General features: G+C 31.5%; 2 protein-coding genes across 2 annotated transcripts; both read right to left on the bottom strand.

Annotated features, from left to right (window-relative positions):
- Positions 1–3,594: 3,594 nt before the first annotated feature.
- Positions 3,595–126,092, bottom strand: LOC129987818 (uncharacterized). The gene is made up of 8 exons (XM_056095759.1): positions 125,592–126,092; positions 33,665–33,785; positions 31,446–31,597; positions 29,661–29,726; positions 27,231–27,350; positions 22,838–22,970; positions 17,167–20,796; positions 3,595–3,818 (listed from the first exon to the last, which is right to left on the bottom strand). Exons 1-8 carry the CDS (start codon positions 125,748–125,750, stop codon positions 3,808–3,810), a joined length of 4,392 nt encoding a protein of 1,463 aa, XP_055951734.1. The 5' UTR covers positions 125,751–126,092; the 3' UTR covers positions 3,595–3,807.
- Positions 126,093–128,273: 2,181 nt separating this feature from the next.
- Positions 128,274–143,294, bottom strand: LOC129988547 (mitochondrial tRNA-specific 2-thiouridylase 1-like). The gene is made up of 8 exons (XM_056096797.1): positions 143,051–143,294; positions 142,817–142,906; positions 140,253–140,418; positions 138,484–138,656; positions 137,071–137,243; positions 136,188–136,308; positions 135,232–135,332; positions 128,274–128,614 (listed from the first exon to the last, which is right to left on the bottom strand). The coding sequence occupies exons 2-8, from the start codon at positions 142,899–142,901 to the stop codon at positions 128,282–128,284; spliced, it is 1,152 nt and encodes a 383-aa protein (XP_055952772.1). The 5' UTR covers positions 142,902–142,906; positions 143,051–143,294; the 3' UTR covers positions 128,274–128,281.
- Positions 143,295–245,881: the final 102,587 nt, after the last annotated feature.

The raw sequence follows: 245,881 nt of genomic DNA, 5'->3' as shown, positions 1-245,881 counted from the left end.
ACTCATAACTCATTACATTGCTAGATTACAGTGTTCAAATATAAATGAATATGCAGATATAGAGGGATTGGTGAATTTGGTTACAAATTTAATACATATTTACAATTCTGATGTAAAAATCATGTACTAAAATTCATCCTTTTTATTTTACTATGTTTTCCAGTTCTCGTACTTACAAATAGAAAGATAGTTAGTTAATCTGCCATCATATTCGGTAAAAATTTGAAGCCTATCGACAGTTTTAGTGATAGAATCCATATTACAGATTTCATTTATCTAGCTACTTTTGTTTTGGAAATATCATGTTCACATATACATAGACAGACGTGAAAAAATTCCTTTGATCAGATTTCGCCAAAAAACTGATAGAAATCTACAATTTTGATGTAAAGAACGCGTACTAAATTTCATCCATCCAGCTTGTTTGTGTTTTAAAATTAGCATGTGTTAAAAAAAAGTAATCCAAAAATGGTTTTTTTTGGTCCCAGAAATGTCTAAAGCTTGAAGATTTATCAAAATCTTAGTCAGAATTTTTTATATAATTATAATGCTTTCTCTTTTTATTCGAGAAAGTATAAATAAATTTCATATTTTGAATTAGCTACTTTTGGGAAATATTGAAGAAAAAAGTTTCAAAGGTTGCAATTTCCCGAACAGACTTTTGCATAATATATAGCAAATCGTATAACAAATCAAAATTAAAATGTTAAGATAAGAATACTCAATACTTTAACTCAATCGATAGAGAAAGTTGAGATAGTTAATTTTTTTTTCTTCTGAATAAGTAAGTTGGCAATCACATTGTGAAACGAATGAAAGCAATAGATAGCAGTGATCCAAAAATATGTTGTTTATATGTAGTTTTGTTGTCCAGAATTAAGGCGCAGACTTATAATAATTAACCTCTGAAAGCTGAACTTAATTTAATGTTCCTTTAAAATGCAAGTGAATTTCTAGAGAGCAATAAAAAAACAACGTAGTCTTACCATTATTAGCAGATACTCCGATATATGCAGAAATGTCGAAATTTTTATTAGCTTGGGTCATTTGGTGACTTTGAATTGATTCCATTGCTTGACACATTCTATATGGGACAGTGGCGTAGAGACGGGTAGAGAGTGGAAGTGGCTATATATGAACTGGGCTCTAATCTTTAAAAGCGCCATAAAGGCAAATATGCTTGGAGCGCTTATATCATTTTTAAAAACAATTTTAATAACGGGGTGAAAAAATGAAAGGCTGCTTTCGGACTTGCCAAGTCATTGATGATGATGACGGGGATTGAGGTAAAAAAAAAAAATGTTATGAGTCGTTATCCTATTTATTTCAATCCGTACAATAATGTACATCTAAGATATTTTAATGCCTCCATTTGATTTTTATTCTTTGGATTAGTTTTCTCTAAGGTGATTTGACTACAGATTAAAGCATGAAAATTTTGGTAACTTAGTGCACGCGCCAGCCAATTTTTCCACCTTCAGGATAGAAAAAAGCGCACATTTTGAAAAGGAGGGAGTATAAAATCTTGATTTCAACTGAGCATTTATAATGCTTACGCTCAAACCATTTCCAAAATTTAGAAAAATTTCCGAATAATGAATGTATGCTAAAAATGAAATAAAATCATTACATCAATGCTTTATTTTAAGAAACTGATATTATCTCTTATTTCGTCGGTAGAATAGGTTTATATATTTATCTATTATTTAAAGTAAATGTCGGTTAATCGAACTCTGATTACCCAAAATCGAGATTTTCCAAAATGCCACAAATTACAAATTTAAAACAGATGTATGTTCTTGGTACTTAACTTGGTACTTGGTACTTAAATTTTCTTGGAAGAAAAAAAAATATTGATCAAGAATGTCTAAACATTCATCCTCCAAAGTTATGACTTTGGCATGCTGGTCGTACGACTTGACCAACTTGTTGAACAGGATCATTTTTTGAGACAAATTTGCTTCCTCATACCCTTTTATACAGAATGCAACATAGAGCAAAGCGAATTTTCATATTTTCTTTGAAATGAAGAACTGGTTGGCAAATCAAAGCTTCCAGATAAATGAGGAATTTCAGAAGAATGGGAATGGTGATCTCACATTATCGACAGCAACGTTCTTCGAAGAGGGGATCAAAAATCTAGTACAATAATTTGACAAATGCTTGTATCTTCATGAGGATAGTGTTAAAAAGTAACCATGTTTGCTCATAACTTTGATAATAAGTTCATTTTATTCTGAATTCTTGTATTTCCCCCATGGTCCAGCAAAGTTCGGGAGAAAAAAAATCTCACATACTTTGTGGTATATCAGAAAAATGAACAACGATGAAGTGTAGGCAACAAACGATGACTTATTCACTGTCATGAATTTTCATATGAAAAAAAAAAAATGTTCAAATCGATGTGGAATTTTATCAATGTTTTTTTCTTCTCTCTTTGAGATTGTATAGTGAATTAGTGTTTTTGAAATATCTCTCGAAAATGAAGGATGGTCGTTGGCAAAGCTGAATGATGTGTATAGGGCTCATGAATATGAAATTAAAATTGACTAAATCGGTACTGTGGTTGTGGGCAATTGACTCAGCCAAGATTTTTTCTATAGAAAATGTACAATGTAAAAGTGTTTCTATGATTTCACTCAAAAATGGGGCTGCTGGAGGAAAGGCAATCATTAATATATTAAAGAGTGAACAGCCTTTATGAAAAAATAAAAATTGCCGAAATAGGATAAGGATTGGGACTGGTCCTACAATTTTACCACTCATTTTAAGTGCATAGACTAACCCCTGATCCCCCACAATATTAAGAGTATTAATTTAGTCGTGTTAACCACTTTGATGAACTATATCTTATTAAAGCAAATGAAAATGCTGTTTTCAATTGTAGTTGCACAATAAACATAAAGCATTCTGATTCGCTTAGCTATTCTAGCAAATATATTGCTGATATCTATCCAGTGTGTTTGAATCTAAGGGATGCAGCAAGGTTATATATTTCAATATCTCACTAAAATTGAGGGCGGTAGAGAAGCAGCTCATTTGCCATGAGCTGTCAAATGAAATAAAAATATAAAATTGGTAGAGTAGCTAGTACTGGAAGACAGATTCTTATGTTTTGCCAATAATATTTTTAATCTATAGATAATTTTATGGATCAACAACACATAAATTTTAGATGCTGTTTTTATGTCATAGTTGATGCTATCGTTCCATTGTACCTGGTGTATGCTTGCATTTCATACTATGCATATTATGTGTTACATTTGCTATATTGCAGTTGAAAAAATTGAAAATGTTTACAGTATAGAACTGGATGTAGACCTATTTTGTAACTTATCTGCTTTGCGCATCATTATGAAAAACACTCGTATTGTTTTGTTTTTCCAAAATTATTATGCTATAAATATGATTGTGTAACGGATTGGAATTCTATCCATAAAATGGTGGTTGGTTCTTTATAGCAAAACTGTTACCAATTTATTTTCACTTTTAATAATGCTTTTTCCAGGAAATTTCTAAGAAAATAGCAGCACATTTTCAAAAGATGTGAAGGGAAAAATGAAATACTCACGCAAATATAAAAACCAGACTCTGTTTATACACATTTTCTTTATTCTTTTTATTTTTTTACATTTACACAATTGAAAACCAAGCTATACTGATTTAAATGTAAATTTCATAGTTAACTGAAGTCAAAGCAATCGGACATCACAATAATAAAACAAAAATACCATTTTATCAGACAGAGAAGAAATTATAAAAGAATAATAATTGTTCAGAGCATTGTTATACATAAAACTTCTCACTTCATCGTTTACCTGAAAAAGAAGAAAAGAAAAATATTAGCCAAAAAAAAAAAAAAAAAAAAAGATCCACCCAATATAAAGAAAATAAAAATACTGAGAAAATAAATAATGGGATGGTAGATTACGGTCAGATTTCATACAAAACATTTAAAAAAAATTAAATTATAGTTTAAGATGCCATCTCTATCCGACGGTGTGTTAGAAACCAGCGGGTTTAGACTCCGAAAACATGTTCTCTAATAAATCTGTCATGCCAGAGAACGCCTTACATGGCTTTGGCGTACAATGGTTAAGAAATATTGACTTTTGGCGTGAATTCAGTATTTTTGCTGAATTTATCGCGTGATCCATTGTAAGTTTTTTTGGCGTATACGTGTTTCTGAAAATACAAGCCAACAGATAAGGCTCAAAATTCGACAGGAGTCTACATTTAGATGTTAAATCAGTATACCGAATCTTATCTAACTGACTCTCTTCGTTTTGTAGTTAGCGTGTACTGTTAACTTATAATCGAACAAGCGGACAGACGGATTTACTCTGAAACGATTTTACGCAAAATTTCATAGAAATCTGCAAATTTGGTATACCAAATTTCAATCGTCTAGCGCAAAGCGTTTTTGAATCATCTTTGTCACGGACGGATAGTCGGACGGACATTTCCCAAAAATGTGTTTTTCGAATCCAGGGAGGTCAAAAATGTGGAGATTCGGCAAAATCTCGAGTTCGAATTTTTTGAAATTACTATATTTTCCCTGTACTACTCATACGAGGAAGTAAAAATCTAGGGAGTGCCTATTTAACCGTGATTATACGGTACGACTCTTGTATTATTATTTCGTACGAAATCACTGTCAGAGAATAGGAAAAGGTGAAAGCTGAATATTTGCTGAACAGATGTGTGTTGGAAAATGGGAAATAACCTTGGAAATGAGATTTCAAATAAAAAAAAAAAGTAGATGATTATTGAGCAAAATCCGAAGAAAAGAAGACAAGACAACTGAATAGATGACCAGAGGGCAGTGTGGGTAGCCAATGTGTGGATAAGGTAGAAGGTAATCGAGGATTAATCGGTCAGTGAAGATCTTGCATAGATTTTGGGATGTAACTAATGTGTATATAGGGTATCCCAAAAATGTGTATATAATTTGAATAACTACTACATGGGAAATTAAGAACATATACTAAAATCACATGCTTCAAATTACTGTAATTGCAAAAGAGCTACACCCTTTATCGTAATGTCCTAATCGTAGCGACAGCACTCTAGTAGGAACTATGACGTATTCTTAAAGATCATCACCGACCACAATACATTCCTTCCCGTAGGAGGTATTTCCCACCATCGAAGGTGCAGAAATTTGAGCACATGTTATTATTTCATCAATCAAGGAAAAGAGAACCAACTATCATACAGGAAACTTCACCCTCATTTTTGGCATTCAGAGTCACAATACAAACGTAACATTTTGCAAATATAGAATGTATATATCGGGAGTGATCGAATTGTGGAGGGTTAAAGTTAAGACTCTATTGATAGAATCAAATCATATAATTACAAATTATGTTAAGGAAGGAAGTTGACATTAAGGAGGCATTTTCTTTCAAATGATGCTTTCAGTTCGCTGATTGCACCTGATTGAATTGAGCTATGAAAGTTATGTTTCATATATTCCTCTAAAGATAAATTAATTGGAGTGAGATTCGATGACTTTGTAAGTGGTTCGAGAGGGTATTTAATGCTATCTCTTCATTTTAAACACCTGTCCTCTAGTACACTATCAATACAAATCTTACCTTCGCGATACCCATGCGGAGATGCTTCAGAATACTTCAACGTTGTTCACTATTAAACATCACTTGGATTTGAAGCGTACTGCATTTTAGTGAAGTCAACAGCAATGCTATTTTCACAAAGGACGGGTTCGATTAATGAACATGCTGAAGAATTACCCAACATAATTAAAACTTAAATTCATGGTGTTCCACAGCCAGATGAAGATTATCACATGTCAGTTAGATGCAATCAATCTTACCACGACTGTTTGGGCTATTATTTCTGGAAAAGCATCGCCTTAGTTAAAAAAAATGTCATTGTAAAAGTAAAAAATTATTTAATCCTGATATTTTTGTTAGCTGTTCATTGTGATCAAAAAGTGTATAGATAATGTTAAAATAAAATGAAAGGAGTCAATTTATTAATTAGTATTCAAAGAAATCTACTCAGATTGCAATTTATTTGTGTCAAAGGTTTTTTTTTTTTCCTAGTCATCAAAACGTGCCTTAAAGTCTTTTTTTTTTTTTTTTTTGTGTGAAACCCCTACAAGGTTCAAAGTAAATGTTCTATTTTTTCTAATGATAAGTATGCATGTATGCGTTTATTTGTGCGTGTGTGTATGTGTATTAGCGCTCTACGCACCAGGCCGTTTAACCTAGAGTTATCAAATTTGGCACAAATATACCTTGAAAGGTGAAAATGTGAATCTTAGAGTAATTTTTTTTTTGAAATTTTAATTAGAAATTTAATTAATTAGAAATTAAATTGAATTTTGGAGTTTTTCCTCAAAAAAATTAATTTAATATGGTTTCAAAATTTTTTTAAAAATTGTCTTTTTTAATGATGCTAATTTCATAACCGCGCAGATTTTTGCTGCATTTTGTTCATTTATTTATTTTGCCTGGCTATCAACAACAGATTACGTTGTTGCTCTGAAGTTGAAATCGTTTTCTTTGTTCCATCAAGAATCTGATCACGTGATTTTCTTCCAGTGTTGAAAGTTAAAGAATAAGAAATTTGTTTTTGTATTTGTGTAATTTCCAAGATAGATAAAAAAAAAGTGAAGTTACATTACTGCAAAATTTATAAGATAAATGAACCACACATTTACATTTTTAATAGCGCAATGTTGTTATGGGACTGGTCTCCATGCAAAAATTTCGTATATAGAATGAACAGAACATAGGTAAGACAATTTAAATAATGTGGTGTAGCGATCGTTCTAATTCTCTTGGAGAGAGAGCGCCAAAGTGTGATGTGTGTTTCGTCTCCATTAATTATCTAATCGCATTAGACGTAGCATAACTCAGCATTCCTGCCTCTCAGGAAGAAAGGAAGAATACAATGAAAAGAGTAGCTCCCGGCGACAAGGCGCGGGATGTTGTTGTGTGTGGAATAAAATATATTTTTGATAATAAAATGTAGAGTGATTGCTTCCAAACCCTTACATGGAGTCATTCGATGATAAATAATATTTTGGATTAATCAATCCTCTTCAGTGGTTTTAATGTCTGACAATTTGATGCAATCATGGATATGAAGCTAATTTAAATGATTTAACTGAAATTAAAGACAACCAATATCCTCGGCGAAGCAGCTGGCTACCGAAAGTGACACTATTAACATAAAACGAAAGGTGTCAATTTATTAGTCAATATTTATCAAATCTTCAAAAAAAAAAAAAAAATTTGTTCCGACAGCAGCTTAATTTTGACAACGGTTTTTCCAATCATCAAAATATGGCCTAAAGTCATTTTTATGAAACTCCCACAATATTCGAAGCAAATTTTCTGTTACATCAATACACTCAAAACTATAAACTTGAAGAAACTTTAACCGTATAAATAAGACAAATCTGACGAATATGAAGTTTGTGGGACCATATTTGTTAAATTTTGTATATTAAGAATTCACTAATAATAAAGTTACTGTGAAAAGTCGAATTATTGTGATGCATAATCTATGAGTTATCTCTCGACAATTAGATTCTTTTCCGACGTTTCAGCTATATGAACTATCAAACAATATCTCTAAACCACAATTACACTGAATGCTCCGAAATAATTTTATCAAAAGTGCAAGGCAACAATATGGCAACAACCCGTAACCAATATAGTAGTAGAGTATTCCCTGAACAAAATATTAAGGTTCAATAGTCAGTCGATTCCGAAAAAACAACCTTCAAGATTTTATTTTAGCTTATGCACTAGTAAGTTCTACAGATATTCAATGGCGGTTGTTTGAATAGTGGATTAATTTCTTAAATACATAAGCAAATAGACTACTGAACAAATAGAGAAATATTTTTGATTGAAAATAAAGTTTGTTTTCTGACATTGCTCTTAAGAACAGGTACCATTTATCAATTATGTAAGATGTCAAAACGTATTTTGTTTTCAATGTTTTTACGGTTATTACCATTTCTGTTCTTGTATGTAACAAAAAAATAATTCATGTAGAGTAAATTTTTAGAAATATTGAATAAAACTTTTTTTTTATCATGTAAGTAATTATAAATTAATATTTATGATTATTAATTATATTTATAATTATTTTTCTTATTTAAAAACTAAATTATAATTAAAATATCTAGTGAACGAACGTTTATTTTTGCATAAGAAAAGAATATCTTACTAATTCTAATTGAAACTATATGCAAATTGTTATTTTAAATAATCTTCACATTTTTTTAATGCTTCCATATTTATATCTATTTTTCTTTTAAAAAATTAAATTATAACTCAAATATTAAACGAACGAGCATTTATTTTTTTATAAAAATGAAAAACATATTAATTAACTGCTCTGTAAATTATTAATTTAATTTTGATTAATTTTGAAAAATTAAAAGAAAAAATACATGACCTCTTGCACACGAAGTGGTTACGCTGACAACCCCACCGTTGGGCTGTTATGCGTGGAGCACAAGTATCTAAGCTATGTCGAAAATTTGGAGACTATTTTCTTAAAAACAGCTGGTTATTGAGTTTTAATATTTTAATGAAGGAATCTTAAAATGAATCCTAAAAGTAAAAAAGTCTTACCTCACTTAACAAATACTTCCCATAACTATTAAAATAAATAAATAAAAAAATGATTTTATTAATCAGTGATATTTAGCAGCAACAGTGGAGAGGAGATACTGTGACATCACATGCAGGATTTGGTCTTTATCTAGAATATCAATCTGCGTTGAGCGCTTGTTTAAAGATAATCCTTTTTTTTTTTTTTTTTCAACATGGAACTAGCTTTGACCAGATAGCATTGCCGAAAGCGACACAAGGGACTTGAATAAATGTCTGGGAAGCCTAAATCGACGAGATTGTGTCTCAAGCCAAGATTATGGATCTAGAGATAGATAGCAACGACATCGATGAGCTAATGGAAGAGCCTTGTCAAAGCTACCGAATCGCTTAAGAAGTTGCATTTGGTGTCATTGCAAATATTTGTGGATGAGATTTGATCAAGAGAAGTGGAAATAATAGTTTCAACAGAGCAACAACATTCTGAAATAAGGAAGACACTAAAAACATGGGAAATTATTGCACTGTAAATTGAGAAACGTCATCTTAATTAGGTACTAATGCAGTATCACATTTTCAAACATAGATAAAGAAAAAATTGCTTCAGTCAATTTTCTTGTAAAAGAAAACAAAACAAAATAAAATTAAAATGAAATCTACGATCGCAAATTTCAAGTTATCATGTGAGAACATTATTATTTTTAAGTCATTATTTGTCTTAATTAATTTAAGTCATTACCAGTTTAAACAGGTTTGAAACAATCACGCGACTTCTCTATCCCTCTATATATATAATGATACTTTTTTAGCTGGCAAACCAAGTTTTGGAGCTCGACCGATTTTGAGATGAAATAACAGCTATGATGTCATAGTTCTACTTCAACCTTTTAAAAACGCATCTGCTGTCAAAGAAGCATACGTAATAATAAAGCAATGCTGGTAAAAGCAGGTTAACCTTTTAAAAACGCGTCTGCTTTCAAAGAAGCATACGTAAGAATAATAATGCAATACTGGTGAAAGCAGGTAAAAAACATATGCGATTAAAAGATGATGGTGAAAACTGCCATTTATGCTTTATTCATTGCTTACGCGATTTCGAGCTTCAAAACCTCCTAACCAAAACATCATCATGTTCTCACATGATAAAAAAAATATGTGTTTTGAATAATTACATAATTATACACTCGTTTGAGTATTTTTTTTTCTTTGGTATGGAACGCATTGTCTTATTATAAGTGGATACATATGGTTTTTTATGGTTTATGGAGTACGATTTGGGAAAGAATTAAGCTCGTTAAAGTTACGCAGTACTATTATTGCACAAAATCTCACTTTGTACTTAATTTTCCAACCCGATCGTAAACAAAAAATTCTTATGTCCTAAAAATCAAATTTATTTTCAGACATTAATATGGAATCGAATATTGAATGATGCCAGCAGTTTTCATAAATTTTGAAAACGTTTCATAACATTTTGCAAACGATTTCTAATAAATATTTATTTTAAAAGAAGCATTACTTATACTTTCTGATCGTAGTAGAATTAATTTGATTTCGGAACTTCGATGTATCTCATTAAATGCATATATAATAGCGCGAGTTCGCAAATTGTACAGACTAAGTCTATGGCAAAGGATACCGACGTGCTCTGATTGGTTTAAGCCTTGGCATCTTTTTGGCAATGTTTTGCAATCATAATAGTGTAGTTTTCGCTTATTTGGCTCAAACCTTGTACATTTCATTACTATTATGGAAGATACGAGTGAACATCAAAACGATCTAATTTTTATTAATTTAATTGATTTCTCTAAATATTACTAGTAATACTACTAATACTAATTATTAATAATAATAATAAAGATTACTAATAATACTAGTAATACAAGTAACTAATGTTGTTTATGCACAGAAGTATAAAAACAATATGAAAGTAATTATTCAACATATGATGCAGCAATTAAATAATTCTTGTTTTTCTATGATTTTCGTGCCTTTATTAGATAATTTATGCAGTCATTGAAACTTGTTGCTGAATGTTTGTTACTTTCCCATCAACTACATATAGGTAGATGATTACTTAATGATCAAAACGTATAAATATGTAAGCTTTAATGGAATATGCGATTTCGTAGCTAATTTTTTTAGTTATATCAAAATAATATTAAGACGAAGCACAAAAATATTTTTAATAAATTGAAATTTTTATATTTCCTTAATTTAGATTTCATAATTTGATCTTTTCTTCTGTATTTGTGTTCCAGATTAATATTACATGTAAACCGTAAAAAATAGGGAGGGGGGGGATAAATTCACAAATTTTTATTTTTATAAAAATAGATTTCGGTATGGCATTTTTTTGGCAAAACATTGCCAAAAAGATGCCAAGGCTTAAACCAATCAGAGCACGTCGGTATCCTTTGCCATAGACTTAGTCTGTACAATTTGCGAACTCGCTATAATAGCTATTCAAAGAGAAAATATATTTCTAAAGAAACCTTGCGTTAGATTTCATATCCTACTCATGATGTTTTACTTAAAAAATGCCCAGAAATTCTTCAATTCAATCTTGGCTGAAAACTGAAACTATTAAAGCTACCGAAAATAGTGACTGTATTACATAGGACTGAAATCTACTATTTTCAGTAGAATTTGATTGTATTTACAAGATTTCATGGGCAACAAATAAAATAGAGTAATACCGTTAAAATAACGGAAAACCAAGTGTCTGTCAGGAATGCTTGGAAGAAAGTAAAGGCAAACTTTTAATTATAATTAATTCGATTGTTAGAATTTTGATCTAATATATTAAAAATATTAATAGTAGAAAACAGCTTATTAAACCAATGTATAAGTCACACTTGACTTTCTCTTATTCTTACAAAGTAGTTTATTAATTATCTTGTAAGAAGGTAATGGTATTTTACCATTAGATTAACAAATAAAGTATTTTTGAAAGGGGAAAATTTAATATTTTTAATGAACTTTGAGGTATTTTCATACTTATTATTGTAATTGGTGCTATTTTTTTTTTTTGACTCCAATAATTTAATCTAAAAATTTAGGTACCTCCAACTTCAATCAATAAACTTGCTAGAAAAGAGATAGCTTTTTTTTTTTTTTTTTTTTTTTTTTTTTTTATGTGACAATATTTTGCTTACGATTTTAAAACCGAAAAGTATCGACTCGACAGTGACTAATCGTTCAGTAATGAAATCACTTTTAAATAATACTCGGAATAAATTTCCGTTATGGAATATTATAAATAATTCATCCATTTTTTACCTTAATTAAAGAACATTTTCTTTATGGCATTGTGGCGCTGATCGTCTTTCTTTCACTGCTTTTACAGCGCTTATTACTTTCTCCTTTATGAATTTTAGAGAAACTATTGTGTAATCGTAACAAATAAATTTAAAAAAAATGAACTCGAGATTTTGACACATTTTTCACATTGCAGACCACCATGAGTTCGAAAATCATATTTTTTAAAAAATATATCTGTGAACAAGAAAACTCAAAAACGCCTTGATCTAGATAGATGAAATTATGTATATATTTTTTAAATCAAATTTGTAAATTCTTGTAAAATTTTGAGCGAAATTCATTTAGAAGAAGTTAGTCAGTATGGCTGTAGGAATATAACACGATAACTACAAAACGGAAGAGTTCTATATATGATATTCGATATACATCTAAAGTGGATACTTAAAGAACAAAAGTTTTAACATCTGAAGGGGATACCAATCAAATTTGGAATTAAATCGTCAAGGAGCTGACCGTCTGTTAGTTTTTATTTTCGCAAGCATATGCGATGATTGAAAAACGCAATAACAATACTTCTTAAATGGAGTTGATTTTTTAGTCAGTATTTGTTGGATTTTTTCAAGTCATTTGATTGATTTTCCGCCACAGATGTCGGAAAAATTTAGTGATGTCAATGATCCTTAAGATCGGCCTGGATTAAGATTTCAGATCGGCTTGGAAAAGTCGATCTGAACAATGAAGAAAAACAATCCATTAGTTTTGAAAATGTGTCGCTACTTTCTGTATTTAGGGAATCTGGTCAGGCCCCAAGGCAAAGTACTCGTATGTGATTCTCCACACATTAACAGTAAATAAATGAATAAACAGCCATTACGATGGTGAAACTTGATTTTTGACTGAGCAATTGATAGAAAAGATGTCTCAATTCGAAATCTGGTTGTATCAGCGCTCTTTACGATTTCGAGACTGTGTAACATGTTGATTGCCGTGGGGGTCACCAGATACCAGTAGGGTCATATGAATTACATTGTCAGAAATTAGTGTGGCATTCAACGTGCTAATCAGCAGATGGAAGTCTTTCTTCCGGCTGCCCTGACACATCTAGTAAATGTTACGAAAATTTGCAATCTATCTATTCAAGGCTGGATTAAGTCCTCAACCAGCCCTTAGGCAATATATGCCCTCTTTCCCCTCCCTAAATTCTAAAACCAGATATTTTTGTATAGATTTATACTTTAATCTGTATAGGAGCAGTTAAGACGCTAATTAACGTAAACATATAATCGGATATTTTCAAGAAAGTGAAATTCAAAATCTCGTTCCTAAAAAAAATTCAATTTTATTTCAAAATTTCAAATTAAAAAGTAATTTTAGACAAAAAAGCTTTAAAAAAACTTTTTAATGCAATCTAAATATTATTAAATAATAGGACCGGACAGTTTCTAAATGATAAAGCAGCATATCTTGTTAGAATTACTAAACAATGTAACTGATTAAAGGTAATTGGAGATGCTGTTAAAATGATGTTCCAAAATTTAAACGATACTTGATTTGATTTGTACTAATTCGATATAAAACCCTTAAACAAATTTCTATGAAAATATTGAGAAATAAGTCCTAGAGGCATCCAGGAAGTTTTTCTATTTATTGATCTGGCCCTATATTTAGCTGATTTAGATTAATACAATGAGAAAGTGCGAGTTTTATATTCAGTGATATAAATTGTCTAACTTGTGCCGGGTCCCATTTGACATAGATAAAAAATAAAATACCTCTGAAGTTAGGAAAAATAAATATTCCTTATTCTGGGTGAGCGGACCTCCTACTTAATAGAAATTTAATATCCTTTGAAACACGGATAATTCCTACATTGATAACAAGTTCCTAGTACCTATATATCGGAAGGTGGAAAAAAAAAAAAAAAAAAAAAAAAAAGACTAGCCCTAACTTTAAGCACTGGTCCTGATTTCGTCAACTTTTTTTTTCATATGAAGCTTATGACCTTAGGTAAATTATCAATTTTCGCTCACCTTATACAGTCCATTTTTGAAAAAGTTGTCAAAAAAAATTTCCAACAGGAAAACCCGAGACAGACTTCCCCAACTTATTAATTTATCTCATTAATTGGCACGACTAAATTAGTTTTATTAATATTTGCCGCCTTCAGTGACCATATTAATGGCACTAATATAGTTGTATTAATCAATCGATTTTGAGGAAATACATTTATCAAAACAAAAAAAAGTATTATTTAAAATTACGATTACATAATAATAATAGAAGATGTTGACTCATTAGATATATTTGTGAAGTGAACAAACCCGTCCAGTTGTAGAGGTTGGGGTTCTGTTTGAATTCGATTTATTCTAAAAAATGCAGGCAGAGGTCGCAGACGACCTTTGATGACGTATCTAGGAGCCATGAAGTTTCATATGAAATATAAATGAAAGGAAATTGGTATTACAGGTACTTTATTCAGAGGTTGTGAATGAGAAACATGTCCTGTTCCTTCTGTTCTTTCACCCACAGAGGATGCACAATGAAATAGTTTTAAAGATTTCTTTCAAACATGGAATTTAGTTTAGTTATATTAACGCCCCGTTATAAAGCAACACTAGGGCTATTTTGGGACGGACCTCGTCATTTTGAACCGCGGTCAGATGACGAGGACGACACCTGAGACGGTGAAGAGGAGAGGAAAGGAGGGAAGCTTTGATGACGTGGGTTGTGATGTGCGTGTCATTAACTTTCATATGAAACAAAAATTGGCGAAATCAATACAGTGGTTCTTTGGTTCTGCCAATTATTTATAGATTATGGGAGAACAACTGCTCGCCGAAGCCGACTAGTTTAGATTAGTACATATTTTGGAAGCATAAGGTAATAGTGGCATCACCAGACTAATAAGTTTCGTTGAGCAAAGTTTTATCCCCTAACCCTTAATAAAACTATTTAAAAAGTAAAAAAATAAATAAAAAAAGATTGTCTTGAACTGAATTTTTTTCTATAAATTAGTCTCCATTAGTACCACACCATGCAAAATGTTATTTATAAACTAGAATCAAAGCAAGACACAAGCAAAAAACAAACATTTATTGAATTTTTCAAACACAATACATAACAGCGATATTACAACTTATATTACGTAAACATGTCATTAAAAAAAACAGGAGTCAATAAACTTAGTAAATGTAAGCAACATCACAGCATTTATAAATGGTGATTTAGTAGGAAAGCCTCTCGCACATACACCATTTTGCATAGTTTCTATCTAGCCTAAAAACAGTAGTTTACTCCGAACATTTTAAAACTGCATTTGCACTGAGCACGTTTTTTTGAAAAAGTTTACCTAGCAAAAATATTTTTACTGCAGTGAAAATATAAATTTCTAGAATACTGTTCTCTTAAACAGGCGTGCAAGAGCCATATTATAAATTGCTCCCTTCTTTTTTTTAAATTCATACATAACAATTTCATTATCTTTTTTACTCTCTCTCTATACATTTATATATATATACATCGTTCAAAAATTTGATTTTAGCTGTTAAAATATAGCTTGTTATTTCATTATATTTTTAATATTAAATAAGTTAAAATTTTAGTATTTCTTAAAAAATAACCCTCCCCCCATTCTATTCACAAATAAATATCAATGTACATGCATAAGGCGGCATATTTCAATCAGTTTAAAATTTTGCTTGAAATAGTTCAGATGAGGAACCACCAGTCCATTAATTTAAATTTACTAAAATGAAAATATCCAATAATATATCTAAAACATTTTCTTTAAGAAAAGACATATGTGAAATTTTTAGTCAAACATTAAGAATATACCATTTTTTTCAGTAAAATATCAAATATTTCAATTCACAGCTCATCTTTTTTTTCCATCTTCAGTTTACTAATAAATTATTTTAAGAACTTATAGCTTTTCTTAATAATTTAAATGCTTTATAAGCAAGTCTATATTAAAAAAAAAACTCTTAATTTAAAACTGAAGGCTTCAAAATTAATTATTAGCACTTTTGATTCGAAATATATTTTATACTGAACAATATAGCCACCCTACAAATAAATATCCATGGTTGCATTCGAAAGTGAGCAATGTTTAAACTGATATTTCAAGGAAAATTTATATTTTTAGAGATACATGTAAATTTCATTTTCAGCCATAAAATCAAAGCATTTCATTTCAAATAAGTAATTATTTTGTCCATATCACGTTAAAGGAGCAAATACCATGCTATTAATAAAACACACACATGACGACAACACCATGGCTCACTTCAAAACCAACCACAGATAAAGAGTTAAAAAAAAATCGAACTTTTATTTAACTACTGGTACTTCTCATCATCGTCATTAGGCTGTACTATACATTAATTACACTTATTTAATGATTCGCAGATTTTCATAGCCTGACGCAACACTTCTTTGGGGCTCTGCAAATCGTCCATAAGAGAAGGCATTTTGTGAAATTTATCACCATATTCTAGTTCAATATTATCTATCACAGCAATACGCTTATCGTTAAGAACTGGATTCTGTCCATAAGTGTTTTCATTATTGGTGGTGAGATCTGGACAATTATTTCGGTTGCTATTGGAATGGGATGAACTTAAGACACACTTGGAGGAGCTAAAGCTTTCGAGTCCATCATCAGACAGCAAGTTTTTGAGCAAATCGAACGTATGGCAGGAGTTCTTCTGATTCCAAATGCTTCCGATTTCAGCACTGGTTTTCTCCAAGCATTTCCTCTGCTTATCGCTTCCACCGGATTCATCGGAGTGCACACTCGACGGTGCGGAATGCTGAGTTTGCTTATAAGATACATAACTTTTATTTTCCGTTTTCTTAACCTCTGTCTTAGAACTGCAGGTGCTCCACAGTACTCCAAGAGGTTTCACGTCTACACGAAGTCCATTCACAGAATTAGATGGTGGTTCGTAAGATTCTCCATTTTTCATTTTCGACGAACTATCTGAAACAACATGAATAGGATCCACACTCAAGTCCTCGAGGCTGTCTGGGGTATTGGCACCATTCGAAGAAATCGACTGGGACTGAGAATGGTTAGATGTCTGACTTGGGTCATACTCACTTTTAAACGAGGGTAGGTTCTTTGGGCGATGGTTCAAATCATTGTAAACCAAACTGTAACGTTCAACATGCGAATCTGAACGATCATGCTTGTTAATGTTAGTAAGCTCGGAATTGATGTCCATGCAAGGCGGAGGAGCAGCCATGTCCCAAATGCTACTCTCTGCTGGTAACTGGAGTTTATAGGGACTGCTCTTACCTGTTTGCGGGCCATGAGGAGCCTGTTTATCAGGATTTGTTACTTCGCACTGCACGGACATCTGAGGAGGTGCTTCGACATTCCCTCCAATGCAGTGTTGTACTTCTGTGGAAAACTGCCGAATCCCAGGCACCGGAGATGGAGATCTGTCCACCGTGATGTCTTGTCTCAGATTTCTCGAAGAATCTTGTTGTTCCCAGAGACCCTTTGATGCATGTGGGGGAGAGGAGATCACGGGATTTTCACGATTACCACGACTGATAGAGACCCTCATTTGAACAACAGGTTGAGTGGGGGAGCGTCCCGAGATCTGTTCAACTCTCACTCCAGTTGGCGAAGACGATTCCACAGAGATGGATCCATCTTTGGAACTGCTGAATTGTCGAATGTATCTTGTAGTTGTTTGGGGAGCTCCGTGACTAGAAGACGACATTCTGCCGTCAGAGATGGTGAAATTTATGCGATGGACTGATGACCCGGAGTGAGAACCATCACTGTGGTACGCAGAATGAGCATCCTTAAAACTCTCTTCGGAAACGGGACTGTAGGCCATAGACCTGAACCGCACTTTGCCCATCTCTCCATGAGAACTGTCCTTGTTCAGACTGTGGCTTCTCCTACGAGGATTGTCATCAAAAGAAGGAAAGAAGTCCGCACAGTCAGCTAATTTATCACTAGAGGAACGGTTGTATTGTAAGTATTCGCGGGGACGCATGGTGGCATAAGAAGGGGAACTACTGCCATGACTAGCACTTGATTTTCTTGAGCTAAGTTTTGAATGATCCATGCCAAAAGCAACATCTCCAGAATTCATGTCCAGCCACTGTTCCACTCTATGTTTCCTAGCCTCAGGCAGGTTCTCAAGCTGCTCCTTCGCACTTCCCATGGATGTTGGCGACATAGGAGGTGACATCAGGGACTTTGACCAGGATCTCATGAAGTTCCTGATTACACCTTGTTTATCACTGCAGATAGATGACATGGAAGACACTCTTCCTGCCCTTGACATTTCATCTGATGGACTCTGCCTGATTGAATACTCTGACTCGTAACCATCGCTTCCGACTCCACTATCACGGCGTGGATTGTGGCGCGACAGATTTCTCTTGACAGACCATTTCTCATGTTTAGTAGGAGAAGCCCCAAGTACACTGGATTCTCTAGTGAAACTTTCTCTTGGTGAATCAAATACAAATCTTAACATCTTCTCTCTAGGACTTTCGGTTCTATCTCTACTTTGAGAACGAGTTCCAGTATTGTAGCCGCTGCTCGCCCGCGAGCCACATCTCTTCCAATATGGATCACATTTTGCTTCAGAACGGTCTTGACTCATAGAACGCCCATATGAGGCAGGTTCATGCTGAATAGTGACACGATTAGGGAAACCTCTGTTGGCAGACCTTAGGAATTGCCATAGACCTTGAGATCCATATACTACAGCATTGTTATCATCATAGTGAACATCATAATCTTCCTCATTCTCAGATTCTCTCTCCGATGATCTGCCGCTACGAAGTTCATATTTCCTTTTATCCCTCTCATTTCGTTCACTTTCGGTTCTTCTAAAAAATCTGAATGGATTTCTTCGTCTCTCTCTTCTCATGAAGGGGTCTCTCGAAAACTTTTGGAATAAATTATTCATCTTGCGCATATTACACATCATTGTATCACCCGTCCAGCTATCAAATATGTCATCGTAAACCTCGTTTGAACCAGAAGAGCTCTGGCTGTCAGACCTTGTCACACTTGCAGAATCTGTCCTTAAATGCAAATCTCTAAATTTCTCAAATTCTTCTGCATTTCCTGGGCGAGTGGTAATTTTTGTTTTCTTTTCAACTTTGGTCCAAGAACCATCTGCTCCTGGAGTTGTGTAAATTTTCTTAGTTTCAGTGATACAAGCCCCATCTTTGGTAAAGGTAAATTTTTTGTAGCTACGAGCGATTGGTACAAGAGGCTTATCATCATCAACTTTGGAAGAGTAAGATTGGATTGAAGAACGTTCATCATCTGGCGATAACCTTCTTAAACTCTCTTCCATCTGTTCTCTCCAGTTACTCATTTCTGAATCGATCGTCGATGAAATGGTACTCCAATTACAATTCCTATCTTGTAACTGCCTATCTTCCAATCTTCCAGCATCCCACAAAGGTGCTTTAGAGCCTCCAACAGCCTCGTTTTTTAATGTACTGTTAGAACTTTGAGTCGAACTCAGTTTTATTTCAGCTTTGCTCATTACATTCGTTTCTTCTTCTTTCGTATAGGGTTTTGGAGCTTTATAAAACGATGGCATAGGTTCTGGAGTGCCTCCAGTTGATACAGGAGTTGAGCATGAAGATGATACTTCCGAGTCTAAAGAATTCTGTTTCGACATTCTTCTTTCCGCAAGTTTAGCTTTTGCTATTCCCTTTTTAAGAATGCCTTTGGCAATATTTTTCTTTTCCTCCGTGATTTCAATGGATTTGTTTTCAATCTTTGGTTCTGTTTCAATCACATTTTTGTTAACATCTTCGGCAGGAGGTTTAGTAGTGTTATCAACCTCTTTTTGTTTTTTCTGCGAAGCGTCTGTAGCAGGAGGAGTAACAGGAGCCTCCGTTTGTTGATTGTCTTCGGGTTCAGATTTGCTTTCACTTTTGACCAATTTTTTGGGAGCAACGGCTTTTGGAGATGGGGTAGTCTGAGGACTTTCAAAAGTTTTCGGGATGATGATTTTACCCGGCGGTCGAACGAACTTTTTGGATTCTACCTTTTCGTCTGGACAAGTCAGCGATTCCTTTCGTTGAGTTATAAATGCAGATTCAACCGATTTGGAAGTGGACAAGGAATCCTTTCTCACCAATCCCTTTTGATTTTCAGTATTAGGATCTTGCTTTTTATCATCTGCTTCTTGGGCAACAACATTTGGCGAGGACTGAGCAGCTTTTTTAACTTCTGTAACCTTCAAATTTTGAGCTCCCGAGTCTCCAGATTTTGGTAGATTGTTCTTTTCTGCGTCAGGCTTAACTTTGACAGTATTCAAGATCTTTTCTTCGTCTTTGACTTTTTCATTAATACTTTCAGCTGTTTTATCTTTTATCAGAACTTTATTTGTACTGCTGGACGACTTACACTTTTTGTTCATTTTTGCAAGACTAGCCACATGCGGCAAACTGTCTTCAATGCTAAATCCGTACTCTGCTTGCAAAGCAGCAATATCTGCAGGCAAGAACTCGCTCTCACTATCGTCTTCATATTCATCCACGGCTTCCTGCAGATTTGGCGAGCTGACGCTCAACTGACTAGCGCGGCTTCCTTTCATAAAAGCAAAACTGCTGGCGGCAGTATCAGCGTTATAATCTTCTACTTCTTCTTCCTCCTCTTCTTCGTTGGGTATATCTTTATCCAGGATCTTATTAGTCAAAGTGACATCTTTCATTTTTTGATCTTCTTCGTCCTCCCGTGGTGCCGTGGATTCAGGTGCCAAAGCCATAAGTAAATCTAAGCGGACTGGTGTAAGATTGGCCATATCCTCTGCAACCTGCAGCAAGGAATGCTCATAACCAATGTTCACCCAGTAATCGACACAGATATCTACAATAGTGGCTCTTTTGGACGGGTTGACCGTCAGTAGTTTTCTGATGAGATCCGATGCGCCTAGAAAAAGAATAAAGACAAATATATCAATGGAATATAAATTTATACATAACGGGGAACTCATATTTATATTTATTTACGGAATTTAAATAAAATTTTTTAGCCTACCCCCCCCCCAAAAAAAAAGAAGAAAAAAAAAAAGTTTATGCACAAACTTTGTTAAATATTGCTCCATTTCTTTATATAAATAAACGCTCATCAATATTTTAATATACATTTACAAACAAATCTCCATTAAAAATTAACAGATTTTTCTTCCATTTTCTAAACCTTTTCTACCTTTAAAAGCAATTATTTCATTAATATTTGGATGAAAAATCGATTATAAGCACAACATGAAACACAGAAAAAAAAAGTAACAAAAATATTCATTTAGTAAAAACAATTAAAGTGCTTATAAAATATAACTTAATAAAATGCATCTAGTAATTAATAATAATTGCTTATATATTAATTACTAAATTAAGATTTATAATATATGCTTTATAGGAAATTTGTTGTTATATCATCATCATATATTTTTTCTAATTCTTTTCAAATTCGGACCCGACCGATAAAATATCTACGAGTAGATCCTCCTTCACTATTACTAGTACATAAATAATTTTTTAAAAATTGTTTTTAATTGTGTGAAAGTTTTTGTGTAATTTTAAGTATAGAAACAAAATTTAGATGCAAATGAAATAAATATAGTAACATTTGTATTATTTTGATTCTGAATATTAAACTCTATGACAAATTTTGATTTCAATAAAAAAAAAATCAATGCAATCATTACTGCTTTATCAAGTTGCATTTTGCTACATAAAAATCATTTTCAGTTTGGTTATAAATATTATTTCAGTTCGGTTAAACATGATATTTAATGTTTTGCGATAAAATTCGAATCTTTTCTTACATGAAATACTGGTACTTTCTATTAAGGCTACTAACACTTGCTGTGTATGCAAGTGTAGCGAGACTCAAAAGTATTTCATTTGGATTGGTTGAATAAGAGAAATATTTTAGATGGATAATATTTCAAATATACCTATATTCTGATTTTAAAAAGATTTGCAAAATTAATGAGCGGGGCGGGCTTTCAAGTTCGACCACCTTAGGTGAAAGAAAGCTTACGAATATGCACTTTAAATAGATGCATTAGATAAAAACACAATTAAATCAATTAATGCCATACTACTGCATCTTTGTATGGGCAAAAGGGACGGAAACAAAAAGCTTTTCAAATTTGAAATTGTAATTTTAAAAATGGTAACCGATACTACTAATAATGATGAAATTGTGTGTGTCTATATGTGTTGGTGCTCTGCAGGCTAGACCGTTTGAGCCAAAAAATACCCAAACTTGGTACATATATAACTTGGAGGATGGAAATGTGCACCTTCAAACTATATTTTTAAAATTTTAATTCTTAAAAAATCCAAGCGAAATGTTGGCATTGGAAGGCACAAAAATGAATTTTGTACAGTTCATACACATAAAAAATTGTCCTTTTAATTTCAAATTTAATAATCGTGGAAATTTTTGCTGAATTTTGGCAATTAAAATTTTTTTTTTCCCTAATTTCTAATAATAGATTTCCCTAATTTCTAATAATAGATTTTACACTTTTGCCCAGAAATTCGAGCCGATTTCGCTGTTTCATCAAATATTTAACTGCTTGTTTTTATTCCATTGTTGAAAACTAAAAAAGATGGATTCAGTTTAATATCAGCGAAATTTACGAGACAAATAGAAATATGAAATTGCAATATAGTGAAATTTAGAAGATGAGCAGAACATTTATATTTTTAATAGAGTCACGGCGTCATGAAACTTGTCTCTTTTAGAAAGGCTCATGCAATGAATGAATCAGACATGCAAATAAATCTAAACAATTTAAATTATTTTAATTATATATAACCAAAATCCTTAACGAACCAGCTGGAACTAGTTTAAAACAAATATATATATAGTAATTTAAATACAATGCATATCTAATAAAGTGTTTACAATAAAAATAATAACGCTTTAAACCTCCATTTCCGAAAACTGCACTTACCGGATTTATTCTTAGGTTCATAATAGTCTGCTTCAGATATTTGTGTAACTAATTTCTTAAAATTGCTACCATCAAATGGCATAGCACCGTAAACAAGAGTGTAAAGCACAACTCCCATACTCCAGCAGTCAACCTAATAAATATACAAATATTTTATTAGAAAAAAAACATACGAAAAAAATATTAACCCTCATTTTTGCATTCATGTATTTTTTAAGAATATAAAGAAAGTAATTAGAATACTTCATATAAAAAATAAAAAGAATACAATCACTGCATGAATATATAGTAAAGACTTACTATGCAGCCATTATCTTTGAAATTACAATTCATTTTACTATCAATATATTTGTAAAAAAATAATGTAAGAATCTAGTAAAATGAGAAAAAGATAAATTTGTATACATTTAAAAGAAAAGGAAAAAACCATGGAACCAAAAATATACCAATTTCAATTACTGTATTGATTTTGCCAATTTTTATTTTGTATGAAAGCTTATAACCTCCAGATACATAGCCATTGGTAGGCTGATTGGATACTTAATTGAATTATGTATTTTCTTTTTAACAAAAAAATGTTATTAAGTTGTAAAAAAATTAGTTTTCGGAGGTTAAAAAGAATCGTTCAGCACAATCTGTACTTTTCAAGTAACTGTAAAATATTAACGTTTTTTATATGAAACAAATTTTCTTACTTTAATTAAAAATAAAGCTATTGATGAAAAAAAACTTTAGTACACTTTAATATTTTGTGCTAATATTGGAATTTTGACAAGATTTTTACACCACATAGCTTTAAACAGCTGATTTGATATTTGATAATTTAACTCTAGAAATGTTGCTCAGAGCTGTTAAAGTGTCAGCAATGCTTTAATGAAAGTTTTGCAACATTCGATTAAATAGCTAATTTTGCAGTTGTAAAAAAATAAAAAGATATAGAAACTAATTTATTTTAAAAACCTGATTTATTAATAAAGTCTTATTATTTATTAATAATAATACATCTATATACTTATAATAAAGCTCAATGTGTGTGTGTGTGTGTGTGTGTTGGCGCTCTACAGGCCAGACCGTTTGACATACAGCTACCAAATTTGGTACATGTATACCTTGGAGGTTGGGAATGTGCACCTGGGGTTTCTTTTTTCGAATTTTTAATTAGAATTTTAATTATTAATTAAAAACTAACTTTCCCGCCAAAAAAATCTTCCATTTTCCCCACCGCCAACTTTTCCGCCAAAAAAATCTTCCATTATATCCAGCGCCAAACGAGAAAGGCTTCAGTTTTTTTTTTCTCCCAACAGTAATGAGGCTAGGGTTAAAAGTTTTCGGCGGATTATTTCAATCGGTTCTGTTTATTTTCTTAATGTTTGATGCATTTAAAATTGAACATTGTTAATGAATCAATCTTTCAGATTCATTCTGAAGTACTTTTGAATTAAAATAAAACAGAATAAAGGAAATTAAAAATTTCTAATCCGCATAGCGTTACCCCAACTGGCGTAGAAAAAATCACGTATTTGCGTTACGTAACCGGCGAAAAAATTCACGCATGCGCATTCTGTTCTGATGGTTGCCATGACAACGTTATCAATGGATGATTTAAATTATTTTTGGGTTAGTTCCATGCTTTTGTAAGTAAATTGTATTTATGTTAGTTATATATTTTTTGTATATGCTTATAGTTTTAAGTACATCGTTTTTTAAGTAGTTTTTTTAAAACCTGTTTTCAACCGTTTATTTTAAACGATTCGTTTTATTTTCTTAGTGTTTGATGCATTTAAATGTAAACATTGTTAATGAATCGATCTGCTCATAATGAATCTAAGAAAATTTTGTTGACCAACTCTTGAGATATTACATAAATTTAAAAAGATATTCTTTAGTGCCCATAAAGTTTAAACGCTGAGTGACTCTATTTTCAGTAATCAGATTATAAAAAAATGCTTTGTTTCAGTAAAAAATATTATTATATTAATTGAAGATAAATTCTTTCCACTTTAATTTAAAGCATAAATTCTACGGGTGCTAACAGAAAATGAGAGAGATACATATTACGTTATGACTGAAGGCCTTTATAATATTATGAATGAATTATATGATAATCAAAATTTGAAGTTTTAAAATACTTTGATGAAGAAGCTATTAAAGTAGAAATTGCATAAAATATTTAATTATTAAAATTTTAACGAACATTAAGATTGGCGAACCGGCTGGTCGCCAAAGGCGGCTAGTTTATTAATAAAGAAGAAATTATTTATTAAGAAAGACTCAAAATACATATCAAAGAAAAAAAAACCCTCTCACATTAATATGATGAATAAAGCTTGAATGCATTTAGAAAGACATCAAGTCTCTATATTATTTTTTTTTAATCTGCAATAGGCTCAATAGAACCCTTAAGTACAAGGGTGGATTTCTAACTAAATGGTTATCTAGTTCTGCTGGATTCAGAGGACTGCAGCAAGCCATTTAAAAAAAATAATATTAACCTAGTTGCCAAATAAATAAATTTGTAAAGAATACAAATTATATTCTACAAAATGTGTTACAAATACAATGTGTGTTTACATTGAATTATTAAGAAAAGTATTAAATAAATCAAAATGCAACTTCTAACTTTCTAATAATATGTTGAAATAATAATTATTCATGTAATTGGTTAATTATTTTGCGTTTGATAAATTATGCAAAATATTAGTTTTTAATGTTATTTAAGTTAGAAGTTTTTTTTTCCACATTATCTGCCAAAATAATTAAATTTTTCATTTACAAATATGGAAATCATTGATTAATAATTATGGTTAATTTTTAAAGAATTTTCTTATTTATACATTTTATGTATTAGATAAATAAAAACGAAGACATTTAATTAATTAAATAAGATTAAAAATTAAAAAGAAAATAACAGTATGTTGAAAGGGAAAATTAACTAGTTATTAAACGAGGAGCCTCACAATGTGCACTGCCTGGATTGTAAACTCCCTAAATCGGCCAATGACAAATTTCACCACAGTTTGCTTAGTATTGCTTTACAAACCCATTTTAATGAAAAAACAAGCAAACATAGTGTTTATTTTCATAAGAAAGCCTAATTAAAATAAATTCGGGCAAATAAGCCTGAAGAAAAAAGAATGGGATGCGAGTAGAAAAAAATGACAGAAATGCTGAAAAATTCCAACTGATTTCTGAAAGGACTAATTTTAGAAATTTGGTCACTTTGCTTTTTACTGGAATTATTTCATGCAAGAAAAAAACACATTAAATTGAAAAAGAACAAAATAAAAACTGAATAAGATTTTGAAATTTTTAATTATGATTTGAGGTCGACAATTGAATTGAGCCGCTCCCCCCACATGAGCATGAGTGCACTTGATCCATAGCAGCACATTTAACAAGCTCTAGACTCATATATAGGGTGGATCTTTTGTTGAATTGTTAACTAGTTATAAGAATATATAATATAATATACTGGTATATATCGAACTTGGGATTATTCAGTGCAATTCAGAATACTTTTGTACAACTTTATTTAAATAAAAATACATACATTAAAACTGTCCTTTATATATAAAATTTGATCTTCAGCAAGTATTCAACTAATTACAGTTCATAATTCTTTCATAAATATTTGTCCATGAAAAATAAATACACTTAAAAATAAATATGCTTATGAAAACATCTTTTGAAAGCGAAAAACAACAACAACAACAACAAAAAAACTAGGCACATATATCTCTATTAATAATAAAGATTTAATGAGCATTAGTCCTGCTGAACCAACTAGTCATAAAAGACGGCTAGCAATAAAGATGTACAAACGTGTGTATGTTGGATCTCTAAAGATCAAACCATCATATCCAAGATTACCAAACTGGTATATATACATATTGAAAGATGGAAATGTGCAAATCAAACTGATTTTCGAAACATTTTAATTAGAATTTTAGTTAATTAAAAATAACAGTGAGTTTTGACAAATATTACTGCACAAAAATAAATTTTACAAAATTGAAAAGTTTTTTTTTTTAATGATACCAATTTAATAGTTGTGCATAGTGTTATTTTAATAGTTTGAATTTTGACAATTAAAAAAAAATTCCAACAGTAGATTACTTCGTAGCACTGAAATTCAAGCTGTTTTCATTATTTCATCACCTGATTTTTTTCCTATTGTTGAAAGCTAAAAAAGACTGATTAGGTTTAATATCTATATAGTTACAAGACGCCGAAAAAAAGGGAAGTTACATTATGTTATTACATTAAAGCGCTATGATATCATAAGATGGGTTTTCATAAGAAACATTCAAGTACACGATGAATAAAAAGTATGCAAAACAACTAAAATAACACAGTTTTAATTTCTGACAATTTGACATAAACATGTGCTCACTTCTGGTCCATAGTACGGAACTCCGGTCACAATTTCAGGCGACGCATAGAGAGGACTACCACAGTATGTATTCAGAAGATTCTTTTCATCAAAAACATTGGATAAACCAAAATCCGTTATCTGAAAAAAGATGCAACACATTAGATAATTATAGAATACCATACCGAGTATAAAGTAAAAATTAATTAATTAATTTTCTGATTAGATAGCATTTTATGTAAGTCATCCCGTTATAATAGATATTCAATTTTTTAAACTTCAATGGCTTATTGATATTTCATCACACCAGAAAAATTAAAAAGAAAAAAAGCACGAGGCTTTCTTTTACAGTCACATCACGTAATATTCTAAGTATCCAACAAATGTAATGAAGATATAATCCAACATTCAACAAGAGGCGATTCATTTAGGAATATGCGGAACTGCAACTCCTTTCAGTATTAAATATAATTATTAATTATTTCGTCTGGCAAGTAATGTTTGGAAGTACATTAAAGGAATATTACAAAATTAGTCTTAACATTCATTCTGAAAACAAGAACAACAACAACTAAAAAAAAAAAAAAACGTCACTATTTAGAGAAGAAAACTTTTAAAAGAAACTGCTTCTTCTATTTTTTAATATCATTTCTTATGAATTGCGCACACAGAATAATACATGTTACATATTCTGTTTTTTCAGTCTTCCCATGTAAATGGAATGCCGTAACTAGAGTAACTAACTGCCATCTGGAGGATAATTTGAACTTTTTGCCACCCCCGTAATCACCACTGTTCCAGTAATGTTAAATGGCATCCAGGGCATAGAATTATCTTTTTTCATCACCACATATTTGTCTCACAGCAGACATAAACATACTATTCACTTCAGGAACCAGAAATTATCACTTTTAGACGATTTTAAGCAGCATCGGGGTGATGCGCAGTAAGTAAGATGAGCACATTTACAAAATGCTTCGCTAGACATACATTTTTGTCTCATTAGATATGGTTTCTTTCTTTTATTTATTTATTTATTATTATTTGCTTATCATTTCAAACCGAAGTAATTTTATTATAACTCGAAATTTATTTCATTTTTTTGTTTATATTCCCATTTTAATTTCGAGCATTATCTTGCAATTGAATTGCTACGCTACCTGATTCTACTGATAATCGGGATTCCCTATTGCTACATAAAATGCAAATGTCTACTCCGCACTCTTTCATCTCAGCCCTATTTTGGCGACATCAACGCCCTGTGGCGCATGCGCTAAAACACGGGAACAGACAGTACTGACGTAATAACGATTTGTCTCTGTTTTCCCCAGACTAGCACACGGGTCATTAATATCCCCCCCCCCCGCCTCCTTTTCGCCATGGCACAGAAAGGAGGTACTGTCTGCTCCGAAGATTTTATACCAAACTGCAAGAATTTTTTTTATCTCTCCTTTTCGGAAATATTTCTTTTTAGATTGACTTCAAAAAAAAAAAAATAATAGGTTAGTAAGTGATAAATAAAAATTAATTTAAAAAGGTTTTTTTTTCTAAATCATAAATCCGGGATAGTTGGGAAATTACAGATAATCCACAAAATGATCGAAGAAGTTTATATATATATCGATATGAAAATGCTTTCGAAGATTTTTTATTTATAGAAAAGTACCATTGTGACTAAATAACAGAGGATTTCTGCAAATACAAGTCGCTGATTTACTTTTTCACAATAATTGTAATTTGTTTCTTGTTTCTTTGTGATTGAAGTATTTCAGTAATATCCTGACGTTTATTAAATATCAGGAGTTTACGGTAATAACAGCACATACCACTGCATTTAATATACGCTTTTTCTTTTTATCTTTCTTTTTAATTGTTGGATTTTGCAAGAGAAAAAAGTGAATTTGTAAGTTTAGCTTTAACTGGCACGATGTATTTGAACTGCAACAGAGAAGCATGAATCGACTTCATCACATTAAACGTTTCAAAACAAACAAACAGAAAAAAACACGTGTATTTAATAAAAATATTCATTTTATATTTATCTGTAGTAAAAGATTGCAACAAAGCAATTTTTATCTATTCATTCAAAGAAAATAGAATAACGAGATCGATGTGACATCAGGATTTTTTTTTTAAACAAAGGCTCTATTTGTTCTAAATTTACTAAAAAAATGTATTTAAATTTCATCATTTAATTTCAAGTCCGGTTTCAAGGCCGAAATGAAAAAAGATCAGAGGACAGGTCACGTGATAAACCAGATATACTACCGTGGAGATACTAAATTCTACAAAAAATGAGTATTTGTTAGTCGAAATTTTTGTACACAGATTTCTACAAATGAGGTTTAGAAATGTAGAAAAATAAAACAGGAAAACTAAACAATAAATGAGAGAAAATAATAAATATAACGACAAAAAAAAAAAAAAAAAAAAAAAAAAAATCAGACTTACTTTAGCATTTCCCTTTTCATCTAGTAAAACATTTTCTAATTTTAAATCCCGATGACATATTTTGTTCTAAAAAAGAAAAAGAAATGAACAATTAAAAGTGCAATCAAATAAAATAAAATGCAAATTTAAATGTAATTACATTTTAAAATGATTTAAGTTTAAAAAAATTATAACATTGGAGCGTATATACACTACATTTCAAAAAATGCAACGAACTGTAAAAGATCTTTTTCCATCTATTCTGAATGATACATATATGTAATTCAACACAGACTATAAATAAACAGTCAAAATAAATATGTATTTTTTGCAGTCGTTTGAATTTAAAATGTTAATCCTGCTTTTTGCATCCCTTACAATCAAAAAGAGGTGTAATAACCGAGATGTAATATAAATATTACAAGATACGTTAATCAGGGCATCTACGTCATGAATAACACAATATAATGTCTAAAAAGTTTTATATCGTTTTCATACAATTCAATATAATTAGAAAAAGAAGCAATAATTAAGAAAATCATTTTGAAGTAGGATTAAAATGAGTCAAGTAATTATTTTAAATCGATTTTTCTTTATTATTATTAATGAAAATAAATTTTCAATTCAAGGGTCTAGAAGGTTTTACTTCTATCGAATATGTGTGAAAGCATAAAATATTTAAGAAACATTCTGTTAAATAGTTTGTTCAATGATATAAATAATGAACCTGTAAGATTTGAAAAGTAATTTAAAAAAAGTTTCAAATTTATTCTACGAGAAGTTATCGATTAAACAGAAAAGTAATTAACAAATTCAGTAATATTTAGACATGATTTAAAATATCTATCATTTAAATACGTTTCACATGTATTGAGAATTTCTTTTCTTGTGAAGTATTTCTAGTCGAAATAGAATTAAACCTTAACATTAAATCAAAAATTAAAAGAAAATCTGTATCTAACAGTAATTTTGTCGTATTTTCGTTGAAAATAATAATATTACAAAATTCAACCATTCAGATTTATTTAATTTGAATTTAATTGAGTATTATCAAGAAAATGCAATGACAATGGTTAAATAATCTTTATAAACCTATATATTTCCATTCTGTAATGAAAAAAAACAACAACCCTCGTTTAATTTACATTAATAATTAAGATATTCAAAATATGAATAACAGTTACCAAGATACATATTATTATGCACAATGAAGATATTTTTTGAAAATATTAAAATAATATTAACCCTCCAGCTGCGTATTCGCGATTTGGCAATCAGTCTATTTTTTGTTGCATCCCGCATTTTTCGCAGTTTAGAGTGTTTATTTTTATGATTACAGATTTTTATTATATCATATCACTATTGTGTAACATATAGTATCGGTTTACTTTGCTTGAAAAAATATTTGAATTGCAAACAAAAGAATTACGCAGCCAAAGGGTTAACTTCCATCAATATAATAATTATTTTTGCGTTTCCAAAGTAATGCAATATGCTAGAAAACATCTGAAGAATAACATATAACAGCGAAGCGTAGTATGTTTAATTATATATCTATTTAGATGACACAGATTTTTCATGAAAAAAATGAGTGAAATTATGTTCAGGATTTTGATTGTTGCTTGGTATTTCGAACATATTTTTTAGAAACATTTCAAAATATGAGCACACGTTGTTTACCGCCACATCTAAAATAACAATTTAATCTCTTATCCAAGCAGTTACAGTGAAATTATTTTAATGACATTCACAATACATTCCAATATGAAGACACAAAAAGAATGAAAAAAAAAAATGAATTAATACTTTATGACAATAGTAGACCGCTGAAGCTATCTGGCGAAAGATCCTCCTGGCTTCGTTGTCTGAGAGCACTTTTTTCTCGAAAAGATAATTGAAGAGTTCCCCGCCGGCTGCAAACTGCATTACCAGAACGATCTTCTCTTTATTTTCAAATACTGAAAGGAAAAAACCATACATAAACGAGATTAGAGAGAAAAAAAATATTCTTCCTATAAATAAAAGTAAAATTTAAAAATAGTTTGTACTAATCAAAATCCAGATTTTGTTATAATTTCGGCATTTGCCTTTTTTATATTAATGATTATCTGCAATTAAAGATAAAATACTATAATTATTTAATTTCTTTTAAAAAGAATCTTTTGGCATTATTTTTAAAAAAGAATCTGGCATCTTTTTTAATTATCTCATTTACATGCATGCGAATGAGCAGACCAACAGACGGACAACACGTAGACGGATGTGATTCAAAAATTAGACACGGATTTACACTTCAGATGCTGAATATTTTAACTAAATTTATATATTGTTTGCCAACGGATTCCAAAACTCTCCACGCTTTTGCGCATGCGTTAGGATGGGTTTAATTCGACAAAATAGGGATGAGAGGAAAGATGCAAGGTGGAAATGTTTACACTTAGCAATAAAGTTAATTCCGGAAATTCGCACATCCGTCCGCGTCTCACCTCTTAATGAGGTAGAATCGTTGAAAAGTAATTGTCTCAGGATACTGAAACGAACAACATACTTTATATAGTTATCCTTTTCACTAGCACTGGAACAAAAGAGATGTGTGTATCTATTTCGCGCAAAATTTGAATTAACTCTATAAATGTAATATAATGTGTAACTCCATAAATGGATTTTTCTGACTTGATAACGTTTGATAATTTTTAGATTCGCCAAAATCTCATTTCATATTATTTTTTACGATTTCAATATTTTGAATATATTGCATACGAACAATCAAAAAAAGTATTATAACATGTACTTTTCATGATTTATGTTAAATAATTTATCGAATTACCGGCAAAAATTATAGGCAATAATTTGAAGCTAAAATTCGCAATTTACAGGCAAACGTGTTTACCTGCATTGCAAATCGTAGTTCAAGTCTCTCAGCCCTAAACAGAGTATTTAATGTGTAACAATTGTAATCTTTGTTCAGTTATATTTGTCATCTAACAAATAAATATTAAAATTTTATTTATTAATACTGAACCATAAAGAAGATTTTCATTCCGTACATTACAAATATATCAGATAATTTAAACGAATTGTTTCATTTTATGAATACCTCTACAACTTTGGGCGTATAGAAACTTTTATCAGCTTTGGGACCAGTATTTCGGTACTCTCAGGTTTTAAGAAGTGTTATCTTCAAGTGAACAGTGCAGGTTATATGAAGCGCCAATTTAAATTTCCACTACTTCCTACTGATTTAGATATGAGTAATTTTAATTAACAAAGGAATTTATGTTCATAATGTCTTTGAATAAAATTGTTTTTAATGTGACGCATTTAATTTTAAAAAAAGTGCATTTCGATGGCATTGGCTGAAGTATAATGCAGGCAATTGAATTTAGCATCCTGCTGTTTACCAGAACTGGTGAAACAAATGAAATATCTATTTGTTTCAGGTTCACGCCCCATAGGTGACATTTCTGTCGCGTAAGAAATTTTGTGCATTCGTTTTGTATCTTAACGTTCAGTTGAAGAACTTTTTTCTGTGTTCGAGACGTGGCATCCAATGCTAGTATTGAGAGTTTGGTTTGGTTTGGTTATGTTAACGTCCCGTTTGAAGCAACACTAGGGTTATTTTGGGACGGATCTCGTAATTTTGAACCACGGTCAGATGACGAGGACGACACCTGAGCTGGCACCAACCTCTCCACACCACACCAGCGGGAGGCTAGTATTGAGAGAGGTGTCTTAATATGTGATAGTCAACTTGAAGTGGCACAAATGTGCACGAAAAAAATGGTGTTAACAAGACAAGAGTTTTTATTTGAAGAGATTTACACTATTATTTGAATAACATATATCGAAATTTGTAATAGAAATTTTTAAAAAAATTATCTCTGTGTTACGAGTCGCGTATATGTATCTCAGCAATAAAAAGTGATTTAAATTTCATGTGTTTATTTCATTTTTCACATTATTCATATCTATCCATGGAAACAAGAAAAAAAATATTGATTGTACGAAATTCATGAAATAAGTACCTTCATAAATATGAGTAATGTGGGGGTGCTGTACAGAAGACATGATCTGAATCTCTCTCCGAATCCTGATGAGATCCTCTTCATTTTCAATCTTGCTTTTCTTGATGGTTTTAATAGCCACCTGGAAGAAGAAGAAATATAACATTGAAAAAAAAAAAAAAACACATAAGCATACAAAATTAAGAATAAAAAATATCAATACGAAACTTATTAAGATTCGCCTACTGACGGTTTCAATATAGAAAGTTTTGAACAGAAGAACATCTACAGCAATTGTTCCAAATATTTTCACTTATTCACAATGCAAGTGACAAAAAAAGAAAGAAACAATTTATAATAGCCCAAAAAATATTTGGTAAGTCTAATCCTAAAATTTCAAAAAAGTCATTCTCAATTTTAATGTGTAGATTTAGCTACTTGATGAAGAATAAATTTCAAATTTAATCTTCTTTTCTTAGATACTTATGTATTCATTTTGATGAAGAATAAATAAATAATAATGGATTTCCAAATAAATCAGTAGTTAAAATATAGGTTAATCTGATATTAACCGATCAACACTATTCAAGGGCTTTTTCTCTTTCACTTACGGTTTACATATCTATTTTTTAATTATTAAAACGTGTACATTTACAGAAAAAGAAATTATTGAGAAAAAAAAGAAAAGAAAAGACTGAAAACAACAAGGAATGTTTTCTGACTAACCATGAATTTTGGACACAATTATTTTTAAAAGATTATCCTTTCGTTTTGAATTAAAGAAATTGACCGACGATAAATTTTTGAATAGCTGTGTACATGCGTTTTATATGCTTAACTTGAAGATTTCTAAGGTTGAACCTTGAAAGATGGCCAGGACAATAGAAGACAAGCATAGCCTCTCAAAATTTCCAAAAAACCAGCAAATGGGAGAAATTTGACCACAGCATAACTTTACAGGGACAAGATATCGAATTTCAAATAAACACATGGAAAAATTTATAAATGATTAAAGGAATAAAAAAATTCAAAAAGAAACAACAGTGATTGTAAAAGAAATGAAGGGCCATGTTAAATTATTGCAATCTGCTAGTATTGTTCAAAAAGAAAAGGTTATATCTTTGTGTTATACAATCACATGCAACGTGCAAAAGTGACATACAAGTACTGAATTTACACAGCTATTCTAAGTAAATTATTAAGTGACAAGACGTATGCATGTATTGTTTTAGATAGCACACATAAATATCTGCTGTCTAGTCAACAAGATAAATATTTATTTCCTACAAATGAATAGATGGCTGGTCATGTGGATGAACATGTGAAGATAGTGAGAGTCATCTACATCCTCCACTTTCTCCTTTTTTCCTTTTTTTTTTTTTCATACACGGTTTATAGAAAGTAATGTAATCTCGAAAAGTGATTTAAGATTTTTTTCCCTGTGAACATGATAGTTAAAAAAATAGAACGAATTGTATGACTGAATTGACTCGCGGTGTTTCCATTAACATACTAGATCTAGATAAAAGTTAGCCGAAATTTGTCAGAGAAGTCTGTCCGTCTGTGTATGCATATGACTAAGGTAATTTCAAAACGCAACTTTGAAATTTTGTATGCGTATGCAGTTTTATCAAGTAGATAAAATGACGATCTCGTAATTCATTTGTCTGATTATTGATAAAACTCTAAAACCAGGTGCGCATGATTGAAGACAGGAGGACATACAGACATTTTTTACAGAGTGTTTTTCGAAATCAGGAAAATCTAAATCGTGAAAAATCACGAGTTCGAATTTTTTTTTAATGATTAAAATCCTTTTTATTTACTTTGTTTACAAAAAAGTAAAATTAAAGTCAGGCTCCAAGAGTGATAGATTTGTTTACACGAACACACGCACACGTTTCTTTTATAAGTACCGATAAACAAAAATTACAGGTAGCGTGATACTAAACAAACAATACCTTTTTTTTGATAAAGCAAGAAAAAAATCTAAAATAGTCACAGGAAGGGAAAAAAAATGCATTCAATTTGCTTTACGACAACAAGAACAGCATGAAGAGATGACAGTCGATCGCAGCGATGCTGATTAAAATGCATGAAAGCAAAACAAGGTACAATGCAACTCAATTGAGCTACGATTTTCAGGAAGATACGAGTTTAAAATCTTTTTACTCAAGAAAAAAGCAAAACAAAAAAACTAAATTAATTTTATGGTAGATTTAGCATTAAGCAGACTGGAAAGAGACATCTTTTTTGTTTACTCACATGACCTTTCAGTTTTCTCGAATCCTTTCTTTTCTTTTTTTTTCTTTTTATTTAGACATGGATAAATTTACGAGAAAATATAAATTTAAATGATGGCTTTTCATTAGACATGGTCGGTAGAATTTTATTAATAAAGCACAAAAAGTACGTGGAAAATAATTTATTCCACTAATATTTCAAACATTATATTATTTTACATTATAATTTATGTTCTTTTTGATTGGGCATAAAGACTGTGTTTAGACTGTCAGTTGCCATTTCACAATGATAGCTGAAAGGAGTTTCAAAACGTTATTAAATATCATAATATGATAATGTTTTAGCTTCGTTGCTTTAGTTTACATTAGTTCCATTTTCACATCATTTTTAAAAATTTATACTTTAATCATCGAAACGATAAAGTGGACACAAAATATGTTTTTAATATCGTCGCAATAGGGAAGTGTACAAATGCAACAGTTAAAACATCTCTAAAAAATTTTTTTAAACTTTTCTGGCTTCTATTTTAAAACTTAAAATAGAGTTAGAAAAATTACCAATTAAAAGCTGTTTTTTTATTTTAAAGAGATTTAATATTTAATTAAAAACTAATCACAATAAAAAAATGACTTTTTAGTGAACACCTACTGCTAACGAGGCAACTCTGAGCCAAATTTCAATGCCAATTTTAGAACGTTTTGAGCATATCATGCACGATCAAATTTACAGATAATATCTTAGCAAAAAAGTGAGCAATTTTGAGAATTAATTGGAACATCGCCTTTTCGCTGAATTTTAATAAGATTTCATAAAATAGAACCCAATAAATGGCAAATAAATTGAGAAAAATAGTACGACAAACGGATTTTGTATTGAAACGAAAATTATCCTGACCAAAGACATTTAATTCTTTTTCAAATTTAAAGAGGCAAGCAAATATAAGATTAATTTGATTCAAAACATTTCATTAAACGCAATAATATTTACGTGTATTTAATTTCTTTTCAATTAGCATTAATCAATCATTTATTTTATTATTATTTTTTTTGTATTTATTAAACGTATTTTCGCGTTCGAAGAAAATTTATTGGGCAGATATAAACCGGAGAATCAAAGAATCTTAAGTACCTCTGCTGTAAATAATCAGAAAGTGAAATAAATCGCATTTTACATCCATTTCATTTATGGCAATTAGAGAAATGGGAGAAAAATCTATAAAAGAATTTTCAACATCCGTATTTCCTTTGGATTAATGATTGATACATGGTGTAAGGATAACATATTATATATATATGATATGTTATGATTTCATGCAATAAATTTAATAATTTTTTAATTACTTGAATTCAAACGTAAGAAAGTCTGAATTAATTGGGTTTTTTAGGTACTCCAGTTTAACTTTTATAACTTAACTATTTCAATGAAACTATAATATTGCTTGGAATATATGCTCCAAAAATAAATGATTGCTCAGCTAAAAACTAAGGGAAACCTCCCTTTTCAAATTATATAAGTTTTAAATACAATCTCAAAATTCGTTTCCCCCTACTTTCCGCTTTGCTGCGATGAGATAATCGTTTCCAAAAATGATGGCTTCGGCAAAGAACTTTTACGATGCAAAAAAAAAAAAAAAAAAAAAAAAAAAAAAGAGCTTTTTCCTTACTAACGAAGACATATTGTCATTTAAAGAGAACGCGAAAGAAAATAAATCCTCTAAAGAATTTTTGAAGAATATGTTTAAATTCATTATACTTATCAGTTAGGTTTATACATACGGATGTTTTGATTTATATTCATAAAAACTATTAATTAATAGTATTTTAAATTAAATAAAAAAAGAGCGATTTAAAAAAATTGTTTTTTAAATTCATATTTGCTTCGAAATGCACTTCAAGCAATTATTTTTAAACGCGTATTTAATTTCAATTTCAATATTTATTCCATTCGGATTATTCATCTGCGATAAATAGATTTTTCAAATTACATACCTGAATGATCTCATGAATAACAGAACGAAATTTTCTTAATGAATACGAAAAAGAAGAAATGAATTAAAAAAAAATTCCAGATATCTATTACGGCTTTATTTGTAAACATTTGAAAAATATACAAAATTCTTACATTTATTATTACAGAAACTTTTCCGAATATAAACCATTCAAATAAGAAGATTACTAACATTTCAAGAAATTGAAATGAAACAAAATTTAAAATTTATAACCATACTTCGATAATTTGTATAATTTACCAAATTAATATAGCGTCAAACGATTGACAGAAAATTTATTTAAGTATTCATATCTTTGCATTCTTATTATTTGAGAAATATTTTTAATATGATTTATATAAAACGGTATATTTTATTTTATTTCAGAATATCCATATATTCGAAAGGAACATTCATTTTTTGATTAAACAATAATAAAAGAATACATATTAATTATGAATATTAAAATAAATATTAATCAATCAATATTTTTTATAATATATATTAGTGGACATTTTAACAGAAAAAATATACAAAAAAATAAAGAAATAAAATTTTAAATATGTATATTAAAAATTTTTTAAGTTTCATCCTAAATAAAGCAGTCGAAAACCAATTCATTTATCTGTAACATAAAATGAAATTATTATTAAAAATGGCAGTAATTATAGTTCCACATTAAGAAAAATAGTGTGACTATAGCTTGCTAATTTCCTTTACAAAAAAAAAAGTAAGTGTACTGCCATTTTTGCCAGAGTATTTTCATAAAAGAATATATATCGATGAATATTTTTTAAGGTGTAATACCGGTCCAACGAATACGTCATTCAAAATACAAAAAGTTGCGCAGAAGTGAGCGACCTACACCTCAACGCCTCTTCGAAAACCATTTCAAGGTTACGAGAACAAGAAAGCCAGCCGCACCTGTCGCTTTATTTTGTTCGTCCACAAATGGATTCTAAGCTTCCGAATGGGTAGACGGGGGGACAGAAATGGGAGGACAAAAAAAGAAAGAACGTATAATAACTGTGAACAGAAAAAAAAAACAAAAAAACTTTGGGTGTTCAAAAAGTTATGCAAAAACTTGGCAATTTTCTAATTTCATGACCAAAACAGATGTGATAACAGAACAAAGACGCTCACAATCCCAGCATCCAATAATAGTTGGGGATGGAAAAATAAACACATCCGTTCTAGTTGAAAGCAGAATTGTTTGGATTTGGGAACCTATTTTTTTCGCGCTCGCTTTAGAATGTCTAACCAGCATCTATCATCTTGCTCAACGCGTGTCACATTCGTAAATGACGCGATATCCAAGTTATGTTAGTGGCAGAAATGAGCTCATTTTATACAAAAGGAAACACCTGTGAATTTTACAACAATGCGAATGATGATGAAATGGAAAGTTTGCAAAACGTTTTAGTTCATGTAAACAACGACGAAAAATACAAATGCTTTTAATACTTTTTCGTATACGAACTATAGAGAAAGTACAGTAATCGTCAAAAAATTCTAACTCCAGATTTTGACAAATGAACACATTTTAGGCCTTCCTGAGTTCGAAAAACACATTTTTAGAAAATGTCCGCCTGTCTGTCATAAAGATAACTAAAAAAAAAAAAAAAAAAACGCTTTGAGCTAGACGGTTGAAATTCGGTAAACGGTCTTTACACCAATTTAAAAATTTCTATCAAATTTTAAGTAAAAATGAATCAGGGGAAATCTGTATGTCCGGGTTGTTCGAATATAAGTTAACACGATAATTACAAAACGAACGGAGCTAGATAGATAAGATTCGGTACACAGATTTTATATCTGTAGAGTAGACCTCTGCCATATTATGAGCCAAATATAACAACGAGCTGACTGTCTGTCGGCCTGTACTTTCAGAAACATGTAAACGCGGTAATTCAAAAACCCAGTGACTTAAATATATCAAATAAGGCATGGGATTTTGTGACTACAAATGCAGTTTTGGGTCATATCATTATTTCAATCGATTGGGGAAAATGTGTCTAATTTAAATTCAATATTTGAATAGTATTAATCGCCAAAAAAAGTCGCCAAGGATGATGAGAAAGTTTTGGGAAGACAACTCCCGCCGGTTTAAATTTTAAACCTGGTTTTGAAACTAGTAAAAATTGAATTTGAATTCTGTGTCATTCTGATTCTTAATAGAAATAAATAATGCCTCTTCTTAATTTATCTTGATTTAAATATGGATTCCACTATTCATTTATACTTTTTCAGCATGTTAAAAAGTATAAAAGTATGACCATTCATATAATGCCAAAAAATACAATTTTATCAGCGGGTTAAAAAGCAGGATATTTTAGTTATTTCGTGTTTATTGGACTTTAATTTAGAATTCATTAATAATATTACTGCAGAATACCGAAGGCAATCTCTCTCTCTTTTTTTTTTCATTCACTCATAGGTGGCAAAGCTAATAACGAAAATAAGAATCAAAATGAAACTAAATTAACCTTTCAATGACAAATAAGTCCTGAAAACATTAAAACAATGCATTTCTAGTATTTAACAGAAGTACATAAAATTTCAAAACCTTTGCAGGTCAAAAAGTGAGCACAAAATTATAATTAACTCGTTTCAAATTTGTGCAAATATGAAAAAATTGTTGTTGTTGCTTATCCCCCAATTCAACTCAAGTAAGAGATCGGGGAAAGAGGGGTGCAGTAGCTTTTGAAGGTAAGGACCCCTGAGCAGCCGAGGGCAGAAGTCTGACTTTAGCTCATATGAAGACGACACTCACACACTCGCTTGCACAACCCTTTTTTACAAGGGGCTCTTTCATACACCTCACAGATAGAATACAGGGTAGAGAGCAACCATACCCGAACCAGGGCTCGAATCCGGGACACCCTGATCAAGGGAAAGACGCGCACCCCTAGGCCAGGATGCCGGCATACAAAATGAGGTAAAGAAGAATGAGTATATAAAAAGAAACACTGCTCGAACAGTTATTCTAATTGATTTTAAACTAAGGTTAGGTGAGTTATATTAATGTCCCGTTGTAAAGCAATACTAGGGCTATTTTGGGACGGACCTCGTCATTTTGAACCGCGGTCAGATGACGAGGACGACACCTGAGCAGGCACCCTCTCTCCACACCACACCAGCTGGAGGACGTTTGGCCTTTACGGATTTAACGTGCAACAGACCCCCTTACACGACGGTTCTTCGGTGGAATCGGGTCTCGAACCTGAAACCCTACGGCCCAAGAGCCGAGACCTTACCACCAGGCCACCGCGGCCCCCTGAATTTAAACTAAAAGAGACGTTTAATTTTATAAATATATTTTTTGAAGTTTAAATTAAGATGCCCGACTGCATTGACAGATCGATTAAAACATGAGCTTCTTTTTCTACTGGAAATTTATAATACTTTTTTTTGGGGGGGCTTAATAAATACAATAATTTTGAAAACAGAGAAACAAGTTATAAACCGATTTTGTTTTTCAAATATCAGACTGTGTTTTACTCAAATTTATATTTTCGATAAAACTAAGAAAAAAATAATATTTATTTTTTAATAAAATATAGTTAAAAATTGAATTAAAAAATGAATTTTCATTTGAGTGATTGAATCTCTAGAATTCCATGAAGAGTGAAATGCACTTTTAAGAATATCTGGAAATTTTAGATTAAGGTTTTAATAAATTTTTGAATATGAAATTTTTTTTCTTAAACGCCAGTATTTTGACAAAGCAAATTAACTGGAAGATGATTGAAAAATAATTTAACTATACCATTCAATTAAATCATTAAATACATTTTTTATTGAATGTTTATAACTGAAACAAACTGACTAATTTATAATTAAGTATTTATTTATTTAAATGTTTAAATTCACCGAACTGGGACAGTAAACCAGTGGAATTTCGTAGAGCGTAGAAAATAAATTTCAGAAAGTTAAGCAAAATGCTTTTTCGAGCGTAATAAAATCATGTTCTACAACAACGATCATTTCAACATCTTACAAGGTTAATAATTTAGATCTCAGTTACAGCAAACAAGCATCAATTCTACTGAATTTTTTTGTATTCAATTTGTTCGCTTATATGTTGAAAGCAAGTAATCATATAATCAAACACAATTTATAATTATCTATATATAATTGTTAATTAATAGACCTGCTCATGATGAATCTGAAAAAATTTTGTAGACAAATTCATGAGATATTACATCAATTAAGAAATATATTCTTTAGTGCCCATAAGATTTAAATGCTCAGTGACTCTTGTTTTCAGTAATCATATTATTAAAAAAAAATGCTTTGTTTCAGTAAAAAATATTATTATATTAATTGCAATGAATGAAGAAGCCTTAAAGTAGGAATTACATAAAATATTTAATTATTAAAATTTTAGCGAACATTAAGATTGGCGAACCGGCTGGTCGCCAAAGGCGGCTAGTAATATATAAAGGAATCAACAAAATCATTAGCCACTTTTAAGAATAACAAAAAATTTTCAAACTAAAATAGAATAATATATGTCTTTAAGATGTAGTATATTAGGTATTTTCTAGTAATATTTAGTTACTTTATAACTAGATATTGTACCTGTGGCTATGTCCAAGTTTTTCAATTCTATATGTATTGATAAATTGCACACATTTTTTACTTCATATAGTTCATTTTTTTTTCAATCTCTAAGAGATTTTAGGGTCTTTTAATCGTACTTATATTACTGTTCGAAAATTTTTAAATCGCCATTTTTATTTTCGCCATTTTGTATACATATATATATGTGAAGATTGCTTGGAGTTCCCATTCTTGAATATGCAACATATAATTGCTTCCGATAGAAGAATGTTTCGAAATTGATATCGTTAACTTTAAGGTCCGGGTTATTAAAGATCCTTCAGTTTTAACATTAAAATGAATTGGAAATAGATGGCATAAGAAAGAGAACTACACTGCTAAGAATAATATAAAAATGCGAATGTAAATTCTGTCCTTTATTATGTAAGGACAATTGAATAACCATGAAAATTAAACTTGAAGAATGCATCCAGTGAGCATTAAATGTTTTCATAACAAATGCAAAAGATTCTCAAAAGATCACCATATTTTCAAAATAAATGAGCATAGATTTTTTAAAAAAAATTATATATGCATGCCTCTTAAATGTTATTAAATGGGATGGAACAACATGCTTTGCCATTTGGATAAACACTTTTAAGATTAAAAAAAAAATAAAGTTTAAAAAATCAATAAAAAAATGTTTATTTTTCTTAATTTTTTTTATTGGTTGACTTTTGGAGCTAGCTTTAGTTAATGTTAGGATAAATCTATGTTCAGGCTATATATGTAACCATGGTCATCACAAAATCAGCACATATGTCTTGAGTAAAAGAATTGCCAAATAAGATTAATGGCACTTCATCAATTCTTTTGACTTAAGACACAGAATTAATTGCTCAATCAAATGTGAAAATGAGCTAAAATCTGTCATGGTCTAACGGTCAACCTTGTTTGTCACGCTTTCATTTTGTAAGAGGCAAAAACAGAAGCAGACCATTGTGATTTCATTTTTGACCTTAAATAATCAAAACTATTTTTCTTAATTTTTGATATAAAAGTCAGATTCCATTTAGAGTGTAATAAAAGATCCAAAATGGGAACATGTACTTATTTAGAAAGAATGAACAAAAAAATGTTATTTATATGAAACTGTGTAGAAATCCAAACGCGTACGCCGAATCCAGCACCTGTCAATCCAGGGACAAAAATTTGGAACAAAATACTTCATTTGCGTGACAATCTTTTGTTTGTTTGGCAAAGCAGCTGCTGACGGGCCGAAGTGGAAGCTCGTGGAATTCGTGATTTCTTGTTTAGAGATTTCGAAAGAGGATACTAACCTGTCTGTACGGGATCCATACGTATTGATTCAGCCTTCAAAATTATACAGTCCAACTGAATAGTTTAACTGAGACTTTTTTGATAAACATATGAAAGTTTCGAATGTATTTTCTTGAATGAATGCAAGATTTCAAGGGGAAAAAAATGTTTTACTAAAACATGTACATCTTAATTTTAAACCTTATTTAATTTTTAAATTTAGTCTTAAAATTTAATTAAAATATAATATTAAATAATTGAAAATAATCTCTATACTTCAGCATTTAGTGAGGTAATTGCAATATGCAAAAACAATCTACCATGGATTAAAGTTCTATTTGAAAGTTATAATGTACTTTTAATCATTAACATAGACTAAATAAATAAATAAAGTAATTAATTCAAAACTTACTAAACTAAAATGACATGTTTATTAAAATGATTGTAGAAACAGACGGTGATTTCTGATATGTCAGTCTAGGCAGCTGTCTAGGACCGTAGGCAGGTCCATTAAAAAATGTTATTATTAGCCCCCACGTTGCCAAGTAAATTTGTAAAAAATGCAAATACTATGAATTATAAAATATCAGGATTACTATATGTGTTTATATTGAATTACTAAAACCATTAATAAAAATGATAGTATTATTATTTATAATATATTGTAATATAAATTATTCATTTTATTAATTATTTTATATTTTATTTTACTGGCCCTGTAGAATAACAACATTTAATATTATATTTGTTTGAAATTTATTATATTGTTGCAATTGATCATACTAATTAAATGCTTTTATTTATAAATAAGAAATCATTAACTAATCATTATAAATAATTCTTAAGTGTTTCATTATTTTAATTATTTTTTTCTATTATATACATATTAAAAAGTTAATAAAAATATACTTCACAAAATAATTTTTAAAAAAATGAACTAAAATAAATTATTAAAATATCAACCTTTTAAAAGGCACAAGCCATTTTCTTTCAAAATGTGCATTTTACGCCATAATTAGAGGGGAAAAAAAAAACTTATTTATGACCAAAAAAAGTATTGTATTGGCTGTTGTTTATAATAGGGATGGTGACATATCTACCACCGCCCAATACAAGCAATGACATTTTAATGACTTATTCAACAGATAAAATATGAAATACAAATAATTTCACAAATAAATATGCATTTTTGTAAAACTATTTATTAAAAGTTATTTCAAAATTTAAAATATATTAATTAAACATGAAATAAGGGGTAGAAAACCCAAATACAATGTAAATTACCAAATGCATTATTTTCAATTATTCTAGTGAAACAACGTAAAACAAAGAGCTGCACACAATGGAACATTACATTATTTTTGTCTGTTTCTGGTTAGTTCTGGTGCTACGATGTTTGCAAGATATTTTAAGGTGGTGGTAAGATATTTACCACCGCCTTACCTTTAAAAGGGTTAATTTAAAATGTGTTGAAATTTGAAAATAAATTGACCAGTCAGAGGGGAAAGCAGGAATACAAGCGGGGCTTCAAAATATATACTGCCTCTTTCGCATAGCTTAAACCCGCATTCAAACACTTTTCTTATGTTCCAAAGAAGAAGCTGAAATTTACTTTCGCTAAATGCCAAAGTAAATAAAATAATAAAGGAGGGGGGATTTAAAGGAATACAATGAAATATCATTAGAGAGACCTTGGCAATTGGAAAGATGAAACGAATCTACAAGACAGCTAAAACTGAGTCGTCAACACATTTGGCTCGCCCACTCTCGGCACCAGAATAAATACAGCCACGGGTGCAGCGAGACTTCCGAATTGTGCCGGGAAGATTTCTGTGGGGGTGCCTTGGTTGGAAGTTGCAGGGAGCGCGGACTCGGAAGAAACACATCTTGCGGTCGAGGTTATTTCTATTGAGGTTAATAACACCGCAACGAAGGTACCCATTTCTATTTTATCCCGGCTTTCCAAGGACAAAAAGAAAGAGAACTTGCCACTGACTCGGTTGTTTATAGTTCTAGCATTCTTGTTTTTTTATGCTATTTTTCAATTAAGATGAAAGCTGTTTAAAATGAATAACATGACTCATGTATATTAGGACAGATGATGACTCATGGGCAGGATGATCTTCAAAAAGCTGCCAGAAGTCTAAATCGTCAGCAGAGGAGATGTTTATTTTTGTATATTAAATTCAAAATCTTGCTGAATAATAAAAAAAAAAGTTATTCCAATTTTTATTTTTCTATATCAACAAATTGAATTGCGAAGTTGTACAATTCACTAATGCTGAAACAAAACAAAAATGAGAAGGGGAAACAACTTTAATTTAATCATAAAACAGAAAAAAAAAATGGCCGATTTCAAAATGTTACTGATAATTAAGTTACATGTATCTTCTCTATGGAACTAATAGCATAAAAAATTTCTACAATTTATCAAAATAGATTATTTATTTAGTCAATTTTGAATGACCCAGTACTCATCTTGTAACATGTGTAGGGGCATGGATTGATTCCTCCACTTAAACCTTCAGAGTTTCAAAAAGACGCTATGGTATTTTAATCCTTTACACTCGGATGGTGCCTCTCACTCACCATTCAAAATGGTGCATCATTTTGATATATTTATTTAATTATGATTGTAAAAAGTACCTGCAGAATAATAAGACGATGAAAATTAATTAAATGGGAGAATTCAACTTAAAATATTTATATAGATTTATTTTTCGGAGCAATGAACAAATCTTTGTATTAGGTGAATAATTACGCATCGAATTATCTTTCACAGTGGAAAGGGTTAAAAAGAACAAGCGCTGATTTATTTTATAAAAAAAAACCCAAGAAAAATTAATAGAAGTAGCTCTTTCGAGCATGGAAAGAAATATTACATTTTTGACGGCCTGAGTACATAGTGGGTAGTGATACAGCAGTCCCTAAAGTTCCATACCTCAATACATAAAATAATTTTCTATATATTATTTGAAATTCTGCAATATTTTGTGTCCGTTCCAAGACAAAAGTATTTTAAATTCTCGATCAGAACAAAAACATGGTACGAGAAATCAAGAAGCGATCGGTTAATAAAGACTTCGGGTCATACTGATTTTATAACGGACATTAAGAGAATTAAAGATTTTTTTTCTTTTATTTATATTCTTCAACAGAATATAGTTAAAAAAACTGCGCAATGGAACAGAAAGAACACATGAAGAAACACGAACTGTAAATTACTATTGTCAAATTAAAATAAATTAAATTTTCAAGGAAGCCCGATCATACCAGAATATTAAAACCATGAGCTTCGTGACCAAATCACAGAGACCGCATGTTCAACGGATTATAATGCAGGTGATTTATGGACAGCGCAGACTTCCTGCAATAAGTGGATTTTGTTATATTCGAGAAAAAAATAGCCATTCTACCTGATTGTTCTATCTGTGAAAAAACTAGCAACTTCACCATTGAATTTAAATAAACGATAAATACGATATTCGAAAAAAATATCATCACAAGTATTTGAAGATGCCGAGATTTGTCCAAAAATTTCAGACTTGCGAACAGCTTATTTCAGAATTTATTTGCTGAATCGCTTCCGCTTCGGAACTAATTGAAAGTTATTGGACAGGACAGAATGTGGAGAACCAAAGGCACCTTGAAAAATCCAATGCAGTCTTTGAATTCATTGGTAAGCTTAGCAATTATTAATAAAATACAGTATTATTACTTTCATCTAGATTATTCAATCATAGAATACTAGTCACTTTTGGTGATCAGCCGGTTCGCTGGAGATATTGGTTATATCAGAAATAACTTCATGTCCATGATTCCGTCAAATTATCAGGCATTAAAGTTGTGTAGTTTTAAATGCCCTACATATGTTCCGTTCATTGTATATATGAATCTCTTTAATGGAGGATCGTCCCATGATATCATATCATAATTAAAAACAGAAATGCCTGATTTATTTATCTTCTAACTTTAGCCGTATTGTACCTTCACTTTTTTTTAAAAAAATTCTTGCTGTAAACTACACAAATATTAAACAGAATCTTTCTTCTTTAGCTCTCAACAACAGAAGAAAAACACGAAATTTAATATTAGATGAATTAATGAAATCGATTTAAATCTGTAGGCAACTGTTAAAAATTAATTAAAAAAAGATTGTTTCAATTGCCAAAATTCGAGAAAATTTGCACGCCTATTAAAAAGGTATTTAGAAAAAGAAAATTTTTTAAATTTTGGAACGGTATTAAATTTATTTTTGTGCAATAACATTTTGGGACTTACCACGAAGAAACTAAAACTTATTTATTAATTAGTTAATATTTCAAAAACTGTATTAACTGTAGGTCAGGTCTTTACAGTTCAAACGGTTTGACCTGTAAAGACCAACACACATATACAACTTTATTATTAATAGAGATATATTTTATCATCTATGATTTCCTCATTCAGTTATTAATGATGCCATAAGAGCTGCATTTTTAAAAATAATTTTTATAAAGTTTTCTTAATAATAAAAAGGAAATTCGAAAAAATAAATAAAAAAATACAAAATTAACAAGAAATAATAGAATACTTTATAGATACTGGTAAAATTACAAATCTTAGAGCTCACGCCACATACAGCCAAGTACATTTTTCAGGAAGACTTGCGATCTGTATGTTATGGTCTCTCCAATAACTTAAAATGAACAAAAAGGGGCTTACTATCAAAAAAATCCAATTTTAAAAAAAGTCATTTTGTAGCAACTAACACAGAATAACACTAAGTTATAGAAATTTCGATACAATATTTAGCGAAATGTGTAAGATCCTGAATGTAAGGAATGCAACAGTTAGACCAAATTTAAACCAAGAACTGATGAAAAATTAATCTTTATCTAAAAATAGTAATGAAAAATCAAAATATAAAACATTAGACAAGAGACAGGCGAATTCGAGCAGTTGAATAAAAGTTTAAGATAGAAATAAATATTTCAAATAGGATTGGAACATGATTTGGTCTACTTAGTCTATCGCCCAGTCTAAACCTGGATTTCATGCTTTTCTTCACACATAAAACATTCATAAAAATCTACAGACCGATGCGTTTTTCCCCAATGAACAGCTAACCGCTTCATTAGATTAAAAAAAAAAAAAAAAATCCAAACACAACAAAAATTACCCTAGTAACTAAAACTACATCTAGCATTTCTAAAGAATTCCGTTAACTAAACCAATTTGCATTCCAATTTTTTATTTTAAGTAATATAAGCAAATGGCTGACCTTGCTTTCGATACTTTAATTAACGCCGAAATCTTCCGAAAAAATACGAAAAGAAAACGCTATCATGCATATCAAAGACAAACCAACGAACATAATTCACACCTCAGCTAAGAACCGAAACAAAAAGCTTACGGTCGATAGCGAAGACTTATTAAAATCCAGAACTCGCGAAACTGGGTCGGTTTCCTAACTTTTATGTTCTTCCTGCTTCCCACGGGAGGATTTTTATTTTGTTCCGTTGTGCTTTTAAAATTCACAGAACAATGATTCAGTCAGAACATGGATATGGAGAAAAAAAAAAAAATTATTGCGGAGGCGGTTTGATGTGGAAAGGGGGAGAGTTTTAATCCCACCTTTATTTCATTTTGTTCTTCAAGCTACTTCCGACTTATGTTTAGTTTAATACAATGCAAGATAATATGTGGGATTTAAAATTAATTTCTTCTAAAAATGACTTGGAGATATGAAACAAAACAAATAGTACTATACGAAATAATTAATAAGACGCCGCTGATGCATGGTAAAGAAGGTTTACTGAAAATTTCATATTACCCTTTACCGAATTCTTAAAAAGAAATTTTTTGTATGGAAATCTGATATTTAAATAAAATTGAGAGAAGTCATACGCAGATATTATATATATCTTGCACATTTCAAAGTAAAATTATTGGTCACTTATCTCCATTAACTTCACCCAACTACTGAACTAGAGATTTTTTTTTTTTTTATTCATTGCATTTCAAATTAAAAATATTTTTTTTCTAAGTCACATCCTTAATCTGAAACACCTTTTCTCGAATTTGGAATTTAACATACAACTCAACACTCAGTATTCTCAAAACAGTTATGGTCAGAATTATGGAAGTTATTAGTTTAAAAATTCTCAGAATTTTCATTCAGAAATGTTAAACCAATACTTATTCTTAAAACAATCACTTGAAAACTGTAACAAATTTTTAATTATTTATAGCAGTTAAAGGAATAGGCATTGATATTAATTTAACTGTAATAATTTTTTTTTTGGAATATGACTGCATTATCTAAGAAATATCACCGCCTGCATTATTGTAAATATATATAATGTGTGTATGTGTATGTAAAATGAAGAATAACACGCAGCATTTTTATTTTCTTAAGTTCTTTTATTTAGGCATATGAATTTTAACATTAAATTTATTGTAGAATTTCAAAACGAACATACTCCCACCACATGATATGAATTCAATTCAATACGATGCAATATACATAATTGTTTGCACAAATACATTTGCAATATCAATTTATGAATTTCAAAATAAGAAAAAAATGTAATTTCTGAAACATAATTCCGATTCGTATAACATGGAATTTCTAAGTTAGTGTTTTATTCAAAAGAAATCATTCATAGCATTGCATAGTAGTGAATCAAAAATGAATTTTATATATTGATTAATATAAACACTAAATTGATATAACGAATAAAAGTATTTTGGATAAATTGTCCCGAAAAAACTATTTTTTTGCTTGTAGGATCATATGATAAGTCTGAAATAAGTTTTAGACTACAATTTCTTCGGTACTTTTGTATTAACAGTATGCCACTGGCGAACTTTGGGATTCATCATGTTATTGGCGAACATTCTCAATACATTAACACATCTTTGGCGATATTTCCAGCGATTAGTCGCTGGTTGTAAGAAACATGACATGTTTGGCCATTTTTTTGGCGACAAACTTCCGCAATGTAGTTAATGCATAAGTACCAATTCTTTTTTATCATTCAAATTATTAATCATAAATAATTCATGAAAGATAAACCAGAAATTTAAAAAAAGCTTACAAATCAAACAAAATAAACGGTTTATTCAAGTACCTAAAATACATATTTCAGTGCATTTATTTTCCGCCATCCATAAATTTAGAATGATAATAATTAAAGACGCCTATTCCGTTAAACAAATCCATAGTTCTTTCGAAATGCACCTGCTATCCAACAGAGCAAAGGAGAACAGATGTTAAATTTTCCAATTGCAATTACTTCCGAAAGTGCCACACATACAATGAATTCTTTCATTTTTTTTCCAAACTATATGCAAATATTTCATTCAACAAAGACTAAGCGATAATTTATTTTTGAAAAGCTTAACATTTGGAGAAATTTATTCAAAACAGAAATTACTGCTTTCTAATAAATAAGTTTGAAAAACTAAAATAATAATTTTCATTTTTAGAGCGAGACTAAGGACAAAAAAAGAAAACAATCAAATTTAACCTTAAGCCTGACTGAGAAGATGAAAATCAGAAACGTATAAATGAGTTGCTCAATGACAATAAAGGATCAATTCTAAAAAAAAAAAATATTTTACTTTTATTAATTTACTTTGATTAAAAAGATGATTCTTTTGACTCGGGTAGCCCGTATCTACAACTAGTACTATAATTAAATGAGTGATTGTAACGAAACGTATTCATAGTTGGCGAATCATAGTTGTTTAAGTGCTACTAAAGTCATCATAATATTTAAACCGGCGGAAATAGTCTCTTCAAAACTTTCTCGCATATTCTCTAATAACTTGCCATTACCTTTCATGGCAATGGCGTACAATCGTTACGAAAGATTAACATTTGGCCTGAATTGGAATTTTTACTGCATCTCTCGTGTCATCCTTGGCGAGTTCTTCGGCGGATTCTGGCATGTGTTAATTGCATCCGAATATCGAATTTGTGTTTTCAGACACGTTTTTCTCAACCGAATGAAACAAAATTGCTATCGTAGTCACAAAAATCTGATATATTTAAAGCCCTGCATTTTGGAATTATTAATTGTTTGGTTAACATGTTTCTGAAAGTAAAGACTGACAGACAATCAACGCATAGTCGGATTTGGCTCAACATTTGAAAGTTGTTTACACTATAGATGTTAAATCTGTGTACCGAATTTTATCTGTCTAACTCTCTTCATTTTCTCATTATCGGGATGACTTATATTCGAACCGAAGAACTTCGTCAGAACAGATTTGTGTAAAATTTGATAGAAATTTGCAAATTGAGTGAAAAATCGCACACCAAATTTCAGCTGTCTAGATCAAAAAATTTTTGGGTTATCTTTGTCACAGACAGACAAATAGACATTTTCTAAAAATATGTTTTTCGAACTTAGGAATGTCTAAAAAGCGGTGATTCGTCAAAATCTAGGATTCGAATTTTTTGAAGATTACTATACTTTTTCTATATTAAATATATGAGAAAGTACAAATTACAGAATCTGTAATATTTACAGATTTATTTATTTGGCATTTAGGCTAATATCTTTTTAATCAACCTGTCCTCTCCCCTCAGTCCAGCGGCTCTAAGCAGCTGCCTAGTCGGAAATCCGGTACTGATTCGAAGAATAATTAATAAAAGGTTAAAATAAATCGTAGATCCCACCCTCGTATATCATCGCATCCAGCATCTTTCAGACAATGTTGCTCGAGTTCTTCCAGTGGGCGGTTTTTGACTTAAGATGCTTTTGAGATATACCCCACGCAAAAAAACACCAGAAAAACAATTTTAGACAAGTTCAGCTGACGGAGTATGCCCGATTTGCCGCCATTGCGGCGACGTTCATTACAAAAGGGGTGACGAGACGAAAACAGGCACACACAAAACACAGGATTTACGTTGCGTCATAATACAGAAAACTAAATTAAAAAAAAACGTCCAACCGACTGCATCAGCAGCATTTTTATTTTCTTGTATACGCAGTATAGAGAAAGTATAGTAATCGTCAAAAAATTCGAACTCGAGATTTTGACGAATCCCCACATTTCAGACCACCCTGAGTTCGAAAAACACATTTTTGGGAAATGTCCGTCTGTCTTCTGTGAAAAAGATAACTCAAAAAAGCTTTGAATTAAAGGGATGAAATTTGATAAACGGTCTATATGTTACCGTTAAAGTATATAATGCAGTTATTTCATAGAATACCTAGTTATTCCATGAAATAACTGATCGTGTCCGTTAAAGTGTGTAATATGTTATCCATTTGACACTTTAACTTGTTATTCTATGAAATAACTAGGTATTCTATAAATTAACTAATGAGAGACAGTTAAAGTGTAAAATAAACAATTTATCTAAAATGAAATTAAACTAATGGTAGACAATTAAAATGAAAAAGAAGCCATTTATCTAATTTATGCAGCATATAAATGGTATTTATGGAAACGTACCATAAAATCATTTGTTACAACAAGGATTACTAAAATGACACTTGGAATTACAAAAAACATTATTTCTAAAACAAAAACATTTTTTTATTTCTAAAACAAACAAACAAAAACGTAAGTGCAGTAGGGGTGGAAGGTAAATGTATTTATCGTGCGAGATATATGATATAGACTATTTTACACTTTAACGGGCTGCAGATCGTTATTCTATGAAATAACTAGTTAAACCATGAAATACAAGAGAGTTTTACACTTTAACGGACACGATCAGTTATTTCATGTAATAACTAGGTATTCTATAAAATAACGGATTTCATACTTTAACGGTAACATATACACCAAACTTTCAGATTTCTATCACATTTTGAGTAATATCCGCTCAAAGAAAACCCGTTTGTCCGGCTATTCGAATATAAGTTAACACGATAAGTGCAAAACGAAGAGAGCTAGAGAGTTGAAATTCGGTAGACAGATTTAACAACTTTAGTGTAGACACGTTCTAAACTTTGGTCAAACCTAACAAGAAATTGACCGTCTGTTGGTCTGTACTTTACAAAACATGCAAAAGCGATAATTCAAAAAACGAAATGACTGACATATATCAAATTTGGTTAGAAATTTTGTGACAACAAGTGTTATTTTGCGTCAAATTTTCATTTCAAACGGTTGACAAAAGTGTATCTAAAATACAAATTCTATTTTCGCATATTATTAAGAGCATGCCAGAGATTAATTGCCAAAAAAACTCGCCAAGATGATGCAGTAGATTCAATAAAAATGCTAAATGCATGCCAAAAGTTAATATTTCGCTGGATGCCAATGTCATGTAAGACGTTCTTTGGGATAAGACCTTTATTAGAGAATATGCGAGAAAGTTTTGAAGAGACCACACTGATCGGTTAATTATATAGTCGAATATTTCATACCAAGTTCTTCTTAAAGATTTATTTAATATAATCGATTCATTCATGAACAAATGGTTTAATTTGAAATTAAATGTTCGCACAATCCATATTCCATGAAACTTAAATGTTAGAATAAATGTTATTCAAAAATTTAAGAATTTTTTAGTAAAAGAAAGGGGCCCGTCTTATAAATAGATATGTTCATTTCTAAATTAGAAAAAAAATAAATTTGAATTTAAAAATATGAAAAAATTATTTTCGTATGGGAATATTTTCGGAAATTGTCATGGAAGAACTCCAAATTATCACCCTGAGAATAATTAATTTTAATTAATAATTGAAAGTAATTAATTAAAAATAATTCAGCTAATAATTTGATTTAATTAAATTTAATTAATAATTGAAGTTAATTAATTAAATTAATTTTTAATTAATTAAAAAATTGCCCTGTGGTGCACATTTCTATTCTCTAAAGAGTGCATAAGTCAAATTTGTAGCTTTAGGTCACGGTCTAGCCTGTGGAGCACCAACACAAACTATTATTGATATAGAAAATGATAATGTGCAAATGATAGTTCATTTCATTATTAAATCCACATTATGTAGTCAAAGTGTACGATTTTTTATGGTTTTTGAAGTAATTAAGAAATTAAAACTCTAATTAGAGTTAATAAAGTTATTTTCCAATAAATTCAAGAAGGAAAAAACGACCATACAATTGGTTTAATATACATTTTGGTCGAGAAGGTCAAAGAATAACCAACTCAATTCGTATAGCTTATCAAAAGTACATTACTTATGGATTGCTTAACACTCCAGATCACCTGTCTAAAATGAACCTTTTCAACCCGTTAAATAACTTTTTCCATTATCGGAATGCAATTATTAGAGGCAACACTTCCTGATATAATACCATTATATAATCTGGATATCCCTATTTAAGATTACGGTGTGATAAAATTCATTTTGAATTAATAAAATATTTAAATAATAATTCATGTAGTATTGTTAAATGTTCTGTATCGCTCAAACATCTTAACTTCCTCGCCTATTTACCACATAATCGTGAGGACATACGAATTAGCGGTAGTCGTGAGTTTCTTTGCTAATCTTGCATTTAACGAGTGACATCATTTGCATATCGTGATGAACCGAATCTACAGCAGGAAAGACTGAAAAAAAAAAAAAAAAAGATAACTCGATTTTTAAACAGGCTTAAAAACGTGCTATTAACTCCTTCAACCCGAGATTACCACACTAATTTGCAGTTTTAAGTCTTCGAAACGTCGCACGAGGCGTAAAATACGACACGGAAAACGCATTCGATGAGGAACAGATTTTTCTTTTTCTTTTTCAGGTTGTGCCTCATGAATCTCCGCTGCTGCCACCTGCTCATCCCTTGTGCCAATTGAAGCGTGAAAGTTCTCGATGACTTTGTTGACGAAAGCAGGGAGATCTTCTACTCTACCAGCCAAGCACCCAGGAGAATGGAAACGGGGCCAATTCCATATAGATCTGGAGTAAGATCCCTTAAGAGTCAACAATAGATCGTCTTCAATGCGACAAGCTAGACTATTTTGCTGTCAATCGGTGTTCACGCCTCTAATCTGAAGGAGAATGACGGATTACATGAGTGCTAAAAATAGATTTTTTTTTTAAAAAGATGCCTTTGTTTTAAAGGGAAAAAAATCACGTTTTTCTTGAGGAAATTAAATGCATCAATCACGCAGTAAACTCTTGATTAACCACGGTTTTTCCACGATTAAAATCTCATTAAGAAACTTCAAACTTAAAAAAAAAAGATATTTTAAACATACACATAATTAACAGCTTCTTTCTTTCTTTACTTTCATTTTTTTTTTTTTTTTACAGTTCATTAAGTTACTACTTGCCGTAGATGTATAGATACATAGATACTCTCCTGCGAATAAAAATTGCTCAAAATCATTTTCGAAATGATTTCAAATTGTTTAAAAAATTGTCACCCATCTTCAGATTATTCATCCATGGAATCAATTTTAGATTATCCATTGTTCAACATAATTTTTCGGCTCATCAGAATGACACAAGAAAGTGAAGCATTATGCAGGAACATATTTACTTTCATGAACAACTTAAGAAGATATTAAAATTTAAAACCAAAAATATATTTCAATACTGTTTACCTTCATTTATTAGATGCTCATGATTTGCTTAGGTTAACTGAAACTAAGACTCGGTTTCAAACAACATAAGGGCTGTGTTGGTACAAGCTTCAAAATATTGAACCATAATCAACGGCAACGATGAATTGAGACGGTAACTCCTCCACCGCTTCAAATTTCATAATACGGCAAAGGAAAGATCGACAAATTCCAAGCGTCGGATCTTATGTGAATCAGACACGCTTGAGCAACGAATCTTTGACAGAATCAGGTCTCAAACCCATCACTTACCGCTCCCATAGCTTAACCTTTTGAGACACAGAACATAAAACTACTGAATTTGATGGAAATTGATTAAACTAAATCAAACACACAATAAGGAAATAAAAATGATAATTTATTAATTTTTTGGACATTAGCATAAAGTTAGAGGATGGCTTCTTCTGAAACCATTATGACAAATCTTAGTGACATACACGGCTGATAAAAAATGAAAGGCTAGGTGGACTCAAACGAATCTACTATGTCTCAAAGGATTATACTCAAAGCAGCAATGTGGTAATTCACGTAAAACTTAAAGAGTTATGAAGAACGATATAAAAAAGAAAAACAACTGTGTTCCAAGACAATATTTGTTCCTTAGATAAATATTTCTCCAAGAGTAATAATTTAACATTAAACATTCCTGTACTTAATCAGGACGTTGAAACTAACTTTAGAGAATGGTCAATTAAAAATTGCGGTAAATTTAGTTAAATCTTTACTGCTCTTTTGATAACCTTAAACAAATTTTGCTGGTTGCACTCGCAGGTTAAATTCCTTAAGTAACAACGAAATCACTTTGATTAATAATCAAAATTAGCAGCTGCAATCCCAGTAAAAGTCTATCTATGTTATGTAAAGAAAATTTTTTTATTATATATATTTTGAGTCTAAAATATGAATGCAAGCGCCTTTCTTCGTAGCAACACTTAAAGGAGTGCATAATCGACCCCCCCCCCCTTGTTCTATCTGAAGAATGGATTTGGTATTAATTTGGAATAAAATCATTTAAGGTCACAATAAACCAACTAAATATCCTCGTTTATTTATTATTTGATGCATTATTTATTGTTTTTAATATAGTACTATGTTAGTAAAAAGATTCCATGATGGCATTGTGGCTTGTACCTTAACGCTGGCAAAAGAAAACTTAAGCGATTAGAATTTTCCTAACTACCCTAGCCCCTACTATGCTTAAATATTTGGGAAAGTCAGAAACGAATCCTATTCAACAATCTCGCAATACATAGATTTGAAGACAAATGTATTCGAAATACTGATCAGCTCAAAGATATATATTCGTTCAATAATTCGCTTTTAAACTAAGCACGCAATTTTCTGTGTAAAGTTAAACATATGAAATACTTCCAAGTACCTTTAGGAAATTCCTTCCAGATATCTTAGGAATGTTTTCTTGAATGACCTAAATATCTTCCGTATTCTGAAATATGTAACTACTTCTTTAAGTAGAAAGACCATTTCTTCTCCCATGCCCATGTCAACTTACAAATGGCGGAACATGGGAAGATTTAATCAGAATTTTTTTGAGGAAATACTGTGTTCAATAGTCAGACATATCTTCATGTGGATAAAACAGACGATTTAGAAATAAGGAAACATTTTGATCAATATGCCTGGATTTTTATACCATTTATAACCGTCTTTCAACCACTGACTTCAACAACAAAATTATCAAGACATTATTTAGCTAATAGTTAAGTACATGGCTTTTTAAATCTTTCCACTTGCGGTCTTTAATTATTTAGTATTTTTTGCTGAAAAGGTTTCTTTATACTCATGTATAAAGTGGGAGTAATACCAACCTATTAGACATCCATTCAAAACATACCCACATATTATATCTAATAAAGATGTTATTTCTAAGCATAAAAGTATAAAAATAAAATATAAAAGGAGTAAACTTTTAAGTATAAAAATAGTAAACTTTGAGCAAATCCATAAATACCATGAATGCTCAAATTTTTATTTTCAGAATTCCGCACATGAGCGTTTTGTAATTTGTAGTATAATGATTTTAAGCGTCTTTTTTTTGACTGTTTGAAATTAAAATTTAACACAAAACTACAATTTTTGAAACAAGATCACATACCATATTTCATTTATCCCAATCGTTGTGTTCTTGAGTTATCGCAATTATTATGAATTACAGACCGACAGAAGGTGAAATTTTCCATTGATTCGGTCCAGAGTTTAACAAGGTCCTTTGATTTGACGGGATTTGACAGTTTTATTAACAACATTTTAGATAATAAAACTGTGTATCAAATTTAATCCATTTAGTTTGATCAGTCTTATAGTTATCCTGTTCAAATATTCTCGTATAGGAAGACAAGTTTTCTAGGAAACGATTTTGTTCAAAATTTGATCTGCAATTTACGAATTCTCAAGGTAAATCAAATTAACAAATTAAAGTCTTATCAGTTCAATTTTGTTTTTAAAGCTACAATAATAAAAATTTAAGATAAAGATGATTTGAAAAGAAAGCAATATCTTATTATAATGCAAAATAATTTATACTAGGACTAACCCTCAAACATGCCAAATTTTTGAATTTCAAATAAACACGTGCTGTTAGGTTATCGACCTTTCAGAAGGGCGTGTAAACAGTTTGCTCTCGTTTTTCAGCAACACCTTAACTTCTCGATACAATAAATAATACAAAAATTTAAATAGTCGAATTTTTATTATTCGCTTTTATCTTGTAAAACCTCTCACAAGAATTCTTCAAACACCATTGTTATCGTTTATTGTTATGTTCGCTATTCTTATTTTATTTAATTTTGGCCAGTTCCCAGCTACCGGCATAAAAACAACTCGGATTCCTAACAGTCTTAAGCTGAAGATAAAGTATTGGATGAGAATCGATATTTCTGGCAACGTCTTCTGTGCACGGACACGTGTTTTCAAATTTCCTATCTTGAAACTCTATTGATTTTGTGACCTGATTTTACCAAAGGAGCTTATTCAGATTGCGATAAAAATATTTATCTATGAATAAAAGGCTTCGTTCCATTGATAATTTACACAACGACATACTATGAATAAGAATAAAATAATTTCTTATTGGTTTATTTCCGATAAATTTATGAAGAATTGTTAAAATCGGTTCATCCAAATTGGCAAATAAAAAATATAAAAAAATAAAAAACATAAAATAAATTAATAAATAACGACTCAAAAAATAAGAAAGAATTGCCAAAACCAATAGTCAGAATGATATGCTTTTTCACAGTAATTTGTCATCTCAATATACCTCAAAATTTGCTACATACAGTTCGAGAGAAATTTGTATCCTTAAGGCCCTTATTAAAATTTAGTTTACGAATACTTACTCCAGAAATTAATCTTAATATTTCTATTTAGAGAATCAAAAAAGGCAAATCAAAATATCGTCTAACGAATAATTTTAATAAAATGCCAAATAGACAAGAAAAAAAAATCTCACGGAAAAATTCAACAGAAAACTGTTTTTGTCACTTCGACACTGCTATATCAGTGTGTATGCATGTGTAATATTTTCAATTTATCCACGCTCTAAAAATAATTATTTTCTAATCACTCGAAATCCGATTCCACTTCAACTTTTTAAAGTTACGTTGGCTTTTACTTTCCCACGATAACTTTACATCATGCAAATCCAAACACTACTTCTGCGAATTCCTTTCTAAAACTATATAAGTTAAAAATATTTTCTCACAGTCTTTTTTTCCCCCGTGATTTCTACTTTTACCTTTTGATTGAACATACCATTGGTCATAGCTCTGACAAAAAAAATTTGATAATGGATAAAAATTTCCCTCTTTCCATAATATCATGAAAAAGAAAAGAAAAAAAAATACAGTAAAAGAACACCATGTCTTCTTGTTCTTTAAAAAAATTGTTATATGTAAATTTTAATTTATGTGCGCTCTAAAAACAATTATTTTCTAATCTACCGAACTTTCCCACGTTCAGTCTAACACGTGTCCAGATCAAAATGAGATGTACACAAAATTCCTTTCTGAAACTGTAAAAATATGGAATGTTTCCCCACAGTCTGCCCCCCCCCCCGTTTTGGCGATCAGATTGAAATCGAGTTTCTATGTAATCATGGTTTCAGCAAAGAACCTACAAAACACATCCTAAAAATTGAAATTTATTCTCAATCATAGAAAATAAAAATGCGATTTTCAGTTAATCATGTCTGTTTTCATTTGCCAAGAAATGACAATTTGTTTAGTTTAGTTGTATTAACGTCCCGTATTAAAGCAACACCAGGGCTATTTGGGGATGGACCTCGTAATTTTGAACCGCAAGAAATGACAAATCCTATATATTTAAATAAAGTGTTTATGCTTATGCAATGTGGATGTAATCTTTATCCTGTCAATACAAAAATACGAGAATTTTAAATCATGAAATCTAGTTTACATAGCGAGTAATATTAAAGCAAATATTTCTGAACTCATAATTTTGAAGAATACAATGGCCTGTGTTATCTAATCAGCAGCCGTTTGTTTTACGATGACGCTTGCGCGTTCCACATTCAGTTTCGGCATAGACTGCAGAATTCCAAACGATAAAAATAACGCCGCCGATTAGAAATACAAATAAATCTACAAAAACAATAAAATGCGAATCGTACGTTTCACTCTTAAAATAAACCAAAGCAGACATGGAATCTACAAAAACTTCCCGGAATTTTTTATTCGACATACGCTGCATTTAATTGACTCAGAATGAGGTTGGGGAGTTAAGTTACCACATGTGCCTGGTGTGTATTATATACGTTGCACTTTTCACTGGTTGATATTATAGACTTCTTTTATTTAAGAATTTAAAAAAAAATAGTAAATTCTATCAAAACACAACTAAGATATATATCTAAATATTATATAAGTCACTAGCATGTAAAAGTTTTTTCCAAGCTGTAAGATGAGTTACAGATAACAATTTCCAAAATTTTGATAAGGATATTTCGTTTCGCAATACAATAATGTATATTTTTAATATACTATAATATATAATTTTATACTATAATTTAATATATAATTTTATATTTTTAATATAATTAATGGCAGATTTAGGTATTTTGCGGCCATAAGCAACCTTCATTAAGATAGCCCTTTTTTAATAAGATAATTTCAGCACATTTTTTAAACATGTTAATGATTAATTTCATGTATTTTTTGAAATTTTATTAACACTGCGAGTGTGTATTTACTTTCTTGTATTTGTAGAAAATTTTGGGAAATATTCATCCGTCTGTCTGTGAAAAAGATAACTCAAAAACGCTTACAGCTTTGGAACAGATTTTAGCATAAAAACAATTTTTTATTACTAAAAAATTGGCTTTGCAGCGATATACATTTTTAAATTCGCGCAATTTCCTCTTTAATTTTAATGAAATTATTCAAAAATTTTTAAACATAACTTTGTTGCAATGATTTTCATTTACATAAGCGCGTGCAACGAAATAGCAAATTTTTGAATAATCAATGTAAATATTTTAATTAACTCTCATACATCTAAGCAAAAAATATATATCAGATTTTTTAGTTTATTATTAATTAACCGCCTTTGGCGACTAGCTGGTTCGCCAGGAGTAATGCTTTCTAAAATTTTCAATTAAATGCTAATGTACCTTGCTCTCTTAATAACTTCTTCAGCAAAATATATTTAAACAAATTTCGATAGTCCCGTAACTCATATTATTATAAAAGCCTTTCGATAATTTTTTCATTGTACTATACATCTCTCTAATTCGCAGTCAGTAGTGGAATTATACCGAAAATATCACATTTTATATTTATTCCATAACATTACGCTTACATTTCATCAGGTGCTGAACATCACACTTTTCTCGATTTAGTTTGCAGTAAAAGTTAATTTAATCATTCAGTTTGAGTTTTTATCAAGCTGACGACAACGCACTGATACAGGTTAAATTTTACTTACATTTTGTGCGAAATAAATTGCTGGAAAATATAATCATAATATTTTTTTTAAATATTCATTAAAAATAGAAACTTAATTTACAGGTTAAAAAGTTGGCATCAATGAAAAAAATAAAATAATTTCTTGAAATTAAAATTTAAAAAACAGTTTTGTGCTGTAATATTTTCGGAAGTAATCGCGGAAAAATGCCAAAATTCAGCTTAATTTTTAATTAATTATAATTCTAATTAAAATTTCAAAAAGATCTCTCTAGTTATACTTTTTCATCCTCCAAAGTATATATACGCCAAGTGTGGTAGCTCTAGATCATTTGGTCTGGTGTGCAGAGCACCAACACAAACAGACACACATACACGAAAAAACACGTTCATCTGATTATCAGAAATCTAGAATTATCAGAATTATTTGATTATCAGAAATTCCGACTACTGATGGTCCGGAATTGATATTTCTTTAAGATGGTGGATGGATAGGTCTAAAAGCGTCCGTTTTTATAGAAAAGTAATATTCACTTTTTCATAAATTAATCAATTTTAATGATTGTTTTAATTGATTGGTGTAACTCTTTTTATTTAAAATATTAGTGTCTCAAGAATATTTTGTTAAATATGACCCACAGTGCAGAATAGGAAAAAAATTTAAACTCGTAACTCATCAGTGTATTTATTGATTCAAGTTACATAAAATATAATTATTTACTTCATTTAGACCATTTTAACAGTACTAAACAATACGTATACCTATTATTAAAGATTTTCAAATTAACCATTAGGCCCGGGTTTGAATGGATATGCTATACATATTAAAACATGCTTACCTTAAATAAAGCTGATTTATAGAATTAATAATATAGATATTGAAAACGATCATAGAAACCTTTGCCTTATATTATATTATATTATATATATATATATATATATATATATATATATATATATATATAGAGAGAGAGAGAGAGAGAGAGAGAGAGAGAGAGAGAGAAAATACCACATTTCCTATTTCTTTCATTTCATACAATCACGTGCTGAAAATTACATTTTTCTAGACTTAATTTGCAGTAGTCATTAACTTATTTTTTAATGAGAGCTTTTGTAAATGTGGTGGCAAAACGTTTATAAAAGCTAATTTTTTGCCATGCTCGTGCAGATTAAATTTTATTTTTAAAAATTCATTAAAAATAGAAATTTAATTTGTAGGTCAAAACATTAGTATCATCGAAAAGATTATTTTTTGAACTTGAATATGATGTAAAAATAAATTTTGTGTGGTAATATTTTCGGAAGTTACACAGAAGAAACGTCAAAATGTCGCTTAATTTTTAATTAATTAAAATTATAATTAAAAAATTTAAAAAATCGCTCCGAAGTGCACATTCTCGATCTAGAAGGTATAAGCCAAATTTGGTGGCTCTAGGGCAAACGGTCTGGTCAGTAGAGCATCAACACGCACACACACACTGAGCTTTATTATAAGTATAGATAAATGTTTAAAAATTTTAAATGCTGGTGATTTCCGGTATTAAAAGGAGATTTTTAATATTCTTAGCAAGCTATTCGTTTATGTGGGCGTACAGCTAGCTACACGTTATCGTTAATCAAATAAATAATTATTCTTTGTCCCATTTTTTTGAATTAACAAAACGAAGAAACCACTACAATTACTGCTGTAGCAACAACTGCAAATTTTTTTTTCAACTATCAACCAGCCTACTCAAACTGTCAATCGTTGAATCAAGTTTAACTAGATTAAACATTCAATACAATATACAGAAGAAACGCTTGCCTCAGCAACTGGCGATTCATTCGACTACTCTAAAGTTGGATTGATTAAACAGTTGAGTCAAGCCTCGATGCATTAAACAAACTCGCTAAGATTTTATTATTATTTTTTTTACATAATTTTAATAAATGTTTTCCAGATAAAAAGTAACTAGAAAATAAACAAGTTATTTCAGAATATGATTAATAGAGCTGCCGCAAGCGTTACGTACCCCTGAATATAATACTAATAGATTAATGAATGCATATATTTGATTAAAACAAACAAATAAACATTAATTTCAACATTCAAACATTAATAATAGACACTCTTTGTAACAAAATCCTACGATTCAAATAATTGTTGAATATCATGGAGCCCTTTCTAAAGACTAGCATTTATATAAACTGTATTATTACTCAAGGTGATCTGGTCGCTCACAGTTTTCTAGGATCTGTCAACTTGGAATATCAAAACCATAATTAACTCTAAAGGTAGTTCTCAGTACTGAGTAATGCGAGAGAAGACGCGCATTATAATGAAGTCTACTTCACAGGAAGCGCAGATAATGATGATACATAACGGTCTAAGGTAAGATAGGAACCTAGAATAGCTTCTTCCAATTCGATTACAATGATTTGGGCTACTGCCAAATGTTTCGGTGTGTCACAATGTGTGTCATTTGTGTCTTGGTGTGTCACAATGTGGGTACCAGCTATTAGCGGCATTAGGATAGAAGGGGTTAAAAAGTACGACCTTGGCATCTAATTTTGGTTCTGAAGAATAAACCGACAATTTCGCACTATGTTTTTTTTTAAAATCAATTGCACCAACTTACAAACATAACACCTCTCCATGCCCCTGCGACTATAATCTTTACGATTATTCAAACAGTTGGGTGGACATGGAGAAAACTTAGAAACAGTCAGTCGGCATTTGCCAAACAATCCACTTGTACAGAGGAACCTAAAAATTAAGTGAGCAGTGGAAAATAAATCTCTTTGGGAAGACAACTGTTTGCTTTTTATTGTGGCAACATTTTCTACAATCATTAGAAATGACATTACGGGCACCTCACCCCCCCCCCAATCCTTTAGAATAACAATAAACCTTAAATTAAAAAATCCCACAGACTTCGAGATGAATTGAGTTACAATATGATTATCTGTAAGTAAAATTTCATGGTTGTGTGTCCGGTAAATTAGTTGGGACACTGAAAGCATGCACACACGCACTTCTTTTTAAAGTATAGATAAACAAATGTAGAACAGTTAGGAAGGAAGGAACAGTTAGGGAAGAAAGATATTTCAGGTTTGAAAGGAAAAAAATTCAATTAGTGAATTGGATTATTGAAATAATTTTTAATAATAATAAAAAAGCAGCATGGATTTGTAGCAATCCAACAAGTGAGGTTACAAAATAACATCATAAACATATTTTAACATAAATTTTTCTACTATGCAAGGGGTGTTTCATAAGTTTTGTATACTTAGAATTTATTAATACAGGGTGTGGCAGAAGAACCAAACGAATTTCAAAAGAAACGAACAAAAAGAAAATTGCAAAGCCGGTCAATTATTTCGGTTTATTAGACGGACAAAAAGATGAGAGTATTGTTTGTAGTTCATGCAACTGTATAGTGCAACCTTGATATTTGGATGTAAACGCAAGGCTGAACTCATACTTTTTCAGTCGCTTTCTTTTCAGAATATTTTAAGCCATTAATTAATTAATGCTGCTTCAATGACTAGCGAGATATTAATCTATATATTTTTTTTCATTTATGAAGGCTGAAGATAATAAATCGCAAAATAAATTAAAGATCACAAAATATACATTACAATTAATAAATTCATTAATCTAGATATATTCATATATGTGCAAACTATTTTAGATTAAATTTCATTTCCTAAAAAATTTTATTCAAAGAAATTCCTTCTTAGAATTCTTTTCTTCTAATTTTAAATGAATATTATATATATATATATATATATATATATATATACTGAAGAAATTTTAACAATAGTTCATTAGTTCCTAATCATCTCTTTTCTACTATTAATAAAAATGAATGTGTGTGTGTGTTGGCGCTCTGCAGGCCAGAACATTTGACTTATAGCTACCAAATTTGGCACATATATATCTCGGGGCAGTTTCTTGTTGAACTTTCAAATTTAATTCATTAAAAAAATACATTTTGACGTTTTTCGTGACAGCGTCCGGAAATATTATTGTATAAGAATGAATTTTATATCTTCACAAATTTTAAAAACTGTCTTTTTAGTAATATTAATTTAAAAATTGTGAGATTTTTTTACAATATTTTAATACCATTATTATTTGTTTATTTTCCAACGGTTTGAATTTCAGGGTAACAATGTAATCATTGTTGTCCTAAATTTCAAATCATTCCCATTGTTTCGTCAAATATTTAATCAAGTGATTAATTGTTGAAAGCTACAGAAAAAGGATTCTGTTTAACATCTGTGAAGTTTACAAGATACATAAAAAAGTGAAATCCAAATACCGCGAAATTTAGAATGACGGACCGGATATTAACGTTTTTGGCAGCGCTATGATGTTATGAAACTGATGAGCCTAACTTTCCGTTAGAAAGGTTCAACAGAATTTGGGTAAGCCATTTAAAATAATGTCTTTAATTTCAGCCAATTTGGCTGAATCAAGGACATGATTCCGCCAAATATATATGATTTATCTGAAATAAAATAGAATCAATATTTCCGGCGAACAGGTTGATCTGAATCGACAAGTCTTTATCGCTTTATTTTTTTACTTGAAATTTAATTACATCATTGGAAATTTTTACCTCCGAATCGGTTGAATAACAGTTAATTTCGAATTAATGGAAACTTAGAGAATTATTTTAAGGTAATATAAATCTATTTTAAGGTAATAAAAATATAAATCTATTTCAATTGCTTTTATTCAAAAGTTTAAAAAAGTCTGAGAATTTATTTTATTTTCTAAAATAAACTTTATATTAATATATTTAAAATATCGATGTCAAATCGTTCCTATTTAACCCATTTCAAAATCATCTGCATGTGTATATTCAACTCATAATTGAAGATAAAACCAAAACAACCTATCATCCCAACACAATACATATTATTAATATCAGATGGTTCCTAAATTTCTTTTTATCCAATCCTCAAACAATTCTTAAAGCGATGCCATCGATAAAAGGTAAACTTTCTCGATATCAGCTGTCACGGCTCCACAATGGTTCGTCGCCCTTGCAAATACGCCTCAGCATGTGGGAGCGAGATGCAGGTCGGCTGTCACACCGAACCAGTTTCTCAAAGGGGTCCCCCCAGCCACTGGGTCATGCCAGATCAAGGACCGAAGAGGCAGCAATATCGTTTTTCCAGTATCGTTCGTTCGTTTGCAGCTATTTGGATTCCCGCCAAAACTATGGTTCGCGGTTTTCAGTGGTAGTTGTGTTTCGTTGACGTGTGCGATATGACGTCATAATTGAGTAATTCAGGAGTTGGGGCGATTGACAATACAACCAAGGATGTGGAACGGGTGCTGGCGAGAGGGACAAAGTGGGGACACTGGCCCCACCCTTTATAGGATTTGAACGATCCATTTCCTTTTTCAACTCTAAATATTCTCTCATTTTATTACTATGACCTAAGCATTGGTAGCAGGGCCAGATTCTTAAAAAGGCAATGTAAGGAAATGCCTAGGGGCCCCGCAATTTTAGAGAATTGCTCGAATTTTTTTTCTCGGTATTTTGAAAATTATCGAATTTTGTGATTTCGTTAAATTATAAAAATCGTGTAATCGAAGTTATTCAAATTAAAATCAAAAGCTGTTCAAGTTAATTTCAGAATATCATTAATTAGATACCTAATTAATTATCATTTGCAAGTTTTATTTTATAAAAATGAGATGCTTTATAATATGAAAAAAATATTTGATCCTATTATTAAATATTATTTAGAATGTGCAAGAAAAGTTTAATTAATTTATTTATTTGCTATTTTATTAAAAATTACTTTTAAATTTCGACTATGCATTTTTTTTAATATAAGTAATGCGTTTTGCTATTTCAGTATGCAAAATTTGCTACTGAAAACTACTTAAAGTTTAAATTTAAAAAAAAAATGGTTTTGAAAGATGATAGTGGGAAAAAGCCCCTAGAAGGTTTAACCTGAGCCTGAATGATAAGCCAGGATAGTCTGGTAGAAAGTATTTATTTGATACATTATTATTATTATTTTTCAAGAACCTTATATTAGATACATAGTGAACAATAAATAAACGAATAAAAAATTCTGTGCCCGAGGAGGGAACAAAATCATGAATTCAGTAATTTTTGCATATATTTTTTCCCTCCAATTCACTTTAACAATTAATTTATTTCAATATTTAAAAGTAATTTTAAATTTTTAATTAAAAAAAGGATATTGCATTTATAGTACTTTTAAAATTCTTTTAGGTGCAAGGAAATTGATTAAAGAAATACGATATTTGCAAATAGAAGTTGTTTAGCGCCTACAGCATTTAACTAATTTTCCCACTCTTTTTATATTTGGCTATAAAAAGCGAAATAAACGCACTTATATTTATATTGCAAAAGTTATTTCGCCCCAAAAGTTGATGCCCAAGAGATATAAATGTCCCTCTAACTATTCCACTCTCCATGATAATGAACTGAACAGAATGAACTTAAAATTATTAGACAACTATATTTTCTGAAATAATTCATAAAAATTCCGACAGATACGAGCCAATCACATATTTTCAAATGCTTCGGAATTGTTGTTGCCAAGAGAAAATTAATGTTAAAAAATGAAATTCAAACCTACAGATGATTGTTCATTTAATTATTAATTTGAATGCAGGATTTAATAAATAATAAAGAAACATTTTAAATAATGATTTTATTAAAGGATATAAAAATTGTTTAACTTTCTTAAGATGTAAAAAGAACTTTAAAATGCCATGGAAGAAATATTTGACGCTTTTCTTAATACAGCTTTGTTGTAAACGATTATTTCACCCAGAATATAAGTAAATATTTCTCTAATTTTGTATTCTAGCATCTTGGGCAGAAAATCAAAGAAAAGGGGAGGGGGAGTAATTGTTATTAATAATTAATAATTATTTAATTCTATACAAAATGCTAATGTAAAAATAATTTTGTTACTGTACATTATATTAACTTTCATTACATTACAACATCTTTCCAGAAGTTAATTTCATTTCACTTCTGGAAAGATGTTGAGGAAAAAATTAAAAATGTGCGCATTCAACGAAAGCAATAACAAAAATGTAAAATTTATTATAATACTTATTTATCGATGAACTGACAAAATTATGAAAGATTTTTTTTTGACTACACATTTATTTGAAAAGACTTTTGTATTTGAAGCGCATTTAATCTTTTGAACATGTGAAAGCAGCAGTTTTTACGTAAGAATTCATTTATTTCTTATTATTCAGAATATATACTACATGATATTGAGATAATTTAAGCTAATTAAAATTACAAAAAAAAAATAAAAATGGGAACATAAATTCAAACAAAGGCGGAACGTTCTGATATGTCAAATATGTACCAAAGGGGTTAACGAGTTTCCAAAATACATATCAAGCAGAATCTCTTTGCAATTCCAACTCAGAGCACAGAATGAATAGGATTAAAAACGCCAGATGCCCTCGGATTAAACTCTCTGAAAGCTAACGTAATTCATAGTTCTTAGTGAGAATTGCACGCCCAGTGACCTGAACGGGCAGACGACCCAGGGTAATGGGTATGTCCGTTGCAGAGGGGGGGTTATTAATGAATAGAGGAAAACTTTAACCCTTCCTACTCATCTGGGTGAAAGGGGTGAAACTCAGCTGAATGCAGTGGTGTCACAAAAGGGCACTTGATAATGACTGAAATGTAGGTCAAGGATAATCAATTTACAACGGATAAATCCCCCAAGATCGATTGGTACTTTCCTGTCCTTCTTTCTCCCCTATAACCAACAGTAGACCCCTCCCCCATCTGTGCAATGGATGTTAACAATGAACACAAATAGTTCTCAGCAATAACTTAACATAAATTAAATGCGGAAATGTGTAAAAAATACGAATAAAAATTAAGAACCAGCAATAATAATAATTGGTAACGTTAAAAAGCAAAATTACTCACCATAAACACAAATTTCTTTTAAATAAATATTGTGGCAATGTTGAAGCTATGCAAGTGATTCTTAAACATTAAGCAAGGGAATTAAAATACTCATACTGTAAGAAATAAACATTAACACTCAGGTTATCTAAAAGCCAATATTCTTTCAAATATTGCCCATTATATATATATTTTTTAAAAAGTTGATATCAATATGTGAAGATGACAAAAAGTGACGACTTAGCTGCAATTGCTACTTATATATGAAAATAAATAAATAGAAAAATAAATAATCTGGGCATTTTAATTATTCTCAATATATAAAATAAAAAATAATTATATCAGCATTTAGTAAAACTATTTTATGGAATCTGAAACAGAAATACGAGTAAAACGTTTCATTGGTTTTACATGTAAATTATTATTACGAATTTTTACTAATAATAAAAAAGGAAATATGTTTACACTCTATAGGCTAGATCGTTTGACTTAATATATATATAACTTAGCAAACATATAATTTGAAAATGAAAATGTGTACTCCCAAGCGATTTTTACAAAATTTTACCATTTTAATTAATAAAAAATTAAGCCAACTTTTTTTTTTATGTTCCACAATAATTTTTGAAAATATTGTAACACAAAAATGATGTAACTAATCGTTTTAAAATTACCTTTTCAATTATACCAGTTTATTGCTATATAATTTAAGTATTATTTTTTAAGTGCTTCCATTTTAAAATATTGCTGCTCTTTACAGAGATATAATTAGATGTTATAGATAGAAAAAATAGGGAAATGCATAACAAAATGCAGAGAATGGCGTAAAGCATCTAAAATAGTAAGAATTATCTCAATAATTAGAGTAAATTCTCTCAAAATTTGTTTAAAAATATTTTGATGAAAGAGCCAATATTTAATGGAATAATTTTTAATAATCATTAATCAAAGCGATTCATTTGGTTGCCAAACATATGATTTACTTTTAAATAAACCGAATTCCATTTATTTTATAGCCAGCACATTGAATTAAAAAGGGATTTATCATTTTGCTTTTAACTGCGCTTTTTTAGAATTCCGTTTAGATATATCTACTGATGAGAACAAAGCCGCATAGTTTAAAAATTTAGTTAATAATGAAAGTGATCAACTGACGGAATAGATATATATATATTTACGATATTCAATTGCATCTACAATGAGCTTTCCACTTTCAGGAGCACGAAACTGAATTTTGATATCTTAAAATTACATTTCAGCATTGCTATTATATTCATACATGATAAAACATGTTATATCACATATATACATGTTATATTACATTTATATTACATATATACATTTATTTTATCTAATATGAAAAAAGGCAGCAGATTAATTTAAAGTTGTCAAAAGAATTGGTAAATTGTTCTTTGGCACTTGCTTTGTCTTTAGAGTTTGTTTAGAATTTTTCTATGATGCTACTCTTTTGTTTCATTATTTAGTAAGGATGTAAAGCTTTGTTCGGATTTGTATCGCAATTGTATTTACAAAGACACATTACGTTCCAATAAGTACCGTGCATCCTATCTTAATAGACTGTGTCGACGCGACAAATATAAACTGAAAAAAGAAGTGATTCTTCCTTCCTTCATTTATTAATGGGAAAGTGTTAAGTAAGTATTTGTGTATTGCATACTTAGAATTTTATATAAGTTACATTATAAATAACTATGATAGAATAACAAACGATATATAAATTATTTTTTTAGTATGAATACAGTGACAAATACGATTTTCAGCGATATGATATGCGAGGAAAAATATTGTACACATCAGAAAGGATTTCACATAATATATTTTCGATAATACATATAAAAAATAAAATATTATTCATATTTTCACTTTTCTCCTCAAAGCATTGCTTTAAGCAAATATCATTATTTCCTTTAGAATTCCCGAAGCATTTCAACATCATTGCGAACACGGTAGCTGCCCACAATGCATAATTATCAGTCAAAATTCGTTTATCAGCTAATCCTCTTACTAAGTATTTATTTTCTGATAAGATTTATCTTATCTTGCACGGAAAATAAATCGATTCTGCTTCAAAGATTCATTGAAAATCTTCAGAGTGAAAATATTCGAGATGTCGTTTTTCAAAGAGAAAATAACTCACATTAAGTTCAAATAATTTTAAAAAGTGAATAACTTATGAAGTTCTTTTTTTTAAAGCCAAACGATTTTTTTTTGAACTACGAAAAATTAAAGAACAAAACTTTTAGAGACAATCTTTTCAAAAGAATTGAATTCCAATTTGAAACTCGTAACATCATTATCTTTCTTAAAAGAAGACGATCCATTTGATATACAAAAACAACAAAATGCCGAAGCAAAGGTGCTTTCTTTTCTTTTCTTTTTTTCCCCCAGAAAATTGCTGTTTTATGATCGGAAGTGAACTAATTATGTCCCGCATCAAATTATTAATATTCATAATCCAGACAAACTAGTACACATACAGATAATTAAAAACCCATATATAGTTGGGTGTGTACCACTGATGCCACTATGATGGTGGAATCGCACAAAACTTAGAGATAAAAGCAGCGTAACTCAAGTACCTGCATCGAAACTCAACTATTTATCTACTAAGGTGTTACCATGCAGGTTTGCAAAAGAAGTATGTCAGATCATTGATATCATTTTCTGAATAACTCCACCGAAAATACTGATTCTTGATTATTATTATTTCTTCATAACAAATTAAGAAAAGTACTAAAAGATCTGTATAAGAAATACACACAAACACATTAAAATAATGACTATCTTTTTAGAAGACACAGTTTTAATAAAAAATATAGTCTTTTTTGTCGAATGTCAACAAAACTTCAACGAATTTAAATTTATAGTGGATATTTTCAAATATCGGCAGGCTCACTTTTTGTATGTCTAATTTCAGATTTCGAAATTAAGTTTTAAAATTCCATCATAGCAATAGTTGTTTCATTCTCATTATGTGAATGAAATCTCTTCGCAATCCTGAATATATATATATATATATATATATATATATATATATATATATATATATATATATATATATATATATATATATATATATATATAAATTAAAATCAATTATCGATTATTCAAAATCTCGAATTCGAGGTGTTTTTTTTTGACGATTACTATACTTTCTATATATTATTAAAAGTAAAAAGTTACATTTTAAATTATTAAATAAATTATTGACATAGTTTGAAATTAAAAACCTAATAATATATGAAATGTTTATAAAATCTCATCCAAAACCAGATCTACATCAATATACTGCATGGCTAAAGAAAGTAGTTTAACTCACATTTAATTAACACATTTTGAAGAATCGGCAGTATATCATTTTCCTTGGTAGAAGTTTGTAATATAAGAAAGAGAATATAAATTTATGATGTAAATTATTTTATCACATAAATCCGATGAAGAAATAAAAATACACTAAGTACTTCTTATATACCACTTCCATATTTGTTGTTGAGCTGTGCAAATACAGTGCCATTCAAATCCATCCTTTACTTTCTGGGGCGAAAGAAGGGCAGACATCTCAGATAAAAATACCGAAATGTTTAAATCCGAATTAAGGAGAAACAGTTATTTTTAAGAAAAGTAAAGGGTAATCTGAAATAAGGGGAAAGACGGAAGGACTTTTCGTTTGATATTTTTTTAAACAGTAGAGTTTTCAAAAAAACTTCTTTAAAGTGAAATTTTCTATTTGAAAACTTTTCTATAAAATCGACTTTGAACAATATTTACATGCAATTTATTCTCCCTATTATAAAAGTTAATTTCTACATAATAAAATTTTCCGGATTTTTTCCCAACTTTTGAAGATTTTAATTAATTTATTTTTTGAAGTTGAATATCCACTATCGTGACAAATGGAAACATCTGAAAAACATGAAAGCTGTTATAGAAGGTAAGAGTTGTCGAATTTTCTCCATGTTGAAAAAAACATAGTGATTGCTGAATATGCTACAGTATATAACATATTGCAGAGTATTAAGAATTGTAATGAATACCCTACGGTGAGTAGTGAAGAAGATAATGAAGAGATAATCAAAAAATGCATTTATAAGAAGAAATATTGATAGTATTTGATGCAATACGGAAAAGAATTGATTTCAAGAAAATGTTACAAATGCATTTAAGTCAATAAAGCGGATAGCTAAATTTAAATCTCTGTTTATGTCTCGTTTTAATAATTTAATTTACAAATTTCTTTTTAATGAATTTTTTTAATTAAATAAAATTCTTTCTTTTAAATTTATAAATGGAACAATGAACTTTTTTAGATAAAGACTCGACCGTTTCTTGTTTCTCCAGCTATAGCTAATTCATAAATAATAATAATAATAATGCTTTGTTTGTCCTTACAACTGGCAGTAGAGTCTTTTCTTAACAAAAGACTGCACAGTTTCCTTTCTTTCTTTTCCATCCAGTAACTAAATAATCAATACTTCAACAACAGAGAATCACAAATCTCGAAATTCCCGTGACAAACGAAGCATAAAGGGTGCAGACAGTCGCCGAGAATCCGGGAAAATCTGGCACCTGTAGTCCGGTTTTCATCGATTTTTGTCCGGAAGTCAATGAACACCTCTCCTCGAGAACAAGGTCACGGGCACTTCAAATCTTCATATTTGTGTTTATGATGTCTGAAGAACAAGATATTAACGCTTTATGATGTTCAACAAAATAACATATTTTTGCTCTTTTACTTTCTCGTATATGAAGTATAGCGAAAATATTGCAATCATCAAAATATTCTAACTCGAGATTTTAACGAATATCAATGTTTTAGACCAAACCGATTTCGCGAAATATACATTTTTGGCATTATGTTTATTTACGCATGGCATTTCCGGCATAGCTCAAAAACATTTTGAGATACACGAATGAAATTTGGGATATGGTCTTTACGCCATATTTGTAGATTACTGTCAAAATTTGAAATATATATATATTCAAAGGAATCTGTCTGTCTGAGTAAAACATGATTATTACAAAATAAAGAGAGCTAAATATATAAAAAAATGACTCTGAAAATGTTTTTAAAATATAAACACAATCAATAAGGAAGAAAAATAAAGCTTTTTATATAAATTAAATAATTTTAAAAAGATCTACGGAAAATATATCATTATCATCCATATAAAGGTATAGTAATTTGACGACAGGTTAACGAATAACTGGGGTAAAATGTATTGTCTTCAAGCTGTTTATATTTGTTAAATGATTATCCTTTGTATAGTTAAAATTGTGGATTTTACATACTTCTCAGTGGTAAACCTATTCAGTGCAAATTAAGAGGTTCACCTTTTAATAATTGATGTAAATAATTTCACAATTGAACAAATTTTTATCTTAACATGTTAATGATTCATTTTAGTTTCATTTTTTATTTTAGTTGCGTTATAAATAAATGTGATTGTATTTATTTTTAAATATATTTGTCAAAAAAATGACTAAAGCAACAAAATTCTTGAAATATTAATCATAATTATTAGCTAATGCTTTTCAAATTACAAATAAAAGCATTTTATCATTATGATAGATTAAAAGGAAATAATTCATTTCAAACAAATAAAAAATTAGTATTTATAAAATTTATAAAAAAAAATAAAATATAATAAAATTTATTTATAAAAAATTATAAATTATTATGCAATAATAATTTTTATTTACAACAACAAAAATTATTATTTTACAAAACCTGCCAACTGGAATATATAATAATCAATTAAATCACCAATATTTCGATATCTTATAAAATTCGAACTCGAGATTTTGACGAATCTCCACGTTTTAAACCTTCCTCAGCACGAAAAACATATCTTTGGTAAATGTCCGTCTGTCTGTCTGTGACAAAGATAACTCAAAAACACTTTGATCTAGACGGATGTCACTAATATAGGCTTTAATACCAAATTTGTAGATTTCCATCATATTTTGAGTAAAATCCGCCCAGACGAAGTCTATTTGACTGGCTGTTCGAATATAATTAAACACAATAACTGCAAAAAAAAAAAAAGAAAAAAAAAAAAAAAGAGCGAGAGCGAGCGAGCGAGAGCGAGTTCGATTAATTCGATTTCCGGGTATTATGAATCACATGCTAAGGATTAATCACCAAAAAAACTGGTCAAGGATCATATAATAGATTCTGTAAAAATGCTCAATTCACGTCAAAGGTTATTATTGCGTAACTATTGCAGGCCAAAGCCATGCAAAGCGTTCTCTGGAATAACATTTTTATTAGAAAACACGTGAGAAAATTTTGGGAAGACCACTCCCTCTGGTTTTACAAATTATTTGCCTATAGTCTTTTTTCGGTCATCAACCCTAGGCAGCTGCCTAATTTGTCTAGTCCGAAGCCCACCACCGCGAACTCAGCGAAAGAACCAGAATGATCTATGTTAACTAGACAAGCAAAATTTAAAATAGTAATTTAAAAATGTATTTAGTATTTCATTAATGTTGGCGTCAAACATGATAATTCACACTATTAATATTATGGGTGAACAAGCAAGTCGCCGAAGACGGAAACTGAAATTATAAAATTAAAATAAATAAGCACGCAGGGATGTTTTCATCTAATATATTCAGGGAAAAAAAGCTTTATAGTTAATACTACTTTTTCTTTAGCATTAATTATCATTCATTCGTTTTTACTTAGATGGTCGCGGAATGCGTTTAAAATCTTGCTGCAACCACCACTGGTTTCTCTGGAACTGAAACTGCATAATTATTCTTGCTTTCTAGTACTGTAGAAGCCCTAATGCACTGCAACAGGCGATGCTCATTTGAGAATGGCCGACAGTAACTCGATAGGAAGCCACTGTTCACTGGGCGCGCATCCGGCGGATGAGGTGTTAATGGACGACCGTTCCCCACTGCTGGTCACTGAAACAGGGAGTCAGGCCGGCGTGGATACTCACAAATTGCGAGCGACCTTCACAAACACACACTCGTAGTGTTTGCTCCGGCTTCTCGTAGAAGGCAACGAAAACAAACCATAAATGCTCGCTTTTTCCTCAGATAGTATCTTGACTTAATGATCCTTGAAATCCCATTCAATAGTGCCGATTGTTCAGTCCTTCTTCGGAAAGAAGACGTGTTTATCGGAGGTGAATATTTCGAATATGTTACCTTTTAAGGAAATAGCGCACTGTTTATGGGTAAATCTTGATTCGTGAAAATATCGCTGGATGGATATACGGTACGATTACAGAGCATATCGTTTAAAATCGAAAGAGACTAAGTTAGACTAATATGGAATGTGAATTAATATATTTTTTACAATACAATATCTACCACATATATTATGAAGTACCACATATATTTTTTATTTCTATATTTATGAATCAGTATTCTTCTTTGATAGCAATACACACTTCTTTTACATTAATTCACCACAAAATGAATGCTTAAATGGGCAGATTTTCTGAACTTTAACCCGATGCAGTGGTTTCATGGTAGTTTCGGTCTCAAGCCACGTTCAGTCGTGTTCCTACGACCCGTGAATCTTCAGAAGGCGCACGCTTCCCCCCCCCTGACCCTCTTTTGCGGTTTTCTGGGGTGCTTTGATGCCTCTCTAGTTTACCGACAAATTGTCAGTGAACTGGACAACATCAAAGCATCCCAGAAAACCGCAAGAGAGAGAAAACAGGGAAAAGCGTGCTTCATCTACAGATGGAAAGGTCATAGGAACGACCTTTCCGAGGACCTGTGGCTTTACGGATTTGATCATAAATCTGCCAACTGATTCCCTGTTGGATCACCCCGTCTGTGGACATCGGTCCGGAGCTTCCCACAAATTGTCGGTAAAATGAACAGACATCAAAGAACTCAAGAAAACCACAAGAGAGGGGTAAGAAGACAAAATGCGTTCGGTCTCAAGGCGCACACAGGTCGACGGAACGCGGCTTGAGATAGGCACATTTTGCTCTCTTTCCCTTTTCTTGTGGTTTTCCGGGGTTCTTTGATGTCTATTCATTTTACCAATAATCTGCAGGAAGCTCAAGATAGAAGGGACCAAGGATAGCGGGGGTGGTCCTACTATGGGTTAAATGACAGATTTACGACCATATTCGTAAAGGAACGGGGCTTCAGTATTGAAAGATCGCGGGATTGGGAATTGTTTGCATGGAATACCCGCTTGGTGCATATTGAATCTAGTGAGAATAGAACTCCTTCCATCGATGTGATCAGAATGGGAAAAGAAAAGGAATACTAGCGAATACTGGACATCTGACCATGGTTCAGAATCTAGTTTGAGATCATGATTTATGGTTTAAGATCTGCCCTAAAATAGCTAATAAAACTAATCTAATCTGAACCTCATTCCAGGATGTTTTCAAGTACAGAAAGGGTGCCGAAAAAACTGGGGTTATCCCAATCAATCGACGATATTTGTTCACTTTCAAATTGGCGTTAATGATCAAGACGGAAATAAAAAACATTCACAAGTTTACAATATACATAAAATTTACGGTCGCCATTATTCGATGAAATAGAGCGACGTAAATTCTATGTAAAGAAAAAGTAAAGAATTCTACAGAAGGGATTTTTTTTCATATTAAAACTAATTAATTAATGATATTTGTCGAAAATATCTTATGACTTTCTTCATTTTTTTAATTGAAAGTCATTTATGTATTTCGATTAAGAATTTCTTGTCATTTGTGAAGGATTTTATGACCGATGGAGCCGCATGGGCGAGAAAGTGTTTCATCGGTTGACCAACGATCTGCGTGCAGAGCGGTAATTGCTTCGAGAAGCGAAAGCAAGCACCCAACATTCCGACTGTAATTATTTTCGCTTGGTTGGATTGTTCCATTTTCTTTCCAATGTCCACTGCCTCTCTAAATGAACCCCCTTCCCAAATTCTACAGTGGAACAATGAAAGTGCCTGGCATGTCTGCACGGGTCATTCCTTACATAACGCCTTTCTTTCACGGTCATCTGCATCAGGCAGATTGTTTTCACTCGTTCAAACGTATCTGTGAACGGCCAAAAATTCACTGGCTGGCTTATGAGACGAGATAATGGTTAGCCACTGAATGATAAAAACTGTAGATAACGTTATACAGAATTATCATTATATTTCAGCTTCAGATTATATCACTTTCAGATAAACAAATATTATCAAATTAAATTAATAGTCTTCAAATTTTTCAATCGCAATTATCGACACGCATTTCAGTTTCTAGCATCGATTTTAAATCGAATGCATACACTATTAAATTTTCTTGATATGAATAATTTCTGGAGCCGATGTGTCGTCCACTTCATCGAACCATAGCTCAAATTTATCAGATTAGTATCCAATATTTTTTCAAATTACAGTGGGTTTCTATCACGATGTAGTGGATACTTTGATGGAAATCATGCCCATAAATTATTCACTGGATAACAAAATTAAATTAAATGTAATTTTAAAAAAGTGCTAGGAGAAATGATTTATATCGATATAATCTTAAGTTCAAAGTATTTAATGTGTTCGCATTTTTATGTTTGATAACAGGTAAATTTGTTTGATCATAAACAAAACGGCGTCTTGCAATTAAAAAGTGACGTGTGATCTCTGGTTTTTTGTTTGTTTGTTCCTTAGAAACGATATAGTTGTTATTTCTCTTTTTAACAGATCCATTCTATTTTTTTGAATTTTAACTGATGACAAACAACCGAAACTGAATAACTAGTATTAGGAATAAAAAATAGGAGCCGTGTTCTTGAAATTTATAATAGTTAATTTTTTTTAATGATGAAAGTAAGAAATCTCCTATTTCATTAAAAAACACCAAATTAATAAACTAATATTGAAATAAATCTATTTTAAGAAAATATTAGAAGTACATAAAACATAATTATTTTGAATCCGTAATTCTAAATTAGATTAGAAAAAAAAATCTGATGGCGCAACAAACAATAATTTGTGAGTAATACAGCAGAATGGCTGGATTTTTATCATGACAGTTACGGTTATAATTAACTGTTATTTTATGTTTAATCAACTGCAAACTTTTATTATAAACAAAAAACACTGGTTGAAATAAATGAGGAAATATATATTTTTGGATTAGTTGATAATTATGAAAGTAGATTAAAAAAACATTCATAATGATGCAATAAATTGTAACAATTTTTACTAACAACTCATATTTCGGTCACGAATATTTATCCATTAACAAATTACGATGAGTAATTTTAAATACAGCTGAAACACTAGAAAACTGAAATCGGTGATTACATCATACCCGCTATTTTTGCTCAAAATAGTTAGGTTAAGTAAGATTAACAAAATGTTGCCAGACTAGAAATTGGATGAATTAAAAAACAACAACTTTAATCTCTTTGTTTTTACAATTTTTGTCTTTAACTCTGTTACTTACAACATATACAGTGAGTGACTCGGTTGAAACATTTAAAGCCATTGCAATCTTGGAAACTCAATAGAATATTAGAAAAAATAGCCATATAATTTGTGCGAAATTTCAACTAGTTATAAGTTCTAATTCGATAAAAATTTAGTTCGTGAAGAACACATGAAAAATAAATCGACAACAAACGATTATTTAAACTTGAAACAATCTGCCATGGTCACTGTAGCAATTCATTAAAATCATCTGTTCCTTTTAAATTAACTGTATTTGTTATAATTAATTAACCCACGTATATCAGTATACTTTTCTTAGCTTAACCCTTTGGGCCCCACCAGGACATATATGTCCCGATGATATTTTAAAATCATCCAAAGGGATAAGTAAGTGGAGAATTTATTGAAGTGCATATCCCCCCGGTTTTCTGTGATACATTCATATGCTAGTGTAATTTTTAACTACATCTTAGTAATAAAGAAAACCGAACAAAAACTGTATGTACCATGAGTAAAGTTGCCCTTTGCAAAAACTGTTTCGCAGTGTATAATACATAGAAATGTCATAAATAATGTTGGATATGTAATTGGTAAGAATTTTCTTGCAATAAAATTGTTTTAAAATATTATAAAAAATAGAGACTCGACTTTTCTCTGTGTTTTATATGGTCACCTCAACTCCAATGGGACATGGAGTTGAGGTGACCATATAAAATACAATGGGATATATACAGACCACATATATCCCATTTAAAACGACCACTGGGACACATATGATTCACCTCAAAAACTGCATCTATGATTAACTTTTGTTTATATTTCAGCAGTATATAGCTATTTATATTTGACCCACTATAGCCCCAAATTATCTTAATTTTGGAAAAGAAAACACTGGTATTGAAAGGGTTAAGGGTTGATTTTTCCATGGCTGATTCTGTGACATTGTTAAATTTTATTAGTATCAATTTAGTCGAGAATCATCGACAGGCATCGAATAAGAATCGATGCTGCGTATTGGTTCTACAGTCAAGATTTGAGTTATATTCATGATTCGTGTTTTAGTCAAGTTAGATACTTAACACTGCTATGGAATTTGAGCTATTATTAATCTTTGAATTAGCATTTTCACAGAGGGACCGATATAATTTAAAAAATGTGTTTTTCGATCTAAAAAGTGGAAGTACATCGAAATATCTACTTCAAATTTTTTAGCGATTCTAATATTTCTCCTAACATTCTTCTAAACAAAGAAAAAGAATGCGTTTCTCTATTGTTGTAGAAATAACGCCAACGGAAAGCCACGTCACGCGCGAATTTCGCTATCTTTCGAAATAGTTTTAAAAACAAAGGGATGGCTATCAAATTTAAAAATACATAACACAAATTGCATTTCATGGATCACGCTGATCATAGATTTTTAATAATAATAAAGAAATGTTAGCATAAAAGAACTGAGAATAAAAAAATTTCAAAAGGACTAAAAAAAAACCAGCATAAAAAAACTAAACTATTATTGCTATTATTTTTCCGAATTCATAATAAATCTTTTCGTCTCTGTCGTCATTTCAAATATGTCTGCGACTAAGGCACGATTTAAACTCGTCACAGTCGACTAACCAGTTTCAAAATCAAAGTAGCCTCGGTGCTAGTCCGAAAAACTGCACTGCTTTTCTTTTATACTTTCGTTAAACTTTTGCTTTCTTATAATAACTGCTCAGAGGCAATATACCTTTTGCAGGTATTTTCTTTTTCCTGAACAGTCCACGTGTGGGTGGTTCAAATGTCTACAAATCTCGTTTGAACCTAGACCCCATGCGACACACCCACTTATTATTTACAGATATTCATCTACAACTCTTAAGGACAGAGAACACACCTTAATTCACATCATTGCGCGAGAAGCTATACTTCAAGTTTTAATACGAAGTAACAAGTTAACAAATATTTTCAGAAATTACTTTTTTTTAGTTAGTTTAGTTATACTAATATCCAGTTTTAAAACTACATGAAGGTTATTTTGGAACGAACTTCGTAATTTTGGATCATGGTCAGATGATGAAGTCGGCATCTAAGCCAGTAACCTCTCACTCAAAACTCCATTTCGCACAGCTGGAGAGAAGTTTCGATATACAAGAGTTAGCATAAAGTCAGGCCCGGATTATAAAAATTTATGGCACAAAATTATTATATTTAGACACGCGTTCTTTTTTATATGTTGTAACTTCTTAAATTAAATTAAATTAATAATTAAGTCAAATCATCAAATTTTGAAAGCAAATTATGTGATCTTTTTATAGCTTGAAAAAATATCAAGGTGCTATTCCAGTTCTAGTCATGGATGGACCAGAATTTGTAATGCTAAAATAGATTAGACACAGCATCTGTTGTCCAAGTCTTCAATGCTTGATATCAAGAAATGGTGTGGAAAATATCCATTACAACATCCAAACACCCTTTCAGCAGTAAAATCGTTCAATAAAGCAGTATGAAATTCATACCATGTTTTGTTTGCATACGATCGTTGCCATTCAACAATAATTAATAAGAATGATTCATGCGCCACGTGCATTAGCATTTTATAAATATATAGAATGAAATATCTAAGTTAATTTGGCAGAAATGAGTCAGATTCTTACTAAATTATCTACCATAAAAAAAGTTTTATAAAGCGTAGTCTCTTTTAACCGTTTTGACATAATTAAATATCTATTTAATTCTTTTGCATTTGAGGTAAACCACAGTCTTCACAAACAACGCAATTTCTAATTGGCATTTCAATCTTAAGCGGTTGTCATTATTTTGACGATAACAACAAAAAATGAAAATAAACCAATTTTAATTACCTATGATTCGGTTGCTTACCTTAGACTGATACAATATTTTTAGTCTTTAACTGTTCCTAATTAGTTTTTTTTGACTAGAGTATAAAAGATCAACATATTAAAAAAAAGTATTGTTGAGAGACATTCTTTTCATGTTTTGGCGCAGAAGTTTGAAGAGGGAACGTTGTCTCTGATGTCATCCTGGCCATTTAAAAATCAGAGGATTTGTCCCAAGGTAGTCTTCACGTTGGTACAAAAAGTGATAAAAAATATTAAATAAAACTTAATATGGAAACAATTTTTCACTCGATTCTCATTTTAATTATGTTTCTATTGACCAATGAAATTTAACTGTAATCACGGACTGTTCTATTATATTATCATTTATTTTATTTAGCTTCTTGTATTAGATAATAAAATATAACATAATATATTAAAAACAAGATTAAAATTTTTGAAATGATTAAAATAAGATTAAAATTTTGAAAAAATCTCAATGACTCATTTTGGAATCTTCATTGAGTATCATTTTGATGATGTCATTACTGATTAACATGGACTCTAAAACTTGGGGTCTCAGGTTTATATTTTCTCGTATTCGTAGTATAATAACCATCAAAAAATTCGAACTCGTGATTTCGACTAATCTTCAAGTTTTAGACCTTCCACGTTTAGACAGTTCTAGTTATAGCCATAGTCTCTGCTAAAATCGAAATTCATTCTATTTTATCATCTCAATTACACTATTTAAAGAGAAGAACTTCAAAAAACCAATCAAATTCGGTTATTTTTCCCCACCTTTACATAGTTTTTTTATCCGAAACTATTAACATAAAAATATTACAACGGAAAAACTTAAGAAGAAATAATGTTACAATATATAATTTCTATGTCTGTAATTACCAAAGTAATTACAGTTTCGCTTTAAATCAGCATGATATTGCATATGATCAGAATAAGTATATGGGTCACTAGTTTTGATGACAATGAGCGATTTAGACCTTTGGTAGTAATAATATATTACATTAATTAACATCTGTCTTGAAGTTCTAACTATGCATAATCATACACCAAAACCCTTCATTAGTTCTCATTTTCTTCGCATTTCTCTATCATCGTGCCCACGTCTTTCGTTTCAGTTACACTTTATCCAGCACCAAAACTGGCAAGTGTAAACATTCAGAACAAAAGGTTTTAGTTCCAAGAGAATTAAATATCTTTTTTTGCCTAAGAGTAATGGTTTTTACCTGAGCTTCAACTGCTTTGGCATAAAGCGGCGTGAAGTTTATGCACAGCTAACCATCCGACCAGCCGCCGTCTCTTCAATTTAAACGCTTTGTTTTTAATCAGTTAAAAGCCCAGGAGGAAAGTGTGCCAAGCTGGCGGTTTTCATTATTCATTCAAAAAAAGTATTGTCAGTGAATTACAATCCCATATAAAACGTTACACGGTGCATACCCATAATTGCACCGGCAGATCTCGCTTAGAGTTCCGTTCTATGAACACACAATCCGACATAAATATCACAGCGTATATATAAAAAGTCGCGCGTTGGATTCTCGGTTGCCCGCCTTCCAACAATGATAAATTATGGCCGCAAAAGGTCATTCACCTAATTCAACGTATACACAGCAAAAACGAGTATGTCTGGCGGGTGGTGGCTCTTTGGCGACCTTAGTTTATTATTATTATTGATTATTCCTGCTCGACCAAGGCGAATCTGAATGAAATAAAATAAAATTTCACAACAAAAAACCCTAGGGTGTAACGAATTTTTCAAGTTACAGCGAAGTTTTTCGAACTTTTCATAATTAAGCTTGCTGTTGACCGTTCACTTTGTGCGTTTATAATGAATTAGCGATATGTATAGAAACAAAATTATGAAAATTTGATTTATATCTTTTTTATTTTTTCATATATTAAGTATACAAAGGTGAAGTGCTGTAATCGTCAAAAATGTAACCTCGAAATGCTAACGTAGTGCCAGAATAATAATAATAATAATAATAATAATAATAATGAATTCTGTCATATTGTCTGTCTGTTAAAAGGTTAATTTAAAAACAATTCGAACTAGAATGAAACAGAACAAATGAAATTTATTCCAAACGCCAAATTTGTAGATTTCTACCAAGAAGTCTACTTTAGAAGTCTTTACACCAAATTTGTACATTTCTAATAAGAAGTCTACTTTAGAAGTCTTTACATCAAATTTGTACATTTCTACCAAGAAGTCTACTTTAGAAGTCTTCAAACCAAATTTGTAGATTTATACCAAAAAGTCTACTTTAGAAATTTTTACACCAAATTTGTAGATTTCTAATAAGAAAAGAAGTCTATTTTAGAAGTCTTTACACCAAATTTGTAGATTTCTATCAAATTTTGAACAACTTATTCAGAGAAAATTTGTCTATCAGAATGAGAGTTAACATGATAACTACAAAAGACAAAGAACTAGGAGTATAAAATTTCGTACACAGGTATAGTATCTGAAATATTGATCCATATCAAATTTTTAATTAAAACTACCGAAAATCAGTCTGTATTTTCGCATCCATGTAAACGTGATAGTTCAAAATTATTTTTTTAATGATTTCCAATGCTGAGGCAAATATAATTTTCAAAATAAAATTGTTCAATCCAATAGCGTTCAGTCGAGAGCTACCAAAAGATTCACCATTTAATGCGGTAAAAATTATTGATTAGTCTATAAATCTAAATTTAGGTATTGAATGTAATATCATTATTATGCATGCCTTCCTTTGTAATATCAAAACATATTTTAAATTTGAACGAATATAGTTGAACAACAATACTTATCTAGATGATTTCAAAGATATCGGGCTGCTCTTCTTTTCACCGAATCAATTGTATTGTTTATTTGCAACGTAATACAATTGATTGGCCCAATAATACTTAATATATCTACCGATTACCAAAGTTTTCAATATTTAAATCTCAGTATTGATATTAATATAATCTCAGTATTGTCAATATATTCAATATCAATATCCATCCCACCTGAGGGCTACAAGATTGTCACTTTGTATCGCAGTGGTAGTCTTTTCAGTCAGCAGAATCATCCAAATAATGGCTACTAATGTAGGATAGATATTTCATCAAGAGACATCAGGATAGGATGAAATGAGCATTTTTGACGAATTGGGATATAATGATCCAATCGTTTTTCAGAGTTTCACTAAAATAAAGCTTGATTCGATTACATGCTTTTAGGGTTGATTTCTTTTGGCGGAGCACTTTACCACCATCTTCCAGTGAGCCAACCAGCGGGCTGATTTATTATGTATTCGGTGCACGTCATGCCAGCGTCAGGCATGGCTGGCAGAGCCTGGGCCGGCACAAGAATCGATACGAGGGAATGACCATTTGCTTGATGATTGGAAGACATGAATACCGAGGTGGGCTTTCCCTCCCCCCACATATTCCCCTCTCCTTCTTTAAGAGCCTTATTTACGTCTCGCATCAGAAGTTGCTGAATACGGGGCATGCAATGCAAATGAACATTCCACTCAGATAGATGATATGGAAAGCCTTTAATGAGATCAAAACGAGCCACTATGTTGGTACATTAGTGATATAGGATGAGGTATTGTGCTAAGCTTTACGGTAAACTACCGCTCAAATTATAGAAAGGGACATACATTTGAATATTAAAGAAAATTATAGAAAATTTGCTGGTTTCGAAACATGGAAAGTCTTAACTCTTAAATGCCGAGAGTTGCCTAGCAACATTCTCAATTTTGTCTCTTAAAAGAATACGAGAATAAGACTGAAACTCTAATGCTTGTTGTTGCCAATGGGCATATACTGAAAAAGTTATTAAATCTATTTATTGCATGTATATGGCAACACGAGTGCTGATGGGGGAAAAAATGTTTTCCACTCGTGACTGCACGTCTTTTTGCTTTGTTTTGTTTGTGAAAGTGAGATTAACACGCAATGTTGAATTAAAAATTTGCTAACAAGTAAAAAAATAAAACATTGAAGTCTATATTTATCACTGTTCCCATTTTTTTTAAAATTTTAAAAGCCGATTAGCAACAAGGTGTTTATTAGTAGTAAATCGCATTTAAAACAAAATATGATTTTCATAGTATATTTTTCCTCGACTTATTTAAGAATTTAAAGTTAAAAAGCATTTTAAAAGTAATTTTTTAAAAAAAGTCAGGCATTTAAGGATTAAGTCCTCTTGTGTTAGTGTCCAATTCAGGAACAATTAGGAAAAAAATTCTTGAGAACAGAAGTTATTATTAATTAATATGGCCTTTTTTATTTTTTGGCTACACTCACTTTTTTAATTTCAAAAAACTAAATATTTAAATGGTTAATCTTTAATTACCAATTACAAAATTAATTTTTTACATTACCTAAACAAATCTCTCAACAGTTCAATCTAAAAAATGCTCCAGAATATTGAAAATAAAACCGATACTAACCAATATCATTAAAAACATTAAGCAAAAAACAAATTTTAGATAGATAAGGCAGAATGAAACCACTGTTTCCTCATTATGGACAAAAGACGTATATTTAAAAAAAAAATTAAAACTGGATAAATAATCTTCATTCTATATTTAATTATTTAAGAAATTAAGTGTAAAAAAATTAACTGTTCGAGGAACTACATTTTTATTGTATCTTTCTATTAGAAAAACTAAATTAAAATGAAATATAATTATTTTTTACAATTCATCATTTTGAACATTTGCTCTATGATTAACACAAGCCAAGATAAGGAAATCTCTAGCTTGGTACACAGTGTGCGACAAAATGCTATCATATCAGAAAATAAAAATCATACTTTCAGAAATGAGGTATAACTTTTAAAAAAAAGTACACGTATTTGTAGATGCTGAAAAAAAATAACAGCAATGCAGAAATTTCACCTCATAAGTCTGACGCAGCTACTATTTTTATCATGAACAGTAAAAAAAAAAAAATGATTTAATTCCACATATTTACTTCATAGGCTTTTTTCATCCAAAACACTTTCATGATATTAAGAATAATCATAAAGTCTTTCTTTTTCCAAATGAAATATTCTGAAATGGTAAAACTTGCCATGAAACTTATCGTGCTTAAATCAATTTAGACATTATCCGAACTTAAGCAAAAGATTATTAATTTTCTGACACCAAACGGGAAAAAAAAAGCATGGCACATTATTTTTTTTCTTCCATTCTTAATCTGCCTCAAAATCAGAAATGACATTTTATTCCCAGGGCAAGAGATTAAATCAAGAAGTCTTGCATGAAAAAAAACTATGATTAGCCATGATTTTACTCATGTCAATCATTCAACATCAGTTCTTTGGTATTCATTTCAATTATTTTCGCCATCTTGAAGGCCAAGAGCAATTCGAAGACAGCAAGATAATACCACGTGTCAACAAAACGAGCGTCGTGACCTATCCATCGTATCTTTTAATATCAGGCATTTCATAACTAGACAAATCAAAAAGCAAGCATGCGTCCTATACAATAGGAGTACACCAAAACAAACAAAAGACAAGTGGGAACACCATGACCTCCGCCAAGTCTGCCAACCCGATAAATCCCAGAGGCGCTTGATTCAAGTCAGATGCCTTCTTGATTTTATCACCTGCAGACGGAGCATTCTTGCTTAAAAACAAATCGCAGAGGTGTTTAGGCTAATTGATGGCATGGAACATTCGCCTCTAGAAAAGTGTAGTTCCTTTTTGCGTATCGAACGCAGCGGAACAATATAAATTGCTCTGTCGTGACCCATTCAAAAGAAAGTTTTCGAGCTTAGGATAGATTTTGCCTGCCATTTCATCCAAAATCTCTGAAAAAAAATCATGCGATAAGAAAAATAGATTGCAGTAAATGTCAGTAGTGGTGACAGATTCGACGGGGATTGCGAAGATCGGTTGCTTTAACAATGTATAGTGATATTGCGAGCGAAAATTTTTATATTTACAAACAGGCATTAAAGGCGGGACCTGTAAATTTGAAGGGCCCCGAAATTTTAATAATTTTTCTTCGATATTTTTCAATGTTATCTAATTTAAAGTTTTCATTTGATTTATTATGATTATACAGGGTGTCTATAAATGATGGACCCGATTTTAAAAAATCATATTTTCAAAAGTTCTCGACGGAATAAAATAATTAATACTTAAAAATAACGAGAAAAGCACGAAGTTTTTTTTTGTTACCAACAGATAGTTTTTTTAACCTTATAAATGTTCGGTATGGGACCCTTTTGTCACACGGCATACGTCCAATCGCTAATCTAGTTCATTCCACACATTTTGTAACATGTTTCTGGTAATGTTTTGTAATGTTGCAGAAATGCATTGTTTCAATTCTGGGAGTGTTGGCTGTACGAAAACACGGTCTTTCACGTAACCCCATAGAAAGAAATCGCATGGGGTTAGGTCAGGAGATCTTGGTGGCCATGTTAATAACGTTAAATCATCGTCACCCGCGCGGCCTATCCATCTTTGTGGAAGCACATTGTTTAAGTAACTACGAACTGTCAAAGATCAATGAAGAGGTGCTCCATCTTGTTGGAAGATAAAATCGGGACTGTCCTCAAGCAGTTGCGGAAATAACCAAATTTCCAGCATGTCGAGATAATTGTCACCTGTGACAGTTTTTTCATCGAAGAAAAAAGGCCCATAAATTTTTTCACATGACATTGCACAGAAAACGTTTACTTTGGGTGAATCTCTTATAAACTGTTGAAATTGATGAGGATTTTCACTTCCCCACACTCTCACATTGTGACGATTAACATGTCCTGATAAATGGAATGTCAATTCATCTGAAAATACCAATTTTTTGGCAAAATTTGGATTTTGTAATTCTATTAGCATGCGTTCACAAAAGTCTAACCGACACACTTTATCATTCTCTGTTATTTGTTGCAACAACTGTAAACGATACGGTTTAAACTGTAATTTTGTACGCAAAACTTTCCATACCGATTGATGTGGCATTCCTAATTCTCGGCCGGCAACTCTCGTCGACTTCCGCGGGCTGCGAACAAAACTCTCCCTCACCTTCTCCACTGCGTCGTTCGTAAGGCTTGGCCGGCCGCTGCTTTTCTTTTTGCACAAGCAACCTGTTTCTTTAAACTGCTTGTATCATCGCAAAATGCTTTTGTTAGTTGGTGATTCTTTACCGTATTGAATTCTAAAAGCAGGTTGAACAGTAGTAGTCGAAAAAACCCTTGCGTACTCCAACACACAAAAACTCTTCTCACTCAATGTCGCCATTTTGGGCTTCTTACTCTCAGCGATCGTAAATGTGCTGTCATCTGTTAGTAACAAAAAAAACTTCGTGCTTTTCTCTTTATTTTTACGCATTAATTATTTTATTCCGTCGAGAACTTTTGAAAATATGATTTTTTAAAATCGGGTCCATCATTTATAGACACCCTGTATAAATGAACTTAACATATTCAAATTAATATCAAGCATTGTTTAAATTTTGAAACATTATTATAAGTATTTGTTTTTCATGCCTTCAAAGTCGCTTGAAGATTAGTGGTTGCTTTTGTTTTAGACTTGTGCAGTAAGCTGATTGAATCAGCTAAATCTAATACTTTAATGTAAATTTTACATTAAAGCATTTAGATAATGTCAAAATTTTTTTTATAACTTTTATAATTTAAAAAAAGACATTGTGTACACACATTATATATATGGTTTTGAAATTTGGTAGGGGGGTTTCCAAATCTCATATCACTTAAAAACGCTTCTACAGGTTGAATTGGCCGTGATAAAATGTTATTTGCATTGCAAAATGGTTGCGCAGTTGATATCAATGGACGATACAGTAATTTAAAAACAAAGAACGTAAAAGATTTTTCTCTTTATTGGTAAAACAAATTTCTAAATTTTAATCCATTATTTAAGTGTATGACTTTGGAATTTCATAACTAGAAGCACAATACTATAAAAGCACCAATAAAAAAAATCAAGACATTCTCTAAATTCTCAGAGCCCATACTCAAAATTCTTACAAAATTTCAACGAAAAGGTGATTAGTGGACTTAATTCAAATCAAAATCGTTACATGATGGTTGTTGACTGCAATAAGTTTAAACTTTTTACTTTTTACTAGTCCAAAGTCATGTCATAACCAAAAACTGAAGACAAAACAGATTCTAGACATTATTTCAGGAAAAACATTTTTAAAATGAAAGAGGAAATGGGTTAACATGTTTAGACTAGGACAACTGCAGATTTCACAGTGTAGTTGCTATTCAATATCAAAAATTTAACACATTTATATATGAAACTATATTACTACTTCATCTAAGTGGATAATTCTGAAACCGAAACTCTGTTTTTAACTCGAATTTGTTTTACATTAGTGGAAAAAAAAAAAAAAAAAAAACAGGTTTATGGATAAATAGGCAGAAGGAAATTAAACCTGCTTTATGATAAACATTCTTTAAGTCTCACTCTCTCTCTTTCACACACACGCACGCACGCACACTGTAAAAAATCCGTCACAGCTGTGTTTTTTTCACTGCGATATTTAAAACTTTGCGTCTCAATTCTTTCATACTTTTTTTAACGGGGGAAAAAAAAAAAAAAAAAAAAAAAAAAAAGCTTTTCTAATTGCTTGAAAAATTCTCAGACTAATTTTAAATGAAATTTTGTCACGGACGAAGATATTAAGACAATGTAGCAATTGGTGATATCAAATTCCTTAAATATGAAGAAAAAAAGCTTAAACTAGTAACGATCAAAAGATAAGAGATTTCAACAACTTTCCGAAATTCGCGTGACAAAAGTAATTACTTTAAAACAATGATAAAACGGATTTAATTTAAACAAGACATAATATTATCAAATGCAAAATATACGACTAATTGTTTTCAAATTTTAAAACAGCTGTTGCATTCATTAATCAGGAAGATAAAAATGCAAAGTTGCTTTTATCTGTTCATTCACTCTTCTAAAATTACTTTTCTTGCAGAAGTTGGCCACGAGAGAAACGTCCCACGCTAACGAACATTACAGCTGCAAGTCAACGTGGCCTTTTTTTTTTTTTTTTTTTTAAACAACGCCTCTTCAACTAGTTAAGATAAAAAATAAAGAAACGGTTAAAATAGCCTATTCAAACATTAGAACTACTTCTTAAAGGCGTTAGATCATTTTAACCATTTAAATATAAAACCAGAACTTCCTGGTGCACAAACTTCAGGCATTTGTATGGAAATCTAATGGTACAAATATAGACGAATCGCCTTTGTTTATGGAAGTGTAACAGATTATCCGTTTGCGAAGGCAATTTCCAAGCAAATCTGGTACCGTAAGATGCTTCTTCTTCTGTATACGTGAATTTTTTTCCCCCTACTGATGACAGTGATTCAGAACTATTCCTTATCCTCATGAATCTCCTTAGCGACCGGTGCGTGATGCGGTGATTTCATGCACAATCGAACTCCTCGCTGTTTATTTTCGGATTGTTTGATGAAAAGTGAGCTGGAAGAGCAATTCTTGACTTTGATGGAGGTAGTCAAGTATATTTAGGAATTCTTTTTCCTTTTAGGCGATGAATCCAATCTAAATCGCGGAAAACAGTATTTATTAGGCGATTCTTCAACAAAATGCGATTGTAAATCGAAAGTAGATGCACATACCTGAACTAATTACAGCAAGGAATACGAATATCTTCATATAGATTTCTAACTGGTGGATTTAAGTATTTTGCTTCCGAAGACAGAGCACTCTATGAAGCCCCTCATTATTAAAATTGCTGAATTTAGTTTATATATTTGAACACATTTTTAACCTGTTAATGACTTGCTTTAGGTTAATCATTCTTATTTTATTAACTATATGAAAATGCATTTGATTTTATTTTATCTACTGTGACCCAAAACTGTATGGCATCCATATTTGTTGTTGTTGCTACTTATGGCACTTGCCATAGACAAGCCCGCTGACGAAGGCAGCAATTTTAGCCGAGTTTGTGCATTAGCTTCAGAGGGTAAAGGCCCATGAGCACCCGAGGGCAGAAGTCTGAATTCTAGCTCATATGAAAATGACACTCACTTGTACAACTCCTTTATACGGGGCTCTTTCACACACCTCATAGATCGAACACAGGGTAAAGAACAATCATGCCCGAACCAGGACTCGAATCTTGGACACCCAAATCACGGGGAAGACGCGCTATCCTTAGGCCAGGACGCCGACATTGACTTTTGTATATAATATTACTGTTGTAGAAGTTCGTTGTTCATTAATATTCTAATAACCTAGTAAACGTAATGAGAGATATAGAAAACTTATCAATTATGCATGATATACTGAAAATATTATTCTAAGCTTTCAAAAAATTTAAAATTTTAAAAAAATTCCAAAAATTAAGGTTTTTTTTTTTTTCAATGGATGCACATTGAAAAAAGCATAACAGACTCAACAGCAAATAACGACGCTTTATTCTACACGAAAATACAAACAACAAACACACAGCTGATGATACAAGAAGAGCACTCGTAGTAAACAGCAGCGTACAAATAGCGAATAGATAATAAACAACCGTAATAGCACAAAGCGCCGCTCAGACAGAACTCGCAGGAAGAGAATTCTTTCAACTACTAATGTCTCTGGATTCGTCTGCTAGTTTTCACTCAGTACTGACTATTATTGACTGACCTAAATTCTGTCTCACAGCAATTTTTTTTTAGTTTCTGAGATAAGGCACAAAAGTTTCTAGAAGGATAACTATAACTTGAGTGCTAATGGAACTACCACCAAGATTCTTTTAGCTTCTGGAATCTTCGATTTTGTCGCCAAATTATTGCCAAGCCTGGGGGTCACTGATCTGGCATCCATTTAGCGTCCATCAGAGCGGTCGGTAAAACTATCTTCCTTATTCTGGATTTACTGAACTGGGAAATAACATTACAAATACGTAACAATATTCAATAACTAAATTAATGTAATGAGATGCAGAAACTCGATCAATTAACATGATAAAGCGTCTAATATTTTATAATTTGTAGAATTACTATTTTTTACAAACTTATTTATTTCGCAAAGTTTTTTTAATCGGTCTGTTTACCACCTTTTCTCAGTTTAGTTCGACAGGCTAGGCAGCAGCTACTTAGTCAATTTAGTCAGACATCTGTCACTGTTTGTAATATCACCCTCATTTAAGTTTTTGCCGAATTGATCTCAAAATTTTTCGATTCGCCACCTCAAACGATTTGGAAATGACAGAAAGGTTGAAATTTTGCTATTTTGTAACTACAGATAATTAAATTTAGGCAAACTATCGACTCGTGATAGCTACAATTTCTTAGATGTAAGGTATTATTTTTGAATACTTGTCGTCAACTGCTGCCTAACCTATGCATCATGCAATACCTCTTTGAAATGCTCTCAACATTTGCAATCTTTTATATCTTTTTTCAATATCCTAGCACAAACTCTTATTATATAAGAGGTAAAATGGTTGGTGGCAGATGAAATTTCCATTTTTCTTATATCTTCAGAAGAAAGAATCTTCCTTCCGGCTTCATAGAAGAAATTTGTTAAAAAATCACTTGTTCAGTTTTTTTTTTTTTTTTTTAATGTTTCTTAGCATATTATAACGATTTGTAGCACAGGTAAATGTTGATAAGGATACAGTAATATGTTTTTGCCCTTGGTATAAATGGCTCCAAAAATAAAAATCTTAAGCAAAGTTTCACCCCCTCCCCCCCCCAAAAACCCTCAATCGTTCAATATGTATGCTCACTTCGTCACCATTAGTATGTGATTGGAGAACTACGCTGTTGCAAATGGTAAAAACAGCGTGCATGTCATTCAAAGAAAGGTGATACTAATGCTTATCATTAGCAACGCGGCTGATTTTTATAAAGCAAGAATTTTCTTTTTCAAATTTGTAAGTTTTCATTTTATAACAAACATAAAAATCATAACGTTTAGAATGATCATAGAATTCTGATAATAAGTCATAAAACTATCATCTGAAAGCGACTGAAATGTTTTTTTGAAAAATCAATATTATGCTACAATAGTGATGCACTTCAAAACTATATGATAGACAATATTTCATATTGAATTTATTAAGTAACATTTAAAAATGTGTATGTCCCATTTTGAGAATATTATGTTTTATTTCAGGCGCAAAAAATTTTCCAAAAATTTTTCGTGGCTTATACATATTCTTCGAAAGGATATGGATACTCTAGTACGATATTCACATGGGGAAAAAAAATCCAATATATTAGGAATCTTTAAAAAAATTCTCGCCTATTTTACCAGTTTTATGCATCAACAACTTACAATTGCATAAAAGCTTTATAAATATCATAAATGACATTCAACTTCTCATAGCTTTAGCATTTAACTCTCATATACTTTATATAAATGTCGCATATTGTTACCAGACTTGTTCATGATTTGAATGGAAAAAATATCTCAGAACATAAAATGAGAAAGTACACACACATACAAAAACATAACGATATTTCATACAAATATCTAACTTTTACCATCTGATTGGCGCAGAATGGCCAAACGTGGTTCTTGCACCAAAAAAAACCGAAACAACCATACAAATATTAACCATCAACAACAAAAAGAAATAGATATCTTTACGTAACTGCATATATCATCTTCTTCTACGAGAATTTATTTGACAAAACCTCTTCGATATAGCAATTTCAGGTTTCTTTTTACAAATAACCGTTACGCTCGCTTAATTATTGTAAGCAGTAGTTTCTGTCACAGATTTGGTCACTGAGAAGAAAAGAGAAAAAAAGTAGCCACAAATTTTCGAGAATTTCAAGGCCATAGACAATGAGCTTTCCAAGAAAAGCTCATCAAAAAGAACTTAAGAGCAGTGGGAACTCAGCTGTGTTCTCAGTTATTTGATAACAAGACATGGAATTGTTTTCTGGGTATTTCATTACACTGAATCCTAGACCTAATTTCTTTTTCTTTAAAGTATCTAAAACCGCTAAGGTCTCTATAAGCATTTTACCGAACCTAGAGATTTTAAAGAAAGAAATCATTGTTACATGATAACAAACATGATGAATCATGTCGCTTATAGTAAATATCCAAAGCATTTTCCAAGAATAACTAGTTCGATAGTTGGGATGGTTGAAAAAAATCATTAGTATACTAAAGGAAAACGATTGACAAGGATATTGTTTCACAATGCACTGCAAAGAAACATTAGAGGATAGGAACATGTACTTTTGTTTTGTGACCTGTGATTGATGAACTGATGCACCTAAACTAACCCTTTAAAAACCCATTTTGTTTTTTTAGCCACGGTATATTAAAATATTTTAAGGGTTAAATAGGCTTAAGAAAAATGATTCATTTAGCTTTTCAGATAAATTTAATTCGATTAATAAATTAATTTCTATAATTAATAATTAAATAACAAATCAGGACTCACCATTTTGCGCGAGATAAGGAACTGAAGAAACTAAGTTTCTGTCTTGTTGAAAAATTTGTCAGAATTTATGTAGATTAGTATAAGTTCGTACAAAGATTAATGAATTTGTTGGGAAGCATACTTCCTATGGCCCTAATAAGGGTTAAAAAATAATAGATTATATTTAATTTTTGAAGATGGCAAAATTTTCAGCAATTTTTGGTTGAAAAGGAATAGAAAGTTTATCAATTTTTCTCTAATTTCTGTTTAGATGAATGTGTGTAAATTATGTATTGGCGCACGGTATCCATTTGAACTAGAACTACCAAATTTAGCTCCGATATACTTTGGAAGTTAGAAATAGGTACCTCAGAGGGATAATATGAAGTTTAAATTAGAATTTTAATTAATTAACAAATAAACTATACTCTAATGTTTTCTCGCGATAACTTCCTAAAATATCCCCGCACAAAAGTCTTAGGCTAATTAACTTTTAACCTATTTTTAAGAATAGCATATTTACGTATATTAATCATTTCATCGAAATCGTTTAGAGAGGTTTTTTTCACTTATGAAAGTTAAACTAGGATTCTGTTTCGTATCTACGTAGTTTACCGGACAAATGAAAAAAAGCGAAGTAACAATATCGCTAAATAAATCAATTTAGAAGAAACCAGACATAACTGCCTTATGATATCATAGAAATGGTAACTACGCTTTTAATGTCTGACAATTTGACGGAAGCATGGACATGAAGTTTCATTTAAATAATTTAACTGAAATTACAACAGCAAAGAAAAGTTTTGGGTACAATTCGGTTTTAACGGCAACCAAAAAGCGCTAAGAAAAAATTTCGCCAAATTATAAAAATATACTCAAGTGCATTAATTATCTATTATGAAAAATTTTGAATGTGCGAATCGCATGCTATATACTAGTAGTTTGACGACTGAAATCGCCGAATTGGCGAAATTTTTTCTTGGCGCTTTTTTGTTGCTGTTACAAGCGGCAAGTACCCATTTTTGCTCACTGATTTAAATTATTAGTGTTAAAAGTTTGATTATCTTTGCATTTTGGGAATTCAGAATAGATTACGAAACAGCTAACAATTAATCATCGACATCCATTGATGTTTTAGTATTTAAATAATTCGATGAAGCATTTGATCAAATGAAAATCGGTGGAGCTGCCATTTAAAAAGGTAAATTCGCTTAGTAATAAAATATTTAACTATTAGAAAAAAAACCCAGTTTTCTAACAAATCCTAAGATTTAAAAGATTAAGTAAAAGCAGCTAATTTATTAAAATATGAACAACCAAACTAAGGCCTCTACGTGCAGAGCACACAGGAACATGCTTCGCAAATTATATTTAAGAATCTATCGCTTGTGGCCTATGATACAGTTTTCAGAGTAACCTCTGAAAAGAAAAAGAAAAAAAAAAAAAAATCTTCCCTCACAGAAATCTATTAGCACAGAAGAGCTACAAAAGATCACCGATCTAGAGAGATGCTCTTCAAAGTGTATCCATTCATTATCTTATGGGGCACGATAATCAATAACAAAGACAAAAAAAAAAAAAAAAAAAAAAAAAAAAAATCAAGGTTAACGTTCATATTCAACTAGTTAAACAGGTTGTCTCAAGCAAGGAAAAAAAAAAAAAAAAAAAAAAAAAAGATATAGTGTCTGCACGCTTCCTTTGTATTTGGTTGCAACAACGCACCCTTTGTCAAATGTCAACCACAAAGAATCAATCTTTTTATTTTAAAATCATACAAGATTTTTGTTGAATAAACAGTGATTCAATCTGCTGATTTTTGATAAAACACGCGTGCAATAACTAGACCGGCTGGAGGTCTGGATGCAGAGTGGACCAACCAAGTTGCGGATGGGAAATTTGTGTTTGAAGTTTAAGGCAACAAAGGCTTCTAAGTGAAGCTATCCTAAGGATTTTTTTTTTCAACTTCGAAGAAAACGCTTCATTGTGGACTGAAAATAAAGTGACTCTCAGACTTTTCAGCAAAAATATTTGGCTGGAACAAGACGTCTAATATTTTAGACATGGATCAAGACAAGAACATGGTTGAAATATTTTTAACTAAACAAAATTACATAACAAAGATCTCAGGCCTATGAAAGAGCAGAAAACTGCGCTTTCTCTTTTTCATTACACATTTAAATCGAAGGATGCATTATATCACATATTTTCACATATTTTTTTAGACACTGTAAAAAATAACTATAAAAAAGGAGAGATAAAAATAATCGGATTCGGGTCGAGCTTCATATACTTAAGATTTGTTTAAAAGTCTATCGCCTAAATGATTCATCATGAGGGGAATTTATAGATTTTTCATAGAGAGGGGAATTAATGGAATTTTACAACAAGACCTATGCGGTATTTGTAAGATTTCAAAGATTGTAACAACCAATAATTGTATAAATTTTTATTTCAGTAAACGTCGTAGAAAATGATTTAAAATTTTACTGAATATCTCCTAAATTTGCATCTATGAAAAGTTGTATTTTCTGCGCATCGAAGTCGTTTCTTTGACCAAAGTTTGACTTGTCAGTGTGGCACCGAAGAAAAATCTATAAATCACGTGATCAAAGCCTGTGCACTGTGGCGAGAACACAGACTGAGATTGTCAAGAAATTGGATATCTCTTGAAGTCAAAGAAATAAATATTCCAGCCATTAAAACTTCTGTTAAGGACATTTTGTCAAATCTTTTGTATTTAGTTCTCTCCTAATGTAAAAAGTTAACACTCATTTAATATATTTTTATGCCTTTTTAGTGTTTCACAACTTAATATGCAATGTAAAATGTAATTTTTTTTTCTGTACCAATATGCGTTTTCTCTAGAGTGTTCTTTATTGTTCGCAAGATCCAACGTCATCAAGTGTAGTTTGTTCCTTCGTGCTAGATGGGTCTGCTCTTCGACGGCCCCATCAAGTTTCCCGCATGGCCTCTGGCTAGGTCAGGGTATCTATCGCACAGTATATCTATGAAAAGTTTTCTCATTAGAATAAAGTTTACAGTAATTTCTAGACGTTATTGTATTATTCATTTTATTGTTTTACTTTAAATTAATTTTAATTTTAAACAATTAATACAGACACATGGAGATGTCTGGATCGAGCCTGCATGAAATCTACCATAAACTTGGCGCCAAACATGGTTCTTGCGCCAAAAAAACAGCAATCAACCAACCTGCACTTCTGTTTTTCGTGTCAGTTACAATCCTCTGATTTGAACCCAACTAGAAAGGAAAGTAATTCTTGGGCTCAAATAAAGTACAGCCAACCGAATTTTGATAGAAACTAATTTCATAAAAAAATAAATACAAATATAATAATTTCTAATTTGAGACACGTCTGCCATTAATGGCAATCTCGATTACACAGTTTAAAAGATAACAGTTCAAGATCATTTATTTCCCCCACCCTTCTTTTTTCCAGATTCTAAACTTTTAACATTAGATACGTTAAAAGTTATAACTAACACGAAAAGTTTTCTATTTGGCATAATTTAGATTCTGTGCCATATTCGAATTCAGAGTTTTCAAAAAGATAGCAAGTTCCACAAGCCAATTTATCGGCTGGGCACGATATCGGACAGTTTAGAAACGATTCATAACACGGAAACAACAATCAGAAACATTCAAACCGTTACAATAACAGCAGCGATCTAACGATCCCAGATCTAAGAATAGATCATATTTCGTAACATGTAAGTCGCAAAAACAATCGCGCCTTCAATTTGTCGAAAAATCCATAAAGCAAAACAGAACTCTGTTCCCTGCCCCTTTTTAAACGGCAAGGAAAGATATAAAATGGGAAGCAAAGCGACTTCAATCATCTCTTGGAACAAAGGAATCGAAAGTAATTTGGGGCCGGACGATAGTTAACGAGACCCCGTATTTTTAGAAGCGTCGCTAGTTATCGATGGAAAATGACGTCACATAACTTTTTTTTCTTCTTTCTCTTCAGGAACCGCAAGGGTGCAATAACGGAACACGTCAGAGGAAACTCGTTACGTTGGAGACATGGAGATATGACTATAAAAATGAGGCATTTGAAAGCGAAAAAGGAAATAAACTGAGCAATAAACACTCGGGACCTATTTGTAACCAACCAAGCAATATGCAGAGTCTTTGGCGATAACTTTTTGTCCTGAATAGGCGATTCTGACACAGACCTCATATTTTAAATGAACGTTCTTTCAGTGGAATCCTTTATAAAGGAATATAATTCCTTTGCTAAGTTAACCTTCTAGTACATAACCTTTCCAAAAAAAGACATACGGTTCTTCATTGAATTCCTATGACACTTTATGAAAAAAGAAAGGCTAACCAAAAAAAAAAAAAAAAAAAAATAATTTATTAGTTACTAGCAGCTTTTGACGACTAGCTGATTTCGATGGGTCTTTTATTATCTTTAACTTCAGTTAAATTGTTTGGATATAACTTCATATCGTTAAGATGAGTTTACATTCAGCCAGCTATAAACCATCCAGTAAGACCACGCATGCACAAAAATTATGTAGTAGCAAGTACTTGTTCTGTCGAGTTAAGAACTTGCTATTGTCCCCTCCCTCAGCACATGCACAATCTTCCTTTAGCGCGTGATTGAATCTTATCACTGGCTGAGTGTAAACCTATCTTTAATACTGTGAAATTACCAGACATTAAAGATGTGTTACTTGTGTGTTAGAGAGTAGTACACACAAGTAACACATTAGATGTGTTAACATTTGACACACAACACATTAGATGTGTTACTTGTGTCTTAAAGTCTTGCATATGCTTCGCTCATTGTGTACATGAAACTTTCTAATGGTGACCAGTCCAATGACATCATAACGTAATTTAAAATGTAAATGTGTTTCATCCTGTCTTATAAATTTCGCATTATCGTAACTTCACTTTTTTATCCGTCTTATAAACTACACATATATTAAATAAAATCTTGGTTTAACTTTCAACAATAGGAGCAAATAACTCTATCAGATAGTTAATAAAACAGTGAAAATGGTTTGAACCAAGGGCAACAATGTAACCTACCTATTACTGGAAAGTAGGGAAAGTGTCCAAGCTTATTGATATCATTAAAATGACAATTTTTACTTTCTCGCATAACAAGTATAAAGAAAGCATTGTAATCGCCACAAAAATTCGAACTTTAGATTTTGATAAAATTCCACGTTTTAGATCTCCTTCAGTTCAAAAAACATATTTTTGGAAATATATGTCTTTCTGTAACAAAGAAAACTAAAAACTCTTTGAGCTAGACGAATGAAATTTAGTGTTCAATCTTTACACAAAATTTGTATTTTTCTATCAAATTTTGAGCAAATTCAATCAGAGAAAATCTGTGCGTCCAGCTATTCGAATATAAATGAACATGATAACTATGAAATGAAGAGAGCTAGATACATAAAATTCGATACACAGAATTAACATCTGTAGTCTAGACACTTATCGAATTTTGAACTAAATCCTACTAGGGATTGACCATGTATTGATCTATACTTTTAGAAACATGCAAAAGCGATTGCTCAAAGACGTAATGACTTAAATATATAAAATGTGATTTTGTGACTTTTGTGTAGTTTTGTGTCAGTTTATTTTTTGTTACAATCGCTTGGGATAAACGCGTCTAAAACACAAATTCTATTTTTGGATACCATTAATCGTATGCCAGGGATCAATCGCCAAATAATTCTCCAAGGATATTACGATAGATTGAGTAAAAACGTTAAATTCACGTCAAAAGTTTCGTAATTATTGCACGCTAGTGCCATCCAAACCCTTCTCTGGAATAAAGCTTTTATTAGAGAATATGCGAGAAAGCTTTGGGGAGACTAATTAGTATTTATCTAATAAATTACTTGGATATTAAACAGAATCCTTCTTTCTTAGCTTTCAACAATGAAGGAAATCCACTCCATCCACTGTTTGATAAAACATTGCAAACGGTTTGAATTTTATTAATAATTAACATTTTAGACATCTATTAAATTTTGAGTCGAATTCAACGAGGCCTGGACGTCAGTCGGTCTGTACTTCCAGAAACATGTAAACGCAATAATTCAAAAAAGTAAACTTAAATATAACAAATTTCATATGTGACTTTGTGACTACAATTGTAGTTATGTATCAAATTTTGGTTTTAATCGTTGGGAAGAAACGGGTCTAAAACACAAATTCACTTTTATCGAGAGTATGCGGGAAAACTTTGGAGAGACCACAGCCACTGGATTTTTTTCCAGGAAGTTACGGCTTTGACTCGACAAAATAAAGACCAAATAATACCCGCACCGTATCATATGAATATCCATGAAGCTTTCTGCATCATTGTGTTTTTCCAAAGGATCCCACACCCGAGCGATTTGCTAAGGATGCACGCCAACCGATGCGTGGACGGAAACCAGTTTCGACAAGTGGCTTGCGTCGGAGATCCAGAGCAAACACTCGGACGAGGACGAAAGAAGCAAAAAAATGCGGCATTTCCAATTCTCGCATTTCGGGTGATCAATGTCACTGATGATAACTTTTAACGCACTTCATTATCTCCGCGTGCTTTTTTTTAAATGCATCCTTTACTCACGATCTTATTCATATGGTATAGGAATAAAATTCTAAATCAGATTTTAAATGTTGAAAGAAGTTTAACGGTAACTTTTACTCTACTAATAATAAAGATATATGTGTGTATGTACTGGCGCTCTACAGGCCAGACTATCTGACCTACAGCTACCAAATTTGGCACATATATAACTTGAAGGGTAGGAATGTGCACATCACAGTGACTTTTAAAAATTAGAATTTTTATTAATTAAAAATTAAGTTAAATTTTGGCGTTTTCACACTTTTTGTTAACATTTTTTTCTCTAATTACATAAGAGATTACATTGTTGCCTTGAAATTCAAAACATTTTCATTGTTTCATTCAAATACTAACTCGTGTGGATTTTCTACTTTGCTAAAAGCTAAGAAAAGGGAATTCTGTTTAATTATCTGCGTAGTTTACAAGATAAATACCGGCTGGAGGTCTCTCCCAAACTTTTCCGCATAATCTCTAATAAAGGCATTATCTATACTTATAATAAAGCTCAGTGTGTGTGTGTGTGTGTGTGTGTGTGTGTTGGCGCTCTACAGGCCAGACCATTCTACCCACAGCTACCAAATTTGGCACGTGTATATCTTGGAGTCCGGGAATGTGCACCTCTGGGTTATTTTTTCGAATTTTTAATAAGAATTTTATTTATTTAAAATTTAAGCAAAATTCTGGCGTGTTTCTGCTATAACTTCCGAAAATATTACCGCACAAAAAAGATTTTTACATGAAGTTAAAGATCAAAAATTTATCTTTTAAATGATACCAATGTTTTAACCTTAAAATTAAATTTCTATTTTTAATGAATTTTTAAATAAATATTTTAACTATATTTTTTAACAATTTTTTTCGTACAAAATAAAAATAAAATTTAAGCTGCACGAGCACGTTTCGCATTTATGGGAAAAAATTAGCTTTTTTCAAAGTGTTGCCATCACATTGATTAAAGGTCCAATTAAAAATAAATTAAATCTTTTTGGAAATGAAATCTGCAAAAATATAATTTTCGGCACGTGTCTGTAGGAAATGAAACAAATATGAAATATTATTTTTTCTAAAAAATAAATTCAAGAAAAATTATTTTATGATCTTTTACACTCTCTATATTATTAATCCAATAAATCAGTTTTATTTTAAGCCAAGTTTTGTTTAATATGAACAGGGTCCATTCAAATCAGGGCCACACAGCTAATTTGTAAACCTTTAGTAAGACACAGATCTGCTAAAAGGGTCTAAATGGAAAAAGATTATATTTTATATAACTTGATTCAATAAATGCTCTAATAAATAACGAATTTTTGCTTTTACATAAAGCTTCTGCTGTGGAAATCACGATTAACAAAATGTTCTTGAAACACTAATATTTTAAATAAAAAGAGTTAATTTCCAATCAACTAAATCAATCACTTAAATCGACTGATTTATGAAAATTTAAATGTCACTATTCAATAAAAAAAGGATAATTTTAGATTTTCCATCGATCGTTTCAAAGAAAATATGCCAATCAGCGCGCAGTTTTTTCCAAGATTAATTGGCTTCAGATTATGAAAATGTTGAGTTTTTCTAAATTTTTAACACTCAAAACTTCATAAATAAGTCTTAGTTGATCGTGGAAAATAGAAACATTCATTCATTTATTTAAAATTTGGTGTGTCCAGAATATTTCTCAGAATATGATACCTTACTGCATTAAATTTAGACTTCATCATTTTTGAAATATATTTATAGGCCGGAACAAAATATTATTATTGATTTCCTTTCAATCCTTTTGAAAGCAAAACTATAAACTGAATTTTATGCTGAATCTGAGAAATTTTTGTTGAATTATTCTTTGAGATATTACATAAATTATGAAAAATATTTTGTAGTTCACATAAGACTTAAATACCGAGCGAATCTGTTTGCAATACTCATATTCAATAATAATAATAATTAATAAATAACAATAAAGATGATAAATAAAATAAAACGCTTGGTTTTATTAAAAAATATTTTCATATTAATTGCAATTTCATCATTTCCATTTTAAATTAAAGTTGAAGTTTTACCGGAAATGACAACAAATTATCAAAATATATATAGTAAATTGAACGAAACGATCTAAACAACAGTATAAGTTTGGTATGACTATCAAAATTTGAAGATTAAAAATGTTTTGTTTGAGAATCTATTAAGAGACCAGTTACTTAAAATATTTAATTGAAAATTGTAGCGAGCGGTAATACTGGCGAACCGGCTGGTCGCCAAAGGCGGCTAGTCCCAAATAAAGCTTTGCACAGCTTTGGCGCACAACAGTTACAAAATATTAAACATTGACGTGAATTCAACATTTTTACGAATCTGTCGTGTCATCCTTGGCCAGTTATTTGGCAATTAATCCCTGGAAATGCGATTAACGGTATCTGGAATTTGAATTTGTGTTTTAGACGCGTTTTCCCCAACTGATTGTAACAAAAAACTGACACAAAACTAAACTTATAGTCACATAATCACATACCAAATTTGATATATTTAAATCATTATGTATTTTGAGCTTTCGCGTTTACATGTTTCTAAAGGTATAGACCAATAGATGATCAGATAAATTTGTATTTACACTTTTAACAGCTATATGATGTTATGCGATGTTTTTTCATTAGAAATGTTCATATGCACAGAGTAAGACAAATTAGACAATTAAAATAACACGGTTTTAATGTGAAACAATTTGGCGGAACATGAAGTAATATCTAAATGATTGGTCTGAAAACAAATATACCCAATACCCCTGGTGGACCAACTGGTTGCTTAAGGCGACCTAATAAGTAAGGCAGTATCTAATGATAATTACACATACGACCGGTCTTCCAACAATCGGAGTCGAGTTATTAAATAAACAATTGCCCAGGAGTTTCGCAACTGCCCTCCCCCGAAGTTTGAGACTTTTTGTAGTTTTCTCAACATAATGAAATGTGCATTGAATTTACGAAGGCCGTGCACTCGAGTATATTCACCTAAAAACAAGTGTCGTATAAGTTTTGAAATATTGTTTTTAAAAACATTTCTAAATAACTATCTGCCGGCGTTCTGGCATAGGGGTAGCGCGTCTTCCCCGTGATCTAGGCGGCCCGGGTTCGAGTCCTGGTTCGGACATGGTTGTTCTCTACCCTGTGTTCTATCTGTGAGGTGCGTGAATGAGCCCCCCTGTGAAAAGGGGTTGTGCAGGCGAGTGTGTGAGTGTTTCTTCTTCATATGAGCTAGAAGTCAGACTTCCACCCTCGGGTGCTCAGGGGTCTTTACCCTCAGAAGCTACTGTGCAAAAACTTGGCTTAAAATAGTCGCACGATAAAAAAAGAAAAAAAAAAAACTTTTTTCTGTAATTGTTATTTTATTGCTTTGTAACTCTAAAAAAATGCTGCTTTATAATGAAATAGAATTTAGTTTGGTAAAGAATTTTGTCACTTTTTGTATAAAGCTACTTTCAAATTTTCATTTTTTTTTTTTTTTTTCCTTTTTGCGCGCGCGATATACTGAAACTAAATCTCTTAAAAGTGAAAAAGCAATTTCATTTATACCATTTCACCAAATCAAAATTAGCTGCTTAAAATTAGTTATCAACAGAATGAACTGAAATCAATAAAAATGAATTTGATTTTGAAAAGTGGAGAGGGGGGGATCCCAAATCTTCCAGTGCTTAAGGGTCTTTAGAGAGTCATTCGCTCCTGTCTGAGTATAATATTTTGATAAAACGATTTCCACGTAACACAATTTAAGTTTAAACATTCCTCATATATCCCATTTCAGTATGTATTTTGAGCATCATAGCCAGGATTGAGTAATAAACTTACCCCATGTTACTAGCACAAGATATTGTATACCTCCATTATGTTGTTCGACATTATGAATGATGGACAATATTGTAAAGATATCACTATATTACTACAATGTAACTGGATAACTTGTGCTAATAGAAAACAAATAATTGACCCTAAACTAATAACTAACCATATTAGCACATGACAGTAACTAATAACAGCATATTAATTCTGATATAGCATGAATTTTCACGTCATACGACTGTAATTGATGTAAATACAAAATGATAATTAAGATTTTGTGATAGTTATGACGAATATACCTTTACGTTACATTTACATACTAATGTTTGCATTTTCATTCATTTAATTTTGGTTTATTTTAACTATTTATTTTCGTGAAAATTTTTTTACGATATTCATAAAGATTAGTAAAATTCTATTAATAGAAATAAACTATTTATAAACCTTTTCAGAAAAACAACTATATTCAAAACACACATAGGGCGGATCGAAAAATTCTCTAAAGGTGGGCGTGCAAATTGCATCCGTGTTTATATAATTATTGTTTACATTCTAAATAGGAGAATTGCAAATTAGTTCTAAGCAGAATTCTAGTGGAATCATGCATTCTCTCTAATATTGTTAAAAGCCTGATTAAAAAATACACCTGATTGAGACTGTATATTCTGATATGTATGCTAACGAAACTATCATCATTTGCCGGCGTCCCGGCCTACAGGTAGCGCGTCTTCTCCCGGGTTCGAGTCCTAGTTCGGGCATGGTTGCTCTTTATCTGTGTTCTATCTGCGAGGTGTGTGAAAGAGCCCCATGTAAAAAGGAGTTGTGCAAGCGAGTGTGTGAGTGTCATCTTCATATGAGCTAAAAGTCAGAGTTCTGCCCTCGGGTACTCAGGGTTTTAACCTCAGAAGCTACTGCACCCCTCTTTCCCCGATATCTTGAACTTGGTTTGAAATGGTGTTCAGTCCAAGGGGGATAAGCAACAACAACTATCATGATTTTGATAAGGCTATTAAGTGCGAGACTATAAAAATAAAAATCTGAACACTTGTGGCATTAACAGTCCTAGCACAAAGTCAACCATCTGCATGCTGAATGAAAGGGATAATATCTTTATTAGAGAGTAAGCGAGAAAATTACAGGAAGACTACTCCCGCGGGCTTCTCTAGAAATTCTAGCAAAGTCTTGGATAGCAAAGGAAAACAAAAATATTACTAAGTTATATAAATGAACATGCATGGAAAATAAATCTGCATCAAAATCTTACAATATTTCATTGTGTAGGCGGAAAAAACGATCAAGAGGACGTTACTCATCCGTCAGACCGAAAGATTTCAAACAAAACATAGCATCAAAAGGCGTTGGAAAAGAAAGACAAAAGACAATTATTTCAGGAAGCAAAACAAAGGACCAGAATCCATTCACGGACGCCGCAACCTCACTATTGCTTTTTCGTAAATAATTGCTCAATTATTCGACAGAAGCACGTTGTCTAGAAAAAAAGGTCCGCATGCAACTTGGCTAATAATATTATGCCGCATTACAAAAGAAATCTCGTAATATTATGCAGTAAATGTTGCGATGCAGAATATTAAGAATCATGTAACATTGCAAAGAAAACACGTAATGATATATCTATTGTCTGATATGAGAAAGGTGTTTTCATTGTAAATCGAAATAAAGATTCAAATAATGCTTTACACAAACTTCTGGCGAGGAATACAGATTAGAGGATCCAAACAAATTAATGAATCAACAAGGGAAAGATGATAGTTAAATCACATCATCCAATCCTTTGTTTGATCCTATAATAAACAAAGACACCATCAGGATAAGTTATGAAATTGCTATTTCTTTCAAATTCAGTTGAATGATTAGAAGCACTTCTTTTATTGCCAATCATTTGAACCCAGGTAAGGTAATGCAATAAGGTAATTCTAAAATAATAGTCCTAATAACAAAATTATTGCTATTTTTCTGCAATGAGATGATTTAATAAGGCTCGTCTATAATCAGATTTTTAAACCAGCGGGAGTGGTCACCACAAAACTTTCTCGCATAAACTTGTCATTCCAGAAAAAACCTTTCATGGATTTGGCGTACAATACTTACGAAATATTACATTTTGGCGTGAATTTAGCATTTTTACTGAGTATATCGTGTCATCCTTGGCGAGTTATTGGAGGATTGATTCCTGGCAAGCGTTAATAGTATCCAAAAATCGAATTTGTATTTTAGACACGTTTTTCTGAAGCGACTGAAAGCGTTTGTTTTGTAATTATCATGTTAACTTATATTCGAACAGCCGGACAGTCGGACTTTCTCTGCATGAATTTTGATCAAAACCTGACAGAAATCTGCAGATTTGGTGCAAAGACCATACACAAAATTTCACTGGTCTAATTCAAATAGTTTTCGAATTATTTTTGCAACAGACAGACAGTCATTTCCTAAAAATTCGTTTTTTTTTTTTTTTTTTTTTTTTTTTTTAAATCAGGGAATTCTAAAACATGGAGATTTGTCGAACTCTCGAGTTCGAAATATTTGATGAATACTACACTTTCTCTGTGCTACATATACGAGAAAATAAAAGATGAATGCCAAAACAGATTAATTAAGTGTATAAAAATATGGCAACTAATTTTAAAATTCGGAATTTTAATATTAACCTATAGATTACTATTTTTACTCATCTAATTAGATTTCATGGCACAAGGATCATATTGCACCAAATGCTCATTATTTTTTTAAATTGATGCCATTCACCAAGTTAGATATGGCATTCTTAAAACAGTAGTTCAAGTTCTTTTATGGCGTGATTGGCGGCATGGCACAAAATAACAAGAAGCCAAGAAGCAAGCAAATGATCCATAATAGATTTAAAAGTATTTAGGATGCATTTTCTTCTGGTCAGCAGTTCCGACACCACCGTTACACAACGGAAATTAAAACTCCACCCGGGGCAGGCCATTTGAGAGTGAGGAAGAGTTGCTCCAAAAAGACATCTGAAAATAAACAGCGAAATGGAAGAGGGTGCATTAAATCCTCACAGAAACACATTCACGGCGCAGCAATGTCGCTGACGTCAATTGGAGGATCTTTCAAAAACGTCTGCCAGCTGGCCCGACATCAACTTCCCAAATCTCACTCTGGCTCAAGGGATTGCTTGCAAGACAGAAAACGACCAGACGGTGGGGGGATATGATAATTTTTCGGAGGGTTGAACGACCATCAGGTTCGCTAATCATCTGATTATGCATGAACAGTGGCCTGAAGCAGTCGAAAACGAGAAACTCCAATTCACACGCGATGCCAATGAAGTACGAAAAGACATGAGAGTAGATGGATAGAAATAGATTTAAAATTGCAGATTGTCCAAATTCACTGCGGTAACTAGGCCAAAAGTTAATGATTTCTGACTGCTTCAGATTCGATCAATTAAATTTGCTGCTTATAAATCGCTAGGAAACACAATATATCGACCAGTTTGGCTCAATATCTTAAATAGTCATTTGTTAAATGACACCTTTCCTCTGTCTAACCAAATCAAGAAGAATATCATGAGCATTTACACTGTTCAAGAAGCATGTAAGTTAACCCTCTGGATACATTTGACGTATCAGATCGTCATGCATTTGTCTTAATTTATTGTAATACCAAATGCCTTAAGTTATATCATCTTATGGGAATATATATTATATAATGTAAACAAAATGGAATTTTGCATAATATTTACTTCTTTACAAATTTAATTTGTTCTCTATGCAAAAATTTTGTAAATAAATGTGCATCCAAAGGGTTAAAATGACAGAATAAAATCAGGAGTCAATATCAGAAATTTAAAAGAATAAGAAGCTAAAACGACGGCAGTAAATCCATCAATGTTTCTTATACATAAAAATTCAGTCTTAAAAAGATTAATAAAATCGCTATTATAAATTTTAGTGGTTTCTCTTCTGTTTTCTTCAACTAAAAGAAATAAAAAGTACCTTGTTTTTTTATGTTACGATAAAAGAACGAATTTAAGACAATGGCGTTCCAATAAAAGATTATGAAATATTAGGAAGACTAGAAATGACTTAAAATAGATGAAAATGCTTTATACTGAAATTAACAAACCTTCTTGTTTGTCAATGTTTGTTGTCAGCAATTAATTATTAAAAAACTAAAAGGCATTTAGGTCAACAATCCTAGAAAGAGATCGAACACCGTATTCGTTAAGAAAAGAGAAAAGATACTAAAAACGGTGATAAACACATGCTTAATATTATCCTCGCAATGATTTCAGATACAGAACACGTAGGCACGAATATGCCACTAAAAGGGAAATAATGCTCCCATGAAGAATGAAATGCTAAGTGTGGATTATTAGGATACTCCACTGTAGAATAATACAATATAAACCAATGTGTGTGTGTGTGTGTGTGTGTGTGTGTGTGTGTGTGTGAGAGAGAGAGAGAGAGAGAGAGAGAGAGAGAGAGAGAGAGAGAGAGAGAGAGAGAGAGAGAGAGAGAGAGAGAGAGAGAGAGAGAGAGAGGAGAGTGAAAATTAATGCAGAATAATACAAAAACCAATGGTTGAGTGAAACTTAATGTAGAATAATACAATATAACGAGTAAAACTTAATATAGAATAATAAAATAAAGCGTGTAAAATTTAATGTAGAATAATACAATATAACGAGTAAAACTTAATATAGAATAATAAAATAAAGCGTGTAAAATTTAATGTAGAATAATACAATATAAACCACTGCGTGCGTGTGCGTGTGTGTGAGTGAGTGTGTGAGAGAGAGAGAGTAAAATTTAATGTAGAATAATACAAAAACCAATGGGTGTGTGAAACTTAATGTAGAATAATACAATATAATGAGTAAAAATTAATATAGAATAATATAATAAAGCATGTAAAACTTAATGTAGAATAATACAAAATAATGAGTAAAACTTAATATAAAATAATACAATAAAGCGTCTAAAACTTAATGTAGAATAATACAATATAAACCACTACGAGTGTGTGTGTGTAAGAGCTGCGAGTTTGAAACTTAACACTTCAATGCAATTTTTTAAATTCTAATCATAACTTATTTCTGTAGTAAAATCTGCATTTTATTTCCATTCTTAAAAATAAAATTTTGCATGCATTCACCTCATTATTCATTTTAAATGCATTCCATTCAAAACATTGTTAGTGGCAGTTTTTACAAGCAAACACCCTCTGAACAAAATTCCCAGAGTATTTAAATACATTTAGAGTGGCATTTACAAGATTTTAAAATCCATTACTGGATCTAGAAACAAGGTATTTTAAAAATTTGAATAATCACATAAATTCAACAAGTCAATGAGCCATTATTCGATCAGCATCCTCTACGGTCCGATGAATCCGTCAAAATTAATAGCTCTTTATATGATAATAAAAATAACTACACTGATTTCAAAATTGTGCTTAGGATTTTCTTTCTATACCTCAAACTATCGAACCAAGAAAAATTTAAGAAAAGGATGACAAAACGCTGAATACTTAACTACAAAACTACTGACATTATTATAAATGTTTTTCCTTAAAGAAAATAGAGGCAAGAAAAAAACTTGCACTTGAAAAGAATCTCATGTGGTTCCCGTCATGAATCAGGCGCATGTCAATTCTTTGCTTGTAGCCGTGTTCTTGATATAAACTAGAAGTTACAAACACTTTTTATGGCTCACGCTCTTTCTACAATTTGCACACATTTTATCCTCCTTTTTCGCATTGATAACGTCGTAAAACAGAAAGGAAAGGGGCTGTTAAGAGTGAGAAGAAGGAAGTGAAAACGACTTTGGGCGCACAAGAGACCTCTCCAGAACCGAAAAGATAAAGCAAGGGCACGTGATATCCCTCTCGAGAGCACGGGGATGGGGGGTGGGGTTGATGAATCCTCAAGACGTGACCTCAAAATCGTCGGCACGCGTACTCCTTTTTTTCAGGTGACACAGCGGTGATTGAAAGTTCAAAAAGCTGATAGCAGGATGGGAAAAAGTGACAAAGAAAGAAACGAAAAAGGGGAGGGAAAAAAAAAAAAGAACACAAGAGCAGCATCTTTTCGGTCAAACCTTGAACTTCCAACGTTGTCCATCAGATGATTAACCCTTTGTCTACATACAGTTCTTCCCCTCCCTTCTCTCTCTCTCTCTCTTTTTGCATAATGATGACGGCACACCATTAATTGGAAGCCAGTTCTTATTAATGGGATGTTCCCTTTATCGTCTGATTTTATTTTTTCAAATAAGTTATTTAAATATAGAAGGTTTTTAAATACCGGCATCAAAAAGAAAAACAGACATATGCTCGGCTTTAATAGTGCTGATGTAGAAAAAGATAACCATAGCTTTCATTTTTTGCATTATAAGTTATTAATTTTTTACTTTCTCATATAAGAAGTACAAAGAGAATTTACCGTAATCGTCAAAAAATTTGAACTCGAGATTTGACAAATCTACACATTTTAGACTCCCTGAGATCGAAAAAGACATTTTTGGGCAATGTTTGTCTGTCTGTCTGTGATATTTATAACTCAAAAACACTTCGATATAGACGGGTGGAAACCAGTATGTATCTTTACAATAATACGATAACTACAACGCGAAGAAAACTAGATAGATAAAATTCTATACACAGATTTAACATCAATAGTGAAGACATATATTATATTTTGAGCCAGATCCAACCAGAGGTAGACCATCAGTTGGTCTATACTTTCAGAAGCATGTAAATGCGATAATACAAAAACAAAATGATTTAAATGTATCAAATTCAGTAAGAGATTTTGTGACTACAAATGCAGTTTTGGGGCAAATTTTTGTTTCAGTCGTTTGGGGAGAAAGTTGCCTAAAACCAAAATTCGATTTTTGAATATTTTTAACCGCGTGACAGGGATTAATAGTCCCCCCCCCCCAAAAAAAAAACATTCATCAAGGATCATACGACGAATTTAATAAAAATGCTCAATTCAAGCCAAAGTTTGATCATTCATAATTATTGTATGCCAATGATATGGAAGGCATTTTCAAGGATACAAACCTTTATTAGAGAGTATGAGAGTAAGTTTAAGTTGACAAGTCGCAGTGGTTTATTAACATTTCGATTTGAATCTATATTACAAGCTACTGGAAATGAAGCGCAATGACAGTGGTGGCCAAAATTGTGGACACTTTTGAAAATTGTTATGTTTTCTAACTTTGTATGCTTATAGAAAAAGTAACGTTTCACGAAATACAAACTCTTACATATCGTTTTAAAGAGAATTGAATGCTGATTTCAATACAAAAAGCAAAATTCAAATATTTCCAATATAAAAAAAGTTGAGCGGCAATACTTATCGTGATACATTAGATGTTAATGAGTGCAGTGAGTTGTCAGTAGGGTAGCCTTTATTTTTTATTACAGCTTCACACTGATGTTTCATTGAGCTGACGAATATTTTACGGTCTTCTTTCGTTATTGCATTATGCCAAGAAACAATTATAATCTCAATTAATTCTCTTTTATTTGATGGACGCTTCATATGTATAAGAGTTTTCAAACGGTGCCATAAGTTCTCAATAATTTTGAGGTCAGGACTGTTTCTCAAAATCCTTTTGGTAAACTTCTTTACGAAAAAGCTCATAAATTAAAATCTAATTCATATATTTTACTTCTTTTGAAATTTCTCAGTATGTTCAGCAGTTCCGGAATTAAAGAACAAGGAATTTGTTCAGTTAAAAAGATTTTCCAGATGATTTTATGTTTTATAATGAGAAAAGAAAAGGAAAATTTCAGTTATTTATCAGTTTCGTATTATTTGTTAGCCTAGTACTTAAAGATTGGATCGAAATACAAATTATGTATTAATATAAGATCTAAATAACGTATTATTTGCTATATTTTGAACAAAGTATCTGAAGATTTTTGCTTTTTTTTCTATAAAATAATTTTTTTATAAAAAAAAATCCTTCGGATTTTTAAATTACTTTTCGTTTTCAATTGATTTTTTTTTCTTTTATAGGTGTTTTTTAATTAATTATATGCAAAAATTTAAAAATATAAATATTTTATAAAATCCCTCTTAAAATTTCATCCTGGAAATAATCATATACTTGAAAGAACGATTAGTACAATTTATTTCTCCTTATGCTTAGTTGTTTGTCTTCATTATTTAAATAGACTGTGCACACTTACGCGATAAGTTCACATGCGGCAATTTTAAATAAAAAGGGATACCTTTAGCTTCTTAGATTAACCTCACTGTTGGACATGACTTAGGATTGCATTTAAGAAATATCATCCAATCTTTTTTTTTAATACATTAATTTTCAAATATATAAACAATTTGATTCGATTGTATTAAATGATATCATATCTCGAACGTTGAAACAGTATTTTCATTACTTATTGTGCATTCAAGTTTATAGAGGATAAACAGCGTCTGCCATTTCTGATATAGATTTGTATTTCTGATGTAAAAATAATCTTTTTTTTAAATATACATAATGTAGTGGTTATAGAAATAAAATGTAGGAATAAGATCATCATAAACCAATTCCCAGATGCAAGACAATGAAAAACTCTTCTTTGTGCATTCGTAAAGAGATAGTAAAAAAGTTATTTAGAACTACAGAATTGTAGTATTCTTTTTCTCAAGTCATTATATATTAGATGCATGGTCAGATAATGGATTTTAAAACCACACACACACACACACACACACACACACACACACACACACACACACACACACACACACACACACACACACACACACACACACACACACACACACACACACACACACACACACACACACACACACACACACACACACAAAATAATAATAATAATAATAATAATAAAAGATATGACCGCGAAAAAAAAAAAAAAATTGAACCACGGATTCTTTTCACAACCGAGTTTAAGCCTTGCAAAGCAAGGACAAAATGAAGCATTTTCGCCACTTCGGTCGAGTATTTGGTTTCACATCCATTTGCAGATAAAACGGATTATATATCAAACCTTGAGTTAGAAAAAGATTTCTACCGTTATGATATCGGATGTTTATTAAATTTTTTTGTATAAAACCGGTGCAATGAACCGTTCAGTGTGAATACATTATTTATTTATTCATTTTCAAGTTTGAATTTTTTGATGGTTACAGTCCTTCCGTTCTGTATAATTTATGTATCAAGAGAATAAAATAAATCTGCCGAGCTTTTCAATGTTTATATCATTGTTAGTACTGCGTCTGCAGAAGTGAAGGTTTATGACACTAAGAGTATATCGCTTCTCTATTCCTTTCCTCAAGATATTTTATGTCCTAGCATGTCAGTGAACGCAAATGACAGCCGATGGTCCTACCGTCGCTAGAACCCGCTGTCGTTCTGGAATCCATCCAGATTCGTAGTTAGGCGACACTGGAATTCACTGTGAAGAAAAATATATTCTGAACAAGTCTGCCGTGAAACGACTGTACGATAAATTAAAGTCTACCAGATGTAGCGCTCGCAAAAATTATTTCTGACAACTAAGTAACGTTACAGAAGCTCTTTTGATGCCAAGTCTGCACCGTGCAAAAACTTCTACTCTATATCAGTTTAATTTTATTTCTGTACACATTGAAAAAGTGGTCGCAGAATTTAGGAGCCAACAAAATCACTCTTGCCACTCGTAGATTTCTTAAGAGATTATCGCTGAATTGTGCTGACGACAAATTAGAATAATAGAACTGCTTATATCTGACCAATTATATGCTAGTGTTTAACATTCTTTAGTCGTAATGGGTGCAACTTCTAAGTCCAGTGTCACACATTGACATAACTACTTTAGTTAAAACTTCCATAATGGGTTTTCGAAACTGGAACCCTTCGAAGTCGACGCTTCATCATTAGGTTACAACGGCCCTTCGACTACCCAAAAACTACTTCACAAAACTACAATGACACTTTCTCGATCAAACGATAAAGGTATAATGGCATTTAGAGTTTTTATAGTGTCATATTTTACTGCATTTTTCTAAAATTTTAAATTTAGACTATTGTTTTTAAGTCAACTTCTTTAAAAAATATACACAGTCTTACAGTCTAATTTTACACAGTCTTATACTTGTTTTAAGTTAAATTTTACTGTTCATTTCTCTACTTTCTATTAAAGTCGTTTTTCATCACATGTTTAGCTCAATGAGGCGAATCTTAACTTTTACGCCATTGAAAACACAACACAATGACACTAAATTCAGCGTTCTAAGATACATGTAAAGAACAGAATCCAGAAGCATCCAGATTAAACTTTTTTTCTAAGGAAATACTTGTATAACAATAACAACTATAAAAGCTAGAGCAGAGAGAACTTCGGAATTTCAACTAACAAAAGGGAAACTTAATGAAATAAATCTTCGAGCGGATAGTTTAAAGGTGTTCAAAGGCGGCGACATTTATTGTGCAGGATATTCAATCCGCAGACGGCAAAAGCGCCTTCGGTCGCAGTTAAAACGTTTCGAGAGTTGCGTTTATTTCTGGATCGGGACGACACATCTCGGCGTCCTCTGATTCCTTTCCAAGCTGGATTCCAAAAAAATGGGGTAAAAAAACATCTGAAACTTTCTTTTTCTTGCTTTCGTTCGCATCTCCACCTCCCCCTCTTCTAGCATTCATTCTCTCAAGTGAGACGATGCCACAAGCGCCGCACAAAACTCTTTCTCGTTCTGGAACACAATAATGCAACACATTTCAGAGGAGAGGTGTTTTTCTGGTGTTAAAAATATTCTCACGCGAATCTGAGTCACTGACAATGAGTCAAGAACAATAATTTTCAAGTTCACAGAATTACCTGGTGATGCAGCTACTTCAATTCGAATTCCTTCTCGCAAAATTAGTGTTTTGTTTGACTCGGAAATTAGGCGCTGTTTACTCAGAACGAATCAATCTGTTCATCATGACGTAATGACTGTAGTATAGTCTTTTAAAAAAAAGATTTGGAACAAAAGAGTATTAACACATTATGTGCTAACTGTCTCACACGACAACTGTTTTACATTAAAGCGATAAAGGCATGTTTCATGTGAAGAAGCAAGTTTCATGAAACTTTGTTTTGAGCGCTAATTTATTGCAAATAGTTATCAATAATAAAAAATAAAAATATATTTAAGTTAATATTATTTATATAGAAAATTTAATTCTGTTAACACTTTCAACGCTACTGACGTGATATCAATTCAAATATCAATTTTTCAGGCTGCTGACATTTTTGACACAAAAAAATGAATGAGAAAGGTAAAAGTATTCTTTAGATATGTATTAGAAAGTTTAACCTATCTAAACTGGCATAAGAGACAAATTTAGCCCAAAAAACCTGTCATTGGAAGTATCTGAAAGTCGAGATCTCTCGTCGATAGCGTTGGAAGTGTTAAGATATGTAATTACCTCGGAATTAATTTTTTGAAAAAATGTTATAAAATGATTATATTTTTTAAATTCTAAGCATACAATAAATTAAAAAAACATCAGTGAAATAAACACATCAAATAAAAGCAACAAAATATTTTTAAATTAAGAAGAAGAACTTTTTTATGGGGGTGGGGTATGGAGAAAGTAAAAACATTCTATTTCAGACGTTTAACAAATGATTTGTTTAATCGTGAAGGCAATTTAAGAAATAAATTACCTAATTCCAGGCAACAAAATAAACCGTACTCCTATCTAGTCTTAAAATATTGGAGGTTTGGCAGATAAATAACATGAATTTTCAATTTTCTTCGCATTATGAAGCGTTAAAAGAACAGATATCTCACTCTTGACTATAGAACATATTGAGAAATTATTATGTTAAATTTAAAATATATATCTATATGTATTGGGTTTTAATTTATGAAATTTTTTTATAACACTAATTAGCCAAAATTTGAAAAAAGAGCATTTGAAAATATAAATATATTATTCAAACGCAAAATATGCAAATGTAAAATTCATTGTAAGTTACTGGATGGCTAAGTTCAGAAACTAAATTCTAAGGGTTTAATATGAGGGGGGGGGGGGCTCTTTAGTGCTTAAAAATACAGAATAAAAAAAAATAAAAAAAGATTTTTTAAAAAAATTTGGTCAAAAATCCATTTTTTAATGTAGAGTCGGGGACCCTCTTTAGTGCTTAAAAATACAGAATAAAAAAAATAAAAAAAGATTTTTTTAAAAAATTTGGTCAAAAATCCATTTTTTAATGTAGAGTCTATGGCTACAAAAGACATGTAGTCTATGGCTACAAAAGACATAGACTCTACATGGCTGTAGAGTCTATGGCAGTAGTAAAAAAAAAAAAAAAAAAAAAAAAAACGAAATTCTAAAAAAAAATTTGCATTCACCATATCTAATTTATCATTTTTAACATATGTTTTACTGAATTACTACGTAGATCCGAGAATAAATACTTTCTAACCCCTAATACCCAGGTCAAAATAGAATTTTACTTTAAATTTTATATAGAAGATACATAAAACTATGACGTCCAGGACATTTGCCATCTCTTTGCTTTGCCATTAGATTATGGTATGAGTATTAGTAGAAATACGATGCCAACTAAGCCTCAAATTTTTGCTGAGGTGCGAATTATAAATTTTGAGAATACTTTCGGTAGCTTGGATTGATAATACATAAAAAATAAATCAACTTCAAAATAGATGTGACCAATATTAAAGGCCATCACATAAATAGCAATTCAGAAACGTGAAAAAAATAATTAAAAAAAGCCTGCTTTCACATAAACGAGCGAGTTCTACTTTAAAAGTTTATTTCACATTTTATACAACTGTAAGACCATCAAGAACACAACAAAATAATATTAATGCTAAAAATATCATATTTTTGAATCGAAAATAATAATTGAAGGCAAGGAAGCAGTTTTGTACCTCCTGATTTTATTTGTTAGATAACATTTCCCTTTTAAAAGCGAATAATTTTTTTTTTTTTTTTTGGAATAGCTATTATAATTCTGAACGCAGGAGGGAAAAAAAAAAAAAAAAAAAAGACTACATTTTAAGCACAAAACTCACGAATATTCCATCAGTATTTATTCCACTTCAACTTTTGTATATAACTCATTTTCTTTAATTGTATAAACGATCCGCCTTTTTAAGCAAAAGGCCGTTCCCAAAAAAAGCCAGCCATCATTTTTGGGACCTTTCCTCTTCATTTTAAACTATGAACAGATGAAGAGGACGATATCTACCTCTTGAAAATTTCACACCACTAGTAAAACAATGAACTTTCAAAAAATTTAATGTATATCGCGGATCTTTAGGGGCATCGAAATCTAACCTTAAGGTTTGGAGGCTAAACTCAAAAGCCGGACATTCAAGATCACTCCATGTCCTTCACCAATGAGGTGGAAATAATCCAAAATCGAGCATCAAAGCAGAAAACCGGCCTAAATTGGCATGACGCTGAACGGAAGAATGGACAGTCAACTCCTAATTTCTTCTCGGTTTATTTCTATCATGCCTTCAAAAAAGGCACTCACTAGATGCAAGCGTGGAAATAGAAGGTGGCAGCAAAGGGAATAGAGCCTCTATGGATGGGTGAAAAATTGGAATGGTGTGGACTGAAATACTGCACTGCTGGGGCGTAAAGCGAACGTGAATGAATAGTTTAAACAACAAAATCATTGGAGACTTGTACTATCTTTATAAGGAGAGCTGTAAACCCTATGTTAATAATGGAGTCCCTTTATGAAACATCATAATCTTAAGAAAAATGTTATAAAGTATATCATTTAACTATATGCTACCTCATACTTTGTAGTGATATCGCGCCCCATACATTCCTGCAAAATTGAGAAATAGATTCCTAAAATTAACATGTGTAGGGAATATGACGCATGTCGCCGAACTGACTCCACTGTTCGATATTAAAAAAAATTCGGGAAAGATGAATAAAATCAATGATTTATTCATCATAGGATGAATTAAATGACACCTAATTTCGGAAAAAAACCACATATTTTCAAGTCCCCCCCCCATATGATATTGCCCATGAAAATGACAATCAATAGTGAGACACAGATTCAAATCTAAAACCGAATGCATGCAATGCCGAGTTCTTGGACAGTGACCGTGGCCAGATTCTCGCAACCGAAGAACGAAGGGAAAAAAAAAAAGTTTAAGAAAGATATCAAAACTTCACAAAACTCTTTACACAAATGTTAATAATTTTATTCATATCCAAAATTTGATATGCCGTTTCAAATGTCCGTGATTTGACGTGAATAAAAATCCGTTAGAACAGCGACAGGTTTTCACACCTAAAACGAAACCTTAGAAGACAGAACCATTTCTTTATTTTTAATGTTTCTCCCTAACGAAGACCTAAATAGCACAGGGGAATTTTAAAACGCAGTACGGAGAAGAGCAGAAACAGATAGATATGGCCCAGATTTACTTCAGAAACTGCTTATGAAAATTATCTGCGTTTCTCTAAAAGAACGAATCAATATTATTTGTTGTTGTGAGTTATTGTTTGTATTTATTATTCCGTCTCAGTAATTTCAGAACTTATGTATTAGCCGCTACCTTAAACCTACCAATTTCTTTTTTCCTCTGCTTAAATACAACTACTTCAAATAATAATAATATATATCGCACTGCAATCACTAAAAACAAAATATTTAAATTATGAATATTATTTTTCTTTTTTATATTTTGAGAACATTGAACATGACATAACCGACTGCAAAAGTTGTATTAAAAAACATTATTATGTAGAAAATTGCAAATGCTAGAAAGAAAAACAATATGAATTGAAAAACAACACATTTATAGAAAGAATTATGAATACATTTAGATAATAAATATCAAATAATCAGTCATTGTGATAGACTTTATTTATACGGTATCTGCATGTTACGTATAAAAATTACTTTAAAAGGAATAATACTATGTGGCTTAGGTATCAACCTTATCATATGCATAATGCGATGCATAAATCTGGAACTGTATTGTCAATATGATTTTTGTATACCTGTGCACTGGTGTGATTACACGTGATTTCTTTGTTAATAGGAGAACCGGCTTTATTCGCCATTTTCCGTTTAAGATAACGTTACAGAAAGGCAAACAATTTTTTTTCTTTATGTTTATCTAAGAAATTTTACAGAAATTTCTACTTGTTTTGAGTGCGTTTTAACATTTTCATTTTAAAAAATGATTTGCTACTAATGTTTTCTTTAAGGGGGGGGGAAGGGGGATTGTTCGTCTATTTAGCGTTTAACTTGTCTTTAATTTATAGATTTAAAAAAATAATTACAATGCTCCTCAATTTTAACCAAAAAGGTGTCTCTTTCATGAGTAACAATGAGTTCTTTTAAGGATGTAATTTATTAATGAATAAGGACACATTTTTTTTATTTTTCATGTAACCTGTAGAGATTATAAGAACTGTTTTTTAGTTTTCAGTAACAGAGGAAAATCAAGCAACTAAATATTTAAAAAAAAAAAAAAAAAAAAAAAAATGTTGCAGAAAATTTCAAACAATTTTCTGCAACAATGAAATCTATTTTTTAAAGTGAAGATTAGTTAATAAAAGAGTAATTTTATATGCAAAAAAGACCAAAATTAAGATAAGATAATTATGTCAATAAAAAAAATTACCCAAATTTTAAATTGGTGTTAAAATTATTTTTTTGCAATAATATTTTTGAAAAATGAAAGGGAAAAAATAAAAATAAAAAAACCTAAAATCCTACTTAATTTTAATTTAATCAAAATTTTGAAAAAAAAAAAATGTTCCAGACACACATTTCCACTCTTCAAGACATATTTGTATTAAATTTGGTAACTCTAAATCATACAAACTGGCATGTAGAATACCACCACAGACATTGTTAGTAGTAGAGATACAAGATATCTGTATTAAAATTTTAATATCTGGGTTTCCACAACTATTACTCATAAGTGGTATAGAATCATACCACCTTGTTAGTAATGGCTGTTACAGTGTAAGCAGTTACCAGGATTAGTACAAAATGTTCTACATATCAATTGATGTTTTTAATAACAGTAAATTATAAAATATTTAGCTACTAAAACTTCCAGACAAGTATAACTTGTAACATGCTACATTATTACTATCAATTTTTATTTTGGTGTCCAACTTTTCAATGAAAATTTGTTTTGTCAATCAATACAATTAATTAGGAATCTTAATTTATGAAACTGTCCTGGATTTTTAAAATAATTCACAATACAATTTTGAATTTTTTTTCAGAGCAATTTATAATATTTTTTTGATAAATGCATGCATAAAAACAGATAACAGATTAAATAATTTGAATAAATCCATACATAAAACTTAGTAATTATATCTGTACTGTAACTAAGACATCTCATTTTATGTTAATATTTTATCATTATTATAAATAAAAAGTTATCATCAATAATAGTCTTATTTTAACATTTCTCCAAATTTAATCCAACTTTAGTTCAGTGAAATAAAGTAAAGTTAGGTAGCAGTTTTTCTTTTTAACTCTTTTGTAAAATAGTTTTGATATATTATCTCAACAGTATTTCACAGAAAACCCATACAATATGTTTCTTTCAAAATTTAGAGTTAAAAATTCTTATATTAAATGCATTTATTAATGCAGTTTTTCTATAAATTGACACTATAATTCTTTCTGGTCCTGAATTATCAACTTTCAGGAAGATACCCCGTGACCGGTATGATCATTAGATTGCAAGAAAACAGCCTATATGCATAATAATAAAAAATAGGATGAATTTTTAGTTTTTATTTAATACAATATTTTTTAAAAAATTATACAATATATTCACAAGAGATACTCATTTATAAGTGAGAATAACTACATTATTATTCTATAAATAATTTAAAATCTGAAAAATTTACATTTTAGATATTTTTTACATATCATTCTATCTACATATTTTTAATATTTGCCAGGGCATTCATTATATATGATAATTTATATTGTTAAGAAATACACATTGATAATACATGAATATTTCACATACATGATGAATTTTTGTATGATACTCAAAATTCAATTATATAATTTCTATACTGTAGAATAATAAAGTATACCCATAACAATATTCAGTTTTTATATTTAAGAATCAATCAAAAAATATGATAGGTCATTAACAATACTTATGGCTTCTAAATCAAGCTGTTTTTAATAACCTGTATCAAATTGAATAACCTGTAATTTAATAACTTGTATCAAATTGAAGGATCACAGATCTGTTTTTCAATTTCTTTATAATCATAATTATATAAAGTAAATGGTAAGTCAAAAAGGCAATTTTTTAAAAATAACCCATTTAACAAAAAGGGTAAACTACTCTGCAGAATGAAATATATTTTGACAGTGCAATTCTATCAAATGTATATCTGTGTTTTTTGCAAATGCCAAAATTCAAACTATTAAGTTAAAAAAAAATTCTAATAAAGGCATATTCTTCATGATTTAAATGAATAAGTCAAATTAAATTCATTATAATATAAATAATTCATTCTATACATAAATAATTATTCTAAAAATATTTAATTCTCATATAATTTTAAATCTCTTCATAAACTTATCATTCATCTTCACAAAAATTTATTCAAATTAGAAAATTCTTTTTTCATATTTATTTTTATCTTATTCATACAAAATCATATATAATTACTTTTTTCCATAGAAACTATTTTAGAAGTTCCATTAGAAGAAATTATATTTCTTAAAATTCTGTAGGCCATATTTCATAAAATCATATTTATATTAAAACTGTTAAATTATGAATATTAAGTACTATTACAAGAAACATGATAAATGAACTTAATTTATAGTTATTCAGTTCTAATTTTTCAGAAAATATTTTATTTACATTGTATGAAATAAAAATTTTATTTTTCAAACTATCATTCACATTAACTTTTTATGTTGTACTCAATTTTCAAAAAATTTAAATATTTTCAACATAAAAGATTTTTAGTTTGTATAGCCCATTTATTCAAATGATGCTGGCTTCATGATTAAAATCACTACCAGAAATTCCAATTCTTAAAAATAAATAAATAAAATACAGCAACCAGGAATTAAGGTTACCTTTAAAGATAGAACACTCACTAATTTTTAAAGTTTTTTATGTGAATAAAATAATGGCAAATTTCTGAAGGAATCAACAGTAATCAAAATCGTTTATTTGCCAATAAAAAGTTTAAAAACAGATATTGGTTTCAATTATAAGCACAGATGATATAAAGATTTTTGTTACTAGCTGCATGAACAGTTTTGAAAGAAAACATTTGTAAATCGAAACTGAAACTTGCATATACACAGGGGAAAAAATTCATAAAAATGTACTCACTTCTTGTCCTGTCTCCCGATTGACAGCAAGCTGCACTTTGCCATACGTTCCTTGACCCAACTTTCTCTGGACATCAAATCTTTGTTTTAACCGATGTTTCTTGTCACTTTTTAAATGTGATGTTACAAGGTCAGTGCGTAAACTATCCTTTACGACCATGCTGATCCACAAGTAAAATTACCTGATGTGTTATAGAAAAGAAACTTGAGATCTAACTTTAACTAATACTGATGATATAAGAACTTTAAATCCCATTCTCAGGTGAAAATAATACAAGACAGAAATCACTATAAGGGATATTAACTTCTTTTAAATTAAAGTCATCTACTTTCATAAGAGGACAGCATTCTTTATCCTTCATCAGATTCGTTTTATCCGCAAATGCAACACATATTTATCGCTTTAGCAGCATGTCCCTTCGAATAAACATTAGTCACCACAACCCACACATTCTCGAGAAGTACTCCTTCGTCTTTCTACGTACTCAAGGCGAGTAGGAACTGTGTATATCTCAAGATTGTAAACTTTCCACAGCAACCAATGAGTTGCGTCACTACATAGAGGGCGCTACAGTACAGTAGTCTGCTAGTTAAATATATCGATATATTTCGGTATCGTTATCGCTTAAAACGAAACTTAAATTAGCAGGCACAAACAAACTAAGACTAATGAAAAGAACTAGCAATCTTATGTTCAGCCTTAACGCATATCAAAACTATAATAAACTTCTGGATTATTTATTTATTACGATGCTTGGGTTGTTTAGCAATTCTGATATCTTTAAGGCAAATTTAATTTCGATTCAGAAGCAGTGAACAGTGCTTCTTAGTGAGGAAAGTGCTTCTTACTTTGACGAAAAACACTATTTAATTCGACAAATGAAATTAGCACTTCTCTGCTGATGTATTTTAAAATTTAGGGAATAAACAAGTGTTTACGAATTAGTCTTTAGATCTTTTTTTTGGAAACCCACTTCCATTTCTGACAATGGAAAAAATGAAGAAGAAAAGAAATAATAACAATAATAAATAAAATAAATAATTGTTCAAATCACATTTTGCTTTCGAATTAATTATATATCAGACTATTAGGAATGGAAACAGTGTTTCCAAATCTTAATTCAACTGATAGCTGAAAACAGACATTATAACTGACACGTTATAGCACACATTTAACAACTACAACCAGTTCCAAGATATAATATAATCTTCAAAACCTTGATTTCGATTATAAAATTTGGAAATTAGTTCTAATTCCTTTGTTCTTTAAAGTAAGATTGATGACATACTGTGGTAAAGACAAGAAAAAAATATCTTTTTCCTCTCTCATTTTCAAGCATTTTATCTATGACAAATGTCGCTCAATATGAGTAGCTATAATTTTACATTGATTTTTTCTGAAAATAAAAATTACATATTTTTATTATTTTAATCTAAATTACAGAAGGTGACTAGAAATCAGTTTTTCATACTAATACAAATTATACTTGATCGAGCTAACGAAAAGAACCTCAATGGGTGATTAATCAAAATCATAATTTATGAATTAGGGTAATATCGGGTTTCTTGTTGCATTATGCAAAATGCCATTCTTCTTACATCTGACGGCTAAGATTCGTCATATACTACCTGTACCTATCCGTCGGTACCTGTTTCGCCAAAATTACGTATGACGAATTTTAATTAGTCAAGAAAACTTTTATCAGCTTTATTCGTCTTTACTAAAAAATTAATAAACCTTTAGTGGTGCATCTTTTACATACTATTCCCTTCATCACCAAATTAAATTTTATTCTAACCGTAAAAATCCTTTTAAAAAAATCTGTATCCTAAGGGTTAATTCTTCAGTTAAAAGACAAGTTCTATTGTCGGTTCGTTGTTGCTATTAAATTTTATTTATTTATCGATGTTTTCATTATTTGGGTGAGAAAGGGCACAAATAAGAATATTTTACTTCGGGATCCAAATTGACTGCTCTGGGTACTTAAAAAAAATAAGCAAAAAATTTCTATAATGAGATAATAATAAAAAAAAAAGTGATTATAACTCTTAAAATTCTACTTTAACAAATAAAATAGCTCTATAATATTGTAATTAATATCTCTGTTAATGTTAGCATTTGATATCTAGAATCACCACTATTTAATACTGTCAATCAACAACATATGAGTGGAGTTATAGTTATGTATTTGCATGTTAAACATTCCTAAAATATATGTTCATGAAGCTTCCAGTGATTTTGAAATAAATTAAAATCGAATTACTTATATAGTTATTTATGCAAAATAACTTTTCTTAATTTTTGATACTAACAGAAAGAAATAATTTTTGAAGGTACATAATTGGTAAATTTCTAAGTGCATCTAAAGTTATCTATATTGATCTATAATTAAAAGCATATGCTATGCTCATATTAAAAGAAATATCCATACTTTTTGTACAAATATTATGAATGAAGAAGAAAGCATACAACAAAAGAAAACAGCTGTATGTCTGACAACAAATTAAGCTAATATGAATAGAAAAAAAAAAAAAAAAAAAAAAACCCTTCCAAAATGCAGAAGGCAAGTAGATGAAAAAATAAATAGGAGAATAAGGAAAATAAATAAAGAATTTCCATTTTCTTAAATGACCGAAAACCCTGTGATAGTAAGCAATAAATAGAATAAAAAAAATAAACAACTTTTAATGTCATGATATATTTTTATTTTTCAGTAATTCTAATGAATACATGGATGGTCCTCTAAAAAGTATCTTGGCACTACCTAAACATTCTTCCCCAGTATAAAATACAGCATACTGTCCAGGAGTAAGAGCTCTAAGTGGCTTTTGAAGATAGATTTGGAGCCTTCCTTCACTGTCTTGATACATTAAACAATTTACTAAGGGTTCTCGATGCTGAAATCGGAACTCACACTGAAATATTTCACCATTTTCAAAACTGACCGATGGCTTGTTTATCCAATAAGGTGCTTCAGTTACAACTGTTTGATGAAATAAAGCTGGATGCATTCGCCCAGGAGCCTGAAAATAAAATGATTAAGATAAATTATGTCGAAAAAAAAACAAAACCTTGCTTAGAATATATAAATGTTGTTCTTTTAATTAATTAAATATGTTGAAATATTTCTTTATTATGGTGTAGGTGTCATCATAGAAGGATATCAAATCCCAAGGAAAAGAGAAAAATCTTTAACACTATGAAGATACAACAAATACATTGAAGAACATTTCAAATTAAAAAAATATATATACATATATCTAGAAAAGAAAATATAAGGCACGAAAGGAAATCTTTTAGTTTTAGGAAATCAGGAACTAAAACCCACTATTCCAATATCTATTCCGTCATTTATGTCTCTTCTCAATAGTTTACACCTGCACTGCTAAAGTGAACTTATAAATTTTGATCATTATCAGTGACCATCATATTAATACTCTGGAAAACTTATTACAGAAGTTCTGTGAATAATAAACCTTGCTCCTCTCCCTAAAAAAATGCAGCATATATTTCTTTATTGCAATCTTTAAAGATTTAGACAATGTCTTTTCTTCTTAATGAGAATGCTACCTATTTACAGAAGTCTCTGCTTTTATCAGTATTAACAAAATTACAATTAAATGTCTCCTCATCCCTAAAATGACTCAAATGTTTTAATAGCGACAAGCGCTAAAACTATTAACATAATCAACATCTTAAAATAAAATAGAATAAAATAATAAAAATGCAGTTTTTTTATGATTTCGAGGGTTATTTGTGTAAATCTGAATAAAATTAAACAAAGAGATTCTTTGTGAATACATACATAAAATATTTCGATGAAATGGAAAACACTGTTTTAAAGATGTATCCAATATTTTTTAATTTCTCTTAAGAAACATAAGCTTGATGCTACTATAGCTCTGCTTATACAAATAGTGAAGACATTCACATTAGAACAAACTTCAATAACATCAGGCAAACCAATATTGTTTTCTTTGTCGTATTATAACGAAGTAAGTCAAACACAGTTAGATTGGTTAAACGCTTCTAATCCTTTCATGTCATGAATCATGCCCTACCCTTTTAGTAGTTTATTGTGAAAACTGATATAAAAAAAGTTTCTGTATAAATTGACTTTTATTTCTTTAAAGGTCATTTTTATTGTATTTCACAACTATTGACAAAAAAATTATTACAAAATTGGTTTGCTTATTCCAAATCAGCAGATGGTTGTAAAATTGTGTTGTAAAATTTTCACAAAATCTTAGAATCAAAACAATATTAAACTGTGTCTGTATTTCTCTTGCTCTATGTGTGTTAGCACTATATAGAGCAGATCTTCTGACCCAAAGCTACTAAACTTGGTACATATAGACTTGAGGATTATGGAAATGTGCACCTCAGTGCAATTTTTTTTTGTTTTAATTAAAAATTAAGAAATTTTGCAGTTTTTTAATGATAATTTCCAAAAATATTATGGCACAGAATGATTTTTTTACATCATTTTAGAATTAAAAAAATTTTTTTTTCAATGATGACAATTTTTTTTGGTGTATAATTTGTTTACAATTTTAATCAATTCGTTAAAAAATATTTTAATCCTATTTTACAACAAAATATTTCCTTCTTGAAATGAAACTCATATCCATTTCATCCCAATTTTTTCCCATTGTTGATGCTCAAGAATGAAGATTCAGTATATTGAGTAGGTTTCAGTATAGGGCATGCTTCTTATAAAATTTTCAAAATTTTATTATTTTTACATTTTAGCTTTAACTTTGGATTTAAACAATAACGAATTTTTTTCCTAAAGCACTTCCATTTTTAAATACTCTTGCTTTTTATAGTGATTTAATTGGTTATATAAAGACAGAGACAGAAAATTAGGGAAATGCTTAAAGCGATGCACAGACTGGAGTAAGGTTTACTAATATAGTATGAGTTATTTGTCTTCTAAAACCTTTTGTTGAGAAAACAAATATTTAACTAACATTTTTAGCACTCAGTAGTTCTGCTGATCAACAAAGACAACTATGAATTAATAATTCAAAGTTTTAGCAATTGATAAATATTATTTAACCTATAAAATATTCATGAGCTCTCATTCTCCATTTTAAAAAAATGGTGCAATATTTAATTGAATTTTACATTTAATTGGTACAGAATTATAAACACTTAAATCCCCAGAACGATCAACTATAGTATACTACAAGTAGTTTTGTAAAAATAACATCTATCTATTTGCAGTTCATGTTTTCTGAACTCAAGTAACAAATTACTTTAAATAATTAATGAAAATTTAAACAGATTGCTAAATTTTATTTGATTATATGAATAATAGCAAAAAAAAAAAAAAAAAAAAAAAATTAAAACAATAAATATAATTAATATTTTCAAATGTCTAAATGTCTGTTTCAAAATGCCTAGATATTTTCCTATAGTCTGAAATCTGAGGATAAAACAATCAATATAGCAATTATGAACAGTTATCTATAATAATTTGCATGTCACTGTTTATAATGTTATAAAGGTAAATGAAAGCTTTTGGGAGTTCTTTAAAGTTTCCATCATTATTGGCAAAAGATTAGCTGACACACAGCAAGAAAATTTACTAAAATTAACTTTAAATATTCATGATCAGGATTGTGATAATAATTCTCATGTGAAAAGTACTGCATATAATGTTCAAAGAGACTTTGGATTTGAATCCACTCCATAAATTTAACATTTTTCATTCTTATATTTATTTATTAACGATCATATTAAATGGAATACTATTGATTTTTTTCAATAGTATTTCAAGAATAAGAAAAATTTATTATTTTTTTTCATATAAAAGATAAGAAATAGTTCTTTAATCATATACTGCTAAATTAATCATACTATTACAATTTAAACATTTTGTTTTATTTAAATTAAATCAATACACCAGAAAAATAATTTAAAAGAAAAATACTGAAAATAAACAAGTATTTAATAACTGTTGCATTAATTTTATTCCTTTAAATTTACTTTATTTCTTCATTTTATGAAAAAGAAACGATTGCTATTAACCAATGACACTGACATGATAAAAATGCCTAAACGACTAAACAGTTCTTCAAACCCCCAGTTATGGCCCTGATGCATTATAATATTATATATATATATATATATATAAGCATATAATTTTTTAGTCAGGTGGCAGTTTCGAAGACACTGAAGAGACTTTCGATTTTTTGACGTCGTTTTATTTTATCCAGCAGAAGCACACATTATGTGCAAGCAGGAGCGATGAGCACACACAAAACACAGACCGATACAGAGGGAGAAAAAAAAAAAAAAAAAAAAAAAAATAATAAAATAAAATAAAGACAAACTGAAAATTTTATCCCTGATCTTATATAACATGAGATTTCTGACATGTGTTGATTCTGCTTGGCATTTCTCACACGTGTTTACCTTGACAAGAGAAACAGAGGGATCCTTTTGAAGAATCAACCTCAAGTTGTTTTATTCGGAATTGTACTTTCAATTTGTAAGTATTTTGGCTTTTGTTTATATTACTTTTTTGGTTCTATTTTCATGTATTTTGTGGTTTGATTTGCTGTGGTCTTATTTGGATTGTTTTTTTTGCAAATGTTTTTACTTGTTTTAATCTTGTGATACTAATTTTATCTCCAAAACCTCAATTTTCTGGGATTTTTGGGTCACGAGGGGTCAGTTTGTTGGGCGAAAGTCAGACCCCTCACAGAAAAAATCCCTGGTTTGAATCCTTGCCTGAGGGTGACCCTTGAGAAAGTCTTCAGGCCGGATTCATTTAATCTTTCTTTTTGATTCGTTGGCTGTTAACTTAATATTTATTTCTAATTTTAATTTGATCAGGAAATAAGAGAATGTTTTAGAAGGACTTTGACAAGTTATGAATTAGGCAAACAAATTAGGAAATTAATTAGGATTAAATTAAATTTTAAAATATCATTGCATATAATATACATACATATATATATATATAAATAAATAAAAAAAAATTTAGAAAAATAAATAAAATAAAAAAGAAATACAGAAAATACACAAACATAAAAATAAAAGACAAAAAAAAAAAAAAAAAAGAAATCAAACTAGCATAATGAATATATTTATGCAATATATCATTTACATTAAGTAAACTTAAAAAAAAAATGTTAAAATTATAAATGAGTTATGAAAATGCATACTCTTTTAATCAATGAGGATGATCTAATTGCAACTTTTCAATTAAGTGACAATTAGCCATTAACTAAAAACCATTGATTTCTCAAGAACAAAAAATTAAAATGTTGAACAAATTCATTGCATTAAAACAAACAAAAATGAATGACGAGAAGAATAATTCAGTTGATTTTTATCATTTTGAACTCTTTGTTTTGCATGTTTTATCATCTTCTTCTTCATTCTTTTTAACTCAGTTTTTAACTCATTCTTTTTCACTCACTCCAATTTTTTTTTACAAAGAAATGCATAAAAGCAGATGTTTTTTTAGCTAACGTCTTTTTATAGCAGACATAAATATGCAATTGGTACAGAAGACAACAAATTTTTAAGCAATTTCCATAAGATATTTCCTCTTATAATCTATGGGATTTAATGTTAATTTACCCATTTTTATTTACACTCATGTCCATAAATTAAGAATAATTCAGAAAAAGAAAGAGTCAGAAGCAAAACCAACATGACTTATTTGTAAAACCTATTTTTTTAAACAAAAGGTAAAGAGCAAAAAAATTGCTATATGGCAGATATTATAAATAAAAATTGCGGTTGTTTGCTCCCTGGGGCAAATTACAAAATAAATAAATAAATAAAAACCCTATTTACAAGAACTAATATTACATGGTTGGCATGATGGTTAATACGTAGTATGTCTCCCAGACGATGCAATACAGTCCGTACTACGCCTAGGCATGCTGAGTATCAAATTATCGATCTGATCTTGGGGAATATTACACCACTCATCAAGCAATGCTCTCCGAAGTTTCGGTAGGCATGTAGGAGGTGGTTGAAGGGCTGCAACTCGTCAGCCAAGAATGTCCCACACATGCTCTACTGGATTCAAGTCCGGGGAGAATGCTGGCCAGTCCGTAAGGTGACATCTTCCGATCGAAGACATTCGTTTACAATGTTTGCACTGTGAGGACGGGCGTTGTCATCCATAAACACGAATTCTGAGCCCATGGCGCCCCTAAACAAACATACATGTTGTTCCAGAATGACGTCCCAATAGATTTGGCCTGTCATGGTTCCAATTTGAACACGCAGGTCAGTTCTGGAACCCAGATTCATTCCTCTCCAAACAAGCAATCCTGCACCATCGTAACGGCGTCGTTCAATGATGTTTTCTTGGTGGTGTGCAAGTTTGTGGTTCGAACTAGCAAAGTTATGGTTCATAACCGAGTAACAAGACCACTAGTGTACACTCGTATCCGGAAGTTGTTATCTGGCATATAAAGTTACCACCAGAATACTCAATCACCAGTGAGTCGGTAGAGTTTATCGCGTCAAGCGTTAAGGAGAGCGACGGCGAGTGTGTGTGAGTGGTTGCTGCGGGTATATGGCGCCACGACAGCTGCACGAAGGATGAGTTTATTCAGAACCAGGGTCACCAATGTGGAAGTTTGTGGTTCGAACCGAGTAACAAGACCACTAGATAAAAGTGTACATTCATGCCAGAAAGTTGTTATCTGGCATATGAAGTTACCACCACAGTGGTAACGGGTACCTGACCCTCTCCATATGAAAGTCTGGCGAGAATCAGACTGCAAGCTAACTTGGATTCGTCGGAAAACAACACACAAGCCCACTGTTGCGGTGTCCACAATGCATGCTCTCTACTCCAGGCTAACTGTAGGCGACAGTGAGTTGCAGTAAGGGGAACACATCTGACAGGCCTACGAGTATATAGACTAATCTGCCCTAAGCGTCTGTACACGGTCTGCCTTGAAACTGCCGTACCAGTGGCCGAGGAGAGCTGACGAGACAGTTTTGATGCTGTGCTCCGTCTGTTTTTTTTTTTTTTTTTTTTTTTTTTTTTTGCAGCAATTGCCAAATACCGGTACTCATTCGGCGTTGTAACTCGGGGGCGACCTGTGCTGTAACGTCTACTCACATTATTATCATACTGGAATCGCTGCCAAAGCCTGGAGATGACACTCTGGCCAATTAAAAGTTCCTCGGATACTTCCAGCTGGACACGCCTGCATTTCAGACGGCCAATAGTTCTACCACGCAAAAAAAAAAAAAAAAAAAAAAAAAAAAAAAAATCAAATTCGTCTTTTGTGTCATAACTATGCGGTTATTGCACAGACAGGCTTATAAAGCGCTTGCGAACAATTCTACTTCTTTGCCTGTATTCCTTATACATCACTCTCGTTATTGTGACGTACTATCGGTGTAATCTGGTAGCTTCCTCACTTTTCATATGATTTTTGAAGACGTGTGTAGTCATTTTACGGGTGATATATGTATTTTAAAGTTCAATTTCCGCGTGACTGTGAATTATCCTTAATTTATGGACATGAGTACAGTTAAGTTAATTTATCCATTTTTATTTAGATTTTTTTAATTCCAGTTTAATTAGAATGAATATTCCCTCTCTCTTTCTTTATACCTAAATAATACCCAGCACAGTATTACTACTTACAACAAGTATATCTTGAGTTTCTACATTTCTTTCAGCTACATAAAAGGCAGATGGCTGTCCAGAAAGAGCACACCTCTGACCTATAGTCCAACAATGAACACCTAAAGAAAATTGGATACAAAGATCCATAAAAATTCATACATAATATAAAATTAATTTATTTACAAAAATAATGATACATTTTACAGGTGGATATAAAAATCCCTTAAATGCTGAAACAATTATTTTCCCAGAAAAATACAAATAAACTATGTCAATCAAATAAAACAGAAAACATTTCAGCAGTTGTTTTTAATTTTAAGAAAAATTATAATTAGGGAAAAGAAAAAAAGTACATTTCCTTATGGGAAGGGGAATAATAATAATAAAAAAAAAAACAAAAAACAGTTGAATTTAATATTGCTTTGATTTTTAACATTTGCTATCTTTCAATTAAGGTTCTAATCATTTTTTTTTTTTTTTTGGAAATTGAGCAAAATGTCCATTATTAGTATATTTAAAAAACATTTTACAAGAAATTCAGCATATAGAACTAAATGGGAAATGCTAGACATTTTCCTTAGCATAACAATTTAAAACTGATACAAATAATATCTCACAGCCATTGAAAATGCCTCCTTTCTCCCTTTATATAGATAACAATGAGGAAATTGCTAATTTTTTACAAGGACTATGATTTCAAAAAGTTTCAATTTGGTTATCTGTTAAACTGTATAAATATAACAGTAAAATAAGTCCTACTAACATTCAAATACTTCCTTAACATTAAATAATTTATGAAAATTTTTAAATATTAAAATATCATTATTAATCCAGTTATTAATATACCATTAAGCATTAACTGTGGTATTATTTCTAGACTTTGCATTTAAATCACAAAAAGTAAAGAGTAGTTAATTTTTTTTTTAATTTGTAAAGATACATCTATCTAAATGAAATAGATGATAGATAATCACCTTTGTGCTGCCCAACAATTTGATTATTTTCTACATTGATAAAATTTCCATGTTGAGGTTCAATATAATCATCTATGAATTCTTGAAAATTTCTACGACCGATGAAACAAATTCCAACACTCTGCAAAGAAACAGCATGATGACTGAAATGAGAAATAAACAATTTTAAAGTTTGTTTTAAAGATATAATGCATATTTATTGAAACAAAAGTCAAAATTTTTGGGCTCACAATTTTTTTCAGCTGTCAGTGGTTAATTTCAGAGCTTACTGAAAATTCTATTAATTCAAATACTTAAATATTTTTAGTCACTGGTTTTATTTTGTCTAATTTTTTGCAAACTCATAAAATCTGATTAATTTTTCTTTTTAATTAACAACTCAAGACAAAATTTACATTAAATATATCTTATCCAGAATATTTTAAGACAGAAACTGTGCAAAGGCATTCAGATTGAGATATATATAAATTTTGGGTTGAATGAGCTACATAATGGTTGATTGTTACTGTTTAATATATTATATATGATAAATGGAAAAATAAATATAAAATTTTCTTGTTACTAAAATAAATCTGGATAAAATGCATAGAAATTAAATATTTATTTTAAAAATCAATAATTCTATTAGTCAATATACAACCATGACAGCTAAATTATTTCCATGCAAATCATTTTATTTAGCAAATAATTTATTAAGATTCAATGGGTTACAAATTATGGCACGCCAAGATATATTATAAAATAAATTAATATTGTCTTAAATACTACTTATGCATGTTTTATTAATATTATAAATTAATTTTATGTTATTCGGAAGTAATATTTTTAAAAATATGAAAAATTCCATGATAAAAATTCATTTAAACAAACATTGTAAACTTACCTCTTTTTTCTTAACAATACGATCAAGACCAGCATCAGCAGCAAGCTTTTTAACTGTATCTTTAGTCATCTCTCCAACAGGAAAAATGCACTTTTCTAAAGAAGACTTTGGAATTTGGGACAAGAAAAAGGTCTGATCTTTCTGCTTATCAATTCCTTTCAATAGCCTAAAGTCTAAATTAAAAAAAAAAAAGAAAAAAAAAAAGAGCCATAATATTGTAATGTCATTCAATTTACAATGATTGATTAGCATGAGTAATTATCAACTTAAATAACTAAAAAATAAATAAATACTTTTATACATATTTATTTATAAATGAGAATATAAATGTTAATAACAAAATTTTTGCACTGCTCCTATTTAAAATGAAAAAAATAATTTTTAAAATTAATTTAAAACAAGAAAATTTGTTGCAATTAATTTTAGCAAGAAAAAATTTCCTCCATTTATTTTATTTGTATATTTACAGCAATTTAGAAACACAAAAAAGCTTTTGCAGCTTTGAATGAAATATATGATCTTGTAAAGAAGCATATATATAGAGAGAAACAGATGCTACTAATCATACTTAGTTGAATTTTTTAAAACACAGCTTTTTTAAAATTAGGCATGAAATGATATATATGTGTATAATAAATGTAGCAACAAATGAATTAAATACAAAGGGGAAGTAACAGTTTACTTAAATTATAAAAACATACTAATTAAGAATAGGAATTGCTTTTGATAAAAAAATTGGTGAACACTAAATTAATATGAACAATTGGCAATTAAAATAGATATTGAGAGAATCAATTTTTTTTATAACATCAAAGAGGATAAAAAGATCGCCTTTAGAAAAACGACTATTTCTGCAGTGTGTTATGGGTTTTAAATGAAGAGTAATTAATATTGTGTTGCAAACATAATCATCATGACTTAACCCTTTCTAGGGCAGTGGGAAGTATGCTTCCCACAAAATTTATCAATATTTGTATGAAATTATGTAGGTTGGCATAAGTTCTGACAAATTTTTTTAGAAAGACAGAAACTCAGATGCTTCAGTTCTTTACCTTACACGAAATGACGTGTCTTGATTTGTTATTTAATTATTAATTAACCAAATTAAATAATCAAATTAAATTTATGTAATAATCTAACTAAACCCCTTTTCTTATTCTAATTTCAAGCCTAAAAATATTTTAACATAATATGACTAGAAAAAATAGCCCTTTGAAAGGTTAACAAGCAACAAAATTAACATGATTAAATGAGATTTAATTGTACTTATTACAAATTTAATAATTACAAATAAATGAAAGCATAATATCTTCTCAAAAAATGAACCATATATTCATATCTAAAATTTGAAACATGAAGTATATCATAAAAATTCGTGACATATTAATTTTTTTTCTCTTTCTTTTAACTCACTTTTCTGAGATGAATCTGATGAACAGACAATTCGAGCATAATGTCCTGTTGCAACAGCATCAGCTTTTAATTTTTGTAAGGCATGTTTGAAAAACAAATCAAATTTTATGTTTTTATTGCAATGAATATCTGGATTGGGTGTATACCCAGCTTTATATTCATTAATTAAGTAGCTGAAAGAAAAAATAAATAAATATAAATATTTTTATATAATAAAATTATTAATTTTCAATTTTGCACAAATAAATGAAATCATTTAGCAGTTTTAAATTAAAAAAAATAATTAATGTCAATCCAAATTCAAAGTATTTGCAATAGAAATATATACTTAAAATAATCGAATCAAAAGATTTCAACATGGGCTATTTAAAACAACCCTCGAATAGAATGATTGTTTCAAATATGAAGTTCGTAAAAAGAAAATATAAAGAGTAATTTCATATGAAGCTAAATTATTAAATGAAAGATTTTATAACATTGATGATTATTTTATTTCACACTTCAGGATATTTTTTTAATGGATAAAAATAAAAACAAAAGGGTTATTTTCATATATTAAATTTTAATAACATAGTAAATGATATCAATAAAGGGGGGGGATCCTATTAGCACAAAATATTGTATGATATTGCCCCAATGTTCTAATATTATGAAGATATCAAAAAAAAAAAAAATATTAGTGAGTAGGATCCTATTAGCACAAAATATTGTATGATATTGCCCCAATGTTCTAATATTATGAAGATATAAAAAAAAAAAAAAAAATATTAGTGAGTATCTTGTGCAAACAGACAAGTGCAATGAAAAAAATCTACTAAAAATTCTTAAAATCCTGAAAGAAAAAAGTCAGGATATAATTTTTTCCATTAAATTCAGGTACATTTCAAATAATTTTTAGTACATTTCAAAAATTTTAAAACAGTTTCTCACAATTCATTGGTTTGGAATTTAAAAACTACGGTTCATACATTTCAACTTACATAAACTATTTATCAACAGATTGAATATTTTTTTAAAATTCTAATAGAAGTCAAAAATTCAATTTATACATGCAGTTCAGAGTTAATTCCATTATAGTCTGGATATTTTCTGTAGGTGGTTCAAGGTCACATTTTCTACCGCATTATTGGTACCAGACAACCAATAATGAGGAAGAAAATATGACCTTGAATCGCCTACAGAAAATACACAGACTATAATAAATGCCAATTGAAAGAAATTATGAAAGCAATGACATCCAAGTATTTGTTAAATTATTTACAATAAATTATAAGTAACATAGAACTAGCTGCTATATCGAAGAGATTTTGAATCACTTCTTTTCATAACAAAGAATTGTGTTTAGAATTACAAAATATTCAAAATTTATAACATTATCCTTGCACATCTAGTTAAGCATTAATTTTCCAGTAAGAATATATATGAACAAATTACTTAGATGCCATTTCATATGTTTCCAACACTATAAAATTTATTTCTTAACGCTTCAATGTTTTACATATTCATTAAAAATTAGGCACAGTAAAAATTAGCAATAAGAGCAAAATCTTCAATCATACATTGTTTCCAATGAATATTTACATAAATTATATTAAATTAGGAAATAGTGAATTATTCAGAATAAAATTTAAATTATAATATGAATTAAAGATAAACTGATGACCAACATGCACCTTAGGGCAGAAAAATCTAAATATTTATGATATTGCATTAATTAATAAATTCAATTAGTGTTACATCCATTAATTCTACATTAAAATGATACAAACCTAAAAACATTATTCCAGTATTCTTTGACAAAATTTACTTCAAATAATGGAATACCAATTTTTTTGCAAACATATTCAGCATCTTCTTTGTCATGGTCTGCTTGGCAGTGACCTTTTTCATCAGCTATATCCCAATTTCTCATAAAGACACCTAGCACTTGAAAACCTTCAAGAAATAAATATAATTAATCAAGGTAAATTTAAATAATTTATGGACATTTTAAATATGAATATACATTTTAAATATTAAATTATAACTTCATAAAAGTTTTTTTATTTTTGCACATTAAAAATACATTCAGCATTAAATTTTCAATCTTAACTGAGGAAAAGTTATTCGCTAATAGTAATGCTCATTTTATATTGAGATTTTAATTAATTTTCAAAACAGATAATGTTTAATAATAAAATAAAAGGGCATTTGTTTTGATAATTATATCTAAGTCATCATTTATTCATTAATCAACACATTATCACAATTTAATTCTTGTAAGCTAAGGGGACGATGGATTCTATTAAAATTTTTTATGAATTATTTATTTAATTAAGGAAATAAACATGTTTATGCATATGTATTAAAATATAAATATGCCAAATATCTTTTTAAAATAAAATATATTATTTAAAAAAAAATTAAACAGTATATAATTTTTTTTAAATTTCAAAATCTTTCAGGAATTGCTAATTTATTATTAATTTTGCCTTATTACTCTATATAAATTTACTTTGAACAGGAGTGTACATTATTGTGTAATTTCAACTAAAAGCTAATTTTCTGGAAATACTTACTTGCACACAAACTGAATTTTCATAAGAATTTTATGCTTTTCTGAAAAATACTGAGTTCTTTAGCTATCTAAAAGAACTCCAAATATAAAATGTATACCATTTTATTTTAATGTTTAACCAAAATCTCCATTATCAATTGTTATTTCCTCAGAAATTAAGAAACCTCAGATATTTCAAAGACATTTAAATCAAATTAGAACCTAGCTTTGATAAAATATCATTAAAAATATATTTATTCCTTTAAGTTATTGAAATATTTATTTTATTGAAAATGCATTTTGTTATGCTATTTTAGTTGAATATAGGTGCATATATTTCTGATAAAACAATTAAAAGAAAATTTTATATTTTTGACTTTTTTAAATTTATTTTATGCAAGAACTTTATTAAATAAAATCTTAATTTTTAAAATTTGCTCTAATAAAATTATGACCGGCTTGAAACTATGAATGGTTACATGTGCATACATGAAAGCAGATAAAAATCATAATAACAGTTCATTAACTGTATTTTACCATAAATTAGAAAACAAAAATCCAGCAAAATGGCTTTCCAACAAGAGGATTTCATACTTTATGCACAGTCTGAAATTACTTTCATCATTTTGTGGCTCTAAATTCTCCTCTATCTCAAGAGCATTCCTTCCAATCAGTAGGATTTGTGCCAAGCAAAAACAAGTGTTAGAGATATAGAGTTGTCTGATAGTTTGTATTTAAACACTTTTATACCATCAATTTTAATCAATATAATACTTTATATACAGTCTGAAATTATTTTTGTCATTTTGTTGCTCAAATTTTCCTTTATCCCAAGAGCATTCCTTCCACTTCAATAGGATTTGAGCCAAATTAAAATAAGTGTTAGAGATATGGAGTTGTCTGATAACTTGTATCTAAGATACTTTTATACCATCAATTTTAGTCATATATCCTTTTTTTCTTTATACTTCAAAATAAATCACATTTAAACTTATTTATGTATTTGAAAGATAGGTAAAATTTAATATTTTGTTTATTGCTTTAACTGTTGCTTCTTACTTTTATAACTGATTTGCATAGTACTCAGATTTATGTAAAACATTATTTATAAATTCTGCATAACTGTGATGTAAATATGTTTTAAAAGGAGTCTGAATATTCTCAGGAGCATACAAAAATTGACAAATGCTTATAAAAAATGCATCAAATTAAAAAGTAAAAGAAAAAAATTGAGTTTTTAACCATTTTAATGACAAGTTACTGAATCATAATAGTTTAAAAAATCCTTCTCAATTGACATTTAAATATTTTATAAATAAACAAGTCTTCCAAGATTCTATGATCATAAAGAAGGTGAGATATTACTTTAGTTGGCTACATAATTTGTAAATTTGATATATTTGCCATTCCAAAAGAAATAATATAAATATCAACTACTATAGGCATTTAAATAACTTAAATCTTACTTAATTTTAAAGTTTTCTTATTAATTATCATTATATATTTGAAATCCCATTAATGTTTTATATCTCTTCTACATCTTACTTTAAATAATTTAGGAAAATATGATATAGTTTACATAAATTAATAACAAGAGTCAATAAAAGTTTCCTCTCAAAATTTTACACCACCATTGAAAACATTGATATTCCATTTCTGCAAAGTGATAAAGATTTAACAGCTTACATAATTTATAAATACAAAAGATAATTTAGCGCAATTAAAACAGTTAGGTTTGAAATTAGAAAATTTTCTTACCATGTGATTAATAAAAGATTTAAAATAATAATAAATTACCTTTATTTTTAAGCAACAAAGCTGCAACTGAGCTGTCAACACCACCTGACATGGCACAAACAATTTTTTTCACGGCACTAGACATTTTTTCTGAAAAAAAAAAGGTAAGAAGTTAAAATCTACAGATATTTCAGATTATAAATTGTACATATCCATTTTATTCTAATTGTTATTTTGACGTATTTAAAGGGAGAATTGATTTTTTTTTTAAAACTCAAGTAATAAGAAGCTCACTTTAAATGAAATGCAGATATAGAAAGCCCTGGTGTTAGAAAAAAGTAATAAAAACAATTTAATTCTTTTACTAATTAATTTTCTTATAGGTAGCGCATAGTCTGTACTACACTTGACATTTTAAAATCAGTGTATAGTATGAGACTAGAAATTAAAATTTGTGCGACATTTCTTTAATTCCACAACTTAAAAGCTTTATTCAAAAACTGAAGTTTTGTACTCAATTGCATCATACTACCACAAATGTTTGTTTACATTTTAAATACCGCATGGGTCACAGTTAAATAAATATGAACCGAAATGTAATGATATGCATAATCCGCGATTTTTTGAATAACAAATAATTTTGCTATTGTTATTGTTAAATATTTGTTCCAAATATCTGTTATTTCAATCATATTATTAATTGAAAAGTATTACTTAGCATTAAGTATAAAATTTATTAATTGTAATTAATACTTAATTTACTAATTTAAGTAACGTGTGATTGAATTAATTTATTTATTTCAGCTTACTTTGATTTTTTTTCAAAACTATTTATTTAATTTCTTTATTGGAGTAAACAATTTTCTGAAAAATTTGAATTAAATATATATGTTATTTCTTTAAAATGTTTACTTTAATTCTATATTCTACCAATAGATGGCACCGGCAGTAAAAAGACTATATGCAATCAGTCATGTCACAAACAATTAAAAATGATATGTATATAATAATGCATTGTCAAATGCGAATATCGGAAAGTCAAGGACACTCTCATGAAGTGGAGCGGCGAGTTCCCCTTTCCAGTGAAGTCACCGCTCCAATAAATTTCAGTGATATGCAATTCAATGATACGATAATTCCAAGAATAACCGGTCCGTTCACTTTTTAACCCATTCACAGATTTCTCTTTTTCTGTTTTGTTCGAGAGCTTCCATTAGAGGGATCGTATCGACTGTTTCTTTCGATCATGATCCAAAACCTATAATCGAAATATCATCAGTAAGATCGTATCAAGGATTTGAATCGCATCCCTCTTTGAAAAGTATTGATCACTGGTATTTGTGACTTTATGATATTGGTTACGTAATAACCGCTTGTAAAATATTCGTCATTACTACAATTTATGCCAGCAACCAAAATAACAATCTTTTTAAATTAATGGAATTTGATTATTATTTCATTGAGAGAAAATTTCAGGGAGAAATAAGGGAAATTATAGGAAAAAATAGTGAAAATTTAAGGGGAAAATAGAACTTTTAAGGAAAAATAGGAAAAATTTGGACAAGAAATATAGAGGAAATTTCAAAGAGAAACAGGGGAAATTTTAGGGAAAAAAAGGAAAAAATTGTGAAAATTTTAAGGAAAAATAGAAAAAGACAAAAATCTTATATGATAGCACAATGCTAAGTATACTTTGCTCATGTGCAAGATCACGGCACCTAAAATTTCATTTAAATTTAAAGATGTTTTGACATCAATATTTTTATATGAAGTAGGAGACTTGATCAAATTAGTAGTAACAGTAAAATTAGTATGTAATTATAATGAAAAAAAAATGATAATAAAAAAATGTAAAAATTATTCATCAGCTTCCAGATTCGAACTGGATGCCAGTAAAAGGGAAGCATAATGCACCATGTCGCTCTATCCACCAGGCTACACATCCCTACTGCAACTCCGTCTAAGAATCTTCTTACGATTAACAATTTCAAGTACCAAATACGATGGAAATCTCTTCTGTAAGCATAATGCTTAGGAAACAGATGGTCTCTGTGCAGAATTCATTCGTATTCTTAGCATTGTGCTTTTAGATCAGATTGACACAGTATTTAAAATTTTACTGGACAGTGGTAAATAGACTCTTAGACTCTTTAGAAGCGTTCGAGTTATGAGGCTTGTTGGCTGTATCCGTAGAGTGTAGCGCTTAGTTTTGCAGGTCTTCAGTTCGAGGCTCGAAGACGACAAATACTTTCATATATATATATATATATATATATATATATATATATTTAATTTATTTCCGCCAGTTTTCTCCATCATTTCTAGAGATAAATTGAATAATTCCAAATCATATACGTCAAAAATAGTATTTAATATCAAAATATTTCTATATTTATTGTAAATTTTACACGTCTAGTTCCCGCACATGCGCAGAATTCATTCGTATTTTTAGCATTGTGCTTTTAGACCAGATTGACACCGTATTTAAAATTTTACTGGACAGTCGTAATGATACCCTTTGACTCTTCAGAAGCTACCGGGTTACGAGGCTTCGTGGATGGATCGCCATAGTGTAGCCCTTAGTTTTGCAGGCCTTCAGTTCGAGGCTCGATGCCGACAAAAATTTTTATATATCTTTCTTTTTTTTTAAATTTATTTTAGCTAGTTTTCTCTATCATTCCAAGTGAGAAATTGAATAATTCTAAATCATATACGTCAAAAGTAGTATATAATATCAAAATATTTCTACATTTATTCGAAATTTTACGATTCAAGTTCACGCACATGCGCAGAATTCATTATTATTCTTAGCATTGTGCTTTTAGACCAAATTGACACCGAATTTTAAATTTTACTGGACAGTCGTAATAAGACTCTTAGACCCTTCAGATGCTTTCAGGTTTCAAGGCTTGGTGGCTGGATCGGAAGAGTGCAGCGCTTAGTTTTGCAAGTCTTCAGTTCGAGGCTCGAAACCCACAATTATTTTTATATATCTTTCTTTTTTTAAATATATTTTAGCCAGTTTTCTAGATCACTCCTAGAGATAAATTGAATAATTCCAAATCATATACGTCAAAAATAGAATTTAATATCAAAATATTTCTATATTTATTCGAAATTTTACGATTCAAGTTCACGCAGATGCGCAGAATTCATTATTATTCTTAGCATTGTGCTTTTAGACCAAATTGACACCGAATTTTAAATTTTACTGGACAGTCGTAATGAGACTCTTAGACCCTTCAGATGCTCTCAGGTTACGTGGCTTGGTGGCTGGATCGGAAGAGTGTAGCGCTTCGTTTTGCAGGTCTTCAGTTCGAGGCTCGAAGCCGACAAATATTTTTATATATCTTTCTTTTTTTTTAAATATATTTTAGCCAGTTTTCTAGATCACTCCTAGAGATAAATTGAATAATTCCAAATCATATACGTCAAAAATAGAATTTAATATCAAAATATTTCTATATTTATTCGAAATTTTAAGATTCAAGTTCACGCACATGAGCAGAATTCATCATTATTCTTAGCATTGTGCTTTTAGACCAGATTGACACCGTATTTAAAAGTTTACTGGACAGTCGTAATGAGACTCTTAGACCCTTCAGATGCTTTCAGGTTTCAAGGCTTGGTGGCTGGATCGGAAGAGTGCAGCGTTCAGTTTTGCAGGTCTTCAGTTCGAGGCTCGAAGCCGACAAATATTTTTATATATCTTTCTTTTTTTTTAAATATATTTTAGCCAGTTTTCTAGATCACTCCTAGAGATAAATTGAATAATTCCAAATCATATACGGCAAAAATAGAATTTAATATCAAATTATTTCTATATTTATTCGAAATTTTACGATTCAAGTTCACGCACATGCACAGAATTCATCATTATTCTTAGCATTGTGCTTTTAGACGAGATTGACACCGTATTTAAAATTTTACTGGACAGTCGTAATGAGACTCTTAGACCCTTCAGATGCTCTCAGGTTACGAAGCTTGGTGGCTGGATCGGAAGAGTGTAGCGCTTAGTTTTGCAGGTCTTCAGTTCGAGGCTCGAAGGCGACAAATATTTTTATATATCTTTCTTTTTTTTTAAATATATTTTAGATAGTTTTCTAGATCACTTCTAGAGATAAATTGAATAATTCCAAATCATATACGTCAAAAATAGAATTTAATATCAAAATATTTCTATATTTATTCGAAATTTTTGGATTCAATTTCTCGCACATAAGCAGAATTCATCATTATTCTTAGGATTGTGCTTTTAGACCAGATTGACACCGTATTTAAAATTTAACTGGACAGTCGTAATGAGACTCTTAGACCCATCAGATGCTCACGGGTTGCGAGGCTTGGTGGCTGGATCGGAAGAGTGTAGCGCTTAGTTTTGCAGGTCTTCAGTTCGAGGCTCAAAGCCGACAAATATTTTTATATATATTTTTTTTGAAATATATTTTATCCAGTTTTTTCCATCACTCCTAGAGATAAATTGAATAATTCCAAATCATATACGTCAAAAATAGAATTTAATATCAAAATATTTCTATATTTATTCGAAATTTTAGGATTCAAGTTCACGCACATGCGCAGAATTCATTATTATTCTTAGCATTGTGCATTTAGACGAGAGTGACACCGTATTTAAAATTTTACTGAACAGTCGTAAGGAGACTCTTAGACCCATCAGATGCTCACGGGTTACGAGGCTTGGTGGCTGGATCGGAAGAGTGTAGCGCTTATTTTTGCAGGTCTTCAGTTCGAGGCTCGAAGCCGACAAATATTTTTATATATCTTTCCTTTTTTTTAAATATATTTTAGCCAGTTTTTTAGATCACTTCTAGAGATAAATTGAATAATTCCAAATCATATACGTCAAAAATAGAATTTAATATCAAAATATTTCTATATTTATTCGAAATTTTAGGATTCAAGTTCTCGCACATAAGCAGAATTCATCATTATTCTTAGCATTGTGCTTTTAGACCAGATTGACACCGTATTTAAAATTTTACTGGACAGTCGTAATGAGACTCTTAGACCCTTCAGATGCTTCCAGGTTTCACGGCTTGGTGGCTGGATCGGAAGAGTGCAGCGCTCAGTTTTGCAGGTCTTCAGTTCGAGGTTCGAAGCCGACCAATATTTTTATATATCTTTCTTTTTTTTTAAATATATTTTAGCCAGTTTTCTAGATCACTCCTAGAGATAAATTGAATAATTCCAAATCATATACGTCAAAAATAGAATTTAATATCAAATTATTTCTATATTTATTCGAAATTTTAGGATTCAAGTTCACGCACATGCGCAGAATTCATCAATATTCTTAGCATTCTACTTTTGGACCAGATTGACACCGTATTTAAAATTTTACTGGACAGTCGTAATGATACTCTTAGACCCTTCAGATGCTCTCAGGTTACGAAGCTTGGTGGCTGGATCGGAAGAGTGTAGCGCTTAGTTTTGCAGGTCTTCAGTTCGAGGCTCGAAGCCGACAAATATTTTTATATATTTTTTTTTGAAATATATTTTATCCAGTTTTTTCCATCACTCCTAGAGATAAATTGAATAATTCCAAATCATATACGTCAAAAATAGAATTTAATATCAAAATATTTCTATATTTATTCGAAATTTTTGGATTCAAGTTCTCGCACATAAGCAGAGAATTCATCATTATTCTTAGCATTGTGCTTTTAGACCAGATTGACACCGTATTTAAAATTTAACTGGACAGTCGTAATGAGACTCTTAGACCCATCAGATGCTCACGGGTTGCGAGGCTTGGTGGCTGGATCGGAAGAGTGTAGCGCTTAGTTTTGCAGGTCTTCAGTTCGAGGCTCGAAGCCGACAAATATTTTTATATATTTTTTTTTGAAATATATTTTATCCAGTTTTTTCCATCACTCCTAGAGATAAATTGAATAATTCCAAATCATATACGTCAAAAATAGAATTTAATATCAAAATATTTCTATATTTATTCGAAATTTTAGGATTCAAGTTCACGCACATGCGCAGAATTCATTATTATTCTTAGCATTGTGCTTTTAGACGAGAGTGACACCGTATTTAAAATTTTACTGAACAGTCGTAAGGAGACTCTTAGACCCATCAGATGCTCACGGGTTACGAGGCTTGGTGGCTGGATCGGAAGAGTGTAGCGCTTATTTTTGCAGGTCTTCAGTTCGAGGCTCGAAGCCGAAAAATATTTTTATATATCTATCTTTTTTTTAAATCTATTTTAGCCAGTTTTCTAGATCACTTCTAGAGATAAATTGAATAATTCCAAATCATATACGTTAAAAATAGAATTTAATATCAAAATATTTCTATATTTATTCGAAATTTTAGGATTCAAGTTCACGCACATGCGCAGAATTCATCATTATTCTTAGCATTGTGCTTTTAGACCAGATTGACACCGTATTTAAAATTTAACTGGACAGTCGTAATGAGACTCTTAGACCCATCAGATGCTCACGGGTTGCGAGGCTTGGTGGCTGGATCGGAAGAGTGTAGCGCTTAGTTTTGCAGGTCTTCAGTTCGAGGCTCGAAGCCGACAAATATTTTTATATATTTTTTTTTGAAATATATTTTATCCAGTTTTTTCCATCACTCCTAGAGATAAATTGAATAATTCCAAATCATATACGTCAAAAATAGAATTTAATATCAAAATATTTCTATATTTATTCGAAATTTTAGGATTCAAGTTCACGCACATGCGCAGAATTCATTATTATTCTTAGCATTGTGCTTTTAGACGATATTGATACCGTATATAAAATTTTACTGAACAGTCGTAAGGAGACTCTTAGACCCATCAGATGCTCACGGGTTACGAGGCTTGGTGGCTGGATCGGAAGTGTGTAGCGCTTAGTTTTGCAGGTCTTCAGTTCGAGGCTCGAAGCCGACAAATATTTTTATATATCTTTCCTTTTTTTTAAATATATTTTAGCCAGTTTTCTAGATCACTTCTAGAGATAAATTGAATAATTCCAAATCATATACGTCAAAAATAGAATTTAATATCAAAACATTTCTATATTTATTCGAAATTTTAGGATTCAAGTTCACGCACATGCGCAGAATTCATTATTATTCTTAGCATTGTGCTTTTAGACGAGAGTGACACCGTATTTAAAATTTTACTGAACAGTCGTAAGGAGACTCTTAGACCCATCAGATGCTCACGGGTTACGAGGCTTGGTGGCTGGATCGGAAGAGTGTAGCGCTTATTTTTGCAGGTCTTCAGTTCGAGGCTCGAAGCCGAAAAATATTTTTATATATCTATCTTTTTTTTAAATCTATTTTAGCCAGTTTTCTAGATCACTTCTAGAGATAAATTGAATAATTCCAAATCATATACGTCAAAAATAGAATTTAATATCAAAATATTTCTATATTTATTCGAAATTTTAGGATTCAAGTTCACGCACATGCGCAGAATTCATCATTATTCTTAGCATTGTGCTTTTAGACGAGAGTGACACCGTATTTAAAATTTTACTGAACAGTCGTAAGGAGACTCTTAGACCCATCAGATGCTCACGGGTTACGAGGCTTGGTGGCTGGATCGGAAGAGTGTAGCGCTTATTTTTGCAGGTCTTCAGTTCGAGGCTCGAAGCCGAAAAATATTTTTATATATCTATCTTTTTTTTAAATCTATTTTAGCCAGTTTTCTAGATCACTTCTAGAGATAAATTGAATAATTCCAAATCATATACGTCAAAAATAGAATTTAATATCAAAATATTTCTATATTTATTCGAAATTTTAGGATTCAAGTTCTCGCACATAAGCAGAATTCATCATTATTCTTAGCATTGTGCTTTTAGACCAGATTGACACCGTATTTAAAATTTTACTGGACAGTCGTAATGAGACTCTTAGACCCTTCAGATGCTTCCAGGTTTCACGGCTTGGTGGCTGGATCGGAAGAGTGCAGCGCTCAGTTTTGCATGTCTTCAGTTCGAGGTTCGAAGCCGACCAATATTTTTATATATCTTTCTTTTTTTTTAAATATATTTTAGCCAGTTTTCTAGATCACTTCTAGAGATAAATTGAATAATTCCAAATCATATACGTCAAAAATAGAATTTAATATCAAATTATTTCTATATTTATTCGAAATTTTAGGATTCAAGTTCACGCACATGCGCAGAATTCATCAATATTCTTAGCATTCTACTTTTGGACCAGATTGACACCGTATTTAAAATTTAACTGGACAGTCGTAATGAGACTCTTAGACCCATCAGATGCTCACGGGTTGCGAGGCTTGGTGGCTGGATCGGAAGAGTGTAGCGCTTAGTTTTGCAGGTCTTCAGTTCGAGGCTCGAAGCCGACAAATATTTTTATATATTTTTTTTTGAAATATATTTTATCCAGTTTTTTCCATCACTCCTAGAGATAAATTGAATAATTCCAAATCATATACGTCAAAAATAGAATTTAATATCAAAATATTTCTATATTTATTCGAAATTTTAGGATTCAAGTTCACGCACATGCGCAGAATTCATTATTATTCTTAGCATTGTGCTTTTAGACGATATTGATACCGTATATAAAATTTTACTGAACAGTCGTAAGGAGACTCTTAGACCCATCAGATGCTCACGGGTTACGAGGCTTGGTGGCTGGATCGGAAGTGTGTAGCGCTTAGTTTTGCAGGTCTTCAGTTCGAGGCTCGAAGCCGACAAATATTTTTATATATCTTTCCTTTTTTTTAAATATATTTTAGCCAGTTTTCTAGATCACTTCTAGAGATAAATTGAATAATTCCAAATCATATACGTCAAAAATAGAATTTAATATCAAAACATTTCTATATTTATTCGAAATTTTAGGATTCAAGTTCACGCACATGCGCAGAATTCATTATTATTCTTAGCATTGTGCTTTTAGACGAGAGTGACACCGTATTTAAAATTTTACTGAACAGTCGTAAGGAGACTCTTAGACCCATCAGATGCTCACGGGTTACGAGGCTTGGTGGCTGGATCGGAAGAGTGTAGCGCTTATTTTTGCAGGTCTTCAGTTCGAGGCTCGAAGCCGAAAAATATTTTTATATATCTATCTTTTTTTTAAATCTATTTTAGCCAGTTTTCTAGATCACTTCTAGAGATAAATTGAATAATTCCAAATCATATACGTCAAAAATAGAATTTAATATCAAAATATTTCTATATTTATTCGAAATTTTAGGATTCAAGTTCTCGCACATAAGCAGAATTCATCATTATTCTTAGCATTGTGCTTTTAGACCAGATTGACACCGTATTTAAAATTTTACTGGACAGTCGTAATGAGACTCTTAGACCCTTCAGATGCTTCCAGGTTTCACGGCTTGGTGGCTGGATCGGAAGAGTGCAGCGCTCAGTTTTGCAGGTCTTCAGTTCGAGGTTCGAAGCCGACCAATATTTTTATATATCTTTCTTTTTTTTTAAATATATTTTAGCCAGTTTTCTAGATCACTCCTAGAGATAAATTGAATAATTCCAAATCATATACGTCAAAAATAGAATTTAATATCAAATTATTTCTATATTTATTCGAAATTTTAGGATTCAAGTTCACGCACATGCGCAGAATTCATCAATATTCTTAGCATTCTACTTTTGGACCAGATTGACACCGTATTTAAAATTTTACTGGACAGTCGTAATGATACTCTTAGACCCTTCAGATGCTCTCAGGTTACGAAGCTTGGTGGCTGGATCGGAAGAGTGTAGCGCTTAGTTTTGCAGGTCTTCAGTTCGAGGCTCGAAGCCGACAAATATTTTTATATATTTTTTTTTGAAATATATTTTATCCAGTTTTTTCCATCACTCCTAGAGATAAATTGAATAATTCCAAATCATATACGTCAAAAATAGAATTTAATATCAAAATATTTCTATATTTATTCGAAATTTTTGGATTCAAGTTCTCGCACATAAGCAGAGAATTCATCATTATTCTTAGCATTGTGCTTTTAGACCAGATTGACACCGTATTTAAAATTTAACTGGACAGTCGTAATGAGACTCTTAGACCCATCAGATGCTCACGGGTTGCGAGGCTTGGTGGCTGGATCGGAAGAGTGTAGCGCTTAGTTTTGCAGGTCTTCAGTTCGAGGCTCGAAGCCGACAAATATTTTTATATATTTTTTTTTGAAATATATTTTATCCAGTTTTTTCCATCACTCCTAGAGATAAATTGAATAATTCCAAATCATATACGTCAAAAATAGAATTTAATATCAAAATATTTCTATATTTATTCGAAATTTTAGGATTCAAGTTCACGCACATGCGCAGAATTCATTATTATTCTTAGCATTGTGCTTTTAGACGAGAGTGACACCGTATTTAAAATTTTACTGAACAGTCGTAAGGAGACTCTTAGACCCATCAGATGCTCACGGGTTACGAGGCTTGGTGGCTGGATCGGAAGAGTGTAGCGCTTATTTTTGCAGGTCTTCAGTTCGAGGCTCGAAGCCGAAAAATATTTTTATATATCTATCTTTTTTTTAAATCTATTTTAGCCAGTTTTCTAGATCACTTCTAGAGATAAATTGAATAATTCCAAATCATATACGTCAAAAATAGAATTTAATATCAAAATATTTCTATATTTATTCGAAATTTTAGGATTCAAGTTCTCGCACATAAGCAGAATTCATCATTATTCTTAGCATTGTGCTTTTAGACCAGATTGACACCGTATTTAAAATTTTACTGGACAGTCGTAATGAGACTCTTAGACCCTTCAGATGCTTCCAGGTTTCACGGCTTGGTGGCTGGATCGGAAGAGTGCAGCGCTCAGTTTTGCATGTCTTCAGTTCGAGGTTCGAAGCCGACCAATATTTTTATATATCTTTCTTTTTTTTTAAATATATTTTAGCCAGTTTTCTAGATCACTTCTAGAGATAAATTGAATAATTCCAAATCATATACGTCAAAAATAGAATTTAATATCAAATTATTTCTATATTTATTCGAAATTTTAGGATTCAAGTTCACGCACATGCGCAGAATTCATCAATATTCTTAGCATTCTACTTTTGGACCAGATTGACACCGTATTTAAAATTTAACTGGACAGTCGTAATGAGACTCTTAGACCCATCAGATGCTCACGGGTTGCGAGGCTTGGTGGCTGGATCGGAAGAGTGTAGCGCTTAGTTTTGCAGGTCTTCAGTTCGAGGCTCGAAGCCGACAAATATTTTTATATATATTTTTTTTGAAATATATTTTATCCAGTTTTTTCCATCACTCCTAGAGATAAATTGAATAATTCCAAATCATATACGTCAAAAATAGAATTTAATATCAAAATATTTCTATATTTATTCGAAATTTTAGGATTCAAGTTCACGCACATGCGCAGAATTCATTATTATTCTTAGCATTGTGCTTTTAGACGATATTGATACCGTATATAAAATTTTACTGAACAGTCGTAAGGAGACTCTTAGACCCATCAGATGCTCACGGTTTACGAGGCTTGGTGGCTGGATCGGAAGTGTGTAGCGCTTAGTTTTGCAGGTCTTCAGTTCGAGGCTCGAAGCCGACAAATATTTTTATATATCTTTCCTTTTTTTTAAATATATTTTAGCCAGTTTTCTAGATCACTTCTAGAGATAAATTGAATAATTCCAAATCATATACGTCAAAAATAGAATTTAATATCAAAACATTTCTATATTTATTCGAAATTTTAGGATTCAAGTTCACGCACATGCGCAGAATTCATTATTATTCTTAGCATTGTGCTTTTAGACGAGAGTGACACCGTATTTAAAATTTTACTGAACAGTCGTAAGGAGACTCTTAGACCCATCAGATGCTCACGGGTTACGAGGCTTGGTGGCTGGATCGGAAGAGTGTAGCGCTTATTTTTGCAGGTCTTCAGTTCGAGGCTCGAAGCCGAAAAATAGTTTTATATATCTATCTTTTTTTTAAATCTATTTTAGCCAGTTTTCTAGATCACTTCTAGAGATAAATTGAATAATTCCAAATCATATACGTCAAAAATAGAATTTAATATCAAAATATTTCTATATTTATTCGAAATTTTAGGATTCAAGTTCTCGCACATAAGCAGAATTCATCATTATTCTTAGCATTGTGCTTTTAGACCAGATTGACACCGTATTTAAAATTTTACTGGACAGTCGTAATGAGACTCTTAGACCCTTCAGATGCTTCCAGGTTTCACGGCTTGGTGGCTGGATCGGAAGAGTGCAGCGCTCAGTTTTGCATGTCTTCAGTTCGAGGTTCGAAGCCGACCAATATTTTTATATATCTTTCTTTTTTTTAAATATATTTTAGCCAGTTTTCTAGATCACTTCTAGAGATAAATTGAATAATTCCAAATCATATACGCCAAAAATAGAATTTAATATCAAATTATTTCTATATTTATTCGAAATTTTAGGATTCAAGTTCACGCACATGCGCAGAATTCATCAATATTCTTAGCATTCTACTTTTGGACCAGATTGACACCGTATTTAAAATTTAACTGGACAGTCGTAATGAGACTCTTAGACCCATCAGATGCTCACGGGTTGCGAGGCTTGGTGGCTGGATCGGAAGAGTGTAGCGCTTAGTTTTGCAGGTCTTCAGTTCGAGGCTCGAAGCCGACAAATATTTTTATATATTTTTTTTTGAAATATATTTTATCCAGTTTTTTCCATCACTCCTAGAGATAAATTGAATAATTCCAAATCATATACGTCAAAAATAGAATTTAATATCAAAATATTTCTATATTTATTCGAAATTTTAGGATTGAAGTTCACGCACATGCGCAGAATTCATCACTATTCTTAGCATTCTACTTTTGGACCAGATTGACACCATATTTAAAATTTTACTGGACAGTCGTAATGATACTCTTAGACCCTTCAGATGCTCTCAGGTTACGAGGCTTGGTGGCTGGATCGGAAGAGTGTAGCGCTTAGTTTTGCAGGTCTTCAGTTCGAGGCTCGATGCCGACAAATATTTTTATATATTTTTTTTGAAATATATTTTATCCAGTTTTTTCCATCACTCCTAGAGATAAATTGAATAATTCCAAATCATATACGTCAAAAATAGAATTTAATATCAAAATATTTCTATATTTTTTCGAAATTTTAGGATTCAAGTTCACGCACATGCGCAGAATTCATTATTATTCTTAGCATTGTGCTTTTAGACGAGATTGACACCGTATTTAAAATTTTACTGAACAGTCGTAAGGAGACTCTTAGACCCATCAGATGCTCAAGTGTTACGAGGCTTGGTGGCTGGATCGGAAGAGTGTAGCGCTTATTTTTGCAGGTCTTCAGTTCGAGGCTCGAAGCCGACAAATATTTTTATATATCTTTCCTTTTTTTTAAATATATTTCAGCCAGTTTTCTAGATCACTTCTAGAGATAAATTGAATAATTCCAAATCATATACGTCAAAAATAGAATTTAATATCAAAACATTTCTATATTTATTCGAAATTTTAGGATTCAAGTTCACGCACATGCGCAGAATTCATTATTATTCTTAGCATTGTGCTTTTAGACGAGAGTGACACCGTATTTAAAATTTTACTGAACAGTCGTAAGGAGACTCTTAGACCCATCAGATGCTCACGGGTTACGAGGCTTGGTGGCTGGATCGGAAGAGTGTAGCGCTTATTTTTGCAGGTCTTCAGTTCGAGGCTCGAAGCCGAAAAATATTTTTATATATCTATCTTTTTTTTTAAATCTATTTTAGCCAGTTTTCTAGATCACTTCTAGAGATAAATTGAATAATTCCAAATCATATACGTCAAAAATAGAATTTAATATCAAAATATTTCTATATTTATTCGAAATTTTAGGATTCAAGTTCACGCACATGCGCAGAATTCATCAATATTCTTAGCATTCTACTTTTGGACCAGATTGACACCGTATTTAAAATTTTACTGGACAGTCGTAATGATACTCTTAGACCCTTCAGATGCTCTCAGGTTACGAAGCTTGGTGGCTGGATCGGAAGAGTGGAGCGCTTAGTTTTGCAGGTCTTCAGTTCGAGGCTCGAAGCCGACAAATATTTTTATATATTTTTTTTTGAAATATATTTTATCCAGTTTTTTCCATCACTCCTAGAGATAAATTGAATAATTCCAAATCATATACGTCAAAAATAGAATTTAATATCAAAATATTTCTATATTTATTCGAAATTTTTGAATTCAAGTTCTCGCAGATAAGCAGAGAATTCATCATTATTCTTAGCATTGTGCTTTTAGACCAGATTGACACCGTATTTAAAATTTAACTGGACAGTCGTAATGAGACTCTTAGACCCATCAGATGCTCACGGGTTGCGAGGCTTGGTGGCTGGATCGGAAGAGTGTAGCGCTTAGTTTTGCAGGTCTTCAGTTCGAGGCTCGAAGCCGACAAATATTTTTATATATTTTTTTTTGAAATATATTTTATCCAGTTTTTTCCATCACTCCTAGAGATAAATTGAATAATTCCAAATCATATACGTCAAAAATAGAATTTAATATCAAAATATTTCTATATTTATTCGAAATTTTAGGATTCAAGTTCACGCACATGCGCAGAATTCATTATTATTCTTAGCATTGTGCTTTTAGACGATATTGATACCGTATATAAAATTTTACTGAACAGTCGTAAGGAGACTCTTAGACCCATCAGATGCTCACGGGTTACGAGGCTTGGTGGCTGGATCGGAAGTGTGTAGCGCTTAGTTTTGCAGGTCTTCAGTTCGAGGCTCGAAGCCGACAAATATTTTTATATATCTTTCCTTTTTTTTAAATATATTTTAGCCAGTTTTCTAGATCACTTCTAGAGATAAATTGAATAATTCCAAATCATATACGTCAAAAATAGAATTTAATATCAAAACATTTCTATATTTATTCGAAATTTTAGGATTCAAGTTCACGCACATGCGCAGAATTCATTATTATTCTTAGCATTGTGCTTTTAGACGAGAGTGACACCGTATTTAAAATTTTACTGAACAGTCGTAAGGAGACTCTTAGACCCATCAGATGCTCACGGGTTACGAGGCTTGGTGGCTGGATCGGAAGAGTGTAGCGCTTATTTTTGCAGGTCTTCAGTTCGAGGCTCGAAGCCGAAAAATATTTTTATATATCTATCTTTTTTTTAAATCTATTTTAGCCAGTTTTCTAGATCACTTCTAGAGATAAATTGAATAATTCCAAATCATATACGTCAAAAATAGAATTTAATATCAAAATATTTCTATATTTATTCGAAATTTTAGGATTCAAGTTCTCGCACATAAGCAGAATTCATCATTATTCTTAGCATTGTGCTTTTAGACCAGATTGACACCGTATTTAAAATTTTACTGGACAGTCGTAATGAGACTCTTAGACCCTTCAGATGCTTCCAGGTTTCACGGCTTGGTGGCTGGATCGGAAGAGTGCAGCGCTCAGTTTTGCATGTCTTCAGTTCGAGGTTCGAAGCCGACCAATATTTTTATATATCTTTCTTTTTTTTAAATATATTTTAGCCAGTTTTCTAGATCACTTCTAGAGATAAATTGAATAATTCCAAATCATATACGCCAAAAATAGAATTTAATATCAAATTATTTCTATATTTATTCGAAATTTTAGGATTCAAGTTCACGCACATGCGCAGAATTCATCAATATTCTTAGCATTCTACTTTTGGACCAGATTGACACCGTATTTAAAATTTAACTGGACAGTCGTAATGAGACTCTTAGACCCATCAGATGCTCACGGGTTGCGAGGCTTGGTGGCTGGATCGGAAGAGTGTAGCGCTTAGTTTTGCAGGTCTTCAGTTCGAGGCTCGAAGCCGACAAATATTTTTATATATTTTTTTTTGAAATATATTTTATCCAGTTTTTTCCATCACTCCTAGAGATAAATTGAATAATTCCAAATCATATACGTCAAAAATAGAATTTAATATCAAAATATTTCTATATTTATTCGAAATTTTAGGATTCAAGTTCACGCACATGCGCAGAATTCATCACTATTCTTAGCATTCTACTTTTGGACCAGATTGACACCATATTTAAAATTTTACTGGACAGTCGTAATGATACTCTTAGACCCTTCAGATGCTCTCAGGTTACGAGGCTTGGTGGCTGGATCGGAAGAGTGTAGCGCTTAGTTTTGCAGGTCTTCAGTTCGAGGCTCGATGCCGACAAATATTTTTATATATTTTTTTTGAAATATATTTTATCCAGTTTTTTCCATCACTCCTAGAGATAAATTGAATAATTCCAAATCATATACGTCAAAAATAGAATTTAATATCAAAATATTTCTATATTTTTTCGAAATTTTAGGATTCAAGTTCACGCACATGCGCAGAATTCATTATTATTCTTAGCATTGTGCTTTTAGACGAGATTGACACCGTATTTAAAATTTTACTGAACAGTCGTAAGGAGACTCTTAGACCCATCAGATGCTCAAGTGTTACGAGGCTTGGTGGCTGGATCGGAAGAGTGTAGCGCTTATTTTTGCAGGTCTTCAGTTCGAGGCTCGAAGCCGACAAATATTTTTATATATCTTTCCTTTTTTTTAAATATATTTCAGCCAGTTTTCTAGATCACTTCTAGAGATAAATTGAATAATTCCAAATCATATACGTCAAAAATAGAATTTAATATCAAAACATTTCTATATTTATTCGAAATTTTAGGATTCAAGTTCACGCACATGCGCAGAATTCATTATTATTCTTAGCATTGTGCTTTTAGACGAGAGTGACACCGTATTTAAAATTTTACTGAACAGTCGTAAGGAGACTCTTAGACCCATCAGATGCTCACGGGTTACGAGGCTTGGTGGCTGGATCGGAAGAGTGTAGCGCTTATTTTTGCAGGTCTTCAGTTCGAGGCTCGAAGCCGAAAAATATTTTTATATATCTATCTTTTTTTTTAAATCTATTTTAGCCAGTTTTCTAGATCACTTCTAGAGATAAATTGAATAATTCCAAATCATATACGTCAAAAATAGAATTTAATATCAAAATATTTCTATATTTATTCGAAATTTTAGGATTCAAGTTCACGCACATGCGCAGAATTCATCAATATTCTTAGCATTCTACTTTTGGACCAGATTGACACCGTATTTAAAATTTTACTGGACAGTCGTAATGATACTCTTAGACCCTTCAGATGCTCTCAGGTTACGAAGCTTGGTGGCTGGATCGGAAGAGTGGAGCGCTTAGTTTTGCAGGTCTTCAGTTCGAGGCTCGAAGCCGACAAATATTTTTATATATTTTTTTTTGAAATATATTTTATCCAGTTTTTTCCATCACTCCTAGAGATAAATTGAATAATTCCAAATCATATACGTCAAAAATAGAATTTAATATCAAAATATTTCTATATTTATTCGAAATTTTTGGATTCAAGTTCTCGCAGATAAGCAGAGAATTCATCATTATTCTTAGCATTGTGCTTTTAGACCAGATTGACACCGTATTTAAAATTTAACTGGACAGTCGTAATGAGACTCTTAGACCCATCAGATGCTCACGGGTTGCGAGGCTTGGTGGCTGGATCGGAAGAGTGTAGCGCTTAGTTTTGCAGGTCTTCAGTTCGAGGCTCGAAGCCGACAAATATTTTTATATATTTTTTTTTGAAATATATTTTATCCAGTTTTTTCCATCACTCCTAGAGATAAATTGAATAATTCCAAATCATATATGTCAAAAATAGAATTTAATATCAAAATATTTCTATATTTATTCGAAATTTTAGGATTCAAGTTCACGCACATGCGCAGAATTCATTATTATTCTTAGCATTGTGCTTTTAGACGATATTGATACCGTATATAAAATTTTACTGAACAGTCGTAAGGAGACTCTTAGACCCATCAGATGCTCACGGGTTACGAGGCTTGGTGGCTGGATCGGAAGTGTGTAGCGCTTAGTTTTGCAGGTCTTCAGTTCGAGGCTCGAAGCCGACAAATATTTTTATATATCTTTCCTTTTTTTTAAATATATTTTAGCCAGTTTTCTAGATCACTTCTAGAGATAAATTGAATAATTCCAAATCATATACGTCAAAAATAGAATTTAATATCAAAACATTTCTATATTTATTCGAAATTTTACGATTCAAGTTCACGCACATGCGCAGAATTCATCACTATTCTTAGCATTCTACTTTTGGACCAGATTGACACCATATTTAAAATTTTACTGGACAGTCGTAATGAGACTCTTAGACCCTTCAGATGCTCTCAGGTTACGAGGCTTGGTGGCTGGATCGGAAGAGTGTAGCGCTTAGTTTTACAGGTCTTCAGTTCGACGCTCGAAGCCGACAAATATTTTTATATATCTTTCTTTTTTTTTAAATATATTTTAGCCAGTTTTCTAGATCACTTCTAGAGATAAATTGAATAATTCCAAATCATATACGTCAAAAATAGAATTTAATATCAAAATATTTCTATATTTATTCGAAATTTTAGGATTCAAGTTCTCGCACATAAGCAGAATTCATCATTATTCTTAGCATTGTGCTTTTAGACCAGATTGACACCGTATTTAAAATTTTACTGGACCGTCGTAATGAGACTCTTAGACCCTTCAGATGGTCTCAGGATACGAAGCTTGGTGTCTGGATCGGAAGAGTGTTGCGCTTAGTTTTGCAGGTCTTCAGTTCGAGGCTCGAAGCCGAAAAATATTTTTATATATCTTTCTTTTTTTTAAATCTATTTTAGCCAGTTTTCTAGATCACTCCTAGAGATAAATTGAATAATTCCAAATCATATACGTCAAAAATAGAATTTAATATCAAAATATTTCTATATTTATTCGAAATTTTAGGATTCAAGTTCTCGCACATAAGCAGAATTCATCATTATTCTTAGCATTGTGCTTTAAGACCAGATTGACACCGTATTTAAAATTTTACTGGACAGTCGTAATGAGACTCTTAGACCCATCAGATGCTCACGGGTTGCGAGGCTTGGTGGCTGGATCGGAAGAGTGCAGCGCTCAGTTTTGCAGGTCTTCAGTTCGAGGCTCGAAGCCGACAAATATTTTTATATATCTTTCCTTTTTTTTAAATATATTTTAGCCAGTTTTCTAGATCACTTCTGGAGATAAATTGAATAATTCCAAATCATATACGTCAAAAATAGAATTTAATATCAAAACATTTCTATATTTATTCGAAATTTTACGATTCAAGTTCACGCACATGCGCAGAATTCATCAATATTCGTAGCATTCTACTTTTAGACCAGATTGACACCGTATTTAAAATTTTACTGGACAGTCCTAATGAGACTCTTAGACCCTTCAGATGCTCTCAGGTTACGAAGCTTGGTGTCTGGATCGGAAGAGTGTTGCGCTTAGTTTTGCAGGTCTTCAGTTCGAGGCTCGAAGCCGAAAAATATTTTTATATATCTTTCTTTTTTTTAAATCTATTTTAGCCAGTTTTCTAGATCACTCCTAGAGATAAATTGAATAATTCCAAATCATATACGTCAAAAATAGAATTTAATATCAAAATATTTCTATATTTATTCGAAATTTTAGGATTCAAGTTCTCGCACATAAGCAGAATTCATCATTATTCTTAGCATTGTGCTTTTAGACCAGATTGACACCGTATTTAAAATTTTACTGGACAGTCGTAATGACACTCTTAGACCCTTCAGATGCTTTCAGGTTTCACGGCTTGGTGGCTGGATCGGAAGAGTGTAGCGCTCAGTTTTGCAGGTCTTCAGTTCGAGGCTCGAAGCCGACCAATATTTTTATATAACTTTCTTTTTTTTTAAATATATTTTAGCCAGTTTTCTAGATCACTCCTAGAGATAAATTGAATAATTCCAAATCATATACGTCAAAAATAGAATTTAATATCAAATTATTTCTATATTTATTCGAAATTTTAGGATTCAAGTTCACGCACATGCGCAGAATTCATTATTATTCTTAGCATTGTGCTTTTAGACAAGATTGACACCGTATTTAAAATTTTACTGAACTGTCGTAAGGAGACTCTTAGACCCATCAGATGCTCACGTGTTACGAGGCTTGGTGGCTGGATCGGAAGAGTGTAGCGCTTAGTTTTGCAGGTCTTTTAGTTCGAGGCTCGAAGCCGACAAATATTTTTATATATCTTTCTTTTTTTTAAATCTATTTTAGCCAGTTTTCTAGATCACTCCTAGAGATAAATTGAATAATTCCAAATCATAAACGTCAAAAATAGAATTTAATATCAAAATATTTCTCTATTTATTCGAAATTTTAGGATTCAAGTTCTCGCACATAAGCAGAATTTATCTTAGACCCATCAGATGCTCACGGGTTGCGAGGCTTGGTGGCTGGATCGGAAGAGTGCAGCGCTCAGTTTTGCAGGTCTTCAGTTCGAGGCTCGAAGCCGACCTATATTTTTATATATCTTTCTTTTTTTAAAAATATATTTTAGCCAGTTTTCTAGATCACTCCTAGAGATAAATTGAATAATTCCAAATCATATACGTCAAAAATAGAATTTAATATCAAATTATTTCTATATTTATTCGAAATTTTAGGATTCAAATTCACTCACATGCGCAGAATTCATCAATATTCTTAGCATTCTACTTTTGGACCAGATTGACACCGTATTTAAAATTTTACTGGACAGTCGTAATGATACTCTTAGACCCTTCAGATGCTCTCAGGTTACGAAGCTTGGTGGCTGGATCGGAAGAGTGTAGCGCTTAGTTTTGCAGGTCTTCAGTTCGAGGCTCGAAGCCGACAAATATTTTTATATATTTTTTTTTGAAATATATTTTATCCAGTTTTTTCCATCACTCCTAGAGATAAATTGAATAATTCCAAATCATATACGTCAAAAATAGAATTTAATATCAAAATATTTCTATATTTATTCGAAATTTTAGGATTCAAGTTCACTCACATGCGCAGAATTCATCAATATTCTTAGCATTCTACTTTTAGACCAGATTGACACCGTATTTAAAATTTTACTGGATAGTCGTAATGATACTCTTAGACCCTTCAGATGCTCTCAGGTTACGAAGCTTGGTGGCTGGATCAAAAGAGTGTAGCGCTTAGTTTTGCAGGTCTTCAGTTCGAGGCTCGAAGCCGACAAATATTTTTATATATATATATTTTTTTTGAAATATATTTTATCCAGTTTTTTTCATCACTCCTAGAGATAAATTGAATAATTCCAAATCATATACGTCAAAAATAGAATTTAATATCAAAATATTTCTATATTTATTCGAAATTTTAGGATTCAAGTTCACGCACATGCGCAGAATTCATTATTATTCTTAGCATTGTGCTTTTAGAGGAGATTGACACCGTATTTAAAATTTTACTGGACAGTCGTAATAAGACTCTTAGACCCTTCAGATGCTCTCAGGTTATGAAGCTTGGTGGCTGGATCGGAAGAGTGTAGCGCTTAGTTTTGCAGGTCTTCAGTTCGAGGGTCGAAGCCGACAAATATTTTTATATATATATTTTTTTTTGAAATATATTTTATCCAGTTTTTTTCATCACTCCTAGAGATAAATTGAATAATTCCAAATCATATACGTCAAAAATAGAATTTAATATCAAAATATTTCTATATTTATTCGAAATTTTAGGATTCAAGTTCTCGCACATAAGCAGAATTTATCTTAGACCCATCAGATGCTCACGGGTTGCGAGGCTTGGTGGCTGGATCGGAAGAGTGCAGTTCTCAGTTTTGCAGGTCTTCAGTTCGAGGCTCGAAGCCGACCAATATTTTTATATATCTTTCTTTTTTTTTAAATATATTTTAGCCAGTTTTCTAGATCACTCCTAGAGATAAATTGAATAATTCCAAATCATATACGTCAAAAATAGAATTTAATATCAAATTATTTCTATATTTATTCGAAATTTTAGGATTCAAGTTCACGCACATGCGCAGAATTCATTATTATTCTTAGCATTGTGCTTTTAGACAAGATTGACACCGTATTTAAAATTTTACTGAACTGTCGTAAGGAGACTCTTAGACCCATCAGATGCTCACGTGTTACGAGGCTTGGTGGCTGGATCGGAAGAGTGTAGCGCTTAGTTTTGCAGGTCTTCAGTTCGAGGCTCGAAGCCGACAAATATTTTTATATATCTTTCCTTTTTTTTAAATATATTTCAGCCAGTTTTCTAGATCACTTCTAGAGATAAATTGAATAATTCCAAATCATATACGTCAAAAATAGAATTTAATATCAAAATATTTCTATATTTATTCGAAATTTTACGATTCAAGTTCACGCACATGCGCAGAATTCATCAATATTCGTAGCATTCTACTTTTAGACCAGATTGACACCGTATTTAAAATTTTACTGGACCGTCGTATTGAGACTCTTAGACCCTTCAGATGGTCTCAGGTTACGAAGCTTGGTGTCTGGATCGGAAGAGTGTTGCGCTTAGTTTTGCAGGTCTTCAGTTCGAGGCTCGAAGCCGAAAAATATTTTTATATATCTTTCTTTTTTGTAAATCTATTTTAGCCAGTTTTCTAGATCACTCCTAGAGATAAATTGAATAATTCCAAATCATAAACGTCAAAAATAGAATTTAATATCAAAATATTTCTCTATTTATTCGAAATTTTAGGATTCAAGTTCTCGCACATAAGCAGAATTTATCTTAGACCCATCAGATGCTCACGTGTTGCGAGGCTTGGTGGCTGGATCGGAAGAGTGCAGCGCTCAGTTTTGCAGGTCTTCAGTTCGAGGCTCGAAGCCGACCTATATTTTTATATATCTTTCTTTTTTTTAAAATATATTTTAGCCAGTTTTCTAGATCACTCCTAGAGATAAATTGAATAATTCCAAATCATATACGTCAAAAATAGAATTTAATATCAAATTATTTCTATATTTATTCGAAATTTTAGGATTCAAATTCACTCACATGCGCAGAATTCATCAATATTCTTAGCATTCTACTTTTGGACCAGATTGACACCGTATTTAAAATTTTACTGGCAGTCGTAATGATACTCTTAGACCCTTCAGATGCTCTCAGGTTACGAAGCTTGGTGGCTGGATCGGAAGAGTGTAGCGCTTAGTTTTGCAGGTCTTCAGTTCGAGGCTCGAAGCCGACAAATATTTTTATATATTTTTTTTTGAAATATATTTTATCCAGTTTTTTCCATCACTCCTAGAGATAAATTGAATAATTCCAAATCATATACGTCAAAAATAGAATTTAATATCAAAATATTTCTATATTTATTCGAAATTTTAGGATTCAAGTTCACTCACATGCGCAGAATTCATTATTATTCTTAGCATTGTGCTTTTAGACGAGATTGACACCGTATTTAAAATTTTACTGAACAGTCGTAAGGAGACTCTTAGACCCATCAGATGCTCCCGGGTTACGAGGCTTGGTGGCTGGATCGGAAGAGTGTAGCGCTTATTTTGGCAGGTCTTCAGTTCGAGGCTCGAAGCCGACAAATATTTTTATATATCTTTCCTTTTTTTAAAATATATTTTAGCCAGTTTTCTAGATCACTTCTAGAGATAAATTGAATAATTCCAAATCATATACGTCAAAAATAGAATTTAATATCAAAATATTTCTATATTTATTCGAAATTTTAGGATTCAATTTCACGCACATGCGCAGAATTCATCAATATTCTTAGCATTCTACTTTTAGACCAGATTGACACCGTATTTAAAATTTTACTGGATAGTCGTAATGATACTCTTAGACCCTTCAGATGCTCTCAGGTTACGAAGCTTGGTGGCTGGATCAAAAGAGTGTAGCGCTTAGTTTTGCAGGTCTTCAGTTCGAGGCTCGAAGCCGACAAATATTTTTATATATATATATTTTTTTTGAAATATATTTTATCCAGTTTTTTTCATCACTCCTAGAGATAAATTGAATAATTCCAAATCATATACGTCAAAAATAGAATTTAATATCAAAATATTTCTATATTTATTCGAAATTTTAGGATTCAAGTTCACGCACATGCGCAGAATTCATTATTATTCTTAGCATTGTGCTTTTAGAGGAGATTGACACCGTATTTAAAATTTTACTGGACAGTCGTAATAAGACTCTTAGACCCTTCAGATGCTCTCAGGTTATGAAGCTTGGTGGCTGGATCGGAAGAGTGTAGCGCTTAGTTTTGCAGGTCTTCAGTTCGAGGCTCGAAGCCGACAAATATTTTTATATATATATTTTTTTTTGAAATATATTTTATCCAGTTTTTTTCATCACTCCTAGAGATAAATTGAATAATTCCAAATCATATACGTCAAAAATAGAATTTAATATCAAAATATTTCTATATTTATTCGAAATTTTAGGATTCAAGTTCTCGCACATAAGCAGAATTTATCTTAGACCCATCAGATGCTCACGGGTTGCGAGGCTTGGTGGCTGGATCGGAAGAGTGCAGTTCTCAGTTTTGCAGGTCTTCAGTTCGAGGCTCGAAGCCGACCAATATTTTTATATATCTTTCTTTTTTTTTAAATATATTTTAGCCAGTTTTCTAGATCACTCCTAGAGATAAATTGAATAATTCCAAATCATATACGTCAAAAATAGAATTTAATATCAAATTATTTCTATATTTATTCGAAATTTTAGGATTCAAATTCACGCACATGCGCAGAATTCATCAATATTCTTAGCATTCTACTTTTGGACCAGATTGACACCGTATTTAAAATTTTACTGGACAGTCGTAATGATACTCTTAGACCCTTCAGATGCTCTCAGGTTGCGAAGCTTGGTGGCTGGATCGGAAGAGTGTAGCGCTTAGTTTTGCAGGTCTTCAGTTCGAGGCTCGAAGCCGACAAATATTTTTATATATTTTTTTTTGAAATATATTTTATCCAGTTTTTTCCATCACTCCTAGAGATAAATTGAATAATTCCAAATCATATACGTCAAAAATAGAATTTAATATCAAAATATTTCTATATTTATTCGAAATTTTAGGATTCAAGTTCACGCACATGCGCAGAATTCATTATTATTCTTAGCATTGTGCTTTTAGACGAGATTGACACCGTATTTAAAATTTTACTGAACAGTCGTAAGGAGACTCTTAGACCCATCAGATGCTCCCGGGTTACGAGGCTTGGTGGCTGGATCGGAAGAGTGTAGCGCTTATTTTTGCAGGTCTTCAGTTCGAGGCTCGAAGCCGAAAAATATTTTTATATATCTTTCTTTTTTTTAAATCTATTTTAGCCAGTTTTCTAGATCACTCCTAGAGATAAATTGAATAATTCCAAATCATATACGTCAAAAATAGAATTTAATATCAAAATATTTCTATATTTATTCGAAATTTTACGATTCAAGTTCACGCACATGCGCAGAATTCATTATTATTCTTAGCATTGTTCTTTTAGACGAGATTGACACCGTATTTAAATTTTTACTGGACAGTCGTAAGGAGACTCTTAGACCCATCATATGCTCACGGGTTACGAGGCTTGGTGGCTGTATCGGAAGAGTGTAGCGCTTAGTTTTGCAGGTATTCAGTTCGTGGCTCGAAGCCGAAAAATATTTTTATATATCTTTCTTTTTTTTAAAATATATTTTAGCGAGTTTTCTAGATCACTCCTAGAGATAAATTGAATAATTCCAAATCATATACGTCAAAAATAGAATTTAATATCAAAATATTTCTATATTTATTCGAAATTTTAGGATTCAATTTCACGCACATGCGCAGAATTCATCAATATTCTTAGCATTCTACTTTTAGACCAGATTGACACCGTATTTAAAATTTTACTGGATAGTCGTAATGATACTCTTAGACCCTTCAGATGCTCTCAGGTTACGAAGCTTGGTGGCTGGATCAAAAGAGTGTAGCGCTTAGTTTTGCAGGTCTTCAGTTCGAGGCTCGAAGCCGACAAATATTTTTATATATATATATTTTTTTTGAAATATATTTTATCCAGTTTTTTTCATCACTCCTAGAGATAAATTGAATAATTCCAAATCATATACGTCAAAAATAGAATTTAATATCAAAATATTTCTATATTTATTCGAAATTTTAGGATTCAAGTTCACGCACATGCGCAGAATTCATTATTATTCTTAGCATTGTGCTTTTAGAGGAGATTGACACCGTATTTAAAATTTTACTGGACAGTCGTAATAAGACTCTTAGACCCTTCAGATGCTCTCAGGTTATGAAGCTTGGTGGCTGGATCGGAAGAGTGTAGCGCTTAGTTTTGCAGGTCTTTTAGTTCGAGGCTCGAAGCCGACAAATATTTTTATATATATATATTTTTTTGAAATATATTTTATCCAGTTTTTTTCATCACTCCTAGAGATAAATTGAATAATTCCAAATCATATACGTCAAAAATAGAATTTAATATCAAAATATTTCTATATTTATTCGAAATTTTAGGATTCAAGTTCACGCACATTCGCAGAATTCATTATTATTCTTAGCATTGTGCTTTTAGACGAGATTGACACCGTATTTAAAATTTTACTGGACAGTCGTAAGGAGACTCTTAGACCCATCAGATGCTCACGGGTTACGAGGCTTGGTGGCTGTATCGGAAGAGTGTAGCGCTTAGTTTTGCAGGTCTTCAGTTCGAGGCTCGAAGCCGAAAAATATTTTTATATATCTTTCTTTTTTTTAAAATATATTTTAGCCAGTTTTCTAGATCACTCCTAGAGATAAATTGAATAATTCCAAATCATATACGTCAAAAATAGAATTTAATATCAAAATATTTCTATATTTATTCGAAATTTTAGGATTCAAGTTCACGCACATGCGCAGAATTCATTATTATTCTTAGCATTTTGCTTTTAGACGAGATTGACACCGTATTTAAAATTTTACTGGACAGTCGTAATGAGACTCTTAGACCCTTCAGATGCTCTCAGGTTACGAGGCTTGGTGGCTGGATCGGAAGAGTGTAGCGCTTAGTTTTGCAGGTCTTCAGTTCGAGGCTCGAAGCCGACAAATATTTTTATATATCTTTCTTTTTTTTAAAATATATTTTAGCCAGTTTTCTAGATCACTCCTAGAGATAAATTGAATAATTCCAAATCATATACGTCAAAAATAGAATTTAATATCAAAATATTTCTATATTTATTCGAAATTTTAGGATTCAAGTTCACGCACATGCGCAGAATTCATCAATATTCTTAGCATTCTACTTTTAGACCAGATTGACACCGTATTTAAAATTTTACTGGACAGTCGTAATGAGACTCTTAGACCCTTCAGATGCTTTCAGGTTATGAAGCTTGGTGGCTGGATCAAAAGAGTGTTGCGCTTAGTTTTGCAGGTCTTCAGTTCGAGGCTCGAAGCCGACAAATATTTTTATATATCTTTCCTTTTTTTTAAATATATTTCAGCCAGTTTTCTAGATCACTTCTAGAGATAAATTGAATAATTCCAAATCATATACGTCAAAAATAGAATTTAATATCAAAATATTTCTATATTTATTCGAAATTTTAGGATTCAAGTTCTCGCACATAAGCAGAATTCATCATTATTCTTAGCATTGTGCTTTAAGACCAGATTGACACCGTATTTAAAATTTTACTGGACAGTCGTAATGATACTCTTAGACCCTTCAGATGCTCTCAGGTTACGAAGCTTGGTGGCTGGATCGGAAGAGTGTAGCGCTTAGTTTTGCAGGTCTTCAGTTCGAGGCTCGAAGCCGACAAATATTTTTATATATTTTTTTTTGAAATATATTTTATCCAGTTTTTTCCATCACTCCTAGAGATAAATTGAATAATTCCAAATCATATACGTCAAAAATAGAATTTAATATCAAAATATTTCTATATTTATTCGAAATTTTAGGATTCAAGTTCTCGCACATAAGCAGAATTCATCATTATTCTTAGCATTGTGCTTTTAGACCAGATTGACACCGTATTTAAAATTTTACTGGACAGTCGTAATGAGACTCTTAGACCCTTCAGATGCTTTCAGGTTTCACGGCTTGGTGGCTGGATCGGAAGAGTGTAGCGCTTATTTTTGCAGGTCTTCAGTTCGAGGCTCGAAGCCGACAAATATTTTTATATATCTTTCCTTTTTTTTAAATATATTTTAGCCAGTTTTCTAGATCACTTCTAGAGATAAATTGAATAATTCCAAATCATATACGTCAAAAATAGAATTTAATATCAAAATATTTCTATATTTATTCGAAATTTTACGATTCAAGTTCACGCACATGCGCAGAATTCATCAATATTCGTAGCATTCTACTTTTAGACCAGATTGACACCGTATTTAAAATTTTACTGGACAGTCCTAATGAGACTCTTAGACCCTTCAGATGCTCTCAGGTTACGAAGCTTGGTGTCTGGATCGGAAGAGTGTTGCGCTTAGTTTTGCAGGTCTTCAGTTCGAGGCTCGAAGCCGACAAATATTTTTATATATCTTTCCTTTTTTTTAAATATATTTTAGCCAGTTTTCTAGATCACTTCTGGAGATAAATTGAATAATTCCAAATCATATACGTCAAAAATAGAATTTAATATCAAAACATTTCTATATTTATTCGAAATTTTACGATTCAATTTCACGCACATGCGCAGAATTCATCAATATTCTTAGCATTCTACTTTTAGACCAGATTGACACCGTATTTAAAATTTTACTGGATAGTCGTAATGATACTCTTAGACCCTTCAGATGCTCTCAGGTTACGAAGCTTGGTGGCTGGATCAAAAGAGTGTAGCGCTTAGTTTTGCAGGTCTTCAGTTCGAGGCTCGAAGCCGACAAATATTTTTATATATATATATATTTTTTGAAATATATTTTATCCAGTTTTTTTCATCACTCCTAGAGATAAATTGAATAATTCCAAATCATATACGTCAAAAATAGAATTTAATATCAAAATATTTCTATATTTATTCGAAATTTTAGGATTCAAGTTCACGCACATGCGCAGAATTCATTATTATTCTTAGCATTGTGCTTTTAGAGGAGATTGACACCGTATTTAAAATTTTACTGGACAGTCGTAATAAGACTCTTAGACCCTTCAGATGCTCTCAGGTTATGAAGCTTGGTGGCTGTATCGGAAGAGTGTAGCGCTTAGTTTTGCAGGTCTTCAGTTCGAGGCTCGAAGCCGAAAAATATTTTTATATATCTTTCTTTTTTTTAAAATATATTTTAGCCAGTTTTCTAGATCACTCCTAGAGATAAATTGAATAATTCCAAATCATATACGTCAAAAATAGAATTTAATATCAAAATATTTCTATATTTATTCGAAATTTTAGGATTCAAGTTCACGCACATGCGCAGAATTCATTATTATTCTTAGCATTGTGCTTTTAGACGAGATTGACACCGTATTTAAAATTTTACTGGACAGTCGTAATAAGACTCTTAGACCCTTCAGATGCTCTCAGGTTACGAAGCTGTGTGGCTGGATCGGAAGAGTGTAGCGCTTAGTTTTGCAAGTCTTCAGTTCGAGGCTCGAAGCCGACAAACATTTTTATATATCTTTCTTTTTTTTTTAAATCTATTTTAGCCAGTTTTCTAGATCACTCCTAGAGATAAATTGAATAATTCCAAATCATATACGTCAAAAATAGAATTTAATATCAAAATATTTCTATAGTTATTCGAAATTTTAGGATTCAAGTTCACGCACATGAGCAGAATTCATTATTATTCTTTGCATTCTGCTTTTAGACCAAATTGACACCGAATTTTAAATTTTACTGGACAGTCGTAATGAGACTCTTAGACCCTTCAGATGCTCTCAGGTTACGAGGCTTGGTGGCTGGATCGGAAGAGTGTAGCGCTTAGTTTTGCAGGTCTTCAGTTCGAGGCTCGAAGCCGACAAATATTTTTATATATCTTTCTTTTTTTTTTAAATATATTTTAGCCAGTTTTCTAGATCACTCCTAGAGATAAATTGAATAATTCCAAATCATATACGTCAAAAATAGAATTTAATATCAAAATATTTCTATATTTATTCGAAATTTTAGGATTCAAGTTCTCGCACATAAGCAGAATTCATCATTATTCTTAGCATTGTGCTTTTAGACCAGATTGACACCGTATTTAAAATTTTACTGGACAGTCGTAATGAGACTCTTAGACCCTTCAGATGCTTTCAGGTTTCACGGCTTGGTGGCTGGATCGGAAGAGTGTAGCGCTTATTTTTGCAGGTCTTCAGTTCGAGGCTCGAAGCCGATAAATATTTTTATATATCTTTCCTTTTTTTTAAATATATTTTAGCCAGTTTTCTAGATCACTTCTAGAGATAAATTGAATAATTCCAAATCATATACGTCAAAAATAGAATTTAATATCAAAATATTTCTATATTTATTCGAAATTTTACGATTCAAGTTCACGCACATGCGCAGAATTCATCAATATTCGTAGCATTCTACTTTTAGACCAGATTGACACCGTATTTAAAATTTTACTGGACAGTCCTAATGAGACTCTTAGACCCTTCAGATGCTCTCAGGTTACGAAGCTTGGTGTCTGGATCGGAAGAGTGTTGCGCTTAGTTTTGCAGGTCTTCAGTTCGAGGCTCGAAGCCGACAAATATTTTTATATATCTTTCCTTTTTTTTAAATATATTTTAGCCAGTTTTCTAGATCACTTCTGGAGATAAATTGAATAATTCCAAATCATATACGTCAAAAATAGAATTTAATATCAAAACATTTCTATATTTATTCGAAATTTTACGATTCAAGTTCACGCACATGCGCAGAATTCATCAATATTCGTAGCATTCTACTTTTAGACCAGATTGACACCGTATTTAAAATTTTACTGGACAGTCCTAATGAGACTCTTAGACTCTTCAGATGCTCTCAGGTTACGAAGCTTGGTGTCTGGATCGGAAGAGTGTTGCGCTTAGTTTTGCAGGTCTTCAGTTCGAGGCTCGAAGCCGAAAAATATTTTTATATATCTTTCTTTTTTTTTAAAATATATTTTAGCCAGTTTTCTAGATCACTCCTAGAGATAAATTGAATAATTCCAAATCATATACGTCAAAAATAGAATTTAATATCAAAATATTTCTATATTTATTCGAAATTTTAGGATTCAATTTCACGCACATGCGCAGAATTCATCAATATTCTTAGCATTCTACTTTTAGACCAGATTGACACCGTATTTAAAATTTTACTGGATAGTCGTAATGATACTCTTAGACCCTTCAGATGCTCTCAGGTTACGAAGCTTGGTGGCTGGATCAAAAGAGTGTAGCGCTTAGTTTTGCAGGTCTTCAGTTCGAGGCTCGAAGCCGACAAATATTTTTATATATATATATTTTTTTTGAAATATATTTTATCCAGTTTTTTTCATCACTCCTAGAGATAAATTGAATAATTCCAAATCATATACGTCAAAAATAGAATTTAATATCAAAATATTTCTATATTTATTCGAAATTTTAGGATTCAAGTTCACGCACATGCGCAGAATTCATTATTATTCTTAGCATTGTGCTTTTAGAGGAGATTGACACCGTATTTAAAATTTTACTGGACAGTCGTAATAAGACTCTTAGACCCTTCAGATGCTCTCAGGTTATGAAGCTTGGTGGCTGGATCGGAAGAGTGTAGCGCTTAGTTTTGCAGGTCTTCAGTTCGAGGCTCGAAGCCGACAAATATTTTTATATATATATATTTTTTTGAAATATATTTTATCCAGTTTTTTTCATCACTCCTAGAGATAAATTGAATAATTCCAAATCATATACGTCAAAAATAGAATTTAATATCAAAATATTTCTATATTTATTAGAAATTTTAGGATTCAAGTTCACGCACATGCGCAGAATTCATTATTATTCTTAGCATTGTGCTTTTAGACGAGATTGACACCGTATTTAAAATTTTACTGGACAGTCGTAAGGAGACTCTTAGACCCATCAGATGCTCACGGGTTACGAGGCTTGGTGGCTGTATCGGAAGAGTGTAGCGCTTAGTTTTGCAGGTCTTCAGTTCGAGGCTCGAAGCCGAAAAATATTTTTATATATCTTTCTTTTTTTTAAAATATATTTTAGCCAGTTTTCTAGATCACTCCTAGAGATAAATTGAATAATTCCAAATCATATACGTCAAAAATAGAATTTAATATCAAAATATTTCTATATTTATTCGAAATTTTAGGATTCAAGTTCACGCACATGCGCAGAATTCATTATTATTCTTAGCATTGTGCTTTTAGACGAGATTGACACCGTATTTAAAATTTTACTGGACAGTCGTAATAAGACTCTTAGACCCTTCAGATGCTCTCAGGTTACGAAGCTGGGTGGCTGGATCGGAAGAGTGTAGCGCTTAGTTTTGCAAGTCTTCAGTTCGAGGCTCGAAGCCGACAAACATTTTTATATATCTTTCTTTTTTTTTTAAATCTATTTTAGCCAGTTTTCTAGATCACTCCTAGAGATAAATTGAATAATTCCAAATCATATACGTCAAAAATAGAATTTAATATCAAAATATTTCTATAGTTATTCGAAATTTTAGGATTCAAGTTCACGCACATGAGCAGAATTCATTATTATTCTTTGCATTCTGCTTTTAGACCAAATTGACACCGAATTTTAAATTTTACTGGACAGTCGTAATGAGACTCTTAGACCCTTCAGATGCTCTCAGGTTACGAGGCTTGGTGGCTGGATCGGAAGAGTGTAGCGCTTAGTTTTGCAGGTCTTCAGTTCGAGGCTCGAAGCCGACAAATATTTTTATATATCTTTCTTTTTTTTAAAATATATTTTAGCCAGTTTTCTAGATCACTCCTAGAGATAAATTGAATAATTCCAAATCATATACGTCAAAAATAGAATTTAATATCAAAATATTTCTATATTTATTCGAAATTTTAGGATACAAGTTCACGCACATGCGCAGAATTCATCATTATTCTTAGCATTGTGCTTTTAGACCAGATTGACACCGTATTTAAAATTTTACTGGACAGTCGTAATGAGACTCTTAGACCCTTCAGATGCTTTCAGGTTTCAAGGCTTGGTGGCTGGATCGGAAGAGTGCAGCGCTCAGTTTTGCAGGTCTACAGTTCGAGGTTCGAAGCCGACAAATATTTTTATATATCTTTCTTTTTTTTTTAAATATATTTTAGCCAGTTTTCTAGATCACTCCTAGAGATAAATTGAATAATTCCAAATCATATACGTCAAAAATAGAATTTAATATCAAAATATTTCTATATTTATTCGAAATTTTAGGATTCAAGTTCACGCACATGCGCAGAATTCATTATTATTCTTAGCATTGTGCTTTTAGACGAGATTGACACCGTATTTAAAATTTTACTGAACAGTCGTAAGGAGACTCTTAGACCCATCAGATGCTCACGGGTTACGAGGCTTGGTGGCTGGATCGGAAGAGTGTAGCGCTTATTTTTGCATGTCTTCAGTTCGAGGCTCTAAGCCGACAAATATTTTTATATATCTTTCCTTTTTTTTAAATATATTTTAGCCAGTTTTCTAGATCACTTCTAGAGATAAATTGAATAATTCCAAATCATATTCGTCAAAAATAGAATTTAATATCAAAATATTTCTATATTTATTCGAAATTTTACGATTCAAGTTCACGCACATGCGCAGAATTCATCAATATTCGTAGCATTCTACTTTTAGACCAGATTGACACCGTATTTAAAATTTTACTGGACAGTCCTAATGAGACTCTTAGACCCTTCAGATGCTCTCAGGTTACGAAGCTTGGTGTCTGGATCGGAAGAGTGTTGCGCTTAGTTTTGCAGGTCTTCAGTTCGAGGCTCGAAGCCGAAAAATATTTTTATATATCTTTCTTTTTTTTTAAATCTATTTTAGCCAGTTTTCTAGATCACTCCTAGAGATAAATTGAATAATTCCAAATCATATACGTCAAAAATAGAATTTAATATCAAAATATTTCTATATTTATTCGAAATTTTAGGATTCAAGTTCTCGCACATAAGCAGAATTCATCATTATTCTTAGCATTGTGCTTTTAGACCAGATTGACACCGTATTTAAAATTTTACTGGACAGTCGTAATGAGACTCTTAGACCCTTCAGATGCTTTCAGGTTTCACGGCTTGGTGGCTGGATCGGAAGAGTGCAGCGCTCAGTTTTGCAGGTCTTCAGTTCGAGGCTCGAAGCCGATCAATATTTTTATATATCTTTCTTTTTTTTTAAATATATTTTAGCCAGTTTTCTAGATCACTCCTACAGATAAATTGAATAATTCCAAATCATATACGTCAAAAATAGAATTTAATATCAAATTATTTCTATATTTATTCGAAATTTTAGGATTCAAGTTCACGCACATGCGCAGAATTCATCAATATTCTTAGCATTCTACTTTTGGACCAGATTGACACCGTATTTAAAATTTTACTGGACAGTCGTAATGATACTCTTAGACCCTTCAGATGCTCTCAGGTTACGAAGCTTGGTGGCTGGATCGGAAGAGTGTAGCGCTTAGTTTTGCAGGTCTTCAGTTCGAGGCTCGAAGCCGACAAATATTTTTATATATTTTTTTTTGAAATATATTTTATCCAGTTTTTTCCATCACTCCTAGAGATAAATTGAATAATTCCAAATCATAAACGTTAAAATAGAATTTAATATCAAAATATTTCTATATTTATTCGAAATTTTAGGATTCAAGTTCTCGCACATAAGCAGAATTCATCATTATTCTTAGCATTGTGCTTTAAGACCAGATTGACACCGTATTTAAAATTTTACTGGACAGTCGTAATGAGACTCTTAGACCCATCAGATGCTCACGGGTTGCGAGGCTTGGTGGCTGGATCGGGAAGAGTGCAGCGCTCAGTTTTGCAGGTCTTCAGTTCGAGGCTCGAAGCCGACCAATATTTTTATATATCTTTCTTTTTTTTTAAATATATTTTAGCCAGTCTTCTAGATCACTCCTAGAGATAAATTGAATAATTCCAAATCATATACGTCAAAAATAGAATTTAATATCAAAATATTTCTATATTTATTCGAAATTTTAGGATTCAAGTTCACGCACATGCGCAGAATTCATTATTATTCTTAGCATTGTGCTTTTAGACGAGATTGACACCGTATTTAAAATTTTACTGAACAGTCGTAAGGAGACTCTTAGACCCATCAGATGCTCGCGGGTTACGAGGCTTGGTGGCTGGATCGGAAGAGTGTAGCGCTTAGTTTTGCAGGTCTTCAGTTCGAGGCTCGAAGCCGAAAAATATTTTTATATATCTTTCTTTTTTTTAAAATATATTTTAGCCAGTTTTCTAGATCACTCCTAGAGATAAATTGAATAATTCCAAATCATATACGTCAAAAATAGAATTTAATATCAAAATATTTCTATATTTATTCGAAATTTTAGGATTCAAGTTCACGCACATGCGCAGAATTCATTATTATTCTTAGCATTGTGCTTTTAGACGAGATTGACACCGTATTTAAAATTTTACTGGACAGTCGTAATAAGACTCTTAGACCCTTCAGATGCTCTCAGGTTACGAAGCTTGGTGTCTGGATCGGAAGATTGTTGCGCTTAGTTTTGCAGGTCTTCAGTTCGAGGCTCGAAGCCGAAAAATATTTTTATATATCTTTCTTTTTTTTAAATCTATTTTAGCCAGTTTTCTAGATCACTCCTAGAGATAAATTGAATAATTCCAAATCATATAAGTCAAAAATAGAATTTAATATCAAAATATTTCTATATTTATTCGAAATTTTAGGATTCAAGTTCTCGCACATAAGCAGAATTCATCATTATTCTTAGCATTGTGCTTTAAGACCAGATTGACACCGTATTTAAAATTTTACTGGACAGTCGTAATGATACTCTTAGACCCTTCAGATGCTCTCAGGTTACGAGGCTTGGTGGCTGGATCGGAAGAGTGTAGCGTTTAGTTTTGCAGGTCTTCAGTTCGAGGCTCGAAGCCGACAAATATTTTTATATATCTTTCTTTTTTTAAAAATATATTTTAGCCAGTTTTCTAGATCACTCCTAGAGATAAATTGAATAATTCCAAATCATATACGTCAAAAATAGAATTTAATATCAAAATATTTCTATATTTATTCGAAATTTTAGGATTCAAGTTCACGCACATGCGCAGAATTCATCAATATTCTTAGCATTCTACTTTTAGACCAGATTGACACCGTATTTAAAATTTTACTGGACAGTCGTAATAAGACTCTTAGACCCTTCGGATGCTCTCAGGTTATGAAGCTTGGTGGCTGGATCGGAAGAGTGTAGCGCTTAGTTTTGCAGGTCTTCAGTTCGAGGCTCGAAGCCGACAAATATTTTTATATATATATTTTTTTTGAAATATATTTTATCCAGTTTTTTTCATCACTCCTAGAGATAAATTGAATAATTCCAAATCATATACGTCAAAAATAGAATTTAATATCAAAATATTTCTATATTTATTCGAAATTTTAGGATTCAAGTTCACGCACATGCGCAGAATTCATTATTATTCCTAGCATTGTTCTTTTAGACGAGATTGACGCCGAATTTTAAATTTTACTGGACAGTCGTAATGAGACTCTTAGACCCTTCAGATGCTCTCAGGTTACGAGGCTTGGTGGCTGGATCGGAAGAGCGTAGCGCTTAGTTTTGCAGGTCTTCAGTTCGAGGCTCGAAGCCGACAAATATTTTTATATATCTTTCTTTTTTTTAAAATATATTTTAGCCAGTTTTCTAGATCACTCCTAGAGATAAATTGAATAATTCCAAATCATATACGTCAAAAATAGAATTTAATATCAAAATATTTCTATATTTATTCGAAATTTTAGGATTCAAGTTCACGCACATGCGCAGAATTCATCAATATTCTTAGCATTCTACTTTTAGACCAGATTGACACCGTATTTAAAATTTTACTGGACAGTCGTAATAAGACTCTTAGACCCTTCAGATGATCTCATGTTATGAAGCTTGGTGGCTGGATAGGAAGAGTGTAGCGCTTAGTTTTGCAGGTCTTCAGTTCGAGGCTCGAAGCCGACAAATATTTTTATTTATATATTTTTTTTGAAATATATTTTATCCAGTTTTTTTCATCACTCCTAGAGATAAATTGAATAATTCCAAATCATATACGTCAAAAATAGAATTTAATATCAAAATATTTCTATATTTATTCGAAATTTTAGGATTCAAGTTCACGCACATGCGCAGAATTCATCATTATTCTTAGCATTGTGCTTTTAGACGAGATTGACACCGTATTTAAAATTTTACTGGACAGTCGTCAGGAGACTCTTAGACCCATCAGATGCTCACGGGTTACGAGGCTTGGTGGCTGTATCGGAAGAGTGTAGCGCTTAGTTTTGCAGGTCTTCAGTTCGAGGCTCGAAGCCGACAAATATTTTTATATATCTTTCTTTTTTTTTAAATATATTTTAGCCAGTTTTCTAGATTACTTCTAGAGATAAATTGAATAATTCCAAATCATATACGTCAAAAATAGAATTTAATATCAAAATATTTCTATATTTATTCGAAAGTTTACGATTCAAGTTCACGCACATGCGCAGAATTCATTATTATTCTTAGCTTTGTGCTTTTAGACGAGATTGACACCGTATTTAAAATTTTACTGGACAGTCGTAAGGAGACTCTTAGACCCATCAGATGCTCCCGGGTTACGAGGCTTGGTGGCTGTATCGGAAGAGTGTAGCGCTTAGTTTTGCAGGTCTTCAGTTCGAGGCTCGAAGCCGACAAATATTTTTATATATCTTTCTTTTTTTTTAAATATATTTTAGCCAGTTTTCTAGATTACTTCTAGAGATAAATTGAATAATTCCAAATCATATACGTCAAAAATAGAATTTAATATCAAAATATTTCTATATTTATTCGAAAGTTTACGATTCAAGTTCACGCACATGCGCAGAATTCATTATTATTCTTAGCTTTGTGCTTTTAGACGAGATTGACACCGTATTTAAAATTTTACTGGACAGTCGTAAGGAGACTCTTAGACCCATCAGATGCTCCCGGGTTACGAGGCTTGGTGGCTGTATCGGAAGAGTGTAGCGCTTAGTTTTGCAGGTCTTCAGTTCGAGGCTCGAAGCCGACAAATATTTTTATATATCTTTCTTTTTTTTAAATCTATTTTAGCCAGTTTTCTAGATCACTCCTAGAGATAAATTGAATAATTCCAAATCATATACGTCAAAAATAGAATTTAATATCAAACTATTTCTATATTTATTTGAAATTTTACGATTCAAGTTCACGCATATGCGCAGAATTCATCAATATTCTTAGCATTCTACTTTTAGACCAGATTGACACCGTATTTAAAATTTTACTGGACAGTCGTAATGAGACTCTTAGACCCTTCAGATGCTCTCAGGTTACGAGGCTTGGTGGCTGGATCGGAAGAGTGTAGCGCTTAGTTTTGCAGGTCTTTAGTTCGAGGCTCGAAGCCGACAAATATTTTTATATATCTTTCTTTTTTTTTTAAATATATTTTAGCCAGTTTTCTAGATCACTCCTAGAGATAAATTGAATAATTCCAAATCATATACGTCAAAAATAGAATTTAATATCAAAATATTTCTATATTTATTCGAAATTTTACGATTCAAGTTCACGCACATGCGCAGAATTCATCACTATTCTTAGCATTCTACTTTTGGACCAGATTGACACCATATTTAAAATTTTACTGGACAGTCGTAATGAGACTCTTAGACCCTTCAGATGCTCTCAGGTTACGAGGTTTGGTGGCTGGATCGGAAGAGTGTAGCGCTTAGTTTTGCAGGTCTTCAGTTCGACGCTCGAAGCCGACAAATATTTTTATATATCTTTCTTTTTTTTTTAAATATATTTAAGCCAGTTTTCTAGATCACTTCTAGAGATAAATTGAATAATTCCAAATCATATACGTCAAAAATAGAATTTAATATCAAAATATTTCTATATTTATTCGAAATTTTAGGATTCAAGTTCTCGCACATAAGCAGAATTCATCATTATTCTTAGCATTGTGCTTTTAGACCAGATTGACACCGTATTTAAAATTTTACTGGACAGTCGTAATGAGACTCTTAGACCCTTAATACTTTCAGGTTTCACGGCTTGGTGGCTGGATCAAAAGAGTGTTGCGCTTAGTTTTGCAGGTCTTCAGTTCGAGGCTCGAAGCCGACAAATATTTTTATATATATATTTTTTTTTGAAATATATTTTATCCAGTTTTTTTCATCACTCCTAGAGATAAATTGAATAATTCCAAATCATATACGTCAAAAATAGAATTTAATATCAAAATATTTCTATACTTATTCGAAATTTTAGGATTCAAGTTCACGCACATGCGCAGAATTCATTATTATTCTTAGCATTGTGCTTTTAGACGAGATTGACACCGTATTTAAAATTTTACTGGACAGTCGTAATAAGACTCTTAGACCCTTCAGATGCTCACGGGTTACGCGGCTTGGTGGCTGGATCGGAAGAGTGTAGCGCTTAGTTTTGCAGGTCTTTAGTTCGAGGCTCGAAGCCGACAAATATTTTTATATATCTTTCTTTTTTTTAAATCTATTTTAGCCAGTTTTCTAGATCAGTCCTAGAGATAAATTGAATAATTCCAAATCATATACGTCAAAAATAGAATTTAATATCAAAATATTTCTATATTTATTTGAAATTTTACGATTCAAGTTCAAGCACATGCGCAGAATTCATCACTTTTCTTAGCATTCTACTTTTAGACCAGATTGACACCATATTTAAAATTTTACTGGACAGTCGTAATGAGACTCTTAGACCCTTCAGATGCTCTCAGGTTACGAGGCTTGGTGGCTGGATCGGAAGAGTGTAGCGCTTAGTTTTGCAGGTCTTTAGTTCGAGGCTCGAAGCCGAGAAATATTTTTATATATCTTTCTTTTTTTTTTTAAATATATTTTAGCCAGTTTTCTATATCACTTCTAGAGATAAATTGAATAATTCCAAATCATATACGTCAAAAATAGAATTTAATATCAAAATATTTCTATATTTATTCGAAAGTTTACGATTCAAGTTCACGCACATGCGCAGAATTCATCAATATTCGTAGCATTCTACTTTTAGACCAGATTGACACCGTATTTAAAATTTTACTGGACAGTCGTAATGAGACTCTTAGACCCTTCAGATGCTCTCAGGTTACGAAGCTTGGTGTCTGGATCGGAAGAGTGTAGCGCTTAGTTTTGCAGGTCTTCAGTTCGAGGCTCGAAGGCGACAAATATTTTTATATATCTTTCTTTTTTTTAAATCTATTTTAGCCAGTTTTCTAGATCACTTCTAGAGATAAATTGAATAATTCCAAATCATATACGTCAAAAATAGAATTTAATATCAAAATATTTCTATATTTATTCGAAATTTTAGGATTCAAGTTCTCGCACATAAGCAGAATTCATCATTATTCTTAGCATTGTGCTTTTAGACCAGATTGACACCGTATTTAAAATTTAACTGGACAGTCGTAATGAGACTCTTAGACCCATCAGATGCTCACGGGTTGCGAGGCTTGGTGGCTGGATCGGAAGAGTGTAGCGCTTAGTTTTGCAGGTCTTCAGTTCGAGGCTCGAAGCCGACAAATATTTTTATATATATATTTTTTGAAATATATTTTATCCAGTTTTTTCCATCACTCCTAGAGATAAATTGAATAATTCCAAATCATATACGTCGAAAATAGAATTTAATATCAAAATATTTCTATATTTATTCGAAATTTTTGGATTCAAGTTCACGCACATGCGCAGAATTCATTATTATTCTTAGCATTGTGCTTTTAGACGAGATTGACACCGTATTTAAAATTTTACTGAACAGTCGTAAGGAGACTCTTAGACCCATCAGATGCTCACGGGTTACGAGGCTTGGTGGCTGGATCGGAAGAGTGTAGCGCTTAGTTTTGCAGGTCTTCAGTTCGAGGCTCGAAGCCGACAAATATTTTTATATATCTTTCCTTTTTTTTTAAATATATTATAGCCAGTTTTCTAGATCACTTCTAGAGATAAATTGAATAATTCCAAATCATATACGTCAAAAATAGAATTTAATATCAAAATATTTCTATATTTATTCGAAATTTTACGATTCAAGTTCACGCACATGGGCAGAATTCATCAATATTCGTAGCATTCTACTTTTAGACCAGATTGACACCGTATTTAAAATTTTACTGGACAGTCGTAATGAGACTCTTAGACCCTTCAGATGCTCTCAGGTTACGAAGCTTGGTGTCTGGATCGGAAGAGTGTTGCGCTTAGTTTTGCAGGTCTTCAGTTCGAGGCTTGAAGCCGAAAAATATTTTTATATATCTTTCTTTTTTTTAAATCTATTTTAGCCAGTTTTCTAGATCACTCCTAGAGATAAATTGAATAATTCCAAATCATATACGTCAAAAATAGAATTTAATATCAAAATATTTCTATATTTATTCGAAATTTTACGATTCAAGTTCACGCACATGCGCAGAATTCATCACTATTCTTAGCATTCTACTTTTGGACCAGATTGACACCATATTTAAAATTTTACTGGACAGTCGTAATGAGACTCTTAGACCCTTCAGATACTTTCAGGTTTCACGGCTTGGTGGCTGGATCAAAAGAGTGTTGCGCTTAGTTTTGCAGGTCTTCAGTTCGAGGCTCGAAGCCGACAAATATTTTTATATATCTTTCTTTTTTTAAAATCTATTTTAGCCAGTTTTCTAGATCACTCCTAGAGATAAATTGAATAATTCCAAATCATATACGTCAAAAATAGAATTTAATATCAAAATATTTCTATATTTATTCGAAATTTTAGGATTCAAGTTCACGCACATGCGCAGAATTCATTATTATTCTTAGCATTGTGCTTTTAGACGAGATTGACACCGTATTTAAAATTTTACTGAACAGTCGTAAGTAGACTCTTAGACCCATCAGATGCTCACGGGTTACGAGGCTTGGTGGCTGGATCGGAAGAGTGTAGCGCTTATTTTTGCAGGTCTTCAGTTCGAGGCTCGAAGCCGACAAATATTTTTATATATCTTTCCTTTTTTTTAAATATATTTTAGCGAGTTTTCTAGATCACTTCTAGAGATAAATTGAATAATTCCAAATCATATACGTCAAAAATAGAATTTAATATCAAAATATTTCTATATTTATTCGAAATTTTACGATTCAAGTTCACGCACATGCGCAGAATTCATCAATATTCGTAGCATTCTACTTTTAGACCAGATTGACACCGTATTTAAATTTTACTGGACAGTCCTAATGAGACCCTTAGACCCTTCAGATGCTCTCAGGTTACGAAGCTTGGTGTCTGGATCGGAAGAGTGTTGAGCTTAGTTTTGCAGGTCTTCAGTTCGAGGCTCGAAGCCGACAAATATTTTTATATATCTTTCCTTTTTTTTAAATATATTTTAGCCAGTTTTCTAGATCACTCCTAGAGATAAATTGAATAATTCCAAATCATATACGTCAAAAATAGAATTTAATATCAAAATATTTCTATATTTATTCGAAATTTTACGATTCAGGTTCACGCACATCCGCAGAATTCATTATTATTCTTAGCATTGTGCTTTTAGACGAGATTGACACCGTATTTAAAATTTTACTGGACAGTCGTAAGGAGACTCTTAGACCCATCAGATGCTCACGGGTTACGAGGCTTGGTGGCTGTATCGGAAGAGGGTAGCGCTTAGTTTTGCAGGTCTTCAGTTCGAGGCTCGAAGCCGAAAAATATTTTTATATATCTTTCTTTTTTTTAAAATATATTTTAGCCAGTTTTCTAGATCACTCCTAGAGATAAATTGAATAATTCCAAATCATATACGTCAAAAATAGAATTTAATATCAAATTATTTCTATATTTATTCGAAATTTTAGGATTCAAGTTCACGCACATGCGCAAAATTCATCAATATTCTTAGCATTCTACTTTTGGACCAGATTGACACCGTATTTAAAATTTTACTGGACAGTCGTAATGATACTCTTAGACCCTTCAGATGCTCTCAGGTTACGAAGCTTGGTGGCTGGATCGGAAGAGTGTAGCGCTTAATTTTGCAGGTCTTCAGTTCGAGGCTCGAAGTCGACAAATATTTTTATATATATTTTTTTGAAATATATTTTATCCAGTTTTTTCCATCACTCCTAGAGATAAATTGAATAATTCCAAATCATATACGTCAAAAATAGAATTTAATATCAAAATATTTCTATATTTATTCGAAATTTTAGGATTCAAGTTCACGCACATGCGCAGAATTCATTATTATTCTTAGCATTGTGCTTTTAGACGAGATTGACACCGTATTTAAAATTTTACTGAACAGTCGTAAGTAGACTCTTAGACCCATCAGATGCTCACGGGTTACGAGGCTTGGTGGCTGGATCGGAAGAGTGTAGCGCTGATTTTTGCAGGTCTTCAGTTCGAGGCTCGAAGCCGACAAATATTTTTATATATCTTTCCTTTTTTTTAAATATATTTTAGCCAGTTTTCTAGATCACTTCTAGAGATAAATTGAATAATTCCAAATCATATAAGTCAAAAATAGAATTTAATATCAAAATATTTCTATATTTATTCGAAATTTTACGATTCAAGTTCACGCACATGCGCAGAATTCATCAATATTCGTAGCATTCTACTTTTAGACCAGATTGACACCGTATTTAAAATTTTACTGGACAGTCCTAATGAGACTCTTAGACCCTTCAGATGCTCTCAGGTTACGAAGCTTGGTGTCTGGATCGGAGGAGTGTTGAGCTTAGTTTTGCAGGTCTTCAGTTCGAGGCTCGAAGTCGACAAATATTTTTATATATTTTTTTTTGAAATATATTTTATCCAGTTTTTTCCATCACTCCTAGAGATAAATTGAATAATTCCAAATCATATACGTCAAAAATAGAATTTAATATCAAAATATTTCTATATTTATTCGAAATTTTACGATTCAAGTTCACGCACATTCGCAGAATTCATTATTATTCTTAGCATTGTGCTTTTAGACGAGATTGACACCTTATTTAAAATTTTACTGGACAGTCGTAAGGAGACTCTTAGACCCACCAGATGCTCACGGGTTACGAGGCTTGGTGGCTGTATCGGAAGAGTGTAGCGCTTAGTTTTGCAGGTCTTCAGTTCGAGGCTCGAAGCCGAAAAATATTTTTATATATCTTTCTTTTTTTTAAAATATATTTTAGCCAGTTTTCTAGAAAACTCCTAGAGATAAATTGAATAATTCCAAATCATATACGTCAAAAATAGAATTTAATATCAAAATATTTCTATATTTATTCGAAATTTTACGATTCAAGTTCACGCACATGCGCAGAATTCATTATTATTCTTAGCATTGTGCTTTTAGACGAGATTGACACCGTATTTAAAATTTTACTGGACAGTCGTAATAAGACTCTTAGACCCTTCAGATGCTCTCAGGTTATGAAGCTTGGTGGCTGGATCGGAAGAGTGTAGCGCTTAGTTTTGCAGGTCTTCAGTTCGAGGCTCGAAGCCGACAAATATTTTTATATATCTTTCTTTTTTTTAAAATATATTTTAGCCAGTTTTCTAGATCACTTCTAGAGATAAATTGAATAATTCCAAATCATATAAGTCAAAAATAGAATTTAATATCAAAATATTTCTATATTTATTCGAAATTTTACGATTCAAGTTCACGCACATGCGCAGAATTCATCAATATTCGTAGCATTCTACTTTTAGACCAGATTGACACCGTATTTAAAATTTTACTGGACAGTCCTAATGAGACTCTTAGACCCTTCAGATGCTCTCAGGTTACGAAGCTTGGTGTCTGGATCGGAGGAGTGTTGAGCTTAGTTTTGCAGGTCTTCAGTTCGAGGCTCGAAGCCGACAAATATTTTTATATATCTTTCCTTTTTTTTAAATATATTTTAGCCAGTTTTCTAGATCACTCCTAGAGATAAATTGAATAATTCCAAATCATATACGTCAAAAATAGAATTTAATATCAAAATATTTCTATATTTATTCGAAATTTTACGATTCAAGTTCACGCACATGCGCAGAATTCATTATTATTCTTAGCATTGTGCTTTTAGACGAGATTGACACCGTATTTAAAATTTTACTGGACAGTCGTAAGGAGACTCTTAGACCCATCAGATGCTCACGGGTTACGAGGCTTGGTGGCTGTATCGGAAGAGTGTAGCGCTTAGTTTTGCAGGTCTTCAGTTCGAGGCTCGAAGCCGAAAAATATTTTTATATATCTTTCTTTTTTTTAAAATATATTTTAGCCAGTTTTCTAGAAAACTCCTAGAGATAAATTGAATAATTCCAAATCATATACGTCAAAAATAGAATTTAATATCAAAATATTTCTATATTTATTCGAAATTTTAGGATTCAAGTTCACGCAAATGCGCAGAATTAATCAATATTCGTAGCATTCTACTTTTAGACCAGATTGACACCGTATTTAAAATTTTACTGGACAGTCGTAATAAGACTCTTAGACCCTTCAGATGCTCTCAGGTTTTGAAGCTTGGTGGCTGGATCGGAAGAGTGTAGCGCTTAGTTTTGCAGGTCTTCAGTTCGAGGCTCGAAGCCGAAAAATATTTTTATATATCTTTCTTTTTTTTAAAATATATTTTAGCCAATTTTCTAGAAAACTCCTAGAGATAAATTGAATAATTCCAAATCATATACGTCAAAAATAGAATTTAATATCAAAATATTTCTATATTTATTCGAAATTTTAGGATTCAAGTTCACGCAAATGCGCAGAATTAATCAATATTCGTAGCATTCTACTTTTAGACCAGATTGACACCGTATTTAAAATTTTACTGGACAGTCGTAAGGAGACTCTTAGACCCATCAGATGCTCACGGGTTACGAGGCTTGGTGGCTGTATCGGAAGAGTGTAGCGCTTAGTTTTGCAGGTCTTCAGTTCGAGGCTCGAAGCCGAAAAATATTTTTATATATCTTTCTTTTTTTTAAAATATATTTTAGCCAGTTTTCTAGAAAACTCCTAGAGATAAATTGAATAATTCCAAATCATATACGTCAAAAATAGAATTTAATATCAAAATATTTCTATATTTATTCGAAATTTTAGGATTCAAGTTCACGCAAATGCGCAGAATTAATCAATATTCTTAGCATTCTACTTTTAGACCAGATTGACACCGTATTTAAAATTTTACTGGACAGTCGTAATAAGACTCTTAGACCCTTCAGATGCTCTCAGGTTATGAAGCTTGGTGGCTGGATCGGAAGAGTGTAGCGCTTAGTTTTGCAGGTCTTCAGTTCGAGGCTCGAAGCCGACAAATATTTTTATATATATATTTTTTTTTGAAATATATTTTATCCAGTTTTTTTCATCACTCCTAGAGATAAATTGAATAATTCCAAATCATATACGTCAAAAATAGAATTTAATATCAAAATATTTCTATACTTATTCGAAATTTTAGGATTCAAGTTCACGCACATGCGCAGAATTCATTATTATTCTTAGCATTGTGCTTTTAGACGAGATTGACACCGTATTTAAAATTTTACTGGACAGTCGTAATAAGACTCTTAGACCCTTCAGATGCTCACGGGTTACGCGGCTTGGTGGCTGGATTGGAAGAGTGTAGCGCTTAGTTTTGCAGGTCTTTAGTTCGAGGCTCGAAGCCGACAAATATTTTTATATATCTTTCTTTTTTTAAATCTATTTTAGCCAGTTTTCTAGATCAGTCCTAGAGATAAATTGAATAATTCCAAATCATATACGTCAAAAATAGAATTTAATATCAAAATATTTCTATATTTATTTGAAATTTTACGATTCAAGTTCAAGCACATGCGCAGAATTCATCACTTTTCTTAGCATTCTACTTTTAGACCAGATTGACACCATATTTAAAATTTTACTGGACAGTCGTAATGAGACTCTTAGACCCTTCAGATGCTCTCAGGTTACGAGGCTTGGTGGCTGGATCGGAAGAGTGTAGCGCTTAGTTTTGCAGGTCTTTAGTTCGAGGCTCGAAGCCGACAAATATTTTTATATATCTTTCTTTTTTTTTTTTAAATATATTTTAGCCAGTTTTCTAGATCACTTCTAGAGATAAATTGAATAATTCCAAATCATATACGTCAAAAATAGAATTTAATATCAAAATATTTCTATATTTTTTCGAAAGTTTACGATTCAAGTTCACGCACATGCGCAGAATTCATCAATATTCGTAGCATTCTACTTTTAGACCAGATTGACACCGTATTTAAAATTTTACTGGACAGTCGTAATGAGACTCTTAGACCCTTCAGATGCTCTCAGGTTACGAAGCTTGGTGTCTGGATCGGAAGAGTGTTGCGCTTAGTTTTGCAGGTCTTCAGTTCGAGGCTCGAAGCCAAAAAATATTTTTATATATCTTTCTTTTTTTTAAATCTATTTTAGCCAGTTTTCTAGATCAGTCCTAGAGATAAATTGAATAATTCCAAATCATATACGTCAAAAATAGAATTTAATATCAAAATATTTCTATATTTATTTGAAATTTTACGATTCAAGTTCAAGCACATGCGCAGAATTCATCACTATTCTTAGCATTCTACTTTTAGACCAGATTGACACCATATTTAAAATTTTACTAGACAGTCGTAATGAGACTCTTAGACCCTTCAGATGCTCTCAGGTTACGAGGCTTGGTGGCTGGATCGGAAGAGTGTAGCGCTTAGTTTTGCAGGTCTTTAGTTCGAGGCTCGAAGCCGACAAATATTTTTATATATCTTTCTTTTTTTTTTTTAAATATATTTTAGCCAGTTTTCTAGATCACTTCTAGAGATAAATTGAATAATTCCAAATCATATACGTCAAAAATAGAATTTAATATCAAAATATTTCTATATTTATTCGAAATTTTAGGATACAAGTTCACGCACATGCGCAGAATTCATTATTATTCTTAGCATTGTGCTTTTAGACGAGATTGACACCGTATTTAAAATTTTACTGGACAGTCGTAAGGAGACTCTTAGACCCATCAGATGCTCCCGGGTTACGAGGCTTGGTGGCTGTATCGGAAGAGTGTAGCGCTTAGTTTTGCAGGTCTTCAGTTCGAGGCTCGAAGCCGACAAATATTTTTATATATCTTTCTTTTTTTTAAATCTATTTTAGCCAGTTTTCTAGATCACTCCTAGAGATAAATTGAATAATTCCAAATCATATACGTCAAAAATAGAATTTAATATCAAACTATTTCTATATTTATTTGAAATTTTACGATTCAAGTTCACGCATATGCGCAGAATTCATCAATATTCTTAGCATTCTACTTTTAGACCAGATTGACACCGTATTTAAAATTTTACTGGACAGTCGTAATGAGACTCTTAGACCCTTCAGATGCTCTCAGGTTACGAGGCTTGGTGGCTGGATCGGAAGAGTGTAGCGCTTAGTTTTGCAGGTCTTTAGTTCGAGGCTCGAAGCCGACAAATATTTTTATATATCTTTCTTTTTTTTTTAAATATATTTGAGCCAGTTTTCTAGATCACTTCTAGAGATAAATTGAATAATTCCAAATCATATACGTCAAAAATAGAATTTAATATCAAAATATTTCTATATTTATTCGAAATTTTAGGATACAAGTTCACGCACATGCGCAGAATTCATTATTATTCTTAGCATTGTGCTTTTAGACGAGATTGACACCGTATTTAAAATTTTACTGGACAGTCGTAATGAGACTCTTAGACCCTTCAGATGCTCTCAGGTTACGAAGCTTGGTGTCTGGATCGGAAGAGTGTTGCGCTTAGTTTTGCAGGTCTTCAGTTCGAGGCTCGAAGCCAAAAAATATTTTTATATATCTTTCTTTTTTTTAAATCTATTTTAGCCAGTTTTCTAGATCAGTCCTAGAGATAAATTGAATAATTCCAAATCATATACGTCAAAAATAGAATTTAATATCAAAATATTTCTATATTTATTTGAAATTTTACGATTCAAGTTCAAGCACATGCGCAGAATTCATCACTATTCTTAGCATTCTACTTTTAGACCAGATTGACACCATATTTAAAATTTTACTAGACAGTCGTAATGAGACTCTTAGACCCTTCAGATGCTCTCAGGTTACGAGGCTTGGTGGCTGGATCGGAAGAGTGTAGCGCTTAGTTTTGCAGGTCTTTAGTTCGAGGCTCGAAGCCGACAAATATTTTTATATATCTTTCTTTTTTTTTAAATATATTTTAGCCAGTTTTCTAGATCACTTCTAGAGATAAATTGAATAATTCCAAATCATATACGTCAAAAATAGAATTTAATATCAAAATATTTCTATATTTATTCAAAATTTTAGGATACAAGTTCACGCACATGCGCAGAATTCATTATTATTCTTAGCATTGTGCTTTTAGACGAGATTGACACCGTATTTAAAATTTTACTGGACAGTCGTAATAAGACTCTTAGAACCTTCAGATACTCTCAGGTTACGAAGCTTGGTGGCTGGATTGGAAGAGTGTAGTGCTTAGTTTTGCCGGTCTTCAGTTCGAGGCTCGAAGCCGACAAATATTTTTTATATATCTTTCTTTTTTTTAAAATATATTTTAGCCAGTTTTCTAGATCACTCCTAGAGATAAATTGAATAATTCCAAATCATATACGTCAAAAATAGAATTTAATATCAAAATATTTCTATATTTATTCGAAATTTTAGGATTCAAGTTCACGCACATGCGCAGAATTCATCAATATTCTTAGCATTCTACTTTTAGACCAGATTGACACTGTATTTAAAATTTTACTGGACAGTCGTAATAAGACTCTTAGACCCTTCAGATGCTCTCAGGTTATGAAGCTTGGTGGCTGGATCGGAAGAGTGTAGCGCTTAGTTTTGCAGGTCTTCAGTTCGAGGCTCGAAGCCGACAAATATTTTTATATATATATTTTTTTTTGAAATATATTTTATCCAGTTTTTTTCATCACTCCTAGAGATAAATTGAATAATTCCAAATCATATACGTCAAAAATAGAATTTAATTTCAAAATATTTCTATATTTATTCGAAATTTTAGGATTCAAGTTCACGCACATGCGCAGAATTCATTATTATTCTTAGCATTGTGCTTTTAGAGGAGATTGACACCGTATTTAAAATTTTACTGGACAGTCGTAATAAGACTCTTAGACCCTTCAGATGCTCTCAGGTTATGAAGCTTGGTGGCTGGATCGGAAGAGTGTAGCGCTTAGTTTTGCAGGTCTTCAGTTCGAGGCTCGAAGCCGACAAATATTTTTATATATATATTTTTTTTTGAAATATATTTTATCCAGTTTTTTTCATCACTCCTAGAGATAAATTGAATAATTCCAAATCATATACGTCAAAAATAGAATTTAATATCAAAATATTTCTATATTTATTCGAAATTTTAGGATTCAAGTTCACGCACATGCGCAGAATTCATTATTATTCTTAGCATTGTGCTTTTAGACGAGATTGACACCGTATTTAAAGTTTTACTGGACAGTCGTAATAAGACTCTTAGACCCTTCAGATGCTCACGGGTTACGAGGCTTGGTGGCTGGATCGGAAGAGTGTAGCGCTTAGGTTTGCAGGTCTTTAGTTCGAGGCTCGAAGCCGACAAATATTTTTATATATCTTTCTTTTTTTTTAAATATATTTTAGCCAGTTTTCTAGATCACTTCTAGAGATAAATTGAATAATTCCAAATCATATACGTCAAAAATAGAATTTAATATCAAAATATTTCTATATTTATTCGAAATGTTACGATTCAAGTTCACGCACATGCGCAGAATTCATCAATATTCGTAGCATTCTACTTTTAGACCAGATTGACACCGTATTTAAAATTTTACTGGACAGTCGTAATGAGACTCTTAGACCCTTCAGATGCTCTCAGGTTACGAGGCTTGGTGGCTGGATCGGAAGAGTGTTGCGCTTAGTTTTGCAGGTCTTCAGTTCGAGGCTCGAAGCCAAAAAATATTTTTATATATCTTTCTTTTTTTTAAATCTATTTTAGCCAGTTTTCTAGATCAGTCCTAGAGATAAATTGAATAATTCCAAATCATATACGTCAAAAATAGAATTTAATATCAAAATATTTCTATATTTATTTGAAATTTTACGATTCAAGTTCAAGCACATGCGCAGAATTCATCACTATTCTTAGCATTCTACTTTTAGACCAGATTGACACCATATTTAAAATTTTACTGGACAGTCGTAATGAGACTCTTAGACCCTTCAGATGCTCTCAGGTTACGAGGCTTGGTGGCTGGATCGGAAGAGTGTAGCGCTTAGTTTTGCAGGTCTTTAGTTCGAGGCTCGAAGCCGACAAATATTTTTATATATCTTTCTTTTTTTTTTAAATATATTTTAGCCAGTTTTCTAGATCACTTCTAGAGATAAATTGAATAATTCCAAATCATATACGTCAAAAATAGAATTTAATATCAAAATATTTCTATATTTATTCGAAATTTTACGATTCAAGTTCACGCACATGCGCAGAATTCATCAATATTCGTAGCATTCTACTTTTAGACCAGATTGACACCGTATTTAAAATTTTACTGGACAGTCGTAATGAGACTCTTAGACCCTTCAGATGCTCTCAGGTTACGAAGCTTGGTGTCTGGATCGGAAGAATGTTGCGCTTTGTTTTGCAGGTCTTCAGTTCGAGGCTCGAAGCCGACAAATATTTTTATATATCTTTCTTTTTTTTACATCTATTTTAGCCAGTTTTCTAGATCAGTCCTAGAGATAAATTGAATAATTCCAAATCATATACGTCAAAAATAGAATTTAATATCAAAATATTTCTATATTTATTCGAAATTTTAGGATTCAAGTTCACGCACATGCGCAGAATTCATTATTATTCTTAGCATTGTGCTTTTAGAGGAGATTGACACCGTATTTAAAATTTTACTGGACAGTCGTAATAAGACTCTTAGACCCTTCAGATGCTCTCAGGTTATGAAGCTTGGTGGCTGGATCGGAAGAGTGTAGCGCTTAGTTTTGCAGGTCTTCAGTTCGAGGCTCGAAGCCGACAAATATTTTTATATATATATTTTTTTTTGAAATATATTTTATCCAGTTTTTTTCATCACTCCTAGAGATAAATTGAATAATTCCAAATCATATACGTCAAAAATAGAATTTAATATCAAAATATTTCTATATTTATTCGAAATTTTAGGATTCAAGTTCACGCACATGCGCAGAATTCATTATTATTCTTAGCATTGTGCTTTTAGAGGAGATTGACACCGTATTTAAAATTTTACTGGACAGTCGTAATAAGACTCTTAGACCCTTCAGATGCTCTCAGGTTATGAAGCTTGGTGGCTGGATCGGAAGAGTGTAGCGCTTAGTTTTGCAGGTCTTCAGTTCGAGGCTCGAAGCCGACAAATATTTTTATATATATATTTTTTTTTGAAATATATTTTATCCAGTTTTTTTCATCACTCCTAGAGATAAATTGAATAATTCCAAATCATATACGTCAAAAATAGAATTTAATATCAAAATATTTCTATATTTATTCGAAATTTTAGGATTCAAGTTCACGCACATGCGCAGAATTCATTATTATTCTTAGCATTGTGCTTTTAGACGAGATTGACACCGTATTTAAAGTTTTACTGGACAGTCGTAATAAGACTCTTAGACCCTTCAGATGCTCACGGGTTACGAGGCTTGGTGGCTGGATCGGAAGAGTGTAGCGCTTAGGTTTGCAGGTCTTTAGTTCGAGGCTCGAAGCCGACAAATATTTTTATATATCTTTCTTTTTTTTTAAATATATTTTAGCCAGTTTTCTAGATCACTTCTAGAGATAAATTGAATAATTCCAAATCATATACGTCAAAAATAGAATTTAATATCAAAATATTTCTATATTTATTCGAAATGTTACGATTCAAGTTCACGCACATGCGCAGAATTCATCAATATTCGTAGCATTCTACTTTTAGACCAGATTGACACCGTATTTAAAATTTTACTGGACAGTCGTAATGAGACTCTTAGACCCTTCAGATGCTCTCAGGTTACGAGGCTTGGTGGCTGGATCGGAAGAGTGTTGCGCTTAGTTTTGCAGGTCTTCAGTTCGAGGCTCGAAGCCAAAAAATATTTTTATATATCTTTCTTTTTTTTAAATCTATTTTAGCCAGTTTTCTAGATCAGTCCTAGAGATAAATTGAATAATTCCAAATCATATACGTCAAAAATAGAATTTAATATCAAAATATTTCTATATTTATTTGAAATTTTACGATTCAAGTTCAAGCACATGCGCAGAATTCATCACTATTCTTAGCATTCTACTTTTAGACCAGATTGACACCATATTTAAAATTTTACTGGACAGTCGTAATGAGACTCTTAGACCCTTCAGATGCTCTCAGGTTACGAGGCTTGGTGGCTGGATCGGAAGAGTGTAGCGCTTAGTTTTGCAGGTCTTTAGTTCGAGGCTCGAAGCCGACAAATATTTTTATATATCTTTCTTTTTTTTTTAAATATATTTTAGCCAGTTTTCTAGATCACTTCTAGAGATAAATTGAATAATTCCAAATCATATACGTCAAAAATAGAATTTAATATCAAAATATTTCTATATTTATTCGAAATTTTACGATTCAAGTTCACGCACATGCGCAGAATTCATCAATATTCGTAGCATTCTACTTTTAGACCAGATTGACACCGTATTTAAAATTTTACTGGACAGTCGTAATGAGACTCTTAGACCCTTCAGATGCTCTCAGGTTACGAAGCTTGGTGTCTGGATCGGAAGAATGTTGCGCTTTGTTTTGCAGGTCTTCAGTTCGAGGCTCGAAGCCGACAAATATTTTTATATATCTTTCTTTTTTTTACATCTATTTTAGCCAGTTTTCTAGATCAGTCCTAGAGATAAATTGAATAATTCCAAATCATATACGTCAAAAATAGAATTTAATATCAAAATATTTCTATATTTATTCGAAATTTTAGGATTCAAGTTCACGCACATGCGCAGAATTCATTATTATTCTTAGCATTGTGCTTTTAGAGGAGATTGACACCGTATTTAAAATTTTACTGGACAGTCGTAATAAGACTCTTAGACCCTTCAGATGCTCTCAGGTTATGAAGCTTGGTGGCTGGATCGGAAGAGTGTAGCGCTTAGTTTGCAGGTCTTCAGTTCGAGGCTCGAAGCCGACAAATATTTTTATATATATATATTTTTTTGAAATATATTTTATCCAGTTTTTTTCATCACTCCTAGAGATAAATTGAATAATTCTAAATCATATACGTCAAAAATAGAATTTAATATCAAAATATTTCTATATTTATTCGAAATTTTAGGATTCAAGTTCACGCACATGCGCAGAATTCATCAATATTATTAGCATTCTACTTTTAGACCAGATTGACACTGTATTTAAAATTTTACTGGACAGTCGTAATAAGACTCTTAGACCCTTCAGATGCTTTCAGGTTACGAAGCTTGGTGGCTGGATCAAAAGAGTGTTGCGCTTAGTTTTGCAGGTCTTCAGTTCGAGGCTCGAAGCCGACAAATATTTTTATATATCTTTCTTTTTTTTAAATCTATTTTAGCCAGTTTTCTAGATCACTCCTAGAGATAAATTGAATAATTCCAAATCATATACGTCAAAAATAGAATTTAATTTCAAAATATTTCTATATTTATTCGAAATTTTAGGATTCAAGTTCACGCACATGCGCAGAATTCATTATTATTCTTAGCATTGTGCTTTTAGACGAGATTGACACCGTATTTAAAATTTTACTGGACAGTCGTAAGGAGACTCTTAGACCCATCAGATGCTCCCGGGTTACGAGGCTTGGTGGCTGTATCGGAAGAGTGTAGCGCTTAGTTTTGCAGGTCTTCAGTTCGAGGCTCGAAGCCGACAAATATTTTTATATATCTTTCTTTTTTTTAAATCTATTTTAGCCAGTTTTCTAGATCACTCCTAGAGATAAATTGAATAATTCCAAATCATATACGTCAAAAATAGAATTTAATATCAAACTATTTCTATATTTATTTGAAATTTTACGATTCAAGTTCACGCATATGCGCAGAATTCATCAATATTCTTAGCATTCTACTTTTAGACCAGATTGACACCGTATTTAAAATTTTACTGGACAGTCGTAATAAGACTCTTAGACCCTTCAGATGCTCTCAGGTTATGAAGCTTGGTGGCTGGATCGGAAGAGTGTAGCGCTTAGTTTTGCAGGTCTTCAGTTCGAGGCTCGAAGCCGACAAATATTTTTATATATATATATTTTTTTTGAAATATATTTTATCCAGTTTTTTTCATCACTCCTAGAGATAAATTGAATAATTCCAAATCATATACGTCAAAAATAGAATTTAATATCAAAATATTTCTATATTTATTCGAAATTTTACGATTCAAGTTCACGCACATGCGCAGAATTCATCAATATTCGTAGCATTCTACTTTTAGACCAGATTGACACCGTATTTAAAATTTTACTGGACAGTCGTAATGAGACTCTTAGACCCTTCAGATGCTCTCAGGTTACGAAGCTTGGTGTCTGGATCGGAAGAATGTTGCGCTTTGTTTTGCAGGTCTTCAGTTCGAGGCTCGAAGCCGACAAATATTTTTATATATCTTTCTTTTTTTTAAATCTATTTTAGCCAGTTTTCTAGATCAGTCCTAGAGATAAATTGAATAATTCCAAATCATATACGTCAAAAATAGAATTTAATATCAAAATATTTCTATATTTATTTGAAATTTTACGATTCAAGTTCAAGCACATGCGCAGAATTCATCACTATTCTTAGCATTCTACTTTTAGACCAGATTGACACCATATTTAAAATTTTACTGGACAGTCGTAATGAGACTCTTAGACCCTTCAGATGCTCTCAGGTTACGAGGCTTGGTGGCTGGATCGGAAGAGTGTAGCGCTTAGTTTTGCAGGTCTTTAGTTCGAGGCTCGAAGCCGACAAATATTTTTATATATCTTTCTTTTTTTTTTAAATATATTTTAGCCAGTTTTCTAGATCACTTCTAGAGATAAATTGAATAATTCCAAATCATATACGTCAAAAATAGAATTTAATATCAAAATATTTCTATATTTATTCGAAAGTTTACGATTCAAGTTCACGCACATGCGCAGAATTCATCAATATTCGTAGCATTCTACTTTTAGACCAGATTGACACCGTATTTAAAATTTTACTGGACAGTCGTAATGAGACTCTTAGACCCTTCAGATGCTCTCAGGTTACGAGGCTTGGTGGCTGGATCGGAAGAGTGTAGCGCTTAGTTTTGCAGGTCTTCAGTTCGAGGCTCGAAGCCAAAAAATATTTTTATATATCTTTCTTTTTTTTAAATCTATTTTAGCCAGTTTTCTAGATCAGTCCTAGAGATAAATTGAATAATTCCAAATCATATACGTCAAAAATAGAATTTAATATCAAAATATTTCTATATTTATTCGAAAGTTTACGATTCAAGTTCACGCACATGCGCAGAATTCATCAAGATTCGTAGCATTCTACTTTTAGACCAGATTGACACCGTATTTAAAATTTTACTGGACAGTCGTAATAAGACTCTTAGACCCTTCAGATGCTCTCAGGTTATGAAGCTTGGTGGCTGGATCGGAAGAGTGTAGCGCTTAGTTTTGCAGGTCTTCAGTTCGAGGCTCGAAGCCGACAAATATTTTTATATATCTTTCTTTTTTTTTTAAATATATTTTAGCCAGTTTTCTAGATCACTTCTAGAGATAAATTGAATAATTCCAAATCATATACGTCAAAAATAGAATTTAATATCAAAATATTTCTATATTTATTCGAAAGTTTACGATTCAAGTTCACGCACATGCGCAGAATTCATCAATATTCGTAGCATTCTACTTTTAGACCAGATTGACACCGTATTTAAAATTTTACTGGACAGTCGTAATGAGACTCTTAGACCCTTCAGATGCTCTCAGGTTACGAGGCTTGGTGGCTGGATCGGAAGAGTGTAGCGCTTAGTTTTGCAGGTCTTCAGTTCGAGGCTCGAAGCCAAAAAATATTTTTATATATCTTTCTTTTTTTTAAATCTATTTTAGCCAGTTTTCTAGATCAGTCCTAGAGATAAATTGAATAATTCCAAATCATATACGTCAAAAATAGAATTTAATATCAAAATATTTCTATATTTATTCGAAAGTTTACGATTCAAGTTCACGCACATGCGCAGAATTCATCAAGATTCGTAGCATTCTACTTTTAGACCAGATTGACACCGTATTTAAAATTTTACTGGACAGTCGTAATAAGACTCTTAGACCCTTCAGATGCTCTCAGGGTATGAAGCTTGGTGGCTGGATCGGAAGAGTGTAGCGCTTAGTTTTGCAGGTCTTCAGTTCGAGGCTCGAAGCCGACAAATATTTTTATATATATATATATTTTTTGAAATATATTTTATCCAGTTTTTTTCATCACTCCTAGAGATAAATTGAATAATTCCAAATCATATACGTCAAAAATAGAATTTAATATCAAAATATTTCAGTATTTATTTGAAATTTTACGATTCAAGTTCAAGCACATGCGCAGAATTCATCACTATTCTTAGCATTCTACTTTTAGACCAGATTGACACCATATTTAAAATTTTACTGGACAGTCGTAATGAGACTCTTAGACCCTTCAGATGCTCTCAGGTTACGAGGCTTGGTGGCTGGATCGGAAGAGTGTAGCGCTTATTTTGGCAGGTCTTTAGTTCGAGGCTCGAAGCCGACAAATATTTTTATATATCTTTTTTTTTTTTAAATATATTTTAGCCAGTTTTCTAGATCACTTCTAGAGATAAATTGAATAATTCCAAATCATATACGTCAAAAATAGAATTTAATATCAAAATATTTCTATATTTATTCGAAATTTTAGGATTCAAGTTCACGCACATGCGCAGAATTCATCAATATTCGTAGCATTCTACTTTTAGACCAGATTGACACCGTATTTAAAATTTTACTGGACAGTCGTAATGAGACTCTTAGACCCTTCAGATGCTCTCAGGTTACGAAGCTTGGTGTCTGGATCGGAAGAATGTTGCGCTTTGTTTTGCAGGTCTTCAGTTCGAGGCTCGAAGCCGACAAATATTTTTATATATCTTTCTTTTTTTTACATCTATTTTAGCCAGTTTTCTAGATCAGTCCTAGAGATAAATTGAATAATTCCAAATCATATACGTCAAAAATAGAATTTAATATCAAAATATTTCTATATTTATTCGAAATTTTAGGATTCAAGTTCACGCACATGCGCAGAATTCATTATTATTCTTAGCATTGTGCTTTTAGAGGAGATTGACACCGTATTTAAAATTTTACTGGACAGTCGTAATAAGACTCTTAGACCCTTCAGATGCTCTCAGGTTATGAAGCTTGGTGGCTGGATCGGAAGAGTGTAGCGCTTAGTTTTGCAGGTCTTCAGTTCGAGGCTCGAAGCCGACAAATATTTTTATATATATATTTTTTTTTGAAATATATTTTATCCAGTTTTTTTCATCACTCCTAGAGATAAATTGAATAATTCCAAATCATATACGTCAAAAATAGAATTTAATATCAAAATATTTCTATATTTATTCGAAATTTTAGGATTCAAGTTCACGCACATGCGCAGAATTCATTATTATTCTTAGCATTGTGCTTTTAGAGGAGATTGACACCGTATTTAAAATTTTACTGGACAGTCGTAATAAGACTCTTAGACCCTTCAGATGCTCTCAGGTTATGAAGCTTGGTGGCTGGATCGGAAGAGTGTAGCGCTTAGTTTTGCAGGTCTTCAGTTCGAGGCTCGAAGCCGACAAATATTTTTATATATATATTTTTTTTTGAAATATATTTTATCCAGTTTTTTTCATCACTCCTAGAGATAAATTGAATAATTCCAAATCATATACGTCAAAAATAGAATTTAATATCAAAATATTTCTATATTTATTCGAAATTTTAGGATTCAAGTTCACGCACATGCGCAGAATTCATTATTATTCTTAGCATTGTGCTTTTAGACGAGATTGACACCGTATTTAAAGTTTTACTGGACAGTCGTAATAAGACTCTTAGACCCTTCAGATGCTCACGGGTTACGAGGCTTGGTGGCTGGATCGGAAGAGTGTAGCGCTTAGGTTTGCAGGTCTTTAGTTCGAGGCTCGAAGCCGACAAATATTTTTATATATCTTTCTTTTTTTTTAAATATATTTTAGCCAGTTTTCTAGATCACTTCTAGAGATAAATTGAATAATTCCAAATCATATACGTCAAAAATAGAATTTAATATCAAAATATTTCTATATTTATTCGAAATGTTACGATTCAAGTTCACGCACATGCGCAGAATTCATCAATATTCGTAGCATTCTACTTTTAGACCAGATTGACACCGTATTTAAAATTTTACTGGACAGTCGTAATGAGACTCTTAGACCCTTCAGATGCTCTCAGGTTACGAGGCTTGGTGGCTGGATCGGAAGAGTGTTGCGCTTAGTTTTGCAGGTCTTCAGTTCGAGGCTCGAAGCCAAAAAATATTTTTATATATCTTTCTTTTTTTTAAATCTATTTTAGCCAGTTTTCTAGATCAGTCCTAGAGATAAATTGAATAATTCCAAATCATATACGTCAAAAATAGAATTTAATATCAAAATATTTCTATATTTATTTGAAATTTTACGATTCAAGTTCAAGCACATGCGCAGAATTCATCACTATTCTTAGCATTCTACTTTTAGACCAGATTGACACCATATTTAAAATTTTACTGGACAGTCGTAATGAGACTCTTAGACCCTTCAGATGCTCTCAGGTTACGAGGCTTGGTGGCTGGATCGGAAGAGTGTAGCGCTTAGTTTTGCAGGTCTTTAGTTCGAGGCTCGAAGCCGACAAATATTTTTATATATCTTTCTTTTTTTTTTAAATATATTTTAGCCAGTTTTCTAGATCACTTCTAGAGATAAATTGAATAATTCCAAATCATATACGTCAAAAATAGAATTTAATATCAAAATATTTCTATATTTATTCGAAATTTTACGATTCAAGTTCACGCACATGCGCAGAATTCATCAATATTCGTAGCATTCTACTTTTAGACCAGATTGACACCGTATTTAAAATTTTACTGGACAGTCGTAATGAGACTCTTAGACCCTTCAGATGCTCTCAGGTTACGAAGCTTGGTGTCTGGATCGGAAGAATGTTGCGCTTTGTTTTGCAGGTCTTCAGTTCGAGGCTCGAAGCCGACAAATATTTTTATATATCTTTCTTTTTTTTACATCTATTTTAGCCAGTTTTCTAGATCAGTCCTAGAGATAAATTGAATAATTCCAAATCATATACGTCAAAAATAGAATTTAATATCAAAATATTTCTATATTTATTCGAAATTTTAGGATTCAAGTTCACGCACATGCGCAGAATTCATTATTATTCTTAGCATTGTGCTTTTAGAGGAGATTGACACCGTATTTAAAATTTTACTGGACAGTCGTAATAAGACTCTTAGACCCTTCAGATGCTCTCAGGTTATGAAGCTTGGTGGCTGGATCGGAAGAGTGTAGCGCTTAGTTTGCAGGTCTTCAGTTCGAGGCTCGAAGCCGACAAATATTTTTATATATATATATTTTTTTGAAATATATTTTATCCAGTTTTTTTCATCACTCCTAGAGATAAATTGAATAATTCCAAATCATATACGTCAAAAATAGAATTTAATATCAAAATATTTCTATATTTATTCGAAATTTTAGGATTCAAGTTCACGCACATGCGCAGAATTCATCAATATTATTAGCATTCTACTTTTAGACCAGATTGACACTGTATTTAAAATTTTACTGGACAGTCGTAATAAGACTCTTAGACCCTTCAGATGCTCTCAGGTTATGAAGCTTGGTGGCTGGATCAAAAGAGTGTTGCGCTTAGTTTTGCAGGTCTTCAGTTCGAGGCTCGAAGCCGACAAATATTTTTATATATCTTTCTTTTTTTTAAATCTATTTTAGCCAGTTTTCTAGATCACTCCTAGAGATAAATTGAATAATTCCAAATCATATACGTCAAAAATAGAATTTAATTTCAAAATATTTCTATATTTATTCGAAATTTTAGGATTCAAGTTCACGCACATGCGCAGAATTCATTATTATTCTTAGCATTGTGCTTTTAGACGAGATTGACACCGTATTTAAAATTTTACTGGACAGTCGTAAGGAGACTCTTAGACCCATCAGATGCTCCCGGGTTACGAGGCTTGGTGGCTGTATCGGAAGAGTGTAGCGCTTAGTTTTGCAGGTCTTCAGTTCGAGGCTCGAAGCCGACAAATATTTTTATATATCTTTCTTTTTTTTAAATCTATTTTAGCCAGTTTTCTAGATCACTCCTAGAGATAAATTGAATAATTCCAAATCATATACGTCAAAAATAGAATTTAATATCAAACTATTTCTATATTTATTTGAAATTTTACGATTCAAGTTCACGCATATGCGCAGAATTCATCAATATTCTTAGCATTCTACTTTTAGACCAGATTGACACCGTATTTAAAATTTTACTGGACAGTCGTAATAAGACTCTTAGACCCTTCAGATGCTCTCAGGTTATGAAGCTTGGTGGCTGGATCGGAAGAGTGTAGCGCTTAGTTTTGCAGGTCTTCAGTTCGAGGCTCGAAGCCGACAAATATTTTTATATATATATATTTTTTTTGAAATATATTTTATCCAGTTTTTTTCATCACTCCTAGAGATAAATTGAATAATTCCAAATCATATACGTCAAAAATAGAATTTAATATCAAAATATTTCTATATTTATTCGAAATTTTACGATTCAAGTTCACGCACATGCGCAGAATTCATCAATATTCGTAGCATTCTACTTTTAGACCAGATTGACACCGTATTTAAAATTTTACTGGACAGTCGTAATGAGACTCTTAGACCCTTCAGATGCTCTCAGGTTACGAAGCTTGGTGTCTGGATCGGAAGAATGTTGCGCTTTGTTTTGCAGGTCTTCAGTTCGAGGCTCGAAGCCGACAAATATTTTTATATATCTTTCTTTTTTTTAAATCTATTTTAGCCAGTTTTCTAGATCAGTCCTAGAGATAAATTGAATAATTCCAAATCATATACGTCAAAAATAGAATTTAATATCAAAATATTTCTATATTTATTTGAAATTTTACGATTCAAGTTCAAGCACATGCGCAGAATTCATCACTATTCTTAGCATTCTACTTTTAGACCAGATTGACACCATATTTAAAATTTTACTGGACAGTCGTAATGAGACTCTTAGACCCTTCAGATGCTCTCAGGTTACGAGGCTTGGTGGCTGGATCGGAAGAGTGTAGCGCTTAGTTTTGCAGGTCTTTAGTTCGAGGCTCGAAGCCGACAAATATTTTTATATATCTTTCTTTTTTTTTTAAATATATTTTAGCCAGTTTTCTAGATCACTTCTAGAGATAAATTGAATAATTCCAAATCATATACGTCAAAAATAGAATTTAATATCAAAATATTTCTATATTTATTCGAAAGTTTACGATTCAAGTTCACGCACATGCGCAGAATTCATCAATATTCGTAGCATTCTACTTTTAGACCAGATTGACACCGTATTTAAAATTTTACTGGACAGTCGTAATGAGACTCTTAGACCCTTCAGATGCTCTCAGGTTACGAGGCTTGGTGGCTGGATCGGAAGAGTGTAGCGCTTAGTTTTGCAGGTCTTCAGTTCGAGGCTCGAAGCCAAAAAATATTTTTATATATCTTTCTTTTTTTTAAATCTATTTTAGCCAGTTTTCTAGATCAGTCCTAGAGATAAATTGAATAATTCCAAATCATATACGTCAAAAATAGAATTTAATATCAAAATATTTCTATATTTATTCGAAAGTTTACGATTCAAGTTCACGCACATGCGCAGAATTCATCAAGATTCGTAGCATTCTACTTTTAGACCAGATTGACACCGTATTTAAAATTTTACTGGACAGTCGTAATAAGACTCTTAGACCCTTCAGATGCTCTCAGGTTATGAAGCTTGGTGGCTGGATCGGAAGAGTGTAGCGCTTAGTTTTGCAGGTCTTCAGTTCGAGGCTCGAAGCCGACAAATATTTTTATATATCTTTCTTTTTTTTTTAAATATATTTTAGCCAGTTTTCTAGATCACTTCTAGAGATAAATTGAATAATTCCAAATCATATACGTCAAAAATAGAATTTAATATCAAAATATTTCTATATTTATTCGAAAGTTTACGATTCAAGTTCACGCACATGCGCAGAATTCATCAATATTCGTAGCATTCTACTTTTAGACCAGATTGACACCGTATTTAAAATTTTACTGGACAGTCGTAATGAGACTCTTAGACCCTTCAGATGCTCTCAGGTTACGAGGCTTGGTGGCTGGATCGGAAGAGTGTAGCGCTTAGTTTTGCAGGTCTTCAGTTCGAGGCTCGAAGCCAAAAAATATTTTTATATATCTTTCTTTTTTTTAAATCTATTTTAGCCAGTTTTCTAGATCAGTCCTAGAGATAAATTGAATAATTCCAAATCATATACGTCAAAAATAGAATTTAATATCAAAATATTTCTATATTTATTCGAAAGTTTACGATTCAAGTTCACGCACATGCGCAGAATTCATCAAGATTCGTAGCATTCTACTTTTAGACCAGATTGACACCGTATTTAAAATTTTACTGGACAGTCGTAATAAGACTCTTAGACCCTTCAGATGCTCTCAGGGTATGAAGCTTGGTGGCTGGATCGGAAGAGTGTAGCGCTTAGTTTTGCAGGTCTTCAGTTCGAGGCTCGAAGCCGACAAATATTTTTATATATATATATATTTTTTGAAATATATTTTATCCAGTTTTTTTCATCACTCCTAGAGATAAATTGAATAATTCCAAATCATATACGTCAAAAATAGAATTTAATATCAAAATATTTCTATATTTATTCGAAATTTTAGGATTCAAGTTCACGCAAATGCGCAGAATTCATTATTATTCTTAGCATTGTGCTTTTAGACGAGATTGACACCGTATTTAAAATTTTACTGGACAGTCGTAATAAGACTCTTAGACCCTTCAGATGCTCACGGGTTACGAGGCTTGGTGGCTGGATCGGAAGAGTGTAGCGCTTAGTTTTGCAGGTCTTTAGTTCGAGGCTCGAAGCCGACAAATATTTTTATATATCTTTCTTTTTTTTTTAAATATATTTTAGCCAGTTTTCTAGATCAGTCCTAGAGATAAATTGAATAATTCCAAATCATATACGTCAAAAATAGAATTTAATATCAAAATATTTCTATATTTATTTGAAATTTTACGATTCAAGTTCAAGCACATGCGCAGAATTCATCACTATTCTTAGCATTCTACTTTTAGACCAGATTGACACCATATTTAAAATTTTAGTGGACAGTCGTAATGAGACTCTTAGACCCTTCAGATGCTCTCAGGTTACGAGGCTTGGTGGCTGGATCGGAAGAGTGTAGCGCTTAGTTTTGCAGGTCTTTAGTTCGAGGCTCGAAGCCGACAAATATTTTTATATATCTTTCTTTTTTTTTTAAATATATTTTAGCCAGTTTTCTAGATCACTTCTAGAGATAAATTGAATAATTCCAAATCATATACGTCAAAAATAGAATTTAATATCAAAATATTTCTATATTTATTCGAAAGTTTACGATTCAAGTTCACGCACATGCGCAGAATTCATCAATATTCGTAGCATTCTACTTTTAGACCAGATTGACACCGTATTTAAAATTTTACTGGACAGTCGTAATGAGACTCTTAGACCCTTCAGATGCTCTCAGGTTACGAAGCTTGGTGTCTGGATCGGAAGAATGTTGCGCTTTGTTTTGCAGGTCTTCAGTTCGAGGCTCGAAGCCGACAAATGTTTTTATATATCTTTCTTTTTTTTAAATCTATTTTAGCCAGTTTTCTAGATCAGACCAAGAGATAAATTGAATAATTCCAAATCATATACGTCAAAAATAGAATTTAATATCAAAATATTTCTATATTTATTCGAAATTTTAGGATTCAAGTTCACGCACATGCGCAGAATTCATCAATATTCGTAGCATTCTACTTTTAGACCAGATTGACACCGTATTTAAAATTTTACTGGACAGTCGTAATGAGACTCTTAGACCCTTCAGATGCTCTCAGGTTACGAAGCTTGGTGTCTGGATCGGAAGAATGTTGCGCTTTGTTTTGCAGGTCTTCAGTTCGAGGCTCGAAGCCGACAAATATTTTTATATATCTTTCTTTTTTTTAAATCTATTTTAGCCAGTTTTCTAGATCAGTCCTAGAGATAAATTGAATAATTCCAAATCATATACGTCAAAAATAGAATTTAATATCAAAATATTTCTATATTTATTTGAAATTTTACGATTCAAGTTCAAGCACATGCGCAGAATTCATCACTATTCTTAGCATTCTACTTTTAGACCAGATTGACACCATATTTAAAATTTTACTGGACAGTCGTAATGAGACTCTTAGACCCTTCAGATGCTCTCAGGTTACGAGGCTTGGTGGCTGGATCGGAAGAGTGTAGCGCTTAGTTTTGCAGGTCTTTAGTTCGAGGCTCGAAGCCGACAAATATTTTTATATATCTTTCTTTTTTTTTAAATATATTTTAGCCAGTTTTCTAGATCACTTCTAGAGATAAATTGAATAATTCCAAATCATATACGTCAAAAATAGAATTTAATATCAAAATATTTCTATATTTATTCGAAATTTTAGGATTCAAGTTCACGCACATGCGCAGAATTCATCAATATTCTTAGCATTCTACTTTTAGAACAGATTGACACTGTATTTAAAATTTTACTGGACAGTCGTAATAAGACTCTTAGACCCTTCAGATGCTCTCAGGTTATGAAGCTTGGTGGCTGGATCGGAAGAGTGTAGCGCTTAGTTTTGCAGGTCTTCAGTTCGAGGCTCGAAGCCGACAAATATTTTTATATATATATATTTTTTTTGAAATATATTTTATCCAGTTTTTTTCATCACTCCTAGAGATAAATTGAATAATTCCAAATCATATACGTCAAAAATAGAATTTAATTTCAAAATATTTCTATATTTATTCGAAATTTTAGGATTCAAGTTCACGCACATGCGCAGAATTCATTATTATTCTTAGCATTGTGCTTTTAGACGAGATTGACACCGTATTTAAAATTTTACTGGACAGTCGTAAGGAGACTCTTAGACCCATCAGATGCTCCCGGGTTACGAGGCTTGGTGGCTGTAGCGGAAGAGTGTAGCGCTTAGTTTTGCAGGTCTTCAGTTCGAGGCTCGAAGCCGACAAATATTTTTATATATCTTTCTTTTTTTTAAAATATATTTTAGCCAGTTTTCTAGATCACTCCTAGAGATAAATTGAATAATTCCAAATCATATACGTCAAAAATAGAATTTAATATCAAAATATTTCTATATTTATTCGAAATTTTAGGATTCAAGTTCACGCACATGCGCAGAATTCATCAATATTCGTAGCATTCTACTTTTAGAACAGATTGACACTGTATTTAAAATTTTACTGGACAGTCGTAATAAGACTCTTAGACCCTTCAGATGCTCTCAGGTTATGAAGCTTGGTGGCTGGATCGGAAGAGTGTAGCGCTTAGTTTTGCAGGTCTTCAGTTCGAGGCACGAAGCCGACAAATATTTTTATATATATATATTTTTTTTGAAATATATTTTATCCAGTTTTTTTCATCACTCCTAGAGATAAATTGAATAATTCCAAATCATATACGTCAAAAATAGAATTTAATTTCAAAATATTTCTATATTTATTCGAAATTTTAGGATTCAAGTTCACGCACATGCGCAGAATTCATTATTATTCTTAGCATTGTGCTTTTAGACGAGATTGACACCGTATTTAAAATTTTACTGGACAGTCGTAAGGAGACTCTTAGACCCATCAGATGCTCCCGGGTTACGAGGCTTGGTGGCTGTAGCGGAAGAGTGTAGCGCTTAGTTTTGCAGGTCTTCAGTTCGAGGCTCGAAGCCGACAAATATTTTTATATATCTTTCTTTTTTTTAAAATATATTTTAGCCAGTTTTCTAGATCACTCCTAGAGATAAATTGAATAATTCCAAATCATATACGTCAAAAATAGAATTTAATATCAAAATATTTCTATATTTATTCGAAATTTTAGGATTCAAGTTCACGCACATGCGCAGAATTCATCAATATTCTTAGCATTCTACTTTTAGACCAGATTGACACTGTATTTAAAATTTTACTGGACAGTCGTAATAAGACTCTTAGACCCTTCAGATGCTCTCAGGTTATGAAGCTTGGTGGCTGGATCGGAAAAGTGTAGCGCTTAGTTTTGCAGGTCTTCAGTTCGAGGCTCGAAGCCGACAAATATTTTTATATATCTTTCTTTTTTTTAAATCTATTTTAGCCAGTTTTCTAGATCACTCCTAGAGATAAATTGAATAATTCCAAATCATATACGTCAAAAATAGAATTTAATATCAAAATATTTCTATATTTATTCGAAATTTTAGGATTCAAGTTCACGCACATGCGCAGAATTCATTATTATTCTTAGCATTGTGCTTTTAGACGAGATTGACACCGTATTTAAAATTTTACTGGACAGTCGTAATAAGACTCTTAGAACCTTCAGATACTCTCAGGTTACGAAGCTTGGTGGCTGGATCGGAAGAGTGTAGTGCTTAGTTTTGCCGGTCTTCAGTTCGAGGCTCGAAGCCGACAAATATTTTTATATATCTTTCTTTTTTTTAAAATATATTTTAGCCAGTTTTCTAGATCACTCCTAGAGATAAATTGAATAATTCCAAATCATATACGTCAAAAATAGAATTTAATATCAAAATATTTCTATATTTATTCGAAATTTTAGGATTCAAGTTCACGCACATGCGCAGAATTCATCAATATTCGTAGCATTCTACTTTTAGACCAGATTGACACCGTATTTAAAATTTTACTGGACAGTCGTAATGAGACTCTTAGACCCTTCAGATGCTCTCAGGTTACGAAGCTTGGTGTCTGGGTCGGAAGAATGTTGCGCTTTGTTTTGCAGGTCTTCAGTTCGAGGCTCGAAGCCGACAAATATTTTTATATATCTTTCTTTTTTTTAAATCTATTTTAGCCAGTTTTCTAGATCAGTCCTAGAGATAAATTGAATAATTCCAAATCATATACGTCAAAAATAGAATTTAATATCAAAATATTTCTATATTTATTTGAAATTTTACGATTAAAGTTCAAGCACATGCTCAGAAGTCATCACTATTCTTAGCATTCTACTTTTAGACCAGATTGACACCATATTTAAAATTTTACTGGACAGTCGTAATGAGACTCTTAGACCCTTCAGATGCTCTCAGGTTACGAGGCTTGGTGGCTGGATAGGAAGAGTGTAGCGCTTAGTTTTGCAGGTCTTTAGTTCGAGGCTCGAAGCCGACAAATATTTTTATATATCTTTCTTTTTTTTTAAATATATTTTAGCCAGTTTTCTAGATCACTTCTAGAGATAAATTGAATAATTCCAAATCATATACGTCAAAAATAGAATTTAATATCAAAATATTTCTATATTTATTCGAAATTTTAGGATTCAAGTTCACGCACATGCGCAGAATTCATCAATATTCTTAGCATTCTACTTTTAGAACAGATTGACACTGTATTTAAAATTTTACTGGACAGTCGTAATAAGACTCTTAGACCCTTCAGATGCTCTCAGGTTATGAAGCTTGGTGGCTGGATCGGAAGAGTGTAGCGCTTAGTTTTGCAGGTCTTCAGTTCGAGGCTCGAAGCCGACAAATATTTTTATATATATATATTTTTTTTGAAATATATTTTATCCAGTTTTTTTCATCACTCCTAGAGATAAATTGAATAATTCCAAATCATATACGTCAAAAATAGAATTTAATTTCAAAATATTTCTATATTTATTCGAAATTTTAGGATTCAAGTTCACGCACATGCGCAGAATTCATTATTATTCTTAGCATTGTGCTTTTAGACGAGATTGCCACCGTATTTAAAATTTTAATGGACAGTCGTAAGGAGACTCTTAGACCCATCAGATGCTCCCGGGTTACGAGGCTTGGTGGCTGTAGCGGAAGAGTGTAGCGCTTAGTTTTGCAGGTCTTCAGTTCGAGGCTCGAAGCCGACAAATATTTTTATATATCTTTCTTTTTTTTTAAATATATTTTAGCCAGTTTTCTAGATCACTCCTAGAGATAAATTGAATAATTCCAAATCATATACGTCAAAAATAGAATTTAATATCAAAATATTTCTATATTTATTCGAAATTTTAGGATTCAAGTTCACGCATATACGCAGAATTCATCAATATTCTTAGCATTCTACTTTTAGACCAGATTGACACCGTATTTAAAATTTTACTGGACAGTCGTAATGAGACGCTTAGACCCTTCAGATGCTCGCAGGTTACGAGGCTTGGTGGCTGGATCGGAAGAGTGTAGCGCTTAGTTTTGCAGGTCTTTAGTTCGAGGCTCGAAGCCGACAAATATTTTTATATATCTTTCTTTTTTTTTTAAATATATTTTAGCCAGTTTTCTAGATCACTTCTAGAGATAAATTGAATAATTCCAAATCATATACGTCAAAACTAGAATTTAATATCAAAATATTTCTATATTTATTCGAAATTTTAGGATTCAAGTTCACGCACTTGCGCAGAATTCATTATTATTCTTAGCATTGTGCTTTTAGACGAGATTGACACCGTATTTAAGATTTTACTGGACAGTCGTAAGGAGACTCTTAGAACCTTCAGATACTCTCAGGTTACGAAGCTTGGTGGCTGGATAGGAAGAGTGTAGTGCTTAGTTTTGCCGGTCTTCAGTTCGAGGCTCGAAGCCGACAAATATTTTTATATATCTTTCTTTTTTTTAAAATATATTTTAGCCAGTTTTCTAGATCACTCCGAGAGATAAATTGAATAATTCCAAATCATATACGTCAAAAATAGAATTTAATATCAAAATATTTCTATATTTATTCGAAATTTTAGGATTCAAGTTCACGCACATGCGCAGAATTCATCAATATTCTTAGCATTCTACTTTTAGACCAGATTGACACTGTATTTAAAATTTTACTGGACAGTCGTAATAAGACTCTTAGACCCTTCAGATGCTCTCAGGTTATGAAGCTTGGTGGCTGGATCGGAAGAGTGTAGCGCTTAGTTTTGCAGGTCTTCAGTTCGAGGCTCGAAGCCGACAAATATTTTTATATATCTTTCTTTTTTTTAAATCTATTTTAGCCAGTTTTCTAGATCACTCCTAGAGATAAATTGAATAATTCCAAATCATATACGTCAAAAATAGAATTTAATATCAAACTATTTCTATATTTATTTGAAATTTTACGATTCAAGTTCACGCATATACGCAGAATTCATCAATATTCTTAGCATTCTACTTTTAGACCAGATTGACACCGTATTTAAAATTTTACTGGACAGTCGTAATGAGACTCTTAGACCCTTCAGATGCTCTCAGGTTACGAGGCTTGGTGGCTGGATCGGAAGAGTGTAGCGCTTAGTTTTGCAGGTCTTTAGTTCGAGGCTCGAAGCCGACAAATATTTTTATATATCTTTCTTTTTTTTTTAAATATATTTTAGCCAGTTTTCTAGATCACTTCTAGAGATAAATTGAATAATTCCAAATCATATACGTCAAAACTAGAATTTAATATCAAAATATTTCTATATTTATTCGAAATTTTAGGATTCAAGTTCACGCACTTGCGCAGAATTCATTATTATTCTTAGCATTGTGCTTTTAGACGAGATTGACACCGTATTTAAGATTTTACTGGACAGTCGTAAGGAGACTCTTAGACCCATCAGATGCTCACGGGTTACGAGGCTTGGTGGCTGGATCGGAAGAGTGTAGCGCTTAGTTTTGCAGGTCTTCAGTTCGAGGCTCGAAGCCGACAAATATTTTTATATATCTTGCTTTTTTTTTAAATATATTTTAGCCAGTTTTCTAGATCACTTCTAGAGATAAATTGAATAATTCCAAATCATATACGTCAAAAATAGAATTTAATATCAAAATATTTCTATATTTATTTGAAATTTTACGATTCAAGTTCACGCACATGCGCAGAATTCATTATTATTCTTAGCATTGTGCTTTTAGACGAGATTGACACCGTATTTAAAATTTTACTGGACAGTCGTAAGGAGACTCTTAAACCCATCAGATGCTCACGGGTTACGAGGCTTGGTGGCTGTATCGGAAGAGTGTAGCGCTTAGTTTTGCAGGTCTTCAGTTCGAGGCTCGAAGCCGACAAATATTTTTATATATCTTTCTTTTTTTTTAAATATATTTTAGCCAGTTTTTTAGATCACTCCTAGAGATAAATCGAATAATTCCAAATCATATACGTCAAAAATAGAATTTAATATCAAAATATTTCTATATTTATTCGAAATTTTAGTATTCGAGTTCACGCACATGCGCAGAATTCATCAATATTCTTAGCATTCTACTTTTAGACCAGATTGACACCGTATTTAAAATTTTACTGGACAGTCGTAATGATACTCTTAGACCCTTCAGATGCTGTCAGGTTACGAAGCTTGGTGGCTGGATCAAAAGAGTGTAGCGCTTAGTTTTGCAGGTCTTCAGTTCGAGGCTCGAAGCCGACAAATATTTTTATATATATATATTTTTTGAAATTTATTTTATCCAGTTTTTTTCATCACTCCTAGAGATAAATTGAATAATTCCAAATCATATACTTCAAAAATAGAATTTAATATCAAAATATTTCTATATTTATTCGAAATTTTAGGATTCAAGTTCACGCACATGCGCAGAATTCATTATTATTCTTAGCATTGTGCTTTTAGACGAGATTGACACCGTATTTAAAATTTTACTGGACAGTCGTAATAAGACTCTTAGACCCTTCAGATGCTCTCAGGTTATGAAGCTTGGTGGCTGGATCGAAAGAGTGTAGCGCTTAGTTTTGCAGGTCTTCAGTTCGAGGCTCGAAGCCGACAAATATTTCTATATATCTTTCTTTTTTTTAAATATATTTTAGCCAGTTTTCTAGATCACTCCTAGAGATAAATTGAATAATTCCAAATCATATACGTCAATAATAGAATTTAATATCAAAATATTTCTATATTTATTCGAAATTTTAGGATTCAAGTTCACGCACATGCGCAGAATTCATTATTATTCTTAGCATTGTGCTTTTAGACGAGATTGACACCGTATTTAAAATTTTACTGGACAGTCGTAAGGAGACTCTTAGACCCATCAGATGCTCACGGGTTGCGAGGCTTGGGGGCTGGATCGGAAGAGTGTAGCGCTTAGTTTTGCAGGTCTTCAGTTCGAGGCTCGAAGCCGACAAATATTTTTAGATATTTTTTTTTGAAATATATTTTATCCAGTTTTTTCCATCACCCCTAGAGATAAATTGAATAATTCCAAATCATATACGTCAAAAATAGAATTTAATATCAAAATATTTCTATATTTATTCGAAATTTTAGGATTCAAGTTCACGCACATGCGCCGAATTCATTATTATTCTTAGCATTGTGCTTTTAGACGAGATCGACACCGTATTTAAAATTTTACTGGACAGTCGTAATGAGACTCTTTGACCCTTCAGATGCTCTCAGGTTACGAAGCTTGGTGGCTGGATCGGAAGAGTGTAGCGCTTAGTTTTGCAGGTCTTCAGTTCGAGGCTCGAAGCCGAAAAATATTTTTATATATCTTTCTTTTTTTTTAAATATATATTAGCCAGTTTTCTAGATCACTCCTAGAGATAAATTGAATAATTCCAAATCATATACGTCAAAAATAGAATTTAATATCAAAATATTTCTATATTTATTCGAAATTTTAGGATTCAAGTTCACGCACATGCGCAGAATTCATTATTATTCTTAGCATTGTGCTTTTAGACGAGATCGACACCGTATTTAAAATTTTACTGGACAGTCGTAATTAGACTCTTAGACCCATCAGATGCTCACGGGTTACGAGGCTGGGTGGCTGGATCGGAAGAGTGTAGCACTTAGTTTTGCAGGTCTTCAGTTCGAGGCTCGAAGCCGAAAAATATTTTTATATATCTTTCTTTTTTTTAAAATATATTTTAGCCAGTTTTCTAGATCACTCCTAGAGATAAATTGAATAATTCCAAATCATATACGTCAAAAATAGAATTTAATATCAAAATATTTCTATATTTATTCGAAATTTTAGGATTCAAGTTCACGCACATGCGCAGAATTCATCAATATTCTTAGCATTCTACTTTTAGACCAGATTGACACCGTATTTAAAATTTTACTGGACAATCGTAATGATACTCTTAGACCCTTCAGATGCTCTCAGGTTACGAAGCTTGGTGGCTGGATCAAAAGAGTGTAGCGCTTAGTTTTGCAGGTCTTCAGTTCGAGGCTCGAAGCCGACAAATATTTTTATATATCTTTCTTTTTTTTTTAAATATATTTTAGCCAGTTTTCTAGATCACTCCTAGAGATAAATTGAATAATTCCAAATCATATACGGCAAAAATAGAATTTAATATCAAAATATCTCTATATTTATTCGAAATTTTAGGATTCAAGTTCACGCACATGCGCAGAATTCATTATTATTCTTAGCATTGGGCTTTTAGACGAGATTGATACCGTATTTAAAATTTTACTGGACAGTCGTAAGGAGACTCTTAGACCCATCAGATGCTCACGGGTTACGAGGCTTGGTGGCTGGATCGGAAGAGTGTAGCGCTTAGGTTTGCAGGTCTTCAGTTCGAGGCTCGAAGCCGACAAATATTTATATATATCATTCTTTTTTTTTAAATATATTTTAGCCAGTTTTATAGATCACTCCTAGAGATAAATTGCATAATTCCAAATCATATACGTCAAAAATAGAATTTAATATCAAAATATTTCTATATTTATTCGAAATTTTAGGATTCAAGTTCACGCACATGCGCAGAATTCATTATTATTCTTAGCATTGTGCTTTTAGACGAGATTGACACCGTATTTACAATTTTACTGGACAGTCGTAATAAGACTCTTAGAACCTTCAGATACTCTCAGGTTACGAAGCTTGGTGGCTGGTTCGGAAGAGTGTAGCGTTTAGTTTTGCCGGTCTTCAGTTCGAGGCTCGAAGCCGACAAATATTTTTATATATCTTTCTTTTTTTTTTAAATATATTTTAGCCAGTTTTTTAGATCACTCCTAGAGATAAATTGAATAATTCCAAATCATATACGTCAAAAATAGAATTTAATATCAAAATATTTCTATATTTATTCGAAATTTTAGTATTCGAGTTCACGCACATGCGCAGAATTCATCAATATTCTTAGCATTCTACTTTTAGACCAGATTGACACCGTATTTAAAATTTTACTGGACAGTCGTAATGATACTCTTAGACCCTTCAGATGCTGTCAGGTTACGAAGCTTGGTGGCTGGATCAAAAGAGTGTAGCGCTTAGTTTTGCAGGTCTTCAGTTCGAGGCTCGAAGCCGACAAATATTTTTATATATATATTTTTTTTGAAATTTATTTTATCCAGTTTTTTTCATCACTCCTAGAGATAAATTGAATAATTCCAAATCATATACGTCAAAAATAGAATTTAATATCAAAATATTTCTATATTTATTCGAAATTTTAGGATTCAAGTTCACGCACATGCGCAGAATTTATTATTATTCCTAGCATTGTGCTTTTAGACGAGATTGATACCGTATTTAAAATTTTACTGGACAGTCGTAAGCAGACTCTTAGACCCATCAGATGCTCATGGGTTACGAGGCTTGGTGGCTGGATCGGAAGAGTGTAGCGCTTAGTTTTGCAGGTCTTCAGTTCGAGGCTCGAAGCCGACAAATATTTTTATATATCTTTCTTTTTTTTAAATATATTTTAGCCAGTTTTCTAGATCACTTCTAGAGATAAATTGAATAATTCCAAATCATATACGTCAAAAATAGAATTTAATATCAAAATATTTCTATATTTATTCGAAATTTTACGATTCAAGTTCACGCACATGCGCAGAATTCATCAATATTCGTAGCATTCTACTTTTAGACCAGATTGACACCGTATTTAAAATTTTACTGGACCGTCGTAATGAGACTCTTAGACCCTTCAGATGCTCTCAGGCTACGAGGCTTGGTGGCTGGATCGGAAGAGTGAAGCGCTTAGTTTTGCAGGTCTTTAGTTCGAGGCTCGAAGCCGACAAATATTTTTATATATCTTTCTTTTTTTTTTTAAATATATTTTAGATAGTTTTCTAGATCACTTCTAGAGATAAATTGAATAATTCCAAATCATATACTTCAAAAATAGAATTTAATATCAAAATATTTCTATATTTATTCAAAATTTTAGGATTCAAGTTCACGCACATGCGCAGAATTCATTATTATTCTTAGCATTGTGCTTTTAGACGAGATTGACACCGTATTTAAAATTTTACTGGACAGTCGTAATAAGACTCTTAGACCCTTCAGATGCTCTCAGGTTATGAAGCTTGGTGGCTGGATCGAAAGAGTGTAGCGCTTAGTTTTGCAGGTCTTCAGTTCGAGGCTCGAAGCCGACAAATATTTCTATATATCTTTCTTTTTTTTAAATATATTTTAGCCAGTTTTCTAGATCACTCCTAGAGATAAATTGAATAATTCCAAATCATATACGTCAAAAATAGAATTTAATATCAAAATATTTCTATATTTATTCGAAATTTTAGGATTCAAGTTCACGCACATGCGCAGAATTCATTATTATTCTTAGCATTGTGCTTTTAGACGAGATTGACACCGTATTTAAAATTTTACTGGACAGTCGTAAGGAGACTCTTAGACCCATCAGATGCTCACGGGTTGCGAGGCTTGGGGGCTGGATCAGAAGAGTGTAGCGCTTAGTTTTGCAGGTCTTCAGTTCGAGGCTCGAAGCCGACAAATATTTTTAGATATTTTTTTTTGAAATATATTTTATCCAGTTTTTTCCATCACCCCTAGAGATAAATTGAATAATTCCAAATCATATACGTCAAAAATAGAATTTAATATCAAAATATTTCTATATTTATTCGAAATTTTAGGATTCAAGTTCACGCACATGCGCAGAATTCATTATTATTCTTAGCATTGTGCTTTTAGACGAGATTGACACCGTATTTAAAATTTTACGAGGCTTGGTGGCTGTATCGGAAAAGTGTAGCGCTTAGTTTTGCAGGTCTTCAGTTCGAGGCTCGAAGCCGAAAAATATTTTTATATATCTTTCTTTTTTTTTAAATATATATTAGCCAGTTTTCTAGATCACTCCTAGAGATAAATTGAATAATTCCAAATCATATACGTCAAAAATAGAATTTAATATCAAAATATTTCTATATTTATTCGAAATTTTAGGATTCAAGTTCACGCACATGCGCAGAATTCATTATTATTCTTAGCATTGTGCTTTTAGACGAGATCGACACCGTATTTAAAATTTTACTGGACAGTCGTAATTAGACTCTTAGACCCATCAGATGCTCACGGGTTACGAGGCTGGGTGGCTGGATCGGAAGAATGTAGCACTTAGTTTTGCAGGTCTTCAGTTCGAGGCTCGAAGCCGAAAAATATTTTTATATATCTTTCTTTTTTTTAAAATATATTTTAACTAGTTTTCTAGATCACTCCTAGAGATAAATTGAATAATTCCAAATCATATACGTCAAAAATAGAATTTAATATCAAAATATTTCTATATTTATTCGAAATTTCAGGATTCAAGTTCACGCACATGCGCAGAATTCATCAATATTCTTAGCATTCTACTTTTAGACCAGATTGACACCGTATTTAAAATTTTACTGGACAATCGTAATGATACTCTTAGACCCTTCAGATGCTCTCAGGTTACGAAGCTTGGTGGCTGGATCAAAAGAGTGTAGCGCTTAGTTTTGCAGGTCTTCAGTTCGAGGCTCGAAGCCGACAAATATTTTTATATATCTTTCTTTTTTTTTTAAATATATTTTAGCCAGTTTTCTAGATCACTCCTAGAGATAAATTGAATAATTCCAAATCATATACGGCAAAAATAGAATTTAATATCAAAATATCTCTATATTTATTCGAAATTTTAGGATTCAAGTTCACGCACATGCGCAGAATTCATTATTATTCTTAGCATTGGGCTTTTAGACGAGATTGATACCGTATTTAAAATTTTACTGGACAGTCGTAAGGAGACTCTTAGACCCATCAGATGCTCACGGGTTACGAGGCTTGGTGGCTGGATCGGAAGAGTGTAGCGCTTAGTTTTGCAGGTCTTCAGTTCGAGGCTCGAAGCCGACAAATATTTATATATATCATTCTTTTTTTTTAAATATATTTTAGCCAGTTTTCTAGATCACTTCTAGAGATAAATTGAATAATTCCAAATCATATACGTCAAAAATAGAATTTAATATCAAAATATTTCTATATTTATTCGAAATTTTACGATTCAAGTTCACGCACATGCGCAGAATTCATCAATATTCTTAGCATTGTGCTTTTAGACGAGATTGACACCGTATTTAAAATTTTACTGGACAGTCGTAATAAGACTCTTAGACCCTTCAGATGCTCTCAGGTTATGAAGCTTGGTGGCTGGATCGAAAGAGTGTAGCGCTTAGTTTTGCAGGTCTTCAGTTCGAGGCTCGAAGCCGACAAATATTTCTATATATCTTTCTTTTTTTTAAATATATTTTAGCCAGTTTTCTAGATCACTCCTAGAGATAAATTGAATAATTCCAAATCATATACGTCAAAAATAGAATTTAATATCAAAATATTTCTATATTTATTCGAAATTTTAGGATTCAAGTTCACGCACATGCGCAGAATTCATTATTATTCTTAGCATTGTGCTTTTAGACGAGATTGACACCGTATTTAAAATTTTACTGGACAGTCGTAAGGAGACTCTTAGACCCATCAGATGCTCACGGGTTGCGAGGCTTGGGGGCTGGATCGGAAGAGTGTAGCGCTTAGTTTTGCAGGTCTTCAGTTCGAGGCTCGAAGCCGACAAATATTTTTAGATATTTTTTTTTGAAATATATTTTATCCAGTTTTTTCCATCACCCCTAGAGATAAATTGAATAATTCCAAGTCATATACGTCAAAAATAGAATTTAATATCAAAATATTTCTATATTTATTCGAAATTTTAGGATTCAAGTTCACGCACATGCGCAGAATTCATTATTATTCTTAGCATTGTGCTTTTAGACGAGATCGACACCGTATTTAAAATTTTACTGGACAGTCGTAATGAGACTCTTTGACCCTTCAGATGCTCTCAGGTTACGAAGCTTGGTGGCTGGATCGGAAGAGTGTAGCGCTTAGTTTTGCAGGTCTTCAGTTCGAGGCTCGAAGCCGACAAATATTTTTATATATATATTTTTTTTTGAAATTTATTTTATCCAGTTTTTTTCATTACTCCTAGAGATAAATTGAATAATTCCAAATCATATACGTCAAAAATAGAATTTAATATCAAAATATTTCTATATTTATTCGAAATTTTAGGATTCAAGTTCACGCACATGCGCAGAATTCATTATTATTCTTAGCATTGTGCTTTTAGACGAGATTGACACCGTATTTAAAATTTTACGAGGCTTGGTGGCTGTATCGGAAAAGTGTAGCGCTTAGTTTTGCAGGTCTTCAGTTCGAGGCTCGAAGCCGAAAAATATTTTTATATATCTTTCTTTTTTTTTAAATATATATTAGCCAGTTTTCTAGATCACTCCTAGAGATAAATTGAATAATTCCAAATCATATACGTCAAAAATAGAATTTAATATCAAAATATTTCTATATTTATTCGAAATTTTAGGATTCAAGTTCACGCACATGCGCAGAATTCATTATTATTCTTAGCATTGTGCTTTTAGACGAGATCGACACCGTATTTAAAATTTTACTGGACAGTCGTAATTAGACTCTTAGACCCATCAGATGCTCACGGGTTACGAGGCTGGGTGGCTGGATCGGAAGAGTGTAGCACTTAGTTTTGCAGGTCTTCAGTTCGAGGCTCGAAGCCGAAAAATATTTTTATATATCTTTCTTTTTTTTAAAATATATTTTAACTAGTTTTCTAGATCACTCCTAGAGATAAATTGAATAATTCCAAATCATATACGTCAAAAATAGAATTTAATATCAAAATATTTCTATATTTATTCGAAATTTCAGGATTCAAGTTCACGCACATGCGCAGAATTCATCAATATTCTTAGCATTCTACTTTTAGACCAGATTGACACCGTATTTAAAATTTTACTGGACAATCGTAATGATACTCTTAGACCCTTCAGATGCTCTCAGGTTACGAAGCTTGGTGGCTGGATCAAAAGAGTGTAGCGCTTAGTTTTGCAGGTCTTCAGTTCGAGGCTCGAAGCCGACAAATATTTTTATATATCTTTCTTTTTTTTTTAAATATATTTTAGCCAGTTTTCTAGATCACTCCTAGAGATAAATTGAATAATTCCAAATCATATACGGCAAAAATAGAATTTAATATCAAAATATCTCTATATTTATTCGAAATTTTAGGATTCAAGTTCACGCACATGCGCAGAATTCATTATTATTCTTAGCATTGGGCTTTTAGACGAGATTGATACCGTATTTAAAATTTTACTGGACAGTCGTAAGGAGACTCTTAGACCCATCAGATGCTCACGGGTTACGAGGCTTGGTGGCTGGATCGGAAGAGTGTAGCGCTTAGTTTTGCAGGTCTTCAGTTCGAGGCTCGAAGCCGACAAATATTTATATATATCATTCTTTTTTTTTAAATATATTTTAGCCAGTTTTATAGATCACTCCTAGAGATAAATTGAATAATTCCAAATCATATACGTCAAAAATAGAATTTAATATCAAAATATTTCTATATTTATTCGAAATTTTAAGATTCAAGTTCACGCACATGCGCAGAATTCATTATTATTCTTAGCATTGTGCTTTTAGACGAGATTGACACCGTATTTACAATTTTACTGGACAGTCGTAATAAGACTCTTAGAACCTTCAGATACTCTCAGGTTACGAAGCTTGGTGGCTGGTTCGGAAGAGTGTAGCGTTTAGTTTTGCCGGTCTTCAGTTCGAGGCTCGAAGCCGACAAATATTTTTATATATCTTTCTTTTTTTTTTAAATATATTTTAGCCAGTTTTTTAGATCACTCCTAGAGATAAATTGAATAATTCCAAATCATATACGTCAAAAATAGAATTTAATATCAAAATATTTCTATATTTATTCGAAATTTTAGTATTCGAGTTCACGCACATGCGCAGAATTCATCAATATTCTTAGCATTCTACTTTTAGACCAGATTGACACCGTATTTAAAATTTTACTGGACAGTCGTAATGATACTCTTAGACCCTTCAGATGCTGTCAGGTTACGAAGCTTGGTGGCTGGATCAAAAGAGTGTAGCGCTTAGTTTTGCAGGTCTTCAGTTCGAGGCTCGAAGCCGACAAATATTTTTATATATATATTTTTTTTGAAATTTATTTTATCCAGTTTTTTTTATCACTCCTAGAGATAAATTGAATAATTCCAAATCATATACGTCAAAAATAGAATTTAATATCAAAATATTTCTATATTTATTCGAAATTTTAGGATTCAAGTTCACGCACATGCGCAGAATTCATTATTATTCCTAGCATTGTGCTTTTAGACGAGATTGATACCGTATTTAAAATTTTACTGGACAGTCGTAATAAGACTCTTAGACCCTTCAGATGCTCTCAGGTTCTGAAGCTTGGTGGCTGGATCGAAAGAGTGTAGCGCTTAGTTTTGCAGGTCTTCAGTTCGAGGCTCGAAGCCGACAAATATTTTTATATATCTTTCTTTTTTTTAAAATATATTTTAGCCAGTTTTCTAGATCACTCCTAGAGATAAATTGAATAATTCCAAATCATATACGTCAAAAATAGAATTTAATATCAAAATATTTCTATATTTATTCGAAATTTTAGGATTCAAGTTCACGCACATGCGCAGAATTCATTATTATTCTTAGCATTGGGCTTTTAGACGAGATTGACACCGTATTTAAAATTTTACTGGACAGTCGTAAGCAGACTCTTAGACCCTTCAGATGCTCTCAGGTTACGAGGCTTGGTGGCTGGATTGGAAGAGTGAAGCGCTTAGTTTTGCAGGTCTTTAGTTCGAGGCTTGAAGCCGACAAATATTTTTATATATCTTTCTTTTTTTTTTAAATATATTTTAGCCAGTTTTCTAGATCACTTCTAGAGATAAATTGAATAATTCCAAATCATATACGTCAAAATAAGAATTTAATATCAAAATATCTCTATATTTATTCGAAATTTTAGGATTCAATTTCACGCACATGCGCAGAATTCATTATTATTCTTAGCATTTGCTTTTAGACGAGATTGACACCGTATTTAAAATTTTACTGGACATTCGTAAGGAGACTTTTAGACCCATCAGATACTCTCAGGTTACGAAGCATGGTGGCTGGATCGGAAGAGTGTAGCGCTTAGTTTTGCCGGTCTTCATTTCGAGGCTCGAAGCCGACAAATATTTTTATATATCTTTCTTTTTTTTAAATATATTTTAGCCAGTTTTCTAGATCACTTCTAGAGATAAATTGAATAATTCCATATCATATACGTCAAAAATAGAATTTAATATCAAAATATTTCTATATTTATTCGAAATTTAAGGATTCAAATTCACGCACATGCGCAGAATTTATTATTATTCTTAGCATTGTGCTTTTAGACGAGATTGACACCGTATTTAAAATTTTACTGGACAGTCATAATAAGACTCTTAGAACCTTCAGATGCTCTCAGGTTATGAAGCTTGGTGGCTGGATCGAAAGAGTGTAGCGCTTAGTTTTGCAGGTCTTCAGTTCGAGGCTCGAAGCCGACAAATATTTTTATATATCTTTCTTTTTTTTAAATATATTTTAGCCAGTTTTCTAGATCACTCCTAGAGATAAATTGAATAATTCCAAATCATATACGTCAAAAATAGAATTTCATATCAAAATATTTCTATATTTATTCGAAATTTTAGGATTCAAGTTCACGCACATGCGCAGAATTCATTATTATTCTTAGCATTTGCTTTTAGACGAGATTGACACCGTATTTAAAATTTTACTGGACATTCGTAAGGAGACTCTTAGACCCATCAGATACTCTCAGGTTACGAAGCTTGGTGGCTGGATCGGAAGAGTGTAGCGCTTAGTTTTGCCGGTCTTCAGTTCGAGGCTCGAAGCCGACAAATATTTTTATATATCTTTCTTTTTTTTAAATATATTTTAGCCAGTTTTCTAGATCACTCCTAGAGATAAATTGAATAATTCCAAATCATATACGTCAAAAATAGAATTTAATATCAAAATATTTCTATATTTATTCGAAATTTCAGGATTCAAGTTCACGCACATGCGCAGAATTCATCAATATTCTTAGCATTCTACTTTTAGACCAGATTGACACCGTATTTAAAATTTTACTGGACAATCGTAATGATACTCTTAGACCCTTCAGATGCTCTCAGGTTACGAAGCTTGGTGGCTGGATCAAAAGAGTGTAGCGCTTAGTTTTGCAGGTCTTCAGTTCGAGGCTCGAAGCTGACAAATATTTTTATATATCTTTCTTTTTTTTTTAAATATATTTTAGCCAGTTTTCTAGATCACTCCTAGAGATAAATTGAATAATTCCAAATCATATACGTCAAAAATAGAATTTAATATCAAAATATCTCTATATTTATTCGAAATTTTAGGATTCAAGTTCACGCACATGCGCAGAATTCATTATTATTCTTAGCATTGGGCTTTTAGACGAGATTGATACCGTATTTAAAATTTTACTGGACAGTCGTAAGGAGACTCTTAGACCCATCAGATGCTCACGGGTTACGAGGCTTGGTGGCTGGATCGGAAGAGTGTAGCGCTTAGTTTTGCAGGTCTTCAGTTCGAGGCTCGAAGCCGACAAATATTTATATATATCATTCTTTTTTTTTAAATATATTTTAGCCAGTTTTATAGATCACTCCTAGAGATAAATTGAATAATTCCAAATCATATACGTCAAAAATAGAATTTAATATCAAAATATTTCTATATTTATTCGAAATTTTAGGATTCAAGTTCACGCACATGCGCAGAATTCATTATTATTCTTAGCATTGGGCTTTTAGACGAGATTGACACCGTATTTACAATTTTACTGGACAGTCGTAATAAGACTCTTAGAACCTTCAGATACTCTCAGGTTACGAAGCTTGGTGGCTGGATCAAAAGAGTGTAGCGCTTAGTTTTGCAGGTCTTCAGTTCGAGGCTCGAAGCCGACAAATATTTTTATATATATATTTTTTTTGAAATTTATTTTATCCAGTTTTTTTCATCACTCCTAGAGATAAATTGAATAATTCCAAATCATATACGTCAAAAATAGAATTTAATATCAAAATATTTCTATATTTATTCGAAATTTTAGGATTCAAGTTCACGCACATGCGCAGAATTCATTATTATTCCTAGCATTGTGCTTTTAGACGAGATTGATACCGTATTTAAAATTTTACTGGACAGTCGTAATAAGACTCTTAGACCCTTCAGATGCTCTCAGGTTATGAAGCTTGGTGGCTGGATCGGAAGAGTGTAGCGCTTAGTTTTGCAGGTCTTCAGTTCGAGGCTCGAAGCCGACAAATATTTTTATATATCTTTCTTTTTTTTAAAATATATATTAGCCAGTTTTCTAGATCACTCCTAGAGATAAATTGAATAATTCCATATCATATACGTCAAAAATAGAATTTAATATCAAAATATTTCTATATTTATTCGAAATTTAAGGATTCAAATTCACGCACATGCGCAGAATTTATTATTATTCTTAGCATTGTGCTTTTAGACGAGATTGACACCGTATTTAAAATTTTACTGGACAGTCATAATAAGACTCTTAGAACCTTCAGATACTCTCAGGTTACGAAGCTTGGTGGCTGGATCGGAAGAGTGTAGCGCTTAGTTTTGCCGGTCTTCAGTTCGAGGCACGAAGCCGACAAATATTTTTATATATTTTTCTTTTTTTTAAATATATTTTAGCCAGTTTTCTAGATCACTCCTAGAGATAAATTGAATAATTCCAAATCATATACGTCAAAAATAGAATTTAATATCAAAATATTTCTATATTTATTCGAAATTTTAGGATTCAAGTTCACGCACATGCGCAGAATTCATTATTATTCTTAGCATTGTGCTTTTAGACGAGATTGACACCGTATTTAAAATTTTACTGGACAGTCGTAATAAGACTCTTAGACCCTTCAGATGCTCTCAGGTTATGAAGCTTGGTGGCTGGATCGAAAGAGTGTAGCGCTTAGTTTTGCAGGTCTTCAGTTCGAGGCTCGAAGCCGACAAATATTTTTATATATCTTTCTTTTTTTTAAATATATTTTAGCCAGTTTTCTAGATCACTCCTAGAGATAAATTGAATAATTCCAAATCATATACGTCAAAAATAGAATTTAATATCAAAATATTTCTATATTTATTCGAAATTTCAGGATTCAAGTTCACGCACATGCGCAGAATTCATCAATATTCTTAGCATTCTACTTTTAGACCAGATTGACACCGTATTTAAAATTTTACTGGACAATCGTAATGATACTCTTAGACCCTTCAGATGCTCTCAGGTTACGAAGCTTGGTGGCTGGATCGGAAGAGTGTAGCGCTTAGTTTTGCAGGTCTTCAGTTCGAGGCTCGAAGCTGACAAATATTTTTATATATCTTTCTTTTTTTTTTAAATATATTTTAGCCAGTTTTCTAGATCACTCCTAGAGATAAATTGAATAATTCCAAATCATATACGTCAAAAATAGAATTTAATATCAAAATATCTCTATATTTATTCGAAATTTTAGGATTCAAGTTCACGCACATGCGCAGAATTCATTATTATTCTTAGCATTGGGCTTTTAGACGAGATTGATACCGTATTTAAAATTTTACTGGACAGTCGTAAGGAGACTCTTAGACCCATCAGATGCTCACGGGTTACGAGGCTTGGTGGCTGGATCGGAAGAGTGTAGCGCTTAGTTTTGCAGGTCTTCAGTTCGAGGCTCGAAGCCGACAAATATTTATATATATCATTCTTTTTTTTAAAATATATTTTAGCCAGTTTTATAGATCACTCCTAGAGATAAATTGAATAATTCCAAATCATATACGTCAAAAATAGAATTTAATATCAAAATATTTCTATATTTATTCGAAATTTTAGGATTCAAGTTCACGCACATGCGCAGAATTCATTATTATTCTTAGCATTGGGCTTTTAGACGAGATTGACACCGTATTTACAATTTTACTGGACAGTCGTAATAAGACTCTTAGAACCTTCAGATACTCTCAGGTTACGAAGCTTGGTGGCTGGATCAAAAGAGTGTAGCGCTTAGTTTTGCAGGTCTTCAGTTCGAGGCTCGAAGCCGACAAATATTTTTATATATATATTTTTTTTGAAATTTATTTTATCCAGTTTTTTTCATCACTCCTAGAGATAAATTGAATAATTCCAAATCATATACGTCAAAAATAGAATTTAATATCAAAATATTTCTATATTTATTCGAAATTTTAGGATTCAAGTTCACGCACATGCGCAGAATTCATTATTATTCCTAGCATTGTGCTTTTAGACGAGATTGATACCGTATTTAAAATTTTACTGGACAGTCGTAATAAGACTCTTAGACCCTTCAGATGCTCTCAGGTTATGAAGCTTGGTGGCTGGATCGGAAGAGTGTAGCGCTTAGTTTTGCAGGTCTTCAGTTCGAGGCTCGAAGCCGACAAATATTTTTATATATCTTTCTTTTTTTTAAAATATATATTAGCCAGTTTTCTAGATCACTCCTAGAGATAAATTGAATAATTCCAAATCATATACGTCAAAAATAGAATTTAATATCAAAATATCTCTATATTTATTCGAAATTTTAGGATTCAAGTTCACGCACATGCGCAGAATTCATTATTATTCTTAGCATTGTGCTTTTAGACGAGATTGACACCATATTTAAAATTTTACTGGACAGTCGTAATAAGACTCTTAGACCCTTCAGATGCTCTCAGGTTCTGAAGCTTGGTGGCTGGATCGAAAGAGTGTAGCGCTTAGTTTTGCAGGTCTTCAGTTCGAGGCTCGAAGCCGACAAATATTTTTATATATCTTTCTTTTTTTTAAAATATATTTTAGCCAGTTTTCTAGATCACTCCTAGAGATAAATTGAATAATTCCAAATCATATACGTCAAAAATAGAATTTAATATCAAAATATTTCTATATTTATTCGAAATTTTAGGATTCAAGTTCACGCACATGCGCAGAATTCATTATTATTCTTAGCATTGGGCTTTTAGACGAGATTGACACCGTATTTAAAATTTTACTGGACAGTCGTAAGCAGACTCTTAGACCCATCAGATGCTCATGGGTTACGAGGCTTGGTGGCTGGATCGGAAGAGTGTAGCGCTTAGTTTTGCAGGTCTTCAGTTCGAGGCTCGAAGCCGACAAATATTTTTATATAACTTTCTTTTTTTTAAATATATTTTAGCCAGTTTTCTAAATCACTTCTAGAGATAAATTGAATAATTCCAAATCATATACGTCAAAAATAGAATTTAATATCAAAATATTTCTATATTTATTCGAAATTTTACGATTCAAGTTCACGCACATGCGCAGAATTCATCAATATTCGTAGCATTCTACTTTTAGACCAGATTGACACCGTATTTAAAATTTTACTGGACAGTCGTAATGAGACTCTTAGACCCTTCAGATGCTCTCAGGTTACGAGGCTTGGTGGCTGGATCGGAAGAGTGAAGCGCTTAGTTTTGCAGGTCTTTAGTTCGAGGCTCGAAGCCGACAAATATTTTTATATATCTTTCTTTTTTTTTTAAATATATTTTAGCCAGTTTTCTAGATCACTTCTAGAGATAAATTGAATAATTCCAAATCATATACGTCAAAATAAGAATTTAATATCAAAATATCTCTATATTTATTCGAAATTTTAGGATTCAAGTTCACGCACATGCGCAGAATTCATTATTATTCTTAGCATTTGCTTTTAGACGAGATTGACACCGTATTTAAAATTTTACTGGACATTCGTAAGGAGACTCTTAGACCCATCAGATACTCTCAGGTTACGAAGCTTGGTAGCTGGATCGGAAGAGTGTAGCGCTTAGTTTTGCCGGTCTTCATTTCGAGGCTCGAAGCCGACAAATATTTTTATATATCTTTCTTTTTTTTAAATATATTTTAGCCAGTTTTCTAGATCACTTCTAGAGATAAATTGAATAATTCCATATCATATACGTCAAAAATAGAATTTAATATCAAAATATTTCTATATTTATTCGAAATTTTAGGATTCAAATTCACGCACATGCGCAGAATTTATTATTATTCTTAGCATTGTGCTTTTAGACGAGATTGACACCGTATTTAAAATTTTACTGGACAGTCATAATAAGACTCTTAGAACCTTCAGATACTCTCAGGTTACGAAGCTTGGTGGCTGGATCGGAAGAGTGTAGCGCTTAGTTTTGCCGGTCTTCAGTTCGAGGCTCGAAGCCGACAAATATTTTTATATATCTTTCTTTTTTTTAAATATATTTTAGCCAGTTTTCTAGATCACTCCTAGAGATAAATTGAATAATTCCAAATCATATACGTCAAAAATAGAATTTAATATCAAAATATTTCTATATTTATTCGAAATTTTAGGATTCAAGTTCACGCACATGCGCAGAATTCATTATTATTCTTAGCATTGTGCTTTTAGACGAGATTGACACCGTATTTAAAATTTTACTGGACAGTCGTAATAAGACTCTTAGACCCTTCAGATGCTCTCAGGTTATGAAGCTTGGTGGCTGGATCGAAAGAGTGTAGCGCTTAGTTTTGCAGGTCTTCAGTTCGAGGCTCGAAGCCGACAAATATTTTTATATATCTTTCTTTTTTTTAAATATATTTTAGCCAGTTTTCTAGATCACTCCTAGAGATAAATTGAATAATTCCAAATCATATACGTCAAAAATAGAATTTAATATCAAAATATTTCTATATTTATTCGAAATTTTAGGATTCAAGTTCACGCACATGCGCAGAATTCATTATTATTCTTAGCATTTGCTTTTAGACGAGATTGACACCGTATTTAAAATTTTACTGGACATTCGTAAGGAGACTCTTAGACCCATCAGATACTCTCAGGTTACGAAGCTTGGTGGCTGGATCGGAAGAGTGTAGCGCTTAGTTTTGCCGGTCTTCAGTTCGAGGCTCGAAGCCGACAAATATTTTTATATATCTTTCTTTTTTTTAAATATATTTTAGCCAGTTTTCTAGATCTTTTCTAGAGATAAATTGAATAATTCCAAATCATATACGTCAAAAATAGAATTTAATATCAAAATATTTCTATATTTATTCGAAATTTTAGGATTCAAATTCACGCACATGCGCAGAATTCATTATTATTCTTAGCATTGTGCTTTTAGACGAGATTGACACCGTATTTAAAATTTTACTGGACAGTCGTAAGGAGACTCTTAGACCCATCAGACTCTCCCGGGTTACGAGGCTTGGTGACTGGATCGGAAGAGTGTAGCGCTTAGTTTTGCAGGTCTTCAGTTCGAGGCTCGAAGCCGACAAATATTTTTATATATCTTTCTTTTTTTTTTAAATATATTTTAGCCAGTTTTCTAGATCACTCCTAGAGATAAATTGAATAATTCCAAATCATATACGTCAAAAATAGAATTTAATATCAAAATATTTCTATATTTATTCGAAATTTTAGGATTCAAATTCACGCACATGCGCAGAATTCATTATTATTCTTAGCATTGTGCTTTTAGACGAGATTGACACCGTATTTAAAATTTTACTGGACAGTCATAATAAGACTCTTAGAACCTTCAGATACTCTCAGGTTACGAAGCTTGGTGGCTGGATCGGAAGAGTGTAGCGCTTAGTTTTGCCGGTCTTCAGTTCGAGGCTCGAAGCCGACAAATATTTTTATATATCTTTCTTTTTTTTAAATATATTTTAGCCAGTTTTCTAGATCACTCCTAGAGATAAATTGAATAATTCCAAATCATATACGTCAAAAATAGAATTTAATATCAAAATATTTCTATATTTATTCGAAATTTTACGATTCAAGTTCACGCACATGCGCAGAATTCATCAATATTCGAAGCATTCTACTTTTAGACCAGATTGACATTGTATTTAAAATTTTACTGGACAGTCGTAATGAGACTCTTAGACCCTTCAGATGCTCTCAGGTTACGAGGCTTGGTGGCTGGATCGGAAGAGTGTAGCGCTTAGTTTTGCAGGTCTTCAGTTCGAGGCTCGAAGCCGACAAATATTTTTATATATCTTTCTTTTTTTTTTAAATATATTTTAGCCAGTTTTCTAGATCACTCCTAGAGATAAATTGAATAATTCCAAATCATATACGTCAAAATAAGAATTTAATATCAAAATATCTCTATATTTATTCGAAATTTTAGGATTCAAGTTCACGCACATGCGCAGAATTCATTATTATTCTTAGCATTTGCTTTTAGACGAGATTGAAACCGTATTTAAAATTTTACTGGACATTCGTAAGGAGACTCTTAGACCCATCAGATACTCTCAGGTTACGAAGCTTGGTGGCTGGATCGGAAGAGTGTAGCGCTTAGTTTTGCCGGTCTTCAGTTCGAGGCTCGAAGCCGACAAATATTTTTATATATCTTTCTTTTTTTTAAATATATTTTAGCCAGTTTTCTAGATCACTTCTCGAGATAAATTGAATAATTCCAAATCATATACGTCAAAAATAGAATTTAATATCAAAATATTTCTATATTTATTCGAAATTTTAGGATTCAAGTTCACGCACATGCGCAGAATTCATTATTATTCTTAGCATTGTGCTTTTAGACAAGATTGACACCGTATATAAAATTTTACTGGACAGTCGTAAGGAGACTCTTAGACCCATCAGATGCTCCCGGGTTACGAGGCTTGGTGGCTGGATCGGAAGAGTGTAGCGCTTAGTTCTGCAGGTCTTCAGTTCGAGGCTCGAAGCCGACAAATATTTTTATATATCTTTCTTTTTTTAAAAATATATTTTAGCCAGTTTTCTAGATCACTCCTAGAGATAAATTGAATAATTCCAAATCATATACGTCAAAAATAGAATTTAATATCAAAATATTTCTATATTTATTCGAAATTTTAGGATTCAATTTCACGCACATGCGCTTAATTCATCAATATTCTTAGCATTCTACTTTTAGACCAGATTGACACCGTATTTAAAATTTTACTGGACAGTCGTAATGATACTCTTAGACCCTTCAGATGCTCTCAGGTTACGAAGCTTGGTGGCTGGATCGGAGGAGTGTAGCGCTTAGTTTTGCAGGTCTTCAGTTCAAGGCTCGAAGCCGACAAATATTTTTAGATATTTTTTTTTTGAAATATATTTTATCCAGTTTTTTCCATCACTCCTAGAGATAAATTGAATAATTAAAAATCATATACGTCAAAAATAGAATTTAATATCAAAATATTTCTATATTTATTCGAAATTTTAGGATTCAAGTTCACGCACATGCGCAGAATTCATTATTATTCTTAGCATTGGGCTTTTAGACGAGATTGACACCGTATTTAAAATTTTACTGGACAGTCGTAAGCAGACTCTTAGACCCATCAGATGCTCATGGGTTACGAGGCTTGGTGGCTGGATCGGAAGAGTGTAGCGCTTAGTTTTGCAGGTCTTCAGTTCGAGGCTCGAAGCCGACAAATATTTTTATATAACTTTCTTTTTTTTAAATATATTTTAGCCAGTTTTCTAAATCACTTCTAGAGATAAATTGAATAATTCCAAATCATATACGTCAAAAATAGAATTTAATATCAAAATATTTCTATATTTATTCGAAATTTTACGATTCAAGTTCACGCACATGCGCAGAATTCATCAATATTCGTAGCATTCTACTTTTAGACCAGATTGACACCGTATTTAAAATTTTACTGGACAGTCGTAATGAGACTCTTAGACCCTTCAGATGCTCTCAGGTTACGAGGCTTGGTGGCTGGATCGGAAGAGTGAAGCGCTTAGTTTTGCAGGTCTTTAGTTCGAGGCTCGAAGCCGACAAATATTTTTATATATCTTTCTTTTTTTTTTAAATATATTTTAGCCAGTTTTCTAGATCACTTCTAGAGATAAATTGAATAATTCCAAATCATATACGTCAAAATAAGAATTTAATATCAAAATATCTCTATATTTATTCGAAATTTTAGGATTCAAGTTCACGCACATGCGCAGAATTCATTATTATTCTTAGCATTTGCTTTTAGACGAGATTGACACCGTATTTAAAATTTTACTGGACATTCGTAAGGAGACTCTTAGACCCATCAGATACTCTCAGGTTACGAAGCTTGGTAGCTGGATCGGAAGAGTGTAGCGCTTAGTTTTGCCGGTCTTCATTTCGAGGCTCGAAGCCGACAAATATTTTTATATATCTTTCTTTTTTTTAAATATATTTTAGCCAGTTTTCTAGATCACTTCTAGAGATAAATTGAATAATTCCATATCATATACGTCAAAAATAGAATTTAATATCAAAATATTTCTATATTTATTCGAAATTTTAGGATTCAAATTCACGCACATGCGCAGAATTTATTATTATTCTTAGCATTGTGCTTTTAGACGAGATTGACACCGTATTTAAAATTTTACTGGACAGTCATAATAAGACTCTTAGAACCTTCAGATACTCTCAGGTTACGAAGCTTGGTGGCTGGATCGGAAGAGTGTAGCGCTTAGTTTTGCCGGTCTTCAGTTCGAGGCTCGAAGCCGACAAATATTTTTATATATCTTTCTTTTTTTTAAATATATTTTAGCCAGTTTTCTAGATCACTCCTAGAGATAAATTGAATAATTCCAAATCATATACGTCAAAAATAGAATTTAATATCAAAATATTTCTATATTTATTCGAAATTTTAGGATTCAAGTTCACGCACATGCGCAGAATTCATTATTATTCTTAGCATTGTGCTTTTAGACGAGATTGACACCGTATTTAAAATTTTACTGGACAGTCGTAATAAGACTCTTAGACCCTTCAGATGCTCTCAGGTTATGAAGCTTGGTGGCTGGATCGAAAGAGTGTAGCGCTTAGTTTTGCAGGTCTTCAGTTCGAGGCTCGAAGCCGACAAATATTTTTATATATCTTTCTTTTTTTTAAATATATTTTAGCCAGTTTTCTAGATCACTCCTAGAGATAAATTGAATAATTCCAAATCATATACGTCAAAAATAGAATTTAATATCAAAATATTTCTATATTTATTCGAAATTTTAGGATTCAAGTTCACGCACATGCGCAGAATTCATTATTATTCTTAGCATTTGCTTTTAGACGAGATTGACACCGTATTTAAAATTTTACTGGACATTCGTAAGGAGACTCTTAGACCCATCAGATACTCTCAGGTTACGAAGCTTGGTGGCTGGATCGGAAGAGTGTAGCGCTTAGTTTTGCCGGTCTTCAGTTCGAGGCTCGAAGCCGACAAATATTTTTATATATCTTTCTTTTTTTTAAATATATTTTAGCCAGTTTTCTAGATCTTTTCTAGAGATAAATTGAATAATTCCAAATCATATACGTCAAAAATAGAATTTAATATCAAAATATTTCTATATTTATTCGAAATTTTAGGATTCAAATTCACGCACATGCGCAGAATTCATTATTATTCTTAGCATTGTGCTTTTAGACGAGATTGACACCGTATTTAAAATTTTACTGGACAGTCGTAAGGAGACTCTTAGACCCATCAGACTCTCCCGGGTTACGAGGCTTGGTGACTGGATCGGAAGAGTGTAGCGCTTAGTTTTGCAGGTCTTCAGTTCGAGGCTCGAAGCCGACAAATATTTTTATATATCTTTCTTTTTTTTTTAAATATATTTTAGCCAGTTTTCTAGATCACTCCTAGAGATAAATTGAATAATTCCAAATCATATACGTCAAAAATAGAATTTAATATCAAAATATTTCTATATTTATTCGAAATTTTACGATTCAAGTTCACGCACATGCGCAGAATTCATCAATATTCGAAGCATTCTACTTTTAGACCAGATTGACATTGTATTTAAAATTTTACTGGACAGTCGTAATGAGACTCTTAGACCCTTCAGATGCTCTCAGGTTACGAGGCTTGGTGGCTGGATCGGAAGAGTGTAGCGCTTAGTTTTGCAGGTCTTCAGTTCGAGGCTCGAAGCCGACAAATATTTTTATATATCTTTCTTTTTTTTTTAAATATATTTTAGCCAGTTTTCTAGATCACTCCTAGAGATAAATTGAATAATTCCAAATCATATACGTCAAAATAAGAATTTAATATCAAAATATCTCTATATTTATTCGAAATTTTAGGATTCAAGTTCACGCACATGCGCAGAATTCATTATTATTCTTAGCATTTGCTTTTAGACGAGATTGAAACCGTATTTAAAATTTTACTGGACATTCGTAAGGAGACTCTTAGACCCATCAGATACTCTCAGGTTACGAAGCTTGGTGGCTGGATCGGAAGAGTGTAGCGCTTAGTTTTGCCGGTCTTCAGTTCGAGGCTCGAAGCCGACAAATATTTTTATATATCTTTCTTTTTTTTAAATATATTTTAGCCAGTTTTCTAGATCACTTCTCGAGATAAATTGAATAATTCCAAATCATATACGTCAAAAATAGAATTTAATATCAAAATATTTCTATATTTATTCGAAATTTTAGGATTCAAGTTCACGCACATGCGCAGAATTCATTATTATTCTTAGCATTGTGCTTTTAGACAAGATTGACACCGTATATAAAATTTTACTGGACAGTCGTAAGGAGACTCTTAGACCCATCAGATGCTCCCGGGTTACGAGGCTTGGTGGCTGGATCGGAAGAGTGTAGCGCTTAGTTCTGCAGGTCTTCAGTTCGAGGCTCGAAGCCGACAAATATTTTTATATATCTTTCTTTTTTTAAAAATATATTTTAGCCAGTTTTCTAGATCACTCCTAGAGATAAATTGAATAATTCCAAATCATATACGTCAAAAATAGAATTTAATATCAAAATATTTCTATATTTATTCGAAATTTTAGGATTCAATTTCACGCACATGCGCTTAATTCATCAATATTCTTAGCATTCTACTTTTAGACCAGATTGACACCGTATTTAAAATTTTACTGGACAGTCGTAATGATACTCTTAGACCCTTCAGATGCTCTCAGGTTACGAAGCTTGGTGGCTGGATCGGAGGAGTGTAGCGCTTAGTTTTGCAGGTCTTCAGTTCAAGGCTCGAAGCCGACAAATATTTTTAGATATTTTTTTTTTGAAATATATTTTATCCAGTTTTTTCCATCACTCCTAGAGATAAATTGAATAATTAAAAATCATATACGTCAAAAATAGATTTTAATATCAAAATATTTCTATATTTATTCGAAATTTTAGGATTCAAGTTCACGCACATGCGCAGAATTCACTATTATTCTTAGCATTGTGCTTTTAGACAAGATTGAAACCGTATTTAAAATTTTACTGGACAGTCGTAATAAGACTCTTAGAACCTTCAGATACTCTCAGGTTACGAAGCTTGGTGGCTGGATCGGAAGAGTGTAGCGCTTAGTTTTGCCGGTCTTCAGTTCGAGGCTCGAAGCCGACAAATATTTTTATATATCTTTCTTTTTTTTTAAATATATTTTAGCCAGTTTTCTAGATCACTCCTAGAGATAAATTGAATAATTCCAAATCATATTCGTCAAAAATAGAATTTAATATCAAAATATTTCTATATTTATTCGAAATTTTAGGATTCAAGTTCACGCACATGAGCAGAATTCATTATTATTCTTAGCATTGTGCTTTTAGACCAAATTGACACCGAATTTTAAATTTTACTGGACAGTCGTAATGAGACTCTTAGACCCTTCAGATGCTCTCAGGTTACGAGGCTTGGTGGCTGGATCGGAAGAGTGTAGCGCTTAGTTTTGCAGGTCTTCAGTTCGAGGGTCGAAGCCGAAAAATATTTTTATATATCTTTCTTTTTTTTAAAATATATTTTAGCCAGATTTCTAGATCACTCCTAGAGATAAATTGAATAATTCCAAATCATATTCGTCAAAAATAGAATTTAATATCAAAATATTTCTATATTTATTCGAAATTTTAGGATTCAAGTTCACGCACATGAGCAGAATTCATTATTATTCTTAGCATTGTGCTTTTAGACCAAATTGACACCGAATTTTAAATTTTACTGGACAGTCGTAATGAGACTCTTAGACCCTTCAGATGCTCTCAGGTTACGAGGCTTGGTGGCTGGATAGGAAGAGTGTAGCGCTTAGTTTTGCAGGTCTTCTGTTCGAGGCTCGAAGCCGAAAAATATTTTTATATATCTTTCTTTTTTTTTAAATATATTTTAGCCAGTTTTCTAGATCACTCCTAGAAATAAATTGAATAATTCCAAATCATATACGTCAAAAATAGAATTTAATATCAAAATATTTCTATATTTATTCGAAATTTTAGGATTCAAGTTCACGCACATGCGCAGAATTCATCAATATTCTTAGCATTCTACTTTTAGACCAGATTGACACCGTATTTAAAATTTTACTGGACAGTCGTAATGATACTCTTAGACCCTTCAGATGCTCTCAGGTTACGAAGCTTGGTGGCTGGATCGGAAGAGTGTAGCGCTTAGTTTTGCAGGTCTTCAGTTCGAGGCTCGAAGCCGACAAATATTTTTATATATATATATATTTTTGAAATATATTTTATCCAGTTTTTTTCATCACTCCTAGAGATAAATTGAATAATTCCAAATCATATACGTCAAAAATAGAATTTAATATCAAAATATTTCTATATTTATTCGAAATTTTAGGATTCAAGTTCACGCACATGCGCAGAATTCATTATTATTCTTAGCATTGTGCTTTTAGACGAGATTGACACCGTATTTAAAATTTTACTGGACAGTCGTAAGGAGACTCTTAGACCCATCAGATGCTCACAGATTACGAGGCTTGGTGGCTGTATCGGAAGAGTGTAGCGCTTAGTTTTGCAGGTCTTCAGTTCGAGGCTCGAAGCCGACAAATATTTTTATATATCTTTCTTTTTTTTTAAATATATTTTAGCCAGTTTTCTAGATCACTTCTAGAGATAAATTGAATAATTCCAAATCATATACGTCAAAAATAGAATTTAATATCAAAATATTTCTATATTTATTCGAAATTTTAGGATTCAAGTTCACGCACATGCGCAGAATTCATTATTATTCTTAGCATTGTGCTTTTAGACGAGATTGACACCGTATTTAAAATTTTACTGGACAGTCGTAATAAGACTCTTAGACCCTTCAGATGCTATTAGGTTATGAAGCTTGGTGGCTGGATCGGAAGAGTGTAGCGCTTAGTTTTGCAGGTCTTCAGTTCGAGGCTCGAAGACGACAAATATTTTTATATATCTTTCTTTTTTTTAAATATGTTTTAGCCAGTTTTCTAGATCACTCCTAGAGATAAATTGAATAATTCCAAATCATATACGTCAAAAATAGAATTTAATATCAAAATATCTCTATATTTATTCGAAATTTTAGGATTCAAGTTCACGCACATGCGCAGAATTCATTATTATTCTTAGCATTGTGCTTTTAGACGAGATTGACACCGTATTTAAAATTTTACTGGACAGTCGTAAGGAGACTCTTAGACCCATCAGATGCTCACGGGTTACGAGGCTTGGTGGCTGGATCGGAAGAGTGTAGCGCTTAGTTTTGAAGGTCTTCAGTTCGAGGCTCGAAGCCGACAAATATTTTTATATATCTTTCTTTTTTTTTAAATATATTTTAGCCAGTTTTCTAGATCACTTCTAGAGATAAATTGAATAATTCCAAATCATATACGTCAAAAATAGAATTTAATATCAAAATATTTCTATATTTATTCGAAATTTTAGGATTCAAGTTCACGCACATGCGCAGAATTCATTATTATTCTTAGCATTGTGCTTTTAGACGAGATTGACACCGTATTTAAAATTTTACTGGACAGTCGTAATAAGACTCTTAGACCCTTCAGATGCTATTAGGTTATGAAGCTTGGTGGCTGGATCGGTAGAGTGTAGCGCTTAGTTTTGCAGGTCTTCAGTTCGAGGCTCGAAGCCGACAAATATTTTTATATATCTTTCTTTTTTTTATATATATTTTAGCCAGTTTTCTAGATCACTCCTAGAGATAAATTGAATAATTCCAAATCATATACGTGAAAAATAGAATTTAATATCAAAATATCTCTATATTTATTCGAAATTTTAGGATTCAAGTTCACGCACATGCGCAGAATTCATTATTATTCTTAGCATTGTGCTTTTAGACGAGATTGACACCGTATTTAAAATTTTACTGGACAGTCGTAAGGAGACTCTTAGACCCATCAGATGCTCACAGATTACGAGGCTTGGTGGCTGTATCGGAAGAGTGTAGCGCTTAGTTTTGCAGGTCTTCAGTTCGAGGCTCGAAGCCGACAAATATTTTTATATATATATATATTTTTGAAATATATTTTATCCAGTTTTTTTCATCACTCCTAGAGATAAATTGAATAATTCCAAATCATATACGTCAAAAATAGAATTTAATATCAAAATATTTCTATATTTATTCGAAATTTTAGGATTCAAGTTCACGCACATGCGCAGAATTCATTATTATTCTTAGCATTGTGCTTTTAGACGAGATTGACACCGTATTTAAAATTTTACTGGACAGTCGTAAGGAGACTCTTAGACCCATCAGATGCTCACAGATTACGAGGCTTGGTGGCTGTATCGGAAGAGTGTAGCGCTTAGTTTTGCAGGTCTTCAGTTCGAGGCTCGAAGCCGACAAATATTTTTATATATCTTTCTTTTTTTTTAAATATATTTTAGCCAGTTTTCTAGATCACTTCTAGAGATAAATTGAATAATTCCAAATCATATACGTCAAAAATAGAATTTAATATCAAAATATTTCTATATTTATTCGAAATTTTAGGATTCAAGTTCACGCACATGCGCAGAATTCATTATTATTCTTAGCATTGTGCTTTTAGACGAGATTGACACCGTATTTAAAATTTTACTGGACAGTCGTAATAAGACTCTTAGACCCTTCAGATGCTATTAGGTTATGAAGCTTGGTGGCTGGATCGGAAGAGTGTAGCGCTTAGTTTTGCAGGTCTTCAGTTCGAGGCTCGAAGACGACAAATATTTTTATATATCTTTCTTTTTTTTAAATATATTTTAGCCAGTTTTCTAGATCACTCCTAGAGATAAATTGAATAATTCCAAATCATATATGTCAAAAATAGAATTTAATATCAAAATATCTCTATATTTATTCGAAATTTTAGGATTCAAGTTCACGCACATGCGCAGAATTCATTATTATTCTTAGCATTGTGCTTTTAGACGAGATTGACACCGTATTTAAAATTTTACTGGACAGTCGTAAGGAGACTCTTAGACCCATCAGATGCTCACGGATTACGAGGCTTGGTGGCTGTATCGGAAGAGTGTAGCGCTTAGTTTTGCAGGTCTTCAGTTCGAGGCTCGAAGCCGACAAATATTTTTATATATATATATATTTTTGAAATATATTTTATCCAGTTTTTTTCATCACTCCTAGAGATAAATTGAATAATTCCAAATCATATACGTCAAAAATAGAATTTAATATCAAAATATTTCTATATTTATTCGAAATTTTAGGATTCAAGTTCACGCACATGCGCAGAATTCATTATTATTCTTAGCATTGTGCTTTTAGACGAGATTGACACCGTATTTAAAATTTTACTGGACAGTCGTAAGGAGACTCTTAGACCCATCAGATGCTCACAGATTACGAGGCTTGGTGGCTGTATCGGAAGAGTGTAGCGCTTAGTTTTGCAGGTCTTCAGTTCGAGGCTCGAAGCCGACAAATATTTTTATATATCTTTCTTTTTTTTTAAATATATTTTAGCCAGTTTTCTAGATCACTTCTAGAGATAAATTGAATAATTCCAAATCATATACGTCAAAAATAGAATTTAATATCAAAATATTTCTATATTTATTCGAAATTTTAGGATTCAAGTTCACGCACATGCGCAGAATTCATTATTATTCTTAGCATTGTGCTTTTAGACGAGATTGACACCGTATTTAAAATTTTACTGGACAGTCGTAATAAGACTCTTAGACCCTTCAGATGCTATTAGGTTATGAAGCTTGGTGGCTGGATCGGAAGAGTGTAGCGCTTAGTTTTGCAGGTCTTCAGTTCGAGGCTCGAAGACGACAAATATTTTTATATATCTTTCTTTTTTTTAAATATATTTTAGCCAGTTTTCTAGATCACTCCTAGAGATAAATTGAATAATTCCAAATCATATATGTGAAAAATAGAATTTAATATCAAAATATCTCTATATTTATTCGAAATTTTAGGATTCAAGTTCACGCACATGCGCAGAATTCATTATTATTCTTAGCATTGTGCTTTTAGACGAGATTGACACCGTATTTAAAATTTTACTGGACAGTCGTAAGGAGACTCTTAGACCCATCAGATGCTCACGGGTTACGAGGCTTGGTGGCTGGATCGGAAGAGTGTAGCGCTTAGTTTTGAAGGTCTTCAGTTCGAGGCTCGAAGCCGACAAATATTTTTATATATCTTTCTTTTTTTTTAAATATATTTTAGCCAGTTTTCTAGATCACTTCTAGAGATAAATTGAATAATTCCAAATCATATACGTCAAAAATAGAATTTAATATCAAAATATTTCTATATTTATTCGAAATTTTACGATTCAAGTTCACGCACATGCGCAGAATTCATCAATATTCGTAGCATTCTACTTTTAGACCAGATTGACACCGTATTTAAAATTTTACTGGACAGTCGTAATGAGACTCTTAGACCCTTCAGATGCTCTCAGGTTACGAGGCTTGGTGTCTGGATCGGAAGAGTGTTGCGCTTAGTTTTGCAGGTCTTTAGTTCGAGGCTCGAAGCCGACAAATATTTTTATATATCTTTCTTTTTTTTTAAAATATATTTTAGCCAGTTTTCTAGATCACTTCTATAGATAAATTGAATAATTCCAAATCATATACGTCAAAAATAGAATTTAATATCAAAATATTTCTATATTTATTCGAAATTTTAGGATTCAAGTTCACGCACATGCGCTTAATTCATCACTATTCTTAGCATTCTACTTTTAGACCAGATTGACACCGTATTTAAAATTTTACTGGACAGTCGTAATGATACTCTTAGACCCTTCAGATGCTCTCAGGTTACGAAGCTTGGTGGCTGGATCGGAAGAGTGTAGCGCTTAGTTTTGCAGGTCTTCAGTTCGAGGCTCGAAGCCGACAAATATTTTTATATATATATATATTTTTGAAATATATTTTATCCAGTTTTTTTCATCACTCCTAGAGATAAATTGAATAATTCCAAATCATATACGTCAAAAATAGAATTTAATATCAAAATATTTCTATATTTATTCGAAATTTTAGGATTCAAGTTCACGCACATGCGCAGAATTCATCAATATTCGTAGCATTCTACTTTTAGACCAGATTGACACCGTATTTAAAATTTTACTGGACAGTCGTAAGGAGACTCTTAGACCCATCAGATGCTCACGGGTTACGAGGCTTGGTGGCTGTATCGGAAGAGTGTAGCGCTTAGTTTGGCAGGTCTTCAGTTCGAGGCTCGAAGCCGACAAATATTTTTATATATCTTTCTTTTTTTTTTAAATATATTTTAGCCAGTTTTCTAGATCACTTCTAGAGATAAATTGAATAATTCCAAATCATATACGTCAAAAATAGAATTTAATATCAAAATATTTCTATATTTATTCGAAATTTTACGATTCAAGTTCACGCACATGCGCAGAATTCATCAATTTTCGTAGCATTCTACTTTTAGACCAGATTGACACCGTATTTAAAATTTTACTGGACAGTCGTAATGAGACTCTTAGACCCTTCAGATGCTCTCAGGTTACGAGGCTTGGTGTCTGGATCGGAAGAGTGTTGCGCTTAGTTTTGCAGGTCTTTAGTTCGAGGCTCGAAGCCGACAAATATTTTTATATATCTTTCTTTTTTTTTAAAATATATTTTAGCCAGTTTTCTAGATCACTTCTAGAGATAAATTGAATAATTCCAAATCATATACGTCAAAAATAGAATTTAATATCAAAATATTTCTATATTTATTCGAAATTTTAGGATTCAAGTTCACGCACATGCGCAGAATTCATCACTATTCTTAGCATTCTACTTTTAGACCAGATTGACACCATATTTAAAATTTTACTGGACAGTCGTAATGAGACTCTTAGACCCTTCAGATGCTCTCAGGTTACGAGGCTTGGTGGCTGGATCGGAAGAGTGTAGCGCATAGTTTTGCAGGTCTTCAGTTCGAGGCTCGAAGCCGACAAATATTTTTATATATCTTTCTTTTTTTTTAAATATATTTTAGCCAGTTTTTTCCATCACTCCTAGAGATAAATTGAACAATTAAAAATCATATACGTCAAAAATAGAATTTAATATCAAAATATTTCTATATTTATTCGAAATTTTAGGATTCAAGTTCACGCACATGCGCAGAATTCATTATTATTCTTAGCATTGTGCTTTTAGACGAGATTGACACCGTATTTAAAATTTTACTGGACAGCCGTAATGATACTCTTAGACCCTTCAGATGCTCTCAGGTTACGAAGCTTGGTGGCTGGATCGGAAGAGTGTAGCGCTTAGTTTTGCAGGTCTTCAGTTCGAGGCTCGAAGCCGACAAATATTTTTATATATCTTTCTTTTTTTTTAAATATATTTTAGCCAGTTTTCTAGATCACTCCTAGAGATAAATTGAATAATTCCAAATCATATACGTCAAAAATAGAATTTAATATCAAAATATTTCTATATTTATTCGAAATTTTACGATTCAAGTTCACGCACATGCGCAGAATTCATCATTATTCTTAGCATTGTGCTTTTAGACCAGATTGACACCGCATTTAAAATTTTAGTAGACAGTCGTAATAAGACTCTTAGACCCTTCAGATGCTCTCAGGTTACAAGGCTTGGTGGCTGGATCGGAAGAGTGGAGCGCTTACTTTTGCAGGTCTTCAGTTCGAGGCTCGAAGCCGACAAATATTTTTAAATATTTTTTTTTTTAAATCTATTTTAGCCAGTTTTCTCCATCACCCCTAGAGATGAATTGAATAATTCCAAATCATATACGTCAAAAGTAGTATTTAATATCAATATATTTCTATATTTATTCGAAATTTTACGATTCAAGTTCACGCACATGCGCAGAATTCATCACTATTCTTAGCATTCTACTTTTAGACCAGATTGACACCATATTTAAAATTTTACTGGACAGTCGTAATGAGACTCTTAGACCCTTCAGATGCTCTCAGGTTACGAGGCTTGGTGGCTGGATCGGAAAAGTGTAGCGCTTAGTTTGGCAGGTCTTCAGTTCGAGGATCGAAGCCGACAAATATTTTTATATATCTTTCTTTTTTTTTAAATATATTTTAGCCAGTTTTCTAGATCACTCCTAGAGATAAATTGAATAATTCCAAATCATATACGTCAAAAATAGAATTTAATATCAAAATATTTCTATATTTATTCGAAATTTTACGATTCAAGTTCACGCACATGCGCAGAATTCATCATTATTCTTAGCATTGTGCTTTTAGACCAGATTGACACCGTATTTAAAATTTTAGTAGA

Source organism: Argiope bruennichi, chromosome 10, assembly GCF_947563725.1.
Source record: "Argiope bruennichi chromosome 10, qqArgBrue1.1, whole genome shotgun sequence".
NCBI lineage: Eukaryota > Metazoa > Arthropoda > Arachnida > Araneae > Araneidae > Argiope > Argiope bruennichi.
Note: the sequence above shows the minus strand (reverse complement) of the source record. Positions and strands in the feature narration are given on the sequence as shown.

What these genes read in the sequence shown, in the direction of transcription:
- LOC129987818 (XM_056095759.1), bottom strand. Translation starts at nt 125,750, where the DNA reads ATGGTCGTAAAGGATAGTTTACGCACTGACCTTGTAACATCACATTTA. An exon ending in CGGTCTACTATTGTCATAAA is followed by an intron (nt 29,727 to 31,445) that starts GTATTAATTCAT and finishes TTTCTTTTTTAG; the next exon opens with AACAAAATATGTCATCGGGA. An exon ending in TTCCGTACTATGGACCAGAA is followed by an intron (nt 22,971 to 27,230) that starts GTGAGCACATGT and finishes TATATTTATTAG; the next exon opens with GTTGACTGCTGGAGTATGGG.
- LOC129988547 (XM_056096797.1), bottom strand. Translation starts at nt 142,901, where the DNA reads ATGTCTAGTGCCGTGAAAAAAATTGTTTGTGCCATGTCAGGTGGTGTT. An exon ending in TACTGGAATAATGTTTTTAG is followed by an intron (nt 138,657 to 140,252) that starts GTTTGTATCATT and finishes TTTTTCTTTCAG; the next exon opens with CTACTTAATTAATGAATATA. An exon ending in ATCAGATTCATCTCAGAAAA is followed by an intron (nt 137,244 to 138,483) that starts GTGAGTTAAAAG and finishes TTTTTAATTTAG; the next exon opens with ACTTTAGGCTATTGAAAGGA.